This window comes from Erithacus rubecula, assembly GCF_903797595.1.
Source record: "Erithacus rubecula genome assembly, chromosome: 10".
Classification (NCBI taxonomy): domain Eukaryota; kingdom Metazoa; phylum Chordata; class Aves; order Passeriformes; family Muscicapidae; genus Erithacus; species Erithacus rubecula.
This window is the reverse complement of record NC_136662.1, coordinates 5,952,577-6,197,737: the sequence shown is the minus strand read 5'-3', so window position 1 is coordinate 6,197,737 and position 245,161 is coordinate 5,952,577. Positions and strand designations below refer to the sequence as shown.

Sequence of the window (245,161 nt, the reverse complement as noted above, 5' to 3'; positions counted from 1 at the left end):
AGGAGACATTCGGTGTTAACTGAGTGCATCAGCTGGAAGTGACACAAACTCCTTTTTGCCGTACTGGGAAAAATAAAAGTGACGGGAACAAAAAAGACCAGACTCTTGGTGAGTCCTGTTCCACCAGCTTCTACTTTGCAACAGCACTGGCTTTAAGTAGATAAAAAATACTGAATTCCAGAATATTACTGTTTCTCAGGTTCCTGAAAGTTTAGCCTGCTTCAGTGCAGGGAATGATAATAACCTACACATAAGCCTTAAGAACCAACGATGGGGGAAAATCGTGAAAGCTGAGCAGTTTGCCCAGTAAGGTTATGGATAACTGTGATCAAATAACTTTTCCCTCAGGTGTAGAAGCCCTCTGTAAAAGGCACTCCAGTAATTTAAAAAAGAGAATACAGTATTTTAAAATTACTTTGAATCAGATGTACTTGATTTTTCCAAAGCAAAACTTAAGTTCTCATATTAGTTGGAAGATTTGCTGCAGTTTTTCCCTTGTAACAAGTGAAGTAACACTTGATTTAAGACTTGCAAAAGAAGTAGGAAATGGGCCAGTGTGTCTGGAAAAAGTGTATTCACTTCCCTGTGTACAAAATAATATCTGTACAAAATAATATAACTTTTATATCTGTTCTGAGGCAAGCTTTGAGACAGCTGCAATGTCTCCAGTGATACAAAGTCTAATGAAATTTGAAAGGAAATTATTTTTGTTGGCTCTCATTTCTCTGATTTGTTAATCATTCTGCACATTTCCTGTGCATTGGCATTGGGGCATTCAATGCCACTGGCCAAATACAATGACAAGGTGACCACCCAGGCTGTGAAATCAGACCTATGACCTTCCCTTTGATGTGCATTTTGTATTTCTTTAGGGTAGTCCAAAAGAACTAATTTGAATTGTGATTAAGAAAATATTTCCTCTTTCTTTTTTTTTTTTTTTTTTCATTTTCATTGTTCTTGTTGATAAACATCTTGCAAATGCAGTTTCTTGAACAAGAATTCCAAGATCTGCCATACAATTTTAAGAAGTTACTCTAAAGAATTACAATCAGCAATTCCACTGACTGTTTTCCATCTCCAAAAATCTCTTCAGCCTCAACCAGAAATGGGGTTGTGTGAGGTAGTCACCTGTTTGCAAAATCTCTGATGGAAAAAGGAGAGATAAAATACTGAGTCTTTTTAGGTCTCATGTTTTCACAGGTAAAGGCAATAGTACTATAATACCCAGCTATTGCTATTTTCTAGACTCTGTTAGATGGAAAATAAGCAATCCACAATCTAGACTTAGGTAGCATTTGAAGGTTTCTCTACATTCATGCATAAGAAGAGAGTACCTGGGGCTTACTTGCCTTTTTTTACAGTAGGTTTCTCACAATCTTCCTTTGTTTAATCTGATTGTATTTGATTTTTTTTTCCTTTTCATCCTATTTTTATACTCAATGCTCTTTCACTTCCATTCTTTTTCTTTGATTTTCTCCATGCTGCTATTTCACTGTACAGTTCCATAATATTTTGACTTCTCTCTTTAGTCACCTGAATCCAATGGCTACTTTACCCTGACATTACCTGTTGATGAAGACTTTTCTCTTTCCTATATTCCAGCCTTATCTTTCTTAGAAGGTGATTGTTTCTATTTTATTCTTGGTGCTTGGGACTGAGAGAACTTAAAAATGAAGAGTCTGTTTTAGTTAATTAGTTCATCACCACAACCAGGCAAACAGGCTTTCATATAAATGTAACTACACTGCCCCCATTAATTTTTAATTTGCAAGTGACACATCTTCCACAGAAGATGCTCTTCCATCCTGGGTTGTTCAAATGCTGATTTATAGAAGGATGTTTTTCTTTGCTTTTCAATTCCCATGTACAGTTAAATAAATTTGTCTAATATTCCCTGTAATGGAGACTTTATATGAAACAGAATCAGAAAGGCAGAAGAGGCTCCAGAAGATCCAGTAGCCCTAGGGATTGTTAAGGAGCAGGCTTATCTCAGAGGCCAGAGGGGACACTGCCTAACCAGCTAGCAAAGGGTTAGAGAGGATGGACAAAGACATGCTGGAATTAGGGATCTGTGAGGGAGAGCATGGCTTGTTCTCTAATTCTTACCAACTTCTGGAGGTGTTGGCACCTGGAATTGAATTGAACAGGCCAGAGACAGAAGGAACTAAGACCTCACTATTTGTCAGTGGATGCTGTTTCATTTGCCATGCTATTACTACATTTGCTATTATTTACATTTCAGCATTGATTTAAGAAAGCTGCACCAGTCTTTTTCTGGTCATTGAAATCTGTGAATATATGTAACCTGTAAATATAGTCAGGGTTCAGGAATATAAAAAATATCAAATTATGACAAAGGGTATTATTTGGAATGGCAATGTGGCACTTGGATTGTATTTGAAAACAATGTCATTTGTCAGGACTAAGGTGCTAGACTTGAAAGCACCTAGAGAATGTTGGGTAACAACATAAAAATGAACCAGGAGTTCAAACATTTCACCCAATTCCCCAGATGGTTCCTAACTTGCTTCCACTGTTATCTGTACAGATGAAGACTTGAGATGTTCATTAAGAGAATAAACTGAAAAATATAGATTTGAAAAGTTTAAAACTTTCAGGCAGAATAGGACAGTGGAGGATGGGGACAGATAATCTTTGAGGTCACAGAGATAGGAGCATAATATAACAGCTTCACTGGTTAACAATTCTTCAGGTTCTTCAAATCAATAAAGTACAGGAAATTAATCAAAAGGAGCAACTGCTCTTCTCTAAGTCCTTGATGCCTGAAAAGTCTCCCTCTCTCCTGGTACTTTGTCACTAACAGTAAAAAGGCAAGGGTAGCTGCCTGTGACATGGATGAGGAAATGAGAAAGACTGTGAAGGCAGGAGCAAAGACATCTCCATTATATTTGCACTGGATAAATATTATAGGGCTTTATGCAGAACTTAAGCTTTTGACAACATAAATCATTAAATGGAACAATCCAGGGGAGCTTGGAGAACTCCTGATTTGTATCAAGCAGGGCACCAGACCTTCTGAATTTCTGTACCAAAGATCTGGTTTAGAATTTTGATCATAATACATTCAAATTCAAAAACCTTGTAGAAGTGAAAAGGCCAAATAAACTTACCATAGCAACAGTAAATGTTGAAAAGAGGACTATGTAAAATCTAGGAAGTTTGTTAAAAGTAAATTAGAAGGAAATGACCTGTATTAGAGTTTCTGAGTAAGTATCTATCCTCTGTCAAAGCCAGTTAGAGGGTCTCCAAAAGACTAGCAGAGCACTACATGTGAATAAAGGATATTATTAAAAATAAAAAGGAACTCCTAAAAAAGGGGGAGTTCAGATGAGAAAAACAGAAAATAGCAAAATTTCTGGCAAGCTACATGTAAAACTGTAAAAGGCAGACCAAAAGCATTTGAAGGAAAATGTTAGTAATGGTATTAAACTTTATTATAAAACCTCTTCCAAACACATCAGAAGCAGGAAGCCTGCAGGATAGAAAAACTGTTTGCTTATGTGGATATTATGAGAGGTTCCTACAGGGAACCCCTTTATACCCCAGAAACCTGTGAGAGTTTTTGGAAAGGTATGTGGAAACAGGGAGCTTGGATGATAGAAGATTCCTGTATCTCAGTAAAACATCTCAACAAATCTTCACGAAAATTGTTTAAAAAAATAAAGCTGCATTGCAGTACAAAGAAAGGATCAGTACTGAGCTATACTGAGTGCTGTGCAATACCTTTTCCTAAAAGTTGGTTCTATATACATAATCACAGTTAAATATAGTTCTTTTTTTCAAAATGTTTCTTTGCTCTAGCACACTGCTATTTTGATGTAGTATCATAATATATGTGTTACTGTTTAACTGAAGGGAGAAAATCTTAGTAGTGAGCACAGTTAGCCTAACCTGGCTTACTGCTAATAAAGAAAACTACATTTTGGTGCAGGTTAATTGAGCACAGACTGATCTGTCCACCCAGACTCCCACTCCACTGCAGCCTGTTGAGCAGGCTTCAGGTTTTTTATACCCTGGTCCATCTTCCCTCAGCATGTCCTGGCATTCCCCGTTTTCTTTGAGGGTAGGAATGCACACCCTCATTTCACAATGTCACTAACAGAGCACCCAGGCAGTGAGTTCAAATGCAGTTTAGGGGTAGTTCTGCCTTTCACACATGATGGCTATGATTGTTCAAAAACAAGCAACAGACATATTCATCTGTATTATGTCTTACCTTACTTCTTCCTGTTTAACAAATATTTGTCATAAACTCCGAACTGCTCTTCTCAAGACTTTTTTTTCCTGAGTCATCCTTTACATTTATCTAAAGGTCCAACCCATTTTAAACATTACAAATGTAACAGTTTCAGTAATTATGTGCAATGAACTGTGTGACTAATCAGTGATGGCAAGGAATTCCCTGTATATATTTTTCCATTTTTCACCTCCTAAATTGATTACCCCACTCTGAATTCCAGAATCTGAATATTGATACATTTTGCTAATGGTAGAAGCTATCTAACTTCTGCTTGTAATGATCTTTCATGCATGAAGTTTTCACAAAAGCATATTCATCTAAAAAAAACTCTTAGAGAAGTGGGTAAGGCTTTCAGCTTCCAAATAATTGTTCTGTCTGTTTGTCCAAGGTGGTAGTGTTTACGATATGACACAGGATTAGAAACTGCCTTTAAGTCTATAAACATGTACTTGCCAATAAAACCTGTAAACTCTATATCTGGTGTCACTGAAGTTCAGGCTCTTACTCAGTGTAAGTTGGTGTAGCTGCTCTGACTTCATTGGAGTCATGCTGATTTACACAGCTGAAGACCTGGACCTTAGCTGCTGGATCTGAGAATTTTAACAAATAAAAAAGAAAATTTAGTCAAGTTCATCCTTTCCTTCAGTAAGTTATGGCTGCTAATAATTGTGTCATATTGCAAAACAAAAATGCAGTATTATGAATGAAAATTTTAATTTTCCTCTCCCATCCTGACTAAATCTCTGAGAAAATCAGACATCTACACCAGTATTGAAAATCTGAGGTGTCCATAGAAGCACCTTACCTTACATAGTAACACAGGTAAGATTTAGAAGTTTGTTAAATATATTGGGATTTTTTAGTGGAAAGTGATAGTTAAGATAAATGCCTTTTTTGTCCATTTAGCACACAAGTCAGTGAAGCCACAGACCTCATGAAGGTGCATATCCAAATGTATTCCATTATCCACTGTCTCATTCCAGATATACACCTGGCAGCTATTCTAAATACACAGTCTGATATTCTTACCTGAACTCAAGAAAATGTACACCTTTGGAGAAAGGCAGCCTGAGGCTCATGATTAATTAAACACCATTTAGAGTTTACATTTAGTCCTGACACGAGACAAAGAGGTCCATACATGTCACTTTGCCCAGAGTCTAATAAGACTTTGATCAATATATTCTCAATTCCATTGTTACTTGATAAATTTAATTCAAATCACTTTATTCACTCTTTCCATATAAGATTGACTCAGTCTTTGAGACAGAAACAAAATGAAGATAAACCAGCATTTGTTCTGCTAGCATCTTTCTCTCAGCCTGTGTCACAAGTGATTAGAGTGCAATTCTTCCAAACAAGAATTGTCTCTCACCATGTCTTTGCACTTTGCCTGGTAGAATGGAGCCTATGCCTGTGCTGCAATGCAAATGAATAATAATTTATGGTGATGTTGGAATGGTGTTGACAGAAATGGAGCTAACGGCATGAGTGGGGAATAACTGCATTTATCCTAAAAATAACTATTGTCACTCAAAAAAGCAAACTTAATTTCAGTGTTTAGCCTTTATTAGCTGAAGTCTTAGAAAGAACATGATTTTCAGTGGCAATTCTGCTAGAATGAGGACTGCAGAATTTTTTCTACTGACTTCAGAGCCAGCTTGAGACAAGAAAAATGCACAGAACAAGTGAAATAAATATTGTTGTCATTTTACAGTAAAATGGGGATGCATTTTATAGGTGGCTAGCAGCTTGTAGTTAAAGACAAGCTTAATAAAACTAATCATTTCCCTGTGCTTATTAAAATGTTTCATGTATCAGCAGGCTGTAAAAAGGACTCACTACCAATCTCTTAACTTGCACTAAAACCCAGAGATGTCCACTTGAGTCACAATTCCCAGTGCCAGTCCTGTTCTCTGCCTGCTATTGGAATTCAAAGCCTCTGAGGGAATTAAAACTAACACATTAGTTTCTAATTAAATCCAAAAGGGTTGTGAAATGTAACTAAATAACTTTATAGTATTTCTTGGGAAAATGATCTCAGGAGGATAAGGAAGTAGCAATGGCTTTCAATTAATGATTTTCCCTCTTCTAACACGCAGGAGATGTCAGCAATGTTCTTTTGACCCCTTTTAATTTCTTCAAGTTGAACATTTGACTCTGCAAGCTTCTTCCTGCAAATATATTTTTAAAAGTTCCTGCAGGTTTGTAATAATTTAGTAAGATAAAGAAGTACAGTCGTTACTATAGCTGTCCTTTTTTCTTCAATTAGTATTTCTAATCACATTAGACATGTTTTCAGTATCCAGAGAGGATGCCTGATCCCTACAGCTATCGTGAACTATTAACTTTAATTAAAATTTACAAGTCTAATGTTGTTACATCTGCTAAAAGCATTAACTGCCATGTTAATTACCAAAATGTTAATGTTGCGTTAAAATATGAATGTTCCCTTTTGACAGTTCATCTGTGGTTTAATTATTTATTTTTGGTAGAATATCTCCTCACAAAAAGAAAAAGGCATAAAAGCATAAATGCTGACTGAAATAATGAGACATAATGGGGAAACTTCATCTAGGAAGAAAACTTAATACTTTAGAATACCAGTTGCTAGCAGAAATTCATTTGCATTCCTTGCTGTGTCAAAAATAAATACATAGCACTTGTATCATGTCTAAGATGTTATTTATAATTGCAGCACATTCTTCTGCTTTTGGTTTATAGGGATATCCAGTGTGCAGGACAAGTTCTTAATCTCCATAGTTCAGCAGTGTCATTGTGTTGGTGCTACAATAGAAACTCCCCCCAAAGAAAGATTTCAGGACTTCACATCAAAAACTTTATTGGATTTCTGAAGTTTCCCTATATAACTCATTTCAAAACAGATTTACCAAAGGAGATGTCTAGAACTCACTCCTGAAGTTACTGTACTCCCTATCCCAAGAGTACAGGATCAAAGTGGAAGTCTCTTTGAATCACTACAATTAGTAACAAGCATAGCAAAGACTTTGCAGTGGCTCATCTAAAATAAACAGAAATCACTGGTCAAAGTAAATGTGTCTCTTGCTGTATTTCATGGTACAATACTCCTCTATCATGTGAGTCTTAGAGGCATTCACACTGAACTTAAGACACAAGAAAGTTCTGACAAACCAATGTTAAATATAATTGTTACATGTTTCTCTCATGTTGAATAATCCTTTTAATAGCTGAAGTTAATAGTCTGCCAAGTAATTTCTTAATGTGATTGTAACTAGGTACTGTTAGATTTTATGCCATCCTCTATTTCTAAATTTTGCATGAAGTAACCTTAATTTTGCCTGTAAATCTTCTATGGTGCATATCAGAGGCACATTCCTCACTCTGTACTCTGTTGAATGTTGGAAGTAGGCAGCTGTTCAGTGGCAAATGCATAATTGGGTTTGTGGGTGGAGGAAAGTATATTTTTAGGGATTAGATGTCCAGCTAACAGATTTAGATGGTTTATTAAGAAAACAAAAAATTTTAAATTCCCAAGTAACACCACTGCAAGTTGTCAGTGGACTTTGAACTAGCAGGACAGCATGCATAACACCTCTTGCTTCACTGCAGCCTGACCTCTTCTGGTGTACAGACTTTCTCTCAATTGTATGGTAGAGTAGTTCCAATCATAAAACTGGAGTTTCCATATAACATATTTAGAGCTCTTCTTAGAGGTGGGTATTGTACTATGGTTATGGAATTCTAGATGAGTAGTTGCATTCAGTTGTCTTTTCAAGTTAACATTGTAGGAGAGTGCTGCAATAAATCCTCATTTGTTTTCCAGAGAGTTTGGAGAATCTGCCTCCAAATCCATACGCAGGGCATTTGATTTAAAAAAGCTATTGAGCAAACTGGTCTGAAGCAGAGAAAAGCCTGCAGTCTCCCAGGTTTTCAGAGCCCAGATTGGTCAGAGTTTATAGAACATATCCACATACAACCCCACCTTCCCTCCCAAGAAGCTCCAAACAAACAAAAAACCTAATCTACTTGTTCAAGCTCAGATGGTTAGTTATGTTCTATGAGCCAACTGCAGGCACATTCAGCAGGACTAGTGATAAGATGTACTCTGGTGTGCTCTGATCCTGAGGCTTTTTAGAGTACTACTTCAAACACAAAAGATTTCCATTTAAAAATAATAGTGGTTATTATTTTGAAGAATGTAGCAAGTTGCTAAAGAAATGTTTTCTAATCGTCTGCCAGAAGGCAACCTATCTCCTGGGCTTTGTTTGCTTGTGTAGATTTCATTGCCTGCAGCAATACTTCTTTAAGTCAAGTTTACAGAAACTTGTCTCTCTTGGGGAGATGAATATCTTTCAAAGCTCATTATTTATTTGGGAATATTCAAGCACTCTAGAGAAGACAAGGAAATAATTCAAATGATTCATTTGCAGTTAATCTGATACTAACTTTGTGCTGCAGTGCTCTAGCTTACATAACTTCTTGCAAAGGTTCTGTATGACTCCCAGTCTTGGTGCATGGAATTCACCCCTCTCTTTCAGTGTTCTTAGAGCTTGGGAAAATTACTTAAGTCCCTTTCTAAGTAAAAAAAAACAACATATTTTTTATCTGGTGGATTGTGGCTGCTTGTTTGACTATCATTGAGAAAGAGAGTGTGAAGGATAATCCTTTACAGCCACTGAGACACACAGACAAGCCAGAAGCTTCCCTATTCATTTATGCAATTATCAAAACTTATATTTTGTGAAAGGGAAATAAATAAATTAACCCCACTGTGCCATGCCCACAGAGTAGCTCCAGCAAAAACCTTGCCTTTTCTCAATCGTTCTGATTAAGATAAAGCCAGATCTTATTCAAAGATGTAGTATTAAGGAAAAAGAGTGCCTCCATTCAACAGGTTTTGATTTGCCACAAAATGTACATTAAAAAAAAAAAACTAAAATAATATGTGCTTAAGATCAATGTTTGCATTATAATTTGCATATCTTCCCTCTCTGCCTACATTTTAATCTTTTTTTTCTATAGTGCATATACTATTAAACTTCAAAATGTTTCTGTCATTTCCTTCACCAAGCTTTTGGTAAAGGATGATCCTCTGAGCACACTGTAATAGCTGGCAATCACCCTGGCACATCATCCACTGAGAAACTCTTGTTGGACTCTGAAACAGTGCAGTCTTATTATTAATAATTAATTAAAAAGCTGATGTAAGGGTATTATTTTATGTTCTCTTTCAAGATGTGTTCACAACAGTTTTTATCAGACAAAGCATCAACAGGCAAACTGCTTGGTTTTGCTGTGCAAGACTTTTTGATAAGAGTGACAGACAGCTTCAGCAGTAAATCTTTTTTTGACCTTTCTTGCAGACATATATGCATTGTTGAATGAACATAGTGAAAAGCATTGCATTGTTAAAATGACAGCAGAGTTCTGGAGCTCTGCTATAGAATCACTCCTGTTATAAATCTAGATTTACTTTAAAGAGAGTAATATTGACCTCACATACCTGATTTTGCTGATTTGCTGATACTATAACAGAGTAAAACAGGACAAGTTTCCTCCTTTTGGAATGCTGTTTCCAAAACCCCACTCCAATGCTCCTGAACCACTGCCACAGAGTTAATAAATTCCAGAGACCACTGGGAGCAAGGTTTGGAAACACTTCAGCAGATGAACCACTTTCTGAGAACTGAAACCTTTGTTTGAAAAACACATTCAATACAAGCTGACTCACAGGAGGCCTGAAGTTAGAACCTCCTTCTCTCTTTTCCAGATTCAGTTCAAAGACAGAAAACTTGGAGAGAGAGAAAGGTTGGTGTAATGATCAGGATACAAATAAACAAAACATATAGGAAACATTGGTATGCATCTGCATGGATAGGAGAATAAAAAATTAGCATTCATTCAAAGCTGCTTCTGCTTTCTGACAGGTAATAATGATTGTTAATGGGACTGACATTTCCACTGTACAATCAAAACATATTCTTCAAAACCTATTGCATAATTAACATTACTTACACACACTTCACATCAAATAGCATCAAATTAGAAAGACTTATGGGGCTAGTGAATAGCATCCTGAAACACATCTTGTCCAGGTGTTGACTGAGCCCTGATAACACTCACAGGGCTCTGCTGGGCTCTTCTCTCAGCCAGGCAAGCCCTCAGTGTGTTCTGCCACTGCAAAGAGTAAAAGGCTGCGTGTGTGAACACAGGACTGACAGGGGTGCTTTTCCTTCCTGCACATCTTCCTGACAAGGACAGTGATGGATTAGCCATACAGGAGACATGTTCCTGCACTGTAATCCACATGAAACAGCAGGAGAGGCAGGAGCAAGGTTCATATCTTTACCTACCTGATAATGGCTTGGATGCCCAAGATTAGTAAAAACTATAAAGGAGTTCAGATTCTTAATTTCTTAATTTTCTCTATTAAATCAGATACTTGATGCAAATTCTGTTTTTCCTCTCACTCATTTTGTAGAGCAGACTGATCTATGCACAGATATTTCCAGAAACACTGCAGCTACTACATATAAACATGTCAGCTGTGTCCTCTTGGCCAGCCAGAGTGCAGTTAACCATGTGGCCTCTTTGCTGAACTAGAGATGTGATGGTCTAGAACAGCTTCCCAAAGGAACAGGCAGGGAAAAAGCCTTATTACTTTTAATGTGATGTTTAGTTCACTACATGAATATCATTTTGTTCATGAACTTGGGAAGTGTCTTCCCAACCTAGAGTTTGTATGGTTGGGGGAAACCTTGCAGACAACAACCCAATCATTTCCTGTTCTTGTCTTAGGAGAAACTGGATGTATTTTGGGGGGTTGCAGTGGGAGAAGGAGGGGGAAAGGAGGCTGCTATCAAGTAGTTGTTAAAAACATGCTAAATAAAAGCTCTAGATAAAAAAATATAACCTCCTTCTACAGTCTTTGATGTTGCCAAACATTGATTGTGAATTGAACAAGAAAAAAAATAAAGCAAGATGAAAATGTGCTGTCAGGACTTTTATAACACCAAGCTTTTTTATGATTTTTTAATGCTCCAATGACAGATGTATGAAAATGAGTGCAAAATGCAGAGAAGAAAGAATATAAAACCTCAGTGTAGAAATTGCATAGACAAAGAAGTAAGTATAATTTCCTAGCACTGACGACAGCATAAGCATGGAGTAACTTTCAGGAGAATTATTTTTGCAAAACACCAGTATGTTTCACATGCTTTGGTTTCTAATATGTCATTGTTAAATCAAAGACTACTTATTTTTTTTCCCCAGGCATGTAGAAGAGTTAAGAAATATGAAACAAGCTGTAACACTACCACTAAGACTTTAAAAAAGAAAATAAAGTTACTTGTTTATATTATTTGTCACGCCAACAGATAAAATAGCCTACAGATTTCCAGGACAGTACATAAGCATGCACAAAATATGGTAATTAAATCTTGCATCAAAGTTTATATAAAGTGTAATTATATCTGGCATTTCAGTTTATTGCTTTTTGAGGATTTGTGCAGGAGATAGGTGGTACACAAGTCATATCTTCCTACTGAATCTGAGCAGGACTAAATTGCACTCCCTTTAGTCTTTGTTTCCATTTCTCATTTTGCATATCAGACACTAAACTGCTCAAGCTAAATTTTAGGAAAATTGCATACTTATGCTTTCTTAGAGCTTGTCTCCAGAATGTTTTTCCAGTCTACCTATAGTGGAATAATCCATGAATCACTCAAGAATAAAGGAAATTAATTAGGATTTCTAAATAAGAAGTTATTTAGAATTTTGTTATTTAAAATATTGTATTTACATCACAGAAATAGATCTAAACACATGTTTTCATTTGGACTTCAACAATTCACCTTCCCAAAAAGAAATATCCCATGCATTTGACCTCAAGATGCCACTTGCAAAAACCTGCAAGTAGGTCATGAGCAGATTGCCAAACTCCATCTCCTGGATATTGGAATGAGAAGTAGAAGAAGCTAGAGTTCATCACAAGTATATTTCTCAAACATTTCTAAAATAAGAAGTAGTTATTTAAATTACAGAAAAAAAAATTCTTAATAAGGTAGAAACTGAGGACAATTGAGAGAAGTTCATGCAACCATGAAGAGGAACAAACTTTCCTACTACTAATTCCTGAGTTTTAAACTGTCAAGGAAGAAAAACAAAAACTGAAATCTTTGACCCAAGTTTACCTTCCTCAAAATTATCATTTAGTCTGTTTAACTAAAAAACCTTTTAAAACTGTAAGTAATTTTGATTTTTACTGCATGTGAAATCCACTCTTACATATCTGTCAGTACTCCAGGCTACCTGAAAAACTCAGTGTAACAGCCCAGCCATAACAGCCACTTCATATCAGAACTGGTAATTTCCAAAGTGATTGAAGAGGCTAAAATGTGATCTAAGCCCAGAATGAAGCCAGTACAGTGACACCTCAGTTTTTCCCACTTTCATTTGTGTTGTCTTGTATTTGCATTTTTAACGTGAAAATAACTCCAAGGGGAAAATCCTCCATAATATATTTGCTGTCTGCCAAAACAATAATTCTGAAAATTCTGTAGTGATAAGGATATAAATTCCAGAAGCAGTTTCTTGTAGTAACTGTCATAGGTTTCAGTATTGTGAAAATAAGCTTGGAAGTACTGAAGATCTGTTTTTAATTACATGCTGTATGTTTCTCTTCCATGGCATTCCTCTTGCTTTGGGAAGCCTGGATAGATGGTCCAGTGGAAGTCTGTGATGGATCTCCCTGCAGTAAAGGTTATTCCTGTCCCCCAGATCCCTACAAGTCTTTGTGATCAGTGGCACTGTCCACACTCTTCACCACAAGTTTGGTGAGCAGTCCTCTTTCTCTTGTCCTGTCCTGGTCTTTGGGAAGAGAGCTTGACACCATCCTGCCTCCAGATCAAGCCTTCCTTCCAGGAATCATTTTTCATGGATTCCCAGAAGAAAACAACAGGTGGGCTGGAACATAGCACAGAGATAAGAAAGTTTAAGCAAGCTGGATCAGCACTGGAACCAGCAAAGGACCTAATGCAGACTCACTGAGGCTGCAAGGGCCCTGGAAAGATTTATCAGTTAATGATGTGTCGAGGCAGCCTGCCCAGGGCACTGTGCTGTGACAGGAGACAGAAGGACCTGCTCTGAGCTCTGTGCCTGATCTGCTCATAACCACAAACACTTGGCCTCCTCTCCTCCCCTCGTGAATCTGCCTTGCTCATTATGATGATGGGGTTTTTTGTGGCAGGGAATGTTTATTTCACAGGTGAAATCCTTGATGTGCTGCAGCCAACAGAGAATCTCCAAGCTCTGCTCTAATTCTATGCTATCATGTTGAGGACCCTACTTCAGTTTCTAGGTGCAAACAAATTATAAAGGATCTGTTAAATCATAATTTTAAAGCAAAGCAATGGAATCTTTCATAGGAGAGTGTGTTTATTATCCATATATTTGATTAGATCCCAGTTACCATAGAGAGGGAAGAAATTTTTTAATCGTAAAAAAATGCACATGAAAAACAGATATACCATTTTTCCCTTATCCCCTGCCTAGGCACATGTCAGTCAGACCAGCACCATTTATTGGAACCCAGACAATGTGAGGCATTTGGAAGAGAGAGGAGAGAGGCTAAGAAAAAGGAAGAAAGCAAAGCAGATCAGAAGTCTGGACATTTGAGTAATTTGGAACTGTTTTGAATGCTGTACTCTGAGCTGCTGAGGTATGACAAATTTGGGCTCTGTTTTAAACTGGCATAGTCTGCTGTTACTGAGAATGCTTTTAATATTTCAACTCAAAGATATCCTTTAGGGTGACATATTGCAAACATGCTTTCTGTTTTGTTTTCAATTTTGCTTTGTTGTTGGAGTTGCTATGTAAATATGCACCGTATTTTCCTCTGCATATTCCTCATTATATTAGTTTTAAAATCTTCTCTATGCAGTATTTTCTTCCCAGCACCACAGCATACAGGAATATATTGTCTCTACTCTGATTTTGGCAATGAAAATATTCCTAGTGATTTAACTATACGAGGGCAGAAATTGTGATGGCGAGCAACAGCATCTGAAATCCATTAGCAAACATCTGAAATGACTTCCTGAGCAGGCCACAACAAAGTGTGCAATGAGCAAATGATCTGCAGGGGGGCAGAGGGAAAAATGCACATTTGTTAATACAAATCTTTTCTTCACACTGATTCTGGCTTCTTCCATGCAAGTATCTTTTCCCCCTTTACATGAAAATTAAGAAACCCAGGATTCCTTTAACAACCTATTGCTCCATTTCACTCAATTTCAACAAGTTCAGTACCATGATACGTGTTCCAGGAAAGTCTTGCTTCCTTATTTTTCTTTGATTCACTCTTAATTCACCCACCCAGCACTAACCTGTGCCATCCTATTTGAAATCCAAAGATGAATTCATGATTACTACATGGTGGCTACCAGAAGCAAAAGCCAGAAGAGTGCTCTGTAAGAAAGGAAACCTGATATTATATTATGGTTTTATGCCATGTTTTTTCTAAATCATGCTCTTTAGACTGCAATATTCTTCAATAGCTGTTATGTTCCCATAGCAACTCCAAGTACTTGCTGTGGCCAACTGTGCCAGGGTCTGCACAGAGCAGAAATGGCCCTTACTGTTAATTCTTAAAAGTTCTAAGAGAGGTGCACAGATGCTCGGCAGAAAAAATACAGATTTTTGATACACAAGGTAGTATATGCTATCACTATATGAGTAGCCCCAAAAACTGGCCTATTTATTATAGATACCATAGTGAAGGCAAAGTTTAATGAAGAATGGAGCCTAATACTGAAAAATTTTGTGTTACACCTGTTAAAATCAACAGCTGAGGGTTTCTATAATTATGCAAAACTTTGTATCACTGTGACAAAAAAAATAAAAATCAAATAATTATTCTACCATACATTCTATAATTTGTACTTTAGACATTACATTGACTTTAGGTGTTGAAATAAGGTGTGTTATTTTTGTACTAGAGCACTTGTCATTGCTTTCCTGGATTTAAATTTGAGTATAAAATATCTGTCATTAAATTTTTAAACATGCTTAGATTATTAAATTTCAAAACAAAGCAAGAACTGAATTAACTGCTAAAAAAAACCTGAAAAACCCAAGCATTAATTCAACCTGTCAGTTCAGAATTGTCAAATGCATCACTCTAAGCAGCAGTGATTTTGCCATTTTCCTGTTTGTCTTTAATACTTTCTTTGAATAATGTTCAACTATATTTTTTGTTTTATTTTATTTTCTAGGAGAGACAAACTCATCTTTTATCTTGAATTTATGGGTGCAAATCAAACAAATCTCATTGCTCAGGCATGGTACCAGAGTTTTCAGCATCCCACTGCTAAATTCAGCAAATGACAATGTGTTGCATATCTCAGGTTGAAATTCTATTCATATACTTGTTTCTGTGTTTCCTGGTCCAATTCTACTGCTATGATATACAGAGTAATCATACTTCCATTTTTCTGAAGGTTGTATTAGAATAAGCACTTTAACTTCCTGTGAAAATCAATGCCACTTTCAGTATCTGAGTTCTTGAAGGTAAATGAGATTTGCACTGGAGATAAGAAACAAATTTTTTGAGATGCTCTCAGCTCTCAAGAAGCTGTTTTAATTTTTTTGGTAAAGATTAGGGGAGATAATTACTCCCTTCTAGCAAGTAGTTAATTTTTATTTACAAAATCATTGGTTACACACAGAATGTGGTGCTATTTTATGTTGTTGAATTAGGTGAAGGTTTTTTCCAAATATACACATTTCAAGACTTGAAAGCACAAAGTTTTATCTAGATTCTGCCTGTTGTCATATTTGAGTAACTGTTCAGATGTGCCAGTCAGGCTTTTGGAGGAAAACTGGCCACGTTCTCCCACAGTTGTCATGTATCTGTCACACTGACACCAACTAGAAAAATCTGATTGGAACCATTCTGTTATGAGCTGTGAACATCCTTTGCACAGTGTCATTTGCATGAGAACGGCTCCTATTGTCTTCAAATGTCAATATTAATTTTACATGGAATGAGAAAGGCAAAGCAGCCTTTTGTTGAAAGTTAGCCCATTCATGAGTGCAGTGAGGAAAACACAGACTGGGGCACACAGATCAGATGGGATTTATATCCTTCAAGGGCTTCCATGTACCTTCCAAGACATTCTGCGTAGATCCAGCTCCCACAAACTGCCCCTCACTCTTTCAAAGCACTAGCTAGCCAAAAGACATAAATTGGCATCTACAATGAAGAATTACAGGAAAATTCCTATAGCCACTAATTTAATTTTGAAAGTGGCAAGTACAGTTAAAAGTCTTCCTGATGCTGGTCCTTTCAAATACTCATCCTCCCAATCTATGTGCTTAGAAAAGAGACAATTCTGTAAGCTATTCATTCTTCCAGCACTTGAGGAAGAGTTTTTTCTCCTGATAAGAAAAAGGACATATTTTTAAAAAATTCAATAGATGACTTGACACACAGGAATAAGATAAAAAGTAGTTCTCTCAAACCAGAAGATACACTGAATCATTTAAGAACTCTGCAGCAAAATTTGCTTCTTGGCAAACTGCTTAGGCGTATTTCCATGACAGTGATTTGTCTGTGTTCTTTCCACTGGCATTCCAATATATGAATGGTAGATTTTTAGCATTTTTAGTGTCTGGTTGTGGTGCTTCTTTATCATCACAATATAGACACACTAAGTGTGAAATACTTGCTTGTACTAATTTCCTTCCATTTCTTAAATTCAAACAGCTTTTCACTACAAGATATTCTAATAATATGTTCTCACATCTATTTTTTTATTGTCTCATGCATTCTAAACATTATTCTACCCATCCTGTTTGAAGTCCTACACTGCAGCAAAACACCCATTCTCTAACACGACTCTGAATAACAGAGAAGTATGTCTATTATTTATATGCAATATCTGGCTGTATTTGACAAACAGAAATCGCTTTCATGATCTCATTTGAAACTGGAAACTACCTGAAGATTGACCATTGGTGGAACTTGAAAATTATGGAAGTAGGCTGCACATGGTGTGAAGGAAAAATGAAGGTGGATTTAAAGAATTGAGTCACGTGAACAAAATGAGAATTAAAAATCATTTAACAGCACATTGACCAGACATAAACACGATAGAACTGAAAAGGATATTGACACAATTGAATATTTTAATTATATGTTCTAGCTGTGTGAATAAATCAAAAAAGAGAAATCTCAGTTATGGAAAAGGCTGCAAAATGTGACTATCACCTAAATCTGCAGACTAAGAGATGAGGATAAAATAATTACTGCATAAGTGACACAATTGAATTTTGTTCACAGTAAATAAAAAGGAGAAAAGGAACAACATGATGAAAACAAAAAGGGGCTTAGTCATCTTACACATGAACTAAAATTTGAACAACCATAAGATCATGTTGGAATAGCTGAAGCTGTGGTTTGCATGGAGGGAAAGGGGTGTGAGGATGAAAGAGTGAGAAGATTGATCTGCATGTCATCTGCACAACAGCAATTCTAAAAAGATTCCCAGGTTTATGAAAGGGCTTAGACAGCACAAAATCAAGGAGTCCAGACAGGAAAAGATTTAAAGGAAGGACACCTGCCACTTTCAGGAGGATAATACCACCAGTCGTGGGGTTTTGCTTGGATGAAGCAAAAGACTTTGCCAAAGGTTTTTTTCCATTATGGTTAAAGCATAAAGCATCCTGGAGAAGAACTAGGATGAAATAGATGTGTTGTTCTTGTCCTTTTTAAAAAGAACAAACACTTCTGGGTATCTTGCTGCACAAAAAATGAATCATTCTCATTGTCTGTCTTTCAGGTTCCCTAATCCCACAGCATTATATTGGAAGATTGAGAATCCAAGACTAATTTTTATTCAATCATATGATTTTGGAGTTCATTTATTATGAAAACCAAAGTCTGACTCTGAACTTGACATTATTTCCAAGGGGATTTGTGTATAGATGTGACAAAGTATACCCAAAGACTTTTACTGCAGGTTTTAATTTCTAATACCATTCATGTGCTCATTTGCAGGTCTAGACCTATAATGCTTAGTTAGCTTGAACAGCTGTGTTTTTATGGCTGGAATAGGTTTGAATGAAAGTTTAAAAGCTTGTGTGTACTTATTGTATATGTCCAATTAATCTTCACTCTGCAAAATCGAGGTTTTCCCTTCTTTTTTTGCTACATCGCAGTTCTTATGCTTGCTTTGGACTGCAATCCTGGCTCACACTTCAAGCTAACAAGGCTGTGGTACTGCTTAATAATCCCTAACATGTTTAAACAGATGTTTATAGCTGGTGGTGTACCTAAGCTCTTGTTTTAATTCGTGAGGTTGCTTGTTAAACCTGAGTATGACACAAGGTTTCTGGCGATAAAGTGTGATTTTTGCTATATTTGATGGATGATATATGAATGCCAACACCTAAAGCATCTCAAGTGCTTCAAAATAAATGACAAGTACAGAGATATAGGGTTTAAATCTCATAGCAACACAGCAGAATAATTTTACCTCAAATTTGGAAGAAAACTTCTAAAAGGAACATAATCTGACCAAGATTGCCACCATGTAACAAGATATTTTGTGATAAATTTTGAAGGAGGCATATTTAAAAATCCAGTTCTGGATTTATAAAATCCATATGAACTGCCTTATTCCAAAGGGGCCAACAGAAGAGTTTTGTAACTCCTCATTTAATTCATCAGATTGCTCTGCAGATGGCAGTAAAATTTATTTTCTATTTAAAGAGCGTCTCGCCTCATCATAATCAAGGAAATATACTTTCCAACTTAACCAAAAACTTGGCAAAGACAAAGTTCTGCACTGGCACCAAGTAATCCCATACAAAAAGCCTGTCTCCCATCTTACTTGTTTTGCTGTGCCAGAAATATTTTTAAAAGACCACAAAGTAGACCTTTCATATTCTACTGTAAAATATTCACACTCACTTTAAACACACACATGCTCTCAAGATCCCAGCAATTGGCTCAGCCTGGCTGCACCACATGAAATAGGTGTTTCCCTTCCCCACAAACTGGTCCGTGGGAAACCAGAGCATCTCCAGGCTGGTGCTGGATAACTGCCTGCTCACACCTTGTGGTGTGAATGGGAAATGTCCTGAGAGGAAACCAAGGTCTTTTAGAGCAAACCCACACAACTTTCTCATACAGCTGTGTTGAGTCATTTTTCCACAAAGGAGAGAAAGAAAAGGGCTTTCCCAGGAGACTAGAAAATCAGAGCTATCAGCATAGGTATCAGAGAATTCAAGGGAAAGGAGGGAAGATAAAAGGGGAGGAAGACAACAGTAAGCTCCAAGATGAGCACAGAGCCACCAGGACAAAGCACTCCATTTCCAGCAGCAAGTGATGATGGACAGCAAACTTGAAACATTTCCATGGAGCACTGGGAAGAAACAGGCTGCAGACAGGATAAAATCTGCATAAATGGCATTATCAGAAAGGTAAGTAAGTTCTATATCTTACTGCACTACCACACTAATGCTTGACTGCCTTTTCCTGGAAGTTCCTCTGCAGAAAATGGCCAAAGGAGTATGCAGGTGACACTCAGGCTTAGAGAGTTTGCTTCTTAGTTGTATTATCAGTGCCAAGTGGTTTGCAAAAGTGTACTTTTCCTTGCTTGCACTTACAAGCTATTCCTGTGACTTTGAATCCAGGACATTTATCATTCAAATATTTAAGTAAAGCTGCAACTCTACTCAGGACTTGTCATCACTTGAAGGGAACTACCACACTCTCATTTGTTCAGCTCTCACTTTGCAAAACATTTTCACAGTAAAAGTTAATGACAACTTCACATGCCTTCTTGAGATTGAAAATTAGGTAGCAAGCTAAGAATCAAGATCTTGGAATACTCTGAAGCATTTCTGGTGACTCTCCAAAAGAATACTTAACTGTGGTAATTCATCTGCTTAGCAGTTCAGCTACATATTTTCCTAATCAGGTGGTTCTTGGCTTTAAATGGATAAAAACTTCTTCATTAAGTAATAGAAAATATCTCAGAAACAATTTGTCAAGTCTTTCAAAAAACAAAGCTATAGATAAGATAAATATTTCCTTGCCTCCAAAATTGTTTCAAAGGAGTATTTACAACTGCAACATACACAGCAGGAAAATCTTTATCATATAAAGTTTACCAGCTCTGAAACTGCTGCTAGAAGTGAAACTCAAGATAGAATCAAGGCAGATCTCTGGGGAGGTAATGACAGGATTACATATTGAACTGCTGGGAGCATGAATATACATAGCTCAATAAGGGCAAATGACAATGGCCTGTTGTATGCAGCTGAAATGGGTTTATATGTTTGTTCTCTCCTCAACAACAACAAAAAAAAAAAACACCTGAATTCACAAAAAAAAATTAGGAACTGAATACTTACAGCCCTTTATTAAAGTAGGTTTCATCTTGAACTTTAGCATTGAATGTATTTAGATTTGAGGAGTCTTGTCAGGTTTCATTACTGCAATATGGTAGCTTCTATATTAATGGCAGGGGGATAGTAACAAACAGAACATAAAAGTACATTTAAAATTACATTTACTAAGTTTTATCATGTGGGAGGGAAGGAAGGAGGGAAGGAGGGAAGGAGGGAAGGGGAGAGGTTAACACCACAGATCATAAGCTACTTTGAAATTTAATTGATAAATAATTTTATAATGTACAAAATGTTTACTTGATTTGAATGCCAAGTAATTATTTGCCAGTACCTGGCAGTTCTTGGCACAGCTTTTCTTAATTGGTAAACAAAATGCAAAATTATAACCCTTAGGACAAAACCAGGATTGCAGATGAAACTACTCTTTTGTTAAAAGTCTGTATAATTTTAATTCTACTTAGTTTAAAACAACTTGAGAGATATAGATGCTTATGCCTGAGGCAACAAAGAATCACAAATCTTGCTGTAAGGGTACTGCTGCAATACACCAGCCAGGCTTCAGTGGGACTGTTTATCATCAAATATACATGAAAGACCAGGACCCCTACTTGACTAGGCATGACAATTTAACTTTGCCTCTTCCACTGCAGTGACATGATCACAAACATATTATCAAGTCCTGCAGTATGATCAACAACAGATGCAAAATTAACAGTTAACAAGTTTTAGCAGGTAGCTGAGCCTTATGTATTTTCTGCCTAATTTTAATTTCTAAAAATCTTCCAGGCAACTCTTTTTAAAAACTCCAGAAATCAGTCTTATTTTTCTCTTCTATTCTTGCATTTAATAGAGTGTTCTGAAAAAAAAGGACTCAGTTGTGGTTTCTTTCAGGACAATTTTTCTTTCCTAACCTGAATGACAACAAGCCTTGCTGTGTCAGGGAAAGCAAACAGGATGCTGGGCTGCACCAACAAGGGCATCACCAGCAGAGACAAAGAAGGCAGATCCCACTCTGCTCTGTGCTTGCCAGGCCACAGCCAGGCTGCTGTGTCCAGCTTTGCTCCTACTATAGCCAAAGATGGGGACAGGCTGGGCAGGGTCCTGAGAAGGGCAACAAAGTAGATCCAAGGACTAGGAAGAAAAAGCAGAGATGCCTGTATTCATTCAGCCTTGAGGAAAGAAGGTTAAGGAGAGACCTTGTGTCACCATGTTCCAGTATTTAAAGGACTACAAGACTTGACTACAAGAAGCTGGAGACTCCCTTTTTACATGGAGTCACATAGAAAAGAGGAGGGGTAATAGTACAAAGTGACTCCTGAGTCAATTGCACTTGGACACAAGAGGAATGTTTTTCACAATGAGAGAAATCAGCCATTGGAGTAATCTCCCCAGGGAAGTAGTGGATTCCCCAATAAAGATTTTGGGTGGATCATCTTTTTTTGTCTTTTGCCAAAAACATCTGGACCAGACAACATTTCAGGTCCCTTCCAACTGGGTCTTCCATGGTTCTATGATAATAAATTAACAATAAGCCATGGCAGGTAATGCACCTGTTTTTTGAGAGTTAGTTCCCCTAGCTTTGTAAATCATAGCGTACCAATGAATTTCTCCTTCTCCTTTGAGTGCAATTATATTTCAAAAGCCATTTCCTGGAGTTGCTGGTATAGCTTCTCTTTGGTGAATAGTTTCTCCATCTGAGATTACGCTCATATTTTTGTGGAACTGTACACTGTGATTGGCAAGTGCTGACGTGAGGATTTACTTGTGCTATGTCAGGTTCAAAGCTTAGTGCTCAACTTGATATGGCTTAACCATGAGAGCATTATATTGAAACATGAACACTAATCTTCTAAACCAAGCTTTAGTCCAAAGACTAAGCATCATTCATTCTAAACAGCAAAAACTTAGAAACAGACGTTTCTGATCACTAATTCTTCTCTTGGGAGTTCACGGTTAAACTCATGCTAGGAGCAATGGTGGTATAGCAATCACATCCATGAGATTTAAGGTCTTAAATCTATTCAGTACCATTGTAAACTGATGGGGTTTTTCAGTTTAAAAAGAAGAAGAAAAAAAAAAGCCAAATTAGAAGACAGTCATCTGCAGCATGGTGAAAATAAAGGAAAAGGCCAAGGAGAAGGTTTGCTGCCAAATGATGGGAGCATTTCACCAAAAACATTTTTCAGGCCTAAAACACAATTGAAAAGTGAAAGGTGAACTGGATCATTTAAGTTGGAGTGACTATTTACCTTAACAAACAACATAAATATTGACCATGGCTGCCAAAAAATAGGATCTTTCATGTAATCACATTGCCTCTCAGGTAGTTTGTTTGGGTTTTTTTAAGCTGGGATTCCTCATGTAAATGTTCTCTGTCTTTGAAATTTCTATTTGCAACCTTGTATAAACTCCCCCAGCACATTTAAAGAAGAAATTTTTAAACTTGAAAATATCTTGTGTGTACCACAGTTAACTGAGTATTTGTGAGCTGTGACCATAAATAGAGTATAATGAATCTTTATGCCACTCAAATTTAAAATTTTCAGGAGTTTGAAAAGAAAACTCCATTTTTTCTTAAGAAAAAATAATTACCATTGTGTTATAAAGTACAAGTATTTAAGTACTAAAGCAGATCAAAAGGTTATGAAATCAACCATTAAAAAAGGTAGTGATAACTACAGGCAACTGGGAGAGAATATTGGAATGAAAAGGTGATAATCCAGTTTAAAAAGCTTGGAACCAAACCCGAGAATTGCAATTAATGAATAAAACAGAATTGAGGGAAAGGGGGGAGGGATAGCCATAAAAATCACATAAAATGAGTTTGTCATTTCCTCTAGTGAGTGATGGGAACTCAGACAAAAAATGTTAGGTTTGATCTGTTTTGCTATACTTCTTCTGAAAAACAAAACAGAAATCCTGCTGACAGATTCAGGGCACACTTTGCAGCACTTAAAAGTGGTGATTGCTCTACTAATATTCCTTCTCATTTTGTTCTATTCAGCTATGACTTCCATGACCTCTGTCTGCACCTTCCAAAAAGGATTCCAGGACACCTAACACAGAAAAACAGTCCTAACCAAACCCTTTAGATACAGTTATTAAATAGCAGAACCACTAAAACTACCTCTAGATTACTTTTCTTGTTTTTATACATTTTTAAGCTGCATCAGTTTGCTCCCTCTTACTTCTTTTTCCTAAATTAACTGTTCCTATCTGTCGCTTGTTTGTTACATGCTTCATTCACTTCTAAAATCTGGCATGATACCTCAATCATTCACTTTGACATCAGAATCCACAGTGGAAAGCTGCCAGCAATACTCTTATTATTTTGAGGTAGTTCACCACTTATATCCTAAATTAAGTATTTTGGGCTTCTTCATTAATTTGAAAGATTTTATTCAAGGGAACTCTACCAACATCTTCATGATATTTTCTTTCTCTAACCAGAGGCCTGAAAGTCCCCTCTCCCCCATGTCCCAAAATAGAAATCTTGTCTTAATTTCTATGAAACTATTTTGAAAAAAAACCTTTAATTTTTCCACCTTTATTTGCCAGATGTTGTCTGCTTCAAAACTTTCAGTGTTACTTTAATGACAAATTAGTCTCAGTTTACATTTCCCCAAAAGACAGAACTCAGATATGCCCATATTTGGTATTACCAAACTGAATGAATCATAGATGAAAATGAAGTTACTATCTTATCCTTATTATGCTTAGGTTTTCCCAGTTGTTAGTAGTTATGGAGAAGATTATATTGATCCCAGACCTCATGATCTGCCATGAGTTTTAATTTGTAATTCCCAGGCTCTATGCAGCAAAAGGAAAGAGCACATGTAGTCCATCTGCACATAAGGAGTCCTGTAAGCTGAGTCAGGTTTGTGCAGAGATCATCTCTCAAGAAGCTTGAATGGAACAAGAATGAAGGGTGACAGAGCCCTTCTGTCCATGGCATGACAAACAGCATTAGTGAACAGCAGCATTTCAACCACAGTGCCCTAACTAGGTATAATCTGTTCACAGCAGCAACTCAAAAACACTCAGATAGTGTGATTATACCTTATAAAACCCATTCAATTGCAGATAATACAACAGGGTATACAATATTTAATATTTCAATGAATTATATTAGTATTTTCCTGCTGCATGCAATCATGAACTCAGTGACCTTAGTGCAGATACCTTAGAATCCCATATATTCTGTAACAACAGACCTCCTACACTAACACACATCATGTGTCATAGCTAGTGTGATTCATTCTTTTAGTCTGTATTGTAGAAATACTCTTCCTACCTATACTACATCATCTAACAACATAATGAAAAATTTAGGGGTTTTCTCCCCACCCAAAGTGAACAAAAATATGGAAATAAAATTTGACAGTCTTCAATGGCTGCATTTTCAATTTTGAGTTTGTCTTGCACAAGAGATGGTCCTCCAAGGTGCTGTGCACTATAAAACCAGCTCTGAGCACGTGCCTGCATGTTTGAAAAAACTTTACTAACATATTGTGGCTTAGTGCACAATATAAAGGAGGTGCATTTTCAGCATTAAGTCTATTTTTTCTGGAAATTCCAGTTAATAGTTTGATGTGGTTTTTTAAATTTAAAATAATGCCTTTTCCACAAAAGCAGATAAGTGTGTCAGATTCACAGCAGGAAGGGTTTTCTCCAAGATGTTTTCCTTCTGCTAATCTTTTTTAAGTCTTCTGCCTGGAGCTGGATGGGAAAAGAAAAAAGAAAGCAACAAGAACAAAAAAAAATTGTTTGTTGGGCTTTAGTGTTGTACCACAAAAAAAAAAAAAAAAAAAAAAAAAAAAAAAAAAAAAAAAGAGTAAAAATATATTTTAAAATTCCAGTTCATCATATACAAACATATGTTCAGAATTTGATCCATTGTCTTACCATCTATTTCCTTCTGGCACTTCCATGAGTCAAAGCCTGACTAAAAGTTCCAGATTAAGTTTATATGACAGGCATGATCTTTCTGATGTTACAACATGATCCAAAAATATAAAGCAAAATCTAAGGTTTTTGGAGTTCCCCCCCATCATGTCTGTTTGGACTATTTGTGATCTGCTGTCCCAGTCATTATCTTTTGCTTACTGAGATTTCCCTTTCTCCTCTGATTCCTTAGACATTTCATAGCTGCTGGTTAGATGTTATTACCATGTGACATGTTCAACCTTTAAAACAAATAATTTACTGTGAAAGTTGAAAACTGTTAGAATGATGAATTTGAATGTTTATCACTGAGTTCTTCAGGCCGAAAAATACTGTCAAACTCTAAAACAAACAAGTATAATAAAATTACCCTTCTTTTCAAGGTCTCAGAAGGTGGATGGTAGGGCTTTTTCTGGTTCTTTGCATAGTGCTGTGTAGCCTGTCTGGAGGTGCTGTTTGCAAAACAGCATTTTCAGCTTTTAAGTGACAGGCACATTTGAAATTAGCAGCAGATGAGCACTGTGCTGCTACCTGCCATTCCCACTCATGTTTCTGTGGGAAGGAACGTCACATCAGCTAAAGCTGGGGGCCCAGCCATACACAGAGAAGAGAAGGAGCTTAGACAGGGCAAGCAAAGTTCCCCAAATCCCAGAGCACTGAAGTGGCACCAAAGCAACAAGCACTGCTGTTGCAAGAGAGCCTGAGGAACTGCTTTGCACAGTAGAGGATATGGAATGAAAGAAAACATGTTGCTTGAGTGGTTGTTTTTTGTCTTAGCTAGCCAGAAAAAGTGCTAGAAGAAAACATAAACCCAGCTTTAACTGAGTTACTCATCTGAAGGAGACTGCAAAAAAATGCAGAAGCTCCTGGTTCCACCAGCTACCCCACAATGAAAAGGTGAGTTTTCAATCAGGCCTGGGCTTTGGGAGCTTACACTTTCTACCAAAGCCTGACAGGCCCTCCATGGCCTGCCTGAGATGTCTCTAGTAGTTTTATCATTGTTAATCTATTAACCAAATTAAACAGAACCAACCCTTCCCTAAAACCCTTTCCAGGTGTCATACAGATGCATTTTTTTCAGCCTCTGGCATTTAGATTTGAGAGAAAGATACCAGCAATGCCTTATAAACTAAGACAGGGACCAGGGTGGGCTTTTTACTTCAAGCTTTTTTCTTAAAATCAAATCATGATTCAACTGAAAGAGCCTTTCTGCTAACTGCATTTTTACACTGGTAGAGATTGTGGTTAAATGTAGTAAGTTTAGCAATTTGGCATCAAATCTAAACCTTAGAAACTAGTAGGTTGCTAAGACCTAGTGGTGTTTCTTTAATGGAGGGAGATAAAAGCTGGACAAATCTCTAGTTTCCTCAACCATAAAAACTATGTTCTATTGTCCAGAAAAAGATAGTTTGTGTTAATAAAAACTGTTGGGATAGCTGCAAATCCTATAGAAATCATCAAGGAGAAAGATGCTGAAGACGATGTAGGACAAGGAACAGTGCTAAATATGCTAGTGTTGTAATAAAAAAAAAATTATTGTGCTTTCAGCACGTCATACTTTCCATTCAGAATAGGAAAACAATGTTCTAACTGATTGTTCTGTGCATTTTCATTTGTGCCTCCCAGGAAAGCTTTTGGATAGTCTTGAAGGTTAAAATTATTTGATAGAGTTCAAAATATCTTTTTCTGAAATGAAGAAAGAACCATTGCCTCCAACTGTAAACGCTCTATTACTTCGATGGTATTTAGGACACTAAAAGAAAAGAGCCCATAGAAAGGGGCCAATGATTTTTAATGTCAGCACAAGGGAATGTCATCATTTGTTTCCTTTCAGTTAAAATCCTAAAAAAACCCAAAACAACAAAACAAAAAACAGAACAAAACAAAACAAAAAAACAGGAAACATTCATTGCTCCAATAACACCTTCTTTATAAAAGGAAAATCATTTCACAGCTGCCCTGAAGTTATATGAATATTATACAAGAACCAAAAGTAAACCAACACTAACAGCAGAATTAAGGTAATGTTAAATAGAAACCAATGTGTTCCTAAATCCTGTTTATTTCAACAAGGTTCAATAAGGACTTGCTATGCTTTAAGTAACCAGACAGCAAAATCTGGGTATGCAGCTAAGCCTGGACATGAAGAGTTTTCAGGCCAGAAAATGTAAAATCCTGCATGTAACTTCAAACTCAAATGTTAGTTGCCCTAAAATTAAAATTATATAGATTAAAAAAAAAAAAAAAAAAAAAAAAAAAAAAAAAAAAAAAAAAAAAAAAAAGCTTTCAACAAAATTCTGATCATTCTGTAGCAAAAAATTGTAATTCCCTAAACAAAGACTAATGCTGTCCTTTCCTAACCAGAGTACAATCTCAAAATTTCACTCTGATTCCTGCCACAATTATCTCTCACAGAAGTTGAACGAGTTACTAGTCTCCCAGACAGTAGTGTAGAACTGTTTATGATAGTTAATGTTTTCTTCTCTTTTTCCTTTTCTACTACCACTTAGTGACACACAGTTTTGTTTCTTCTGACCCTATACATGCCCTTTAGTATTTTTACAAACTCAATATCAAAGTCTTTCTTCAGGAAAAAAGGAAAGATGCATTTGGACCTTCAGGTTGCTGAAGGAACAACAGAGTAACAAGGCAGCAGGCATTGTCAAAACATATTTAATGACAGAATTCTTCAGAGAGCTTTGTGAGATCAAAAAAGAAAAAAATTACTTGATGTTACAGTTCCCTGTGGGACTTGATTTTTGTTTTAAATTGGGAAATATTGTTCCTGAAGAAACAGTATATCGATTTGTTAAATCCATGACTTTAGAGTAGCTATTTAAAATTTAAATGTAATTGGCATTTTTTCTTTGTGACTTAAAGAAGTCTTCAGAAAAAACGATCTTGTAAGAGATTCTGCAACATCAAAAAAAGACTTATTTGTAAAACATTTTGTCAAGAAACATTGGGCATGTTAGTAGGAATTAGTGTTTTTTGCCAGGACTAGGGGCAGAGCCACACAAACTACACAAAACAATTTATCTGCATTTCTAAAAGGTACACCAGGGCAACTGCATCAGGCTGTCTTGTAGTAAAAAGAAAGAAATACTAGAAAAGCCAAAAAGCTACAAGAAAGCAAATAAAATCTTCTGTATAGATAGTATAGATCAAAAGCAGGCATGCAGATAAATATTTTTTCAGTTTTTTTACTAAAAGGAATACATTTTAAGCCCAAAACAGTTCTTTGTTGATTTGGTACTTGTATGAAGATCAGAACCTATTTTTATAACTATGTCTCCCCAAGGCCCAAAAATCTATTGTTTAGATAGTGAGTTTTGTTCCACTGTTGTTAATTATCGCAAACTCTTCCCACATTTCCTCACAGCTCTGGATTTAAGCATAAGAATATGTTCTGTGCCTATGGCATGCTCCCTTCTCTCCTCAGTATGAATAATGAAGGTCCTCCCTGCATGTTAACTTTCTCTATTTGTACCTTAGGAAAGACTAAGGCTTAAGTCTTTGGTTTGTAGTTGTCTCACCCTCTAGTGGCAGAGAGGCTTTAGTTCTCAGCGATGAAGAAATGGGAGATGGAGTTTTTTTTCTTCTGCTCTACTGTGCTGTGTTGCCTATTTACAGCAGGCTGACAAAGAACTGAAATTGTTTTATTTGTTTATAAAGCCACAGATCATTGTCTGCAATATGTGCCCATCACCTCTAATGGAGCAATGCAAAATATGCTGACCTACAGGCACTGAAATAATTAAAAAGGTGCTAATGAAGGGTAGTTGTATGCTCAGATGAACTCCTTCAGTTATGTGAAATGACTGCTATAAAAGCCTTCCTGTGCCACCACAATTAGTAGTAGTGTAATGCTGCTGCCTGAAGACTAACAGAAATAGAACTTCTGTTTTCCTCTAAATTCAAATTCCCTATTAAATTTGCATTTAAAAGCAGTAGACAGACATCAGATTACTTTTGTCCCCAGAAAGACTTAAAACCATAATGCACAGCTCTTATAAAATAATATTCTGACCATGTATTAGCTGACAATTTAGTAGATTTCCTGTCCTGTGTTTGGGAAAAGGAAACAAAAAGTAAAAAGAGATAGAAAAAGTATTGAGTAATGTTGCTTTTGCAGAAATTTATCTGTTATTTTACAAGATTCGATCCTTGGAAACAGAATTTATTTTATCCTGGATCATTTAAATTTTGTTATTGCTGTTTGGTCTGTTGGACCAAAACAGAATAGAGAAAAAAATATGAGGCATTGCCAGCACTTACTGAGAGATAGCCCCTAAGTGAATGGAGAACCCTGGAGATACTAATCAGCTGTAAGGAAAAGCCTTTGGCCATATTTTTAGAGGAGGATGTATAAAGTACAAAACCACAGGGAGCAGCAGCTTAGCTGCCAGTGTGGCAGCACATTTGTTAAAACAATTTTATCATTTTCAAAATGCTTTTTAAAGGCATAATTCTTACTTGTAAACACGTTGTTGCTGATAATCAGGTAAAGTTCTAATGTCACCTGTAGCTGTGATTCTTTAATTAGCAAGTAAAGATGATGGTGCACCATTCTAACTGCCTGCATTCTCCACTGTGTTATTTCTTACCCTCTAGTCTCCTGGAATTCAGCCAAACTTTGGCCAGTTGGATTTATTTTTCACATGGCAATACAAGACAGGTATTTCTGAAAGTTAGGGTACAGCAAGTACAGTATTTTTGTTACATCCAAAAATCCTACTCTCATTAAAAATGAGGACTCCTTCTAATACAGCACAGAAAAATTTGCATCTAAGATATTTCTAGGACTTTGAAATACCCATAAGAGCACAAAATGATTGCTCTAAACACCAGCATTGTTGAACAACTGCATAAGAATGTGAGCAACAATAGATTTGCCATTTCCAAAAAGCCCAAATTGCAGAATTATTATAAAAATAAGCCTAACAATCCAAGCAGAATCCCATGCCAACACTACTATTTTAATACAAGCCATGAAGTAGCATTTTTGCACAGATACTGTCCTATATTCACACATCATTTTGTAGATAGAGTGAAAGACTTGTAGAGAAAGCAGATCTTCAGAGAGAATAGCCGAGAGTCACAGGATGCAATGTTCAGGCTCCAGAGTGGATCTGTCTTCTTTGGTTGCAAAATCCATGTTTAACCTATAACCATGGAGCTGGCTGCAGTCATTGTTGAAGAAATCTGAAATTGTGTAGCCCCACAGTCCCACCATCTGAGATAGCAAATGCTGCCCTGGGTACAGCAAGCTCACTCAACCTATGCCCTACATGCTCAGTACTTTCTCCATTTTCCTATGTACTTTAGAAGTGTCTAATAAAAATATTTTACTTAATGTTTCCTCATATATAGGTCTCAAAGCATGGATAATGGGAAACAGATGACGTGAGCACATACAAGCAAGCTCATTTTGTATATGCAAGAAGTAGCTTTCAGAAAAGAGATTGAATTCTTGTGAGTGGGATTGGTTTAATTACACCACAGACTTTGATCCTGTGCACAATTCCAGTGTGAGCTGGGGCAAAACTTCACTGAAATGGTACAATTACAGACAAAAATAAAACAAGAAAAGGTGTTTCAAGACTCAGGCTGCAGTAGAACATCTCTTAGTGAAGAAGATGCTATCAGATGGGATGCACAGGTCATACTTGTATCAGCCTGCTGCCCTTATTTACTGCAGAGTCCACATAAGGCATATTCTGGTCCTGCTAACAAGTCCCTTAGAAAGCAAGAGTGCAGTATTAATTCACAAGGAACAAAACATATAATAGTGTAATAATACTGTTTTACATGTGTTACATTTGTCACCATATTAAGCATTTTTAATGAATTTTGACTTGCTTTTTCCCATTACTCTTCACTTTCACTAGTAGTACTATATTAATGATAATAAATGCATTGCAGCAGCAGCCTAGCAATGCCCACATCCCCCAGCCACCCCCTTTTGCTGTTAAGGGCATCAGCCAAACACCAGGTTAATGCCTGCTGCACTCCCTTTGACAGGCTGCTGAACTTGAGGGTAGCTACAAATGACATTGATGAATTCTATCACGTGCTCCATGTGTGTAGTGGCAAATTCTCACCCATGATCCCATTTCCCTTTCAAACAAGGTGCAGTGCAAAATCAGGGCACATCAATGAGCATCACAGAGGCTGCAGTTGGGAGCTTACAGGTCTGCTCATCTTGCAAGTTGCTCAAGTGTAATAACTTCTAACCTAGCTGAAGACAGGGTGGCCCAGGTGTGTGCCAGGTCACAGTGAGCTGACATTCTGAAGAATTTACACAGTGGACAGCACTGTCTCCTGAGGAGCTGAGCCATGAACCTCTCAGCTCATCACATGCTGTTGTTTTCATTGAAATATGCAGCATGTAGCACTTCCCTGTGTGGAACACACAGATGCATTTACCTGCTCAGCCTACTACTGCTATTCCCCATTTTGAACTTCAATAATAGCGGATCAAAGCTCACCCTCGAATCGGGACAGACTTAAGTCTGTAGAGGACTCAAACTCTTTTTTCTACAAAAAAAAATAAAAGCTCAAAAGTATTTTTTCTACAGCTTTCTAAAAGCTGGTTCTTGCTTATCCTCTTCATGATTCAAAATGCTGGTGCTTTGTATTTATGCACTGGCAGTAAACCCCAAAATCTGGGCATGCTTTATTGCTATCTCTGCCTCTCATATAGCTACTTTAAAGTTGTGCTGAATATTAAGTATCATAATTTGGAAGCACAGAAGAAATAACATCTGTTGTAACCTGAAATACCAAAAGTAGGCCTTTTCATTCCATGCCAGTCAGGAAACTAATAACATATGTGCAGAATGCATTTCATATATGGCAGTGACATATTTGCAAAACATTCAAATTGTAGTTTCATCCTTTGACCATTTGTATTCTTGACCATTGATCCAACTGCTTCCATTCCTTCTAATGCTAATTCCCAAGAAAATGTAAGCAACTGACAACAAACAAGGCAAAATTCAGAAATTGTGGGGATATTTCACTGGTATTCTACTAACATAGCTAAAAATCTTTTAAATCATTAAGAAGGAAACAGAGTTTCTATAAATTATTCACTAAACTCTGATTTCATACCCCTAGTTAAGTCCAGTACTGCAAATAATCTCATTTAAATATATTTCAGAGGTATCACCCAGGACAAAGAAATTAAAGACAAGCATAAATGTTTTCTACCACCAGGATCACAGCATCTGGATGAAAGCTGGGATTAGACAGAGGAGCTGAGATCAGTTTTTGCTGTCAGGGTTCTGCTGCAGGCCGGACAGGCATTCAACAGCCTGGCCTAGTGGAGGGTGCCCACAGCTGGGGACAGGAGGGGGGATAAACTTTTAAATTCCTTCCAATCCAGACTATTCCACGACTCAAAAATACCAAATCACGAGGTGTTGCTTTCTTACCAAAAGAAACGCCTGGGACAGACGTTCTAAATTCCCTCAGGCCGGATGGAGGCTGAAGGGGGCAGGTCCAGGGCCCTCACCCAGCAGGGCCATGCACACACCTGAGGCCAAGCATTAATAAAAGATTAATGAAGGATTAATGAAGGGATAAAAGGTGCTGGGGAGGAGCAGCTGGGTGTGCTCAGCCCCAGAGCAGGGTCTCAGCCTGTGCTGATAACGCTGCCAGAGCAATCCTGCACGCACGGCCCTCACACAGCACTGAGGAAACGCAGGTGGCCCAAAACACTGAAGGGAAAACAGGAGTAAAATAACTTGGAGGATTCTGAGGATTCAGCGTACCCGAAGTAAGAGATTTTGCAATGAAGTGTTATTTAATTTAATGGCAAAATTCTTCAGAGAAGTTGGAGAGAAAGGCCTTTGGAAACGAGTTATTGCAGGGCCTGATCCCAAAAAACGTAGCTGGTATCCCTGTTACCTTTGGTAGGAAATAAAGAAAAAAATCCTACACGTTTTAAAACTCTTACTTCCATAAAATTGTTTCTTTACTGCTATTCATTGATTTCCCTTTTAGAGACCAGAAAGTGCAGTAGGCTATTATAAAACTGAGTTTTTGTTTCAGCAGATCCAAATTAAGAAATCAAGAAAATTTAATCAAAAAGTTCCAGATTTCACCAGAATTCTGCAGTCTATGTTGGAAATATGATTAATTTAGTTCGAATGGGTTCAAGTACACAAACACAATTTTAAGCTCATAATTTTTAATTTGTTGGTATACAAGGGAATACAAAGATCTCGGAATCTGGATGTTATTTTTAAAAGCTCTGAGCATTACAAATCATACAGTCCTGTAATGGTACTATTTTAGAGGTAAATTGTGGCTTGAAGAGCTTCTCAATTTTGATCCATCCACAACAACAGAAGTAGTTACAATTAGTGTTTTGAACCACTGACTATTATGTAGTTGCTGTCATGTTAGTGCTCTGTTACAGGCTAAAAAAGAGCAGAAATTTATTCATTTCAGTCAACTCTAACATTATAGTATGAGCAGAATGATTCTGGACAGATAAACTATTTTTAATAGATCATAATGAACTAACTTCTTAGTTTATCCCAGCCAGATTAAAAAATCCCCATATCTGTCCAAGGGTTTGATTATTAAGAAATGTTTTGACAAAATAGGGTAGGTAATTAATTCAGCTAATGTAGTTACAGTTTACTATGTAACTTCATATATAAGAAACAAGTCATCTTCAAATTATAAAGCAGAAAGAAAGCAATAATATCATTGTGAGACTGACAGAGCCTCAAAGCAGCAGCATTTTATCTCAAATAGGCTAGCAGGGACATAAAAGGCACACAGTTCCATTTTTGTCCTTTTTCAGTGTCCATTTCACTTTCTTTTCTGTAGACCACTGTTTCTTATAAAGTAAAAAATATTCTTCTGGACAGCCCAAAAAGAAAATGAGAGTCGTTGTCTAACACTTGTGGCTGCAGCCCGGGCAGTAACAATGCAAGTTTCTTGGCACATAAAAACACCTCCAGGGTGCCAGGTTGGTGATTTTCTAAAAGAATCTCAGCTGTCCCTGGCATTACATGCATGGCTCCCTATTGTGATGGGACATGTATTTGTTTGTTAAAGGTAATTATCACCTAGGAACGAAACAGAAATCAGGAGCCTGCATATCTCTCTATCTAAAACGTAGTAGTAATCAAGGCTTTCTGCTTTCCTGAGGTTGCATTTGATTTTGCTGATTTTAGGACATTTTTAATTTTGCTAGATAATAATTCCTGAAAACTTCTTGTTACATGTTGTTTTCTATTGCATCTCAGTTCTGGGATCAAGGTGCATGTGGTAAAGGAAGCTACTTGATCATTTACTCCGTGGAAGGTCCAAATTCCTGAAAGAAAATGGTGAAATAAGAATTCGTACGATGTTAGATTAAAACAATCTCTCCCAGTGACTGTTTGTACTTGAAACTTGATAACCATATCTTAGCTGTTCTTTCCCTTATTATTTACTTCTATTGGCAGCATTCTCAGAGATTCAAAATGCTATGTATCTGTTCTGCCTCAAAAATCCATTCTGAAGTGTGCAAATGAGGTGCAAAAGGGAAGCATATATAGTTTTTATTATCTTGCAGTAAAATAATTAATGGTATTTTTATTCTTTTTTTTATTCTATTTAAAGCCTAATTTGAAAAGAGAGCAAACTAGAAATTAACACAGATTTTTGTCAAGCTAGAGCTGACCTTCAGTCTAGCCCTCTGTTCCTAGCAGTAGCAAATACCAGAAATTTCAAAGGATGTTTTTTCACAGTCCCACTTCCAAAAGCAGAGACATGCTTTAGCCAGAAACAAGTACAGCTAAAAAACCCTATAATTTCTAGTATTAACCACATTAGTTAAAGTTATAATTGTCTGTAGTTTATACAGTTTGTTGTGATAAAATCAATCTGCAGAGGGGAACACCTTACAGTAGCATGCAAGCCAGGAATTCAGCAATTAGCATAGATTTGTTTTTCTAGATATTGCAGGAAAAGCTGGCAAAATAATCTATACACTTAGATGCATCAAGCACTACTGCTGTGGGGTTTTTTGTCCAAAGCTATGAAAAGAAGAAAAAAAACCCCATACAAATGTACAAACTTCTAACATTATATCTACTCCAGAAAAAATGTTTTACAGTAAAGGAGCATCAGAACAAAAATTATGACAACTGCCTTTGCTAGAAAGTGAAAGCACAGAGAGTTGCTTCCTGTAGGTTTGAATGACTTAAATAAATATGAAAGTACTGGTTATCTGAAGGCAAGACAAGGATATGTGTATAGGTATGTGTCAAGATAGGTCTGTGTCAAGTGAGAAGCGCAAAAGAATTGTTCAACATTGCAGAATAACTGAATAAAGTCTCTGACACTGTAGTAGCTTCTGGAAATTCCAGTAGTATAATTTGTATCCTGTATTTGGCTGAAGGAGGAAGAAATATTTTGAAGTCAATTTAATGCATGTGCCAGGTGCTTGGATTAGCAGCTCTGAAGGATGAAGTCCAAAGCACAGAGAGGCATCTCTGTCCCATATATTCTGTCTCGTTCTGAAGGTTAGGCTTTCTATAGAGGCAAGAGTGTAATTTAATCTCCATGTTCATTCAGCTCCTGGCTCAAAGCCCACAGAATCAGAGAGAGAATATTTCACCGATTGCTGTGGGCTGCAGTGTCATCCTTCTGTCACTTGGCCTGGTCCTGCGAGCCATTTCTCTGGTGAGTAATTCTGAGGGAGATGTTCTAGGACTGCACAGTTTGTTTTTCAAGACCAGGACAGCAAAGAAGTGCTGTGTCTAGACGAGGATGTGTATCCACTAGAGACACCCCCAAGATATTTCTCACTCACGACTATACTGAAAACCTACCTTTGTCTTGCGTTCTCTCAAGCCTTATCTGAAATGTTTCCTTTTTTTCTTTCTCAGATAATGCTGCCCTTTCAATATGTTTGCTTTCTTAATGAAGGAGACAGTTCTGTATCTTTAAAAAATTTGGATTTTCTAATGCCACTTGTCTGGTCAGTCAAAGCACTGTGTGCAGGACTGTCTCCAAACAAAGCTAAGTCTTGTCAAGAAAAATCAAACCTGAATGTCTCTAATCAGACACAGAGAAATAAAATTTTCCTGGTTTTATTTTAGATTTTTTCAGTATTTCACCAGGATTATTTAATTAATTAAGTTTTCTAGTTTAAATTAATTTGGAATGCAGTACATGGATAAGATTAGAAATATCTCTGTTAAATCGAGGGAGAAGAAATCCGACTTATTGAAGAATGCAGTGATTTACAAAAGAAAAATTATAATGCATCGGGGTTTTTTCCTTGGTCTTAAGCACCACCAAGTTTTTTACTGATTGGAATAATTAATGGTTGTAGTATTTTCCTAAGGACAATGGGAGAAAACCACATTGTGGCTGTGACACGAATAATTGCTTTCCTACATTTACTTACTTTCTGCAGTAATAAATACACATAAGGCTCAGTTTAAGAATTTCACAATATACTTAAATTTCTGATCAAGCTGATTCGAATTAAGTCCACCATGCTAACCTTTTCCAATAGAACTTTACAGTATACTATAAAACTGTTGTTTAAACAATCCTTCCCATAATTACCACCAATAAATGATACCTTTTTATTGCCATTAGAACACTCTTAGTTACCAGTTTCCAGAGATTGCTGCAGTAACCTGTACATAACTTTGTGCTATGTTGTTAATAGTTGTATGGTTTTCTTTTTAGAATTCTGAAACTGGAAGGGTTTAAGAAAACATGCAAAATGCTGAGGATACACGTAAGTGAAATATTTAATGTCCATCATTCATAAAAGTTACATTGTTTACATAGGGTTCATTAGTATATAATAAAAATGTCATCTTAATGAAAGATTTTCTGGCAAGTCTTTTATATGTTAATTTGTTTAACATATGCTTTGGCTATACAGCTAAATAGGAATATATTTTAAAAAATCTTTCTGCAAATAGTTGCTTAACAGTTACAAAACCTCATTACTAAGAATTGGTTATTGTTACACTTGCTCGTTGGCTTGTAAAAATCATCTGTGATTTGGACTGGGAATCTTAGGACCAACTTTATGTAGCAAACTTCCTCATTGCATAGTGACCATGTAAACAGCTCAGGGACCCACAAATTATATCCTCTTACTCTAAAGTCACTGTGTAAAGTACACACTGTACTTCTCATGTTTTCTTATATTGATGAAGAATTTGGGGATTGTTTTATTGTTGATGCTGATGGGAATTTCTTCTTAAGACAAGTCAGTTTTATACAGGAAGTTAAAAAATTTAAAAATAAACACCAAAGGAAAAAATTTTACACTGTGCAATAGTATTGCTACCTCATTCTTTTTGATTTTAGATATATATGTATATATATATAGCATATTGGAACTGCACTGAACTGCTTCCTTTCAAAAGTAAACTTTAAATTAGTTGGAACAATTAGCTATGTGTTTACATAAAGTTAACTATGTTTGCATCAAATAAAATGTTTATTAATGAAAGGTATTATACAAGAAACATCAAAGAGAAATTCATCATACAGAAATGTACACTATATGTGACAGATGGAAAAGTGCATGCAGAGCTGTCTCATTTTAAAAAAATTAATTTGGAAACAATAGTACTAAAGTTACTGGGTTTTGATTCCTATGATCTCAGATGAGTGAAAAGTTCTCCTTGAATTTACAAAAATCCATTTAACAGATATGACTAGTACACATTAGCAAGCAAGTGGAATGAATGCACTCAGATTTTATTTTACAAGTAGTTGTGCTTGACAAATGTGATTTGTTAAAAAAAAAGAAAAGGTTTCTTCGAATATGGGCTGGGTAGATTGCTGCCAGGTTGCTCTGGTTTTATACATAGGTTCTCTAAATTTGTTTTTGATACCACACAATTTGTTGAAGCCTTCGGTTCTGTTAATTAGACACCATAAAATAACGTATGTTTTGTTAACATTCAGGAAATTACATCGAGTCTTTTATTTTTTATTTTTTGGCTCAATAGATTTTTAAATGTATGATTATCATAACCTAATATTGTCTTTGTCTTCACTGCAGTGGATTTCCGATCAAACTTTTCCCCTTCTTTTAATACTTTAGGGAATTTTCAAACGTCGGGATGTTTGGCTGTAATGCCCCATGATTTGTTCTCCCTGAAAGAAATCATAGTGACAATTTATTAAACTACAGAGCAACCTGGCTTTTCGGGGTCTGCAATTCTATTTTGTGCTCAATATACCTAGCATTAAATCTTGATTCATTTCATCATACTATTTAGGTTATATTTGTCATGCAATTACTTTAGCTCCTAGTTTTCTGGCTCTTTTAGAGGGCTAAGACAGGGTTTCAGTATCAAATCAGTGGGGCATTACTTTGCATGTTCAAAAAGGAGGTTAAAAGGCTAAAATCTAAATTGCACCAGCACTAGCATATACATTGAATATGAAGGAATTGAAAACCTAAAAAGGAACTGTACTTTAAAATATTTAAAAGGCCGTGTTTCTGTGTTTAATACCAATTGTTCATAGGTACCGTAAAAGCAAAGCGACACACAGGTACATGTAGACCTTAAATTTTAAAAAATAAACCAAAAAAAAAAAAAAATCCCAACCCCCAAAAAAACCCAAAAACCAAACAACAAAAAAACTGATGGGAAATAAAACTCCTTAGATTCAAAATGGTTTATTCACACAAATTTAATAGGATATATCACAATTGTTTGGTCCATAAATATTTAGGGGAAATAGTTTCTATACAATGCATTTATCAATAAACAAAGAAACATGGACAATTTTGCTAGACCACTTACTGTACTATAAACACGAAGCTCAATATATAAGATTATTGGATTTATCAACTATATCTGAAAGAGTGCACAACTGCTTTCTATGACATGTTTGTCCCCTCTAACAGGATACACCATAAAAAGAGTTTCAGAAATAAGAGGTAAAACAGTACAAAACTAGTGAGGTGTCAAAAGGGCTTAAAACAGTTAATTTAACAAACAACACATATATCCTGATTTTTCACAAACTTACTCCCAAGGTATATCATAAGGCACATAGTAGAACTGAGTTTTAATTAGTCTACTTAATAAAGTAGATCTCTAGTACCATATATTGTTCTGTCAAAGAACAAAATTTATAAGTATCAATATTTTTACCTGTAAAAGTGTATTAATAAAGATCTCAGCCTTACCAAGGTCTTTTGGTCTGGTTAGTGGTAAATGCCCATAAGGTAATAGAAATAGGAAAAGTCAAGATTCAATATCCGTAGAAGATGATAACCATACTTGCTAAATATATAATGGCAAACACACCTTTCTTCTATTACAGTGTTAACATCTCTTCCGTCATCTTTTTTAAAAATAAGCTACTTTTCTGTGCTAATTTTCTAAAAACCCTGAGCAAAAATTACAATAATGCACTTTAATGTGGGCAGTGAACTGTCAATATGTAACCACACATTTATACAGCCAAAAAGGACACCTTTAAAATATATTAAATAGCCACTTTGACCACCAAAAAGAGATTTGATGGTGTCTAAAAAGTGGGGTATATGTGCAAAGTTATTCTTAACAATCCACTAAAAGCAAGACATAGATCTTGACTGGTTTTTGTTCGGTTTTGTTTCTGAGACTCTCCACAATCTAATTGGTGTTCAACTACAATAAAAGGATACAAATGAACATTCACCACTGCCCAGACCATTCAGACTTTTAGCTTAAATAAAACTAAAAAAAGAAGGATCACTATTGTAAACTAAGAAATGTATTCAGATCAGCATCCACAAGGCTTCTGAGTTTATCGGCTTTGAAGTTATTCACTGCCAATTCCTGGTTTTGTATGATTTTTGCTAATATTTTTTTCTTTTATACAAAGTTTAAAAAGTTGTATATGTTAGAGATATTAATGAACTAAAGATTTTAAGTTCCTGTGTTAAACAAAGTGTCTGATACAATCTCAGGAAACATCTAAAGAAAATTCAAAATAGTAATGAATAAATTGTACTGAAATTTTTTTTCCTTAAACATCTTAATAAATTATATTTTGCTTATTTCCATTTTCCCTGAAAAAAAAAAAAAAAGTAGGATTTATCAAAAATTCATTTGAATAGTACACATGCATGCACCTTCTTGAAAATTATTTTTGTGCTCACTAAAGTAACTGGGCAATCTCCTGTTTGCTTTGAAGGTACGGCATCGAAGCCATGTAGCCAACTGCAATTTTTACCTTTTTTAATTCCAAAAATTCAGAGCTGCTTGACAGACAAAAATTAAAACCCCTTCCTAGGCAGCATTTCAGATCAGTAGGACTCTCTACTTGCATTGTTACTCTGCTATTGTTACTTTAATGACATCCTTAAAGGAGTGAGCTCGCTCTGGGGGCTTTTTTCCAGATCTTGCCTCCTTAATGTGGGGCATGAATTTGGAGACCAGCAGGCTGGTCATGCCACCTCACCCACACATTCTCCCTCACTTAGACTCTCCCAAGTCCTCCATCCAGGCATGGCTTTCAGTGGTGGCCACGGATGTCCCAGCTGGGTGCAGAACTGGCAGAGGAGCGTTTGGCTATCCCAGTGAGACTCCCCAGTGCTCAGGGAGGAGAAGCTTGCGACTACTGCGTTAGGAAAGAGCACTGGTACTTCCACTCTGACTGTTCCCATGATTAGTTTATTTCATTTTGTGTTTATTTTTTAACATTTAAAAAATAAAAAATACAAAACTTTTGGATGCATTATGAAAATCAAATTAAGTTTGGGCCGTTTAAATGCTGGAAGTGAACATACAATCCTGAAGCAGCATTCTTTTGTATATAATTAAAATTGTTTTTATCAGGGTTATCAGGGAGAAATAGAATTTTCTCTTTTTTTTGTGAGGGGTAACAATCAATTTTTTCCAAGGTTCTGGAAATAAGTAACATACAATTTTAAGAGGCACTTATTAGAATGATTCATCACCTTCTCTTCGGTCATTTGATAAATTTAAAGAATTTGAGTACAATTTACCAACAATAAGTGTTCGTATATTATAGCAACATATTACTTCAAACTCATTTGCCAGGTGGCTGCAGATGCTACACATCAAGCTGTTTATTTTCCCAAATATTTTGTGGGTTTGTTTTTTTTGTTTTTTTTTAAAGGCTTGAAAATAATAATAATAATTATAATAATTATAATAATAATAATAATGAAGAGTAAGAATTTTAAAAAAAAATGAACTGTTAGAAAAGGTTCGTTAAGGTAGTTTGTGAGGGGCTCCCGGATTCGTGGCTGTCCAAGTTAGAGGTCACTGATGTCACTACAGTGATAGTGGGATTGGTCAGGTCTGTTAAAGTGGTCGCAGTGCCGGGTGGAGTGAGTGCGCCGCTGTCTGCTGAGGGCGGTGCCGGGAGCGAGGTGCCGTCAGCTTTATCGACACCCCCATTCTCCTGCCGCAAAAGGTTCCTTCTGAATTTGGCTCTTGCGTTTTGAAACCAAACCTGCAAACCAATCCCAATGGATTTCTTTACCGATGCTTGTTTTGCTTTGCTTATTTTTGTCTTTGTTCTTGATTTTTAAATTCATTTTTTTGATGTTTGATTTTATGTGGCACATCACCTAAGTCATTCTATAGCTTTTCTTGCTACTGGTGGTACTGACTTTCTGTGAACAGGCCCAGTGCTACAGGTGCTTACAACCCTCAGAGAGCAGCCTCGAGAAAAATCTGCTCGCTCACTTAGCCAAAGAAAGCAACTCCCTTGATGGCCACGCAGCGTTTCCTGGGTTGGGTAGCTTTGGGGTCAAGACACATAAAGATTGAGGCAAAGGGTGAGTGAGCAGATTTTTGCCAAGGCTGAAAGCTTGCCTTGATTATTTGAAAAGGCTGAAGAGGAAGGAGGGGTAATTACACCATCCCTGTCTTACAGATTGTTGATATGGGTCATCTAGTCTTTCTGTTCTGTAAGGTTCACTGGCAGTGCTTGAGGTGACATGTAACATGGACAAGGAATTGTCTCTAATAGATTCTCCTTCTACCTCACTCGCTGCCCTTCTTTGGCATTCTGCATGTAATACACACCTCGTTTCAACTTCACTGAGCTAACACACACCATATAGGGTTTTTTAACATAATCTGCTAGGCTGTCCTTCACACGGAAGTGCCTTTTGACTAAGTGCCTTTCCCTTAAGGAAAACAGTTGTCTAACAAGCATTGAGAGGGGGAGCCAGCTTCTGGTCAAAGCTTGCTTCAAACACATTGGGGATCTGTTTACTGAGGGGCCACATTAACTCCTCCAGAGGAGCCCAAAGGCTTCACCTATAAAATCAGTAGATTTGCCACCTCTATCCTTAGTGCAGTCACCACAGAGAGAGACCACCGACCCCAGGATATCTGCTGGGTGGGTGGACTCTGACCACATTTTCTTCATGGTGAGGATGCAGCTAATCATAAACCACAGTTTGGTGTTTGGCTGCCTTGGGGCAGCAAGGCACATGTTTGGCACTTCTGCCAGATAATAGCATACCCCTCTGCACACCCACTAGGGACACACCCAGCAAAAGCATTTCTATTTACATTGCTATAGTTACACATGAGGGAAAGGCTATTGACTAGCAGGGGAAAATTCTGTCAAGCCTGTGATGTGGCTTCTTACCTGCAGAACTCTCTTGGTCAGGCCTGTTTTCTGGGCAAGCTGCTTGAGGTCCTTGGCATCTGGGTTGTGGTTGATAGCAAAGTAGGACTTCATGGTACGGAGCTGGTGGTGTTTGAAGGAGGTACGCATGCGCTTTGTTTTCTGGGATGGGGGATAAGGCTGCTGGTCTCTGTCCAGGTGATCTGCCTCATTCTCATTACAACCTGTTGAAGAAACAACAGGGAACAAGGAATTAGTGGCCATGAATCAGGTAGGATAAATGAATCAAGGCAAACATCTTGAGTAATAGGAGGGAGGGAGGGAGGGAGGGAGGGAGGGAGGGAGGGAGGGAGGGAGGGAGGGAGGGAGGGAGGGAGGGGAGGGAGGGAGGAGGAGAAGGAAGGAAGGAAGGAAGGAAGGAAGGAAGGAAGGAAGGAAGGAAGGAAGGAGAAGGAAGGAAGGAAGGAAGGAAGGAAGGAAGGAGGAAGGAAGGAAGGAAGGAAGGAAGGAAGGAAGGAAGGAAGAAGGAAGGAAGGAAGGAAGGAAGGAAGGAAGGAAGGAAGGAAGGAAGGAAGGAAGGAAGGAAGGAAGGAAGGAAGGAAGGAAGGAAGGAAGGAAGGAAGGAAGGAAGGAAGGAAGGAAGGAAGGAAGGAAGGAAGGAAGGAAGGAAGGAAGGAAGGAAGGACTAAGATGGTACAAGGATAAGTACAGATGTGATAATTAATGAGACTAAAATAGATTGAGAATATTATCATTTCCTATCCTATGTCCCCCAGGCCTGTACCTACTGAGGACAGACTTCAAATGTTCTCTCTCCTTTGGCATTTATTTCAAACAAGTCTTTTCTCTGTGGGGATGGTTTTGCTTTGGGCACTCAAAGAGTCATTTGAAATCTCATTCAGATTTTGAAATCTTACTCATTGAAACATTCTTAGTTTGAGAGAAGAAAAAAGGTCAAACCAGCATTTTGTATGTTCCTGAGCTTTTCTCCCAAATCACAAGCACCTATAATAAGAGATGTACAGCAGGAAAGTTTGTTATGACAGTTCATCAAGAAAGCTGAGGATTTTGCTGATAAAATAAACACTTTTGGACTCTGCCTGGGAGTTTATATGACCTGCTCGAAGCCCTTCATCTGTCAAACAGATCTAGGAAGCAGTAAGCAGTTGCATCAAGACTTGATCCATTCCCCCAGTCCCAATCAGCAGTAGGTCTTAGTTAGTACTGGTTTAGGACATTTCTGCAATCAAGCACCTAGGGGCTCAAAACTTGAAGAGTTTCTCTGTTTTCCCTGATTCAGTGCTTATGAAAGATAAATTTGTTTCAGATTACACTTTTATGGGTGTGAATTGTACACAAGAGTTGCAGCTGTTTGGGGATGGTGGCATCATTGCTTCATACTGGAGAAATAAATTACAGTATTAACAAAAAGAAAAGTAAGGAATGTGTCTTTGCTTTTCAGCTTAAGCAAAAGGGTTAGCAATTTCTAGGACCTCATTTTACAAAGATAGTTCAGTCACACAGGAGACTATGCTATGTCATCATAGCAGGGAATATTAATTAAAGAAGAGCTAATTAAAATGTTTCAGAATGTCTGTAAATTAGACTGAGTTTCATTAGTTGCTCATTTTGATTTTTGAACTGCTTTCTAATATTTACTGGATTATTTACAAGGCCTAGCTGATCCCCATTCCTAATTGAGAAGAGAGGAGAAAGAGGGAAAGCACACAATACAAAGACACTGATCTCAGCAGTGCTGAAAACAGAAGCAAAGCAACTTGAAACCATAAGAAAATAAAAAGCTTCTTGAAGGTGTTTTCTCTTTTGAATTATAAGACAAGTCAACATGAACAGATGCTGGTAAGACAACACTTTGACAGAAAATCAGGTGAATATTTAATTATAGCTAGCTTTGCTCCTCGTCATGGTAAGCAGTATATCTGTACTTTCAAACAAAGTAAGCTGACACTTCTGAAAAAAAGGAGTTGAAAGTTGCCTTAAAAACAATTTCAGACCAGATTTGGGTTGTATTTACTACTTGTTTTCACAAGCAATCACACTGCCTTCAGTCAAACTGTGTGGGCTGTAACTTATGAGCTGACATAAATCAGAGTATCAGAATTCAGTCCTCAGGTTTTACTTCAGAGTTGCAAGCTGCTTGTTTATGTTGCTTTCCTTGGGCCACTCAGGCTTACAGCAGCAACACAAACTTCCTCAGGTTCCTCTGTCCTGCTTACTGTCTTTGTTTCTGTACTCTTTCTTTTTCTTTTCCTTTTTGTCAGTGGTCTGCTTGCTTTATTTTGATTTTTATTTTCAAGAGAAAATTAGAAGAGGGCTCCAAGTATTTTCAGACAATCTGGGTTTATACAATGGCTTGAGTTCACTCTCTGTTTAACACAGTGTTGTGTGGTTTGGCCACATCATAGAGCAGAGTCTTATAATATCTCCTGGAGAACTAAGGGAAAGCACAAAGTCAGAAAAGACACTGCTCATTTCTTTGCAGCAGGATTGGAGGGTTGTTTAATTTTTGTTTTCAAAAGAGATGGAATAGTTCGCTTCTTATTGCCAAGAATTCTCAAGTGAACTCTTCATAGTTTTTCACAGACACACACACACACACACACACACACACACACACACACACACAATGAAATAAAGTAAACAGCTCCTTGAGGAACAGATGTGTAAAATATTTTCCTAAGGAAATCTTCACTGTCTCATTTCTGTATCCTCTAAGCTTAAGGTCAACACAGTGTCCCTCAAAATACATATTCATTATATGATATAAGATGTACTATAGAGAAAGCCTTGAATGTTTTAAGTACTTTTGAATAGTTTAATCCATTTTTCACATTAATTTCAGACAGCTTGCAAGTATGAGTGACTTCTACCTCATAACATTTTGACTTATTTATTGTTGTGTTTCCACTTTACAACCAAGGAGCTGTGAAAAAGAAATTAAACTAGGGGACTAAATACAGAATAGAAAAGCTGTTGCAGATTCTGCAGCAGAGTCTGATTTTCCACTCTGGACCAGGGCTCAGCACCCTTGTAACATAAAGTGCACACAAATCTAAGCTGGGGCCTGCTGGATGGCTGTGAATACACACATGCTCATGCTCAGCTGGATAAAACTGTTGTTTCCATCAGAGTTTCGTTTTTAAAGCTCGAGGTCGTTTTCCGTGATGGTTTGGCACATGGTATGGACACGGCGGCCGGGGCTGTTTGGGAAGGTACCCGGCTCACGGTACCCAGCCCCGGGGTGCCGAGAGAGCCGGCGGAGGAGCTGCCGTGCTGCCGGCCCGGTGAGCAGGGGCCGTGTGCGGGGCAGGGCTGCCCCCGGCCGGGCTGTCCCAGCCAGGGCTCCGCGACACTGCCCGGACACCGCCTGCCCGGGGCTGCGGGGCCCGCTGCTCCCTCGGAAGGCGGCAGCCCAGCATCCGACATTTAATTTCTGCGGACTGCTCGTCCTTTGCAAATGATTACGTGCGAGAGCAGCTACTGAGTCACAGGGCAGAGAACGAAAAATTTGTGCAGGGAAGTGGCTGCCAATTAGTTAGAGACTTTTTTTCTCTCTCTCAAGAAGCGATTTCATTTACTGCAACGCATTTCGTAGCTGTTCCAGATTCGCCTTCCTCCCCCTGGGTCTGGAGCGCAGTGGGTCAATGGGCTGGAGAGGTTTGCACCGGATGCACGGTTTGGCTGCAAACTTTCTCGAGACTATGTGTCAACCCTGGACATAGCTAAATAATGCTTATGAAAAATAATAAAATCACGGCCCTAACAGAAGAGATTTCTCATCCATCTAGCCTGAGTCCAAAGCATCAGAGCGTTTGTTGATTTGTTTTGGTCTGTTCTTTTTTTCTCTCCGTTGCCCGGAGGATTCTGTGAGTTCTCAATGCAGTGAGCTGTATTTTCATAATGGGTGGTGCTTTTAAATCTGATTTGGAGTCAGTGGTACATCTTATATGGCCCACTGTTGTAAAGAAGGGGAGTTTTAAGACCAGCACACAAAAATTATGTCAGCGTTTGCAAATAATGTCTCTCTTGAGTCCTGATCTGGAGTTTAAGGAGAACTTCATCATATCCACTATTCTTCATTTTACCATCACTTCTGATTCTAATTTTAAAGTTAAATTGTCCCTAGAGTTATTTCGCTTTAGAAATCTGGGGAATCGGGTGATGCTGTGTGGACCAGGGATAGAGACCAGAGCGGAGCGCGGGCACACGGGAAATCCACCCTTGGAAGCCGGGGCTGAATGAATCCTGGCTGCGCTACAGGTTCCCTTTTCTTTAGCAGCTTTCAGGATTGATTGGAAGCCGCTCCGTAGCCAGGGATTCCAATGTCATCTTCAATTAACAAGGAACAATTAGCGCAGTGATTACCCTGGCTCCAAGGTCTACGCATCAGAGGAGATGAAATCGCCTTGCACAGCTCCCTGGTTCCCAGCTAAAGCCCGTTTCACGAGCGGCCCCAGAGGAGGTGCCGGGGGAGGGGTGGGGAGGGCAGGGGGGCGGCGGAAGATTCCTTATGGATCTCAGTGGCAGCGGGTTGAACTTGGTGCCGGGGAGAGAGCTGCGGGCCGAGAGCGGAGCGCTGTTACCGCCCCGCGATTGTCGGAAGGGAGGCCCTGAGCCTGTCCCGCTCGCCGGTGCTGCCCGCGCTCCGCAGCCCCGGGGCCGGAGCCCCCGCTCCCTGCCCCGCCGGCGCGGCTCCGCGCCTCACGGGGAGCGCACCTTGCACCTCTCCTGCTTCACACAGCTTGCTTTCCTCTGTTACCGTCCACGGGAAGCTTAACTTTCGCTAAAGCGATTTTGGAGTCGAGAATTTGCTAATTCGTATTTACCCTTACTGCTTTCATCTTTCCTCTAATGAAACTCTGCCTCAACTGCTTGGTCATACCTGAAACTCCTTCACCTCTGGCCACTAGCACTGTTTATACACGGTTTGGGTACTCAAGTGACTGGAGTTATTGAGGATATTTAGTACAGGGCAACACTTGTTCCTTTCCTACCGTTGAGAGAACAGAAGCCATTCTTCTTAATTACATTTGTTAGGGTTTAGTTAAGGAAACAACATTTATTTGTTGACCTCCTGTACAGTTTGATCATTTATGTGTCAGTAAAACAGAATTATTCAGCCTGAATAATTAATCACTATAAATTCAATATATAAATCGAGTTATATGCAAACTACATTGGTATTGTAGGAACCATATACTATAACTTTTATTCTATTTTTTCTAATTCATTTGGTTACTCCTAATTAGAGGTTTAAGTGGTGAAATGCTCTTAGCTAATCAAATATAAATAATGATAACTGTATCTCTGAGATTCCAATAGAGAAAGAGCTATGTGGGTTTTGGGTTGGGTTTTTTGGAGGGTGGTGGGTTTTTGGTTTGTTTTTTTTTTTTTTTTTTTTGTCTTTACCCTGGGAAGTGGCTAAGTTTGGGTGTTTGACATTAATAGGCAAAGACAGCCTTTGAGGAGGGCTGCTGTTAGCTTTCCTGCAAACGCTCCAACCCTCAGAGGGCTGTTTGTTTGATTTTCCAATGGTTAAGCAAGATTTGGCCTGGCTGAGTTACTCACGCACTGCCTGGCTGAGCGGAAGCCCGAGAACGCTCTGTTCGGGGGAGCGGGAGGCAGGCTCGGCGTGTGTTTCCCACCTGAGTTGTAGCTGACGATGTCCACTCCCAAGGCAGGGCTCTTTCGTTTCCTGGGCCTCCCCTTCTGGACCGTGCCGGTGCCGTTGAAGTAAGGCAGGGCCAGTCCTCCGCTCTTGGCGGCCAGCTCGGTGTAGCTCAGCTGAGGGGGGTATTCTCCTTGCAAAAGGGACTCGAAGTGGGCCCTGCAGTAAACCAGGTTGTCCTTCATGCCAAAGTGATCGCCCGTGGTCAGAGTCTTGTTGCAGGTGGTGCAGGTAAAGCAGCTCAGATGATAAACCGATTCTCTGGCTCTCATGACCATTTCAGAGGCTGAGATCCCAAGGTGGCAGCGGGCACATCTCTGCACGGAGAACCTTCTGAGGGAAACAGAAGAGTGGGCATCAGCTAGAAGGGCAAAGGCAGAGCTTGCCCCAGTGTCTCCCGCCATCTCTCCCGGCCACGTGAGGGAGCCTGTCCCCGACAGGGTCGCGCCCCCCGGCCCCAGGATTGCCCAGGACACCGGCTGTGTGACACGGCTGTGTGACACGGCTGTGTGACACCGGCTGTGTGACACAGGCTGTGGCCCCTGGCCCGCCTGGGACAACCTCAGGGAGCCGGCCCTGCGCTCCCAGGGGGAGCGCCTCGCCCTCCCCGCCGAGTTGCCCTATTCTCCCAGAACTTTGCGAAGGCTCTGCCCGTGAGCATCGGGCCGGAGCGGGGGAATCGCTCCCCGCTCTCGTGTCGCTCCTGTCAAACGAGCGGAGCCGCGGGACAGCGGTAACACACGGACCAGCGGGGCCCGCTCCCCGGGCCCGGCCGCGGGGCTGGGCGGGGCGGCGGGCTCCGGCCCTCGGGAAAACCGGCAAGCTGCGGGCAAAGGGGAGTTTCGGTCGGGTCTTTACGGAGGGGAGCCGCCGAGCAGCGGGAGAGCCTTCGCCTGTTTGTGCACGCCACACATGCTCAGTCAGCGCGTCCCCTGACGGCCCGTTCAGTTTTGAAAAGTGCGAGACTTTTCTGAGGGGACTAAGGATTAAGGAATCGCTGACTGCGAAAAGCTACCTTTGAAAGCCCGTGTGGAGAAAAGAGCGTTTCGGTTCACAGTGCCTTTTGAGGGGATGTGTTTTGAACCCATGAGGGCTGATTGCTGTACCTGTAGTAATCCTCCTTGCAGTAAATACTGCCGTCCTTGGCAAAGCAGGTGAGTTCTGACTCCAAAGCCAGTTTACATTCACAGCACTTAAGACACCTGAGGTGCCATTGTTTGTCAACAGCCAGCAGGTAATATCTGTCTGAGATCTTCCCTCCACAACCAGCACACAAAGCAGGCTTCTCGGGGCTCATGGGGGGCATGTTCTGCAAAACAACCACACCACAAGGGATGAGACAGGGAGAGAAAGACAGGCAGGCAGGCCGGGCTGGGGACGGGTCCTGCGCAGGGCCCGGGGCTCGTACAAAGGCGCGGCTCTCTGAGACCAAGCTCCCGGCTCCCGGCGGGAAGTTTAAGGGGGAACCGGGACCATTCCCGCTAGTGAAGTGTTTACCGTGATTCACAGTAAACCTCTCCTGACGCTCTCTTGTCATTTCAATACGTGAAAGCAGCGGATTAGGCCGCAGTAAGAAAAACAGAGCCCATTCTTTTCTGAGGTTCTGAACTTAAAAGTCTGAGGCTTCTCCGTTTTTTTTTAGTGTTTTAATCTTAAACCACTTCACAGGAACAACATTTTAAAGTAGAAAAATACCGGTTTGTTGTTCCTGAAGTTTATGACAGAGGGTTCAGACTTGCAGTCATTCTATGGCAAATTTTCACCCATATTTAAACGAGCTACCACCACATCTCTAAAGAAAGGCCTTTTAAAACAGGAGTAAAAGGAGACAGGTGGATGGTGTAAAGAGCAGCGAGTATGAACGCTCACCAGCCCGGCCAGGGACGTGGACAGAAAGCTGGCACGGGCTGGTTTCAGCTCAAACCGGCATCTTTTTGTCAGTAAACTTCTGCGAGTGAGTTCCCATTGATCTGCTCCCCACGAGGAGTGCCGCTCGGGACAAAGGGAGACCGAGGGACGGCGGAGACAAAAGCTCGGCCGTGAAACTTGGGACAGCTTTTGCTGATAAATAACAGGGGGGGAAAAAATCCCAAACATCTTGTTCTAAAGTCGCAACTGTTTTAAAGTGGCAACTACACATTCATTTTTCAATTTGGAGTTATGTTCTTCGTCCCCTTTCCTTTTTAGCAAGTGAAAGGTGAGTTAAATTTACATTGCAAATCCTCATGTAACAAAGCATGAGTTTATTTAAGACAGGGGGTAAAGGACCCTATGGGCCAAAGCCTTAAAGCAGTTTTCCAGGCCGTTACTTTGTGTGCAGAGCCTTGTGCGCTGTCGGCGGAAGCCCTACAAGTTGGAGAAAGGGAGATCTCGCTTTGCACAAAGCCCAGCGTGACACTCCGTTTCTCCGCCATCCCTTAGTACTTATCTGAAGACTTCTGTCCTTTTGACTAAGGAAAGAGATGTTACTTTCTAAGTAAAGTAGTCGGCCGGCATAACACTCAGAGAAAGCGGTGCCTCTGTATCAATCACGCACTTCAGAGCAGAGACAGTTACGAAAAGTAAGCAGTCGCGGTTTGAGGTTTAATTTAGGAGGTGCCAGAAGGGTAGAGTGAAAATAAAGCACACCTCGGGAGCTCCAGCTGGAGCCCTGCTCGCAGGGGCAGAGCGGCCGCGGGCAGCCGAGCAGGAGCAAAAGGCTGCTCCGCCGCAAGGGCTGAACCCCCGTCCCTGCTACGATTTAGAGCCGTTTCCCTTCTACTCCGGAGAGCGCACGCAGTGACATGGATTAAACAAATGTATAACCGAGCCCGGCCAGCACAGCACCCAGCATTACGGGCGGGTTTACAGGGAGCCTCGGAAGGGGTTCCACAAGCAAGGGGTGACAGGGAAGGGACAGAGGGAAGCAGCGTCTTTCTCTTCCCCAAAGTCAGGGTCTGTCCCGATGGGGGTCCATGCTTGCAGGGATTCCCTTGCAAAGAGCGCCAGCGCCTTTCTTACCGTATCTCGGCCGTTCATCTGTCCCCCTTTGGCCAGGCGGGACTCGGTCTTGGATCGCCTCTCCATCTCCTCCATGATTCCTTGGATGTGGCCTCCGGAGATCCCGTGGAAAAGCATGGCTGGGGGACGGAAAGGACAAGTATTTTCTTCTGCTCTGCACCCCACTATTTCCATATACAGACCCCAGAGTCTTTAGATCATCCAAAATGTTTACACCGAGGCGCACAGCGCAGGGAGGGAGGTTGCAATAGGAGCTTCTCTTTGCGCAAGCACTGAGGGCTTCCTGAAGATGTGCAGAAAACAAACAAGGGGGAGAAAATGTAATAATAATTAGTTTTAAAAATAAAATAATAAAAGCGAGCTAAAGGATCTGTTACTGTTCTGGAGAGCTAGGGCTTCTGACTAGAGAGACTTGGACCTGGGGCAGTAGAATCGGTCGGGAAAGGATATAGTTTTGAATACAAAGAAAGCAAAAAGAAGTGCTATTTTCAGCAGTCCCTGGTTGCTTTTAAGTTCCCAGTGCCTGTAGGTTGGATTTGGGACTGCTGCTTTCCGGAGCTCTGTCCAATTTGTTAAGAGACTAAAGCCAGCCCATTTTTGATAATTTAGTAGGAGGAGTTCTCTCCCTTGAGCTGCCACTGATTTTTATTCAGACAACAAAGACCTGTCATACTCCTCTCAACCCCTAGTGATGGGCAAGCAGTGACAAACATTACGGTCGGGGCTGTGGGTGGGGTGGGATTTATTACCTCCCCCAAACGCGGAGTCCCGGGAGTTGGCGGCGGCGGCGCCTGGCGAGGGGCAGGGTGGCCGCTCTCCCCCCGGGGGGCCCCGCTGCCCCCGGGCCGCGCCGCGGGAACCTCCGCTCGGGCTGGCCCCGCCGCTCCTGGCCCCGCCGCGGAACGGGAGAGGGGAGAGGAGCGCCGGTGCCGGGCAGCCCAGGCGGGCCGGAGCGGCGGGGTGATGGGGCGAGAGGGAGCCGCGGAGGCAGGGGCGGCCCGGGCAGTTCCAGCGCTTCCCGGGGCGCTGCCCGCCCCGCTGCCCCGCGGAGCCCCCGCCCGTAGCGCAGCAGGACGCGGTCCCTCCGCGGGGACGCCCCGCCGGGACTCTCTCCCCTCGCCCGCTCTCCGGCCGCGGACTGCGAGTGATCACTGTGTGCCGGGGACCGGGCGGTGCATTCCTTCCAGGCTAATCTCTCTGTCTGCTCTCCCTCCCCTCCTTTCCCCGTTTTCCTACTTACTTTTCACACCACTCTTCCTTGCCTTTCTCTGAAACAGCTGCTGGCTGTTTCCTGACACCTCGATCCCTACTGAAGGATCTTCCTGGCGGCAGTCCTGCGCTCCCTGCTCCCTGGGGGACACTCCACACCAAACCCTAGCGCGACTAGTGAAAGAAGTACCCCAGCCCCCATTTCCTTTCCAAAGCATCCCAGAGACATCCTCAGGGGCTCCTCGAGTCACCTCTTCCATGTAACCCAAGATTCAGGCAGCAAGTTTCCTCCCCTCTCTTTCCCCCTAAGTAGCTAAAATTAATGTTATTTGCAGATTGAATGTTGTTACATTCCTCCGAGTGCCAGAATACAGCTCATAAAACACAATTTCACACAAAGATGAAGTCAATCAAGTGAAATAAGCCGGGATTTTTTTTCTCTGTTGGCACACTAGACCCTGGACAGCAGGGCTGCTATTTACTGTAAGTAATGTAATTAGCCCTTTTGGATGGAAATCAATGTGTTGTATATATGTGTGTGTTTTAATAAGAGAGTAATAGCTATAAAACCAATGAGACTCCAAAAGGGCTGAGGGAATCTCCCTTAAGAAGGGCAGATCTCTCCAGAAGCCGTAGTCTTCTGCAGAGCACTCCCGGACTTGAAGGGAAAAAAAAAATCTATCTGTGTGTGGGGAAGGCGGAGGAAAAGATAGGCTTTCCTTGGAGAAAACAAGTCAATTAGCACAATAAGACATCAGGAAAAATAAACAAGGTGATTCAATCCGGGATGCGGGAGCTGCTCGCTCGGGATCCCCAATCCTACTCCACCCCCTTGCTCCCGTGGCCGCTCCGTGGCGCCCCGGCTGCCCGGGAAGACGGGCAAAGGTCGGGAGGTGCTTCCCTCTCGCCCCAGCCCCGCCGGGGAGCGGGAGCGCGGCTGGCACCCCGGGTCTGCGGGGCCCGGAGCGGCCCTGCTGCGGGGCCGGCGGCTTTGTGGAGCGGCTCGGCCCGGGAGGAGGGAAGGGAAGGGATGGGATGGGATGGGATGGGATGGGATGGGATGGGATGGGATGGGATGGGATGGGATGGGATGGGATGGGATGGGATGGGATGGGATGGGATGGGATGGGATGGGATGGGATGGGATGGGATGGGATGGGATGGGATGGGATGGGATGGGATGGGCGGCGGCGCTGCGGGCGGGGGCGAGCCCTGTGCAGGAGGGATCGCTCCGCTCCCCTGCGCCCGGCAGGTACAGCCGATGCTCCCGCCTGGCTCGGGGAATCGCAGCGGTGGCTGTCGGTGGAGGTCAAAAACTCTTCCTTAGAGACGAATTTATTTCTAAAATCCTTGCAATAGAGTCTTTGCACTCTACAGGCATGTTCAGGGTTTGTTCTGGGTGTTTTCCTCTTCGAAGGAAATTTTTCTGTATTCCCCTCCGGTTATGTTGTCGGGGTAACCCACCCTGCCCCTGTTTTGTGTTGCATGTGCTCTGCTGGAAAGGGTCTGCATTTCCTGTGACACTCGGGTTGCCAAAGACACCCAGGCGTGTGCTAGGCAGGGCCCTCGCCGACCCCCGCCCGCCCGGGCCGGCCCCACAGACCCCTCTGGGAAGCACCGCCGTCCCACTGTGCCCGTGTCCCTGCCGGCCTGAGCACCGCCAAACTCATCGTGCCCGCCGGCAACGGGGAGAGGAGGGGTCTGGGGGGAGACCCTGCCGCTGGGCCCGTTTCCCTCGGGAGCTAAAGTGGGGATGCTGTGCCCCCCGAGCAGGTTGTGCCCTGCCTCGGGTTCGCCGCTGCCCTCTCCGCCCGCTTATCTCTCGTTTGCTGCTTCGGCTTCACGGAAAAGCTCTGTAGGTGCGGCGTCAAAGCATCGGTCCAAGACAGAGACACGGAAAATATTGCATGCTAAATTCCCGTCTCTACCTTAGCTCGACGGCGCCGTTAGGAGTAATTGGGCAGACTCATAACAAAACTCAGAAATGACTGAGCCTCCTCCGGTTAGACACACTTAATTAATTAGAGGGTCCTTTCTTTCTGCTCCATCAGGTACGGTTAAGGATACGCTACTAGCTACTGCTGCTGCTGCTCCAGTAAAGGAGGCCAGGGGTTTCCAAGGCGTTTTCTGATTAACATCCTAATACTGGCAGACCACTTCTTACCTAAAGGGACACTAAAAGTTTGTTGCTAGCATCAAACGTGACTTCTCCGTTTCCAAAAGGCCTGTAGGAGATCAAGGTAAATCTATTTCAATGTTCCTGAGATCTCATTCCTCTCTGTGAACTGGAGCTCCGCTGCTCTAAGGCAGGCTGGTAGCGAGAGGTTGCCATTATAGCAAGAGGGATTCCGTACAGTTTTGCTGGTTTGCTTGGGGGGCGGGGGAGAGAAAAGCTCACAAAGAACACGACAGGGAACCTAAAATCCAAATCTACGAGCCTGTCCCTCATGAATCCATCAGCATTAACACTTTGCCTCTCATCGCAGGAAGCTTTTATCTCCTTTTGCATTTGGGGAAGAATATCTGATGTGCAGTATTCAGAATATTTTAGTAACGTGACAGGCGCTCTCAGTCTTTTCCTTTCTCTAAGGCTCTACCCGACCTCCCCCAGCTAATGGGGGGCTGAGGAGAAGGATGAGGGATACATTGCTGTGGAGATTTCCACAGGTACAGCGTTTTCCTGCCCACGCGGGGCTGGAGAGCTCCCGCGGACATCCGGCTGGCCCGGCTGCAGCCCCTGCCCGCAGCTCCGCGAGCTCTGCCCGGAGCCCCTTCCACCTTGGCAATTAGCGTGTGCCCCGGGAAGATTTCAGCGTGCGGTCACTGCCATCCGCTCTGCCACCGAGCCCGCCTTCTCCCTGGCCACGGGCTACGGGCTAAAGCCTATCACAGCGTGAACGATCTCGTGTTTAGTTCGGAGGATTTAGGACAAGGTCTATATGCAAATTAATAATTGACCAACAATAATTAGGAGAAAGGGGAGGGTGTTCAGGCGGGGGGTGGGGGTGGGGAGGAGGAGGTGTTCTTTGAGGAGAAATGGTTTGGATTTCGCCTGCCGCATTTGAGGCCGTGGCGTGTCCGGCTGCAGGCGCAGGGCACTGCCCGGGCCAGCCGCCTCCCGCCCCGCAGGGCACCAGAGCTTCACACCCTCTGCATCAGCACCTGAACTCTTCAAGACGCTTCCAGTTTAATCATTTCCAGAAATTTAAAGCGCGTAGTAATAACAGCAACAGGATTACGATCCAGTTGCCTGCGAGTCCGTTGGTTAAAGCCATGTCTATTTTTAAATCCTAACGCTATTTTCTGCTCTATGAGCTTGTGGTTGAGTACAGTGCTATTAATGATCAGTCTCATCTCTTTGTAAAGTCCGCAGGCGCTGCAACCAATGTAGACACAAAGAAGGGAAATATGAATAGAATTACATCTCTTGTTGGCGGCACCAAATATAGCTAATATAGTTTTCAGTATTCAAATAGTTTGCGGTTTATTTTATCTCAATTTTAATTTTTTTTCTTTTTAAAGCCCGACATTATTTAAAATTCTACTTCAGAGACAGATACAACGTATTTTATCATCACCATCTTTCTCCTCCCCGGAGCCCCTCGAGTGTACCGTAAAGCAACTTTCGGATGGCTGTGTTAGGGACATGTTAAAGCCGGTGTATCGCATCCAGACTCGGGCAGCAGCCCCTGTCCTCCCGTGCCAGGCTGCGCGGGGCTGGCGGTGCGAGGAGCACAAGCACAGGGTGTCTTTAACTGTAACCGGCATCGGATTAGAGCTCCCCAAACCTCCAATGTGCTTGTACCTCCCGGTAATCTGAAAACATGTCAATTAAGACACGTATTCATCTGCTTAGGGAGATGACATTTAAATAAGAAACAACTAGGTGCTTTGCATAGTAATCCCAAACACATATCTCCATAGCCAAGCGCTGTGACTGACCACAAACAAGTGATCACACAGACAGAAGAAAGCAGGAGAGGCAGATTATTGTCTAACATTAAACTGTTCACCGCCCAGGACCTCAGCACTGTCAGCTCCATCGTTGTCTGGTATTAAATGTAATCGTATTTGCACTGCGCTTGTAATTAAGCCATTGGAAATTATCATATTTTGCTGCTTTTGAAAAGGACTCCCTTACAGACTGGATTACAGACAGGTGAAAGGAGACATTCCATTAAAAAGAAAAAAAAAATAGAAGCACAAAAGAAGGTACATTTAAAAATAAAATTCACCTGATAGGCTCAGCCTTCTTAAGCTGAGTTATTTTTCTAGATTAAAACATAGATGCACGAAATGTTATCTGCGAATACACCTGGGGAAAGTACCGTCCTGTGTTGTTAAAAAAAAACCCGAACAAACAAACAACACCACGACGCCAAAGAAATACCCTGCAAATTACATCCGTGAGGTCCAAATTGCTGCATTGCTAGCAAACACTCACGCAGGAGCTTACCTTGAGACCTTAGAAGCTTCTTCCAAAATTGTACCCTCCTTAATGAGTGATGAGGGATGGGTTTTGAATGGAGAAGAGACGCAATGATCTAGCCAGTAGATGGAGGTTGTTCCTTGCTCCTAGCAGAGGATCCCTATGTTAATTAAAATAAACAAGCTGCTTGGTGGAAAGATTTTTTTTTCCTCCCTTCTCTCCCTCTCTCTTCCCGCCCTCTGCATAGCCTCTGATACAGAACTGACGTGAATTTCTAACCTCTGACCTTTTGCCAGTATACACTGATACCTGGCTCTTATTTTCTGTTTGTTTCGAAATATTTCCGAAAACAAAATAAATAAATAAAGTAGACTGAATGAAAGCAGAAAAAAAATTAAATCCCATCTCTCGATTTTAGCTGGTTTGCTGGATTTTCTTGATTAGCTGTCTCAGCTCCTCAGTAATCAGGTGAGGTGTTAATGGGGAGCTGGTTGTAAATAAAACTAATAAAGCAAAGAACATATTAGGAAATTAAAAAAAGACGAGGACTGAGAGGTTGTTAAAAATATTGTAGCGAGCTGAGCGTTTCCCCATCACGTCGTTTTTTTCGTTCTGTGCTTATTCACAGCTGAGCAGCAAACCCCGGGTTGTTGCCATCTCTCCACATTTTTTTTTTTTCAAATCGCACTGAACCAGCCATGGACTGCATCAACCCTTCCCACTTTCATAAAAAGCCTCTCAAATGGAGTCGCTAAACAGCAAACTTCAGCCTGATCTGATGTGATATGATATATGGATTCATGGAGCAACCTCGCATTGCCAAACCCGATGAAACTGTGAGTTGTCATGCAATACTACGCAGTCAAACCTGGGATAATTGTAAAAGTGAACCCAATTTAACCCATTAGAATAAAATCTGATGCCAAGATGAATCGGAATCATTGCTTCTTAGGTGACAGTACTGATGACAATTGATCCACCGGCTCAAAACAATAGAAGAATATAGGGTCGGGAGTCATTTCTCGTACTCCCTCCCAGGGGGAAGCGGGGAGCCGTCGGGGAGGCAGGAGCCGCTCCCGGCCGGGCTGCGGAGGGGCAGCGGCCGCTCCTCCCGCCGGCCCCGGCCGAGCGGCTCTGGCAGGAAGGAGCTCACTGCGAGGACCCTGTGGCCGGGGAGCTGTTTCTGCAGCAGCCACACGAGATGACTTCTCGCTTTGGCTTTGTTTGCCCGTTCCCCTTAACTCCTGCGACAGTTTCTGTCCTTCTCCCATGGGCCATGTGACCCTCAGGTCTACGTGGCCAGTTTGGTAATCTAGCTGAAAAAAAAAAAAAAGAAAAAAGAAAAAAAAAAAAAAAAAAAAAAAAAAAGCAAGCAAGGGATGCTAATGATCTTCGTTGGAGTTTGTCAGCGGAGCCCCGGCGGCGAGCGGAGGAGGCAGAGCGGGCTCGGCTCCCCGCCGGGGTGCGCACCGGCGGGTGGGGGTCCGGCCGTGTACTCTGGGCAGAGCGGCGGGTCCCGGTTTCTCAGCTCGGCAGCAGCCGGGGAACAGCGCGGTGGCACCGGGAGCATCTCTCCCCGCCCCGGCTCCGTCCCGGCCGGCGGGGGGAGTTCCCGTGCCGCCCTCCCGCGGGCAGCGCTGGGGAGCCTGGGCACCGGGGCACCGCGCCGGGCAGCAAAGGGCACATCCCAAGCAGCAGCAGCGGCTCACCTGGAGAAACCAGCCAGGGACGTGTGGGTCGGGGGCGTGTGTGTTTGTGTGGGTACTTCTGGTGGGGAACCTAAAAGCCGGGTATGTCTCTGCAGGAGGAGTGGATTTAGAGCAGACACCATGAGCTCTCACCACGCAGGGCTTGCTGTGCCGGTTCCGGGGCCATTGCAAACCCGTCTTGCTCCCATGGTTCGGATGGCGAGAGCTTTTAAAATAAGGTTTCGTTAAATCCGCTGGCGACCAGGAAGTTTAAAGCATCCCGAGCAAAAGCGGGAGCAGCTCCGGGGCAGGGGTGGCTGAATCCGTCTGTTCGTGCGTGCCGGGAAGCGCTGATTGCTCAGGGAGAGAGCGGCCTTCATGGGACTTGCTGTCTTCTTAACCTCCCTGAGAAAGCAGCCGCCATCTGCGCCAAGGTACAACAATACGAGTTATTAGTATCATAATCACTACGGTTGTTATCGCTGTGACTTTGAGGGAGAAACCCAATCCCGGCTCCGGCTTCGGCCCGCTGGACGCCCCAGCCGCGGACTCTGCCGCCTTCCTCCTCTTACTCTCTAAATCGCCTAAAATATTTTTTTCCCCAATTACCAGCGCTCTGATATGGGAGCAGGAGGCAGAGGAATATGCAAGGCTCATAATAAGCCACCTGCTGCGTCGCGCCTACCTAATGTTATGCTTTATTTCATTGCTGCAGCAGCGGCCCGTGAGTTACAGATTCCCCACCCGGCACGGACCGCCGGGACAGGACCGGCGCGCTGCGGGGCCGGTGCCCGGTCAGGGACAGGCGCTGCTGCTCGGTGGCTGCGCACGGAGCGCGGAGCCACGGGCGGTACCTCGGCGTGGAGCCGGGTCCCGCCCGATGCTGCGGGGCGCACAGCCCGCTCCGTCCGTCCGGAGCTGTCTCTCCCCGCAATGACCCCCCCTCTCCATCTATCTCCATGCCCACGCGAAGCTGTATAAACAGCAGTAATAGCCTCATACGTTAAGTCAGTATTTGTTAGCACAGCCATTCCGAGTCATTTCAGATATTTGGACTCAGTCTGTTCAGTGTAGCTTCAGCCTATTGACTTGCCAGACGAGATGTTCATGTGGACCCAGTTGCTAAAACCATGAAAACAGACTTTAGCTCTAAACTGTGCTACTCTCCCATCTGACGGATGTTAACACACAAATGAAATCCATTTGGATGTTTTTTGTTACCAGAAGGCTGCGCTGACGTTCAAATGATCTAAATCTTAGCATCTGGAAGCCTGTACAAGCATCTTTTTTGGAATAGCTTTCAAGACATTTCGTTCAACCCAAGCTGAGGAAGGATCAAAATGGGACACCAGGAAACTGACAATAGCTTCCCATCTAAATGAAACTGGCTGTTTAATTTGAAGGCACCAAAAAGAAAAAAAAAATAATAACCCCCTCCCCCCCTAAGCCTTTCCATTTACTACAGTCCCTCTGGGTAACCCCAAACCCTCCCAGCCAAGGTCTGTCATGGAGCTGCTGCGAGGTACCAGGATGTCCCGAAGGCCACCAGCGCCTGCGAACCCCCCGCTGGCAAAGCGCTCCGCGGGGACTGCACACCGGCTTCATCTCAGGAATACTTTTTGGCCTGGGGATTCATTTAGTGTGTTCTGGGCGCAGCAATTCATCGACACTATGATAGAACATGTTGTGTGGAGTGCCATTCAGCCTTAATGAAGATCTGTGGGAGAAGCCGTGCTAGACAATAAATACAGCGGTCCGGATGTCGGTGACTTTAGCAGGAAATAAAGGAGGGCTCCGTGTTAATGAAACAAAGATGTGGGAGCTCCTGGCAAGGGCCTCGAATGTCCAGGAGTGCTCAGTACCTCCTGGGTGCTCATGAGTATCTGTGGCGGGCGTTACACTTCATATTATGTTTGCAAACAGAATTCTCTTGTCTTTCTAAAATTTTTCCAAACTTGGATGCCGAACAGACCGATGTTGAATCAAATGAAAAGAATTTAAATTATTCAGGAATCCAGGCGATTCTGTGAGCCTTTCTTTCTCCCATCCCCCACCTCAGTGCCGGGGATTTAATCCTGTAGCAAGTGTGTCAGGGAGCCGCTTTGGCCCTGCCCCGAGCGGCGGGATCATCTCCCGGGGCCGGGGGCCCGGAGACCCGCGGCGGAACCGCGCAGCCCGGCCCGGCCCGGCGGCGGCTTCCCCGCCTCCCCTCGGGAGGGCTCCGGTGCCGGGCCCCGCGCTGGTGCCCAGGCACGGCCGAGCTAACCGTGCAGAGGCGTGGGAGCATCCTCCGGAGCGGTCCGAGGGGATGGGCTTATCCCAAAGGGCGGATTTTCCCTGTACGCGGCGGGAGCGCTCCGACGCACCGGGCATCCGCCTGTGCCGGTGAGAAGCGACAGCCGGACCGGCCGTGCTCACAGCACACACAGAGCACACAGAACACACACACAGAAACATAACGACACACAGAACACACAGAGCACACAGAGCACACAGAACACACACACAGAAACATAACAACACACAGAGAGCACACAGAACACACAGAGCACACAGAACACACACACAGAAACATAACAACACACAGAGAGCACACAGAACACACAGAGCACACAGAACACACACACAGAAACATAACAACACACAGAGAGCACACAGAACACACAGAGCACACAGAACACACACACAGAAACATAACAACACACAGAGAGCACACAGAACACACACACAGAAATATAACGACACACAGAGAGCACACAGAACACACAGAGCACACAGAACACACACACAGAAACGTAACAACACACAGAGAGCACACAGAACACACAGAGCACACAGAACACACACACAGAAACATAACAACGCACACAGAGCACACAGAACACACAGAGCACACAGAACACACACACAGAAACATAACAACGCACAGAGAGCACACAGAACACACAGAGCACACAGAACACACACACAGAAACATAACAACGCACACAGAGCACACAGAACACACACAGAGAAATATAACAACACACAGAGAGCACACAGAACACATAGAGCACACAGAACACACACAGAAATATAGCAACACACACAGAGCACACAGAACACACAGAGCACACAGAACATACACACAGAAACATAACAACACATACAGAGCACACAGAACACACACAGAGAAACGTAACAACACACAGAGCACACAGAACACACACACAGAAATATAACAACACATACAGAGCACACAGAACACACACAGAGAAACATAACACACAGAGCACACAGAACAGACACACAGTAACATAACAATACACACAGAGTACACAGAACACACAGAGCACACAACACACAGAGCACACACAGCACACAGAAACATAACAACACACACACAACACACAGAGCACACACCACAGCACACAGAACATACACAGAGCACACAGAACACAGAGTACACACAGAGCACACAGCAACACAGACACACACCACAGCACACAGAGCACACACCACAGCAATACACACATAACACACACACTCCACAGCACATAACACCCAGCACACAACATCCAGCACACAACCCACAGTACAGCACCACACATGACAACACACAATGACATTCATCCCTGCCATCCTCACCCTCTCAACAGCTCAAATTCCTGGGTATCTACGATTTTTGGCCATCACGTTGCTTAACAAAAGTAAAGTTAGATACACCCATGGGACTTACAGATTGCATATGCTCCCTTTCTTAGTTCCTTTTAAAGAGAAAATAATTGTATTATGGGATGGTAGCTCATTACTTGTAGCACGAAGGAAAGTGAAAGGGATTCAATGATGTGCTGTTGAAAATACACGTTCACATATGGCTCATTTTGTGGTTTATGACAATTAAAACACATTCACTGGGAGTCAGGATCAGGTACAGCAAATGCTGTAACTTCCAGCAGTGGAAGCCAAAGAGATGATGGGCTTCAGTTTCACAGCCACTCTCACAGAATGAAAAACTAATAGTCATTAAAAAAAAATAGAGTTGAAATGCTTCTTTTTGGACTCATTTTCACATTAACTTGCTCATATGGACACTGCAGAAGAAGTAAAACAAGTCCTTATTGCATTACTTGGTAATCAGTATGGAAAAGCCCAACCCTGCTTATGGTTTAACGAGAATTGTTAATGATATATAAATCATTTGATCTATCGTGCCCTCCAGTCTTAAAGGAAAATAATGGCAACCCCTAGCAAATGGTCCTAATTAGTGTCCAAGAAACCACTTCCTAAATGTATCCTTCCAACTCATTCCAGTTTGACTGTCCAGAAAAGCCTTTTGTTCTTAAATCCCTTTATTTTGTGTGTAACTGCAAAAATGCTCTGCATACCAGTGCTCCAAAAATAGTTCATTTCAGGGTACAGACCAGCACTGGGGGCAGGAGGAAGGACAAGATGATCCCAGTCTCTCGCTGTTGCCTGTAAATCGGCACCAATCATTTGAAATTATATTTTCCCGAAGCCTTGCCTCCTGACAAGTCTCCTTAGAGAAGTACCAAAGAGGAATTAATTAAAAACCCGAGTCCCTGCCGCCACTCGGACTGCAACACAAACTTTGAAAAGCCAAACCCAAAAGCGGATCCAGGACCAAACCGTGCATATTCGAGCTGCCTGTCACCGACTTTCACTCTTGCACCGTTTCCAAGTGTGATCTGTAGGTTAAATGCACCGTGGTATTGCCATAGATTCCACACCTCATGTGGTAACCCAGGGGAAAGTTCAGGCACGTCCTGGAGGAGGAACAGAGCTTGGCCACTGGGTTATTGTGGCCTTGATCTTGTGTCCACTGAAAGCAGCACAACTCTCGCTGTTTGCCCCCTCAGGAGGCCTCTTTCTAGGATGTACAAAATGCAAACTGCCATTTCTCATTAGCTGGAGTTCCAGATCCTGTTGCTTCATTAATATAATCCGCTCTTCCACCGAGTCCAGCATCTTCTGCAACTTTTCTATCCCATAACTACTCCATCACAAAACATCATTCCTAAAGTTCGAAACACGGTGCTGAAAAGTTGAACTATGTTGGACACAAAACGCATCTTGGTCACATTGTCCCAGCATCTAGCATCCTGTTGGTTGGGTGTGGTGGTGAGGGGTTCTTTTTTGTGTTGTTTGGTGGTTTGTTTTTTTTTTATTTTTAATTTGATTTGTGGCTTTTTGTTGGTGGATTTTTGGTTGGTTGGTTTTTGGTTTTTAATGAAAGCTGGAAGGAAACAGACTTTCTAATATGGTTCTCTTCCCAAACGTGATGAACTTGCCGAGGGAAGTAGAACTTTTATAAAACGACAGTCAGTTACATAGTTGCCTGTGTAGTGCTCTTGATGCTGTTTACAGGAGATAACAAAAATGGAAAATGCCGCAATATTTTAACGAAGAAAATCTGGACCTTGCCTGGACTTAAAACGTCCTTGACTCATTTAAAGTCACGGTAAAACACATAAGATAGTTTGCCAACTCTTATTACCCCAGCATAAATAATTTTACTAAGTAGCGTAGATAACATGCAAGCTGATGTAGGGAGGTTTCTTACTCACGTGTGTGCCCGCAGAGCCACAGCAGCTGCCCCTCTGCAAGCGGGCAGCTTCGGAGAGCCCCACAGCCCAGAACTGCATCCACTGCGCTCTGCTGGCCAGCCTGAAAGCAAAAGCAGCCAGCCTCGGCTCTCTGGAGCCTTCAGCTCTTGCAGGTTTCATATTGCAAGCGAGTTTGATATTGTGCTCTTGTAACTGCTTAAACGAAACACTCTGGCTTGGTGACTCGTGATTAAACGCGTTTATAAAGAAATTATATAGTCTGGTGTTCACAGAGGCTTGGCAAATCAGTGCATGGGAACAGGTTACAGAAGCGATTGCGGCAGCTCTAAGGTAACGTTTGAGTGCAGCCACAGCCTCGCCGTCCTCCCCGTCCCCTGGGGACAGCTCGCAGTGGCCGGCGAGCCCGAGCCGCCGGTGCGGGACGGGGACAGCCCGGGGGACAGCGGGGCTGCGGGGCGGCCACAGCAGCGCTCGTTCCGCCGGGGACCACAGGACATCCACACGCCTTTAACTTGGGACCTTGTCCCCTCGCTAACACTGCTTCCTCTTCTCTTTCCAAATTTCAGCTCCTCGAATTCTACTTATAAAACACTTCAGGCACTTACAGATAGTATTTGACGTATTTTACTGCTTTTCAGAGCTCCTTGATCAAAATCAATGTTTATCCCTCCAGCCTCCGCGTTCCGAGGTGCCCTGCGGTGGCCAGCCCGGGGCCACCGAGCCACTGCTGTGCGCAGGGGAGCGGCGAAGGCGCCGGGCAGCGGGACCGGGAGCGGGACCGGAGTCACTTAGCACATCTGCGAGCTGCTGCCGGGCGATTATCAGGTCATTTCTTCCGTAATACAAACCATGCATCCCGTAACACATCAAACCTCTAATTGCGGATGATGCGCTTCGTGTCGGAGGTGAGCGGCTGCCCCCGGCCGGGGCCCGGGGAAGCGCCCCGGGCAGAGTTTGAGGGTCGGGCCCCTCCTTCTTCGAGGGGACCTGGAGTGTCGGTGAGGATGTCTCCTCCTGGGCATACCCGGAGTCCGTGGATATCTATCTATCTATCTATCTATCTATCTATCTATCTATCTATCTATCTATCTATCTATCTATCTATCTATCTACCCATGTCTGTCCCGCTGGCTCCATCCCTGGAGGAGAGTGACGGAGCCCCGGCCCCGGCCCGTCTGTGGCTCCTCTGTAAGGGGCCGGTGGCCATGCTTAGTGTACCCTGTAAAGTGTATCGTGTGAAGTGTACCGTGTTGGGTACATTTTAGGGATGGGGGTGTCTAACCTAGCTATGCTTCCCGGGGATGCCGAATGCCACACATCTGGAGCCTCTGCTAGCAAGGACTCCTTAGTCAGGGTGTGCCTGAGCTCAGTGTCAGTGCAAACGTAATTTGTGCTTTGCTATATTTCAGTATCACTTTAAACCGTACAGTTACACGGTTTCTCTCGTCCCATACCTGCCTCCTTAATCTATTTCTTCTGGGAGTCCAGTGTCGGTTTTCAGCACAATCTCACACTCTCATGGTGTTTGTCAGGAGATACTCTCACCTTCCAGATCTCCTTCTCAGGTCTTCTGTCTCAGCCCCGTTCCCAACCATAATGCCTGTGATGAAGCATCTCCTTGTGCCAGGTTTTTCAGTCTCAACACCGTGGGTTTCACCACAGCCAAGCATCTCCAAAGGCCCAGAGCAGGAACTGAGCAGCTCAGGCACCTCGGTGGGGTTGAAGCCTTGCTGCTGGACTCTGTCACCAACCTTTTTGTTCAGTCTTTTGTAGTTACCTACATGGATTTTGACCTTTTTGTGAAGTTGTGGACTCAAGGTGAAGCATCTCCCTTTCTGGTTCCTCTCCCGTTGCCCGTTCCAATGTAGTGATTACCTCCTCACTCCTTTATGTTTTTTTGCCTTCCCAGACTTGATGGTTCTCAGGGAACACAGCTGCTCCTCAGATGTCCCTTTATTCCTCCGCCATGCTGAGTGTCAGTTTGTTGCCTCGGTTGAAGTCTACCCTCTGTTCTCTCCCACTAAAGTTCAACCCTTTCTGTTTCTGCGTGCAAATCAGACACTTTTCTCTCCCACAAACTCTAAGGCCAGCAGGAAGTGCAGACAGCACCAGAGAAAAGGCTTCTTTCACTGATTCCAGACCCAGACAACCTAGGAAGACCCAAGAAAAGTCCAGAAGAAAATTTGAAAATAAAATCATGCTTTACCCTGAATCTGAGCGTTTCTACTGGAATAATCAGAGAATGTAGCTGCATGTGTTCAGCAGGTACAGCAGGAAATATGGGTACTTGCAGGCATGGCTTGTTACAGTTTATAACTTGGCCAAATTAGGGTATGTTTTCACATATTTGGCAAAAGTTGCATTGCCAACACACAGAGCTCCCAGCACAGTATCTCCCTGCCAAGTGTACTGCTGCTCCAGAGGAGGGGACACAAGTGGGGCTTAAAGTCTTTAGAACTACCAATGTGAGCAAACAAACCACTTCTTTTTTCACAGTCTTATATCAACTTTTATGTACATGTATATGTATATATACAGGTTATATCTTTCTTGGCTAAATTTTTGCAAAACATTTACCCTAAAGCAAAGAGAAGTCTGGAAAATAGGAGCTTAATTTATTAAATTATACCAGTTCTAAGGAGTTGAAAACAATGCGGCTTTACAGATAGTGAAATACTGACTACACTTAAAAATTTATGAAAAGTATATTATTCAGCAGCAGTGAGTAGATCTAAATAATTCTCTTTATGATTGGGTGGCTGCATCAAATTGGTTTCAAACAATTTTATTTATAAATTCATGCACTGTTCTATGTGGTGCCTTGCAGGATCCAAAAATGTGTACAACATTGTACCAAATCTGGAAACTTATTTTCCTTCCTAGCACTCTCTTTACTTGCTTGATGTTTGTATCATCAGTCTAGTTCATAATTTATATAAATTATGAATCTGCCACCTGATGTCACATTCCATGAATTTTTGTCCTTAAAACTAAGCTCTAGGAAAATAATCAAGGAAATCAGCATTTAACCCAGTGATGTAATCTTAATTCACCTGACATTAACATCTTAATTTATAAATGACTGTGCAGGTTCCCTTTAAGCACTCAGTGACTTCTCTGATTTAAATCCTGCAGTGGAAGAAGATGTGACCCACTCTCCAAAGCTGCAGCCCCACAGGAGTCCCCTGGAACTCCTGACCTGACTTCAGTGCACACATCTAGTTCTCAACAGCCACAGAGCTCTCAGCTAACTGAAAATCTATACCTTATATACCTGGGATTTATTTGGAAAAACAGTATTCAGGATAAGTATTGCAGCTGAGTTTGGATGATGAAGAGAAGATTGAGAAGGCATCTGGTAGAGGGGGTGTTGATGGAGTGCTGAATGACAACTGCTTATTTTGTCCTTACAGATTGAGTTGGTGGATTATGCTGTTTAACAGTTCTGACCATAACAACAAATAATCATATAAGAAAATCTGTATATACTAAAATGTCACAAGCTGAAGATACATTTGTTTTCCAGCTGAGCAGCCTATTTTATAGGTGTGTGAATTATATATTTCAGTTAACTGAAAGCAGTAAAACTAAACCCACTTTTGCAGATGTCAGTCCCAGTTCCATAATCTTGGTAGGATTCAACTTCAGTAGCAGTTTGATAAATTCTAATTTTCCAATGAAAAAAAAAATTATAAAAAAGAGCAGCCAGTTTTCTTCATTTATTCCAAACCACCAAACCTCTGCTTAATAAAATAGCTCAAAATAATCAGCAGGTAAGGCCTGAAGTCCTTATTTGTATTTATCTGGAGGTGTGAGCAAATTGATTATTTTCAGTGAGTAACTGCTAACCATGCTCTGGATATACAGAGCAGGCTCTGACTGACTTCAGGTATTGCAGACAGGTGGCCCCAAATGTGTGAAGGTAGAATGTTCTCTCACAGGCTTCAGCTGCAACTTTGTAAAATTCTCGTGGAGGAGAGTGCTTTGATAAATGGGAACTCTTCATTTCAGTGCAATGATGCTGCTGGAGTCTATTCTCATGTCCCCATATATTCCATTAGATTTGTGTTGCTGCACATGCTGAGATAGTGTTTAAGGCACAGAAAAGGGGCCCATACAAAAGGTCATATAGCCCCTGTATGTCTGAAGAATATAGGAAAGTAAACTTTCTGTTGCAGTCTACAGAGTCCTCCAAGATGATGGGAATTTTAAAGAAAATTGTGTTGAATTAAGTCTTTAAAAAGCTGAGCTTCCTTAGATCTGCAGAATGTGCCACCTTTGCAGCACATTTTGGGAGCAATGGGCATGAGTGTGGCCTATGGAGAAGAGCATCCTCTGCAGTGTCTAGTAGGGCAGATTCATGGGAGCACATCTTGCTTTTTGGTACCTCCATCCACAGCCCAACTGTGATGAACTGGAATTTGTAGGAACAGCCAGCAGTCCCAGAAGTGGTTTGGTAAATTGTTTGCATTTATCACAGCCTGGGATGCTGTGATTCCTCAGTGCCTGTGGCAGGGGTTCCTCAGGCACGGGGTGTGCAGGGTTCTGCTCTGACTGGAGCATGTTTATGGGCTTTCCATACATGTGACTTCTGAGCCAAAGCACTACACATTTTTACCTACTTTTCTCATGGCTCAATTGCTTTCCCCTTGTTTGGCAGCTTGTCCAAGGCAGCAGTCTCTAAATAAGGACATGTTGACATGTTGCACATCATTCAGCCCTCTTCTCTGCATGTTAGGAGAGTTTCAACCACGAGTAATAGGAGCTCTTCCTACAGCTTTGCAATTTACTTGGTAGAGTCTGTTCCTTTCTAGTGGCTGGCTCTAATTTCCTTCTGTATTTTTTCCTGTGTTCTGTGGAACATAAATCAGTATTTTTTTCAAATCACAATTACAGACAGAAAGCCATCTGTGACAGACATTTGGAGGACATGCAATGTATCTTATTGAGCATCTTTAAATAGACTCTGCATTTTTGCATGGACTAACCTTTCTTTGAAGAGAATGAGAAATGTTTGTGATTGCTTTTTAGTGAACCTTCTCACATTCTCAGCTGTCTATGCTAGATAATACAGTCAGCTGTGAGCTTAGCAATGACAGGTATTTTTAAACCCAGAAAGGAAAACAGCCTTTCAATTTCTATGTGCTGATATATTAAAAAGCACATTATAACACTAAATGGAGCACATACTATCACAGAGTGTGGTGCCATTGTGACATCTGAGCACAGTAACTACAAAGTAATTAATGAGCATGCAGATAATATACAATTTAGCTTTGTTTAAGATTATCTCTGCTACTATCTGATTCTGGTTTCTCTCTTGGTGTTCCCCTCATCACCACTGCATTCTTAGCCAGAGAAAAACCAGGCAGCTACCCAGTTATAAGAACCTGATGCCTGCTAATGCTGCCTTAGTCTGTTGTGATATAAGGCAATCTTAGCAAAAATGGGAATCATGTCTTGAGTATCATCTCAGGCCCCCTGACTATATCAATATAAATCCTCTACACAGCTACTCATGAAATACAAGAATGTCTAGTGCCTACAGAGCACTTTGAGGTTCAGGAAACTGGGGAAGGGGAGCAGTCTGAAATGCTCAGGGGTCTGAGGGATGGTTGTAGTGTCAAATTCTCCTTAGTAGTAACAACCACTGTGATTTTACATTCACTGGAAAGGAAAGAGCATAGTAGGGAGACTGCCATTACAGACGTGATTACTCACTGCTGTGCCTTTTCCCTTGACTTATTTTTTCTTGTGTTTTGTAAAGTTACATCCTTTCTCTTTTATATTAATGTACATTTATGGTACTTAACTGTTAATACAAACTATAATTTTAAGATCAAAGAGTAGCTGGTGAGTCAGAAGCTCTTGTTCAACAGCTGCTGATTGCAGTGATTTGCTGTTATGTGTTGCACATGCAATCACCAACACACAAAATTATAGTATTGATATTAGCTAATTGAAATGCTGGATGTGGTAGCATTTAATGGGAAAGGGCTGATTTGCTGTAGCCTCTGTTTCCCTCTATGATTCATTGCTTTTTCTGTAGCACATATGGAGGGAGTCCATTGCAAGAACAAGCACTGGCATTTCAAGGGCTTGGTGATATTGTTTGTACAAGGCATACAGGAATGTAAAGGGTTCCACTTGAGAAGAGAGCCTTTTTCCTCTGAAAATTGAATGAAGATTATGTTCTCTCACAGGAAAAAAGATCTAAAATTGTTATTTAAGGATTATAAATGAGGACACAAATATTTGTGAGTACTTGTAAAAGAGTTATCATAGTTTTACCTCCAATAAAGAAAAGATACAGCACTGCATAGGATTTTCTGTCTCTCCTAGAACAAAAGAGTTAAGTTAATTATTTAAACTAATAAAAAATAAGCTAAAATAGCATAACTCAGTCTACTTCAAACTAGCAGTGAATTTTTGTTTCCTTTACCTGTTGGCAATCAGCATAAACCAGCATTCATGTACACAGGCAGATAAAAACCAACACACTTGTTTTCGTGGTTTGAGGGAGGATTCTGTCAGGACTGATTTCTGCCATGATGGAAAGACCATTTAGAGGTGCAGACAGTAGACACTTAGTTCATGTGATCTAGAACCTGTTGGTGGAAGCCACTCTGCTGCTGCCTGTAGAGATTGTATACAAGTTTGTCCATAGTTCCTTTCCATCCCTGAAGGCAGGAGGTGGGAGTATCCTGTCACACCCTCAGAACTCAAGGCTTTATTACTTGTATTCTGCTGTGACCTGTGGATGGCAAGAAATATATTTTTAGCAAGGGATGATAGTTCTGGTGCAAGTTCCAGAAAAAAAAAGGGATTTCTACCATGTTGTTTTTATCCCACACCAATGGTACAAACCATCTCACACTATTCTGTGGCAGAAACCTCCAATTATTTAGATAAAGTCATTTACAGAATGTAATGTATTATTACAGAATGCAGATGTATTAGCTAATTTCAATGGCAGGCAGAGTTGGAGAAAATGCTCTGGGGGATTATTCTGTGTGTGTATATATGGGACATACATGTATCTTCCCCCTGAACCCAAAGAAGGTGCTATAAAGTATGTTTGGCATCTAAAAGGAGTAGGGCTAATTGCCTGGTCCCTGAGGGCACCATTAAACCTTCATGCCCTGAACAGCCTCACCTGGGCACCCTCCCTTACCCTGCCCATGGAGCCCAGGGCTCTATTTAAGCTCCAGGGGTCCCTCTGTGTCTAACTCTGTGTGCCTCTGGTGTTATCCTAAAGGAATCACCTCAGGATTTTTACTACTAAGGCTTGGTGATTACTGGACTTCTTTTTAATTGTATTTGGAAGAGTAGTGTGGGTTTCTTTCAGGAGAGAAGCTTTTGGAAGCATTGTAAAAACTATTTCATTTTCATAAATAGCTAGTTGAACTGAGCTGCCTTTACTGCAACAGGTGCAATGGCAGCCTAGAACAGCCCCATGGCTGCATGCTTTTTGCCTTTAAGCAGAAGAAACTGGCAAACCCAGATAAAACTACCAAGCATGAAGACTTTCATCTCAGCAAAAAGCCAAAACTTTTTCTCAGCTGCTGCCTCCAGTGGTAGGTTTTGACAGAGTAATTTTTCTTCAACGCTATAGGTGACTTTCTGCATTGGACATTTGGGTACCCTCCGTGGTTGCAGGGAATGGGTTCCCTTTTAATTGGGTTTAAGTTCCTCACAAGACTGCTTTTCCCTTGCTGTAGCTCTGATGCTCTTATCAAGCTGTTTATCTCTGCTGTGGCTGGCACAGATCTGAACTGAGCTCTGAGGAAGTTGTGCCTCACACCTGGAGGTATGGGGCACTGTTCCTGTCAGCAGTGGCACACAGCTTCTGCTCCCCATTTAGGGCTGCTTTTACTTTGGAGTAATTCTTCCCCTAATAATTCTGTGCTTTAAAATAATGAGTAATAACGAATGGTTGTGTTGAGATAATTATTGGGCATTTACTGATGACATGGTGATGATGAAATTATCGACAGTCATGTTGTTTTTACATATCTCACTGTGGTGAAGATGTCACTTTTGAAGGCTTAGGAGCTAGGGAAAAAAGCACAGAGCCTTTTCTGTAGCTCTCTTCACCCAGCCCTGTGCCAAACACCAGCCAAAGGCTGTGTGTACACTGCAGGCTGTTGAGTGCAGCTCCTTTTGAGTGCTTGTTTATGACTTAGCAGAGCACTCTAAACAGTCTTCATGTCATCTAAATTGATTAGTATTAGCATTAACTTTTATTGCGAGTGCCTGGGAATAGTCTAATAAAGCAAAGTACTGCTTTTTTTTTTGGGTTCAGTCAAACTGTAAGGAGGCATTTGAAGGTCTTTTTTTCACTCTATTCTTCAGAGACCTAGAGTCACTGTTGGGGTGATGAGCTTTGTTTGTGGTCTGCAGAGTCTTTTTATTCTTTCTGTGGCAGCTCTATTAATGCTTTCTCAGTTGCTCCTGTACATAACTTGTGAGTCTAGGATCTGGCATGTCTCTTCCCTGAGTTCTACCCAAGTGTAGAACTTTACAAGAGCTTTACAGAGCAGCTGAATAAATAGATAGAGCTCTCAGCTCAGACAGTCAAGTGTCATTACTTTCTAACCTATTCTGGATCCTTGTCTCTAGAGAGCTCTGCTCCCTTTCCTCGTTGCATACAGGATGATAAGCCACTTGCCTGATTGGATCAGTGAAATTCACTTAGCTCTTGCTCAGAGGGACCAATATTTACCAGTAAAGTATGGATTTAATGTGCATGCTGCCAGCTTGATACAGAAGAGTTTTTTTCCTTGAGGTAATGCTCCAGGGTAGTGTGCACCACAAGCTCTCTTGCTGTGTATATGAAAAAACCCAAACCAACTAGTTTTGCACAGGAATAGTGTTGTATAACAGCAAAATAGGAAAGAAATCTTTAACTGAAAAATTAATATTGTTGTTTTCCTGTGAAGCACAAATCCTACCTTCCCCATTGCCTGTCTCTGTTGGTTTGAGAGCTCAGACTCTAAGGTAAGGTTTGATATTAAGAAGCATGACTGCATTTGTAACTAATCCATAGCCTTTTTTTAAAATTATTATTAGAGAACAGCAAATGTGTATATATATATATATATATATATATATATATATATAAGCTGCTTTGTTTCTTATCTGCAGAAAATAACCCAAACAAGCAAAACCCCAAACCCATCAGGGTTAGGAAGATAACAGCTCTCTATTTGTTTTCTTAGCCAGCTAAAAGCACCTACTAAGCAGTGTGGCTTCTGTAAAATTCCCCATATAGGGCCCAGTTTCAACTCCTCCAAGCCTTCACTCTCATTGCCTTTCATGGGGTGAGTGCAGCCTGGTGTGAGGAAGGACAAGGCCAGGCACAGCAGTGTGCCAAGGCACTGAGGGCTTAAAAGGATTCATGTGTCAACTTTGAACATCCCTTCTGTTTTCTGGGCTCTGCCTCTTCAGCTGTGTGACACTGCCACCTTTGTCTGACAGAGTTGCTGAAGAATCAGGTTTTGGAGAGCCTCTTGATTTTTCATATCCAGTTTACTGTATAGAAGCTAAGCACTGTTGTAAGGTTATGTTGCTCATAGCATGAGCAATGTTATTTCTTTTTCTCTATAGAGAATGTGCTTTAAAAAGTCCCATGAGCATTTAAAAAGCAATAGCCTAAATTAATTCATGTTTGATTATAGTCCAATAGATAGCATGCCAATACTGAGTTTGTAGTAACCCTGACTCTGCACATTGCTTAAATATGCAAGATTTAGACTCCTAGAATTCTTGGATCATGCAAATGTTTGTGTCCCTTTGGTAAGTGCTAAGCAACCATCTCATAAGTGGGAAGTTTGATGCTCTCTGGTTTGTGTGTTGCTAACTAAAGATATTTGATTTTAAAATGAAGTTCTCATTTTCACCATGCAATGTGTTACTGTATTACACTGCTCAGAATGATAGGGAAAAATCAATTCCCAGAAGAGAAAAACATCTGATGTGCATGCAGTGCAGGAGCCTGAGCACCTGAGCTTACTGACCCTGTGTCCCATGGGGGCTCCAGCACTCCCCACAGCAGGCATGGCAGAGATGAGGCACACTTCACATCTTAACAGATTTTGGCAGTGAACAAAGTAAAGGCTTAATGGAATACTTTTAAAATCAGCTCCCTGAAGTCCTGAAGTGTGTGAACATTTTGAGAGCTGGAAGCTCTCAGTTCACTTGCTCCTGTCTAAACCACAGGTCACCCCCAGCGTGGAGTTCAGCCTTGTTGTCTGGTGGGGTGAGGCTGTGTGGTAGAGCAAGGAGCATCAGACTTCCCCAGAGATGGAAGAGAGAGGCTACAGCAGTGTGCTACCAGCCTGCTGGGAGCTGGGGAGGGCAGGGGCTTGACAGGCTCTGCTGTAACAAGATGGGAGCATCATTTCACAGTATATAGTATTTACTCTGTCACAAAAGCAAACCTTTCATTTCAGATCTAATATTCACACTGGGTTGGTTGAAGATGTGGTGCAATTGCCTCTGTATCATGATCTGCCAATGCATTCACAAAGGGAGAGACCAAGGACTACACACCTCAGTCTTGGGGTAGGCTTGCCAATAATTCTCTTATACATCTGAAATTATTACTGTTACCCATGGCAGATTGATACTTACCCAAAAAAGAGATATTTTCATGTGCTTTTGAAATGCAGCTGTCTCTGCCATGAAATATGATTGCTTAAACACCAAAAACACAATAGGATAATTAAAATAGAACTTGATCTCAGTTCAACTTGGACTGCATGAGCACTTGCTGTGGAAAAAAACCCTCAAATGACTGCTTTTTGAGAGGTGCTGGACTCATGTTTTATAGATGGGGGGGGAAATGGTTGGCTGTATTAAAATGTGTGAACAAGAACAAGAGATGCTAGGTTTTGGTTTGCTTGTTTGTTGTGTATGCCAGTGATTCAGCCAGAAAGGGCCCACCTTCCTAAGCACTTTTCCCTTTCCAGGCACAGGGAGTTTTCAGATAGATGGAGGCAATTGGAACAATACAACAACACCTTCACAAAGGTTTGGGATGGAGTCACTCATCAAGCTTTTTAATTGGATTTTAAATTCATACCAGAAAGATATATTAAAAACATGACAAGCTTTGAGAACCTAAAAGATCCAAACCAGTAAATGAGCTTATAAGAAGGTAAAAGGGATCTTCCTGTGTGAAAGGTAATGATTTCAAACTTCCTAGACATCCTTCAAAATTCAGCTCTGTGCTTTGCTTTTGCTCAGCTCCAGAAAACAAACTTGGATGAGGTTAGAGTTTCTTTAGGACTGGGATTTAGAATAGTTCTGAGCAGATTAACACTGGCAATTACACATGGTAGACTGAACCATAAAGAAAGTGTTATTGTTCTCTGATGAAATAATTTCAAAATCCATTCTCGGTTTTAAAGTTTTTAGAGTTGGCAGCAAAAGTGCTTCGTGGGATGGAAACACAGTTGCAGTCTTTGAACTACATTTTTTCTGAGTAAGAAGTAGAAATACAGTTTTCCTAACAGACAGACATCTGGCAAAGCAAAAGGTCTGATCTTCCTGACCATCTTTAGACTCAGTGTATAAGAACTATATTAACTAAGATAATTTTGAGCAAATACCTTGTGGTCAGGTGTTCTAAAGCATCAGGACAACTGGTTGGATTTAATATATGTGTTATTCCCTTTGAGTACTATGTGCAGAATTGCTCCCTGTTTAGGCACCTGCACTGTGGCTTTGTAATCAAGTGATTGGAGGACAGATTTTTTCAGAGATTATTTGTACTTCAGAAGAATACAGTCATTTATACTTTTGAGATGCTTGTTTCTCCCCCATGGATGATACCATGGTTCTCTCCCACTTTAGATGTGGTTTTTCTGAGTTCTGCAGTTCAGGGATATTTGTTCCACCCATCTTGTCCTTCCTATTGTGTGCTAAGTATGCTGAGAGCCTGCTAATTTCAGTGTGCTGGATGCTTCAAAATACACTTTTTACTACTGTAATTATAGCTTAACATGAAAACAAATGCTTTTGGTCCCCTGTTTTACTGGGGAGCTGTTTTGACAGCAATGCTTCAGCTGGACATTGAGCCTTGGGATAAACATGTAAATGACCTCAAAATAGCAAGATATTTTTAGCCAGTGACATTTTCTGCCTATAAGGTAATTAGGTGTTCATTTGCCTTATTCTTAATTAGGGGTGTTTTATGCATTGGAAGTGTCTGGAACATAGGTAAAAAGCACATGAGCTAGATAGAAGAGCTCAGGAATGCCATGACATCCATAAAATGTGGGACTAGGAGCAAATTGTGGGAAAAGTACAATAATGAACATTCAAGGCTTGCATCGTGATGCAAGAAGGACAGAAATAGGATAGGAAGGGAAGACTCATAATGGAAAAAGCAATATACTAACCTGCCAAAGTTAGCTGAAAAGGAGTGATTTTACAATGGCAAATATAACTGCCACAGCAAAGCAGATTTCCCACTCTGTGTGGGAGGTTTCCATGCCATGGTGAGACACTCTGAGCTGCATGGAATTACAGTGTGGATATTGTGTGTGGAGAGGTTCCTCTAGGTTGTGTTGGTGGGACTGAGATGACCTGGAGGAGAGAGAAACTGATGTAAATTTATACTGATTTCTGGGAGTCATAAACCATCTTGTGAGTGAATGATTAGGACTTCAGCATGCCTTGACAATAATGAGAGAGACAAAGCATGATTTAGATCTAATTTATGCCAGTTTCACATTAGTAAGTCAGTGGACAGCAGTGGAATTAGTCCTGAAATTTTTTGATATAAAATCAGAACTAAGAATAGTTTTTATTCTTGGAATTTGGGCTTCCACACTCCATCAATTTGTATCACAAAGACTACATTATTCAGGCACGAGTTGTTTCATATTTAATATCATATTACATATGTCCCTTGATGAACAAAGGACTGTAATGTAATTGGGTTCAACCATCAGGTTAAACCCTCAAGAGAACAGAGTTCAAGCTGTTAATAAATTACTGCAGAATCCTGACATAAAACTGAACGTTGGGAATTCCATCTGTTGTTTTAATAGAGAGAGAGAGAATGATTACTTAAATATTTCAGAAAGGCTTGGCTGAGAGATGAGGTAGGGTAGTATTTACAAGCCTGAGCTAATGACTCACTGTGATGGCATTATAAGACAACAGGAAAGTTACTAAAACTTCAAGTTTTTCTTTTCTCAGTCTTTCAAGCTTCCCTAAAAATTCTCCATCCTGGAATAAGATATAGCATTAAAAAGTTATGAAGTTGACATGGCCTTGGCTTCATTTCTGGAGGCATTACTGCTGTAAAATTGCAAGGTCTAACCTTGATTTAAGTGCCTCTGGTCTGAAATATCTTGGTCTGAAGCAGTTTTATTGCATGGTGATGGAACGTAGGAAATAAATGACTGGCTGCTTTGAAGCTGAGTGGTAGGAGCTGGGTAGAGAAGGGAGGAATAATTGGTTGAGCAAGCAGAAGAACTTGTGGTATAAGACAAAAGAAAATGCTATTAATTAGAGGTCATAATTTGGGCATTTTTCTTATTCTCAGAAGGAGCTAAAGATGAAATCTGTCCTCAATTCCTCTTTGAAAGACTACAGAACTGCTTAGATATGCAATACAGAAACTAGAGATGTTGCACACAGAGCTGTAGATTGGCTGAGGACTTGGAGGCAGCTGATTATCCTTTCCCCCAGCCTTTCCTTTGCAGAAGCTGTCCCTGAAGTGCTCTGACTCTGCTGGGCTGGTGGGGAATGCTGGCCCCCTTTGCTCCCTCCTGTTGGTGACAGCAGCAGCAGCTGAGCAGCATGGCTGGGCACTGAAGGGGCAGTGGCTGTGAGAGCAATGACACCTCTGTGGCACTGAAGGGGCAGTGGCTGTGTGAGCCAGGACACCTTTGTGGCACTGAAGGGGCAGTGGCTGTGTGTGCAATGACACTTTGTGGCACTGAAGGGGCAGTGGCTGTGTGTGCCAGGACACTTTGTGGCCCTGAGCAGAGTGTTGCTGCTGGCCTGAGGCTCGGGCCGGCAGCACTGGGCACTGCCCAGCCAGGACATACAATCCCCCCTTCCTGGGAGGGAGGGTGTCAGGATTTCTTTCAATTAAATCCAAACTCCTGTTTCTGTGTCAGAATGTATAACATTTTTGCATTACAGAAGGCTTCTTTACTGAACTACATTCAAAGAATTAACATTGCGAGGTTTAAAAATACATCTTATTGAATTTTTTTAAGACCAGCACATTTTTGTAACTAGGTCATCTATCCATTAATTCACATCCCTTATTGCTCAGAGATATTAATATAGATATTGTTTCATAGCATTAATCTCCTGCAATATGAATCTTCTTGTTTCTAAAATAAAACCCATTAAGCATTTGCTGGTTCATAAAAGAATACAATAATCTGATATCCTGATTAGATGTTATTTAATTTGATAATGGTATACCAGTGGCTAAGGGGAAACTGTTAAATAAACATGGGAGCATTGCTCTATTAAATAACAATTAAATTATCCTCTTGATCTATCCTTAAACAAATCTCCCACTTCCTTAGCAGCATTTTTAGGAACAGATTAATGAAGTCTGTGGAATAACTTCCATATGCAATTTATAAAAGCAATTACTCTCTGTAGTTACAACAGACATAGGTGACAGCACAACTGCCTTCGAGTTTTTGCCAAAATGTAGAGGTGTCCTATGACATTGGTGAGTTAATGCCCACATGTTCAGCTCCTCATGTCCAGAGGGAATGAACAAGAATGGCAGAGACATTCAGGGCAGAGGCAGCACTGGGGAGGACTGCTCCATGTGCCACTGCCCCTGCCCTGGCTGGTCACACTGGGAACACAGGGCCTTCCTCCCTCCTGTGCATGTGGAGGTGCTGATATGCCCTGACACCACCTCTGAGTCCCAGGAGGCTGAAAACACTGGACAAAAAGATGCAAATCCTGCTGTTAGCCCTGCCTATGCACTGGTTTAGGAAGAGGAAGGCTGGGAAGGAGATGGGAGATGGAGCAGGGGGAGCTGACACAGGTGTCACAGCATCTCAGGGAGAGGGATTGCAGCTTTCTTTATGGTGCTGGAGAAGTGAGCCTAAAACAGGAGCTCTGGGAGGTGTCAGGGCAATCTTTGGCTACTGCAGTAACTTGCAGTCCTTGCAGAGGGAAGTTGCTGCTGTGGAAGAGTGAGCTGGGATTGCTGTTTGTCACAATGGGTGGTGACATTAGTGATAAAGGTGTTGGGGAGTCTTTTCCCATAGCCCCAGGGTTCCTCCAGGAAACAGAACCTGTGTGTCCATGTGCAGTGCCCAGAGCTACAGTGTGTGCATGCTGTGATACCTCTGCAGCAAATTGCATTTGCTCCAGTGGAGTTGCTCCCATTTATGCCTGAGCAGAATTAGACCTTCTACATGGTTTGGATTCAAATTATTGCTTGTCACAGCCACCAAAGCCATTTGATGTTAATTCTCTGGGGTACTGTGGGCTGTCTGTGCTCTCATCTTGTCTCTGTGTCAAAGGAACATCCCCAGCTGAAATGTATCCAGGGCTCATGCACAGCAGCTCGCCTCCTCTTCCTGCAGCTCGCAGGAAAGGAAAAATCTTTTTAGTACACAGTGACAAGAAACTAGCTTGTAAGTCAGGTATAAACTATTACAATGTTAAAATAATTCTGTGGCAGAGAATTAGATTATAAATATTCCTTGTGGGATTACGCATGAAAACAGCAGGAATTACTGGGTTTTAGGCAGCTGGAAAACACTTGTGTATATATTATTTTTATTCTATTGATTAAGTGCAGCCTTTCTGCAAATCTCTCTTCTTACCTTGCTTGCTGCTATGTTGCTACTTTTTGCACTCTGCTATGGGTTGCTCTTGGTATTTGGCTTGGTTTTTTTTATTTTATTATTTATTTTAAATTTTTAAATATTTTTTCCCCCCAATCTCTTGTGGGTTCCCAAGACCGAGAAGTCTTGGGAAATGATGATAGAATGTGATTTGTTTTACAAGTCTGGAAGAGCTCTCTGTAGAAGTCAAGATGGGACCTGGAACAGGGTCTTAGTTTGAGGATTATAGATACCATGTATAACCCCTAAAAACATGTGTATCTCATCCAGAATGAGAAAAATGTGAGATTATGATTTATTATTACATATCTTAATTTTTTTCTAAAAAGTGAAGAATAAGTAACTGGAGAGGTTGTTTTGATGCTTTTTAAAAAAATTCAATTGATTTAATATACATAGTTACATACTTATATTCAGTAAATTATATGCTTATGTTTTGAGAAGTTTTTAAAATTCAAGTGAATTTTATCTAAGTCTTTTCAGACCTTGCTTCTGTTTGCATTATCATTCACATGCCCCTGGCATGCTTTAAGGGACAGTGGCTTGAATCCCATAAGAATAAAATAATTTTAAATGGCAAAAGATGTGTCAAATGTCTATTTTATATCATAGTGGAATAATTAGTCTGATTTGCAGAGAAATTAAAATGTATTTATTAGAATACATTGCTAGGTAATGGAGAAAAGATTAGGTTTTTGTATTATCTTAGTAAAAACATGTTATTTGGATCAAAAAATGTTAGTATATGTTTCTCAGACATGGAGGAGAAAATGGCTATTTTGGATGGCTTACTTGTGCTCTTTTTGCCCTTTATTTCAGGGTCTTGTGGCTTGAGTAGGTACCTCAAATGTGTTACAAATCTAACCTAGACTATTGATGACTCAAGTGGCCTCTGCAAGAAATAAAATTAAAAAAAAAGTACAACTTTTTTTTTTTTTTTTTTTTGAAAGTTATCTGTGTGCCCAGAGTTGGAACTTTGTGAAGGATGATCAGCTCTTTGTAAAGAACTCTCAGGTACTTCTGCATAGCATTCTGTAAAGATGCTTGTGTGTTTAGCAATCAGCCCACAAAATTCAGGGTGTGAGAATTTGGAAGTGATGCTCAAAAAATGCTACTTTGAACTTTGTCTTTGCATGAGATGGGGAGAAAATGTCAGTGGGATCATCCACAAGATGAATCTCGTTTATCTGCTGACTTTCAAACTCCTTTTAAGGGTGTTGTCTAGGAGATCCTGTATGTCTAAAGAAAGTACAAGTGAATAGGATCCTGTATTTTGGGAGTTAATGCTTATTTACAGCTTGTCTTAGTCCTCATGCCATTGTCTTTGTGAGCCATTCTGCCACTGATCTTTGAGATTTCCCACAGTAGTTAGTTCTGCAGAATTAACTGGCTCTGGTTTGCTTTAGACTGAGGTCATGGTGCTGTGCTTGGAGGTTTTGGGTTTCTTGAATCCCCACTAAAGTTCACACAGAAGCATTGCCACTGTTGGAAAAGGTGAATCAAGCAGCTGAGTTCCATTTTTTTTCACCTCTCTGTTTACTTTCTCCAGTAAACACTGAACTTTAAAGGACTGTAGTAACTACTTGAAATAATTGAATGTTTCAGGATTTGGACTATTTTGGCTGGTGGAATTCAGGAGTTGAATTGCACACTCAGCCCAAGTATGATCAAAGCTAAGGTACCTTTTGCTGCTGCAAAAAAGCCAAAACAACTACTTGGCCTTAGGTGGTGATCTCTCAATGAAAGAAGTGTTTCAAAAGCACTCACACATCTGTTTCTGAGAGTGCTGAGCAATTACCTGTGTGTGTAGGCAAGCAAGTGCCTTGAGAAACCAAATGCCTCATACCTACCTCTACTTACATTCTGCCTGTCCATGAAAATAATGTTATTCTCAAATATCTAAAAGCTTGACAAAATCTGTTCAGCAGGCCTGGAACCAATGGGTTCTTAAAGTGTTGGGTTTTGGTTGGTTTTTTTACCATCTAAATTAACATTAAGTTGTCAGGTGGAGGAAGGCTGTCTCTCAGGAGGTGGGAGAGAACAGGGAGCTGTACCTTTTCTGTGAATGTCAGAGGGCTGTGGTGGTCCTAGGCAGCAGAAGTCATTAAGGTTCAGACAGCAGGATTCATTTCAAAGGTGATGTTCCCATACCATCTGGGATTAATACACACTACAGGATGATTCATAAAACCCCACGGAAATGATGTCTGTTTATCCAATACCTTTGGCACTCAGCACTATTCATAAAATCATAAATGTTCTGTTCCTTTGAAATAGGGACCTGACAGTGTACAGGGTTCCCTGCTTCTTGTTAGCATCTCATCTAAGCTAGGAGTGGACAGGGAACATTTTCATTTCTCCTGTGTCTCAGGGGAAGGGCAGATCAGTCTATTTTTGCATTATCCTGCTTACCAGCTATATACTAGCTATAAAGTTATAAATGATAATTTTTCTGCGAAAACTGCTCTTGGATGAGTTGAAGATAAACTATGCAAAAGAGTTTGGTATTCACTATAGAAAATGTAAAACACCAGCACTAGAATTCTCCTTGGACTGTACTCAAGTCCTTTAAAACTACCACAAATGTTACTGAAACAATCAACCCCAAAACAATCCCCAGCATTTTAAGGCAAAACAAGCCCTGGGCAAAACTAAGTAGAGCCTCAGCATTCATTATACATTACAGGATGCTTATTCCTATAGCTGCAGGTGATCTAGGTACTCCATAGCAACAACCTTGAAGCATTAAAAAAAAAAAAGGTATCATTAAAAAGTAATAGTTGCAGAGACTCTTCAAACGCAATTTTAATACTTGACAGACTATTAGAATTTTGGAAATGGAACTTTATAGTCACTCTCATGACAAAGATTTTTAGCAGGAAACTTTTACTCTAAAAAAATCCATAAAATAATACTCCCCCAGTGAAGGAGTGAGGTTTCTTACAATGCTTTTTCATGCAAGCTCAATCCCAGAAGAAGCAGCTACACTATACCACAGGCAGCTTGGAGCAGTAGAGCTGGGGGGAAATGGCTGCACAGCCTGTTGGTGCACTCAGACCCTGACAGAAAACTGAATGAGAACCTAAAACTTGTCTGAATTAAGAATTGATGTGAAAAGTTCTATTAAAATGAGCAGCTCAGCCACAAGGTATTGCTGAAAAATCTCCTTTTACAAGTCAAAAATACCAATTTACAGAACCACTTATGTTTACCATGCATGTTAAATGGCATTGAGTGCCCTGTGTCAATAGCCTCAGTAAACACAAGTGGGAGATTAGTCTAACACTTGCATTCAAGAGCCAGGGATCCACAGCCACAGGCAGCCTGACATGACAGTTTTCTGGTACCTGGTGACAATCCAGAAGGTGCCCTCGGGGTAGCTCTGTGATCCTGAGCTGTTTGGTCACTCATCTGGGATGCAGGAAACCGACTGCGACATTTCTGCAGAAGAACAAAAAGAAATGGGGGAACTTCAAAACCTCTCATGGAATAGTTATTTTCTGCCTTGCTGTGTTGTCTGCTAAACTTGTCCTTCTTCATTTGGGAAGTATGGATTGCTCTGCTCTGGGGATTGAGCTGGCATGGGTCCATGGTAGCCACCCTGCCAGCTGGGACTGGGCTCTTCCTTGTGCATTAGTCCAGGCTCAGGAGCTGATGTGGACACTCAGAACAAGTAATTGTGAGTGTGCAGAGCAGCCAAGCTGTGCTCAGCTTGTTGCATTGGCATGTTTGGTTTCAGTATAGGTGAAGGGATGCCAAATCAAGTGAACATACCTCAGGGCCAGAAATAGGATCCTGGTGCTGGGCTGTAAGATGGTCTCACATAACACTCGTGTTAGTGAGGGGAAGAAAAGTTTTTCTCCTCAAAAGTTAGATATTAGGGGAGCAACTGCTGGAGCTGTATTGCTTCTGAAAGCATTGGGAGTGCAAAACCTCAGTGGTGGTGGCTCTGGTCATAGGGGCTGCCTCTGGCTCAGGTGAGTGGGAAAAATTCATCTGGAGCTGGTTTCTGTGATGGAGGAAATGGGGTCACCTTCCGTTCAGACTTAACTTCTGCTCTGTTCACTTCAATACATTTCTTGTTCTGGCATTAGTGTGCTGGGCAGCTGGGGAGGGATCTGAACAGAGATTTTAAATGTATTGAATATGTACAGACCAGAGCAGCTGCAGCAAGCAATGCCAGAGCTCTGGCCACCAAGCAGCAGCCCAGAGCATCTGCTCAGTGCCTCCCCAGAGCACCAGTGAGCAGCTCTCTGCTACTGGGAATAAATGGCCCTTTTCACTGACCGAGGGGCTGATGCTTCTGGAAAGCCATGTGTGGCCTGGGGGAGACTGCAGTGACCCAGGACAGGTCTGAAAGGGAATGTTTGTGCCAGTGCCCGATCCCTCTCCTTAGGGTGCTGCTGTTTGCTTGCAGGCAGATGCTCTCCCTGTGCTTGCACATCCTGCTTGGGAAACTAATTCAGTGTCTGTGTGGTGGAAGCAAAGGTCTGAGGGCACAGAAAAGAGAATGAAGGATGTAGCACCTCCTCAAAGTAAGTGTGCCAAATGGATTCTTAATCCCTAAAATAAGCAGTTTAGTAGAAGACAAAATGAGGTGCTCCTGAAACAGAAGTTCAACTGTTGCATAAGGAAATTATAATTTACATGTTTTCTAAAGAAATCTTCATCTACTGGGCCATTTCTCTTGAGCCTGCACTTCTCAGTGGCTGAGTTACAGTTCCCTTCTAGCTCCTCTGGAAAACTCTCCCTCACCTCAGAGGTGGAGTTGCTGGAGTGGCCACTGGCCAGAGGTGATCCTTCTCTTCCTCTTCTGCCAGCTCTGGAAATTTCCTCACCATCTGTGGGGCTTGTTCAGAGCACTGAATTGGCAGAAAACTACCTCAGGGAGCTTTTTAAAGGTTCTTCCAGATGAGCATGTTCATTTACTACTAGGAAAGGTGTAATTTCTCTGTCCCTTGGAACTGAGCTGTCTGACCAGGATGTGGGTGCCAGCACAAGCTGGTTGGGCAATGGACTCTATACAAGGACTCATCAAAAATCACCCTTTTTCCACACCAAGATGGAGCTCCTTACTGAAGCAGCCCATAAGGATGGTGGACTGTAATATATGGTGTAATGAAAATTCTTGAGAAGGAAAGATGAAATCCTGGCATCATTAAAATCTGTGGAAAAATGTGCTGAATGCCATTAAGGTCTTTTACCATAAAAAGTAGGGGTCTCTGTTAACCCATAGGCCATTCATACCTTCAACCCTTATGACTTAAAAGCAATTTGCTGGTGCAGGTTTTTATTTTGTTTTCTGGTAACTTAGAAAAAATGTCCAGCTCCATAAACCAGGTCAATGTTTCCCCCCTCACCTTCCCCTTTGAGCTTATGAGAAAACAGATTGCAAAATTTGCTTTCCCTGGCTCATAACAAAAAGAGGTGCTCTCTCAGCCAGGCACACTTTAAAAGTGAAAGCTCAAGACTTCAGGAGGAATATTAAGAGCATATAGTTATCAAATAATGCAGAAGTCTGCATCTCTGAATTAATAATCATAAACCTTGATGTTCTTGCAAACCACCACCTCTTTTCCCAAAGTCAGAGGAGAGCTTGTCCCTTGATTTCATGTTAGACCATGGGATAAGACATGCTTGCCTCATGTGAAGTTTAGGTTTGCCTGTGTTGCAGCTTGAGGCCATGTAGAAAATATGGTCTTTCTGGTTTTTTGAGTTTAAAAATCTAAAACTGCTCTCTTCCCACTGGATAGGCTGGAGTGCTACAGAACCAAAGGCACTCTAGTTTCAGCTTCATGGAGCCTGTGGTGACAATGCAAATGCAAAAACCTTTTGCAGGATTTGAAATGTAGATTATATTGGTATTATATAGGACATTGGGGATATAGGAGTCATTTGGCATTGACTTCACACTGGCATATTTATATTCAGGTTTTTCTATTTATGATCGTTTAGGAATAGGATCAGGAAATGGATATTGAAGCATTACTTGCCAAAAGCAAAGATGACTGAAACAGATGACGTGATCTTTAGAGTAATTTTGTACAATTGGGGAAAGAGAGGAGCAAAGGAGAAAACCAGTTTACATGTCAGCTCTGTGAACCTCAGAATAGAAAGGCCAGAAACTACAGTGAGAACTGATCTGAAACAGTCAGCAGCATTGCTTTATTGTGAGAAATGATGATGATAAACTTGGCTACAAAGACAGTGAGAAATTTTGTGGTGTAAAAGATCACAGTCCAGAGTTACCAGGTTCACAAGACTGAAATCAGAACTGGAACTGGATGCCAGCAGAATCAGACACTTTGGCTCCACAGAAGAAAACTGGGCAAGAATAAAGATTTTTTCATCCAAATGCCATGGCTCCAGTCCCTGACTCTGAGAAAAACATGCAGAAGAGCTTGGTTATTGTTTTCCCTAAAGATGTCTTGTACAACTTGATAAAGCACAATAAACTACATTTACTTATTAGGGTGTTCAGAATAGGACAAAGCTCTAGGCTAAAGATAGGAGCTCAGGCTGAAGTTTGGAGTGACCTTTTCAGTTGCTGTTTTCTGCCCTGACCCATGAAGCTGCACTGTCATTATCCTTTCATAATTCACTTCTCTGAAAAGAAACCTTATTTCCTCTTTAAGTCTCCATGAAGACTACTGTTTTTAGCCCAGCTCCTTGAGCTGTTGCTATTATGACTTAAGCTAAAAACTCTTGGTAGCAGCAGCTTCAAGGATAGTTGGGAAATTGGATCAGCTTCCCTCCCAGCCTTGGTTTTCCTAAGCTGGATAAACCACTTGCTTCTTCCTACCAGAAATCTCATCTGGTATGAGAATCTCGTTTCTTCTATTCTGTGTTGGCTTTACCAGTTTGTATCAGCTTCTGTTCTTGCTCCTAAAATATCTTTGGAACAGGTTATCCTGTGGCTACTTCTGAAGTACTTTTCCTACAGTTTTCCTCACTTATCAATTCCAGATAGTTTTAGCAAATTTTATTTAAGAAAATTCCAAGACACTAGTGTTAATATTCTGGATGACTTCAGGAATTTTTTTCACTTAGTTTCCCCTCCTTAAAATTTGTTCTAGTGAAATAAAAATCATAGTTAGAGATCAGCATGTGTTTCTTTTTCCATTTAACTAAACTTAAGTTATGATAACTTAATTCAAATTTATTTTTCATGTACAGCTCTCTTATAGCGTGATTTCTTAAAGTTTAATATAACCTCACTAGTTAGTTTGATAATTATTTCATAAAGAAATAATGCCAGCTGCCATGTTTAGGAATAACTTTTTATAACACCATTAATAGAAAGCACTGGTTCATGTGAGCAAAATTAAGATTTCTCATTATAGAATTCTTGTTAGTGTTCAGCTTCCTATTATGAGTGGGTTTCAGTAGTAGGTTATTGAAGTGATCTTAGCAGAACCTCTTCCCATGCTTCTTCCACATTTTGAAATGCTTTGTTTTTAGCTGCTTATCTCATTACAGTTTATTACAACACTGATAAATAATTCTACCTCCCTGTAATAGATTTCTTACACACCTTTTGTATTTTAATGCTAGCTGCAGGTACCTGTACCAGGATTAGGATGAGGTTCCCTTGGTTTTGAGTGCCTGTATAATGCCTTCAGCCAAACATTAGCAATTTTCTCTTAATTTTTCTGTTCAAATTTCTTGTATTACACAAGACAGTAAGGGCAGGCATCCATTTTCAACTCCATTGAAGCTTTCCATATAAATTTAGATGTTTAACATCTACTGAGCAGATTTGCACAGGTCCAGGACTTTCTATGCTGGTGTGTATGTGCAGTGACTCACTGAGTGCAGGGTGGTTATGCATGTGCAGGAGCTCAGCTCTGCAAGTGAAGTGGTTACATCAGGCCTCCTGCTATCATCTGAGGTGCCCTGAAAATGATAAATATTTATGTGATAATTAACTACTTTATATTGACTATTTTACTGTCTTTTAAAAAAAGCCCAGTAAACAACTAGGAGATTGCAGAGGGATGGTTTGCTCCCTAAGATCTGTTGAACTGGAAGAAACTGTTATTCAGAAATAAGCAACTGAGCAAGATAGTATTTGATGTGAAATGCTGGGGCAGCAATGTCATTGCTGTGGTCTGAGGTTGCAAGAGTCTAGCTCAGTGCTCTGCAATAGGTTATTTTATCTTCCAGGTTTTAGTTCTCTGCCCAGGAGATAGAGAATCACATTTAGCTTTCTCATGATGGTGATTTGTTTGGTTTAATTTCTGCAGGCTGCTGAATTTGGCAGATGAGGATCTTCATAAATCAGACAATCTAGACATGAATTGCAATCTGGACCCCTCCTTTGGGACCCCTTTGGAAGGCAAGTACATTGAGACATTTTCTCTTGGATTATTGTACAGCAGAACCGCTACAGAAATACTAGCCAGTTTAACTTTTTTAGCCTTTTCATTATGTCCTGTCTCTTATAGAACCTATTATTCCTGACAAAATGATCATAAAGTTGTGTTTTAAAGTGTGGACTGTTTGTTCCTCCCCACAGTTGTTCAGGACTCGTCCTGGCTTGCCATGTGATTGTGTGCCCAGAGACCAGCTGCAGTTTCAAAGTGGATTTGCTGTGCAGCGGTAGAAATGTCTTGGAAAATAGGTAATCTGATATATTAGTTTATATCAAACCATGAGGACTATTATTCATGCTGTTCCTGGTCTTCATCATCGTGGCTGTCAGGCTGATATCCCTTCTAATCAGCTGGGTAGACAGGGTTGAAAGCCTCAGGCATGTCTGTGAAGCGGAGAAAGAAGCAGCACTCCAAGGCTGCCTGGCAAAAATATCCTTCTCCTGTCAATGGGGACAAAAAGAGAAGGGTGGAGGTCACATTGAGGTTTTTTCCCTTGAATTTTGTTGTAGGGTTGGGGGGGTGGTGTTGATTTTTTTGTTTTGTTTTTGAAGGGAAGGGAGGGGAAAAAAGGCAGTGGTGTAGCCTTTGCCTGTGTTTGATTTTGCATCAGAAAGCACTGCAAGCCTGTAATGTACCTCTGTGTCCCACACTGCAACAGCAAACTGAGATAGTGCTAAACCTGGCCCTGGGAAGAGCTCATGTGGGACTGCTGTCACCCAGGTCCATTTCTTAGAAATGCTTTCAGTAAGCATGAATTATGTAGCCAATCTCTTGATGATCTGAGCTAGCGGATTCTTTTTTTGTCAAGTTTTGCTAGCCACAAAACCTGCCAGTCTCCACTAAAGCACATGAAATGCTCTGAAAAGAGAGAAAATACATGCCAGATTATAAAGGTAAGATTTTAAATATGCAGGTATCTAGATAATTGAGAACACTGGAAATATTCCTGGAAATACTTATGCGTATACTTAACCTTAAGCATACACATAATTCTATTAACTTCAGTGGGGCTATATATAATCCTAAAGTGGATCACCTGTGTGTTTGAGAAGACAAAGCCATTAAGCTTCTCTGCATGCAGAATTTGATCCTGTGACTAAGTCTTTGTGTATCGTGCTGTAAATTTACCCTGGAGCTTGCCATAAAGTCAGTGCTTTTAAAGAGTATATTTGAAGAGCTCCAGTAGAGTCTCAAGGCAGTTATAATAGTGAGTATTTGATTTACAGCATGCCATTGAATTAGAAAGGTATTTGAAAGAGGATTTATGTTAAAATAATGTAGACAGTGATTTAGAGCATGGATTGTGGCCATAAGTATGGGCAAAACAGAAGAGTTTATTGCAGCAAACAGCTCATTGCCTTCTGCGGAAAAAACACTGAAGTAGAAAATTTGGAGATTGTCATCTTGGCTGAGTATATCTGTTCACTAAAAATACTGGTCAACACATGGCTTTTCAAAGTACAGAGGACTTTCAACAACACTTTGTGTAACCAGCACTGGATAGAATTATCAATGAGCTGGAACAGTGATTTGGAAAGGAGATCCATGGAATCAATAAACCAGCTGGGACAATGAATCCAAGAACTATACATTTCTTGGAAAATGACAGAGCATTTTGGCAATGAGTGCTACAAAAGAAAGTCGATCTGAGAATTTTGCCAAATTCCTCAACGATACTGAGATGGCTCCTGAATAGACACATGCCTTGACCTGATTAGTAAACATTTGGGTTTTATACAAAGATCTAGAAATGAAATCTTAAAATAATGATTTCAAATCTTTTTTATAACTCTCTCAATTATTCTCAATATTGTTTTCCTAATTTCTTATTGGAAGCTTAAAATGCAAGGTCAAAATATCAGCTGGCATAAATGACCTGATTTTTGTGAAGATGGGCTGTTATGAATGATGTTGGGCTTAATCTGTCTCCTGCAACGTGTATTCCCTGCCTTTAATTACAGTCTGTTATTTTGGATTTAAGTGGATTTTAAGATACATGAGGCTGCTGTGAAAGGTGAAAATTTATTTTCAACTTAACACTGAACTTTACATACACTTGCAAAGTGAAAATGATGAAAACCCCCTCAGTGTGAACTTGCACTGGGAGACAGGCAAAGCCCCCAGTGACTCATTTGGTGACAAAGTGCATCTGAGCCAGCCCAAAACTCTTCCTGCTGCTGCACAAGGAGCACAGGGCTGTGCTGGAAGGTGTGATGGGTGGGAACGGTGGGACTTGTATGACTGTTGGTTTTGCTTGTTCTCTATATTTCTGATACAAACAGCTGGTTAGGGGGTTGCCAGGCTTATCAGTTGAATTCTCAGGTTCTGGTGGTTGTGGGTTTTTTTTGTTTGTTTGTTTGGTTTTTGTTTGTTTTTTTTAAATGCTAACGCTTGAAAAACAAACCAGTAATGATCCTCTGAGGGCTGCAGATCCCTACTGAGAGAATCTGGTCAGGCTGCTTCACCCATGAAAAAGATCATATTCATTCTTACAGCCTGAAGTCCCTGGGTAAAACTTTCCTGGATTCACTGGGAGAGGCAGCACTGCTTTCTGTACCAGCAGCCTCAAGAGTGAAGTTCCTCCCCGGGACTGTAAGGATAGAGCAGATAAAAACTGATACGGGACAAATGCTGAGGACAGAAAGGTCTGTGCAGTGAAACCATGCATGAAATATTAAGGGGGTGGTGTTTGGCAGCTTCATTAGGAGGCCAGGGGAAGCATTCTGCACACCAAGAAAGGATGAAGGCAACTGTGTCTTGGAAACTTGACAAAGAGATCTTTGTGTTCTCCTCTCTTGTTTGGTTTACCATCGTCACACTCCTCTCCCTTCCCGGAAAATGCTCTCAGGCACAGCAGAGGAGCCTGTGTTTCTGTTTGGGTGGATGTGCAGGTCTCCCTCCATCCCCTACCCTGACACACTGAATCAGTCTCCTGCTGGATCCACATGGATTCACACAAACTATGGGAGTGGACAGAGGGAGCTCTCCTGCTCTTGTTTCAGGCAGGCTGTATGTTCAGCCAGACATTTCAAGATCAATTATTCTCAAATTTGAGTTTGAGCTAGTGAATGAAAGGTTTTGGAAAACTTGAATGATTTCTTGTTTTTTTTATTTTTTTTTTTTTTTAAATGGGAAAACACAACTTTATCCCAGTGCTCAAGGGATGATGTGTGCCTCAGTCCAACATGGAGAGAGTTGATGGCAAGAGCACAGATGATGGAACTCATAAATAAGTGGCAGCAGAGCTGCTCAGAAATAGTGCCTGAAATTGAAGAAAATTAACTCCCTACAAAAAGAAGAAACTTGAAAACATAATGCAGAAGAAAAAAAGTAGTCCAAAGAAAATTATTTTGATGAAATTTGAGAAAATAGAATAGACAAGGTTGAACTGAATATAGTCAGATCATGATTCCTTTTTTGAACATGAAAATTTGAAAATTTCAAAAACATTTAGTAATATAAACTTCTTACCCCTAAAGGAATTGCACAGAATATTAAGACAATATTCTTTGAAGCATAGCATGCTAATTAACATTCTCAATGTACTTTATTAACTTTATAGAAAGAAAAAAAAATTGTAACTACTTCATAGATTCAGATGAATAGCAGTAAAATATAAAGAGCTAAAGACAGAGAAAACAATTTTTAAGGTAAATTAGTCATAGTGCATTGAAGATACTTTTCTACTTCTGTTGAAGCAGAAGTAGGAAACAGCATTGCTGCTCCTTGTCACAAAAAAGCATCCTGCTTCAAATGGAAACAAGAAACTGCAACTTCTTTTGTCAGAGGGCTTTAAGAAATTTCCCACCACCAGTACTCATCCTTTAGGCCCCTTTGTCTCAGGCACCTGTTAGCTCCTTTATGGCTCTGCAGAGGTAAATCCCCTGTGTTAGAAGGAGAGGACAGCAAAGGAAGCAAGGCAGCACAGTGTTCTTGCAGGTCACAGGTCAGCCAGTGCTTGTCCCAGTTGTTTAGGATCCTATTTGCCTTGCACTCCAGCTGCAGGACAGATGTTTTCAATATAGCTTCTTCTAAAGCTCTGAGAAGATTGGAGATTTCAATTTTATGTCATGAGAAGTATTCTCTGTTGGCAGACGTTTTCACGGCCTGGTTCTAGAACTGATTTCTCTTAGATGCATAACTGTGAACAGTCACCAGGAAACAGGGATCCCTTGCAGGTCCCTAGTTAATGCACCTGGGTTTAGTGCTTGGTTTTAAAGTGCAGGATGAGTTTAGCAAAAGAGTAGCTATAAAAGCAGAACTGCCATACTTGGGTAATTATTGTGAATGATACAGATCTCCTGTGGCTGGATACAGCAGAGGGACTGGAGGGATGTTGGTTTGTTGCTTGCATTAAAGGTGGTTTGTGCTGATTCTTCTGTGGCAGGCAGGGAAAATCTGAAAACGTTTCATTTGAGAAGTGTAGTGAGGTTGCTCTCCTTGATTCTGAATGAGTCCAACACAAAATAGGTAAGGCAAATATCTTTACTGGCAGTGGATGACTGTTCCTCTGCCATATGTGTGATGAAAAAAAATTTATATCATGGGTAAAACACCCAGATTTATTGAAAATATTGGTTGACTTCCTCAGCAGGCCAGAAGTCATATTGCACTAAAACACAGAATGTTATTACTTCTCTGGGTTACTGCTGTTACAAGTTGATGACTGTATGATGAGAAATTTAAATTTTTCAGTGATAACATTTAACAGAGACAGTCTCGGGAAAAAAGCAGAGGCAATTGCAAGCACTTGGGTAAGTTCATGGGCACTCCAGTTAGATTATTTTAGGAACCCCTTACTGTTATCCCTCATAAAAACAACCTCTATGATGTGAGAAGATTGATAACACACTCTGTGCTGTACAGATTTTCATTCAGTCTGTAGATTACAGAAGTGAAAATAAGTTGCATCACACCAGAATCACAGTATATCATGTCTCCAGGCTAAATTAACTAATGCCTGGAAATACCCTACAGTTTTACTGTGGAAAGGAGATATTTCTTCTCTCTCTCTCTTTTTTTTTTTTTTTTTTTTTTTTTTTTTTTTTTCCTAATATGCTGAATGCTTGGTTATACCTAATTGTCATCCCAGGCTTATACACTGAAGAAAGAAACTCCTTTTGCAAGATTCTGGCTGTATTTTGTAACACATTAGAGGAACTCTCATATGGATTACATCTCCTAAGTCTGCTGGTGCCTGACATATGTTCTGTGAAAAAGAAGAATGACATATTGTTCTGTGAAACTATTCCCCGTGTCTCCCAACTTGCCAAGTTTACTATGCATTATGTGAGGGGAAAAAATGTCCAGAATATTTCAGGAAAAGTGGAACAAACAATTGCAGTTGATTGTGACAGCAGTGAATACACTTGTAAGTGTAAATGCTGGTATCAGGGATATTCTTTAAGCTCTTTGAAATGCTTTCACTTGGCATATTTCAGATTGGCTGGTCTGTACCCTGTAGAACAGGCCCAGCCCTGTTTATATATATAAATGGAGTGTCATTAAGCAATACTAGGTGTGATGAGCAAACCATGAATGACAGATAACAGCTTTCACAGTGCTTTTTGAAATGCACATCAATGATGCTTTGCCACAGAAGCCTGTATACAAAATACCACATTTAACAGTTGGCATTAAAGAAACTTAGGAGATAATACAGCAGAAAGAACATGTCCTTGGACTAGTTTATAGAATGCAATTTTAATGTGTAAAAGGTCCTTGAAGAATTTTAGCTTTGGTTTCTCTGGAGATTGCAAGAGAAATAAAAAATTAGTCCTTGGAAATGAGGATTTCAAGACAATTGTATTTCAACATAGTCCATCAGATCTCATGTGCTACTTCTGATGCTGTTTGCATAGAAACATGCAGAGATTAACTACTTCAAGAAGTGGAGGTAACAAGGATATAGTGATCTTCTTTAGGGTCAACACCAAATTCAGGATTAAGGGGATGCCCTCTTGCTTGTCCTGAGATCTCAGGCTCAGTCCCATCGTGCCCATCCACGTTGTCTGGCTGACTGCAGTTCAGCACAGCTCTGAGCTGCATTTCCCACTCAGGCTGGAGTGTGCATGATGAGGTTTCTCTTTGGTATCACATGTGTTTGCTGCGATATTTGGAGTCTAAACATGTTGTAGGCATGAAGATGAATTTTTGTTTAGCCCTATTTTGAGTGCTTCTTTATCACAGACTCGCATTCACAGAGAATTTTAAATGCCCTGCCCACTAGAATGGTGAAAGGATCATGCACAACCAATCCAGGAGGTTTTTGAAGTGTACTGAGGACTTCCACACAAAGAAGGAAGAACTGGTTGAAAAGGTGAAGGTCAAGGGTGGCCTTGGCTGCAATGACTGTGAGACTTGGCAAATCCTCATGTAAGACAGACTTGGAGGAATAAGAGGCCCAGGAGAGCGAGTCAGTCTTCAAGGACAAACCTCCTTAAGGCCTAAGAGTAGCCTATTGCAATAAATGGAAGGTAAAACAAGAGTGACAGAGGGCAAGCATGGGTGGAGAGAGGATTCCTCACCCAGCTCATAGGGAAGCACACCAAAGGAGGAGGCAGAGATGGCAATGCTGAAGGTATTCAGACATTTCTGAGCATGCAGAGAAAGAACTGCAAAATCCAAAGCTCAAGGTGAGTTGAAATTAGCAAATGTTGTAAAATGTATAAAGGGGCTTCTTGAGCTTATGTGCCTGAAGAGAGTGTTCAGTGTCAGCCAGGGTCCTGTGACCACACAGCAAGTCTGTTGTGATGAGATAGGCTCAAGGTCAAGGCAGGGAATCAAGCCAGCAGGTCAGGAGCAGGGAGGCAGGGGACTGGGCACTGACACAGCTGCAGTACAGCTGCAGTGTCGCTCAGGCAGAGGCCAAGTGCAAGAGCCTCAGCTTGAAAGAAGCTCCCAAGGGATGGAGAGGCAGGCAGGCCTTGCTGAGGTTGTCTCCAGCTTTATTCTCAACAAATAGCTCAGCTCAGCAAAAAGGCTGACCTTGAACTCAGTCAAACAAACTCCTGAACCAACGAAAATCCTGGCAGGGGGAGTTGAATCAGAGCCCTGATGTGCTACAGGCTGGGGATTTGCTGTGCAGAAATCAGTATTGCAGAATAGAACCTGGGGGACCTGGTGGACAGGGAGCTGACTGTGAGTCAGCAACGTGCTCTTGTAGCAAAAGGAGGATGACAGCACTCCAGGCTCTGGGAGCAAAAGGCCAGGCAGCTCTGAAGGGAGGCATTAGTGCCTCTGTGTGTTTACTCTGCCCCATTTTGGGCTCCCATCACAAGAAAATGAAACACTAATGCAAGGCCAGTGGAGAGCTGCCAAGACATGTGGCTGGAGTTTCTCAGAGATGGGGGAGAGAGCTGTGCTTGTTCAGCCCTAAGGAGAGATGATTTAGGGAGAACCACCCTGCTGTATGCAGCTACTGAGGGGGGTGAGGAGAAGATAGTGCCCATCTTTTCCCAGAGGTGGATAGAGGCAGTAAAAATGTGTTGAAACGTGAGAAATTTTGACTTGATGCAGTGATTTTCCTTTTTGCTGAGAGGTGGTTGAACGCTGGAGTGAGCAGGATGCCCAGGGAGGCTGCAGTATCCTCCACCCTTGGAGATGCTCTACACCAACCTGCATGAAGCCCCAGGCAGCCTGCTCTGAGCAGGAGACAGAGGGGAGGGATTTCACATGGCAGCAAGGTGCTTTGGTGTGGTGTTAAAATGCAAATCTGAGGACAGAGGTTTGTACTTAGCAACATTTCTAATTCTCAGGAAAACGTACACACCATTCTGCAACATCTGTTAATAATAGAGTATGAAACAATACAACTTTCTAACAGAACTGGTGAAAAGAGCAACAGATGGAAAATTCTATGCAAAATAAGTCATATCAATATGATTTAATTTTTGTGTTTGCCTGGGACTCACAACAAACTGGCTTGATTCTGTGGCAGAAGTACAGCAACATTTGAGTATTACTACCCTGTTCCCTTCACCACCACTGAGGAGCAAAGCCCTGAAATAAAACAGTGAGGTGGTTCCACAGGCTTGCTGCTGTCATCTTGCTGAACTCTCTCAGGCACAACCTCTCAAATGCCAAACAGTATGGTGTTCCTACAACCCTTTTCCCCTAAATCTGAATGTACAGCTCCAGTGGTGAGGGCAGGCAGCAGGACTAACTAAATAAAGCCATCAGCTGTGTTAATGCAGCAGGGCTGTACTGTCCCTAGGACAGCCCACTGACCTTGCTTTTCTCAACATATCACTTCCTTCTTCTGATCTCATTTTACCTAGCTATTAAACTCAATAATTTTTTCAGTAAGCATGCTAATAAATATGGAAGTTTATTGTATTAGTTAATGACTGGGGTTACACTCCCATCTGTTGTGTTTAGAACCTTCCCATCAGCTTTGTGTCTTTGGTATCTAATGCAGTGGTAAGTCAAAAATGGCAAATGCATATAGGGATCTTAACCCATCTGTCTGAAGTATTTGTAGCTATCCAGCACAATGGCAACAGGGTCTATTGTCCTTACACCTCTGAATGAAGAAACCTGCAGAAGATGTATTTGATATTTGAGTGATTTACCTGTGATCTAGTTGCATAGCAAAGTGCTAAAACAAACAGCAGTGTAGGAAGTCTTCCTTAAATACCTGCCATATCCCTACTTTAGGATTCATATACTACACAGGTATATAGCTTTTCCTTTATAGGAAAAATAATTCATTTTGTTAGAGGGAATTTACTTATTCCTAAGAAGAAAGGTTGGCATTGCTGAATTACCTTATAGAATAAATTATGAGCAAAGCACCCTCAACAAAGCATGAGGACAAATTCCTGGCCAAAGAACCTGGCACTGGGGGCTCCCCATTATGTCAGCCACAACATTAGAAGAGGGTTAGGGATATTATGCAGGATCTTTTGATAGAGGAAATCACACAGTGATTTTTAACCTTTTAATGAAAGTAAATATAAAAATACATGGTATCTATTGGCTATTTGTAAATGAGATACTGTTTGTAGAGCTGAGAGACTGGCATTTTTAGAAATAATTTTCATATAAAACATCTGTCAGTATATACTCTTTTATATGTATGCTAGTGCATAAGTAGGGCCTTAATCCATGGCAAGTAAATAGATGGAAACTGTTCTTTTAATATTTAGGATTCCTTGATTTACTACTTGAAATTTTTTGGTAGACGTAACTGATAGTTTCTAAAGCAGCCTAGACACTTTTAACATCTTAGTTTTAATAAAGTTCAGTTTTTATTTTTATGTACATTTGGCCTAACAACAATAAACTCACATTCAGAAGACTACAAGAGTAGGAAATTTTTATGTCTGATAACAAGAATCAAAAATACTGTTTTGAGTAGAACTTTTTAAAAAATCTCCATTGTAATTTTAATGAGCACCAGATTCATCAGGTAGCCTACAACCTGCAGCATTTAAAATATACATTTGATAAGTATGAGGAGTATATTCTTGCCTAGAGAGAACTGAATTTATTCAGCAAGAAAGCATTCAATCTGGTAAGACACTTTTACTTGCAAATGACTTGAATGAGTGATTTCCTTCTCCTGAGTCCATGCATATTGAAAGATGCCACCTGACCCTGCTGCTTCACTAAAAAATTCTTCCTTAAGCAAACTGTCTGCTGAGCTGGAAAAAATCTCCACAATAATGACCAAGTGTGGGAAAGTATTTGGTATATTCCCTTAATATTGTTATAAATGTTTCCTGAAATTGTCTTGGATTTTTTTTTTTTTCTATGCAAAGGAAAGAACAGCTTCTTTCTTTTTTCTGTCTTTCTTTTCTTTGAAGTTCCTAACAGGGAGGCTGGCTGCAAGGTGTCTGACTTGCATCTAAACTGGAACTGGGCAAAGACCACCCCTTGTTTTCAAACACTCCTATGAATAATCAGCATCCACTGGAAAGCACTTGATATTTGCTGGCTGAAGGCTGGATTTGGGCAGCAGACCTGAAAGGTGGCTTATTCTACTGTTAGATTCTGCCAGCTGTCATGTCTGAATAAATTAGAAGTCCGCCCAAATTTTCTAAATTGTGTATGAATTGAAGTTAATATGCATAGAAATATTACTTATGTTTAATTTCTAAATTAATTTGCATCTAAACAACTGATAAAGCATCCAGACTGCATAGGTAAAACAAATGTATGGTTAAACTTTGTAAAAGCTTGTAAATATTTACTAAATGCATACTTCACATCTTCTGTAGATTATGATGCAGTAAAAACAAACAAAAGGTATTATGGATCAGACTGCAAAGATTTGCAAATCCTACCAGTAAACCAAATGCTGAGCTAGTACAGCTGTATCATAAACATTTACATTTTTGAGTGTCTTAACTCTCAAAGCTCTGTAGTTATGTCCATAAAAGTTCCTCCATCTCCTTTGTTAAACTTGTAATTACAGCTGACCTGATTATGAAAACCTGCTCTCAGTCTTGTTGGGAGGGCACATTGATTAGAAAGCCAGGGGATCCTCATTTCCATCCAAGCCATGATCTCTGCCCAGGAGTCCACTGATTAATTAATGAGTGTGTTTACCTGGGTGTGTGAGTTTGGGCAGATTAGCCTTTGCACACAGCCTGGCTGCAAGGACAATGACAGCTGGTGGAATGCAGCATGCCTGAACCTTAATGACAGTGCAGCACACACATCACATCAAAGTCCTTACCCAGCCATGGTGAGGGGTCACTTTTGGGCATGTCCACCTTAAATCATCATTTGTTCTTTAGCAGGAAAACTTATGCCCTTGACAGTGCATTTTTGAGTAAATAACATTGAAAGGTTAAAAAAGATGTTTGTATGGTGATGCAAGGCATCAATAAAAATGTGGAATACTTGTAGACATAAATATATATATAGTTAGTTAATAAACAGGCTTCTTGAAAGAGACTTGAAGAAAGTATATTTAAAGAAACTGAATGATGGAATCACATAATGTAGGTATGTGGTGTTTCCTTAAGTACAGTATTTTGTCTATAAGTATTGTCTCATGACAGTATTATGGCTAAAAAGTTTAATGGGGAAACTGATGTTTGTGAATTTGGTAGTTTAGAAAACATTGCACAGGGGAGATGACATAGTCATTAATTTACAGCTTGTGATGGGTGTGTGTAAGATGCAAACAAGGTGGTAAAACCCCCAAACCTCCAACCCCATTAAAATGGAGCTGAGAGCAAACCCTCATGGTAAGAGATGCTTTTCAAGTCTGTGAGGTGTGACAAGGTGATTATGTTGTTAGGAGATGTACTGATAGCTGCTGAGATAACATAAACCTACTGTAACTTATCTGAAGGAACAAGGACTAAAACAGACTCAAGTACACTCGGGGGTGAATGAAGAAGCAATTCTTGGTACAAGGTATCATATCAAAGTATTCTAAAATATATTTATTATGGCCATAGAGTAGGAAACTTCATGGTTTTTGATTTTGACAAACTCATTGGTGTTCCCAGGGGGAAACACCTCTTTCAGCAATGTTAGCATAAATCCCTTTATGGGTTTCAGCAGCACTTAAGAGGAAGACCACTTTATTAGTAGTATGCTTTACTATTAAATGAATTGTACTGGCTAGTAAGGAATTTTGTGATACTAAAGATTCCTTAAGTGACAATATGTATGCTCCAGCTTACGGTGATGGTGTTTTCTACCTCTCAAAGCCTTGCTGGAGTTATTTGGGGTGGATTTAGATCTTTACAGAGCTGGATTCACTCACTGACTCCTAAACCCTGTTATGTCATAGGGTGGTATTTGTGTGCAGGGTAAATTGTGTTTCCTGTGCTCCCTGTGAATCTCTCTGCACAAAGCATGGATGCTTGCAGTTTGTGTTAGGAGGATTCAAATTCCCCCATGCTAAATACTGAACAGAATAATTTTTGTTCTTCAGAGGTTTTGTGCTTTTGTCTTCCCTGTGTCCCTTTTATGCCTTCTGTGCTAAAAGAAAGTCACTACATGTGTGAATGTAGTGATATCAACTTAAAAAAAGTAACTGGCTTCTCGTGGAACTTCTCTTCCTTGTTCCACCATTTCCAAGTGACACGATGTGTGGCCATTTTTTTCTGTTTCTCATCTCCCTTTTGGAGATCTTAACCCTGCTTTGCACCACTTTTATAGACCTAAACCCACATGGTTTTGATTTGGCAGAGAATGGCAGATTGCTAGCAAAAAGGATGTGATGCTTGTTTTGGCATTTTGCTTGGTGTTTTTCATCTACATCTCCTGTAGTGTTCATATTGAACTTGGTTGTAAACCAGAAACTATGCTCTTTGTTTTTTTTGGTTCATAACAAATCTCACAAGGTTTGGGAATCTCATGAGGTTTAGTAAGGCCACGTGCAAGGTGCTGTAGGAGTCCAGAAGGACCACCCAGTTGATCAGAAGGATGGAGCACCTCTCCTATGAGCAAAGGCTGAGAGAATTGGGTTTGTCCAGCCTGGAGAAGAGAAGGCTTTGGAGTGACCTCATTGCAGCCTTCCAGTACATGAAGGGAGCCTACAAAAAACATGGACAGGACATTTTACAAAAGCATGTAGTGAGCAAGGGGGAATGGCTTCAAAATGAATGACAGTAGGTTTAGATTACGAATTACAAATACATTATTTGCTCTGAGGGTGGTGAGGCCCCTGGCACAGGTTGCCCAGAGAGGCCCAGCATGTCCCATCCCTGGCAGTGTTCAAGGTTGGATGGGGCTGTGAGCAGCCTGGTCTAAGGGAAGATGTCCCTGCACAAGGCAGGGGACTTGAAACTAGGCGAGCTTTAAGGTTCCTTCCAATGTAGGCCATTCCATAATCCTTGAGATGGAGCTGCCCTGACTGCACTTCCATTCTCCTCTTATCTGATTCAGATGCAGTAGACTTTTTGGACATTTTTTCATTCGGCCTCTTACTCCAAAGCATGACTAAATCTGGGAGAAAATTAAGGCTTATAGGTCCAATTCAATTTACACAAGACCTCTTTTACTGCCAGTACATAAGAGCTGAATTGTGTAACTATCTGTATCAGTTTTAAAGCTCCTTTTCATTATTAGACTGGTAAAAAGATGACTAATGATTATCACCACTGGTAAACTACAATGGAAGACTGAGTAGTAATCTTCATCTCTAAGTTACTTGTTTTTCAGTTGCTCCTATCTACAAAACAAATGTTCATCTTCCACATCTCCAGCAATTCCTTTTATATCAGTTCCTATGCTAATCTTTTACATATACTTTAGGTTGAGGTCAGCCATTTTCATGTTATGCAAAACATAAAGAAAAAGGCTTTGTGTTTTCTGGATTACATGTAAATCAGCTGATTCAGAAAAGTCCAAGTAGCAGTTGCTCCATGGCTCTCAACTGGACTGGAAAACCAAAGAGTAAAGAAAAGTAAACTCACAGCTTCAGAATATACTAAATTACTCCATTTTCTGAATATCTAGAGATTTTGGTTTCAGGTTTTCCTTCTTCCTTGACCCTCTCCCAAGGAAAAGCTGAAACCAAGGCAGCAGCAAGAGGTTGTTTTGAGCACCAACACCTTTCCTAAAACATCATCTTTCATTAAAAGCTGCTGTGGTTGCAAAACAGTCTTGAAAACATGAACTAAGTGTAACCTGGGCAGAGATGTCTGCTTAAGCTTTCACAGAGTCTGAAATAATAGCTCAGAGAGATGTGTGCCTCATCTCAGGGTGTACTCTCATATGCTTTCTATTTTAAACTTGAACTTGCTCTGCTCTTCCTGCTCCTCAGCAGGCAAGGTTTAGTCACTGCATGCAGTTAATTTACTCCAGTGACAAGGCAGGTATTTACTTTGGGAAAGAAACCCTACCTATTTTTTCTCCAATTATGGTAAAATGAAATCTAAGGGACCCAATGGTCCTGTCTGCCATGACAAACCCTAGTTCAAGAGTGGCTGGAATTGCACAGCAGATCAGTTTGACAGGCCGCCAGACTACTCTTCTGTCTGCAAAAGTGGCAAGCATCAGCAGCTCAAGAGGGAAATAAATGCACACTAGACTTATAAAATATTTATTGTATTTCAAAATACAGATTTACTGAAATCCTGTTTTTTTGGGTTTTTTTTTTTGGGGGGGGTGTTAGGGTTTTTTGGTTTTTTTGCTTTCTTGTGCACCTCAAATGTAAATTTTTCAAAAGTAAAATGTCTCAGTATTTGGACAATCATCTGATCCAAATTCAATCTTGTTAAAGCATTAGCCTTTTTAAAATTTTTTTTTTTTTTCAGAAGAGACTTTCAAATTCTGTGTGCTTTACAGTAGATCAGGGGAGAGAGATGGAGGGCAGAAAAGAAGCAGGTAGAAAAGACAGAGGTACACACATGGCTGTGGTTGTGCCCAAAACCTTCTCCATGTGCTTCTTCTCCTGTACCCAGCTTTACCAGGTGCTGCTGGAGACCTCCTGCTTGTGTAACATCCCTGGGTGCTTCATGCTTCATGCTTTGCTCTTCCCATCCCTTTGCTAGAGCAGACATGGACACTGCTCCCCTCTCTCCTGCCTCTTTAGTCCACACTGATCCTACCAGGGAAATTCAATTTAACAGTGGGTGAATTAACACTGCCTGCTATGAGGGCCTCTCATGGTACACAAACATTCACATTTAATGTTTTTTCTTTTGAAAACCCCTGAGCTACATGAAGTGCACGGTTATATGTTAAGGATACAAAGCCCTAAAGCAATTTCATTTACTTCAGTGGGAGATGCAAATACTGGCTGCTAGAACATAGCCGAAAATTACCAGAGAAGGAGGACTGGGAAAGTAAGTACTTGAAACCCAAGGAAATTCACAAGCTAAGGTTACTACTGCAACATTCAGGTCTTTTTGTTGCACTTCTACACGGTTTATTATTAGTTAATCTATGTCCTGTGAGGTGTCTAGGATGTGCAATGAAGCCAAAACAATATTGGTTTGGAGAAGTCAGTATTTGTAATTTCCTGACTTTTGAATATTTGATTTTTTCAGTCCCAGTAATGCACTAATGCTGTTTTATGTGTTTAATATATAATTGGCTTGAATTTTTTTCATCTTTTCAACTGTTGATACGATGATTAGTTTCTGGAGGAAGAGTGAAAAAATGACGTTTTTTCTTTGGCTCAGTACCACAGAATCTATTTACGCACTTTTTCACTGGAGTGTTACTATGTTGGTGAGGGAAACTTGGTGTAGGTGGGAATTTGGCCTCTCAGATGAATGAGACTTGGAAGCCTCTCAAGGACGGTGTTATTTTTATTTCCTTTCCAAACTCGAGGGAAGCACTCGAAGACTGAAAGCCTTTCATGTGTGCTTACAGGACGGTGGGTTCACTCCAGCCGTCCCCCGCTGCAGTTTGGGATAGTGTTTGTTTAGCACTCGATAAAAACAAAAGCTAAGCAGATTACCGCAGGTTAAAGTAACATCTATGACCTTTAGCACGAAAAGCTCCACTTTCCTGCTGCGCATACAGAACGGGAAAGGGCTGCAGCGATGTGTGAGCGCACACAGCAGCCGGACCCGCGGGGCAGCGGGTGAAGGTGCCCGTGAGGGGCCCCATGAGGGTCCGTGCCCGGCCCGGCCCTGCCCGCACCTGCCGGAGGGCACGGCCCGCCCGCCCCCAGGTGACACCCGCGCCGCGGCTCCCGGGCCGCCGCCGAGCTTCCTGGTTCCCAGAAGGTGCCGGAGCGGCTGCAACAGGAACTGAGAGACGGGGGAGGAGGCGGTGCCGCCGCTCCGCCGCAGTCGCGGCCCGAGCCGGGGGAGCGGAGCGGAGCAGCCATGGGCCGCCGCCCGCCGCGGCGCTGAGCCGCCCCCGCCGCCCCGCGCTCCGCGGCCGGCGCTGCCCCTTCGCTCCTGCCGGGCGGGGCGCTTGTCCCTGGGGGCGCCGCGGCCGCCGCCGGGGGCCCGCGATGTGACCATGGACAGCAGGTTCAAGTGAGTGCCGTGTGCGCGGGGCCGCGGCGGGGCTGCGGGGCGCGGCGGGCCGGGCCGGGCCCCCGCGGCGGGCGGGCGGCGAGCAGGCCCCGCGGCAGCCCCGGTCCGCCGTGCGGCGGGCGGGGACGGCAGGAGGGGGAGCCCACCCGGCGGGAGCGTGCGAGGGGCCGGGCGCGTCCGCCGCGGCCGCTGAGTGACAGCGGGAAGGGCGGGCGGGAGGCGGCGGGGCCGGAGCCGGGGCGAGGCGGGACCCGCGGCGCGGGGGGAGCGGCGGCGCCCCCCGACCCGGCCCGCGGCGGCGGCAGGAGGAGGAGGAGGCGGCGGCGGCGGCCGCAGCCCCGCCGGGCGCTCCCCCGCCCCACGCCGCCTCCCGGCCCCGCGGCGGCCCCCGGCATCGCCCGCCCGTCCGCCGCGGGGGACGCGCTCGGAGCCGCCGGGCAGAGGCCCCGGCGCCGGCGGGCTGTGCCCGCTGAGCGGGGCCGTGCGGGGCTGCAGCGCGGTGCCGAGGCCGCCGGGCCCAGCAGAGCTGCCCGCGGTGCCCCTGCCCGCCGCGGGCCGGGGATATTGCAGTGCAGCCCTTTCGGAGATCACAGAATTGTCAGATTGGGAGGCAGCTCTGCTGATCATCCCGTCCACTCGCCTTGCCCCAAGGCAGGGTCAGTTAGACCAGGGACACTTTCTGCATGACCTTCCTTGGGCAGCCTTTTCAGTGCTCTGCCACCCTCAGGGTAAAGTTCTTCCTCACGTTCAGGTGAAACTCCTTGTGTTCTAGCTTATGGCCGTGGTGGTTGGAGACCACCCTTCTGCCACTACGGCATGGCAGGTGCAGAAGGTTTTTTGGGTGTTTGTGAGCTCTGCTGTCCAGGCTGCCCTGCGGCTCTAGTGACATTGAAAGTGACAAGATGTTCCACGCGGGTTTCGGCGGCTGACAAACAGCTCCGTGCCCATACGTGCTGAGCAGCCTGGCACCGCCGAGCTGGCACGGAAACCAGAGATGAGAGACGGGCTCACGATTCTCAGATTAGTTTGACACATTTTTGACACTTCTAAGCGTAGTGGGATGTGAAGAGTAAACTTAGAAGCATTTTCCTGCGAAAGCAGTTTCAGAGTACTACAGTGAAAGACAGACGGCAGTATTACTTCAAAGAGCTTTTCTTCATGAGTGTAATTCAGCTAGGAGCTGAGTTAGGAGCACTCATTTGGTAAGTGTAACACGAACTGATTCACAATAAAACCCCAACCTGGGAGGATAAACCCAAGGCCTAAGCTAGAGCAATGTCATGGGAAGATGTCATTTCTTTTAAATGAAGGATTTTTGTGGTTCAGTTTTCTAGGTGACTCAACCAAGCACAGCCCTATCAGTTTCATTCTGAACCTGCTCACCAGCCAGAGGAACAATGGTCATTTTGACACCAGAGTAAATCTCCTGTGTCCTGGATTTAAGCTGTTGTAACTCAGAACCAGAATTTCATCTCCTATACATGAGATCAGTAGATACAGAATTTCCCCAACAAAATGCTTTAAAATGCAAGGAAGGAGTACGATATGGGCAGGTTATGTCTTCATAATCTGAATTAGACTACAATTGCATATCTCAGTTGATGATGGTGCTGAGGTCAGTGAAAACATGTACTGAATCAATTAATTTGTGACAGCTGAATTTTTCCCTAGCTCAGCCTTTGGATTTCATTCAAAATTTTATTTAAAGAAACAACAGTGTGTTAATTTGCTGTATGCTTCATGTGAAGCATTCTAGAAAACTGGAACCAAGTCTTGTTTTTTTCCTTTTCTGTGCCTGAATCTCCAGCTGACTTCAGTAGGAGTGTTACACAAGACAGGAGTTCAAGTGTGTGCCTTTTATGTGGTTGAACAGATAATTGATATGGGTGCGGTTATACCGCTTGTTTTTAATATAAATAGCAGTGTGCTTGGTAGGCATAGAAGGCTGGTAATGGCATTTAGACCTGATTCAATGAATATGTAGTTTGGGATTAGGTTGAGTGTTAATTGCTGTTGGCACACGCAGTTTGTTATTACCGTCAGGTGGAAGAGGCGCCGGCCGTCACCCGCAGCTGCCCTGGATGGCTACTGCAGATAGGGCTGGCTAGCTGGGGCCCGTGTCCACCCTCAGCTCTCATTGCTGGCTAGCTGGGGCTCGTGTCCACCCTCAGCTCTCATTGCTGGCTAGCTGGGGCCTGTGTCCATCCCTCAGGTGTCATTGCTGGCTAGCTGGGGCTCGTGTCCACCCTCAGCTGGCATTGCTGGCTAGCTGGGGCTCGTGTCCATCCCTCAGCTGGCATTGCTGGCTAGCTGGGGCTCGTGTCCACCCTCAGCTGGCATTGCTGGCTAGCTGGGGCTCGTGTCCACCCCTCAGCTCTCATTGCTGGCTAGCTGGGGCTCGTGTCCATCCCAAGCACTCTGTTGGCTCTCGCAGTGAATCACTCTGAGCTTCAGCCCCTGAAGTCCCAGCTGGTGATCAATACCTGGTGAAAGAGGAAGCCAAACGCTTCTCGGCCTTGGGGTGCTAATCAGATGCATTGAAAGGAGAGTGGCTAAACACAGGGAATTAAAATGGAAGTCTAATGATGGGCTATTACTATTTAGTAGAAATTAGACGTAGCTTTAGAAAAGGCTGCCTGTGACTCCATTAATGTTGCAGATTGATTGATTGATAAGGAGCTTAGTAGTTCTTTTTTGTCAAGTATTAGGTGGGGTATGGTGGAGTGACTTAAAAGCCATTCCACATATGAGGCAGCGACAATATCAGAGTTTATCTTATTTATCTTTCTTATTCCTTTCTTAAGGCTGTGTGACTTTTTGGTTCTTCCTTAGAATAATCTGAGTACTAATTATAATATATATATGGTAATTGGCTGTGTTTGTTTCTTCTAGGGAAAATCCAGAACGTACCTTTGATTTGGTACTGAAAGTAAAATGCCAAGCTTCAGAAAATGAAGGTAATACACTGTGCTTATGATATTTATATAGAGAAATGAGAGCTAGAAAAAAAATACTTGGCGTCCCAATCTAGTGTTATTTTATACTTTAAATTGTTTTTGGATTGAGATTGTGTTAGAACGTGCCTATACTTATTTTACTATTTTTAAAATCTATTACTTTGTAGTTGTTGTGGGGTTTTGTTATGTTTTCATTTTAGCTGTTGTAAAAATATTTTTGTTCTGCATGATATATTTGCAAAACTTGGACTTGAAATGTATTTTCTACTCTAAAAATGTTGATTTTGTCTATTTCATTTTAGAAGAACAGTTGACTTCTGTCTATCAGGGGAATGTGAATTTTGATCAGTGTGATAGAGAGAAAGTTATTTTCTGAAAAACAATAGGAAGGGACTTTCTTTGTAGCTTGTTTGGCAGCTGCCTTGGTTTGCTGCACCATTCAGACAGGAATGAGAGCTGCCTTGAGCGGGTATCAGCCGTCACTTTCACATCTCTATAAACACAAGGTAAAAGAGATGTAGTGGTGCAAGAGTTGTCTGAGAGAGGCTTTTTTTTTCCTCTTGGGTAAAAAGAAGATGGGCTTTCCAGTACTGAAAATAGAGTGACCTCTTGAAAGTCCACTGGGGGAACTTAGTTCATGTTCTCATCCGAGGTTGTTGGCCTTACAAAAGCAAAGGGAGAGGAGGAGTCTTGTCAGGGTTGTATTGTGGTCATGTTAGTCTGTGACAGCTGTGTCTTAATCACAACTGTAAAAACAATAAACTACATCTTAAAATAGACTATATTTCTTATCCTACTGTGCTAATGGATGCTGTTGCCAAAGTTTACTACTTTGACAAATAAGAGGCCTGTATAAGTCTATAGCCCCAAATATTTCTTTTTTTTAAATGTTTCAGACAGCATTTCTGTTAGTGTTAGTCGTAGGAACGTGTTTGGAAAGAAAAAATAAATTGTTGAAGCTAAACAATTGTAGTTCTTCAGGTCTTTTAGCTAGCATCCTTCAGTTTATTGCCTGCTTTTTTGATTTGCTGTTGGTATTGTCATAGTTTGACAAATCAGGTGGGCTTTCTTTGATCATTGTTGTGGCTTATATCATATGGCACTCTGCCTTCTTTTCCCTCCCTTTTGTGGTTTTGGCATTAGTGATTTCACAGATGATGAAATCCTGGGAACCCTGGTTATTTACTTGACTTTGGATCTGTTCTTCCTTTCATTTTGCTTTTAGTCTCTGCCTCCACTCAATATCCCTTCCTGGGGGCATGTTTATGTTTTGGCTTAGGCCTAGCTTTAGGCTGCAGATTTTATTCCTTTTTTTCCTTTTCCTCCTGAGATCTAGACTGTTGGTAATTCTTCCAGGTCTTCATCTTGAAATCTTGAAAACTGTGGGCTTTTTTCTTCTGTGATCAGAACATGGATCTATATCCTTTTAATTCTTTTTATCTCCTGTTTGACTTCTCCTTTTTCTTGTGCATCTTTCTGCCACTGCTACCATAAGAAACCACTTCTCATTGTGTGCAGTTCTGTGAATGACTGCCTACACCTGAATTCTGGTCAGAGGCACTTCCCTTGCCTCTCTTGGTTGGTAGTTTTGCTGTTTATAACTTATCTTCTGTGAAAAGGAGCATTTTTAAGAAATCTGTGTGTCCCCTTGCACTGTGACATGAGTTAATGAGTTCATTTGTTTGTGACTATATTGCGGTTGTGTTCTCTGTTATTTCCCTTTTTGTCACAATTGCTTCTGCACTCTGTGGGCTCAGTTTCTCTTGGTTTGTGTGGTGGCCAAAGACAGGAAGGAGGTTTGATAGCAGTAATTTTTTGGAGTGTGCAGTGTGTAACTGGTGAGGGCCTTAGGGGTCTTTAGCTGGCCTGAAGCTGGTGTTGATTCTGATTGTGCATCCACAGATCAGAACAGAAGTACAGTCCCCTTTAGTCAATCTAGCTGTGCTGGCTGAATATTCCAGTTACCATCGTGTTGTACTTGGTGACCCATCTGGGATTTGCTTTAATGTCTTTCATATCATATCTAATTCAGATAACAAACCCACTCCAGTGAGGGCTTGACATCATATTTACATATGGTAATATAAGCACAGTGATGTATCAAATTAATATATCTGAGTGTTAAAGTTATCTAAAGGAGATTCACAAGGGACAAAAGTGTATTGTCTTCACTGCCATGTTAGAAATGGAGCCCAGGGCTTGTCATGCAAAACAGGGAGCTTTCAAGGTTGGGTTATTATAAGGCCTAACAAATTTGACAGTTACCCTGTATTGTAGGTCTTGCCTTTAAATAGATTTTCATGCTAGGATAATCTTTTGAATATATCATACTTGAAAACGTGATCCATTCACCTGTTTCTTTGCTCATGCCTCTTTCTTTCTTATGAAAGAGATTTGTGTTTAAATAGGGGCTTTCTCCCTCGCATCCCATCTGCTCCTTGTACTTGATCCTGAAGCTATGTCAGGACTGAATTTGTGACATCACTGTCACCAGTGTTGCCGTGGAAATATCACAGCCACAAAATTATGATCTCTCTGCATGAGTGAGCAGCAGGAGAAGCTGACTTAGGAGAGAGGAAGACCTTAATGTGACCCGTGTATCTCTAAGCCTTTTAAAGCTTTGCTATAGTCTGTGTTCTCCTGCATTTTAATTTCCCTGTGCCAATGTGTAACTGTTCTAACAAATCAAAATTGAGGTGGCCTTAATGCATGTGGAGCTAAGATGCTTTTATGAGGATGCTAAATGCCTGCAGCAATGTGACATGAAGAATTTTTCTGTTAAAATTGTTTAACACTTTTGGAAAAGTTAAATACAACATAGCTCTCAAGGAATGTCAGTTTTTTAGATGTTACACTGTCCTAGCCCTGTTCCAAGTGTACAGGATTATACATACATGAAATGCACTAGCATATAATTTCTTGTATGTTAAGAAATTTGTTCTTCGATTATTCCAGTAATTATTTTCAACATAGGTGTTTACAGTGAGTAGAAACCAATGAGGTTTCATGTAGATTAATATGAATTTATCACTTAATGTTTGGTAGGTAGCTCTTGAATTGGTTACAGGCTCAGTTGTGCTAGCATGTATTTATTTATAGCTGGATCAAAATTTTGTTTCCCACTGGATACATAGTTTTTGGATTGTTTGTGCTTTAAGAATACTTGAATATTTGTTACTCTGTTTTAAACTACAGTAGTTCACAGGAGTAGCATTGCTAGAACTATGATCTTTCCACCCTTTCCTCAGGCAGGAGAGAAAAAAAAGGGTACTCTGTACTTAAATGTTCTCATAATTTGTGATGATTCCCTGTGCATTCCCAGTGAAATGCAACAATAATTCCCTCAACAGTTTAGAATCTATTGCTTACTGTACTTTCAGGGTAAACCTTCCAAAGAGGAGACAAAACCCTTAAGACCAACCTCAGATTGTAGCCCAGATCATAACTTTGGGTCCTTTGCTGTGCTGAGGGTGGTAAACATCAATTAGCAAGTAGTTGATGTGATAACATTTACTTATGAAAATTCATAACCCGTTTCTTGCAAAACTTTGAGGTGAGTTAGCTTCTGTTCAGCAGAGTTTGCTAAGTGACTGGGACATAAGTGCTAAGCTATTCTAACAGCCTGGTATTTGTTAATTGTGAATTTGGCTTGCAGTATGAGTAGCACCTTACACAAAAAAGTTTTACACTGCCTTCCAGGCAGTTGCATATTTTTGTAATTATTTTCTGTGTTATTCCTCAATGAACAGTGAGCAAGAAATAGCAAAATATGTGCTCAGTTTAATATCAGCAGCAGGCCTTCTGTATTAAATTTTCACTTACAGACCCAGAGGGCAACTTGATAACAAATATTATCAAAACTGCTGTGTTATTTTAAGGACAAGAGTTGCTCTTTAGCTTTAGGGTGAAAAGGTTTTTGCATTTTAGTCTGAATCACCCTTACTGGGTATCAGGAGTAAAGCAGTGGTACAATTGTCCTAAGTGCACAGTCTTACATAAGACTATTCCTCAACAACTGCACCTACTCTTCTTTACCCTTCTTCTGGCACTCTTTTGTCCCTTGAAAATTACACTGCAGCTGGCATTGGAAGTTGGGCTGGAGCTGTCTGCAGCTTCTTTTTTGCCATCCAGATCCTTCTATCATGAAAACTAAATTGAATTTCTGGAAGGTCGATGCTTCTGAACTTTTCCACAGGACATGTCCAAATCAATAGTGCCATTGTAATCTTTGAGAGGAGTGTGTATTTATCTGTGTGTTCTATCTATGAGTAGACAACCATGTACTGGTTGTGCATACACACCTCTGAGTCTGAACTGTGCATTTGAGTTAAATGGGCAGAGATGAAGTTGGCAATTTAACTCAGTCTATAAATTCTGTATCCTGTGCATTGGTTCTATTAAAACTGGGCTGCAGATGCAAGAGGCAGTGCAGATACAGCAGCCAGCAGTAGAAAAGCAATGTGCAACAGCTTCTGTGAACATAAAGACTTCAGCTTTTCTGTCCACAGTTTCCCAAGAAGATGACTCAGATTGGTTTCAGTGTGGGCAAGACAGTGCTGTTTGCTGCACCTTCATTTTCTTTGATTACAGCATATAAGAAAAGCAACAAAAAGGCTCCTCAGGGGCTGCAGGTAAATCCAGAAAAGTCAACCACTGAATTGTGGTTTGGGTCTAAAGTCCTGTCTGTTAAAGTTTTACTTGAAAACCATTTTAAAGTACCAGTTCATTTTCTGTCCAATCTAAGAAAAATTATTGGAGCATCCTTAAAATTTGGTTGCTTTGTCTCTATTACTTTTTTAAGTGCTGTGAAATCTTATATAGCTCTAGGGCTCGATAATGTGATTTTCAGAAAAGGTGTTAAATAGGTTGTGTGGAATTGCACAAATAACTCCTGTAGTTTATCTTGCCTCCACCAGAATGATAATAAATCTTAGTGATGTGTGATCTCCAAATTATTTTTCTTTAAAGGGTCTTAAATTCATTAACTTTTCAAGAAAAATGCACAAATCCGGTTTAATTGTGTAATTGGTAGAGTTAAAAACTGTGTGTATTAAGTCCAGAAATTAGTTTAGAAATGCAAAATTCATTGTATGAGGTTTGATTGCTCTCTGTTAAGGTACTAACAGAATATGTAAATCCAGAAACAATTCCAAAACCAAGTTTAATGCATTTGGTAATTTTGTCCAAAGGTGACCTGTCTTGCTTTGATAAGGTTTTGATTTAGAGTCTTCCAAAGCTGCCCCTAGGATTGTGGACAGAGCAAGCACCACTTTTTCTTCTTCTGTTTTTTCTTCACTCTAGAGAGTGTTTTGTTAACCACATACTCAGAGCCAGTGGGTGTAACATGCTGATCAAGATAACTTCTTTCCTCTGCTCTACATATTTTTTGTACAGCATCTCTTGAACTTGATGAAAAAGATAACTCAGTGTAATATGTGAAGAAGTCTGCAGGTTTTTTATTTTTAAGGGCAGTTAAAACTTTTAATGCAGTGTTTATATACTGCTAACCTTTTTCCCTGTTGGTTTTAGCTGGAAGGGTACTAAATAAGTACTGGCCCACAGAAAGTTGGGTTTCTGTACTTTTTTAAAGCATGCTCTGTTCTTCAGGAGGCTATGGAGAGCAACTATATGTTGTTATGAACTAGAAAAACTTTCTTACAAGTCTCTCATGTGTGTATTTTTAGTCTCAAATACTGTATTAACATATTAGAATTTGTTTTACGCCAATAAAAAGTTAAAGGTGCTTTTTCAGTTGATAAAATGTCATTTGAGAGCATTGAATATCTGCTTATAGTCTTAGTTTAGATGCAGGTTTTGTGTGTTAAAAAAATAAACCTTTCTTTTTATATTCTTCAGAAGTTTCATTGAGCTTAACATCCGCCCCCATGCCCCCCCTGCCCCAACTCATTAACTCATATGTTGTTATTTAGGTTAGTGCTACTTCCCTGTAGTGGTTTCTTGCTTTTCTGTTGAAATTTTGATGCTAAAAAGGATGTTTAATGTAGCTTGGCTTCTCTGTAGGATTGATTGATTGATTGATTGATTGATTGATTGATTGATTAGGAGAACAAAAATGTCAGAGTCTTTTGTTGAGGGTTATGTAAATGCTTTACAGACAAAGTAGGTAGTGTATGAAAAGCAGGTAGAGCATCACTTTTGTCCTTTAGACAAAACCAAGGAATATAACCCAGAGTTTGGCTGAAGTTCTCTTGTGTACGAACACCAAGCATAGCTGTAAATCCTTCATAAATTATAATCTTTAAACCCTCCACTTGTAGCTAAATGAGTAATTTCATTGTGTTCAAATTTCTGGCATTTAATTGGAAAGCCCCTGAGGGTATGAACAATGTCTTCTGTGTGTTTGGACTGTCACTAGCACAGAGTGGGTGTAGGAAAATTATGAACAACAAAACCAATTAAGACAAGAATTATTTTGCATCTAAGATAAAGATTGGCATTTTGATGCTTTTTACCTTTCCCTTCTGCTCTCCAGAGACTGACAAATACAGTGTAGTTTCTCCAGCTTTCAGTTTCTCCACAGATGCAAAAATGTGGAGGAAAACGTTGCTACTTTTCAGCATCTCATTTCCTACAGATCTTTTTTTTTTTTCCACCAACCTCCAGAGATTCTTGGATGTGTGTGTAATTTGGAGGTGGGTGCAGATATGTGTGTGTAGGAGGGGAAGGGATGAGAGCTGCTGAAGAAATAGGTCAAGGAAACCCTTTCTCCTATCTCGCCTGCATTCTTTACCAGGGTGAAGAGACCTCAAGTGGGGAGGGCAGCCCCTGCTCCCCAGCAGCCAGAGGACAGTGCTGGAGGAGTGGCAGCCTCTGCTCTCTCTGCTGCAGAGATTCCAGCTGCAGGGATGTGGGGGCAGGAGCTGTGCTGGGAACGCTCGCAGAGATGAATTATTCCCCTGCAGGCACATGCTCGGCTGTGTCAGTTTTTCATGTTGTGCCATATGCCACTTTCAGCAGTGAGATTGGGTTTTGGGCAGTGAAATTAAAAGGGAAAAACTTGATGAGTTAAGGAAAATAATGCTAAGGTGGTATAAAAAACATTTTATATAAAATTGAGTAGAATGAACAAACTAGTATTAGTATAACTAAATATAAGATGGAAACAGCAATTTGTGTAATGTAGTCAATCAATATGAAGGTTGACATTCTAATGCTTTTTTCGAATTTAATTTTAGTTTTGGTTTAGTACTTCACTATTTGAGATGGCTGCCTGGGGGATAGTTTGTGGGCTTTTAAATAGCTTGTATTCAGAAGTGTTAAGAGTTTGCATATTTTCCTAAGCTAATGTCAGCATGCTTCTGCCCTCCCACACACTGTACAGCCAGCCCATCGATCACAGAGATTTATCTTTCTTCAATGGGGTATTTTATGCTGCTTGCTCTCTTCATATATAGTGTTAATAACTTTTGAATTTTTTTTTGATGTACGAAGGATTTAAAATCTGATGAAAAAACTTTGAAAACTAGTTAAACTTCCAAGGTTTAAAAGACTTTTTCTGAGAAGTTTTAAGACACTTCTCTGTTTACCACTTATTTGAAGAGGCTGAAGTGTAGGGTTTCCTGTCTGGTTAACAGAAATAGTTTAATTCTTTTTCCTTTGCCACTGGTGATATTATCCGGAGAATGGCAGATACACGTAGATGATCATGCTCATCATCTAACTGTTGAAATAGATACTTCTCTTTATAAATAAAATAAAACATGATCGTGGCTACAAAGGGAAGAGTTACATAAATGTTCATGAAGCCAAGTAAAGTGCTATTTTTATTTCTTGAAGTGATGTAGTAAGAGCAATTTGAGCATAGCATTGCTTTGCAACTAATATGTTAAGAGCCTGTATTTTTCATAGCAGGCTGATATATGATAACTCCAAGATCCTGGTTAAAAAAATGATATTTACAGGCAAATACTTAGGATGGAAGATTCTATGTGATTGACAGGTAAAGTAATAAATGCTGAAAATATTAATATGTTTGATATTTGCCTTTAATAGTTTTCTATGTGTTTTGGAGAACTTCAGCTTTATGCCTAGAATTGAATAATTTGGGTGAACAAAGACTTTTTATATTTTGTGAATCTGGTTTAGGAGACAATTTTAAACTTAGTAGTGAACTTTATATGGAAAAAAGAAGAGAAAAAGCAGAAGTTAAGAAAAAAGGCTTGAACAAGATTTTGGGTGTGGTATCTGTGCTTCCTGCACTGGGAAAGCCAAGGCAGCAGTTTACAGTCATACTGTGTTCCTTTGCAGAATTCTCAATCCTTGTCTGGAAGGTTTTGTCCAAGTATTAAATCCTTAATTAGAAACAAGGTTTGAACAACGCCCTTGGATGATGTTTCCTGAATCTGATTTCTTTACACATTTGAATGGGTATTCAGATGTAGATTAAAACCTAGCTAAAACAGCAAGCTTGTGTCTGAAAAGAACATATTGGTTGGGGTTTCCCTGGGACATATTTTTAAAACTTGCTTAGTTAATGGCATCATAGAGGCATAATTGTCACAACCATGGTATTTTGCCCATGAAAGGCTTAACACTGCATTGTTCCTTAAACTCAGAATGATAGAATGACACCAATACTTCCTATTCATCTGACTTTAGATGCTGTTCAGTATGAAGGGCTTTATTTGTTATGCCACTTGAACCTGTATTACAGCACATGTAAATATTGTGTTGTCATTGTGACGATGGGATGAAATGTTTGCTTTTGGGAGGAGGCAGTTAGTTCTTTTGCTGTGTAAAAGGACAAGGGAAGTGCAAAAATCTGCTTAGTATTTAAATACTGGATGCTAAATATTTAATTGAACTGTATTGAAATACACTTGACATAGAGAAGCCATGGTGATAATTATAGGCACAGCATTATTTCCTTCAGAAGTTACAAAGAAAAGCTTAACATTTTAAGGCAATTCTTTCCAGGAAAGAAATAGAGTTGTTAGGGAACAGTGATACTTTTTACATCCTCAGATTAAGATGCAGTACAAAAAAAAAAAAAAAAAGGTAAGAGTGTTTTGTGCAACATAGAATGTTTGTGTTCTGTTTAAATGCAAAATTAAAAAAAGTAGCTGCATAAAGGTAAAGAACAAGGGTTGTGTGATGATTGCAAACTTACCTAGAAATCTGGAAGTCTGTGGTGAGTTTGAATTAATGGGGTGAAACCACTGTGCCTTTAGAGTGTCAAGAGGGAAACAGTTACTGTAACTTAGTCTTGCTGGCAGGAGCTGATCCTTTATACATCCTGTTCCTGACTTCTGGAGGTCTTTTGCTGCCGAGCTGTGTTTGCTGCTTGTGTTTCATTTCAAGCAGCTGGCACTGCTGAAAGATGTGAGGGAAGCATCCTTGCTGCTGCTGCTGCTCCTTGGGCACACTCAGCATCCAGCTGCTGGGGCTGCCTCTGGAGCTGACAGGAAAAGCTCATGGTGCAGCTCGGACAGGGAGGAGCACCATAAGATTTTCATGCCATTCAAGGTAGCATCAGCTGTTGATTCACCTCTTTGTGTTAATTTCAAGTATTTCAGGTTTGTTAAAGTAAATGTATTGCCAGTTCAGGAAGCTAAACACAACTAGGTATGCCCTTACTCTGTCCTACTATCTTCCTGTTGGCTTTGTGTTGGAATCTGTTTGGATTTTGTTAAACGTCCTGTTTTTGAAGAAATGGGTTTGACAAATATGGTGATTTCCCCCCAGTTTTTCTGTTCACAACAAAATTTAGCTCCTAAGAAAAAAAACCCCAAATTCTCAAAGTTAGATCCCTGTCAACTGTGGACACTTTGAAGTATTGTAGATTTGGGGATAGATTAAATTTTCATTTTGTGTAAACAGAATTCTGGCTAAAGACCACAATTGTACTAGGTTGGTATCATACAGTAACTATAGAACTGAAAATAGTTAACAGTATTGTAACACAGCAGAGGAAATTCTGATGAATTTTGTGTCCAGGAAAGACTTTTGCTGGTGTTCATCCTCTAGGCAACTTTTCTCTCTAAGAATACTGCCAGATTAACAAGAACTTCAGTTTCCTAGTAGCAGATGAACTTTTGCTGTCACATCAGAGGAGGCTGTGACATTGGTGGTTCTGTGCCAGGACAAGTAAAACTTCCTGACACCAAACCTGACTTAGGTGAGGTTCTGAGCATTCAGTTTCAATCAGGCATTTTTAATTGGTTCATCTGAGTAAACCTATTTTAGTTTCTGGTAATGGGTGTGTTACATGCAATATAAGTATTTCTTTCCATCTGCTTTAATTTGGGTTTGGAGCCCTCTAGCACCTTATTAGTTCTAGTCTAAAAATGTTTTACAAGTATCAGGCAAGAAAAAAAAAGTCAGAACTAGCATATGTAATTAATATGTGTTTTAAGGAATTTATAAAGAATTTTTTTTTGTCTTGATATATTGTGCTGTATGATACAAAGAGTTATTTGAAAGATACATTCTTTACATTCTGGTTGTGATGTTAGAAATCAATACTATGACACTGCTTGACCAGAAAAAAAGCTTGAGATGACCACCCCTCAAGTGCCTGAGTGAAAATACTTTTCATTGGCAATAAAAATATTAATAAACAAAAGCTTGTCTTAAACTGTGTGGCAGCTAGTGATAGTGACTCTTTTCTTTTTAGATAAACAATTTTGTGTGATGTTACTGGACACTGACAGATACAGCAGACTGTCATTGAGAATACTTGTCAGGTCTTGCAGTCCTTGGAGGGAATTTACATTGTGTTTTCAGCAGTGAACAAAGCAGAAGTCATCTCAGTTCCTGGTATTGGGGAAAGTGATGAAGGACTGGATAAACCAGAGCAAACAATAATGAAAATAAACTAAACTACCAGAATTTTCAGTGGAAGTGAAGTAGGATGAAGTTTGGAAATAAAAAGGTATTGAATTGTGTTGGCTGTGGTCAGCAGAGCACCTGAAGCCAGTAAATCCATGGGGATGTGCATTACTTACAGAGTAACTACAGAGCATTACTTATTCTGTAAGTGCTGGGGAATATGAACTTGCTCTGATCATATATCATCTGCTTCCTGCATTTAAATAGAAGAGAAAGATCTGAAACCTTAGTGTGCATTGAAGATTCAAAAAGAAAAAAAACCCACTAAACTTGCTTCCAGCCTAAATTACTTCAGTTCAATCTGTAGGTTTGCCTGACTTTCCTCATGTGGTATTGCATGTCTCTCAGCTTTGAAGCACTGATTTTCTCTGCATTTCCTAGAAAAAATTTTGGTAATGACATTGCTCTAAGAGAACCCATCTGTGTGGCATCTCCTGTCTGGGTGTTTTGGTTGGTGATGCTTTCTGGGGCTGCTGGACTTTCATAAACTGGAAAATACTCTGTCTGGCAATCTGTGTGAAAATAAGGATACCTTGTTAGGAGATGTTCTCTGCAAAAAGAGAGTACCCAGTAGAAATTTTAGCTTTCTGGTGAACAGTGGCTATACTTCATATACTCTTCAATTTTTAAAATATTCAACAACCCATCTAAAAGGAGAGAGAAGTACTGACTATGAAAATCAAAATGTGTGTTCAGTCACATCATAAGTGAGATGTGGCCTAGGATTGCAGAATGGTCTATGCATTCACCAGTTAACACCATCATTAATGACTTTAGTAAAAGAGCCTCTAATTAATTCAGTTGCAGAAGTGCTCATTACAGTTGTACTGTAAGCATGGATTTAGAGCCAATCCATATAAAGCAAATATATACCCTTAGTAGATGCAGTTCTGGATTTTTGCTATGAACATAACTGGGCTCTGTATGGGGCCAAAGCAGAATTTCCCCAATGTCCTAGAACATAATGGGATTTTATGATCTGATTAAAGATCATTGTTTGTTTTGTGTCTCATCATGTCTCTCCTTTTATCTTAATATAACAGGGAAACTTGATACTGACGTGTGCTACTGGGAGACTTCTGCTACTGGAGCTCTGCTTCTGTGTATTTTAACACTAGAAATTATTCATCTAAGCATGACCAGTATGTTTTAATTGTCAGCACATCTTGAAATATTCATCCTTCAGGGAGCAAGACAAAAAGTCTTGCTAGGACAGAAAGTGCCAGAGCAGCATAAACAATATTTGCAAACAATGTGATGTTTCAAAGCACTTTGTATGCAGAGAGATCAAAGTGGGTTTGTTCTTTTCTTTCTTTGCTTTGTTTTGTTTTAAGACCTATATTTAGTTAATGTTGCTTTGGGTATGTAGAGCTGTATATATTACTTAGCATAGCAGTTAATATAGCATCTTTGTGCTTGTGCATTGAGCACAATCCAAATTATGAAACAGATACAGATTGCTTAATCAGAGATAAATGTTGAAACTTAAGTGTTAGAGAAACTGAGAAAGTGCATTTCTATTAATCAATGTTCCAAAACCTAATTTTTAAATTCATAAGTCATAGCAGTAGATATCCAATTCGTATACTTAATGGGAATGTTAGAAGTTATGTCACATTTGTAAACCAAAAAGAAACTATGGTGTATGTTACCTTAAATTAATATTCTTTTCAGAGAGCAATACTTACCCATTACAAAAAAGTAGTATGTTTTAGAAACCAAATTTGAAATATATATCAATTGTTCTGAAGTTCAATTACTATGTCATGTTCATACATGGTTCATCAGCATTTATGGAGGCTTTTGTTTAACTTCACAAGGTATTACCTAGATGCACTGGAATATAGCAAATATGCAGGGTTAGGCAGAAACAGATTTTATTAATGATCTACTTTGGACACCAATGGTCAAGGGAGATGAGTTTGAAATCAACGTTTTCAACTTCATGAGGTTCTTAAGAAAATGTTTACTACAGAGAAGCATTGGAAAATGGTATTTTTTTGAGATCTGCTTATTGACTCCTATAATCTGAAATTCTTAAGACATTCTGCAATACAATGTTTAGTTGTTGTCAGATAAAATATGTGAGCAGTGAAACAAGAATTCTCATATGCAGCTGTGTTAGAAGTTATTGGCATTGATAGAATGCACAGATGTGGGGATAAAATCTGCTTTATGTATAATGAACTGCAGTCCTCTCCTGTAGAAATATCTGTGCTTAGAAAACTGATCACATACACTAAAGATAAGGTAGTACAAAACACAGTATTGTACAGGATACCAGCCAGGTCTGGTCTTGAATAGTGCTAAGTCAACAAAGAAAAGCACTTTATAAACAATAGATGAAACATCTTCCTAACTTGTACTAACTACTGGATAGTTCAGTAGTTATTAATAGGATACAAAATCTTTCAGCTCTGGAATATGTTTACAGAGCTAGCTCTGTTATTTTTTCCTTCTTCTTCTGAGTGTCCTGTTATTGTCTTTGCTTCCTCCTTTGCATGTGTGAGATTTATGTTTTCATTTGACTTAGCAGTGCTAAGGGAAAAGGATGAAAATGCTCCCAGCATTGTAAGGGCCAGACATAATCCTTAAACCTTGTTGGATTTTGCCTTGTTCAGCCAAACTGGGGAAAAAAATGGTTCCACAAAGGTAAAACACATCCTTTGCATTAGTAGGCAGTGCAAGCATCAGTCACCAAGTGTCAAAAGCCAAGTTAATTTGCTGAAAGCTTGGGTGATGCTTTACTGTGGGCCACATCAAGGAGCTTTTCTGCAGTGAGTGTCCATTAGGCAAGTTCTGCAAAAAGCCACAGGGCTTTGAATAGCATTTTGCAGGAAGTAGGTGCTTCAAGCTTGACATGAATGACTAATACTGAGCACAGTGCATTTCTTGGTAGTAGTGCTTTGGTGGTACTAAAGTGGGAAGTGTTGCTGTCCTCTCTTGTACAACCTGTCTTTGCACAGGCAGGAGGGAGAAAGCAGAAGGTCCCTCAGTTAGTGCTGCCCAGAAACTGTGTTGGTGGAAGTGAAGTAAAAGTGAACAGATGAGTACTCCTAAAACTGTCCCAAAGAAGATAACATACACATGCTGGAATTCAAGATATAATTGCATTAGAGAGAAATTACATAATTTTCCAAAGTGCTAGCTTTTCTTGAGCCTGGAGTTGGACAGTCCCAGTGTTGCATTGCTTCTCTGAACTTGTCCTGCCTGAGCCAGCTGGCCAGGCAGAGCTGGCAGGTGTCTGTGCCTGTCACTGGTGCAGGGCTCCCCAGAGAGCAGCAGGGAAACAACATCCAGTGACCAAGGACTGATTTCAGGGAGGGAGCAGATTAGGACTGGGCTTCTGTGTTCCATCACTTTTCATGTCTTTGTGTTTAGTGGGGAGGATCTTGCTGAACTCTGTTCTTGGAGTTCAAGGTACCACACAGATGTGTTACATTTAAGATAAGAGACTTCATTTGATTTCTTTTTTTTTTTTACCCAATAAAAGCAATGTGTAGAGAGTAGTGAAGTGGACTGTGAGTGTGTTTCAGTTCAGGCTGAAAATTCTGCCACATTTGTAATGAGCTTTTAGCGTTTCAGGGCATCTGATAACTGTTTCTGTTAATAGCAGATTGGTATTGCTTTCTGTGGAAGCAGATTTGAAAACAGATCAATATTTTAAAGAACTATAGCAAGTAATGAATCTCATATGAAAGTTATGAATGGATGAATCTGTTCTGAGCTTCATTTTTGTTGCCAAAGCCTTCTTGTATATTTAGCAAATAACAAACAATAAGTTCTATGTTTTGGGTTTTTTTTTTTAAACAAACTAATAAACTGTAGATTCTTATTCCAAAAGCAAAACAAAGAAGTGATGTGTTCACTTACCCTTTATTAGAACCCTTTTTGGGGAAAGATGAACAGTTTGTAATCAGAATTCTCTTAAGTGATTTACAAGTATTGCCAAAGGATTATAATCAGTAACCTTTGTCTTAAACTTAGCTGCTGGGCTTTGTGGTGCTTGAAATGAGTAGACATTGTACAATGGCTTAAAATTTTGCTCTCTTATAAGTAGATCTATAATTTCCAGCTTTTCAAGGAGTTTTAGTAACTGAATAATTGAGATTAAAATGTCGTGTGTCCAAAAGTGATGGTAGACAAGTAATTGTGTATCTGTTGGTGTTGAGAGGGTTTAGATTTACATTTGTGTGTAGCTTACTTTTCTTCATTAGCTGCTTCTAGAATAGTGCTTATTGCATAATTGTTAGATGTTAATTTTATTGTATGCTTGAAGGAATGATAAACAGGTAAAGTGTAGGAGCAAGATGATAAACAAGAGCACATAGATGAAGACAAAGGTAAACCAAGTCATCTGTGCAGAGTGGTTCTCTAAATATATGTTGTGTGTGTTTGGTTTATAACTGTCTGCAAAATAAATTTTTCCTGGCACATCAGAAATGATATTTCAGTATCATGCTCAGTAGCTTAATGAAGTAGCCCCTTATCACAGTGCAGTTAGTTCCCTGTTTTTCTGGCTTCTTGTTTTTGGGTTTAATTTTGAGTGCAAGTGTGTGTGTGTGGGATGAATTGAGACTGAGGCTGTTAAGGGGATGCTCTATAATTTGAAGAACAACAGAAATGTATTCTTAAATCAGACTTCTATATTAAAAATTTATCTTGGAGAAGTTTTGTGCAAGAGAAAGGTGTTGCTTCTCATCATCAGGGCAAGTAAAGATTCTGGCATTTTATTCACTGTAGATGAGTTACCTGTGCATTTCTTGATGTTTAATGCATACATGATCTCCATGTGCAGGCACGTTCTCTTTGACATAGCTGGTGAAACACTGGTTAATAAAACCAGCTGAAGTTAATCACAGCAGGTGTTGCAATTCAGTGCTTTGGTGATACTGGCCAGCACGACCTGAAGCTGACTGAAATATCCAGGAAATGTCTTCTGAGAGATGCTTAACTCTTCTTTCCAGATCTGATGGCTTAAAATAGGTCTGATGTTCCTGCAAGGAGCTCAGTGTGCAGTCTGGGGAAATAAGACTTCCTGCTTGGAACAAAATACCTGAACCTTCAGTCTTACATATGCACTTTGTGAAACATTTTTCCTGCTTGTATCCCAAACTAAACCATTACCCATTTTTAGTGATCTCCAGCAGCATCAGGCCTCCCTTTTGCATGTGTGAAAATGTTCTGTCCTTGCTCATTGTGACTGGAAGGGGATCAGTCTGGCTAGGAAAGGGCCTGGAGGGCTGCCCCATCACCTGCTCCTTCCATTTGTGTCCCTAGTGAGATTTCATTCTTGTATTTATACCTGAAAGAAAAATGGAAAATGTGTCAGAACACAGATTCTAGCACTCAAGGCAGAAAGGAAAAACCAGGAGGAGGTTTTGTGGGGGTTTGGTCCTCTGCCTGCAGCAGCAGCTGGTGGTGCTGGGCATAGACAGCATGCCCTGTCACTGCCCAAAAACCACCTTGAGGGATGTCATCATCTCTCCTGCCTGGGTACCCATGGTCACCCTGGGTTTGGAAGCTGGTGAAAACAGACGTTTTCTCTCAGAGTGAAATGTGGGTCTGTCTTGTGCAGGATCACTGGGGTTTGAGCTCTCGTCATACCCTTGGCCTTGGAAGTGATCTTGAGCAGTCCTGTTGGTGGCTGTGGTACAGAGTTTGTGAGCAGGTTCCTTCTCTTTGTTTTAAATATGCTACTATTGATTCCCTTTTTACAGTTTTTATATTACAAGAAATAGGGATTATTTATTTCCTTTCTTTCACTTGTTCCATATGTCATGTTTCACTCCCCACCATCAGTTGTGTCTCTTGCCTGAATGTGTAATTTATTGAACCTACCTAGGAGTCAATGCTTTTCCATACCTAGGTTATATTACTTTATATTCTTCCCTCAATCTTTTTTGGGTTTTGAGGAGAGGATGGTCAAAGGTGGTGTTGTGCTATAGATTTCTACAGAAGCTACAGGGAGAATTTTGAAGTATTCTGATTTTTAAGTCTCCCACATTAATATTTCTTGTCCTGTCAGTAACCTGGTGTAGAGCTAAACCTAATAACCATAAGAAAATCAATTTCAATTATCACATTCTTGAGTTAATGCTCTGTATTTGTTACTTCTCAGACATTTTGTCTTTCTGAAATCAGTTTATGTATATCCTCTGTGACAGGCCTACATATTTGTGAAAATATGCATCTTGCTCAATCATTCTCAGTCAATAGCTGACTTGCATAAGCAAGTTCTTTGGTACCATGAGCAGGATTGTAGTGTTAGATCCTCTGTTGTTTTTCTCTGTGGCAGCTGCGTTGTTTTGGGAGCTGACTTGGGTTCCTTGTATCACTTGTATCCTCTGTATCCCTGCTCAGCTTCAGAGAGTGCTGACTCACCCCAGGAAGATCTTGTGTGTGATTGCAGGTTGCAGTGGAGGTGGAGCAGAAGCATGCCTGGTCATTGGTGCAGAAGGCAATCTTTTCTAATTTAAGTACAATAAATGCTTGCATTGCTGTTTTTCATTATCAGTTCTGGAGATTGGTGGTAATTGGATGGGGTTTACACAGGGTATCTCCAGGTAGAAGTAGTTCAGAACAAGCCTGAGGCTGCTTGTGGCAGTGCAGCAGGTGCTGCAGGCAGTGACTGCAGCGTGCAGTACATCTCTCCTTGGGAAACAGGCCAGCCAGTCTTGGGAAAGATCACAGAGCCTAAAACATCAGAAGTTGACTTAAGTACTTTTATAGCTGAAGAGATTAATACCCAGCAGTCTCTAGGTTTGACAGCTGTCCTGTGTGGGCTTTTTTTTTTTTAAGGGCATTACAAGGAACATTAAAATACTTCCTAAGCATGACTGACAGGTGTGGCAGAGGGAGATGTACCTGATGTCTGATACTCCTGAAGACAGAGCAGGTTCTTATCTCCTGATTGCTGCTTCCTTTGCAAATCCAACCTTGTTTGCCTGTTGAGAGAGCTGAGGTTGTTTTAGGCCCATCCTGGATTGTTGCATTTGTGTCCAGGCTCCCAAATCCTGTTACTTTCCTCATGCTGCTGCCATGACCGGGCACTGTGGGGTGCTGGTAAAGGATAAACGTTGTTGTTTTGTTTTGCCTGTTATGACAAGGATGATTTCACACTTTCTTTCAGCACAAAACACACTTTAAAAAAAACAAACAACCTCCCCAAAAATCCTAGCACACCCCCTCATGTTCCCCCAATCAATCAACCTATGCCAGACAGCAATTTGTTTGCCTCTTATTTTGAGACACTCTGGCTCTCTTTTCATAACAGATTGGGGAAATTGATGAGAGAGATGCATTTTCTCATCTGTGCCTTATTCAGCTTGCAAAGCCCAGGGAATTCTTTCCAAGTACACACTCAGAAGAGGCCGTAAGAATTCCAAGAAGATGCAAACATCACTCTTTCTGCAATAATAAATTATTTTCAGAGTTTCAAAATACATAATATGCTTATTCAAACATTAAAATATTGCTCAGATCTAGATTTTTTCCCTGACCTACTTATTTTGGGTTTGTTTTTTTTTTCCCTCAAGATGAAAGAATAGATTTTTATTAATGTTAGTCCACTTGAGTAAATTGTCCTGCTACTGTGGATTACTCATACTACAGCAGTGCAGGTGTTGCAAAGAAACAAAATACAAGTCACTGCAATTTTTTTCCCCTGGAAAATCCAATGGTTTGTTTGCACTCTAACTTTATACATACCCTGTCTTGACTGCAGTTTTCTTTACAGATCTTGTTTCATACAGCAAGGCATAAAATACTTCTGTTGCCATACTTTTTTTATTTTATTTGCTGAAGATAACTGGGACAGTGGGCAGTAGTGGTGCTACACTTTCAATTAATTCTGGAAGATACAATTCTTTTTGTATGTCTTGAGTTCTGCTTTAGTCTATAGTGAGTATAAAATTAGGTTCTGCAAATATCCAGAATGGTGGGTGCTTGGGTATAATTTAATAATCTGTGTATTATTTTAAAGACACACATAAGCAATAGCTGCTTGCTTATAAAATGCATTTACTGACCCATGAGTTAATTGATCCCTATGACTATTTAAACCTCAGGGCTTTAAAAGTTTTTCTCTTATCTTTATGTTAAACAATGGAAAGTTTTACCGTATGTTCAAATAACGTCTTCATCAGGTTCACAACAGGATACCATAGTTAATTTTCAGTTGAGTGCTTTACAGGATTTTCTTTTTGCTGGCTGGTTGGGTGAAAGTCTAGACACTGAGAGACGAGGCGTTAGAGGGGCCTCACAATATAGTTATTGTGAATGGTAAGTAGGAGCAGCTTCCTCTGATGTACGGACTCCGTGCCCAAACCAGTGGTACAAAGGCACAGCTTTTGTTCAGGGGGATAGGGGCTAATCCGAATGCTGCACACTGTGAAAAACCTTTTATGGAAGGGGGGAAAAACTTGCCTTGAAGGTGAGAGGTCAGCAGTTTAACCTCTGACTACAAAACAAGAGACCAGCGAAGAATGGGACGAACAAGGGGGAAAAATACTTCAAGTACTCCATTCTTTGTTTATCAGAAATGGGTCAAGCAAATGAGTGTCAGGAATGGTTACAGGAGTTCTGATGGGCTGCAAGGAAGTCTGAAGATGTGCTCTGGCTAAGTTGTGCATTACTATGGAATTTGGATTTTGCACAGCTCTCTTTTAAATGCTTGATAAAGAGATCCCCAAAACATAATCAAATCTTTCAGCAGTCATGAAAAGCACAGACACTGCTCTCTTCCTCCTCAGCCCATATCAGGTCCTTTTGTCATTACAATTATTTATTCTAATTTTCCTTTGTGTAGATTAACATAATTTAGTATTTGGCCTTCTAACTCTTTGCACTGTTTCTGGGCTGTTTCTTAAAATTTGTAAGGAAGCGTAACAGTAACCACATGCTCACGTGTTCAACAAGCAGTGAGATGGGTCTCTTTTAGCTAAAGCCATGGATCTTTGGGTGGTCAGTGCTATTGTACAACAGCAGGGGAGAGCTGTTTCCAATCTTTGTGCAAAGGGAATATGGAGGCTTTCCCCTCTGATCTCATTTTGGTATTATCAGTGCTGGGAATTTAGTCACAATCCAATTAGAAATGATGGAAGTTATGTTAACTAATAGTTAAGCCTCTCATATTTTCAGGTCCACCCGTTTGGACTAATGGATTGTGCTGCTCTTGGCTCAGGCTGGGAGAAGATACCAACAGTGATTACTACACTTGGTGCACTAAAGCTCCCTGCTTGGCACACAACCATTCCTTGTGCTTCAATACATCCAGCCCATGAGAAGCACTTCTCACCTCCCTCCCAGCCTCTCCCAGCATGCCAAAAAGCAAAGAAGACATAATGCCTTGCTTGTGCACCTCTGGAAGTTTTATACTTCACTGGACATAGATGTATTGTGTATATGAGGTAAATTCCTCTTCCTGCTTCACACAAAGGGATTAAAGCTAGGCTTTGTTGTTGACCCTCTTCACATGTCGCATCTTCAAACACTTGCTTATGACCTGGACAGCTTTAGGCCACTTGCATTCAGAGAAGTGATCAGGAGCCAGCAGTGTTCCTCAGCAAGTCAGTGGCAGGGCCTCTCAGCACTCAGGGAAATGTATTTTGGTACAGGCTTGATTTTATTTGTGCTTGGAAATAGCACAGCCTCAGACATTGCACATCCTTGGACCCTTGACCAAGTTTAATGTTTTGTTTCTCAGTTTCAGACATCCATCTTTCTTCTTTTTAAATAATTTAAGGGTAAATTCCATAGAATGATATTCTGACTAAAACTGTAAAATGTACCTCCTTTCTTCAGGGCAGATTCTGTTTAATATATTTATCAATGGTTTGGATGAGGGGATGAATGTCCACCCTCAGTAAGTTTGAAGATGGAACCTAGTTGGGCAGGAGTGCTGATGTGCTGGAGGGCAGGAAGGCTCTGCAGAGGGATGTGGGCAGGCTGTATTGATGGGCTGAGGCCAAGAGTATGGGGTGCAATTAGAGCAAAGTTCCAGGTGCTGCACTTTGGCCACAATAACCCCATGCAATGCTACAGGCTGGGGCAGAGTGGCTGGAAAGCTGCCTGATGGAAAAGCACTTGGGAGTGCTGGCTGACTGTGGCTGAACAAGAGCCAGCTGGGCACAGGTGGCCAAGAAGGCCAAGGGCATCCTGGCTTGGATCAGGAATAGTGTGGCCAGCAGGAGCAGAGCAGGGATTGTCCCTCTGTACTGGGCACTGGTGAGGCCCAGGGTTTGATTTTGGGCTATTCACTTCACTGAGGACACTGAGGATCTGGAGAGGGTCCAGAGAAAGTCAACAGAGCTGAGGAAGGGTCTGGAGATGTGATATTTGCACATCCATGATTCTTGAAATCTCTTTTTAGTATTCTGTATTTAGTATTTTCAGATATTAGTGGATTTTCACTGCTCTGGAAAGTTCAGGGATTTTTTTTTATCAGAGTGATGGAAGACTCAAGATAAGAGAGGAGTTATCTGAGGCATGCTTGAGAGAGAATGTATGCCTTTGTACTTGAAAAGTGCAGCAATATTTTCCTGTCCTGTGGGGTTTTTTTACTAATTAGAAAAACAATGAATTAAAAAGATGGTATAAGGAGATACCTTATTTTATGCAGACATAATTTACAAGTGTGTTCTGTCCCATTGATTATGAAATTTTTAGCACGAGCAATTATGATTAGTCTTTATTAATAAAAAAGTGGAATTAGTTATCTTAAAGCAAAGCAACTTCTGATTTCTCTAGCTGCATATTGAGTTGTTCTTGATGAGAAGTGTATGTGCATGGGTAGTGATAGATTTTTGCTGCAGCATAGTGTATTTTAATGCTAGAACTGGCTTGTCTGAAATATTTTAATGTTTCCTCCAAAGATTCTTTTGCATCTCTAATGAAGATTGGTTGACACCTGTGATTAATTCTTAATGTTCTTAGCCTCTTTTGTTTTCCTGTTATATGAACAATGAGACAATGGTACTGTTTTCTTAGGTTCATCCAGTCATGATTCTAATTTCCTGAGATCAGAAATTATTTTGCTTTTGGCTTTTAGCATTGATTCCCACTGTACACTGTGCTGGTCTAGGTTCTTCCATACATTTATAGAGCTCAGCTGTGCTCCAGGAGGTGGATGTCTTTCATTTTCAGAAACAAAACAAAGAACAAAGAGAAAAGCTCCATGTAGTTACCAAGTTGTTACCAAACTGTACAAATCCATTGAGCTCTCCTCTTGTGCCATGCAATGGTGAACCTGCAGCCACAGCAGCACACTGTCTTACTGGTGGAGATGGAGAATGTGCAGGAGGACAGAGCATGGGTGTGAAACGACTAAAGTGATGTGGGGCTTGTAGGAAATCTGAGGTTTGTTTCATCAGCTGCATCAAGGAAGAAGCTGCAGTATGCAGAGAAGAGGATCCAGTATAATTTAGCCCTTCCAGTAGCATCAAACCCTTCAGTGCAACACTGAACATGGAGAAATTGGGCAGTGAGAGAAGGGCAGTGGTTAGGAGAACATTTTATAAAAACTTTCATACAGGTTAATGTAATAGAGTGCATAATGCTACATGTATGCTGTCTATTTTAGCTCCTTGTGCATTGTGTGTAGACAACTGTTACTGTTGTGCAGGCTAATAGGTGCATTCAGAAATATTAGCACCAGATTTATTTGCTAAATCAGTATTTTCACATAAGACAAACCTAATTTATGGTGTTGTTATTTATTAATAAGCATTTCCTTGTTCTTTCCCATCTATAATAACAATAGCATCATGTTTTCACCTTGCTAATTTTTTGACTGCTCTATGATGCATACACAGGCATTACTCATGCTTTCCCTGGCCTTATCTCACTTCTTTCTGCTGTAATGCTTTTAGGAAAGTAAAATGAAGACCTGCATTACTTAAGGGGCAGAAATGTCCAGTTCAAACATAAGGATGGCCCATCATTCCGCAGGGCTCCCTTCCTGTAGTTTTTATCATCCCATCTGCACTGTCTTCCAAGTGTGTACAGGTCTGTTTTCTTTCTCCTTTCTGCTGTGTGTGGTGGGAAGCACTCCCTGGGCTGCTGTAGTGCCTGTGTTGGGGGCTGATGGAGCAGCCAGAGCCTGGCTGGTGTGTCCTGCTCGGGCCCCCACCCACCAGTGCAGCCGTGTTACCTCCCAGGGTGCCTTTGTTGGAGTAACTGCTTCTGACAAAAAAGTTCTTGTGCTTTTCGAGCAGCTAGTTGAATGCAGACTGCTGAAATGGGAGAAGGCAGCTTCTGACCTTGCCTTCTGGAAAGGCTCAATTTACAAAGGATGTGTTGAGTTCTGACCCCTCTTGGGCCATGCGAGTGCAGCCTGCTGTTTTGAACTCAAGCTTTTTCTATTAGAGTGAAATATATTGTCTGCTATTATCACACTGTTAAATTAATTTTCACTATTTTGTGCATGATTTATTTGAGATTTCACTGGACAAAGCAGGCATCAGGCATTGAGGTTTTGTAAGATAAAACAGCAGTGCACTTTAACCACATCACTCTACTTTGTAATGGGATGTAAATTAAAGTAATGATTCTACATCACCCTTTCTACTATTCTGAATAGATAGTATTCTGTTTATTCACTGAATTATGTGATACCAAGAACCATCTTGGAGAATTTCCATTGTTGAATGTGCTTTGGGATTATTAACTCAGAACCCAGACTCATGATTCAAGGGCTGCAGGACACAAGACCATTCTGGTACAGCCTCTATATGTATTTCAGGTTGCTGTTTACATCTTGGGTTTTGCTGACCCCTCTCCAACACATAATTGGAAATTTTGACCTGGGTAGCTGTGAACCCCTGTGGGAAAACCCTTTGACTTGCCTTTACTTGTTCTTCGTGTTTGTGTGGCCTGTGCACTGAAATAACTAAACTTGGCCCCACGGAAATGTCCCTTCTTTAATGCCCTTTCTTCTGAATTAAAAAAAAATAAATTTCAAAGACCTCATGATGTTTGGGAACCTGAAATAACTGATTTGAGGTCAGGCAACAGGTAACTGGCAGAACTGAAAAAACAGTGTGCTTCTTCTAATTCCCAGTGTGCTGTGCTGCTGGCTGGGTCTGTGTTCAACCTCTGCTGAAGCAGAGACAGACCAATAGTGTTAATGCAGCACAACAGCAACAACACATTTCCTGTCTTCTCTTATCCACTTTGTGACTCTTCAGAGTCTTGAAAAAGATGGAGAGAAGGGTGCAGAGATTTGTAGCTATGGCAGAGTTTATTTTACTGAAAGATTAATCTATATTTCAGTTAGAAAATGCTGAAGAAATTGTTAGAATTAGCCTTCTGCCATGTGTGGTGTTCCCTTTTAAAAGGCTTAGTAAGGCAAAAGTGCCCAGTTTGGGAGCATCCCTGGGATGGGGGTGACATCCAGCCTCTTCTCCAGTTCTGGGGAGTCCTTGGTGGGGATCAGAATGATCTGTGTTCCCTGGGATGTCAGCTACCAAAGCCATGGTGCCTCTGCCTGAGCCCCTGGGTCTCAGCATGCACTGTGTGTGGTTCCTGCTTTGGAAATGTCTGGTAGACCCCTTCCTAATGTTTAGTGTTTTCTGTGGAAGAATCCCAAGGTTTGGTGATTCTGTGAAGGTCATTTGGTGAGTGACTGGTATATCTTCATTAGCTGCAAAAATGAATCCTAGAGGGGGCTTGTAACACAAATGCAAGTGTAAAGGTTGTTTTCTGTAGCCTTTTTTCTGAGCATGATGCTTGGATATGAAAGTATGAGTGCTTCATGACAAGGGAGGTCTCAGCTGTTGGTGTAACACTGATCTTTCTGTGAGCAACCTCTCTTAACCCGCTCTTGGTGTTTTGTTCTTATCAAAAGTTTAGTGTTGACTTCTAAGGATTGGTATGGGAAAAATGTCAAAACACTGATTTTCAGCTGTGTGCTGCCTGCCATAGACATATCAGGGTGGGTGCATATGGGCCAGCCTCTAAAATATTTTGTTGCTGATTCTTGCTCACGTGGAGGGCCCTTGGGACAGATGGCCCCTCGCTGCTGATGGTTCGATTACAGCGATCACCCACAGCTTCTGAAGAGTGCGAAGAAAAGAAATTACTTTCTTTGTCAAGGTGTTTTTATTTCAATTCTCACCCATTAGCCCTGTTTGGTTAAGTTTTGAATTACTCCATCAGGTGACTGATGAGTTTTATTTTTCCCCCTGATGATATTAAAATAGATTTGGGGTAAGATGAGAAGGCAAGGCAAAAAAAAAAGATTTGTGCTTATTGATCGGTGCTCTTTCATCTTTGTTCTGGCTTAATGTGTTATGAACAACAAAGATTAAAATGAACACTGAATCAGAATATGCTAGAAAATGCATACTTTAAAATGAAAGTCTGTGAGCTGTTTACATATTTAGCAAACTATGTGTATGCTATGGTTAATCAACGTGGTTGTTAGAATTCTGGAGCTCTGTGTAACTAAGGTTTGTGATTGTTTTAATTCACATATATCAAATTACAAAATGTTGGATTATGTAATTGTAGCTGTTGAAGTTGGGTATGTTTCATCTGTAGTGATTCAGCTGGAGATGTTCAGAGCATCAGGAATCTTCCAGGCCAGGTCCTAGTTGCCAATGCTGTTCTGTTTCCTGACGTTCCTACCACAGCCTTAAGCAAAATATGAAAGGTTTGAATTTCATGTAAAAAATGCTATTTGTAATTGGAGAATGAAAAAAGGATAAAAAATTTGAAACTATGCCTTTATAATGTACAATTAGGTTCATTCTTTCTCACACATGAGCAGAATATCATTGCATGATTCCTAGTCTTGTTTCAGAGCATAATCACAGAGATGGGGTGAATACAGTAGTATCTGTATTCATGAAATAAAATGTCATAAATAATCTAGAATTGAACAATGAAGAGAGAATCTAACCCCTTCTCCCTGTAGCCATCCTCAGTTGTTAAGACAGTGGCAGTGGGATTGCTGTTCCAAGATATTATCAACTCTGCTATTGCTCTGGCCTTTAGGCAATTTGTCCCTGTGAGTGGTTGAGTAATAGGTAGCTACTTACCTGTTAATTATCGAGTAATCACATTTTGCTGCTTGTGTTAGTATTGTTAGTCAGTATTCAAGACAAGGGGCATAATTTAGTGGGAAGTCGTGCCTTCAAGTGCCCACAGTTGGGCTGTGCCCAGGATGTGGTCCTCACCAGCAGAAAGGGGAAGGAATGCAGCTGCACTCTTCAGGCAGGAGGTGATGTACATACATAGTCATTATATCATCTTTGGCCAAGAGGGAGTTCCCCTGCAACACTCATTTATTCTTGAAGTAGCTAAAGACTGGACTAACTTCTGCTTAGAGAAAAAAACTTGCAGAAGGATTAAGCTTCTGGTTTAAGTTTTTATTGTTTTAATTTATTTTTTAAGGCATGGTAACTCTACTGTAAGATTTATTTCTGTAATGTTTTTGGAAAATGCCAAGATGTCAAAAATGGCTTGGATATCACTCTGTGTTTTCTGCAATCAATCATTTTGCTTTATAGGGTCACATATATCCCTGGTTTCACGCCCAAGCTGACACCAAATTTGTTTTTCTTGGGGTAAATCAGGAGGCAGTAACTCAGGTATACATAATGTAATGAGATGTAGTTTTTGTCATGTACCAAAAGCTTTCTGATTTTTCTATATTCAGTGTGTGTGGTTTCCACAAAGCAAATATAACAGTGGAATCTGTGAGGTAGAATGGTTGTCTCTGGTCAGACATCACTGACATGGAAGAGCAGGTGATGGTCCATCCCTAGTGTACTTGGCAGGGCAGGAGTTTTGCTTCTTCCTAATTTACTTAGTACATATTGCTTGATAATGATGTACTTGAATTTCTCTAGATCTTTCATAAAACCAATATTGCATATTTCCTAACACAGGAAAGTTTCATATAGCCCATAATATTTTTTAAGAACTTTAAATCCCATATCTTCATTTAAAATGAAGAAACCTCTGCACAATGTCCGTTTGTAGGGGTATGTGGCAAGTTACTCTTTCACTCTTATGGGGAGTAAAACTTGTGTTCTCTTGCAAAGGTGAATGCTCTTACTCTTTTCAGGTATTGTTCATTTCAGTAGATCACAGCACAGCTAGTCTCCTTTAAATTTCTTTGAACAAGAGAGCTGGGAACAGCAGAAGTATTTGGTTTTGTAAACTCTCCTTAAACATTATCAATGACTGGAGACATATGTGGGGCCCATTTGCTTCTTCTGCTTCTTTGGGTCTTAGATCCTTGTTCTTATGATTACAAATTAGGAAGATTTAAGAGTAACAAGCTTTGAAAGGCATATGGTTGTTGCCATACTTTAAAAGGTCATTCTAAAGACTTACCAGGTAAAAGAAACCCCTGCTTATCTCATGAAGAGACCAAATAAAGGCTGAACATACTAATTTTATCTATGCACTATCTGTGCAATGAACTCTCACCCTGATTAAGGTTTTAGCTAGAAGCATGGCTAATAGTATTGCAGCCAAAAGAACCCTTTCTTTCTGTCTGTAGTAAGATGAAATGACTTACTGCTCTGTCCTTCAGTGGGACAAATTCTTGGGCTAAAAGGGATTGACCTGGTGCTCTGAAGGAGATGTCAAGTTGTGGTTAAAACTTTTAACCATCTCCCTGCCTGTAAAAGGGGAAGAACTATTTATTTCCTAGTTCAAGTGCCTTACAGATGGGGAAATCTGAAAGACTGAAGGAAGTTTTGGGTCCAAAACCTGACAAAGTCCTGCTTCTCTACAATGTACTTTGCTGAACCTTGCATGTGATTAGTTGGGAGGTCATATTTGCACACTGTTCTGACATTTATGAAAACTTTGATGAACCTTTGTCACATAAGTTTAAAAGTAGAAATATTTGAAGATAGTTGTGTGATAAGTGGTACAATCAGCACATGTCGCGTGTGGCTTTGCAGTGCCGTGCACACATGTCAGATTGTCACACTTCAGTGTGGTTGGTGAGCTGTTAATGCCTTGCTGGGGCAGCAGTGGCCAGCACCTAAATGCTGTGGAGCTGCTGTGATGTGATGTGATGGGGCTGGCTGAGCTGGACCCACTGACTGCAAATGTGAGTGGTTTTTATGGGAAGTAGAGAAGATTGTGTTGTGCATGTGTGAGGTTTTTGTTAAAGGCTGAGTGACTTTTAGAGATATGGATGGTACCTTTTTACCCCATGTATTAGAAACAAAATTCTGGATTTCCACAAACATGGTATGAGCACTGGTATTCTGAAATAATTTACTAAATATTATGTGTCTATAGGAAGATGTAATTAAATTCTAAGCCAATTGATACGTCCATGAGTAATTTGTGCTACTTGTGACTGGGAACATTTTTCAGGCATACATCCTACAGAAATTACATCAATTGCAGATGTTATTAAAAATCAGTTAAAAACAGTTTCTTAGCAAAAGATTCCTCCTGGAAGGAAGATGTTTTCATCTTGCCAGTTGTCCATTTTCCATTTCTCAAAGTGAAGTATTTAGCATGTTTGACTCTGTTGTCGTTTAGTTCACACTTTGCTCTCTATGAGAAAAGTTGGAGGGAAAATGTCAAAAGTCACACACTCCAAATATGACCTCTGATGCCAGTGTGAGATGGCAATGCCTAAATAATTTTACAAAATGTGGCATAAACTTTACAACCAGTTGAAGACAAGGCAGAGGCCACTGGTGTGGGTGAGGGAGCGGGGACAGGAGACATTGGGCTGCTGTGCTGTGACCATGCTGTGGCTTATTTTGAAAGGCAAGTCCTACCTAGAGATCCTGAAGAGTCTCCAAGATAATAATATATTAGAAAAGCTGGCAAATGTAATTACTGGAACTTGCTAACATTTTTCTGTAACTGATGTTGTCAATGACATCATTTTTGTCTTGTTCCTTTGCTATTTGCTGAAGTGGGAACTCTTTGAGATTGTAGAGGCAGTTAAGGAAGGAACACTTGTAAAGTGTGAGTAAAAGAGTTGAAGGTGCTGGATTGTTAAGATTTGATATAGCTTTGTAAATATGTTTTCTTTTGCTACATGATTTGTATAATAGTGTACTTTAAGATATTTTCTGTAATGGCACCTTTGTTTGCATATTATCTTTAATCTGACAGGTTTTAGGTGCCAAGGAGTTACTGACTGTTCTTATTTGCAGTTTTTTAAAATCAAATTGCTTCATTGTATTTTGTTCTTGTTGTTTTTTTTGATTATTGATGCTTGGAAAATGCTGTAACTCCCTTCTTCTCCCCTTTTCCATGGCATCCTGCTCTTCTTCCTGCTCCTGGCTGCTGCTTCACTTTGATCCCCCAAACCAGGGATCTGAAGACCAGATCTGCACCCAGATCTTCTGGCAGCAGGGCCTCCCATTCTATTCCATTTTTGGCACTTCATGTATGAAACTGTTAACAGGCGGATTTTAATATGATATACAGAAGTCTTTTTTTGCACAAAGTTATTTTTTTTTATGTGAATGCTGGTTTTTTCATCAGATGATTTCATCTGTAAAAATCCTTGGGTTTCATGCTGTGGTTCATCTCTTATTTTGTTTCTGAATCCCTGTTGTAGTGGTCTGGTTGAGTATTAAATACTATATAGATTAAAAAGCATCACTAGAATGACTGTTGAGTGTTTCTGGAAAATTTTTTTAAGTGTATAAGAGACCTTTGTCTTTGAACAATAGCAGTGTCATAAACTTAGGCAACTAATTTTTTATTGCTGAAAACTACTTAGTCTAACAAAATCCATTCTGCTTATTACTTAAATGTGTGTATATAAAGCTGTTCCCTGAGATAATAATAGATAATTTAAGATTTATTAATTATATTCTCGCATTCACGTAATGAAAAAAAATGTGGCACTTGTTTTTTCCAGCCAAGAAAGACCAGTCTGCAATAACCTTGCTTTGCTGCCTTCCTTTTCCTCATTATAATTCTTTCCCACCCCTTAACTCCTGGCCCCAGTCTCTTCTTTCCCCTCTGTACTGACAGCTTTTTTCCAATGAAAATCTGTACAGCATCAGAGAAATGTAACTGGAGGAATACTGAGCAGTTATCTAGTCCATTCCTCTGTCCCAGGCATGACCAACTCTGCTTGGCAGTCTTTTTGTCTGATCTGCTCAGTACCACCAACAGGGTTGAAGATTCCTCCTCTCTCCAGAATACTGTACTACTTAATTAATCTGTTTCATTTCACCTTAGCTGTGTTTTCCTGTCTGAAATATTCTCTGTTGCTATTCAAGAGAATTACTCAAGATGATGTTTCTCAGCATGTGTTTGTAATTTCTGTTCCATTACCAAATTGAATGTGTGCTAATTACCTTATCCTATTGTACTTTTTTGTGTGGCATTTATAATCTGCAAGCTTGATGATTATGGAGAGTATTTTTAGAGTGTATTTAACTTGTCAGTTTTTTGGGAAAGTTACAACTCACAAAGCTTTCACTTTTTTTTTCATAGTTTAGAATGTACTGCTTCTCTAATCTACTCTGTCATGAGAAATAGTACCTTTGTATTTTCTTTGATTTGTTACAGAAGTTAGACTGTTAGAAGTTGTTTTCCTGAAAATACAGATGACATGCTTTATGACCTTGCCTGTACAGGAGTAGATTCTTTGAGAGAAATTACCTTGAGGATCTGCATATGTTTTCCTTTTGTCTTACTGGGTGTCACAGTTGTCTGCATTTGTCTTCTGGAGCAGTTCTAGATTATGACATCTTGAATTCTATTTTTTTTAGGCATTGCATGTGACTCATTTTTCTCTTTGTAATTGTACTGCACTCTTCTGGTACCTCAGCAAACCTTTCCATGATTGTCTCTCATCTGGCTCCTACCAAGGCAGATGTTCTTTCCAATGCTGTAGAATATTTAGCAAAGGAATTTTCAGGTGTTACTGGCAGGTGCTGAGATTTATGTCCTGGATGTGGTAGACATAGGAAAAAGTGCTGTTTGTACATGGAAATACCCATTTACACATGCAACAGTATATATACATTTATACATGTACCACACAAACTATGTTATGTGTGCATTTGACAATTTCCTACATTTACTTAGAATTGGTATAAACCACTTATCCTGAAAAGTCTGTTAGAAAAAGTGAATGAGGACAAATTCTGTAGTTCCTCAGCTGACTATAACAAGAGCTATTTCTTCATGGTTCTCATCCTCTCACCCATAAAAACAGCATAAAATTGACCTAACATTGCCAGATCAGACAGGGTATCTGGAAAGTAATCCTCAGGGAAAAGAAAATTCAGTCTTTGTAAATCTGAAGATAGAGTGCATGAAGTTGCAGAATCAGATTATACTTTCTCTTTTTATTTCTAAATCAGTAGCCTTTTGTTTCTTCCTTTGCAACCCTTTTGAGAAATTGCCCCAAAGATGTGTCAGATGCTGCCTGAACCCAGCTCTGAACCCATAAGCTTTTGGAAAAAACCCCAATCCCAGACTTGGATAATTAGCATAAAATCCTGAGGCTTTTTATAGGTGTTAGAGTTTGGTTTCAGAGAGAAAAGGCATAAAAAGAATATAGTAACTTTTCTTTTTGAAGGATAAGTCACATCAGATTTTCTTACTTAATAAATATATGGCAAGTGCCTACTAAAATAAGCAGTTAAAAGCCAGTAATAACAGCTGCAAAACCCAGCTTAAAGCAGTTGGACAAGTCTTGTAGGAGTGTAATTTTTGCTGAGTGTAGTACCAAATGTTTTTCTTAAATTGAGTTAGGAATATTCTTTTTTTTTATGATTGGGTCTTGTTTCTTTTCATGAAGGAATATTAAAAGCATTGTTCTTCCTATTTAGATCACATGACTTGAATTCTTCTCTCATTATATAAGTATCCTTTCATGATATGAAAGTAAATGTTTTTATACCTATAGTAGAGTGAACTGGAATTTACTTTAGATTTGTTTTTCCCATTTCAAGTGAGACTGAAGTAGTATGAGAGAGAGTCTTAGTATGAAATGAAGATGGTAAGATGAGCATGACATTAAATTAAAGTTTTAGGGGCTTTTTTTTTTGTCTGTTGAGATATCGGGGCACCAAAGAACTTATTGGATCTGTTGATCTTGTTGCCTGTAGATAAAGGGTGGCCCTGTGAATTGCTGTTAGCTCTGTTGGCACCTCATTGGTGTGTAAATTTTACCCATATTTTGACCCTCAAACCCAAAGTTTTCTTAATTCTGAGAGTGTACTTTTCTCATGACTGTGACCTTCTAAAAGAACACCTGGAGGTTTTGCTATTGCGATCCGCTTCCTATTTTGAATCCTGGCAGTTACATGTGCACTAAGGAGAGTGAAGAAAAGAAATTACATTTCTGTCCGATTTCAGAAAACCCAGTGACTTTGTTACTGTGCTGCTAAAGCATTCACAGTATCGAGTGTTTCTCTTGTAAGTGTAGGAAGAGGCGATGTGGCCTCTCCTGGCTGGCGATGGACGCCCCGGCAGCCCGGCCTCAGTGCAGAGCAGTGCCCTCACCTCCTCACAGCCCATAGCGCCTATAGGGTGTTGCAAGAGAAGCACCTATAAATGGTAATGCAGGACTTGGGAAGTTGTGAACAAGAAATGGGTGATAAGAAACGGAACTAGAGGCAGCTGGTAGCCAGCTTGTGTTGCACGAGCTGTAGCAAATGCTTGATGCTGCAGTGCTGCTGCATGAAGCAGTCCTGCTTTCTTCTCACCACAGCTCCCTATTCCCCAGTTTTTCTTCCTTTTTTTTCTGGTGCAAAGCCAATGGTTTTGGGGAACTGATCTAGCTAACGCTGACCTGAAGAGTTTCAGGCAGTTGGTTTGATCTGGGTCAGTTCCCTCATCTGGCTGTGGCAGCAGGAGACAGGCAGTGCTGCAGCTTCACCAAGTACCTGGTAGTGGGAGTGCAGAGGGATTGCTCTTTCAAAGAGAAATTTGGCCTTGAAATGTTTGTGGGCATATGGCATTAGATTTACAAGTTCTGTTGAAGCATTTTTTTGGATTCTACAAGTTTTCAGTGCTTTGTAGCAAGTGATTTATGGATTACTTAACATTGAGTATTTGATATGTTACCATACATGCTACTCCTTGGATTTATCAAGGATCACTGTTGATATGTAATTAGTTTCTTTTTCATGATACCAATTTGGAATAAAACAAAGAGCTCCTTTACAGGATTGTCAGACTCCTCTTGTATGTGGTCATTATACAGACTTGTTTGCAATTTATATATGCACAAAATAGATCAGGAAAGAGAGGTCTCTGTTGTAAATACCTTTATCTATTTGCTCTTGTAATCTTATAAACATAGCACCTTACCTCTTGTTTTGTATCTGCTTTCAAAAGTTCTTGCTCCCCATAGTAATGGAGGAAGATTTGTACAAAATACACACATATTATTAAATAATAGCGGCAGAACCCTTCCTGTATGTTCTTAGGAGAAAAAATAAAGCTTGTCCAACAAGTAGAGTAAAATTACTCCATTTTTATTTAAAAGGTCACTTATATTTGAATTAGATACAAATTAGGTCTAAATTGAATAAAGATTATTGGCAAGTTGAATTTTGTAACCCGTTTGAAATATGTGTTCTGCTGTTGGCTTAAGATGTGGCTGGGGGTGAAGGAGGAATGCTGACTTCAGTCTCCAACTCCTGGTGGCTGGGCCAGCAGCAAGTGTGACAGCTCTGTGCTGAACAGCAGGATTTGAGATCAGCATCTGGGAATGACACCACCAGCAGTGGCATTTCCCTTCTCATTAAATCTCCAGTTTGCACCAGTTTGTGGGACCCGAAGAAGAGCAGAAACCTCCATACCTTGCCAAAAGTGGGAAACCCTGTGATTCTGATGTCAGACCTAGCAATGAGAAGGAAGTTCTAGTTATCATGCAGTGCTGGTGTTAGAGCCTGAAGTGGAAATCTGAATAGTTTCCCAGATATTGGCTGCTTGGAAGACAGGACTGCAGCAGCTCCTGAGGCAGACAAGAGGTGGCAGCTCCCATCAGGCAGTGTCTCCTGGCACTTGCTGTTATGTTTCCCCTTGGTTTTCCTGCCCCTGGGCACCCAGAGCTTCTGCTGGCCTCGTGTCACTGGTGGGAGGACAGACATGACCGTGGCTGGGGCACCAGCAGAAATGACAGAGCTCTGCCTTGCTCCAGGCTTTGCCCTGCCCTGGGTCTCCCTTGCAGGTCGATAATCCCACTTTCAGCAGGTGGGCAAATGTGCTGCTGATGTGTTGTTCAGAAGCCTGTGAAGCTTGGTGGGTGCTTGTGGCCATGTGTAGCACCTCAGAAAGGGTTTGTGTCAAAGGAGATTAACAGCTTGGAGGGGCAGATTGAAGGTCATAATTTATGTTTTTGTTTAAAGATTATAGTTCCAGTCATTGTGATTGAGGCTTTCAAAACAATATTGAAGTGGAGACTAATATGCAGCCTAAGTAACAGTGAAATTTTTTATAATTAGCATTTTACAAGAGGGGGATGAAAACTTTGAGGTATTATTGACATCCTGATTTTAAATGTCACTGAACAGAAAATACTGAAATATGCTAGCTCTTCTAAACTCTTCCTTGAGAATGCTAGTTTCATTAGTACTATCATTAAAATCACAAAGAATATTTTTATGTACTTTTATAAGGCCTTTTTTTCCCCTTATAATTTTTTGTTCTTTTTCCCTGGGATGAAAAGAGGTTTTCTATCTCTTTATTTCTTAATTGAATTAAAAAGCAAAAATTAAATGTGCTTAAACAATGGGGTATTCCAGAAATAAAGGATTGAATATGAAAAGAGTTCAGTACATTATAACCTGCTGCCATATGTAAAACAATAAACATACAGTTTCATAAATATGAAATAAGTATTTTTAATAATCCAGTATCTTCCTTAGTTTTAGATATATTTTTTGCACTTGCCTCAAAGCTTGACGCTAAGCTGACCCTCTCTTTAATATTAATGTACTCTGACTGTAATACTCTGTTCCTTTGCCTCTGATTAATGCTGTCTGTCAATTATTTACAGATCCAGTGGTACTGTGGAAGTTCCCGGAGGACTTTGGAGACCAGGTTGGAAACATGAGATTGAACTTTTTTTTTTATGTTAGAATAATAATAAAAAAGCTCTTCTATTCAGCTGTGGAGAGGCAGATGCTAATGATAGCAGGGTGGAAGTCTTCACCCAACTGGTGGCTTGGTGATTAGATTGCCTCTGTGACAGGAATATGCAATAGCAGTTGTAGAGAATGGAATGTCGTGCTAATTCTCTGTATCACCCTAGTTTTGATATAGAGTATTTTATCAGATGGTCCTCTTAGATTTGTGAGGTTTTTACCTGTTTTGGAATTGAAAATGTGGAAAAAATTATCAATAAAACTTTTGTCAAAGGTTGATGTTATAAAAAAACACTAGAACAAAAAAGTTGAAGAGCTACCCATGTATGTCCTCTTAATGTCAGAATGTGTACATTCCATTCCTTTAATCCTTTTCAATGCATGATTTTTAGATAGTTATTTAATAATATTTTAGAGATACCCTAGTTATTTGCTAGGGGAAAAAAAAAATCCTCGGACTCGTACAAGAGACTGATCTAAAGTTACTGATTCTGAAAGCGTGAAAATTCTATGTTCTATCTATAATTAATCCTCAAAGGAAAGTTTATACTACAGGACTGATAGATTATTTCACTTTTGTAGTGACAGCAAGCTATTAATTAGTGTGTTGGGTTTATTGCCCCATGACTATTTTATGAAAGTTATTAGTACTAAACTTTAATGAAATTACTAAATTTTATTATTTCAGCTACTTCTACAAGAGTTTCTTACATGGAAATATTTTTATTTTCATAGAAGAAAAATACATAAAGCAGCTAAAGATAATAAATATCTCTGTCTCAATGGCATCTTTGCCTCTTGTTTTTTACTAATATTGAGGCAAACACATTCTTCATTGGTAATATCACCACAGTGGATGATCTGGAAGTGTTGTACAGTGGATCTTGATAAATTGTTGCTTCTTTTTTTTTTTTTTTTTTTTTTTAATCAGTAGTACAAGATTCTATAAAGATAGCTATGAGGTGATTCATGATGAAAAGAATAAATATACAAATATAGAAAGTAGGATGTCTGGTTAGGGAATAGCATCAGTCAGAAATGTGCAGCCTGTAAAACAGTGACAAATGAGGAAAGTGTGCTGTTATATGTTCTCAGCTAGGCATTCAGCAAGTTTTGATAATTATCCTGGCTGCAGAGTGATCATCTTCATTGTCATTTAAATTCTTCTTTTCTAGTTTGTTTTGTTCTTTTTCTGCAAGAAAGACTTGCTCTTAAAAAAAAAAAAAAAAAGAAAGAAAGAAAAGAAGAGAGAAATTATGTATGAAGAAAAATGGGAGCTTATTCAGCAAGTTGAAGGTTATTCAAAGAACAGCTGGTGTAGAAAAATGATTAGAAGATGAATCCCACTAAAGACTGGAGGGGAATCATACAGAGATGCAATAGACATACCTAATCTATAAACAGCAGAGGCCTCAGGCAGCACTTGCCTGTGGGCTCTGAAAAACCCATGTCTGCACATTGTGTTTCAGCCATGTAGGGAATCTGGTGGTTCAGGTAAATTGCCTGTGTTCCTGGGAAACAGGATATTTTAATCCTTCTCCTTGCAAGGGAAATTTTCCTGTTAGAGCCACTGGATTGAAACAGAATATATAGCAGCTTCTAAAGCAAGTCCATGAACCGAGTCATGGAGTGAAATCAGAGAAGCCTTCTCTGCACATGTGTGTGCATGTTGAACTGGGGAGGTTTGCATTGGAGACCTGAGTATCCACCAGATTTAATTTCTTTACAAACCACAAACTCACTAAAACTGTGTGGAGAATGTTAAAAAAAAAAAGAAAAAAAAAGGAAAGAAGAAGAATATTCTCTGTCCCGTTTTTCACTCATTTCTATTTTAAATGTAAAATGTGTGAGTTAGTTTTTGGATGTATCCCAAAGAATCATCTTTCCTAAAATTGAAGGGCTGTCTGTTTGCACAGTGATGTGATAACAGTGGGCAAAATATTTTCCTCTCTTCCTGAATTTTTCTACAGTTTATCATGTCACCTTTTTGTTGCTTTCATAATGCAGAGAAAACTTGTCTAAGCCATTTTGACATTTTCTTCCTCTTTCTCACATTTGTCCTCTAAGTATGTCTGAACTTCCCATTGCTTACTCATCTCTAATCTTCTGTTTTTCTCCTGCCCTGCCATTTTCTTTGATGCTGGTCAATATTCTTTTTGGTGTACTTTTTTCTTAAATATTGACTTTCCAAATTCATGTTTTGCAAAACATCCCATCTGTTGTGGATGGGATGTAGAAACTAGAGTTGATCAGGAGGAAGACAAGACCAGGGATTTGTCATAATTACTTACTCACAGACTTGCAGTCTGTCAAGTAAAGGAAATATTAAGGCAAGGTTTTGATACCACAAAAGAATTTGCAAGATTCATTGTTCATTTCCTTATCTGCTAAGACTGCAGGGAAACCACTTATTTTCTCTCTGGTAATTCCTCAGATGCCAGAGTAAGAATGAAAAGAGAAAAACATAGAATGGGGAAGGAAAAAAAAAAAAGTAAAGCTTGAAGGCAGGACATGAAAAATGCTTCTCTTTGCCAGGAGTGTTTCAGAAAGTATATTTGCCTTTTTTAATTTTTTTTTTCCCCTCGTTTTATTTTATTTTTTGAGGTGGGAGTAATTCCATTTTTAGTAACTCTCAAAACTATCAATGAAAAAATGAGCTCATGCTGGTTAGAATTCAAAGTACAAAGAGTCACACTACCATTTCAAAGAAAGTATCTATTTAAAAGTGCCTCAAAAGCCAGAAGAACTAATCTGTTTAGACATCATAGAGTTACAAGTTACTGTTGTACTGGCATTAGTGCTATAAAAATGAGTTTGACAATGCTGGAAAAGTTGTGAATCATCTCAGCACTGTAAAAAACAAAGGGGAAGATTTCTGATTTGAGTATATATAGGCCTTCTTTGATTATCCTCCCATACTCAAATTTGGATGAAGAATGAGTTGCAGCCATTTAATGGTCTTTTTTTTATTATTTGTTTAAAATATATTTTGAATGCATATTCCTAGAGGAACTGTCTTGTAATATGTTCAAATATCCCCTTTATGCAAAAATCCCGTGATAAAAGATATGTTTTTAATCTTGAAATTGCTATTTTGTTTATTCAGACTGGTTAAACTAGAGTTTAATTTCAGTCTTACAGGAGCATTTCTTCAATGGAAGTCTGAAGAAAAAATATTAATGCTATGATATCTGGAAAAAAAATTCCGCTTGTTTTTAAGAAAAAAATATCTTTAAGGGCTTTAGAAAAACAGCCTAAATGAAAGCAACACCTTGGCTTCCAAACTGAAGTACTTGATGACTGTTGAAGAAGAAAATGCACATTTCTGCAGAAGTTAATGTTGCCCAGCAGAGCTGGCTTGTCTCCTTATGGCAGTGCAGTCAGTAGCAATGCCCTGTTGATGTCACATGTGTCCAGATGTCCCCACTAGGGCTCTGTTCATGTCTGTTCAGTAAATAAAAACACTGACACTCCCACCAACTTCACTGGGTTGGAACATTCCTGGGAGGAGTGGTGTTAGCACAAGCAAGGAGGAGAGCACGGTGCTGATAGTGCCAGCAGCAGCTAGTGCCTGTGCAAGAGGCAGTGCTGCTTTCTGTGTTGGCTTAACCTTTGAGGCTTTTTTATTCTTATTAACATTTCTTATTAATTTAAACATTTGAACGTTTCTTATTAATTTAGTAATTACAGTTGTTGGGTATTATTTTTAGCTGTGTAAAAATTCAGCAGTTTTTTAATATGACCACCTATTGACACAAAGTGGTTTCTACCTCTAGTACATAGTGTCCATTAAATAGTTCTCATTCTTTGCCCTTCTAATCACATCATATTTTCTAGCTTCAGCCTGTAATTTTTCTGCTGGTGAAAAACATCTCACCAGGAAGATGACACAAATAGCTAATATCAGGATATGGTCTTACCAGAAGCCACTTTAGTAATAAACATGACAAGGGAGTATTAACTGAAGATGTGGGTTAAGAAGGAATTCAGATTCTGCATTGGACTGTTGGATGTGTTGCATATTTCATCCTATCACCTCTTGCTTTCTAAGACAAGCAGTCTAAATCTGCTTTCCCATGTCAGGCTGTTCTCAAACCCTGCAGATGAGTAATGAGTAAGGGATATGGCATCCCAGGTGAGGAATCTCTGCAGTTTTCTCTGAAGTTAGGGTAATGCTCTTTGTCATTATCTCATCTTTTACATAACATCTGGGTTTTAGTTTTACCGTATCACATTGTTCAAAAGTTACCACTGAATTGTAAGCTTTGTATCCTATAGTTACTCAAACTAAAGTCTGATACTATACATGTAAATCTACGCAGTTAATTTGAAAATATTTGTATATATATAAAGATATGTAGGTGCATATGCAGCTTGTTTTAAGGCTAGATCTTCAGACATACCAATGTGTTGGTCTTCCTGCAACAAAGCACCAATCACACACTTTAATTTCCATGTATGTTTTAACTGCTGAAAGTTAAGCCTGGCTTAAATGAGCATGTGATTGAAGACAAAAGGCTCAGTTTCTTTCAGGAGGGAATATTTTATTTCATGGATTGTGGCAGCAAATACATAAATGAGGTCACCATGAAAAAGGTTATATTACTTAAAAAAAAATTAAATAATAGCACAAGTTGTGGTTTTGGGGTTTATTTGTTTGTTTATATTCTGAAGAAGCAAGCTAAAATCTGTTGTCTGGGTCAAGCTAACGTGTGGAAGCCAGCAGTGAGATTTTGTGTTCCTCTGTGCTCTCTTGAGAGCAGCAGGAGCCCAGGAGGTCTGAGGCTGTTTACACTCCCCCCAAGGCTGCAGGCAAGCTCTTAGGGGATGCATCTCACCAGCTTTCTGCATGAAATGGCTTTGTTCTTCTATTCTGATGAGGCACTGACTGCATGCTTCAAATGTTTATGCTAACTAGATAGGTGCTTGATTTGTGGGATTGTTTTTATCAGGAAATCTCACAAAGGGTTTGATGATTTTGTTGTTTGTGTATTAATAAGTATGATTAATATTTGGGGGCATTGGTATGAGAAAGGAAGAATCTAATGGGATTACTAATTTTCAGTAGTGTTTTTGTCTAAATGTTGCACATTATATTTAGTTAAGGGGTATTTTGGAACTTAAATCTTTGTGGAAAGCAATTAGCCCTGCTGAGATGATGGCAACGTGGCAATTTTGTACATTGCAAGGGAACTTTATCTGGTTAAGATAAAGTGATTTTCTGACTCTGCGTTTGGAAGACATACTGTTTAATTAATAAAAATTATTGAAAAATACTGTGTGTGTAAGGCAGCAATGCTTTTTGTCTATGCAAATCCCAGTTGATGGATGAGCAGCAGGAAGACATTCAGAGGTGTATTTATAGTTGCTAACTGCACTGTGTGAACAGAAAAGGTCTGTTCAGTCATGACAGTGGAACAAGTGCCCATGTAGACATGCTGGGAACACCCAGAATCACCAAGACCCTTACATCATTCAAGATGTGAATATTCCAAGATGCTTTCTCAACCTTTTCTTTTAATTCATCCTAACAGGGACAGAATAAATCTTCGAGATTTCTATTTTTTAAATTTTTAAAATTATGAAAGGTCGATACCTGGTATTTCCTTAGAATTTTGAGGACAGGTGGCAACATGAAGTATGCTTGTTCTTAGAATTGTGGGAGTTTTGTTTTATAGAGCTTTTAAGTTAAAAATGTTGGACTTGATCAGCATATGGTACTAGCTAACCTCATCTCTACCAGCTCTTTTGTTATCTTGTTATTGTTACAGGTCTTAATGACAGTTGTAAGCCATAGTTCTGGATGCAGGGGTTAGTCCACCCTGGGGAGGAGAGAGAGAAACAGCACTGTGGATTATGGAAATATGAATTGATCTAAAAAGCAGCTCTCTTGTAACAGAATGGGACTCAAAGAAAGACTGGCGAGAAGCTGGTGAAAAGACGATGGACTATGATGTGAAAATGATCATTTGAATGCTTTTCTTTTCATTCCCAGCTGCTGTGTTCTGGTGAAAAGGCACACATTTGTATATCTTAAGGCTGGGTGAAAAAGGGCCAGATGAATGGAATTACTTGTTAGATATGTTTTCATTTTGAGTCAAATAAATTATGTGCATTTTAATAGACTGTCTGCATATGTTAGCCATTTTTAAAAATCATACAGCTGTGATATTGGGGGACTGCATTTTGTAGAAATAGTTTTTTCTCTGTTTGCTCAAATAAGTACAGAATTAATATTTGACTGTCCTTCAGATATTCTGTATCAGCCTATTGAAAATAGCTGTTACTGATTTGGCTTATTTCAAAGCCAAATCAGATTCCAGCCTACAGTGATGTGCCAAACCAAAGAAGAAAAAAAAGAACTGATGGCTGAAGTAGTGATGACAATCATTTGGACCATCTTCCAGAAATACTGCCAAATTGTCATGTGTGATGTCGCTGTTGATTGACCTCAGTTGCCCTCAGAATATTCCAGTCAAATGTCTCCTAATTCCTTATTCTGGGATACCTTATACTTTCTCATCTGCTTCCTTAATCCCCTCCTTCCATTTCAGTCTTCAATTTATTGCCTATATTTTTTACTTTCAGCATTGCTTTTGTGTCTCAGGCTTACTCCTGCTGCACTTTCAGGAATATCCTATCTTATAGTACTAGATATAATATTCCTGAACCCTGTGCTTGGTTCTTGGCTCTTCTACCTTACTTTTCTGCAGAACTGGGAGAGCATTTGAGGAACATTGATTCACTGTTACTGCTACAGGTATTTGAAGTGTCACTTGAAATAATTTGCTGATAGTTTGTTAAATAAAATACTCTTCTACATATTGCCTATGTTAGGAAATGGTTTGGGATCAAAGTGCATAATCCACATGTGATGAAATCAAGGAGTCAAGCAAAGAACAAGACTTGATGGGACTAAAATCAAGAGCAGGAGCAGCAAGAACAATGCAAGGGTGATTAGTGGGCTGCAGCTGGAGGGATCCAGGCTGCTTGGCCTGGGATCTTGTACCAGGGTTAAGGGAAGGTGAAGCAATGCAGGCAGGTAATGAGGAAGGGAAATATGTTAATCCATCAGAATATAGCTGTTTCTGATGCTCACTTCTTCTGTATAAGTTTTCAAGGCATTATGAACTGCCTGGCTGTAAGACTCTACTTGCTTCTCCCCTAAGCAGAGGTGTTGAGTTTCTGGTTTTTGTGTGGCTGTTTTTATGTGCAGTCATTAGTAAACGTGCACAGGTAATGAGAGATCCCCATATGAGAAATCATCTGTCTCTGAGGGTACAGTGCACACTTACCTCTGCCCTTTATCCTTCACTAGGCACTAATGACAATGATTAGAGAAAATTTATTGGGCCAGTGAACACTCACTGCACCCATTCTTGAATTTTAAACTAAATTTTGGAAAAGAGAAGACTTATTTCAATTGATGAGAGAACTGTAGGAACAGGATTTCTGCTAAGTTTTCAGTAAGTGTCATGAATACTAGGTTTAGATTTATGAGTGTCTTTCTTGAGCATTGGCAGTTTCATTCTTCTGATCAAAGTGAAAGACCTGAAAATCTTCTTGGCTGTAGCTGCTTGTGCTGCCTAGTGAAAGCTGCCTCCCTCTTGTCTTAGCTGTTCAGAATTGGCTTATGCTGTATCAGAGGTTGAAGCTAAGCTGAATGACTGATGCTCACATGCAGCAACACCAGCCTGCAATTGTTGCAGGGTAATTGCTGGCAATAAAGCTGCCAGAGCTTTTGAGCAGGGTGCCAGCAGGCCTGGAGGGGCACAGCTGTAAGTAAAGTGAATGTACATTGCATATCTTCTAGGGAAAAAGACACCCAGTTGTATGTCCACTGCACTTTATTTTTTGGGATAATCATCTGTCTGCATCAGGTAACACTAGGGGCAAGAGAACACTTTAAATTTATGGTTGTTTGCTTCTTCTCTTTCCCTCTTTGGTCTTTGTCTGGAGTTGTTTCATCTTCCTTCCGTTTTTCAACACACTTGATATTATCTGAATTTAGTACTTAAAAGCCATTACATCAAGCAGTTCTTACTGAGCTGCATTGTGATGAAGCTTAGAATGTAACCTCTGCTGAGTGTAAAACAAGAAATAAGTGTTTCCTTTATAAAAACATCATGAATAATTTTATTTAAGGAATTATAATCCTAGCTGGTTCCTTAGAAGCTGATTTCCTCTCTCAGTTCCTTTTCTTTTGGCTGTAGATTCTTGTAGCCCAAGCAGCTCAGCCCCCACATCCTTGGTTTCAGTACCCTGTCCAAGGTGGTGTGGTTCCCTGACTTCCCCTGCTGCTGACCCAGCCATGGGAGCCAGCATGGTCCCACAGGGCTGCACGTGCAGCCATGGATGAGCCCAGACAAGGGCTTGGCTTTTGGACTACCTCCCCTTGTTTATCTGCATAAATCACTCTGCTACAGATGTTTTCTCTCAGCATGGCACTCAAGTTGTTCCTTAATTTACGTGATGCTCAAATTTCTGACTTCTGAGTTTTTGAACAGCCATTGAAATCAGAATTTTTTCATTTACTATGCTGTGCAGTCATTTTAGGAAATGGGTGGGAAGTTGTGATTCTGGAAAAGCATCACCTGGTGATACAAGAGTTTCAGTGCCCAGCCTGAGCAGGAGCAGTCTGCAGAGCTGGTGCTGGCCTCTGTGTACAGCAGTACTGGGTATTTACTGGGCAGGCTTTGTAGACAAGGAATGGCATCCTACTATTTACACACAATCTCTGTTCCTGGATTTGTCTTTTAAGTAACTAATGCAGTACTTAGTGAGGGAAAAAAAATAATTGAATATATTTGGAACAGAATATGTTTGGAATTAAAATCAGTTTGAAATGTATCAAGTCACATCCAGAGTAGAGTTTGTCATGCTTGAAATATTATGATTTTTTGAGAATATTTCATTTTCATGAAAATGCAGATATTCATAATCTGTAGTATTCTTTTATAGTTAATAGTTATAATAGTTAATATTTTATAGTTAATTTTCCTTTTATAGCCTTCCTTGGTGGCTGAGAAGGAAATCTTGCAAACAGGAGCCTTTTGACCAGAGTGTCAACTACATTCTACTCATAATATTCTGTGATACGGTTTTGCAGACATTTCTGAGACACAATCTTCACTTTAAAGCACTATATTGAATAGGTACAGTTGGATTTATTGCAAATAGGCTGAGTTCTGTCCCTTGCTATGAGAATTTTGGAAGGGGAAATGAAAAAATAACAGGTAAAACAAATAATTATGAACCAATTTTTCAATTTGCTGTTTCTTTGACAGTAATTATATTTTCACCAGTGGAGAAACAGCATCTGAACAGGATGTGCAGGAGGTTCTCAGCACTGCTGCCAGAGTTGCATCTTAACTGCTGTTGTAAGCAGGGGGAGATCTGAAGAAGTTTTGAGCAAAACAAATATTGCTGCCCCCTTAGCAGTGCAGGATGACTTGAGCTTCAGAGACTTACATGTTTGGATTTAGAAAATGATGTCTCCCATAATTCTAGTTGAGAGAACTTCTGTGTTGGGTTCACAGATAGTGTTAGAGACATGGAAAGTATTTATTAATAGAAAGCCACTTTTGTCTTACTGCATGGTGATAGAAAGTTGTGTGCCATACACTGGAGCCCTTCATTTCTATTTTTTTTTCTTTTTTTTTTTTTTTTTTGCTACAAAATATAATTAATTTTCTTAAAGGTAGTAAATACTCTACCACCTTAAAAGTTAAATATTGCTCACATAGTAATCTCAAGAGTGGAGATGGAAAGGCATATTTCCTGTTTTTCCCAACTCTCTGATATTGCCTAGAGTATGACGATCTCCCTGACATGAGTCAGGCAGCTGAGGGAAAACTATTTTTTCCTGTGTGGAATACTAATATTACATGCATGTTAGAGATGTGTGTTGAAGTAATATTTATCTTATTTTTGTTTGCCTTGCCAGTACTAGAGGTGGATGGTTACATTTGAATCTAAATCTATTCTAAGGGAAACTCCCTTTGGGAAGAGGAGCATTGTCAATTTTTATGTTTTTATTATGAGTTCCAGGGAATTAGAAGAGTTTTTTCTTTAAGCAGGAAATGTGCTGAACCTCGTTTCGGTTTTATTCTATTTGTAACTGAGCTTATTTTAATTGATTCTCTGTATGCTATGCTGGACACAACTGTCTGAAATAGGCTTAATTTTGTCTTGTTATATGATGAGATTCAGGAGCAATTAGGCAAAGAGAGACTCCAGGAATTTATAATTTAGTAAAATCTCTGAATTTTAAAACTTGATCTGTGGTTGTTTAGAAAGTCTTATTCCTCAGTCTTATGGGACAGTGAAATTAGTCATGCAGGGTTAGCTTTCCTTCTTGTGCAGTGCCTTTGAAAGCTGCTGTGAAAGCAGTGAAAAGTGTGCTGCCTGAGCCACCAGCCTTAGTCTGCTCTGCAGGGTGAGAGTATCCTGTGGCATATGGAGTGAGCCACACCCTGGTGCTTCACTGTTCTGGTCCTTAAGGGTTTTTTCATTTCTTTCTGTGTGTATTTAAAATGCTCTTGGTTTTAAGTGATGCTGCAGCAATCACCTCCAGGTTCAGCCACAGGTGCAGCTGCTTCAGGCCTGCACTGCCACCTCTGTGAGAGTTACTTGGTGATGTCATTTTTGCTTCTCTAAGATCTCAAGCTCATCCCATTACCTTGTCCAAAGTCTTCCTGTCCTGCTGCCTCATCTGTCTGTGCCCTTACTTGTTGCTGTGTAGAGCACAAGGCCATCAGACTAAGCAATTAAAGATCTTCAGCTGCCTGTCTGGCATCTTTTCCTGAGGCACGTAACTGAATGGTGCCCAGCTAGAGGAGACAGAAAGCAGGAACAGGAGAAATTAAATCTAGCTGAAATTCTGTAAGTGATCTCATCCTCTTTTGCAGGTATTCAACTCATTATTCATTTTAGACAGTGAGTGTTTCTCTGAATAAGCTTTTGAAAGATGCAAACACCTTTTAGAGAGCAAGTATTCTAAAAGGCTCTGTGCTTAAGCATTATGAGCAACCTGATACCCCTGAATGTCAGTCACTAGGCTGTAGTGCCTTTCCAGTTGTGGTATACATGTTAGCCAATAAATGAGGATAAAAATTATTCTCAGCAGTGGAGTGGAATTTGTTCTGTGGGTCAAAACAATGTGTGGTTGTAGAAATGTACACATAGCTCAGTTTAGTGGAATTTTAATCTTGCTTGAATCCATTAGTAACAACTAATGCTGCCTGGTCCAGAATCTCCTTCCTCTTTGCATGTTTGTCAGGGATGTATGAAGTGTTATGTGGCAGCTCTGTTGGGATAGAAAGAGCTGTCAAAGAAGGCAGCACTGTCCACAAGTTAGTCTGAAAATTGTTAGCTGCAAAGAGCAAGTCTATATTTAGGGAGCTGCGATTGCAAAATTTTCTATCTTCTGAGAGAAGTGTTGCAGCAGGTGGAGCTTCGAGGGCACATCTACAGCTCTGTGTTTTGCCACCCACGTCACCCAGCTGTGTTAAACCCATCCTGTGGTGTCACACTGCAAATGACATGGTGTGATGTGCACAGGACTTCTGTGGGACTTCCCTGTGGGTATGACTAGCAAGCCAATTAGTAATTGCTGTTAGGTATTAATTTTTCTGTAAAGTAGTTTCAGGGAATTTTTCATAATTTGTCTGTAGACCTAGAGGAAAATCTGAAATATCCAAAAGGGAAACTGCTGGAAGTTAACTACTGTGTTTCTTTCCAGAGTAGGAAGTTATCAGGACCTCTTTTCCCCCAAAGCTGGCATGCATGAATTCAGAAGCATTTTCTACCACTGTTCACATTTCTTTATAAAATGCTGATGCACAGAATTAGCTGAGTGGGTACCAAAACAAGCAAGGAACACTAAGTAATTCGTACCTTTCAGGCTTCTGTAATATCCTCCCATTGTAGAGCCAGTGAGCATGACCAGGCCAGGCTGGAATTGGATAGTGCAAGTGATGAGAGGGAATTAATAAACCATTGCACCATGAGCCTGTGAGAGTGGAGGGTTCTGCTGCTGTGCTGTAGGTATAAGGGAAATATTTTTGTAAATACCATTTCTGTCTTTGTTTAAGCTTTTTTTCAAGGGAAGCAGCATGTCACAGTTTGCATGATACTAATTTTATGATTTTCTTCTTTCTCTTTGAGTGCATGAGGAATGAAATAGGTATTCTTTAACTTAGCATTTAATCACGATTTTGTATGCACCTGTAGACATTTAGGCAGTGTTTAAAAGCAAATAGATAATCCTTGTGTGATTTTTTTTTCTTTTTTTTTTTTTTTTTTACATCATTATCATCTTTGCCCTGTATACGCTTTGTTTATGACACAATGACCATTTCTGAGAGCACTAATACTGTGAGAGCCAGTGAAGAAAATGAGCACAGGACACATGAATCAAACTATTTTGCTTTCTGAAGACCTGTACAACCTTTTGCCTTCAAAAATACATACATAATTTTATCAAGTTGTGAATATAAAAGACAACCTATAATCTTATTCTTTTTCTGAGGGTGTGTAGGTTGACTCAGGAGGAAGTCCTGGCTGGTTAGGAAACCTTGAAAATGATGACCTGTTAGGAGATGGGGCTCCAGTTTTATCCAATAGAGAGATTGCTGCAAGTATGAGCTGTAATTTTCCACAAATATGTAAACAAATGTGAATGTCTGTATAATATAATTTGCATTTAAAATTCATCTAGGAGTATCTTGGAGGCATCTTGTTTTCTTCCATTTTAAAAATCTGAATAACACCTGTAATTAAGGGAGAAGACCGAGCCCTGGAAGCTAGGTAGGACTTCCATCTATTGATCTGTGTAAGCCCAGCTTAGGCTGTCAGGGGAGAAGCACTCAACTGCTGAGCTGCTTTGTCACTGCCATAAGCTGAGAGAAGATTCTCTGTGTGTGTGTGTGTGTGTGTCTATAGTGTTTATACAGCAGTCTATAGACCTGCTGGCTGGTTGAATTTTAAAGAGTGCGGAGGTTTAAAGACGCGTCCCCCGAGGGAAGCTGCGCCAGTTGGGAAGCGGGCGGAGGCCGCTCCGCACGGGCCGAGCGCACGTGTGTGCCCGGGGAGGGAGCGCCGGGCTGTCGCTGCAAACACACCCCTCATTTCCAGGTTCTCCAGTCAAAATATTGAGCTAATACCTTTGGTTTTTTTGTTTTTGTTTTCTTTTCCTCGCGTGATAATTTATTCTGAGAGAATACAATGGGGAACATAAATGAATACATTTCCATACCCAATTCTGAGTCAGTGCTAAGCTCACCAGGCAGCAATTAAAATCCTTGTTAGTGAGGAGAAAAATTACTTCCTATAGTGTGAGAATAGGTGCAGATTTAGAAAAAGAATAAAATACTATTTCTTTGTAACAGGAAAAACAAATTTTATAAGCATGAAATGAGAGACTATTTGGAAATGTTTAGGAAATTTCTGAGTTAGAAGTTTTGATTAGCCTGTTTTGTTTGCTCTCTTGTTAGAGTTTATTATTGCTACTGCTAGCATTGTGTGTGCTTGTTCCTGACTGCACAAATCAGATGCTTACCTGCACTGTATGTTTTGCTTTTCACTCTTCTGCAGTGGGCACTCAGAGCAGGCAGGATGATGCTTGAGCAGCTCCTTTTGAAGAGTATTCTACGTCCTGCTGTTGTTCTTAATGTACTTAATAACATTTCCCAAAACATAGCTGTGCCTTTCATACACCGTGCTAACAAAGTAAAAGTCCTAAGGATTTCTTGAAATCTCTTGTATGACTTGGAAATTTTAAGAACATTGACTTGCTGATTTTGTATCACATGAAGATTTACTAAGTTGCATCATATACTCTTAAAACATTGTAGCCAACATAAAAATGTTGTAGTTACTGGCGTCTTTTTCCTGAACTATTCCTCTCTTGGTAATTGATTTGTGTGGGCTCTTTATGTTTTACACTATCCACTGAGCCTGGTGATTGAAGTAAACAGTCATTGTAGTGTGTAGGAATTTAAATACACAGTTTCCCCTAATGGGAGTTGACTGTCCAACATGCAGTAAACAGGGTGTTCAGGCTGCAGAGTGCTAACACCTTAAATCAGCTTCTTAAATCCTCGTGTGCAGCCCTGGAAATTTGTAATCAATGTGCTCTTTACTGAAAACAAACCTTGTGGGCCAGCTTGTGTATACAGAAATACAGGTCTGTTGGGCTGCTACAAAAAAGGAATTCTGCAGCTTTGACCAACTGCATTGATGTCAACTGTCATCTTCTTGCTGAAGCATTTCACAGGGGGTTTGTTTTCCCAGTTGGGAGCAAGGAAATAAAACCTATTTTCTAGGATCTTGTAAAGTCGTTGTTTAATATTTGCTGCTAAATGATCTGGTAATTCACGTTTTGTTTTTTTTTTTTTAAGAAAAATGTTGACTAGTTTGAGAGCATTTTTATATTTTAATTAACACATTTTATTTGCCACTAAACAGCTTCTTAAATAAAATTCTGCACGAAAGAGAGACATTATCCTTTCATACTGTGGTATGAATGTAGATCTGGTGGATTTTTGCCCCCCTCCCCCCCTTCCTTTATTAATAGCAAAGCTTGCTTGTGAAACCCAAAGGGTTAATCATATAAATTTCTGCTTTGGACCAGTAGGCGATTTCCATCATTTTCAGCATTTGACTATGGAACATGTATAGAGTTGTTATACCTCTCTGTAATTCATTCTGCTGCCAACTTCATTCCCTTTTCTCTGCCTGCATTTTAATTGAAACAACATTTGTATTTTTGAGCCAGGATCTGTCAGAAGTCCCTGTGGCTAGTCTGTGGTACAAGTAGCAGCAGACGTGGCTTACCCATATGGTGTGGTGCTTCTTGTAAAATCCATATGGCCTTGTTGAAGGGAATCCCAGCGGGGATGTGAAGGGTGTTAATACCCTTCAGGCCAGGCCTTTCCCTCCTGGGGCTTCTATGGCATTGTCTTTGCAATCTGCCAAAGCACAAACCTAATTCCTTTTTAATAATCAATTATTTCAGTCCAGGAACGTGTGCTGTATTTTTTGTAATCATATATTCCTTGAACTTACTATTTGTTATGAGTATTTTTGGCCATTTTTTTTTAAAGCAAACCTTTCACATGCCTTTTCAAAAAATCCCTAACTTCATTTCTTTTGCTTGTATTTTCAGGAAGTGCTGAACAGTGTTCCAAAGTTCTGCTTTCCCTTTGACGTTGAAAGGTATGTGCTACAGTTATCATTTATTTAAAAATATTTAATAGAAAATTATTTTTAGCATAATTGAAAGCAAGGATTTAAAGAAAAGACAAATGTAATGTACTCCCTAAACTTGCACCTGCAGATGAGAAAATGTACTCCTTGTTCAAGTAAGTATGAAGTCACTAGTAAGAAAATATCACAGCAAAACGTAATGCTTACAGAATTTTGGGAATATCTCTGTCCAGGTAGAGCTACATTCCAGCTCCCAGTTTTGTCCATTGTAATTGTGAACACCATCTGTGTTAGTATAAGGATATAACACAGTTTCCTTCAAGCAGCAAGCTTCATTAAAAATGTTACAGGGCACCAGGATATAAAAACTCACCAAGCAGTACAGAAAATGTGTTGTTTGAGTTCAAAGAAATTAAGACTTTAATTACATGGAAGTAGCTGAATATGCAATTGATTTTTCTCAGAGAAGAATCAAGACCATTATTTATAATTAATTAGTCTTTACCTTTCTGGTATCAGTTATAGTCTGGCTTCCATATAATATGGCCAGTCATTTAAATTGTTCATATAAAATGTTTTTATGAATGAAAATATTTATTTGGGCTTGTCAGAATGATTAATGGTAATTTATTTAATGGATTGAACTCACTCAGTTTGGAAAACCTGTATTGTCCAAATTGGCAAAGATTGAATTAAAAGCTTGATTTGCATAATTAATGAAAGATACACCCAGGTAATGTGCAGGCTGAGCCAATTTCAGAACAACATGAGCATCAGTTGTAGATGGTGAGCTGGAGATGAGAAGCATCTATCAGATGCAAGAAGCTGCTGTCAATAGAGGAAAAGCTGGTGTGTGTAGAGGGGAAAGAAGAGTCTGCAGCAAAACACACTGGCAAATAAAAATCTTTATAAATACAGCTTCCTTGAAGTAAACTAGCTTATTTAGTCTTTTATAGCTGAATTTAATTAAGTTGTTTGGGTTTTGAACTGGTTAAGCTCACTGTCCTTTAAGCTGTTTTAATGACTTAAGTAATATGGTTGTCAGTGTTGGCTTTAAAGCATTAAAGTCTTTAATGTGCTTAAGATATGTACAGAATTCTATTTAAAATTGGTAATGAAGATGAATAATGGAAATAATATTTGAGGATAACAGAAAAAGGTGAGGTTCTGTTGCTGCCATCCAGTGGCAAGAAGATAATCAGTGGCAATGAATAATTATTTTCAAATAGGTTGTCTTACCTTAACTGTTTGTCTTGAACCATTCAGAAGGCACTTAGCTGTTTGTATGAGAAGGATGAACTTAATAAATTGTGGGAGTACTTTAACTTATAGCATAGCTAAGAATGTATTTTATCTGATTATCTGAAGGGGTAAAAAACAAAGGAAAAAAGGACAAAAACGGGAAAAAGTTAAAGGAAGTTTGTTGTTTGTTTGTTAACACCCCCTGTGCCCTCTCCCCAGAGATGCTTGTCTGTAAAGCAGTGTTCTCAAAGGTGCAGCATTTCCACAAGTCCCATAGAGCTTGTGAGCTGTGCAGGAGTGGGGCTGCTGGAGCTGGGGCTGTGCAGAGAGAGGTGGAGCTGCTCAGCCTGGCTGCAGGCGGGGCTGGGAGCCCAGCTGGGGCACAGTGGGACCATGGCAGTGTGACAGCACGGGCAGGAGGGCACAGCTGCTGCACAGCAAAGGACAGATATGCTGGGAGCTCATTCAGGGGAGTGGGCACTGCCACTGCTGGGTTATTGCATGATGTGCTTGCCATTTTCTACTCGGCTCAAGCGTTTTCTATAGTGTGTGGCACACCTTAGCAGTTGCCTTGAACAAAACCAATTTTCTTCTGCTTTCGCAGTTTAATTATTTTTATTTTGGAGTGATAAAGAAAAGGATTGAGAAAAATACTGCTGAAGTTCATTTTCATAGGGCTTTTTCCCTGTGAACATTTAAGATGTTACAATCATTTTAGTGTTTATCTAGCCATATATGTGCTTTCCTTTGTCTGATGAATATATACACACATAGCTTTCCTCTTGTGTATATGATCATGATAGATGATACACCTAATACTCCCAAATATTTTGCAGGCAGTTTCAATAACAATTTCTGTACAGAAACATTTGAACTGAATTAGAAAATATCTATTTCATTCATTGAGCATATTGTACTGCAGAGAGCATAGCTTCTCAACTTTTAATATATGTATATTTATATACATATATGTAGTATGTGTATATTTATGTAAAATACTTCAAACATTGTCTGAGCCTATTAAGAGCTAGAAATTCCTGGTGTACAAGTAGTAACTCCCACTGAATTTGCTGACCAGGATACTGAAAACAAAGTGTGACTGTTCTATAGATTGCTTCTGGTTTTCTACTACACACCAGTTATAGATAATGGAGTATTAATTCTGTTATCTAGCTAAATAAAACTAAATAAAGTAGGAAATCTATGTTTTTCAAATTATGGAGAAAGGAAAGTTAAAGCACAGTTAAAGCACCAGTAGATCATTGTTACCTTTATTAATTACTTAAGGAATTGAAAAAGGAAATAAATGAGAACATGTATTTGATTTTCTTTTATCCACTATCCTGCAATAATCATAGAAATCCAGATTTAGTTCTCACTATTTGATGCTGCTTGTGTCATCTCACTGGGCATACTTTATGCAGATGTTTTAGATAACTGTACAGTAGTCACTCTAATTATCAAAAGTATGTACTGTGAATGGTCATTAAAATTTTAGAGGTAACTCATTAAATTGAAACTGAAAGTCAAGCCAAAAGAGGCATAATGGTGTAAAAAATATTTGACCATGACTTAAACTTTGAGTTTTATATATACATTTTTATTGAAAACAAACACATAATTTCATTATTTCTAGTTATGGCTTACATTTTATTTTAAAGGAATTAAGAGGTTAATTACATCATAGAAGTTCTTGAGTATTTGCTTCGAGTACCTGTGTCTCTTTTTGTGAATAAATTATTTTATATTTAATAATGGCACAATTGTATAACATTCTAACAGTTCGCATGTATAAATTTACAAAGAAAGAGCCTTTTCTTTGGTAGTCAATTTCTTTTTGTACGATCTAGGAGGATTTAACATTTGAGGACAGAGATTTTAACTTCCTTTTAATGTTTGCTAAAGTAATATTAATGCTTCAGACAAAACCAGGTTGTCCTCTCTTGTTGCTTGAATCCTCTGTGCAAATCCTGCACAGTTTTCTTTCTCCAGCAGTCTTTTGTATTTTCTCTCTCAACTCAGAGCTCAGGTGTAATTTTCAGAGTCCATACCTCAATCTCCACGTCCATCAGTTATGTAGTTAGTGAAGATGCAGCTTCTCTTGTTCCTTTGGAGCCATTTCAGCTTCAGTCTGAAGTTGTGTTACGTCACTGCTTGACCCTTCATTTCTATCTGTGCTTTGAGTCTCTGTCATTCTCTCCACCATAAGTACTTCCCTTGCTCCTTTCATTCCTCAGTCTTTTCCCTTGCAGGATGTGTTTCTCCTGCTGAATGTGAAGCACACAAGCCTCTTTTAGAGACTCTTTTGGGAGCTGCCTGTAGGATCAGCATGGAGACAGTGATGTGTACCTCATTAATTCCCCCATGGTGCTCAGCCAGTCCCTGGGAAGTGTTGGATTTTGGAGAATAATCAGTGCTGCTGCTGCTGCTGTAGAGCATTTCTCCTTAGCAGCAAAATGTCATTCGAGTATGTGAATTACTGTGCAGGTTATTTAACACATCATCTTTTAGGGTGAGTAATGATAGCAGAAATGACATCACTGTCACTCTCCTGTCCCTAGCTAATGCTATTTCTGTTGCTATTCATGCTAAAAGTCTGTGCAGAAACACAGCTATCATCAGGCAAAGTGCAAAACAATGCCTTGAAATCACTGGGTTTGCAGATCTTGTGAAAGGCAGTTATAAGATACCTTACCTTGCACAAAAATTTTGCCTTCAGAGTAAATAGTTGAGAATGAAAAGTAAATAATCAAGAAAGTATTTCTACCTGTACAGGTGAAGATAAATAAACTGTAGCATTTCCTGTACCCTTCAGGCACTGCAGTCAGTTTGCAAGGGGGGTTGCTAACAGAGAAGTGTAGCAGCAGTTAAAACTGCTGCTTTGCATCTTGTGATCTCACTGCATTATTGCACATGTTTGTGTAATAGTGAATGCATGTGTGAGAGACAAGTGTAAGAACAGGCTGCAGTGTGTGTTGTGAAGAGTGTGACTGTTGATTTCAAACGGGTTATTTGGTTTCTGTGTGTGCAGAAGTGCACCTGTCTGAGAAGAAACCTGGGAATGCCAAGGGAGCCACCGTGTGCTCCCACAGACCCTTGGCCAGGTGTGCTGGTCAGGGCCCTGAGACAGAGCTTCTGTTCCAACTGAAATACTCCCAGTGAGACTCTTTACTCAGTACTTGTGGTTTGTTCTAATGCTTCTATTGTTTTGAAAACATAACTCCATTAATAAGATAACTGTGCTTTTTATTTGTGGGAATTTTCTTACTTGATGGTGGCGTTGTCCATTTTCGTATCTTCTGCAGCTTTTCTCCTGTTCTTTTTTTTTTTCTCTTCAATTGGTTGGTTTTTCTAGGAGGCAGATCTCAAATCAAATAGCTTGGTTGGAACAGAAGATCTCTCCACATAGGGAGCCTGAACTGTGGACTTGTGGATCTTGGAGTGGGCCTGGAAGTGAAGAAAATAGTCCCTGAAGTTTAATTAGGGGATAGCAATTAGGTGAAGGAGAATACCCAGCCTAGTGTTATTGTCTCTCCATCAGCTTGTACCACCACCTTAACACCTGATTTTCAAATTTCTGCTTGAAACATTTGGATTCTGTTCCTTGATTTGGGGCAAATTAGACTGGTGGCTGATGGGTTTGGTTTTCCCTATCAGTTTGGGAGCTGTAATACATGTGAAACTTTCAGGTTTAAGTAGCAGCCACCAAAGCTTCAGCCAGAACTGTGTATATTAGTTACATTGGTCAAGGATATGAACTTGATATTTTATTAGTAGCAGTAGCATTATGTTGTATTTTTAAAAGAAAACAGAAATCTCTATTCCCATCTATAAGGTTTTAAATTTTTGAAACTCTTCAAAAATTTCTAAAATTTGAAGAAAAAAGTAATTTCAAACATCTACTCTATCCTAAACAAAATAATTTGGAAAAAGAGCAGTTTTGATGGAGAGCAAAGGTAGATATGCTATTTTTTGTTTGGAGGAGAGCTTCAGTTCCTGTATTAACCAACTGTCTCAAGCTCCTTTAAAATGAGACCTGAGCAATGGCTGTAGAGTAAATAAAAATCTTTAAAATGACTCTTTACTTACTCCATGGGTACTAAAGAGCCTTTTCTGCATTGTGTAGGTATATAGAAAATTTTAAAACCTATTTTTATTTCTATAGTGAACTGTAATAACTTTGAAAGAGCCCATTGTAGTCTGCAGGGTTAATAAGTATTTACACACATTCTTCATTACTAGTGATTTATTGTTGTTGAACTAACATTAAAAGTAAGCATGCAGGGCAAGAGTTGAAAGTGAGTGAAAAGCAAGGCAGAGGAATGAGTGAGGAGAATGTCAGCACTGGTGGGGAACGATTTGTGCCTTCTCTCCCTTTGCAAGTGAGCAGATCATGCTCTCTTCAAACAGCAGTGCTCCAGTAAAAAGTCTGGATAATATTTTGTTGAGGGAATTTTGGTAAATAATAATTTCATTTTATCTGTGCTGATTTTTATCTGTGCTAAGAAAAACTTGAGAGGTGTCAGTGCTGTGGTCCAGGTAGCAGGGCCAGGAGCTGCCTGTTTCTGGAGGGGAGACTTGATTTCTGACCAACTGGCATGTGCTGCAGTGAAACAGAGGCACAAACCCCAAGTCACTTGGCCAGTGTTTGTCTGCATGATGAAGCATGCTATATATATGTGTTAAAACTGGAGTGCTAGCACTTGTGGAATGATTTATGTGTCTGGTTTATACATTGTGGTCATCTATCGATTGAAATCCCCAATTATCATTTGTTTTTGTGGTAAGGCTTACATATAGTCAGTTTTAATTCTGCTGAAGAGGAGTAGAAAAACAGGCATCCTTGCTGCCCCCACATCTTAAGTGGAGCTCTCAAATTAGAAACCCAGAATTAATTCAGTATTTTAAACTGAACAGAAAATGTAGTCCAGATGGATGGTCGGTCACTGGCTTCTGTTAGCTGTTCTTTTGAAGCAAACAGGACCAAATGCAAACTTTTGGGTTCTTGTGGAAATTCAGTTTTAGCCTTGGAGTGTTTCTCATATTAAAAATCTAGGACTTGCTGCTCACATCTCTTCCTAAACTGTGTGGGAAGCAGTTTTGAAGCTGGGCCACTTTTACACTGACTGTTAAAACATGGAGTTGCCTCTCTTAAAGAAGCAAGGGGAAGATTGTGATTTGGAGGTGGCGAGATGGCATCAGAAATATTTCCACTGAATCATAATTTGGCTGGGCTATTTTTAGTAGAAAATATCAGAATTAAATTTTTCAAAGTGGCCCTGTGTACAGATATTTTGCCTGACATAGATGTACACAGTACATTACAAACATTTTGGGTTAACGTGGTTGTGCACAGAGCCTCCAGCCTAACCCTGGTGTAAGGAGAAGCCAGACCTGGCTGCTGGAAGAAGCTCCAAGCCTTGGAGTGGGACATGGCCAGGCAGAGAGAGCATGTGTTAAACAGTATAAAATCCCTGTATCTCCTATATAGCTTCTCTTGCCCTTTGATCAGCTTCTACTTTCTTCTTCCCTAGGGAGGAGATTTTCTATATTTTATTTTGTTAGAGAGTTAAAAAACCCAAATAAACCAGCAAAACCACAACAACCTCCCCTGCCCCATATTGCAAGGGATAAATTAAAAAAATATTTGTGCTCTCTGACTGATAGACTGAGGTCTGTGATGATTTTCAGCTTCTCTGGGCATTATTTTTAGCATGTTCATCTAAGATTGAACCAGAAATGGCAGGTTAATCATTACTAGCAGGTTCTTAGATATTCTGCTGTAGAAGATTGTGTAAGAATTGGAAAGGAACAGCAGACTATAGAATTGTATTGAGGATTATAGTGAGGATTGAGCATGAAAATACTTGAGACCAGTGACTGAAGTGCTCATGTTTTATGTGATTTAATGGTTTTATGCTCTGTATCTGGTTTTTCAGGGTATCCCAAAACCAAGTAGGACAGCATTTCACCTTTGTGCTCACCGACATTGAAAGTAAGCAAAGGTTTGGATTCTGCCGTTTGACGTCAGGAGGCAAGGTCTGCCTCTGTATTCTAAGGTAAGGTGGTACAAGAAAAATTGAGTCAATGGGTGAATAGAAAAAAATGCAAGAAAAAGTTATCTTTTACAAATTCTCTGCTGATGTGTTTATCTTAAACAGGTATTTTTATCTAATTAATAACTTTACTATGGCAGTGTTACCATTGCTTTTGCATAAAGAGCGGCCCCAAGCCCCATATGATGGCATTCTTCTGTGAAGCCAAATAATTTTATTTAAATAACATGAAATCTCTGCTTAAAAGTAGAGAAAAATACATTACAGCCTTAGAGGGCTTGGACTGTTATGTGGTTATTTTTACTTTTTAATCAGATTGTTGACAAGCACTCTGTCAATTCAAGAATAAAGTTCATTATTCTGTATTCCTGTGCTTGGAAAGGAGGTTTTGGGGTGTCTCTTCCAAGTTCTTTGTCCAGACTATATCTAGTGTAAGAAACACCAGACCCAGAGAATTCACAAGGTAAGAGCATGCTGTGTTGTTGCAGGGGAGATGCTGGTGTTGGGGAGAGTGACAGCAAGAAATACTTTGTTTCTCCCTCTGCTTTTTCTTTCTCTCTCTTAAGATAATTGTATTGGTAACAAAAACCCCAATTGTTTAGCAGTCTAAAACTTTTGTAATTAAATAAAAGGAAGAGTGATCTCATTAAAAGATGAATTTGTAACTTCAATTAAGATCTAGCAGCCTGCAAGCCCAATAGAGGAAATGGTACTATCCAGTTCAGTAGCAAATAGAAAGAAGAAGATTGAATTTAAATTGCTTTTAAGGCAAGAATCTGGACAAACACAAGAGCGACAAATGTATTGGCAGCAAAGAGGAAAGAATTTTGGAGAGTAGGGTAAGAAGAATGAAGAGAAAAGCAGGTTCTCAGGTATTTGGACAACATGGAAATCAGGTAGTCATGGAGGGTGTCATTAGGATAGACCGTGTGACTTAGGGAGAAAAAACCAACATCAGCTTGTAACAGGATTATCAGTAAAAGGACACTGATGGAAAAATGACCAGCCAATATAGAGACTTGTAGAGATATGCTTAAAATTATTGGAAAGAGCACATCAAGATTTTAGTGAACTTCCTAAACAGATGCCAAACTAATGTTGAGAGCCAGTACACTGGATGATTTTTGGCAAGTAATTAAAAAAAAAAATGTTTGCTCTAAATATTGCAAAGAAAAAAGTTACTACCATATAATGAAAGTAGCAAAAGGGAAATATTTTATTCTGGAAATTAATTTGCTTTCTGCTATCTTTGAAATATGTCTTTAGTAATACTTCAGAAGGATTTAAGTAATAGGCTTTTGGAATGTATAATATTTTGTTCTTTCCTCTGTGATACCTTTTTTTAATATAACTTCTTAAAGCCCAGAGTGAAAATATATGTATATGCTTTTAACTCTGTTCTCTGAGTTAAACTTTTCTTCCCTCATCAAGCTAGAAACAAATTTTTTGCTTTGTTTATGTGGCTGTAACAACATTTAATCAGTTATGCACACTCAAGTACATTTAGTTACTGTATGGAGTGCTGCAAAGCAAAGGATGTAAATTCTCAGCTGGTGTAAACTGGGAATTTCTTTTAACATTTCCCCATGGACGTGCATCAGCTAAAGATTAGTCAATGGTCTGTTACTTGGTAGAAATAAGCAGGAAAATGAAAAGTGGCAAGCTATAATTTTTCACTGAACCATATCCAAAGCATTGCCTTTATTGCTTTTATTGTGACAATTTCAAATTTACGATGCACAGCTGAATGCATAACAGCAATAGCTTCATGGCATTGTACTTGTAGCTGGGTAGTCTGCTCATCTCCAGAATGTGTGTGTGTGCTGTGGTGTGTTCAGCTCAGATGGCAGGAATGCATCACTATTTCAATCTGATGTGTTCTAGTGGCCAGTTTGTTTTTGCTCTGCATCCCAAGAGTCACTAGAAGTGACCAAGTGAAGACTCACTAAGTAGATTTCTTAGGGCATTTTATCAGCCTCTCCTTTGCATGTGTTTATTGTTTTTAAATTACCCAAAATAAATAAAAAAGAGAATGCTGTCTTTATATATAAAGAGTGTACATGCATGTTCAACTTCACTTTTGTCCATGTATCAAAATGAAACATAAAATGATATTTTCTATGTGTGTACACATGATGGCTGATGTATGGACAATTCAGACTGCTTGTTCATCATGTGTGTGCACAACAGCCATGGACTTTTCTATAAACACACAGGTGCAGGTGTACAGAAATGCCATGCCAAACTGCCTTCTCCATGTGCACATGGGTGTATCCCCTTGAACAAGAAGACTGTAATAAGATTACTAGTTGAGGCTTTTACAAAGGCAATGGGAGATAGTTAAATACAGGAAACTTAGTTGAATTGTCATAAATAATTGAAATGTAACTAAAAATTTCTACAGAGCAGGAACAAGCCAGTCAAACTGATTGGAAGGAAATTTTGTAGAAATTTGTGTAGGCTAGTGGAGCAGTGGGGAGCAAGACACAGCTTTTCCCTTGTGCATAGCTTTTGTGGACAGGACCAAGCCATGTGTTAACCTGTGCCAGGCCTTCTAAAGAGAGAATTTCAACTGCTGAATGGGGTTCTTAACTGAAAGCTGGAGTAAAGGCTGCTTGTCCTCAGGTTTTACACCAGCAACTCAAAGCTGCAAGATTAAAGTCTTGTGGTTTATGGCATTTCGCTCTATAATTCATTCTCCATCTGAAGCACTAATTAAACGAAATTATCTCTGAATTTGCAGCCACATGGTCCTGCTTTAAACTGGATAGTTTGAAACAGAAATATACTTGCACATACAAAATTCCTCTAAGTTTTATGGAGTTTTTTTGCATTTTATATACACATGCGTATGAATTGTGCAAATAGGTTTTTCTTCCAAATCAGAATATATTGTTCAAATACTTTTTATGTTTATAAAGTGAAATAACAGTTTTCCAAGGTAGCTTTCTCAGGCATCTTTGTTTGAAGAACTTAATTGTGGTATTGTATTGTCTAGAATAAATGTGCAGAGCTTGACTGCATTGCCAAATTCAAAGTGCTAAAGCATAGTAAGATGAGAAAATAGCTCTAGCATTATTCTCCAGAAATGCCGTGTGATTCCTTTGCAAATTTTACTTAATTCAGTACTTTTCATTAAGCTGCATGGTTGCTTCATGAAGTTCTTAGTTGAATCCTGCTGTGTCACCTCCTCCCTCTCCACAAACTGAGCTAATGCAGCTCTGTAAGACAAGGGATACACAACAGACATGTTGTAAAATACCTTATTGAGCTCATATCCTACACTGGATCTTTTCTCCTAGTTTTATTTTTCCTATTTTTGGATCATAGTTTTGCTAGTTGAGGTTTGAAGTGGCACAGTAGAAACTGGAATTTGAATAATAGTGTATTTAATTCTTCTGGGTTTTGTTTGCAGTGGAAATAATACTTGCTGGGTTTACATGAAATTGATTTTGAATTACCTGAATGGTTTTAGTACAAAGTACAAATAATTTGAAACTCTTGATGGACTCTGAGGTTGACCTTAGGTATGCAGAGGAACAGAAAATGCATCATTAAAACACTCAGTCTTAGATTTCGTTAATTTTATGACTGTAAAATTGTCACCTGCATTTCCAAATGAAATGCTCTAATAAGGAAGACAGGTTTATGTGGTAAGGCTTTGTAGTTCTTCAGTTCAGACCACGCTTGAAACTTTTTCACTCTTCCTTTAGGCAAATCCCTTAGAAGCAGAATGTTTCAATTTTACACATTTTGTGTCAATTTTCCAGACAGAAAAGTGGCCCCTAGACATTAGACATTTAGCTACGGAAAGGCAGTTTCCTTAGTTTTATTTGATTACTAGAAGTTAGATTCCTGCTGATAGTTCAGGACTGTTAGTGGTTACCTGACTATTTGACAGAAAACATTTCCTCTCCTTTGTGTAACCTTTGACTCATGAATGTAAAAGTTTTATCAGAGCTGTAGTAGAAGCACTGGTGAGGTGGAAGTCTACTTATGGCAACAAGGGTTGTGTGTGACTTTGAATAAAAGTCTGAACTCCTGCCTTGTGGCTCATTTGGATTAAGAGAAAATGCTAAGTATGTTTTTAATTAACCATGAAGTGTCTTGGTCTCTTGTTTTTGTGACAGACAGGGGCTGTACTTTTAAATAAAGATCCCTGTATTCTCCATCAGGGAATATGTATCTATTAATTTTGTCTGTGTTTGTATGTTTCTCATGATTATGGAAGAAATATTTAGAGAAATCTGTGTTTTTGGGTGTTGTCCTATGTTTGTCTTATGTTTGTTTTTCAAACAGTTATTGATTGTAAATTGAGGAATGAAAGGACAGTGGCTGCAATTAAAGAAAAATAAGAAACTGGTAGTGGTTTCATAGGTTAAGAACTGAAATTAATTTAGGCTTCCAAATGCATTAAAATTGAACCTTATAGCCCTGATTTTCCTCTACCTTCTCTGCTGTGAAGGGGCTTCATTGATAACCCTTAGACGTTTTCATAAGACAGCTAATTAATTATGAAATGTACTGACTGCTCATAAATAATATGAATACAGGTATGGTGGTGAGGTTTTTCTGGTAATGGACTTTAATTTTGATTTTATCTGTTATTAAGGTACATATTAGTGTGTACTTTAACACATTAAGGTACACATTAGTGTTTAAGGTATGTATCAGTGTGCCAGATCTGAGTTAGAGGAGTAATATATTACATGTCTCTTCTGTCAAATTCAGCCACTTAAAAATTACTTATTTCAGATAATGCATTTCTATACTGACTTGAAAAAAAAATCAAAAACTCAACTAATACATATTGTTGTGTGCTGAATGAAGTTTCTCTACACAGACTAGTTCTACTGTGCTAGCAAAGTATAAATAATTTTGCAAGATTTGTTAACAGGACAAGCTAAGAAGATCCTTTGACCCATAATACTTCTGGATTTTAGCTGTCATACCAACAAATGCCAAACCAGTGAACAAGGCCAAGTGCTGGGGATTGTCCTTGCATCACAAGAGCCCCATGCAGCATTCCAGGCTGGGCAGAGTGGCTGGAAAGCTGCCTGATGGAAAAGGACCTGGGAGCAGCTGAGCAGGAGCCAGCTGGGCACAGGGGGCCAAGGGCATCCTGGCTTGGATCAGGAATAGTGTGGCCAGCAGGGATTGTCCCCCTGCACTGGGCACTGTGAGGCAGCACCTTGAACTCTGTGTTTGGTTTGGGCCATTCACTTCAGGAAGGGAATTGAGATGATGGAGAAGGTCCAGAGAAGGATAACAGCTGGTGAAGGGTCTGGAGCACAGGCCTGATCAGGAGCAGCTGAGGGAGCTGGGGGTGTTTGTCCTGGAGAAAAGGAGACTCAGGGGTGACCTTAGGGCTCTTTACAACCATCTGACAGGAGGGTGTAGCAAGTGGGTGTCAGGCTCTCTCCTGGGTAATGAATCATGGGACAAGAGGAAATGGCCTCAAGTTGCACCAGGGGAGGTTTAGATTGGATATTAGGATAAGTTTTTCATAGTTGTTGAGCACTGGAACAGGCTGCCCAGGGAGGTGGTGGATTCACCATCTCTGGAGGGATTAAAAGATAGGTAGATGAGGTGTTTGGGATGTGGTTTGGTGGTAGATCTGGCAGTGCTGAGTTGATGGTTGGACTCAATGGTATTATGGGTCTTTCCCAACCTACAGGATTCTGTGATTCCATATGCAGTTCTTTGTCCAGTATGATACACTGGATAAAGATGTAAAGCCTACATCATCCAGTGTTTATCTATGAATAAATCTATTTACTGGAGTAGTCCAAATCAGTTGATAGGTATATTAACAAACATGCTTCCAAAATTAGCCTGTGACAAAAGAGGACAAAAGTGTTACTTGACAGCCTTGAGGATTTAACAAATTGAAAGGAGCTTGTACTTGGTCTTTGAATTGAGAATCTAAAAAAACCACCTGATGGTGTCTTTATTATGAACAAACACAACTGTGTTCAGTTATGAATGCAGAGATGCATTGTATATGCATACATGCAAATGCACTCTTTATCACTTATGAAAAAACCAGATATTACGATTCTTTATTATGCTGAATTAATTACAATTAGAAAATACATAAAAGAAAAATATAAAGGGAGCTTTTTTGCTTTCCAGTGGATCTTTGTAATATTTTGTTGAAGAACATGATAATTAGAAATATTGACAAAAGCTTTTGCAATTGGGCTGTCCTACTGAAGAGCTGGATATTATGTAGAAAAGAAGCAGAGGACAGGTTCTGGCAGCCTTTGGTTTCATGCTATGTAATGTAATAGAGTACTTGTTTTGATTTCCTTAATTTTTCAGGTTTAAGAGGCACATTGAAATGATATTAACCTTGTCTGTGGTTATAAGGCTTAAAGCAATTATTTTACCATTCTTTCAGCTCATAAAGGAAGCTTACTTTCATAAACTGTGGTCAAGTAGGATGTTTTTCTTAGTGGTTTTGTTAAACAAAGACATGGAAGTGTATCATCAACCTGATGTTGCTATGGGAAGAAATTTCTATGCAAGTACTCTGGTCAGCACGTCTTGCTGTATGAAATAAAAATCTTCATTGCCTTTCTGCTAGGGTTCATTAATTTAAAATAATTAATTTGACCTTTTTAAATGCTTAAAAATTGCATTTAATTTTTGTTTTCTCAGTAATAGAGGAGCTGAGATAATGCATGTAGGAAAGAAGTATGGTTAATGTTTTATTAAAAAAAAGGAGAACTTGTTTTTATAAAATGCTGTTCATAAATGTTCATTATCAGAAATAGATAATCAGATGAGATTTTGGAGTATTCTACAGCAAAATGTGCTGAGGTCATGTACATTGTTAACACAGAGGTGATGGCAAGAGACTGGAAAGCCTTTAGGTAGTCTTACCCATTTGTATGTGCAGTGCTATAAAAATACTTTGTGATTTATACCTACCTTGTACCTTGACTTTGACAAAGTGCTAGGACAGTGTTCCAGTCCCTGCTGTAATTCTGGGCTGTAAAGCTGTTCCACAGCTCTGACATTTGCAGAAACCCTGAACACTGCAGTGAACAATTAATTCTGTTTGCCTCTCTGTGCTGTGTTTCAGTGATGTATAAAACCAGGTTAGCATGATTTGAGCAGATAATAGAACAGGAGTCCTAGGTGAAAGAATGCTCAAAGATCAGATGTTTTAGGTGCTGATTTGGTGGGTGTTTTACAAGGGCATGGAATGTTCACACCTGTGAGCAGTGAGTAGCCTTACAAAGGTGCACTCAAGTAAATTTTATGATTGTATTAAGAATATATTGAAAAACAAATGTAATAATGTCACACCTTAACCACTGTCAGCAATACCAAGCATTAAAAATGTCTGGTAGCATTAAGAGGTTGATCTTGTTTTGATTAATAGCCAGCACAATGTAGGGTAAAGTGTGATAAAGACATTAATATGCTGGATTTAAAGGAAATCATTAAATCACTGCCTCTGTCTCTTTGGCTTGGCAAGAGTAGATTCATGGTGGATTTTTGTGGTTTGTTGGGTTTTTTTGTTGGTTTTTTTTTTCTTTGGTTTGGTTGATTTGGGTTTTTTTTGTTTGTTTTATTTTATTTTATTTTATTTTATTTTTAGGAGCCAATAGTTAAGCATTTATAAATACAGCAAAGATTGCTAGAAAATGCATTAAGTATAACTGTGCTCAGATTTCTGATGTACTTTTTCTTTACCTTAAGAATCAGGATCTGTTTCTAAATCCTTGCCAGCTGCATACTGAGAACAGAGGTGTTACAAAGAAAACATAACCCTTCAGTGGACTCACTGCACAAAGCTGTACTTGGCTTCTCTACCAGCCAGGGTTTTCCCTGACTGCTTTCCTTTTCCTATCAGAGAAAACATTTTGGCTCTGCATACTGGGTTTTTGCAGTTGCAGTTAACATATTTCCTGGAATATATACATTTGAAATTTAAGGTCTGTCTAGAGCATGCACTAAAGGCTTTAAGAAATGCATGTCTGTGGATTTACACTGCACTGAAGAATGAAGTCTGTAGCAGTGCTATATGGGTGTGAAATGTTCTGAAAACCTTCCAGACACTACTTCCTTTCCAGCTCCCCCTTCTAATCTCAAACAACTAATATTAACTATTATATTACCTATTCAATAATGTTTGTGATAAAATTCTGACAGATGTAAGAAGGTGTGTAACTTGTAAATAAAGCATAATTTATGTTATTATTATTTAGTTTATCAGACTGAATATCTCAAATAGTGATGGTGGAAAGTTCTGTAGCGTGTGGTCACTGATGACATCACTGTTAAAGATAACTTGTATAAACAGATGGCAAATTGGAGCTCATAGCACTGTGTATGAGTTTCTTACACTCTTCAGCTATGTCTTATTTGCCTTGGATTCTGTTTAACCCAGTGACAGTATTGTGCTCATGGGCTGCAGACTTCTGTTAAAAGTCTCTTAAGAAAAGATGTATTAATGTGTTTGTGTTTACAGTATTGGTAAATGTTTTTATTGTTGGAAGTTAATTTTGTTTATAGAAATGACTTTATAGTGAGACCAATATTCTTACATATAATGTGACATCTCTACTATTGCACAGCATTGTCAAATAGAGGGTACCTGGTCTGCCCAAACAAAGTTTTTTTTCATTCTCCAGGGAAGCAACAGGTCTGTTAGTCCACTGGGTATAGGAAGATGTAGAATTTCAAAATTGCAAATAACTACTGAAATCTGTAACAATTAGTGATAGTGGGAATAAGATTAGAAAATGTTTCTCATATTTTTTGGTGCCTTGAAAATGCTAAGAAATCTTAAGTATTATGAGTTAATCTGTGCTTAATGGAACTTCATGCAAGTATCCATCATAAAGAAACCATCTATCTATACTGTCTATCAGTAATGTGCTATTGAATTTCTGGGGGAAAGTTTAATTTGCTTTTTATTTATATAGAGATGTTTTAAAAATGTACAAGTGGTATCTTCATGGTATTTTATAAGCACTGGAAAAATACATTGATATTTTATTTAAATACTTTTTTCCTCCTGTTTTAGCTACCTACCATGGTTTGAGGTATACTACAAGCTCCTAAATACCCTGGCAGATTATTTGGCTAAAGAACAGGTAATTTTGCATATTCTAGTTCTTTGTGTAAAATATTTTCCTTGAAATATTAGTCAGTGTTGCAAATAATCTTAAGGGATTCTATACTGTTTAAAAGTTTAAGGTTTTAGTGGGATTTAGGAGCAAGTTTTATTCGTTTTGCTGAAATTCAAAAATTCTGAACATAGAGCTTCCACAATCACTTGAATCCCACTTTATTCCAAAAAAGCTGTTGAAAAATATACCTTTATAACATGTCAGTCTCATCATGAGCAGGTCCTGTGTGAAGTGTGAGCAGTGTCACCTCACTGGAGAGCTGTGTGACGTATTGACTGTAAACTGTAGCTCCCTGGAACTGTCTGATTATCAGCTGCAAACAGAACTGTAGAAAATATGATGTACTGTTTCACCCTCCATATTAACTAAAAACTACCTCTCATAATTCTGACATCTCAAGTAGCAAGACAGAATTACTTGCAGCATTTGGTGAAGAATCATGCTAGTTTAGTTTGCATATTCATGAGCAATTAGATGTATTCCAGGATTACACAGCAGAGGAGGTACTGGCATCTGTCTTTACTGAGAACATTAAAGCTATACCTTTCTGCTTTATATTAGTGTATTAGATTTCAATTTTAAAAAACAGCATCAATATTTAGCCATATGCTGTAGGCTGGAAAAGCTGACATTTCAGAAATATATGAAGTATAGAATAAGCAATAATTATGCATTATAGTAAATAGACTATAGAGAATGATGATATTTTTTGTAAAAAGATAAATAGGAAAGTTTGGTCTTAGCTGTGTGATTCAATGAAGTGGAATATATGTAAGTCTTAAAAATGCTATAATTAGACCTTGGTTTTGGTCCCTATTTCACTGTCATAGGAAAAAACTGGCATAAAGTTTGTATTTGAGAAAAGGGGATAGGGGTTTTCTTGATCACCAGTGATCATTGCAGTTACTTCAAGCAATTTAGGTAGCAGGGTTTGTTTCATGTGCTGAGGCAACTGCTTGGGTTGTAGCAGGGCATGAAGTGTTTGTTCCACTGCTGTGGGAGGACCCTGCTCCCTCCTGGCCCAGGCACTGTTCAAATGACCAGAGCTACACCCAAAGCCTTGGTCACTGCTGTGAAGTCCAGCAGCATCATCCTCTTACAGGGAGAGGAGGAAGCTTCCTGTAAACTCAAAACTGTGTGTTCAAAAGCTGGCCCTGGCTTGGTCATTGATACTTTTGGTTTTACTTTGGCAACATAATGAATTTCATCTCCATGAGCAAAACCCCTAAACAGAATGAAAACCCCAAATCAATGAAAACCCCAATCAATTCTCTTTCCCAACTAAATATCACTTCTAGAGACCAAAGTGATGGATCCCACTTAAACCAGGTAGCTGCAAGTATATTTTAGTAGACCTTATTAACTGTCTTTTGTGTTTTGATGAGACACATTTAATCCGATTTTAAATAAACTTATATCATGGCTTACAATTTGAGAAAGATAATACTCAGGATATACAGACCAGTGAGATATGGAATCCCAGTTTGCAGTTGCAAATGATGTGAGTCTCTTAAGGAGTCAGTGAAGTACGTAAGAGATTGGCTTAAAACTTGCAGATACAATCATTTTATGAGATACAAAATTGACCTGAATTTTAAACTAAGTATTTAAATACTTCACTATGAGTTACAACTGGTTTGATTATTAAATATTTAAATCTCTTTGTCAATATGTAATTTGATGTATAGTAAATAGTAATTATATTTTTATATGTTAATTAATTACCTTTAAAATGCATTCCCTGTAGGAAAATGACTCAAATGATTTGTTGAAATCATTGTATAGCCATCCTGTGCCAAAGGCGAATGCTTTAGTCAGTTTAAGTGTGGTAAGTATTTTTTCTGTTTTATTTCTACTGACTATGAAATAGTAAGTAAAGTTGAAAGATAAAGAAACCTCAGCTCTTTGAAAGAGTAAGTTTGTGTTGTTTCCCATCATTAACTGGCTTAGACAACCTTTTTTTTTTTTTTTCTCTGTGCAGGGTAGAGTCTTTCTCTCTCTCATGTTGTTTTCTAAAAGTTGTGGTCATAAAGAAGCAGAAATTTGAATTTTGCTCTATGGATGAGAAAGTAAACTGCAGTGAGATCTGACAGTGCTAGAACTACTTTTTTGTGCTTCCAGCTGTTTCATGTAGAAAATTTTGGTTTCTCCTGCTGTGCATCAGGAGACACTAACTCAGTTTTATTGCCTCTTATGTCTGAGTAGGTACAGTTTCAGGATTGGTCAAAAGTCTGTGGAAGCTGGCTGTTTTCCCATTTTTCTTCCCCTTTTTCCTAGTTTTGCTTAATCATACAAAAATGCTGTAGGAGGAACAGTAGAACTACACTCTGTTATATGAAACTTTCAGCACATCTCAGTGAAATAACATGTCCAGGCCTCCTTTGCTTTTGTGCTCCAACTTTTTGTGACGTGGGGTGGGATGGTGATGGTGGGGCAAGATGATGTTGCTGCAGAAACATCAAAAAGTTGATATGTCATTGTTACAGTTCCTGAAGTTATAACTAGAATGAGCTTGTGGGTGCATGTTTAAACACACTTGTAGAGCTTGTGTGAAATATAAAGCCAGCACAGAGCCTCTGCTGTCTCTGAGCCATTGTGCACATTCAGAGCATCTGTACAGTTACTGCACTTGCCACCAACACTGCAAATAGCTGGGTCTTGGTTGAATCATCACATATTGCAGGACACAGAAAGAAGTGACTTTGTAAAGGCTTTGCTTCCACAGATACTGAAATATCATTTGATTATTTATCTTGACCTCATTTGTGTGGTTTCTTGTGACTTTAAGCTCACATACTTTAGAAATTACCCCTGTATTTCATTTAAAGTAAGCACAATTCTAGAAAAGCATCTGGCCCTATAATGAAGGCAGGACAAATGGAGTCTACCACTTCTGTTCCAGCAGTTACTGATCCTTGCTACTTAACTTAATGCTATCTTTATTTTATTTTAATTTTTCATGTTTCAGATTCCTTGTTTTTTCACTAGGCTATAGAGACCTAATATTTTCCCACCTTGTACAGTGCTAATTGATTGTATTTGAAAGTCTTTCCAGTCTTGCATGTTGTTTTCCACCAGAACAATGAACTGGATTTGAGGCTGCAGCTGGAATTGTTTCTGTTGATACATTTTTTTCTTTCTGTTGTTAGTGTAATGTTTCAGTTCCTAGCACCTTTGCCAAAAATACTTCTTTATCTCAAATAATATTTTGCTATCATTATTGTAGTATTGCAACCAATTATAATTTGGCAACTCTAAAATGCTTTATGAAATGTCCTTCAAAACTCCTGTGGTTCAGAGGGACATAAAGAAGTTTTAAATATGTTTTGCCTTGTATTTCTCACAAAGTTCATCTTGTCCATAACTTGCCCACCTCCAGGTGAATGTTGTGGGGAATTGGACATGGCTGTTCTGGTGAATACAGCTGGCTACACTGGAATGACAGATTGCTTGCTGTAAAGTCAATACTTGTTGGTTTTATTTCAATGTTGTCTGACTTTGTTTTTTCTCAATTATGCCTTGTTCCCAGTTATACCAAAGAGTTTTGTAATCTTTATTGCTGAACAATGGCTATTGAAGAGCAAACCTCTTGCAAACACCTTGGCTACAGGGACAGTCGAGCAAATATTGTGGGTTCAGATAGGGCAGAGTGGGGAGGAATGGGTCAGCTGGAATCCCAGTGCTTGTTGGATCTAAAGACATCTCTGTTTCTGTAATGCTGCAGGGAACAGGGGAATATTTATTGCCAGTTTAAATTCTGATCTTTTGTATTGATGTTTCTTTCTTGGTCTTCAGATATCGTAAAAAAGCTACACTGGAACCATCAGTAGTAATAGACTTAAAAGGAAATTACAATCTAAAAGACAATTGTAGAAATGACATCTGAGGTGGCTTTTCCCTGTGCCAGGATCAGTCTGGTTCAGATTTCATTCACTCAGACATGCTGCAGGATGAAGGCTCATGGATGCACCATGTTTGGGTGGCAGACCACAGTGGTCCTTAGGGTTGTGTGTGCATAACCATGCCTAAATTACATCCAATATATGGATATGTGGTGTTTCCTAGCAGTCTTTGGTCAGGAGATAGGAAAATGCCTTTGTCCAGTCAGGGACCAAGTTCTACTCTGACCTGTAACATTCTGCAGCTGAAATTTATGAGGTGGTCATTTGTTCTATGAAACCTGAACTTAAAAATAATTTAGATCTTTTTTTGTTTGCTTATTTTAATTTTTTAAAACTGGTGTCATTATTGGGAAGGCTAGCTAAACCTGAATTCAAATGGGGGAGAAATAAAGCTTACTTTCAGCCAGTATTTTAAATATGGAATATTACAAGCAGTAGAGCCAGCTATGGCCTTTCTTGTTGGAAAACTCAGAAGTCAACTGTTCAATCTTTCTCTCATCTTGCATAAGAACCAAGAGATGATTTTTGCAAGTGAGCAAGTTTTGAAAAAACAGCCTTGTCTTGTATCGGTGAGTTTAAAAGGCACTGACTATCTAAAATCTATCATAATTAAAGAAATAATCACTTGCTATAGGACATCTCTGTTGATTTGAGGCTTATTTATACCTTTCCTTTGGGGAATTCTGCTTCTCTCTTTGGCCTAAAAGAATTGTCTAATATTAATGTACCTTTCTGTTTAAATCCAGCTTCAGAGCTATGTGTGTGTGCATCATAATCCTTTCGTAAAAACTGCTACCAAAATCAAACCCTTGAACTGATGAGCAAAACTTGCATTTTCCATTGTCCTTTTTAGAGAAAACTTTATACAGGACAGCAACTGTTAATTGAGTGTCTCTTCCAAGGTCATTCATCTTGCTAAGGGAGTTCATAAAGATGTGCAAGGACTCCATACCACAGTATTTTTCTACTTTATGACTCTTAATGACTGCAGTAATGGCTTTTGCTTCTCATAGTTCTGGCTTCCTTTTCTGTTTAATGAGTGAAATATTATTACTTTGTTAATTAGAAATAATTACTTCTCTAAGTTAATAACTTCATTACTCAGAAATCTTTTGATAAATATTCTGTGACCTTATTACATTGAGAGAATAATTTTCTGTTCTCAGTATACTTCTGAAGAATGCAAGCATTCTATCTGAATGTAATCTGAATATTTTCCTCTTTTGAGCAGAGAAAAAAAATATTTTTTTTCCTGTGTTGATGTGAAACAATACCTGTGATATTTATTGTGCAAATGGTATGATGTTTATGGGATGCCTTTTTAAAGTCAATTTTTTCCTTAAATTCTAACTATTGCCAAATGACCTAATTTGTGGGAAAAAATTTCTATTAAATGTATCAAGCTGGTTTAATAAGTCTCCTACACAGACTTAATGGTATTAATTTTTTTTTCCTTCAATGCAAGACACATTTAAGTCTTATAGACTTGGTTTTGGTATATCCTTTTCAAGTTTAACTTGAGAACAAGCGATGTCTTTGTGTTGCTATTTATAATTAAAAATATACTGTAAAAGCAAAACATCTGAAAAAACATCAAAATTCTGTAAAAAACAAAAACTAAAAAAAAATCAATAATTATCTTATTTACTTCACACGCACTCATTAATTTTCTTCTTCAAAATTTAGACTAACACACAAAAACGCCTTAAAATTACTGAGCTAAGTCCATATCTCATAAGTAGTAGGAGCATTGGATTAATGAGAGTTAATTTACATTGCATCTGGTTTTAGTTTAATCCATTTTTTATTTACATCCTAGATGGCCTCAAACTAAGATGCATAAAATTGTTAATGTATTTCATAAATGATTGCAGAATCTCAGCCTTCAGATCTTGCATTTTTGTTACCACATTTCTTGATTCAAAGATGTTTGGAAAGAGAATTTATATCAAGTAATAATATTTCTGTTCTAAATGTTTTTCTCATGTGAATGGTTTTTCTTTTCCATTCTAAATTTACATTTTGTCTTTTAGCATTTTTTGGTTGCAATTTTTAATTCAATGCTTGATTTAATCAATGCTGCTCTCAGGCTCATGACAACATTTAAAGCTGGCTTAATTTCAGTGTTATTTCAAAACTGCAGCATTTTGTTCCCTTGGTTTTGTGCTGTGCAGAACCAGAGCTTGTCATTTCATGTCGTGATCTGCTTAATTCTTTGTCTAGCAGCAGTAAGAATGTTATTAGAAAAATGTCTATTTGCTTAAACACAGATGGGGTTGGAAGTCCTAAATGATGGGCTCTTATGGAAAGATTTTTTTTTTTTCCTATGTGCTTAAATTATCAATTATTTTTTTTCCTTCGATTAGCACTCATATTTCATTACTCCTGATATAACTGGATTGCCAACTATCCCTGAAAGTGTAAGTATTCCATTTCTTATTTAACCTCATTCTGGGCTAGGCTGAACTTTTGCTTTTATCAAGAGGAGATTTTTTTTTTTTTTCTAAGACTGTTTTTAGAAATGATTGATGTCTGTTATTGCAACCTTTAGCTGGTAGTTACTGTTGCATTCATTAACCCATTTTAAAGCACTAACAGGGCATTTCTGACCACTGCTATATCCACCCTTTGCTCATAGTTACTTGGCTTTTTTGCATTTACTAGGATTACTTTTATATTCTACTTCTGCACCTTGTGTTTTATTTCAATACTTGCCCTTTAAACACTGCATTGCTAAGCTGCAAATTAGCCATCAAGATATGCAGTCATTTTTTGCAAGAAGGAATTGTTTTCAGGCTTTTTGGAAACATGCTGTACCTGCCTACACTTGGATGCTAACCAAGCACCAAGAACACAAGGGGGTTTGAGACTTTTGAGAAAGGTAAAACAATTGTAAAGTGCCTTTCCATAATTATTTTTCACTCCATTAATAAAATTCTCCTCCTTTCAGTATGAATCAAAATAGTAAGGTACTAATGGAGAGTTAGAACATGCAAAGAGTGAAGAGATGAGGTAATTACAGTGAATAGCAACAAAATAATTTTTTTACCTTTTGTTGTAAAGTTCATGTATTTCAGGGGCAGTAACTTTTCAACTGTAACAAAGAAATAACTGGGACTGTCTCCCAAAGATAAATTGGTCTGTACAAGATTGTGAACTGTTTTTTTAACACAGCTTTTTCAACACAGAATCAGCACACCATTATCAACTGCAGTGTTACAGGGTGTCCAGGGTAAATTGGACTGAGATTCTCTTGGTGCATCAGCCTCTGGCAGCCCCTTAAAATAACGTTTGAAAGATCACAGGTTTTTTCCTAAAACTGAGTGTTGCCCTAAATCTCTGGTTTTTATGTCTTCCAAAATTCTATGCAGCCTGGACCAAGAATAACTTTAATACTCCATGTCTTGAAATTAATGACGAGTTTATCTTTTAAAATTTTTGAAATCTTTGTTTATCTTTTCAAATTTTTTTTTGCTTAACGTTGCAATACATCCAAAAAGGAGGTCACCCCACTCTGAAGCTTTTCCTACTCATCTTGCCCTGGCTGTTTTTGCATGGCTGGGTGACCTTGCTGCTGTGTGTTGGCCCCATCCATAGGATGTTAGTGTACAGTTCCACTGTTGATGTCTGTCCTGCTGGGCCTGTCCTTGACTGACCTCCTACATGAACATTCAATAACAGTGTTGTCCCTGAGAAGAGATGAATAGCAGTTCTGGTTGCAGATATGGTAATGAATGTGTGAAATTAAATATTTTGCATATTGAGGGTTGCATTAGTATATTTTCATACATGTTCTCTGGTGTTTACAGAAATTTGCTGCTTTCCCAGGCAATTTTGCTGGTAGCTATTTTGGCTTATTCAGAACTTGTGTGTCTCTGTCTCTGTACCCTGCGGCAATAACTGTTACATTCAGCTGGAGCACAGAGATCTCTCCACCCTTTTTCTCTTTTTCCCCCACTTTTCTGATGTGTGAACTATTAGTGGGAGATGCTGGTGACTTTGCCTCTGATTAAACCCCACAGTGGGATTCTTACCAGGGGTGACAAGAATGGCTGCAGGAAGAACCCAGTACCTTCCACCAGCTCTGCAGGATGTTTGATGTCCAGGCACACACAGCTCAAGCAAAAGCTTGCTGTTCAACAAGCTGTTTTGCTGTACCTGAAATGGAATAAAATGTGTTGACTTTGGGAGACCCTGGCAAAGTAGCAGTTTTATTACTGTAGCTGTGACAGAGCAGTTATCACCATGGTGGAAGATCTGTTCCTCAGTTGGAAGTAATGGTCACCTTTAGAGCATATGGTGATATTGATATAATAGCCAATCTCAAATTTTTTAAATTTGAAAATACAAAAGGGCAAATCCAAGTCACAAGCATAATGAAGTGAGCAAAATATTAATAACTTAGTCCACAGTTAACTTTTCATTTGCTTTACAACCTAATTCATTTTTTTTAAAGCACACAAATTTTGGTGCAAAGGGATTTCTCTAATAATTTGGGGTTGTTTTTTTTTTCCCACCTACTAATTAGACAGAAATATTCACAAGTAATATATATCAAATGTTGCACTTAGCTACTACCATTGCTGTTTTGTTAACTTTTTTTTTTTTAATTTAAACAGAGAAACCTCACTGAATATTTTGTTGCTGTGGATGTGAACAACATGCTGCAACTTTATGCCAGTATGTTGCATGAGAGACGAATCATTATTACCTCCAGCAAACTAAGCACTGTAAGTACTTCACACTTCTTCTTTTAAGTAGGATATATTGAACATTTCACAAACTGACCTACAGACCTTTGTGGTTTTAGATATGTTCCATGTGTACTTATAAGACAATATCTACATACTCTTCTAATATATGGTTTTAGTCTGGCTCTTGAAGTACAAAAGTCTGATTTATGTAAGACCTACTCAGATACATTAAGTCAGGTTAATTATTTTTCTTATCAGGAGATGAGAGTTCTTTAACTCTCCCGAGTTCATTTCTGTGCCTTCTAACCTAAAAAGAATTCTTAAGAGCTATTATAAGATCTTTATTATTCACTTGTGGCTTATTCCATTGGAGCTACTTGAAAGAAATCAAGGGTCCCTAATAATAGCTGCTATCCTAACCTGGTAATAGGTAGATTCATCTTTGTTAGAGTGGTTTGGGAGTGCACACTGTAATATCTCTGATTTGGAGCAGCTCTTTAGACTGTCAATAATGTACAACCTAAAATAGCAGGTTTTTAATTAAAGGTTTTGAGCTACTGCCCACATTAAAATGTTTCTTTTCCCTCCTTATGCCTGCTTAGGCTCCTTAATAAAAGAATGTTGCATTTCATTTGGAAAGCAGACCTAAATATTCAGATGCCATTTTATTTTACTCTTCACAGAATCGATTAGATTTTTAAAATCCCTTATATTTTGAAAATACTCCCAAGTCAATTTTGCATCAGCACAAGACTGTCACTTTATAACCAAGTTTTAATCAGAAAGTATAATTACACAGAATCTTTAGCCTATTAAGCACTGTTACCTACATTTTTTTAAGAATACTGCATAAAATGTTTGGTTTAATATGCTCTCTGTGATGGAAAATAAATTCCGTATTTCTGAGCACTGCTAATTGCACTTCCAAATAAATGAACACATGAGTAAAAGGTTGGATATAGTACTAAAAATTACTATTTTCAAAGACTTGCAGGTGGTGTAAGGAGTGAGAATTCTTTGATTATAAATAGTGAATAAAAATCCTTTCCATTTTTTGAGTCAAAAGTAAATTGAAAATAGAGAAGGTTCAGAATTGCCGTAGAAGTCTGACAGGTTTTACAATTCTAGATGCAGTTGCAATTATTTAATTACCTTATTATTTTTTTAACAGTGTGGTTTTGAGTCCCAGGATCTGTGACCAGCACTGCAGTTAGGGCAGTGCACAAAGGCAGCACTTTGCCAGTGCTCTGCAGGATGTGGAGCCAAGTCAGTCCTGGGAGCTGGAGTGAAACAAATGTGGGGTCATATAAGCAGAGGCCACATGAACAACTAAAAGCAGCAAAATAATGCTAAATTAATTTAGACAATCTTCATATTACTAGTCTATGATATATATTTTTTTTTTAACCACCAAATGTGTTACTTTTTCTTAGGAAATTTCTATATTTTATTACAGGGATTTTTTTTCCTCCTCTTCATGCCCCCTTCCCCTTCTTGAAATGGATAGGAAAAGAATTGTGCATTACAACCTAGCAGTAAGACCTGAAAGGGCAAATAGATTTTGAAGGGAAAGCCCTTTCAAAGAACCTGTCTTAGCAGAAGCTCACATGATGTAGCACAACTGTGGAATCAGAATATTTTTTTACTTTGCCAGTCTGAAACACATCTTGCTATATTTAAAGGGGAAAAAAAAATAAAGGGAAGAAAAAAAAAGAGAAATACACCATTAAAAAACCCCTCCTCTCCAATGATGCCCCAGTCAGCTCTGTTTTACTGCTGCAGTAGAGAGGAGATAGGAATTGTGATGGCAGCTCTGAGCCCGTGGAAGATCGTTCTGCAGGTGAGCACGTGTCTGTCTGCTTGACACGATTTACAATTGCACTCTCAGCCTACATTTGGATCTGCTTAGGACTTGTTTTTGTTAGACTGAACATCTCAACTGGTCTCTATTGCTATGATGTGACAGGAGAAGAGGAAGGACCAGAATTAGACTGTGCTGATCTAGACCACCTTGTTGAAATGATCAGATTTCTTTTTGGTGGTCATTACATGACAACAGATAGAATATTCTGGTTGTGAGAAAGTTCCACTTTGTTTATATTTTGGCTGTTTATTCCTAACCTTTTAATGAATTAACTTTCCAGGTGGAAAGTAGTGGTGTTTGGTCCTGGAGAGTGTCCCCAAGCTGTGAATGTAAATAGAAGCTTGTAGGTCAAAGCCAAAATGAGAGATCCCATCATCTTCATTTTTTTTCTGGTTACTTTTTCGTTCTACTAGCATTACTTAAGTCATAGCTAAACAAAACTACTGTCACATCATGATGGATCCACTTTTGATACAGGATTGGTTAATTTTCACTTGCACTACTGAGTTCTGATGAAACAGAAAAGTATACCTGGCTTATTAAGAGCTTCAGTTCACAGAAATGCTGCTTGCTCATCTCTTTGATGAACAGAACAGGGGTGATGCATGACTTGCTTCTTTACAGACCAATATAATTTTAAAAGTTAATGAAACACTTTCCAGTATTGCCTATAAGAATTTCATTGAATTGCCAAGAATGATTGAATGTGTTTTTGGCAAAAGATATTCATTCTTTAACATGAGGATTGCTTGATGTAATACAGTAAGCAAATGGAGTGTATTTGGACATCAAACTTTGCAAACTTTGGGCTTTTTTGCTGTTGCATACAAACACAGCAGACTGGTGCTTTCTGTTGCAGAGTTTCTGTTACAATATTCCAAAATTACAGCTTGATACCAGAAAATAAGATTTGCTCAAACACAGTGCAGTCAAGCACAACTTTCTGTTAAGGGAGTTGTGTCTTATCTTTGGGGTTAACTGAATATCAAGTGTTTATGTCAGTTCATGAAGACTGGTCTGTGATGTCACCTTCAAGTTATCAGCTCTGTTTTGGTTCACTATCTCAGGGCAGTGACTGATATAACAAAAGGCATAATTCAAGGCCTTGCTCACTTTCTCCTTGCCCTTCTTGTGGGGGCCAGGAGTGGAAAACTGCACTTATTTATGTTCAGGAATTCTTTGTCCACCATTTCTACCCTAATAATTTTATACTGTCATTATATTTAAGCAAAGGATCAGTCCTAGTATGGAAAAAAAGGGGCAAAAAATTATGCTCAATTTAAAAAGGTAGAGGGAAAAAAAACCCAAAAAGAAGGTTGCCTATTTTAAATTGCTGAGTACAGTTTTTTAATTAAAACTAAACAAAACCAAAACACCAGAAAAAAAAGAGCTGCCTTGAGGGGGTTTCAGCTTAGATTTTATTTCAGCCAAGCAGGCTTTGTTGTATGTGCATCTTCAGAATTTTGCAGTTGTTGTATCTTTCTTTGTATCTTCCTTTAAATTGATTTTCTATGGGTTTATCGCCTTTAAAAAATCCTTTGGTGTAGATATTAGTCTCCTAGTTGTTCCAATTACTACCAAGATACAAGGGGAAACTTCCCACTACTTGATTTTGTTGTAGCTTCTGGGTCATTATGTGTCCTAACTATTGATACTTTTATTAGATTGGCTTTCCAACCACTTTAATAATGTGATTATCACCAACCTCACAGCTTGCTTCAGGCCTAGCAGCAGAGTGAGATGGATTCAGCTAGCCTGAGGATTATGCTCTGTAGATCTGTTTGTAGCAAAAATGATAATTTCTGGCTTTTGAACAGCAAACTGTAAACAAAGTTATGTGACTTTGGATTAAGCAAAAGAATGAATGAAACAAAAGGATTGATCTATTCACAGAGGTGGCTGCTAGATGTTTCACTTTAGCAGCAAAAGGAAGACCTTTCCTAAATGTCAGGTTGTGTCCTTTTCCAGCACTGGTTCCTCACACGTCACTACATCTGCATGTATTCTTATTAGTTGAATGCAGCTGTATGAGTTTCAGTACAAATAATTTTTTAATTCAGTCTTTCTATAAATTATTAAAGTGCTGGGGTCGGCTTTTCCAGAAAGGCTGAGCTACAGCATTGATTTTATGCATGCTGGAGGCAGGCCCTAGATGTTTTGGCCCCAAGTGCACCTGCTGTGGTAGTCTACCAGAACATCATACCACACTCTCATGTATTCAAAGCAAAGGAATAAATCATGATTTTACAACAGTGCATCAGTTGACTTATTGCTGTTTTGTGACCGGAGGTAGGAAGGATTGCTGTTTAAAGCCATGTCATGGGTTCTCAAGTCACTGGAGCATGAAAGCTTGTCATATGCCTCTGTAATTGTACCTCTGCAGTCTGTGCCTAACTAGTCAGCTGGGGCTGTGTGCTCGTGTGCAGCCTGGCTGGCCAGAGCCTGACAGGAGCTCTCTCATCAGCCTGTCAGTAATATGCTAACCAGAGTGGGTCTGCTGGCAGGTGTGGGGGATGCTGCACTCCACAGCAAATGTCTCCACCTCACCTGTGTTTGTTTTGGGTAATAGAAGCCTGACGTGTCTCAGAGCACAGTGCTTGCTGCTTCTGCTCAGCCCTGGCTCTGGCTGTCTTTGGTAGCCCTACAAAAACAGATGTAAATATCAATAAAAGATACAGACTTATTTGTTTTGGTGGTGAAGGAGCACTGAATATAAATTTACACATGTACATTTGTGGAATTGGTTTTGCTGTTGCTTCCATCTGAGGAGAGCTTTCTGCAGTTGCCCCCAGTTGCCCTCCCTGAATTGGACTGAGTGTTGGCTTTATTCTCTTTGTCTCAGCTTTTGTCTCACTATCCATAGTTGCTCAGGAAGAAGTATTACAGATTTAAAATTTAATTCATATCTCAAATTCATGTGACCTGGAAGTGTTCAAGGGCTAAATTGAGTTCTTAAAAGTCAAGAAATGGATGGGAATTTATCATTTACTTGCAATGCAGAATGTGTATTCTGCTGATACTCACTGTGCTCCCAGAAGCATAATTAGAATTAATTTTGGAATATAACCTCAGTTGGGCCATTTGGTCTGGAAGTAAATGACAAGTGGCATTTAATTTTTTTTTTTGTTTTGGTTTTTTTTTTACTGTTCATATGTTGACAGTCTCAGATAAACAGGGTAGGGGTATAAACTGTTGTAGTTACAGTTTGGTTCCTATTGGAACACCTGTAGGGGCACATTTCCAGCAATGAGGCTATGGGATGTCAATATGGAATAAAGTGAGGTTAGAATATACAGCCAGATCTGGGAAGCTGTCTCAGTCTTGAAGTTTAGAATAGTTTTCACATTGCCATGGCATAATATTAGGAGAAATAGTTGCTGAAAGAATATTTGAGAAGAAATTCAAATGTGTGGTTTAAAAAAATATTTTAATGAGAGTGAGAGGGAAAAAGCCAGTAAATAGTTGGAAATTGCTATTACCTGCCATCTATGTAAAACAGATGAAGAACTTCATTGTGGCTTTTTATAAGAAAAGAATTTGAATCCCAAACCTCAAAAATCCACACTGTAAAAAAAAAAGGCATGTAGATAGACAGATCTACAAATTAGCTCCAGAATTTAATTTTTCCATTACTAACACTTGCAGGAAAAATAAAGCTCCAAGACTGAGTCAGTCTAGGACAAAGTTGTTTCTTTTTCATATGACTTTTGGCAATTCAGTAGAAACTGAGGCAAATAAATGCTGTGTGGAGCCAGTGTGGGCACTGCTGTGGGACTCTGAGAGAAGCCTTTAGGAGCTGAGTCCTTTGTGGCTGGGCTGAAGGAGGGCTGAAAGGGAAAGAGCCCTTCTTCTTTGGTGCAGAACTGCCTCACCCCCTGCAAGGAGTACCACTGAAGCCACTTGATGGTCCTGTGAAGCAAAAGAAGTGAGGAGGAGTTGCTGAAGGGTGATTGAGTGTAATACCAGCCCTTGTTCTGGTGTGCTGGTATGGCAGGATTCACCCTTTTCATACTTGCTACTGCTTTATCACCCTTTTCCCCCCCTCAATTCACCAATGATAAGATGAGCTGTAGCATCATTGGTGGTTGTCTCTACTCTTGCTACAATAAGTTAAGTAAGCCATTCACAAGGAAGTTTGTCCCTGCTGCTTCTTAATTAGCGTGTGGCAGAAGAACATGCCATGGTGTTCCTCTGGAGGAGGAAATGTTAATAAAAGTAATTTTCCTGGAGGCTCTCCTTTAAGAGGTGAGAAGCATTTGCAGAACCCCCTTCTTTTAAGGGATGGTAGCTTTTCCTCCATGGAAATTGGTCATAAAATAAATGAAGAAGGAAAGGAGGGATCAAGAAGATGGTCAGGAAAAGGGACACAAAGATGTATATATTTGTGATGTTTTTTGTTTTTGTGAGTGCGGAAAAAATAAAGAAATTAGGAAATAAATGAATGGCAAAATGGGAATAAACAAATAAAAAATATGCAGAGATGAAGAAATGTGAGGAAATGGCAATTTTTGAACTGATGATATAAGGAAGCATAGTTAGTTTATTATAGAATAAATGAGTATCATGTTTTTTTTCTCTGCACCCACACCTACTTTGTATATAGATACCTTTGATTATCTGTCTAAATGCCTGTGAGTCCCTGGTGTAGGCACAGTATGTCAGTGGTATTCCTTGTTGAGCACTCACCTGTCTACTACCACTTCAATTCTATTTTCTGCTCAGCTTCCATTATTGGGAAGCATGTCACTCCTGGAGCCACAGGCAAGGAACAAGCCGTGTCTTCAGTCTTCTCTTTTCTCTTCCAAACTAATGCACAAGAATGATGCCATAATGCTGCTTTGTGAATCAAGAACTGCAAGAAAAGAATGAAATTGATTGTAGATGAAGTGCTGTCAAAATCATGAATAACACTCATCTCTTCCCTTTCCTTCCCCCAGAAAGAATGATAAAAGGAAGGGAATAGCCCTAAAAACATCCAACAGCAATTCCAGTAGAAAATAAATTGGTTTTTTAATATATAAGTATTTTCTTTTGCATGTTTAATTTTTTGGAGGGAAAAGTTAAAATTTTCATCTGGGAGCTGGAAATATATTTCTCTTTCTCTCTCACTTCTGTGAGAGAGGAGAGCTGGGTTTTTATCTTATCAACAGGAGGAAAATGCATTAAGGCTCATTTAAGGTCCTCCCTCTTTTTCTTCCTAAAGATTATGGGGATGGCAGATGGAAAATGATTAGCCAGGAGCCAAATTAAAGAATTGCATAGAAGTGGCTTTGCATGTCATGGCTTGGACAATATATTCTGTTCTCTTTTATTGCTGATTTTTTTTTCCTCACTGATTTCTCAGCAGTGTCGGCAGAATGAGCTAAATTCATCATTTAGTCTGGCTGTTTAATCTTTAGAGCTGGGAATAGATTTATGTAAAGTGGCAAAAGCAAGAGCTCCCTTCCCACTTTTACTCCCCAGCAGTCTTCCCCCTGCCCTGCCCCCCATTCAAGAAGTAGATGGAAAGGTATCTTTTAAGCATCTTTTTTAACATAAGATGTTAAGCATCTCTTATGGGTTTGGGACCTGATCTCATTCTCAATCAAACAGGATTTAGAGGTGTTTGCCCCTCTAAAATAAAGTTGGTTGTCTTATGAGTTGTGATAATGTAGAGGCTTCCTTTCACCTATGCAACTGCTCCCCTTTCAGGAAGCAGACAGTAATTCTTGTGAGCTGGGAATATTGGGGAAGGAGCCACAAGAGTTGGTCCAGGCTGATGGTGACTGCTGTAATTGTGGTAAAACAGTGACCCATCCCCTAGAGTTTATTGCTATAGGTAGTAATGAGTAGCTGAGATAACTAAACTAAACAGAATCCTGGGCATCTTTCAACATATGGGTGGTCAAGGCAGTGGGAGGGAAGCAGTGCTTTGGCCCATTGGGACTGTGAGGGAGGAGGGAGAGAGCACACCAGTACCCATTTCTGGACATGGTGTTGACAGAGATTGACAGTGTTTGATGATTTTTCAGGAAATGCTTTTATCACAGTAGTTCTTCAGTTGCTTACAGTAGATTTTGAAAGGTTGTATAGTGTCACAGGTTAATTTTACTTTAGCATTTGTTTAACTTCTGTTGCTGTTTTTGGCTTTCTGACAAGATTCTGCTAATCAGTTTCTGTCTTTCTAGTTTGTGCATTGCAATGTGTGCAAATCTTGCCACCTATGCTCTTCTTCTCTTTTTACCTTTGATTAGAGAAAAGACTTTGAAGAAATTAATTTATATAGATAGAAAGAAACTGCCAGGTACCTTTTGTGCAGGATACAGTCTTTTTATGTTACTCATTGAAATTATGTGAATAATAGGAATCAAATAAGTATTATCTGTGAGTCTGCAAAAAATATTTCAGCTGAAGTCATGTGGATCCAGACATGTCACAGTGTTTTAGCAAGACCTAAAATGAGGAAAAGGAAAAAAGATCAACAGAAAAAGGGACCAGTCCCTTTGAAATACAGAGCAGAAAGATTCACTTGGTAGAAGTGAGCAGTGGGGAGGCAGATACACACATCTGAATTGCTGCATCCACATGAGGGAGGGGAGGAGCTGCACTCTCTGTGTTCCCAGGAGCAGATAAACCTGCTTTGATCAAATCTTGAGATAAAACTTCTCCTGGCTGTTCATGTTCATCATTGCATAGATTTTGAACAACAGCCTTCCCAATTGTCTTCTTATTGCCATAAGGTAGAAAATAACTCATCATTCTCTAGAATTTGGGCATTATTTCATCTTGTTGAGATTTGGTAGTAATCAGATTTGTGTCACCCAATAATGAATTTTGCTAACAAACTCCATAATATGGTCTTCCACTATTTGGGAGTATTTTCACCACACATGTAGTTTCAGAATATTTTTTTGCAGAGGCAACGATAAAAATGGTTTTACCAGAATCACTGGAATACTCTGGAGAAAACACCAGTTACTTTCCTTGCAGGATATGAAAGCTCACATGTTGATTCTGGCTGCAGCATCTTATCAGGAACGATCAGAAACAGACTGAAACTTTCAGTTGTACTCACTACTGTTAGTAAAACTACTACTGATGGAATAAGAGATAAAGCTTCTTATGCTCACTGCAAATGTTAGAGATTTCAAATTGGATATATTTATTTGTTAAAGGGTTGAACATTAAAATTTTGCTTTTAACTAGTTCAAATAATTTTCTCCTGCTGTTCATATAGTTTGAACCACATTATTTAAACCGATTCTTAAAAGATAATTCGATTTCTTTTGGAAAGTAAAATTTTTTTAACTAAAAGACATTCTTTGAAAAGGAGAAAGTCTAAAAATCAAAATTCATGGAAGCAAAAAAATTAAAGGTTCTGATCAGTGTTGGAAAATGAGTTTCAGCTGATATAAACCTTACTTAAAAACTGTCTGTCCATTTTTTAATGAATAGAAACACAGCTCTAGTAGATCTTTTGTAGTGCAGTGAACTGCAGGAGGATGTCTCAACATCATTTGTTGCCCCAAACCAGGTAATAAATTAGGAGATTTGCAGAACTAGGTTCTGCAGCACTCATGTATTAGAATTTAAGATTTTTCACAAATCTGCAGAATTGTGCAATGATATATCTGTGTGTATTCACAAACATACAGCAAATTTTACTGGACAGAGGCTTTTGCTTTTAATAAAAAACCTACCTGTAAAAGGAATCACAGTTGACAGTTGATGCTTATATCCAGTTGTCAGTGGAAAAATAGGTAGAGTTTTACTCAGTCTTAAGGACAACTTCAAGGTAGTTTGGGAGAAGTCTACTGAAGACAATTTCAATTTAATTTAGGAGAATGTGTACCTGTTTTGATTTTTATAATCTATGACGTATCTTTTCAAGGTAGTTCTTGATAATTCCTTTTGGAATAGGCAGCAGTCAACTGACAGACTCCAGAGAGATGCCTTTGTACCTAAATAGTGTAAGGAACTGTTTTCTGCAGAAGAGATCCCCACTTAGTGAAGCAGCAGACTCTCATTTCTTTGCCTGGGAGCTTGTGCTGGGTGCTCTGTTTGAGGATCTCCTGCAGCCTTTGGCAGGTTCCTGCTGGGCTCTGCTCCTGTGCATGGGCACTGATGGACACCCCCAAATCTGGTGTCAGGTTTGTAGAGTTCTCATGTAAATGATCAAGTTCTCCCTGGGACTTGGCTTTCTCACATCTCTTGAGCTGCCTGGTTCCTTAAGACATGCAGCATTATTCCAGGGTTCACAGCAGTTCTGTTCTGTGGAGTGGCTGTGTTAGTTAAACGGGAAGGTTATTAAAATAACTAATGCATCTGAGAAAGGCAATCACCATTGAAACAGTAAAAAAAGCAAAAAAGAGATTTTTTTACACCAAGTATGCAGATTTTAATATTAAATCCATAATTATCTTATCAGTATTTGCTTAAAGGCAGAGTTGGCAGAATAATAAAACGTGACATAGTTTGAAGAGCAGCACAATCCCATAGCTGCTTGTGTTACAGGCTGTATACAACAGGAAACTATAAAATATATTCATGGCATACTAAAATGTTTGGAAACCTACTGCAGCAGCATAGAGGGAAATGTTTCAGTAAGATCTTACATTAAGATGTTGTTAAATAGAAAAGCAAGAAACAGTACAAAAGCTTGATGTGTAAATAATCAAGTAAGTACCTTTTCTTCTAGAAATAATAAAATTTAGTAGATGAAAAAATTATAAATGGTAAATAGATGCTAGTGTGAGTGCCACACTAAAATACAGGTTGTGAATGAGTTAACAAAACTTCAGATGTTTTTAAGGAATTGCACTCTTCCTCTGTTTAAGTGAAAATTGAAATATAAGAGACATGCATAAGATAGGGAAATTTCTTCATACAAATAGTATAGTCATCTTAATTCATAATTTAAGAATGCCTATTAAGAGGAGGAGGTGACTGTATACATCGGGGGATATCCTGTATAACTGTATGCTCAGCTTTATTTCAGCCTCTGATTGAAATACATGAAATGCTAATTTTTATATAGGTTGTAGTTGGAAATTTATAAACTGTGTACAAAAGCATGTGGACATAATAATTAGTAATGCCATATCCATTCTGAATGAAAGAGCAAAAAACGATGCTGAGCTAGACTGTGCTAATCAGTAGTGTTAGTTCAACTACACAGAGATAATATGGAAATAAACCTCATAAATCCCACTGTGTAGAAGAGGGAGAAGAAACTCATTTATTTCTTCCCCCAAATCAATTCTTAGTAACAACCCAATAATTATTAAAATACCCCTTCTTATAAGTGCAAAATGAGAGTAATTGTGGAGGTGTGGTATAAAGCTAAGAAAGGACATGTTAATGTGCAAGGAAGAGTTTAAATAGGGAATTATGATATCCTTGGCTTTGTGCTGTGTAGCTGTCAGGCTCGGGCAGCTCGCTGGTCAATAGTGACATTCTGTGTGTCAGTGAGCAGAGTCTCCTGATACCTTAACCTGCAGTTCACACATTGCTGAGGCTCCAACTGTCGAACATTCAAGTCCCTTGGTACCACTGCAGCTTCTAGACTCTCCTGACTGGCTCATGTTTCATTCTTTGGCAATTTGCCCTAATGATATCCCTCAGGAGCTTTCAGACCCTCTTCTTTTCCATATTTAATCGTGTTATATTAATCTGAGTGCTGAGCAAACTAGGCTGCACAAATTGTAATTGTCTCTGATTCCTGCTGCAATGGTCTTATAACTGCTTTTCTTAATTTCTAGTGTAAAAATACATGTACAAAATTGTAGTGTAATTTTTTATTTACAAGTCTAAATGTCCAGGACAGCCAGGGTGTGAACCTTTAACTGCTGATCTGTTCCACAAAGAAGGTTGTTTTTTTTCCCTGTAAAATCCATAATGCTTCAACACTTGCTGTATGGGCAGGATTTACATTTTATTTTTTGCTCTTTGTTCTGTTACTGTGGAAGTTCATGTCTAATAAACAGTGCTATTATAAAGTTAAACTCAGGTAGTAATTTAGTTTTTGTATAGAACATAAGGATATTTTTTTCCATCAGTTTGGTCACTTCTACATGGGGCATTCTCTTAAAGACTTTTCCCCTTTTTTTATGAGGTTTGTTGTGCTACATGGGATGGATATAGGCTACCTTGTTTTGAACAGTCCTGATTTTTTCTCATTCTGTTGTAACTCTGTGCCTGCATAATATGCAAAATAATGAAATTTGAGAGACTCCCTGATAGCAAAGATTGATAAAATTTGAATTCTTTTCATATTGCAAGGTTATTTTGTTCACTTGTGGAATGAACTTGCCCCATTTCTGATGAATTCCATAGTTATTTGTTTGTTTTGGGGGTAAAGTGGTGGTTGTGGTGGTTTTTTGTTTGTTTTAGTAAACCAGAGATGTCTGTTGTGAGTGGTAAGCAGTTTGTATCACTTCCTTTTTTGATCAAGGAGTCCTTCATTTTCCATGATCCTTGCGCCAGGCTTGGAAGTCTCTGCTTTGGGAAGGGAGTTTTGGAAAATTGTAATTGAGTTGCTTTTCTATTACAGGGAATATTCACTTCAGGTTTATTTTTTTCTCAAAATAGTTTGGAAATCAAGATAATAACACAAACTTGCTTCTGAGTTTAGTGCTGCTCTGTGGCTCCATGCAGCTCCAGATCAATTTCAGTTAAAAATAGCAGAAATGGGGACCAGAAAAACTCCCCTGAGACTTTCTCACTCAGTGGAGCCAAGTGAAACTGGGGTGCACTTCAGTCCTGTGTGTTCATGGCAGTACTCATGTTTGACCATGGCTGCATCAAGTAATTGATGATTATTTCCCTTTTTTCAAGGGAATAGCTGAGCAGGGAGGGCTAGCTTGACTTGTTAGCCTGACTTCTTGCAGATGTTGTGTTGTATTCATACATCAGAGTTCTTTGTGGATGTGTTTTGGCAATTCAGAGTAATTTACAAAATTATATAATATGTGGTTTGGGGAGGTTAAGATTCTTGCATGTCTAAAGTTAATTTAAGATTTTGTATTTTCTTTTTATTCATGTCTTTTTTGTTGCCAATTCTGTGTGTGTGTTTTTTATTTTTAGTTAACTGCTTGTGTTCATGCGTCAGCTGCATTGTTATATCCAATGTATTGGCAACATATTTACATCCCAGTGCTTCCTCCACATCTGCTGGACTACTGCTGGTAAGACAGCTCACCTGTTATCCCCATTTCTGAGATTCTTACCTGTCCTAGAATTCTGAGTAACTGATGAAAACACTAACTCTTTATTGTGACTGAACATACAGGATCCAGTTAATGAAAACACTTAGGCCAGTGTTTAAATGGTGACTTGAATAGGGATATTGCAGCATGCTTTGATGTGGTGTTTGAATTGGTACCTTGAATTACAGTGCTGATTGCTATTAGTGCAGCATTTAGAATCCTGTTTGTAAGAGTTGTTTCTGTTCTATTGGTAAGAGAATTCGTTCAGTAATTTAAATGCAAACGTGTTACAGTTTTACTTTTATTTGGCTTTTATTTCAAGTTGAAATACATTATACTTATAGAAGCATTCAAAAAAACCAACCCTGATCATTTTTTCCAGAATCAGATGTTAGTATTCATCAGTGATTTAGTATTTGTATTTTAACTGAGCCAGGCTCAGGATTCTAGCCAGCACCTTCCCAAAAGAGCTTAAAAACTCCTTTTGGGACTCCAAAATTTTAATAATAAGAATTCTGCTTCTCCTGATGTGTTCTTGTTCACGTGACACACTTTGTGGTTTTGGCATATTTTTAAGTTGAACAAGAATCACTTTTTGATTCACATCTGATCCTTCAAGGGGATGATGTTTCCACATGCCTGTGTTTCACAATTTCAGGCTAAGACTAGCTTTTATTCAGAGTAATGGCAGAGATAACAAATGAGAGTTTCCATTTTCTGTTTAAGCAGGAATATCCATCCCTGGAGATTTTCACTTTACCTTGACCCTCTGGGTCTGTTATGGAAAAATGAACGATTTCTAGCTGTTCTAGAGATTGGCAATTATTATTATATATAAAAACTGAGACCTAGCCAGATACTTACCATGTTAATCTATGTTTTTTTCATAGAAATAAAATATGCTTATATGTTTGTTGGGATTTATGTTGTTGGTTTTGGTTTGGGATTTTTCCCCCTTAAATCTGTGAATGCATTGCTGTTCTACTGAACTTTTGTTTTCAAACAGATTCTCACTATGTTTCCTTAAGTGTCTTTGATAGTTTTTCCTGAAGTTCACATTATTTGTCCATGATATAAATTTTTTTCTAGGGTAGTTATTACAATTCATGTGTATATTATTTGCTGTTTTTAAAAAGAAAACAAATGTTCTTATCCAATTCTTCCCTTTACTTACAAGTATAGCTAAGCCTTTCATCTTTAATGATAGTTTTCTTTTGAAGAAACTCTGTCCTAATTGTTTCTCCTCCTGCCTTTGATAAAATGCACCAAGTTGGGTAGAACCTAGGTGTGTTTTAGTTTTTTTATTGCTTGAGCTTATGGCCAGAACCTTTGTAATTTTTCAGATCATCCATAAATGCTGTTTTCAGAAGGCAGATCAACACCTTTATTCAGGCTGTATCCTGTAGAGTACATCCTGACTATGAGAAGATTTTTTTATTTCCCCTTCTAAGCCCAGCTAATGTTCCAGAAATAATAACATTAGATGCTGTACACAGCTCCATGTGATGATGATAATATTTGGGATTCTAGGACACTGTGACATGACCTGAGAAATTTTTTTGCTCATTAAATAGAAGCATGGAGTTTCTTAAACTTGTAAAATTCATTCATATCCCTTTTTCTTTTTCACAGTAGTACAATAGAGTGGAGAACAAACTTCCCCTGTTTTAGAGATGTTCAAAAGGAAACATAAAGTTCATGAGAAGAAATGCACAACTGATGAATTTATCACAGTAACTGTAATTCAGTTTGACTCAGATTTTTGTGCATTTACATTTCTCTTTCTGATCATCTGAATGGTTCTTTTGTGAGAGGGTTGGAGAAGTGTAATAAAAACACAAATTACTTAGCTTTCCTCATGTTCTGGTGTATTAACAGTAAATAAATGTTCTCCTCATAGCTATATAATATATCAAGTTAAAAAACCTTGCTGAATTCTTAAGGTCAAAGTTTATAGTAGGCCTGACCTAGTTTGCAGTCCAACAGGACTGTGCCAATTTAAAAATAATAAAAGAGTTTAAAAGTTATTTTGTATACTTCTATTTTTTATGTCAATTCAATAAGCAAAGTTCTTTCTATAAAAGTGCAGTTTTTCCTTTTAGTTCCACATGAGTTTTCATACCTGGAAATTTCATTGTCACTGTTTCACTTGGAATTGTTGGGATGTCTTCCATGAACTGTCATTTTCTAAGTGTTGTTCTGAAATGTTATTCAAATACATGAAGCAGGGGAATACCAATTGGATAGTTTGTTCATTCTGTGTTAGTAAGGCTGTTTTAAAACTAAGATAAAATATATTTAAATATATTAATTTAAAGATAGGCCTGATTCTGTAGCTAATTTTTTTTTTGCACATTAATCAAATAGCATATTTTGAGAGAAATCCACTTCTTTTTTATTAGTTGGACTAAGAATCTTAATAATATCATAAAGATAAAGGATACAATTCTGTAGGGGTTAGAATTTGATAAATTACATAAAGTGCCTAGCTGGTACATTTTGTAAGCATGACAAAAAAAGAAAAATATATCTTTGAACAAAACAAAGTTATATTAAAATTATTTCAATTTTTCCACTTGCCTTTTTAATTAAAAAATCTGTTAATGTCTATTCTGCTGCCTGATTTACAGGCTGGATTTAGAGCTAAAGTAGCAGATGATGCTGGAGTAGCCCAAACCCAGATGGTCAGTGTGGACTGTGACATCCTCAGGACTGGCCAAGCTCCAGGGTGTGAACAGAGATTGTGTTTATCAACTTCAGGAGGGTTTTTACCCCCACACAGCTTATTTTGGCCTTGAGTGCCATTATGGGAGCTCCAGTGTTAGAATTGGAGTGACCATCCAAAAAAAACTTTCTAAAAGTTAGCAAAATATAGGCTGAGAAAGTAATATTAATTGTAGCTGCAGCAAAAAAAACCACCACAGAGTTAATAAAAAATTGAGTTTTATATTATGTATAAAAAAAGATTTCTACGTTTAAGTAAAAGGAGAATGTTGCACTCAATGGAGTGAGTGGCTGGCTTTCAAGAAAATTCTTACAAAAATTAAGTTTGAACATTGATAGAGTAATTATATTTGAATAAAATGAATTTTTGTAAAGGAGAAATCTAATTTCATGAAATTTCTGTGTAATATCTTGGCAAACTAAATCACTGATATTAGAATATATGCCAGTTTTGTCTGTGCATGATAAAGCATCTGTTCTACTGGTGCTCTGTTGAGAATATAATGCAATCAGAAAATTTAAGTTACAATTGCAATAGGTCTTTATGAGATTTGGTCTCTTCTGAATTAGGATATACATATGCCTGCTTTCGTGAGAATGGGACAATTATTTTCCAATTAACTTGGATGTTTTGCATAACATAGTAATTATTTTGGGCAGTGATACCACAGATTGGTATTTTTGGTGATAGCATGCATAAGCAAGAGGAAAGCTCTGTAGCAGCTCCCAGTGGTATCATAGTAAGCAATTTCATGTACATATTACAGACCTCTGCTGTTAAAACTTCAGAATCCAGCAGTAATAGAAGCCACTTTTTACTGAAAACAATTAAATTGACTTTCCATGGCTGCAGTTTTTATTTCATCCATTTTCAAGATGTGCTTTGTACCCTTATTCTGTTAACTTCAGAATCAAAATGATGTAGCTGTTGCTTTGTTCTGTAAAGAGCTACATGCTTCCCTTTTTAATGACAGATTTATTAATGGAGCAAATCACCATCAGCTATCTAAGTCAGCCCAGGCTGATGTATGAGTGTATCTCTTATAGTCAATGTAGGAGAAAACAAGTGTGCATAAAATCCATACATGACATAGCACTTGTTTTCACTGCAGTTTTGCCTGTTCACCTGAGGATCTGTTTTGCTGCATATTCTGCAGCAGAACTCTCAGTTATGTGTCAGCTATAATCATCCTTACTGGCTTGGTTAAATATGTTGCATAGTACAAAGCATTCTTAAAATTACAGAGTGTTTTAAAGCTGTTTAAATCCTTTCTGAATGTATATGGGTGTCTGCTCTGGAGTGTCACTCGTTTACAACTCCATGTAATTTGTGAACTACAAAGTCATAGGGATTAGCCTGGATGAGGTCATCAGGAAGTGCTAAAATTTGTCAGTATTGGGCTAAGGAAAAGATACATGGAAAAATAGAGGCCTCCTCTCCTTTTTGGAAACCCCATTGCCTTGGAACCTTAAGCCATGACAGTTTGCAATTTCATTAAACCTATATCTTAATGTCATAGACACCATGAAATCTTGTTTGGGCCTCAGTCAGGCTGGGGTTTTAGATTTTGTTTGAATTTTTTTTTTTATTTTATTGATCCTCTCCTGTGGGACATTGTTAATGAGAGCAATTGGCTAATCCATAGGGTGTACAGATTTTTCTAAAATGGGCTATAGTCATAGGCAGGTGAGAATTGCTTTTTCTGGTCCCAGAGGTGGGACCAAATGGATGAGACCACATGAAATGTTGCAGTGAAACCTTGCCCCATCCTTGGGAAGTCAATCACCAATCAGTCAGTGCCACTGGCTCAGATCTGTGATCAAATTATTGCCATGGGAAAAATTACAGTGTGAGTTGTGTACCTTTGTGTGTCATCTTGCCTTCCATTATTTTTCAGAGATTATTTTTATTTAGTTTTTTTTTTTCTCCATGGTCTGTTAGTGATTTATTTGCCATTGAGTTGCCTGAACTAGCCTGTCAATTGGTTGCTTCTCTGGAGTGAATACTGTCAGTAATCTCACAGTACCCAAAAATCTCATGGTGATGGCTGGAGGTTTTTTCCTTCGGTGCTGGACACTGATTGTATTCTTGGTCAGATGTTGCCAGAAGAGAAGATTGTAGGAAACCATGATAAATCAGCCTAATTCAGTTTCTTGCTTGTATACTGCAGGAGGTCTTATTGCAGTGGCTTTGTGGAAATTTGTTCTATTTGGAGAATATAGTTCCTTGTCATATGGAAATTGGAAAGGAGAATTTTATTATTTTGAGCTAAATAGGATATTATACAGCTTCCAAAGTCTTGCCAAGGAAGGGTTTCAGAACCAAAACTGGTGGTAATGATGTTCATGTTGCATCATGGTGATGGTGACCAGGACCATGTCCTCCAGTTGAAAACCAGACCACTTTGGGAACATTGGCTGGGTTAGCTCATTGTGGTCAGGGTGAAAAGCTGTGGGACTTCCTTGCTCATAGTTTGCAGCAGCATCCTTTATTTTGTGGTTATCTTTACTACAAAATAAAACAAACTTTTCCTTGTCTAGTAAACATTCATGTAGCAGCTGTGATCATTTAATACTGTCTTAAACAGTGACTTTCTACTAGGTTCTTATGTGCCAAGATTTAAAATACTCCATTAGTGTTGTACTTAATACTTGATGTTTTCCATTTTCTTCAGTGCACCAATGCCTTATCTAATTGGCGTCCACTTAAGCTTGATAGAGGTAAGTTTACTACACACTTCAGTGTACTGGGAAGGATGAGGTGTGTATGCCATAAAAAAAAAAAATTAATGGAAATGCTTCAGAAAAAGTCCCTATATTTTAGCATGCAGAATTACAAAATCTAAACTTCGTATGCTTTACTAAGTAAAAAAAGTCCCTCTTTGAAATCTTACTTTTGAAGTGTTTTATGAAGACATGTAGCTCTGCATCATGATTTGTTTCTCTGTCCAATTAATAGCTCAGTGGTAGTTATTTTCCTGCCTTTTAGTACTTAAGCAACAGATTTACCCAATAATGAGGAAAAACTTATTTTTCAGGAACAGGTAAAATTTATTTTGGGGTCACCATCACTCAGATTTCAGCATTATTGTGATTTCCCAGATAATTTATATTCCTGTCCCTCTGAAAACTTGAATCTAACCTCCATCCCATAATGTTTTTAAGTATAAATTTAGAAATTAGTATTTTTTGCCAAAAAACAAGAGGTGGCTTTTACAGATTTGAATGTAAAGCAACATAATAGAATTCACCTGACTGGTGTACAATAGCTGGGTGTGAAATAGTTTTGTCTTTTTCCATAACCATTTGATTATGCTCTGAAGCCATCTGATTATCATGCAGAGTAGATAATTGATTTTGGAACATTATTTGATTTACACTTCTGCTAAAGCAGTTTCTGAGGATCAATTCACATCTGCTGAACTGATGGGGTGGGTTCTTCCCTGAGCCACCAGCACTTTTGTTTTTCCAAAAACAGACCTTCTATATCATCTACACTTCACAACTACAGGCACAGCCTTCTGTGCTCCCAAATCAAGGTCATATGACCTGCATGCATCAATCTTAATATCTTGATTAGAATGCTTTTTCTTATTCAATAAGGAAATAATGGAACTGAAAGATTTGCCCTGAAAAAAAGAAGTCAGTTCCTTCAGGAATTATTTCCTGCACTGCATTATTATGTATTGTTGTAGGACCATATAGAAAAGAGTTCTATCCCTTTTTCCTGAAAAGAACAAATTGTTTAATTCTTAGCTGCTAGCCAAGTACACTGATGAAAAATCATTTTATCCATTCTTCTGTGGTAATTGTAGGCATCACATGTTTGGTACTTACATAAATGTAAAAATGTACTTTTTCCTGGTTTTCATCTGATTATATGATTAACATCCTCTGTGATTTTCATGAATATGAGAGAATGTTGTTACAAGATATGTGTAGTTCCAATATATATTTATCCAATAAATTCAACTGTGTTCTGTATAAACCTTGGTTATCAGGAATTTCTTTCATAGATAATATAACCTCAGTATTTGAAGAATAAGAAGTATTTTTAAAAGCTAGTCTAATGCTGTATCTAATTCAAAAATCCTGCATCTAAAGCTCTGATTGTTTTTTTCCATTACTGTCTTTTGCATTAAATCATCATTTTGATTTAGCACATTACAGTAAAAATGTACTTCAGGAGGACACCATAGTAAATTGTTTTTCCAGTATTTTTTTTTCTTCTTAACAGAGAGTAAAAAATAGATCACTGGAGGATGTGGTTTTACTAAATGTTGACACAAACACTCTAGAAACCCCTTTTAATGACCTGAACAACCTACCTGGTGAAGTGGTAAGTCTTAGACATTTCATTCTTTTTTCTTATATAGATGCTTGAATTCCTCATTGTAATTTTTTGCCTCGTTTTGCTAACTGCTATAAAAGGAAGAAGGGGGTGAAAAGCACCTAGTGCAGACCCCTATATTGGAGATTTTTACCTTTCTGACAGCTGAGGAGACGCTGAATGGAACATCATATTCCTTATTGTAAAAGTAGGATCATAATTACAAAGCTAGCTGCATTCATTAGGCAGAGCTGCTTTAAACGCAAGAGCCTCTTCATCTCATCTTAATCATTATATTACAAAGTAGGCATTTCTGTCTGCCTAGTGGCATGTCTTGCAAAAGAACGAGAGAGTTTTTGAAGGCAAAAAGAAGAAGGGGGCCAATTATCGGCTTCTGCTTCCCTGCCACCTGCCAGCGCTTTCCTTTTAATTAATGATCTGATGGCACTGGTCAATATAATAAGAAATGCTTGTACAGTTGGGGTCAGAAAATTCAGGCTTTGATCTTCTTCAACTTTGTGAAACATTTATTTGTTTTCTCTAAATTATTTCAGTTTTATTTTAATGTCTTCTATCCTGCTGAGGGCTGCGTGAATGAAAACCTATACTGTTTGTCATTTGCTTTGGCAGAGCAAAGACTGCTTACTTAGAATTCTATTTGTAAATTAAACTGCAAACCCAGTTTGTCATAAAAGACATCTGATCCTTTTGAAATGACGAAAGCTGTCTTTTGTCTGTAAAGGATGATAAATTAAGTGCCAGTTCTTTCTGGACTTTGATCTTGCAGAGGGTGCCCCCCCCGCTTTTTTTTCCTTTTTTTTTTATTGCCTATAGGGGAACATACTCTGTATATAATTTTAAATAGTCACAAAATTCACTTATCTTGTTTTTCCCGATAGAGCTCTAAAATAATATAATTGTGAAACCACTGTTTTCATTATTCAATTAAAGATGCACAAGCTATCACAAATAGTTGTCAAGACAAAGAATTTTATATCAAAATATGAAATTAAAGAGTTACATTTTCTGAAATTGTAATTCATAAAAAACCCCTGTCATAATCAAAGTAAGATCCTATAGAGGCATACCGTGTCTTTTGTTATTGTTGATAATTTGTATATATTTAGTACAATACAAGGCAAACTCTTGATGAAAATATTTGTGACACTGCCCTTTGATTTTAAAGATCTAAAAATAAGTCTAAACATTTTTATAGATCATCTGGTCAGTCTTTGGACTCAGTATCAACTACAGTTCAGAAATGTAAAAGTCTATAAAAATTATTGGGATGTCCTGTGATTTACATTAGTGTATTTATTATTGCATTGGTATGTTTTGTGGTGTTTTGTGATTTACATATGCATGGATATGTATGTATGCACATGTATATATGCACAAACATCTATGCAGTAACTTTGAATGTATTCTATCATTTGAGAGTATAACAAATGAAGTACAAAAAGTTATTTCCTGGTGTGTCAGTTAAAGCTGCTAGCTTCCATTGAGTGAATAGGGTTGAAGTTAAAATGCCATGAGGTCCTTCGAGCCAAAATGGATCTTTGTGCAATAAGAGGCCCTTGTCATGTGTTTTACAGGTGCATATCAAAATTACCTCTAAATCAGCAGGCTAGCATGAAGGAAATAAGGATACAGATCTCCTTACTTCTAGAAGTGTGTTTTCTCCCAAATATATCTATGTTATTACTGCAAATCTTAATGTAGGTTATGCAAGTGTACAAGCTACAGACTAGACTTACAATATTTTTTCCATAGCTAATATAAAACAGAAAAGAACAGTGTTCTGTGCAAAATATACTTATAGAACTTGAGGATTTTATACTGAAGCTTTTAGTTGAATAATCCCATCTCTTACTTAACTTCAGTCTGTAAGGCACTTTAATTAAACATTTTGGTGGAATGCTTATACAATTATAGTTGGAAAACCTGGAAACAAAAGGCACAAAAGGCACAGGGCTGTGTTTGGTTCATAAGGTGACAAAATGCTTGTCCTCCTTTTGCATTCATGAGGAGCAGTGCAGCTACTGACATCCTGGGGAAAAGTATAAGACACAGGAGTGTAGAGTTAAAACATTAAAGGGAATGTCAAAGATACATGTGTGAAGCATTTTAACTTATATAGAGAAAACTCATAAGCATACATACAAAAGTAGTAAAACTTCTGATGAAAAAATATAATAAGTACCTCTGAAAGGCATTAAAATAGAATGAAGAACTGAAAGTATAAAAGAAGTTGTAGTCTTACTGTCCCTTTCAGAAACTGATTCCAGGTTAACAGCCTAACAAAAGAAATACAGTATTTTCCAAATTTCTAAAACTGTTTCTTGTGTCCAGAGGGAACAAAGTGATTATTTTCTTGATCAATAAGCCTGATGATGTCCTCACAGCATAGTTATTTAATGGTTTACCCATGGATATATGCTCTGATAATGAATTTTTTCATGATAAATTTCAGATTGAAAGAAACATTATTCTATGGCATTGTCTAATAAACTGTATAATAAATTAACTGAGATTTAAAGGCATTTTTAAATCATTCACTTAAGCATTTAAATTATAGTTACAGGCTAGATGACTTTCCATGCATGTGAACTCTATTATTCTGTCAGACTGACCAGTGGTCTTGACTGTTCAAAGGTCAGTGGTCACAGTTGTCCTGAATTACCAGTCCTTTTTTCATGAGGACCCTCTGCTGCGTTGCATGCTGTAATCTTCTTAATGGCTTCATTCCAATATTCACACATAATATTTTAGATTTATTGACTGTTAGAAATACTACCATGCCAGTAGCAGTTCCGCTACTCCTAAGGTATTTAAAATTGGAAGAATAAATCAGGGCAAGGCTTTCAGGAATCCTTTGTTTTCTTGGAAGAGGGAAAGCCCCTCTTTTTTTGCTCTTCTGACAAGTAAGCTTGTTTTTAAATTTCATCATTTCACTGTGAATTTGTCTATCATTTTTAATTAGAAAAAAAAAATAAGGAGCTACTTCTCTGGGAGTAAATTTCCTAATATAATAATACTGAGATCACCACTTTTTAATAATGTAAGGCATTGGAAGAACATTCATGACTATAGACTGAAATTTATAAATTTTGGGCCTGACCCTGCTTGCACTTAACTCTGACATAAAGACTTCTCATTTCTCAGATGTGAACACATTCCCAAACAGCTTGCAGAATTGACAGCATCACTTTTAGCAACCAAGTCTTAATGACTTGAAATCATAGACAGAGCAGAACTTTTATAAATATGATCTTCAGAAAACAGCAGACTTGATAGTCTTTTAGCTTCTTCTGTGGTTGTTAAATACTGTCAATTGCAAAAGCCAGAGAGCTATTAAAAGATGTGTAGTGTTTGTACTGGCTGATACTACACACTGTGGTGCAGTACAGAATCTAAACTGGGCTTTAGAGCTTTAGTTTTGAGATTCCCAAAGTCAAAGGATTTTAACACCATAAATATGAGCATTGCTGTTCTAAAAATAGCCTTGGAGAAGTAGGCTGTAATTCACGTAGAAAATTGGTTACTTTATGCAGCAATTACTGGGAGTGCAAATTATTTCTTAAAATATGATTAACGGTAATGTAAAAAAATTAAGGTCAATATATGACAGTGCAATTAAAATTTTTTTTGCAAAATATAAATTTCATAATTTATGATTTTTTCCCATCAGAAAATAGCCAAAAAATATTACTAATATATTTTAGAAACTCAGAGCAGTCAGCACTGTTTGCAGTGTTTTGAGGCAACTGTTTATTGTGAACAAGTTCTTCGAGCTGAGATTCTGTTAAAACTTTAAATAGTTTTAGGAGGTAGAATATGAGATTTAAAAGTACAACTAGTTTTGAAAACATTTGCATATAAGTAGTTGTTTTTGTCAAAATGATGAAATTGTGATTGAATGCTGGAGGTCTACCTGAGATGCCTAAATCCTCTGCATGTAGATGATAATCAAATACATAGAAACCCTTTACTAGAAATACTGATTTAAATATCAGTCTCTGGTTTGTTTTGAGATTTTTATTTTGTTCCTTTTCTCTGTGATCTTCTCTTATTTTCTTGTTTTTGAGAGTGAACTTCTCCTTTTATAGTGGTATCACCTGATGGAGCACAGGAAAAAGTACTTTAAAATGTAACAAGTGTTGCAAATACTAGAGAAATATCTAGAAATGTTTTCTCAGAGATCTAATAGTCATTTGAAACTTCAGTGTGTGGTTCTATATTCTTCAGACAACAAACATGTAAAACATAATTCTTCTATATGTGTTTAAATTTGTGTGTGCTTTTGAGTTTTTGAAGGAACAAAGGCTTTGATTAATAGCTATGGGATCTTAACTTGCTTTTTAATTTTATGTGATTCTTCCATTCACATGGATATTGAAGAGATATTAGTCATGTTTTCTGTCTATCAGATATTTAGAATTTAGGAGTCTTAGAAAAGATGTATGGTAACCACTTAAATAAATGATACTTTTTGTTTCAATGACCAACACAGTACGTTTCTATGTTTTAGATACACTTCATTACATGTCAGTATCATCTGTATCTTTGAAAAACTATTGTATTGATTTAAACTTTCCTGAAATTCTGATTGCTCTTCACTGGCAGTGTTCAGCAGTCCACTGAAGTCACCTTCCTACGAGAAGCTGTTGCTAGGAGAAGATAAAAACAGTTTGCTTCTAGTGTAAATTAATAATACCATTGCTGCAGCAGATCTCTGGCATCTTTCAGAAATAAATTTTAACTGCATTCTAACCCCTGCAGTTTGTTGTTACTTCCAGTTCTTTATTTTTAAACTTTGTAAAAAGCTATTTCTGCAAAAGAGATACAAAGAAAAAATGTTTGGCATCTTTAATCATAGATAGATGGATTAAAATACACAATACACAATAATGTGTATCTGTCTGGAGTGCCTGCCTCCCAAGTGCCAGCCCATTGGAGGTTCTTAACATTGCTGAGCTAATAACACACCTATATGGCAGCAGAGCAGGAGATTGGTTGTTTTCTACTCTTCTTTTTATCACATTTTTTTGCCTTAAGCATCCTGTTAATCAGATTTGCAATAGGGTGCTTAGGGCCTGCCAGAACTGAGAAAATGAGAAAGTACCCTTTTCATTCATGTTCCCCATTTGGTCATTTAATCCCTCTGCTCTGCATTATCTTTACCCCCTCTCTTCTCTTAACCTGTCCTATCATCTGCCATAATTTTCCTAAAATCATAAGGTATAATTTAGAAAAATGTAAATTTAGAGGAATATAGAGACTTTTCTACCTTTTACCTCTCTTCCTTTTAGAAGATGCTTTGCCAGTCTTAACAGAGACAAAATTTTAACGTTGGCAGTTCTTGCAGACTTTGTTATTGCTTTTGTTTTAGTCAAACAGTGCTACTGTCTATGGGCAGATCTTCCTTGTATGCATTTATTTTCCCTACAATGAAATCTTATTTTTACAACTCTGAAATAATCATACGATACAGAACAAAAGAAAAAAAAATCAAACCACAAAACCAAGACATGCATTTATTTTTTTCAACCTTGAACTTCTTAACTGGTTTTTGTCCCCAGACTTGTACTTTTTTGTTCCTTTTGAGGTGTAAGGCAAGAACGTAAATGAGCCTTGGTGTGTGCTTTCCATGGGCTAAACGAATCAGGCTCTAAACTTTTATCTAGATCTGTGGAGCTTGGATATAAATTGAAAAGATCACAGCTATGGGGAAAAGACCTATACTGTAAAGGCCTTTCTGCATAGATTATGAACATCATAACTCAATAATTTTTTTTCCAAACTATAGTTATAATTGGACCCAATGGGGGTCTCTCTCTTTGATCAGATCACAGTAACTGTGACTTTACACTGGAAAATGTCACTACTGTGAAGGTTTATCACCTGTAGAGCTGGTCTTTTCTCTGATGCCATGTTCAGTTCTCATTAGCATTATTCAAAGTTTAGTTGTTAATTAGGTTGACACTTCAATTACAATCATCATCTACAAGAGCAGTCAGGACTGCTTGCATAAAGAAACAAAAAGATAGTCATTCTTGCATATATTTCCAAAAGAATATATTTCCAACAGAAAGCTGTTTTGGTGATAAATTTATATTTATAATATTGCATTTAAATAGTTAATCGGAATGTTACTGCATTTAGGGATTTAAATAATGCTTATTGAGTATGTTGCAATACAAGGGGATGTAGAAATGTGTATTCTATATAAGTAGTCTTGACTTATTTTCCAGATGTCTCTCATGATGGAAATTAGGAGACCACAGACTATATCTGGGTATAATTCCACATATCTTGTAATAATTCCAGAATTACATGCTTTTCCTCCAAAGTATGTCCAAGTGACAGTTATTTAAATTAAAATTTCCCCCCTTTCTTTTTTTTCTTTCTCTCCAATTGTGTCCAACCAGTGGTTGTTATTTGCCAAGTAAAAAAAGACAAACCTCCTTAAAAAAAGTCATACACTGTAGTCAGAATGATCTTTTTTCTTTCTTTTTTTTTTTTTCTTCTAAGTGGCAGGCATTTCCCAATTACTGTTTTTCTTTTCTTCCTTTTAACTTATCTTCAAGGACAATTCTAAAGGCAGTGTAACAGTGAATTTACAAAAACTTTTCTCAACTATTTGACTATGGTAGCAAGTACTCCCATGATGCATGAAAAATGATGTAAGATAGGAATTTGACCTAAAATAAGAGATACTCCTTGACACTCAAGAGTAAGTGACCATTAAGAGTCCTTAAAAATAAGCCTTCATAGCTTAAATGAAACAGATCCAACTGTCTACATGCAAGCAAGCAAATACATGTTATGCTGGGGGAAAAAAAAAAAAAACTGCAATAAAGTGACTCACGTGCATTTTACTGTAAAATAATTAAGCTTATTTATGTCAAGAGGCCTTGGGAAATAAAAAAAAAAAGAGAGCATAAACCAATCTGCATTAGCACTCTACCATCATCCCCTGCCTTCATTTCAATTAACAGACCAGCAGGTGCTCCTTGCAGTTAAAAAGATAAGCTATCAAGGAGGAGGATGAATTTTTGGCTGACCTATAGACACTACGGTTTGCCTGCTGATTGAGTTCATACCTCGCTGTACCAATTCCTGAGGTGTTAATTTAACTGTTCCACTCTGTCACGCAGGTCTCGGCCTTGAAAAACAAACTGAAGAAGCAGTCGACAGCCACGGGCGCCGGAGTGGCCAGAGCCTTCCTGCGGGCACAGGCAGCCCTCTTCGGCTCCTACAGAGATGCACTGAGATACAGACCTGTAAGATGGCTTTTTATCCCCTGCATTTATAACAGCACGGTCCCATTCTTTCAAGAGAAATATCAAATGTTTTATCTGGGTCTGGAGTAGTTTGTGTTAAATCTTAGAGGATTTGGAAGATACCACCATCTCTCGGCAGTGAGTTATACTGGAAAAGGCTCATCCAAAGTCAGCTTATTTGTATCGGTTTTATTCTTTGTTTAGTATGGAATCAGATTTTATTGGGGAAGCTGCTCACACACAGCTCACATGGTTTAATGTAGTGAAGAACTGAAGGGACTGTGCCTTTCAGAATCCATCATTTTTCCAGAGGTTTCGCTGTGTTGAAGGGCGAAAGCTTCTTTCCTAATAAAAGCCATATATGAGTCAAACATGCATTTCTCCTCTTATACACTTACCTTGGTTACACTTTGAAGACAGGAGAAGTGAAAACCCATTTCATCTCATCAGAAACTCAGAATCTGTATTTTTCTTATTTTGCTGGTATTCGCTTGATTAATGTTTTATGAACTTTCATCATTTCAAAATAATAGGGGTAACACAGATTGGGCATGTTGGAGATAAATTATTTTATCAGAAAAAACTTAGAGATTAATTTCATGCATCACTCCAGATTATTTTTCTTGCAGACAATTGATCAATTTGATCAGATGCGCTGAGATGACATTGGGTGAATCGAATTCCAAGGATACAGTGTTTAGTTGTCTGATGAATTCAGATAAATTCAGATTTGACAGAAGAAAAATCATCCTCACTTGAGGAGTCAAGTTAGTAAAGCTGGTAGGTGTGTGGAACATGAGTAGATGTTTATTTTGGGGTTGAGAACAGCACTCTAAGGAGCTGTGGTATTCCATGATGGAAATGGATAGGATGGTTATTAATTCTGAATGAGGGCTTTACTGGAAGGAACTTTAAGGTACAGTTTGGCCCTTGGGTCTTCCTTCTCCCCAAGGGTTCTCTTCCAGGCAGTCTTTTGTGCCATGAGCATTTTGCACAGCAGCTGCCACTGAGAGCCACTGTTAGGAGAGAGAAGGTAACCCAAGCAGACATGGAGTCATGTACAGGTTTAGTTCCTGTGCTTGTGTTTAGCAGTTCTCTTATGATATGGAAATCCTGTTTGCATTCCATATTGAAAGGACTGAACCTGTTTTAGAAATTGCTGAGTTTCAACACACTGCTTGTTTCAATAAAACAAATAATCTCAACAAAAAAGATAGTTATCCTTTGTGCCATAGTGCCATCACCTGAATCTAATTTACTCCTTAGTCTAAAGGTGAGGACACTAGTCCATGCCAACTCATGGCAGCTTGCAGTAAGAGCTGTTAAGTCAGAAAAAGTCTTTTGGACACTTAGGATATGTGCAAACAGAAGGATGTCAGTCTGCTTGATGTCCTTAACTCTGTTCTGACCAGAAATAAGCTTCTGCCAGTCCTTTGTTTTGGTAACTGTGGAACTGAGTGTGCAAGTTCTTTAGCATCCTGGTTAGCATCTCTTTTGAAAGGAGCTCACCTTTTACCTGATTCCCATTTTATTTCAGTTTAGCTATTGGCATATCTGAGATCTCTACATTTGCACTGTATTGGAAGCAGTGCACTGTGCATCAACTGGCAGACATTTGTCAAAATGACCTTTGAAGTCTTTCTGAATTATTTTCTTTCGCAGATTTATCTTTTTTTACTTCACTGATTGCATATAAGAGAAGATATTTATGAAACCTGTGGCCTGATTATTTTTTTTAAAGACACGTTTTTTTCAGAATATCTTAGCAGGCAGAAGTCTGCTGGCAAATACTAGCATATCTTGGATTGATATCAAGTTGTCTAAAGACAAAGCATATAAAAAAAAAAAATACCCCCTTGTAACTGTTATTTTGAGCTGTGTTCTCATAATCTTAACTAATTCAGCATTTCACATAATTTGTGTTGTGAAAGAAAAATTTAATTTGCTCTGGATTAGCAGAAGTTAAGAGGATTTTCACATGATTATTCAGCTCATTCTGCATTTGCCTTTGTGAATTAGAAAGCTGAAAAAAGTCAAATCACATTTGGCTCTATTAGGAATATTTTTCAAGAGTCTCAAAGCCTGATAACTGCTATTGCAAATAAAATACTTCCCTTTGTTTTGGAGTCTGTGATGCCAGGTCTATTAAGGTAATTTAAACCACAGCTATGGACTTAATTTACATTCTTTCAGGAACTCAATTAGTATTTGTGGAGAAGATTTCTAGAGGTATTAATTAAATGACAATATTTTCCATATAGATTTGAAATACTTCTGCTATAAATAAAATTGTATTCTCAAAATGAAGAACTGATGTTTTTTGGGGTACAGTTCTGAGGATCACAAACCTCCTGATGAAAAATAAAATAATGTATTTGGACAGTTATCAATTGCTGGAAAGTTAAAAAACACGTCTAAGTAAACTATTTTCCTTGCAACAGTGTGTCCTGCACAATTTCAACTTGAAACATGAAACAACTGTCATTAATATTCACTTTGAGTAAGGAACAGCTTTAATAGTGTCTGTACTCATCCAACACTTCTCTCCACTCCAAACGCTGTTCATCACACTGAACACTCATTCTGTGCAAATGTTTGTTTGCAGCACAGGACAGATTCTCCCTGGTACAGCAATATGTCTTGGACAAACGTCTAGCAATTATTGAAAAAAATGATTGGTGAAAGGCAAAATGGGAATCTTCAGGGGTCTAGCAGAGAGTTCGTGGGCCTCTGAAGGACCATATGGAAAATCTGACTACTCCAATACAGACAGGAAATATGACATGTAATAGAGAAAGTTTATAATAATTTTTGTGCCTATTAAATGATAATGAAACACTTAATCCAGGAAAAAAAAAAAAGCTGTTTTTCCTGATTTAATCATTACTAAATTAATCTGTCAAATTGATATAACTGTTAAGAATACTTTTTAATATGCTACACTTTACATTAGCAAACACTGTGTGGTAGGAGTGGATCTGTAGAGCAAAGCAGCTCAGCTAGTGCTCAGGACCTGACACAGTGTGAATTTCTGCCTTCATTGTGGTTCTGATTCTAGTCTGGTGTTGAATACCCATGGCTAGCTGGAACTCTGCTTTAGTTTAACCCAGAAGGAATCCACCTCACAGATGGTATGTGAGGATGATTGAAAAAATTGCTTCAGTGTCTTTCGATAAATGACTTAAAAATAATCCAGAAGTATTATCAGTGGAGTGATGAATTATAATGGTTTTCTATATGGTCTCCTTCATATAGAGGACTGCAATCCATTTTGAGACATTGTTTACTTTGGGGGGCTCACAACTTGGCCTTGAAGCTTGTGTGGCTCCTAATTTCTTTGGGTAGTCCAGCATTTGGGAATTTCTCCTGGATAATGCTTGCATGTTCCAGGTTTCAGAATTGAAGGTATAGGTGGAACGTGGACACAAATATGGCAGTTGTGAAGTTTATGTCATGTTGTTATCAGGGTATGTGTGATGATGTGTTTCTCCCAACTGTTTTACTTTACACATTCTTCCTGCATGTACATGGGCAGATGAAGGCAAAGACATGTTTTTCATAAATCATATGCAATATGGGCAGTTAATGAAATATTATGTGATGTAAAGAATTCTTAAAAAGGTAATCTATATCTGGAGAGGGAGAGGTAGATAAGAATACGAAGAAGGAGTTTAAAAATATCAAATACAAAATATTTGTCATGACAGAGATTAATTTCTCCTCTTTTGGCCATAAAGTCCTTGAAGCTCTTGATGTTAAAACAAATGCAGAATAGTTTTATTTTAAGTTGTGATGGTTGGAGCATCACTCATCAGAAATGATGGAATGAAGAAGAAAGGCTGCTGGCTTGCTCTGGAATGCTCAGCAGTAGGAGTTTGGAGGGGACAGGATAACCTTCATGGTGAATATGGCACAATCTGTCAGACCTCTCTGGAATCACATGTTAACTGGGTGCTTTGGCCCAGTATTGACAAGCAGTGACATCAGCTGTCCAACAGATACTGTGTTCAATATACAATAAATCAGAATAATATAATAAAATAACTACAGTTTATATTGGAGAAAAATTGAGATTCCGAATGCACGTGAATTATTTGAGGATGCACAGATAATAAATTATTATAGAGTTTCAAAATGACAGGTATCTGAAATGGGCATTGACTTGTTTGCCTTTCCCCCAAGAGTTAGGAATAAAAAGGACAGCAATGCACAGAAACAGTAATGAAATAGCAGAACATTGTTGGTGTTTAAATCCAGAACCACTGTGTGTAATACCTGTTATGACTATTCATTTGAGTTTCATAACAATTCTATTTTACATGTTGAAAACCATACTGTTTTATTTGTGTCGAGGACTGTTATTGGTCCTTTTTTGAATATAGATACTGTGTTAATAGGAGTTGATTTGAGGTATAATTTGAGTGTAAGAAATATCAGTATATCTGAATATTTTGGGGGGTTTTGGCAGATTGTAAGAAATTTACACATTTTGGGAAAATTTGTTTGTAAATGGTACCTTCCTGAGAAGAATCACAGCACATGCTCATTTACCCCTTGGCCTTTATCTCTGAATGTCATGACAGAGATTTTTAAAAAAAGTAATTTGAATATCAAAATAAAATTATGTTAATTGTTGTAATAGAACTAATAGTAGGTATAAGTCATGCTAGAGTGAGGCAATGTTTTTTGCAATAAAAAAATATTTTTGCTTCTTGTTCAAGTTAAAGATCACCAGATTTAGAAAGCACAAACACATTTTCTAATCTAGGGGTTTTCATCCCTTTTGAAATGATCACACTGCTTTAGCTCAGTTTTCATGTTCCATTGAGGTCTGTATAAATAGCTTACTTAAAATGTGAATGTAGCTTAGAGTAAGAAATTCCTGCTGTGTGTGGCAAACTATGAAAGGGGAAGAACATTCTGTAGCAACTGTTGTTAGAAGGACAGATATCATGTTTGGGCAGAGATTGTTTGGTGTGAGTATTAGCTGTCTGCTTTTCAGTACAGAGTCCCCACTGGGCTAAGATCGAATTTGTTGTGAAAGTACATTGTAGATCAATACAGCAGGGGCCAGCTGATGGCTGAGCAGTTAAATAAATATCAGTGCAGCATTCCTCCAAAACTCAGTTTCTAAAGGATCAGCTGCATTTGTAGAAACAGGAATGTTGCAAGCTTTATGTATGAGAACACTCAGAGCTAGTTTTGTTTATAGTGATTGAATAATTTACTTGTTAAATAGCACTTCAAAAGGCTTTGTGTTTGCAGTAATAATCTTGAAGATTTGTAAAAGTTTTATTTGGAAAACAATATTGTTGGTGAGAACCTTGAGCAAATAAAAGAGCTAGGAGTTAATTGTGTTATTTAGTGCAATTTCATTAAAGTTACCACAGATACCCTGAGAAAGCTTCCATGTGGAATTTCTGCAGGTTTCAACAGATTTTCTCATTTTCATGTGCTGAACAGGTAGGAGCTTTAAACCTACTCAAATTTTTAAATCAGTCTCACAGTCAGCAGGTTGAAATAAGATGGATGATCTTTGGATGTGAACTCCTTATAGAATTAAATGAATTTTCAGCAAAGAAATAGCTTTGGTTATTCTGTGTCTGAGCTGTACTGATAAAGGAACAGATGCCCTAGTGCATGGATTCTTACTAGGTATCTGAAACATCCAGTGATTAAAGGAAAGTATTTGGGAAAGTATTACAGCCATGCACTAAACATGAGTGTTGAACTCTCATTTCCTGGTGTTCTCTTAGAAGGCTCCACCACGAGAGGTGCCATCAGGAAAACTGGCTGGCTGCTCTCTCTTCCCTGGCTGGTGTGAAAGGGCAGAGCAAGCATGCCCTTGGAGATAACCTCTCCTTTTTCATCTATCCCAAGAGAATTGGGAGACTGGCACAGGGAAGCATATCTTAGGGTTTATTTTATTAAATCCTTTATTTTGAAAATATTTTCTCTCTTTATTCCCAAATTTCATGTTTCCTGGTATGTTGTGAGCATCATCTAGTCAGAGCTGCACTCCTACAAAGCTTCTGTATTTCCAGAATTGCCTTCTTTGTGTAACAACAACAACAACAATAATAAGCAATTAAATAAATCTGATATGTGTGTGTGTGTGTGTGTGTGTGTATGGACATATATATGTGTATATAGGGAGTTCTTTTAATTTGCTGCATTGAAATTTTTTGGAAGAGCAACAGAACTGAGAAGAGAGTCTGCCCTCAGGAGCACTGTGTCTTATACCACCATGTCTCACTGAAGACTGTTCCATTTGTTTTGATGCACTTTGATTTGCTAAGTAGCTTGGTAGCTTGGGGTCATCTTCTTAAGACAAGAGTCTTTAGGAGCTCAAGAATAGCTAATACAAAGTGGGTCAGGAAGACAGTGCTATTTAAAGTACCACGAGCATTTCAGGCTGTTTGGCAGATCCATCATGTCCTGCATGTGTGCTGTGTTCAGCAGTTATTTTGAGATGGATAGGGGGAATAACTGGGTGCTTCTGGAAATTTGATACTCTGTTGTGTATTGTACTGGGCTGGGTTTGTGGCTCAGAGCACTCCAGCTACCCTGGGACAGGGCAAGGATTGTGCAGATGTAAGGCTTCTTGTTCTAGTTCTTCTTGATTACCACACAAACTGCATAATGTTTCTATTACTTGTCCAGTTATGCCAAACAGCTTCAAGTATTTATCACAAAGTATGGACAAGAACAACAAAGCTGGAGAAATACTCCTCAGGAACATCCAGTGGTCTGTGCACACTGAAGACAGCAAATTTTAAATGAAATTAGGGAATAACAGAAGGCTGAATTTGGTTGTTTATATATAGTCTCATTAACAACTCTTTCTTTCAATGAGTGTTGTTTTCAGTAACAGTGTTTTTCAACAAGCTCTGATTTTTGAATGAATACTTGTTTATCTTCTTTCATCATCCAAAGGTTCTTGTATCTGGCTGTGCACTTTTCCCATGTGGGAAAATAAACTTTATTGTATTAAGTGGTAATGTTCAGACCTTTTTCATAACCATGTTTCAGTTTGTAGCTTTTGTTTTTTGTAAAAATAAAATGGATGTGTGTTTCAATCATTTCTTGTTAAATCAGCAATATATTTATCTTCTCATGTCTTGGTAGAATAAACGTAAAATTAATTTGGTGCAGACACATATTTTTGGACTGAATTACAGTATATGTGTATGTTTACCATCCTAACTTCTTCTATTTCAATTTTTTAGGGAGAGCCTATAACTTTCTGTGAGAATAGTTTTGTGAAGCATCGTTCCAGTACGACTAAGCAGTTCCTGGAAACAGCTGTTAATCTTCAACTGTTTAAACAGGTATGAGAGGGTAAATGGGCCATATTTAATGATTTTTCTGTTAAAACATATCTGTATTTAAATACATTTTTCTTTGTGTCAGCCCACAAAAGTCTTGGATGAAATCTAAATACAAGCACTTTGGGTACAGTCATCCCAGATTTGTTGGTTTTTTTGTATCTGCAGTTATAGTTCAGAGGAGTGGTGGTGAAACTGAACAAAAAAATAACCCCAGAGTGCAAAGTAAGTGCATTATCTTTTCAGAGCCAGTCAGCAACCCAACTAAACAAGAAAAATCAGGGATCTCCCAGCTTGATGGTTGAACTTCATTTTCAGCTCTCTTGGCTCATGCCCAAAGAGCCTAAACAGCAGAGTGCTTAACTTAAATTGGACTTCACTGGTGTTTATTTAAAAACTGGATTCATCCTGCAACTAGAGTTTTCTTTGCTAGGCTTTTTGAGGTGTGCACACAGAGAATGTCACAAACCTGAGCTGTAGGGGTGGTCTGAGCAGTATTCTAGCTGATCTCTTTATGAATGCAATGCAGAATCTGAATTAATAGAGGACAAACTGTTGAATGTCTGGCACAGCTCAGTTATAGTTTGATTACAGTCTTTGAAATAGATTTTGTTCTTTGATTTTGTTCTGTAACTCTTCTCCCTTTTCATCATTTGACCCCATTGCATGAAAAGGGTGTTAAATTTATCACTGGATTTTTATGAAAATCAAGGAAAATGTGAATTAAATCAGAATAATAATGAAAATATGTATTTCCCTGCAACTGTCTGGAATGATTGATACATAAGAGTTTGTGTTTAAATAATCAATGGGACTTCTTTGAAGATATACAACCATGATAGATTAGGGAAATTCATTATATATGGAATCTTCTAATATAAAAAAAAAAAAGTGCTGTTAGTCTAAAGTGAAGGTTTGTGTGAGGATGGTATTTTATAGAAGGCCCATGAAAACATGATCACAAAATTGGGCTCCTTTAATTTTACCATGGGTATATAAAATATGCAAGAAGAAATCTGAAACCTTTTGAAGTATGATTGGATTGAAATGGGAAGAAGTAACAGATTGAAGTGTGGTTTACATTTTGCATATCTCCATATGATAAGGTAGCATGAAATTTTCTTAATAAAAAGCTGCTTACAAGCAATGTTTCTACATTGTTGTCCCACTGGTAGTCCTGAAAAAAACCTTCAGCTGCCATGAATGGGCTGGCTCTGTACTTCCCCATTACATTTTAATGTGTTCAATTAAACAGAATCAGTTTACAATTTGTTTATAGCTTGTTTTAATTTTATTTCAGTTGAAGGAAATAATAGAGGATTAGGAAATAGTAACAATTTTGATGATGTGTGTGGTTTAATAGTAGTAGTAGGTTTTTTTTTCATTGCTCTGGTTCTTGTTGCAGAGGTTACTCCTACTTATTCAGTTAATCCTCAGCCCAGCTGCATCTTCTCCAGTTTTTCCCACTGACAAATGAGCTGTTTTCAAAGTTGTATGTATTCAAAGAGACCAAACTGTATTTTATTCTACTCTGAAATTCTTTTAAGCAGAAAATAGTACTTAGAGGCAGCCTTAAACCTAGACCAAGCAGAAACTTGGTACTTTAAATGCACCCTTTTTTGCCATAATTGACAAGTGAGCTTTATTTGTGCTGTTCTATGAAATCCCTCCTCTGTCCCTTTAATTAGGGTAGCATGGAAGGTAACTAGCATTTGTATCAAGCTGCAAACATAAGTAATTAATAATTGTATCCTATGTGTCAGATAGGAGTGTCCAGGGAAAATACAAATTCATTCTTAAAACTAGCCTGAAGCCTAATGCCAGACTGTCTCCTTAAATAGTGCTCTTGTATCAGCAAGGTAATCTGCAACATTATTGGAATTTGTTCCTTACATGTTAGAAAATGTTATGTAGGAAAATAACTAATAAAGGCAGGAATCATAAGCCTTTGAAAATTGTTAGCAATTCTGATTCCATTTGCCATTATTATGATCTGAACTCTCTTCCTTTGAGATATGAGCTGTTATTTTGTGGAAGTCAAATTTATTATGTTCTTAGCTTCTAAAAACTTTTTGGTTTTAAAAATTGATCAAATTACTTGGATATTCTGAAGTGGATGTAGTCTCTAGTTTGGTTTTAGAACTCAAAATCAATTGAAGATAATGTCTTTAGTCACCTTAAATTTCAAGAGTAACACTGGAATTGTTAGTTTTTCATTGAAGAAGATAGACACCCAAGGGCTCTTTGGATCTCAGAATGATTGCATTTCTTGGAAGAGCATGCCCAAATTTTTCTCTGGGCTTGAAGAGTGTGGGTTTGAAAAATGAAAAGAGAAAACCCATAAATTTTATGTGTAATTCCACATGCTATTCTATTTATGTAGCAGTTTAAGTGCAATCATTAACAGTAAATTATTCAAAAGTAGTAACTACTACTAACACCACTACTAACACTTATCATTTCTTTTAAATAATGTCTCCAGTATCTTTTTGCCAACAGTTCTCTTTGTCAGTATTTACATTAAATACTCAATTGTTGTGACCCTCTCAAATCCAGTCAGTGTCTCAGCCTTCTGTTGATAGGATTTTACCAGATGATGAGTATGTCCATAAATCTTATGCTAGTTTATAGTATGGAATGAATTCATAACTTTTCCCCAAAGAGATAATGTGCTACAGTTCAAAGGAAGGGATGGCAGTGGAGGTTGTTGTTTTTTGGGGGGGTGGTTTTCTCAGCAGTAGCCAAAGGTGCTCTTATCTCTTTTTCTTACTGTGAAATAATCCAGGGATCCCACAGTGGTCTGACCATGAACCAGCCTGTTTGGAAAATGGCCAACTTAGAGTAAAATGAAAAAATAAGAAGGAATTTAGACAAGGAAGAGAGAAATATCTTTATGCTTACCTTATTCTTGCTTCTGGAATTTTTGTACCCTGAGAAAGTTATTTTTTCATGTCACTAGTCTGTTCATTGGCAAGCATCAGATTGTCACTGACACTGTTTGGATAATCAGTCATTAAAAATGATACAGCCAAATAATTAATTCTGGTTCATTCCTATGTGCTGTTTAGTACCAGTGAATAACTCATAATTCTTCCTAGAAGATGAACTGTGTGTAATTGTAAAATTGCTTTCTCACTTTATCTGTCAGATTTGAGTTAGCCTTTTCAAAACAGAAAGGGAGGGGTTGCTTCTTGAAAGAATTTTAAATCTGTAGGAATGTGCTTTTTCTACTTGAAGCCTAATAATTCTTGAAAAGAATGTATTTATCCATTCTGAGTTTAATTGTTAATTTTCTCATTTTGGCTTTTTCTGACATGCTTGGATCATTTCAGTCTATGTATATACATTCATCTGTAGCTGCAAATTCATGTGGTCATGCAGCTGGAACCTCTGCATAAGGACAACTGTTGCAATATGCATCTGTAGATGCACCTAAATAAGGGTTAGTGCTTAAAAAGACCCACAATTTCACAACAGGACATCAGGGAATGGCTTGGTGACCTTTATATGGCCAGAGTTAGTATTAAGTAATGAAATAAATTCTTGCCATTAGAAAAATACAGGAAAAAAAATAGAAATAATTTTCTTGTTTCATACTTACATTCCTGCTACTCATGGTTACGTTTGCTCTTGTAAAGTGCATCTGGGAGCAGTGTATTATCCTTAAGACATATATGGCATTGAACATATAGATTCCATTGAAATGGACACATTTAAAACTCTTAACACTGTGAAACAATAGAAGAGACAACAAGGTGTGTGTGACCCTTTTTTTTCACCTCCAGTTTATTGATGGTCGGCTATCAAAATTAAACACGGGAAGAGGATTCTCAGATGTTTTTGAAGAAGAAATCACAGCAGGAGGCTTTTGTGGAGGTACAGAATTAATTTGGGAGTACTCATTGACACTTCTTTGGGAACTGTTTGACATGATATCCTCATGATGTCCTGGAGTTTTAGAAGTCATTGATCTGAAATCTTAAGTATTATTTTACAGTATTAAACAAACATCTCTTCATTTAATACAGTGTAACTAGATACATAATAGTATGTGTCCCAGCAGTGATTTGTTAAAGGATAAAACCTTTCCAAGAATGAAGGGAAACAACAAAACAGTAAAATAATACATAGATTTCAGTATAGGATTAGTTATCACAATAGTGTTTACATTTTTGACTGCATATTTATATTATATGATGCATTCTATGTAAACTGTATTTTCAAAGTCATTTTGACATTTGTGCTGCTTAACTCCTAGATAATTATGTTTTCCATAAACACTTCATTTTCTTTACACATCTACTTATTCCTGCAGTGTAGAAATCACAGTGATGTCCTGAATGTTAAAAGAAATCTGCTTTCTCCAACAAATGTGTTACTCTAAAAAAAGGGAAAGCTTTTTAAAATTTGTATATGTGATCTAAGAAGGGACATGGAAATTTATCTTCTTTGTAAACAAAAATACTATTCCTTATGTTGTTTGCCTCAGTTGTGTTCACTGACAATTGTTACAACACTGTTGATATCTGCTAACCCATGTGTAAGAGTGCATCCTGAATCCAGTGCTGGTTTTTACAGGATTATGGAGTGGTTTCCTGTTAAACATTTGGACAGGTGTGTTGTTATTTGAAGTATTGTCATGTTTTAAACCCAGCACCACAAAGCTGCTCACTCTACTGCAGCCAAAACCAGCCCAGATGTAAGAGATGGTATCAAAAGATGAGACCAAAATATGTGTGACAGCACAAATGCTATTTTATGGTCAATCTTGAAAGTTGCATAGAAGCTTTCTCAGGAGATGGAGGTTGTGTGATTTGAGCAACTCCACTGAGGGGCAGATGGCAGCTTTGGATGGGCTTCCTTTGCAGGACTGTCCTTGAATGGGACACATTGAGGAGAGGATTTGATCCACACAGAGGAACTATCTAGTGCTGCAGAGCCATCTGTACCTCCTAAAAAAAATAGCTTATCTGTACTCAAAGTGCATAATTTCTTTTGTTCAAGATTTTCACTGCCTTCTTCTGCCTTCTGTGTCTTGTGCTAGGATCTAGCACATAACTTGGGGTTTTGTTTCATGATTAAATTGTGGCTAGTTATACAGAGATTTACTTCTTCCCTGCCTTCTTAGGGTAAGTTACGCTGCTCTGTAAACAGGTTTGAGACTTTGAGCATCCATTATTCAGATAGGTGATGTCAGTATTCAGAGCTCGTTTGCTGGCTGCAGTTAGGGGTCAGGAGGCTGCAATAAAACTGCAGTAGAAGTTAGATAAGGATGTTTCTTGGCTGTGCTGTGCAGGCTGTGAACTGTGTCTCACCTGGCAGTGCTGGGCTGCCTTGCACTGCCCGTGTGCTTTTCAAGTCAGACAAGCTGATAGTGCCAGGCTGTGGACAAATTGCTCAGGGCACAGACTCAGTATTTACATAACTGCTGTCTCATTATTGTTATGAAGTGCAGGGCTAACAATATGTGTGCAATTGAAGGTGACATTTTGTGATGCTAATGGGGTAGAACTATGATCTCTTTGTGGACTTAACTCCCGTCAACTTTAGCAGGAAGCCCGAGGTTTCAAAAAAACAGGTGAAACCCAGATTTCAGAAAAGTCACAGAAAGTTAGTGTTAGCTCCAAGCTGTTAAAAGGACAGGTGGACACATTCTTAGTGTAGACAGTATAATTTAGAAACTACTGAATCAAATTCAAATGGAAAGTGTTTCTTTAAGTAATCTTTTTTATATGCAACTTTAACTAAACCAGAAAATAAAATTAAATTCAAAACTGAAGAATAAAACTAAAATTTCATGTTTTAATTATTTTCTTTTTTAAAAGAAAGTGGTTGAAACTTATTTGTGTATCTGTATCTGAAAATAAATTTGTGAGGCATCTTCATTAGTTTGCAATTTCTAATTAAAATTTTCTCTTACATTTTATTGTGTAGAAGTATAGCTCTCAAGAGCTTTATATAACTTCCAATACAAGAAGAATGTAGTGATGGATTGGTTTAGCACTCAAATTTTTTGTAGAATATGTTAGTTATTTTTTAAATTACATTAATTTTACTACAGCAGTTTTTTCTTTTCTATTCAGCTACTATCACTGGTGTTAATAGAAGGAAAACTGAAAAAATAAAAGCATTTGAAACTCCCTTGTAATGAAAATTCATTTTAAAAGTTCAGATTTGGTTTTTTTTTGCTAGTCTTTCAGGAGGTTCAGCTCTAGCTGAGGGTATGCAGTGTTAGCATGGCTGTCTGTAGATGAGTATTTATCTGTTTTCTTGACTGTCATCCCTGAAGTGTCACTACATAACTAGATGAATGTTAAACTTGGTCATTTGCTATGATCCCAATTATTGTTTCTATTAATTGTTTAAGTCAGGTTGTGACAGAGGAAGCTCAGCTGTGGAAAGAGTCACTGGTAAGGGCACCTCAGGACAGGTGATACATGAACATTGTTGACAAGAATTGAAACGATGAAATACCATGTTAAAGACAGCAATTATGGGTCATGCAATATCCTTAACACCCCAGCAGTGGTTAAATTTCACCTTATACCTGTTATTCTGTTCTTCCTTCCTGACAGTTATAGGGAAAGTTCTGGGTTAAAGAAGTGAAAAATGAGTTGTTTCTGCTTTAGGGTGCTCTTTGCTGTTTTTTATGGAGATGGGGTCATGATGATTGTGAGGGTCGTTCCTCTCTAAGGAAGCACTGCTTTCACTTGTGCAATCATTCCTCATAGTCTGGCTGTCTCAAATTGCTTGTAAAATTGAGTGGAATGGGTGAAAGTACCAGATATGAGTCTAAAGAGTTCATGTTTCTTCACCTCATTTTGAAAATTGGGAATACCTTTTCCAGTGATCCAGTTCTTTGAAATGTTCTAGGAGTGTGTTTTGGCTTTCATTAGCCAGTCTATCCAGGCCTTAGTTAATGGGTGATTGTAACACTTGAGGAGTTTTGTGAGTTCCTATTAAAAGTCTGCAATGTTATATCAGTATGGTGTTTTCAACATGGTCAAACTCTAAAACTGGAGCACTCTTGTCAAAGTGAATGTCTTGTTGGGGTCAGTAGCAGCTCACAGTACTGGAACACTTGAGTGACTGATGTACTCTAAAACTTTCTCAGGGATCATGGACCTAATCTTTGTTGTTCAGCTGAAGCACCTTTGGGAAGTAGTATTGACTTCTTCATCAAGTAGAATTTAACGTGCTCCTTTGTGGCCAGTTTAGTCCTCAGGGGTCCTGCAGAAGTCAGTAGCTCTCTCTTGCCTTTAGAGGTTTTTCTTTCTGAGTGAAAGTAGATACAGTTAATAATTTAAAAGGATTTTTTTCTGCATTGGAGTATACAGTTGTGACATAACCCTTAGACTTTTCTCTTGTTCTTTTTCCTTGGTATGTTACCTTCTGGAGTCCATGTCATTGCTGTGTTTGAAAGTTTGCCCAGAGGGATCATTATGCTTGAATGCAATGAATATATTATTCTTTCCTTTGAGTTAGTATTTTTCTTTTTATACTTTCTAGAAATGTGTTACCTTATTATCATTTTAATTTCTGTTTTATATCAATTGAAATTGAAACTGTGTGGTGAAAACATAAGCCTTTACAAAGGAAACAGAAAACAAGCAATAAGAAATTCCTGGGTTTCTTTCTTTGTGTATGCATATTATTATCTCAAATTCTTTGTCTATCTGGAAAGAATTAATTGAGTAAATAATCCTCTAAGTACATATTTTGTTCCAATGATGAAGAGGCTTGCAACATTTAAAATGTTGAATATATGTTTGGTTGTGTTAATGTGACATTTCTCTTTCAGGAAATTCAAGATCTTATCAGCAGTGGATGCAGACAGTGAAGGTATAAACTTGGTTACATAATTATACTGGCCACCTTATCCCTTAGGTCTCCATCCTTTTTCTTACCTCTGTGTAATGGTACAAGTTTATACATTTGTGAGAAAGATATAAATACATTCTATAAGAAATACCAAGATTATACTATATGTAAAATTTTTTTGAGTTTTTTTCTTGAAGAATTAAAAAAAAAAATCCTATACATAAAACAAATGCCAAAATGCATAATATTTTTATGTCTGTATAGTCAAAGATTTCACTGCTTTCTGTATCTTGTTACATTCCATAACTCTGAATTAGGTGTGACAATTTGATACTAACCTTATCACTTCTAGTAAATAGCAATTTTGTTAATATGGATTTGTGCAATTTGGCTAGCAGAGGACCCTTGGTATAACCTTGTTATTCTGTAGCATTAGTAAAATATATTATTTTTGATTAAGAGAATTCTTGTGTGATTAAACTAGGTAGTTATTCCTGTCATGTCAAAGTATTTTTTTAGTTGCATAATAAATATGATAGGAACACATGAAAAACAGCCTAACTTCTGAATTGATTTTGAAATGGTAACAGTGAATGAAGACCAAAAATCCATCATTCTGTTGGAGTGCCTTGATAAATGTGTCAGCTCTGGAATGACGTACTGTAACCCTTGTGTAGCTGCAGACAGCAGGTTGGGAGGAAACACAGCTGTGCTTGCTCTTACCCATTTCAAAGGAAGGTTGTTACTTCTCCACTGCACACTGTTTGTTTTTCCTTGCTCTTGTCTTAAGGTTTGCCTTGTGTTAAAATGTTACTAAAATACATTTTTTTGTGTATTTCAGAAAGGCAGTGCACTGATCAACACAGCAATGACCAAAGCCACTCCGGCTGTGAAAACAGCATATAAATTCGTAAGAACATCTATTTCAAATAAATAATACATAAAAATGCTGCAATTTCTGACAAGTTCTCATTCTTTCTGAATGCTGAAAAACCTAAGCATTTTCTAAGTAAATTGCAAAAAAGTACTTCAGCCTGTAGAAAGTGTTTATCTTCGTTTGTTTTCTCATATAGCACTAGGATTTAGAGTTGATAACTTGTACATAAAATAGACTTTATCAAAGCATCAGTGTGCTGGGTTTCTTTCAGTCCTAATACACACTAGAAGCTTATTTGAATATCATTTAGGTATTTGATACACAGCTGTAATTTCAGTTTGGCAGTAAGTACTGCACTATTGAGATGTGGTAAAGCATCAGTAATGTGTGCAGCAAATCATCTGCTCCTTTTAAAAAATGATAGTGGAATACTCATATTTAACTGGGTTTAATGCTTATTCTTTTCATCTTACAAGATCTTGTTTTTCAAAGACTGCTTACACCATGAAACATGTGAGATTATACTGTATTATGCAGTATGGTAAAGCAGCAGTGGGAAAAAAGGAATTGAGAAGTATTTTAAAGTTGCTTTTATAATATGTGGGAAAAGATTTTTTGGCTTCCTTTTTGCTTTTCCAAATGTTTCACTAGCTGGATGCATTATAAGTAGTCCTGAATAAATCAGTAAATCAGTCTGTGATAGGGTATTTTAAGTAAAGTTTTCAAACAGAATTTTTAATTTTATATCACTTGAAAAACACAGCAGTCATGGAGAGAAGCAGGTAAATAAATTAAATATACTTCATATTCATGGACTCATTTATAATTTAAAAAAAGGTTCATCTGCAACTTATTCTTCTTCATTTGCACACTATCTTAGACTGTGGTTCAGCCTTCAATTTTGATAATTGTGCCCTTGATAGTAAAGGTTCTTCAAAGTGAACTTTTGTACATGCCAGGAAACTCGAGTAAACTTCTGAGCATCTTTATGTATATGGTATCCATATTTCTATCTCATTTAATTTCTTACATTGTTGTCCTTTATGGAGCCTACTACCAGAGGACTGAAATATGCATTTCTTAATTGTTACATAACTGATTGGGAGCTTTAAATAATGCCATTGGTAGCATCCCTCAGAGTTAGAACAAAGCAGTCCAAAATTCATCCAAATGCTGTGAGCAGGATCTGGAAAGTTTAAAGTGGCTTTCAGGTTAGCATCTGGTACATGGCACCCCATTGTGCTGTTACTGAGCTTATGGATGTATGATTTAAGGATCAAAAAGACTCTATGGCCTCCTGATTCAAGAATTATTTTATTTTCTGAGGTGTCACCACAAATTAAAAAAAAAAAAAAAAAAAAAAGGTGGTTTTCAGATATTTATGCCCTTGAATGTATTTTAAAATTCCTATCTTTAAGACAACCTTGCAAACTTCTGTCATTTTTCCCCCATATTTCTGTAGGAAAGACAATTTATTTTCTGTTAGGGTTTTGGGTGTTATACCCCTGTATTTTATTTTGTTTCCTTCTCCCCCCCACCCGCCCCCCCTTTCTCTCTCTCTTTTTTTAGCATAACAACATGGTATTCCATATTGATTTTTTTTTTTTTTTGTATTAAAGAATATTCTTGGCTGTTTTCTATGCAACAATGATTCTTGTCTGCCTCTTTTAATGCATACAGAATTCCCCCCTAAATAGCAGCACTGTGCTGTTCAGCAACACTGGGCAAAATCTCCATCTGCATATGAAATAATTTCTCTTAAGGTTGATGTTGCCCTGCAAGTTGCCAGACTGGAACACTGTAGCAGTCATCTTAAAAATCTTCACATTTTTTCAACATGCTTTATTGCTAAACATACCCTTTCAAATCTAAAGGAGCATTTCAAATAAGGGAGCATCTCCCTAGGAATAATGGGGAATTTTTGAGTGTGTGTGTTTTCACAGCCCTGGCATGGATGTACTGGAAAAAAAATCCTTAAATTCATGGAGAAAGCATGAAAATAAAAAAGTACAGTGGCAGTGCACGTTTGAAATTTGTGATAAAGGTTATTGCCCTTCTCTATATCACCAGGTGTTTAAAAAAAGGCAAAATAAGTATGGCATCATAAGGCATGTTCTCTGACTACAGCCAGTGTCTTGCAGAGCAATTTAAGTCCTTTTATTTCTCCAGGCAAAAAACCAGGCGAGGCAAGGAATAAAAGAAGTGAAGAGTAAGTTAAAACACAAGGTATGTAGTAAACTTTATTTACCTTCTTACACTGCTTCCTGTATCAGTTTGAAGCTTATACTTTACAAATCACATGAGATTTGTGTTTTTAATGACTTTTGAAATATGCTTAGCCCTTTGTTCAACAATACATTTTTCATAACGAGCCCTCTGGCAACTATCTGTCATTCTATGCATCCTCTGAATAATCTCTTTATTGTTTGCATATTTTTTCATAGAACAACAGAGGTCTTCAAAGATATATTAAGAGGATGTATGTTTTCATAAAGTTGATTGCTTTGATATCACAATCAAAGCCTTTGCTTCAAGCTGAGAATTAGAGAAGGGAGAGTCTTGCAGTACAGTGTATTTCAGGAGGTGCAGTTGTCCAGTTTTAGTTCCATAAGATACGTGAATGCAACATTTCAAGATGAATTAATAGTTTCGTTTTGCAAAAGCAACCTCACAAACTATCAGAAAAGATGGTTTAGGCATTTTTCAGCAGCTTTTCCCATTTGGAATTTTGTTTCCATGTAAGATTTTTCTGTACAGAGAAAGAACAATTTTTTTGATACCTATTATACTATTTTAAGAAAAATTTTGGAAACATTTGAACACCTCAACTTTTAAACGATCACGTTGGTAGTCCAACGTTTTGAAAAGCTAAATTTGGTTTTCTTACTACAGATGGTATTTTCATGACAGTCATAGATTGTGGCAAGATAATTTTGAATGCATTCTGCATGCATAATATGGAGAGTATGTTTGCAGATGATGATTATAAATAAAGGAGTTTAAATCTGTTTTGTTGCATAGGAGAGTGAGGAAGAGTGTGGAACTTGCAGTGCTGGTGCAGTGCAGACTGTTCCTGTCTACACAACGCATTATGACAAAAGAACAAGCTCAGAAAAACGGAGACTGGCACAGGTAAGACACCTGAAACTTCTCTTTCTATTCACATACATCTAGGGAAAATTTTTGCTGCTTACAGTAGTGTGTTTGTGAATCAGCTTCCAAGATGATTTTCCTGTGTTTGGATAGTGTGATTAAAAGGCTGTCTTCATAGAAATACTGCTACACTGCTTGTGTGGGGGAAAAATGCTATTTGTGTTTCATCCCTGTTGAGAGGGGAAGGAACAGGAGATCTGTAAGTATGGATCTGAGATTTAATTCTTAAATACTGGTTTGGAGAAAGGCTTCTCGCAAAAATGCATTCTGATCTATTCATAGATCTGTATTAAGCTATCTCTTTTCCTTTAAGGCATATTATTATTGTGTTTCTAATAAATTGTTTTGGCAGTCATATGGCCTTTAACATTGCTGAGATAGTTATGGTTTATTATTCTGTTAATAAGTCATCTAGTTAATGCAGTGCCAGTGTCTTGGCTTTTGTTCTCTAATCCTTTCTAGTCTAGATTTGAAGTAACAGGTGCGGTGTCTCAACTTTGGCAAGTGTTCTAATGTTTTTGGATTCATTTTGACAGTTTTATTTCAAAAACATCAACAAAGTAGTTTTTCTAACACATTATTTTCCTGCAAATATTTACCTGCATATGTACATATTTTTAATGTATGGGTATTTATTTTTGCATTATATTGTTTTTAATATACATGGAATTTTAATGCCTGTATTTTCCTAATATGAGAATTAAGTATATTAATTTAGTCCAACTGATCTGAGAAAATTTATTTTTTGCTCTAGGTACTGCAATAATAAAAATCCGGGTTGTCTAATCAATTTGATTTTGAATTAGTTTTTATCAGTAGTAAATACAAAGTTTCTGAAATATAACATAGAACTGATGCAGGTGATTGCTAAATGATGGTGAAATTGTACATTAGTATTAATTACTTTTTTTTAGTAGGGTTATAAATAATACAAAGACTTTCTGCTTTACTGGTATGGTAGTGCTGCCTATTGTTATGTACAGGAGTCTGGGGATACAAAGGAATATAATTCACCTTGGTACAATTAAAGATTTCTTTTGAAGGTGTGTGTTCAGACAGAACAATTGAACTTTCTGTGTATAAGTGTTTGTGCAGCTCTACAGTGCTAAGTCCTGTAGTCATTGCTGTTTCTCCCAGTTGTGCTCTAGCTGTGCAAACAGGCAGGAGTGCAGATGTGTGCCTGGCTTTGTTTCCATGCACCCATACATGCACTGGGTGTGTTACTGGATGTGTGTGCATGTGGGGTGCATTTACCAACAAAGCTGGGACCTGACAGCCTCACAGTTTTGTCCTGCTCCAAACCAAAGGGTCTCCTTCCCCAACTCTTGTCCCAAATGTCACATGAGCCCAGTGGGCAGGAAGGAGCACGTGGGGATTGCCCTCTAAGAATGCCTGCAGCTCTCATTTGTGCCATTCTCTTTTTCCTCCTCTCCAAAAGCAAACAAACCAAAGGATTTCTGAAAAATAAGTCTGCTGTTGCTACCCTTTTTTTTATTTTTGGTTGTGGTGTTTGAATAAGATAACATAAATTCTTTATTAATAAGTGGTGTTTTTAAAGTTTCCATCCAAATAAAAATATATATTTGTGTTCACAATGCATGTCTATGAGAGAGACCATGTTTGAGCTAGTACTGAATCTTCTGTTTAAAAGAAGTGAAATTCTGAGTGCTGTTACAGTCAGGTTTAATTCTTTTTCTGGTAGTCTTTACCCTGCAAATGAGACTCTTTACCCAGATTTCTAAAATTATCTTCACCAGTGGCTGTATCAGTATAAGGTTAGTACTAATGTGGAGTTCAGGCAATTTGATGCATGTTTAAAGTAAGGACCAGATACTATTGTTATATTGGTGTACTGAAATACCCACCCCAAACCTAGATAAACAATGAACAAGAGAGAAGGATTCCTTTCAGTGGTCATCCTGCTTCCAAAATAGAGACACCTTTGCACTTTATTACTATTTCTTCCATACTGAAACATTTAGAAATTTGTAAATACAAAAAAATTGGTGTCATGTTTTATGTCGTATTGGAAGTATCCATTGAGCTTTTCCTTCTCCACTTCTTGGAAACAGTTAAATACTAAGAGTTACCTGAGATGCTGTAAAACACACTTTAAAAAGTTATGTAAGATATGAAAGTTCACTTTACTTAGGAAGATAATTTTAAAAATTCATTCCTAACAGGATTTGGGGATCTGAGAGGACATTTCCTATACAATAGGAAGTGAATCTGCTTTTACCCCAACAAACAGGAGTTTGTATATGGGTCTGCTAATTAGTACGGTTATTTCCTGTTTTGTTGATGAGGCTTTAATAAATGTCAAGGGTACAGCCATGAAGATCTCCCAATTAGGCTTTGGGTTTGTAAAACCCAGCCCCTTTGCTTTTGTGTGAGGATGACAGTTCCAACTGCAGCCTCAGCCTAACAGGGCTCAAGGGAAAGGATACTTCTCTGGTTTTATTGAAAACACAGCCAATTTGGCCCAGGGAGAATACCAGCACTGGTCACAGTGCAGAGCCATTTTTAACAATGAATATTTACTAAGCTTTATCACTGCTGTCATAGTGGCTTCATTGTATTTTTTCTCTTCCAGATTGGCAATAGGCTTAGGAAAAATCAGCCGTAAATTAAAAAAAAAAATAAAAAATTATAGCATCTAAAATAGCTGTCGAAACCTAAGCAGAGGATAAATAATTAACTGCTTTATTGCAGACTGAAGTGCTTGGTTGCCCTTGCCCAGTGTTCAGTTGAAGGTGTTTGCTGGAAGAAGCCGAGGCGAGCGCGCTGCGCACAGTGAGCGCGACAGCCGCCCCTCTCTGCTCTGCTCACTCAGCCTCCCTGGGCTGGGCTCCTCAGACATGTGTGAGCTTAGCTTACTGCACGGCAACATTAACAGATGGATTGCCCTAAGCAAGGGAAAACCACAACAACAAAATCCAGTGAAAGTGGAGGATTGAAGCTTTTTATTGTTAAGCCTTATTAAAACCTTGGCATGTGCACTGCTGTTAACTGTTTCGTGCCTAGAGCTAATAATATGTCTGGGGTATGTTTCATCTCTTACATTAATTAGGAATGTGGAAGATACAAGAAATCACCAGCTAAAATTTCTGAAATGAAAATTAATGGAAACATGAGATTGCCTAGGCTCTGTTTGCAGTATCTTGTGAATGATACTGCTGAGTTCATTTAACTATTGATGAGCAAGGTACAGCAGGGCATGCTTTAGACTATGGAGCTTTCAGTTTTTGCATAATCTGTTTTAATTCTGTGCCATTATATGCTCTCAGGTAATGCAAGTTTTTGGGTACACAGGGACCAAAATGCAGTAGGAGCTCTGTAAAATTGTTTCCAATTAATATATAATTAAAAAGAGAGCATGTTTATTATTATCCTTGTTAGAATGCCAGGAAGATCTGTTTGATTTAATGAATATGATCTTTTTAATTTTACTGTTATATCAGGTGTTTGGGTAGCTTATTGAGAATAGACCATGTTAGGATATCAACAGTCATAATGTATTTTATGGCAAATAAAACACTGGAAGATTAGCAGAATATCAAATAAGAGCTAGGAGTTCCCTTTGCAGTTATGAGTTAGCAATGCCCCTTGTCTCTCAGAAAATGTATGTTCTACCTGTACCTTTAGGCACCTACTACCTTGCATCTGTCATGGAAATAGGCATGTGGATTTTAAATGTGGATTCACCAATCACTGTGTCTCAGCACTGCTTTAAATGTTCCTGTATTGGAGACACCAAGTGAAGTACTCACCATGACTTGCAGAATCCAAATACAGTGTCTAAGGTTTTTAAAACACTTTTAATAAAAACCAAGTTAGACTAAACTTTTTTCTTGGTGTTCCCAAACAGAAGAAAGTTTTCAAGATGTTTTTTCTTTCTTTTTTTAAAGCATATTGCAGAAGGAGCTTTTTCACTTTTATTGAAGCATGTCTTAGAGACTATACAATGTATAATTCAGCTTGCAGTAGGTGTGCTTGGCATCTGTTCAACAAAGACAGCAAGTGTCAGGCAGGAAGATGTGTTCAGAATAACCTTACCTTCAGGAGTGCCCCATTTATCAATATCCCTACAATGGCCAGTAAAGTAAATGACATAATCATTAGCTACAAAAGACTTCTAGTAACTGATTACCCTCCTAACCTGAAAAACATGGTGAGAGTGGCCTATTCTGAAGACTTTCCTTTTCCCAGGAAAATAAGAGAAGAGGTAGTAATACTGCAGTGCTGGATATACATATTCTGTATAAGATGACTGAATATCTTTTATAAAAAATATCCACAGTCAGCCCCACAATGATTTCAGAAACATTAATCTGATTAAGCGCATTTATTTGTATTCAGACAATGTGCTTGAGATCATATCTATGCCTACCAACCACATACAGCACTGGTTCTGTTGCTGGAGCTCTCATTGACTGAAATATTATAAATTGAAAGATGTCATAAACAGTATGAGCTAGTTTTTAATGTAAATCATGTTTTGCTTCTGTAAAATACAGTTTTGAAGTAAGCATTGGTTGATCAGTAAATTCTGTTTCTTTAGCTAATGTGGTGTAATGAGAAAATATCGTAGATATCATTAGCTTCCTTTAATTTGGAGAAAAATCTTTTGTCTTGTTGTGTCAAGTAAGATCTCTTCATTCTGCAAAACATTCAGATTTCCTTTTAATTAAAAATGAAAAAGCTAGGCAGCCAAAATTCAAATTGCAGATTACGAGAGTGCCCTCTGGTGGCTTTGGTTCTTTTCCAAAGTGGCAGAGCACACGGGGATGCTCTGCCTGTGCAAGCCTTGCCTGGTACAATGAAAACCTCTCCCAAGTCAAGGGGCATTTCCTTTATTTGTGTCAAGTGAAATTGGCCCTGCATTTTGTGAAAATTAAGCATTTAGGTGTTTTCATGTGTCATGCATGATACTGTTTTCAGGAATAGGGGACAGAAGTCCCAAGTAGAGGTATAATAACAGAAAAACCTGAAACTCCTCTGCAGAGTTGTGCTGTTTTTTCTGCACCCATAAACCAGTGCCAGCCTTGTGGCTGCTTGTCTTGGAGTTTTGCTGTAAAAATCACTTGAGAAATCTCTTCACTAATTACCGTGATTCCAATTTAATTAAAAAAAAAAATAGATGGGATAATGGTCAGGAAGTGTCTCTGGAACTTTTTATTACCCTGTAGGATGCTTGGTTTTTCAGGGCAAAGTCATCACCACACCTACCTCTGGTCTGTCTTACTGAAAGAAAAATTTATATAAGCAAAAAGTTTGCAGATGCTTTTCCTGGCTATTGTAGCCCCCCTCTTTAAATGTTTTAATAAATAGAAATGCAGCCTTTCAGTGGGTCTTTCTTGTGCAGATAAATGAACCATACTGGTTTGTCTAGCCCTTTTCCTTTTTCTGAAGGATCTCAGAGAAAAATGCTGTCTCACAAAGTGTCTTCAAACTGGGCAAACCTTTCTGTCCTCAGTATTTGATTGAAATAGCCAGATGAAGTTTTTCATCAGGAGAATTTATTGTTATCTTAATGTAGCAGCAGCATCTTTTATGTTCTTTTGTTGTGTATCTTCTGTCTTACATCATGAGACAAGGTTTTACTCTACTAAATCAGGGAGCCAGGGGAGCCATCAGACAACAGCTGGAACCTGTGTCCTGACTTCTGTGTTGCTTTTGCCTTCTGGCTTGAAGGTTTGAAGAGCATCACTTCACATCTAAAACTTCAGCTCTAGTACTCTATGCTCCCTAATATTTTCTTCCTCTCTATATTCCTCTACCTAAGAATGAAAAAAAAAAAAAAAAAAAAAATTAAATTAAAGACAAAAGTTTGTCTGGAGGCAAAAGGAGGGAGAAATAGAAGAAATGGGAAAATCCTTTCCTGCAGGGAGCTCAGCATCTCTGAATGTGCAAGTCCAGATTCAGCCTGTCTAATTTTAGGTACTTCTGAAATGCTGAAGTTAGCAGCAGTGCTGCCTTAGGCTTTCTGCAGTAATTGGAGAGAGGGGCATGGCTGAAGGGCAGCTTAACCCACCTGGAATCTCACAGCATCTTGATGATGCCTCTGTCTTGCTGCTAATTGTCTAATTTGGGCCCTAAAATACTGAAATTAGTAACATCCAACTCCAAGTGCCAGCCAAATTCCACAGCACCATGCAAAGAAAGACCTTATTTGTTGAGCAGAAGACTCCTACTGGTGTCAAACAGGAGGTGGGACTTCTCCTTGGTAATTCTTCTGTTTGGAATCCCTAGATAATGTAGAAATGTGCTTGGAGTCAGTATCTTCCACAGTCCATAGGTCTGGGTTTGGTTCTGCTGAAGTTTGGAGATGTAGGATATTTATGTTTACAATTGCATCCATGTTGTACATTTTAACTTACATGGTTTTAGTAACTTTTCCTCTGAGGAAGTCACACATGATCAGAAAACAGTGATTGTACCATGACATAGTTCTGCCCTTATAAGGGTATGATGCACATTTTACCCAAAAGATCAATTTAACCAGTGGTCTCTCTTTTGTCTGCTTAGGAATTATATCAAATAGATAGCACATTCCAGCCAAATAAACTGGATTTACAGCTGTCCTTGTTCACTAAAGTCTCACAATGTGCACCTGAGTTACTTCCAGGTCTCTTGACTTTCTTGTTACCTCAAGTCCATGTTCCCTTTTCTAGTTTTGTTCATATAAACATTCATGTGGCTTTGGACACTGGTTTTTCTTTGCTGACACACATTATCTTCCTGCTGTTGTGTACACTGTGACCCTTTCAGCCCTTCATTCTGTCATTTAATTCTGTCTAATCATTGAGTGTACATTAGAACATTAATAACCATCAGAAAAGGGAAAATAAGTGATGTATTTCTCCATTTTTGTAACTGCAAGTTCTGCCTGGTGAATCTGATTCTTAAAATCATGCACAAAAAATGAGCTGCTGGCTTTAGTTATTGCAAATGGCACTGCAAATCTCCACGTCCTATTTTAAAAGACTAACACTTGTGCTTGTTGCCAATTAAAGAGAAGCCAGACTGCCTTTGGATGGTGCACTCCTTGCAGCTAGGATGGTGTGTGGCACAGTGCCATGGTGCATCATCACTAGAAACGGGAGGCTTTGCTAAGAATAGCCTCAGTGCCATTGAGAAAAGCAGCCTCTGCCTGTTGGGAGGTGCTGCCTCGCTCTGGGCAGTTTTGGGGGGCTGATTTGGGAGACTCAGACTTCATGAGGAAAAAGGGTTTGTGATTCCTCAGGGAAAGTGCAAGGTTGCTTGTTGTTTTGGAGCAAAACATAACTATTTTCTGGGAAAATATTTGCAGAAGCATGATTAATTGTTGAAAAGGAAAAGCAGCATGACACAATTGTCAAATGATACCTGTGTTTGGGAGTCTAGCACACATCAGTGGTAGGGAGCTGAGAGCTTGTTCATTTTTCACTACAGTAATTCAGAACAAAAGTAATTACATGTGCTATCCTTGACTAAGTATCTCAACAAATTCATCACCTGTACTTACAATAAATCCTACCTCAGCATAAGTATCAGGGTTTCCTACACCTTTACATAGTCACTGGAGATCTCTGTGGCATTAAAGAGCACTTGGCATTTCAAAGCACTGTGCCCATACACATATTTCTGGTAGTATCTATTTAATTTATATCCAGGACAGTTTTCAGCTATCAGAGCATTCTTGATTAGAATCTGTACTTTTTTTCTGTCTCTGCTTTCCTCCTCCTTTCATCAGTCTCAGCTCTCAGGGAGTGTAATGAGGAGTACCTTCCTGTGAGTCATGGCTTCAGGTCACAGTGCTGAACCGGAAAGGAAGGCGACAAGTTGTGCTTTACTGGAAAGTCTGACTGAGAGATCTTTTGCTTCCCTACTGGATGGAGCCACAATTATGTCTCTGACTTGTTGTAGAGAAGGATGGGTAAAATAAAACACTGAATCCTAAACAACAGTGGGCTTATATTTATTTTGTTTTCTCATACTGCATGAATAGTATCTAAATTTTTAAGAAAAAGAAAACAGTATTTCACAGATTTAAACTATGATATATATTTTCCTTTTTTTTGGAACTTTATATGTGTTGATGTATTGAGTAACCAGTGAATGTGAAATTATATTTGTGCTGCCATTTATCAAAAGATTATTTGTTTTTCACTTGGAGTGTAATTAATAGCAGAAGCCTTGTTAAACTTCCTGCCTTAGTATCAATCAATAAGCACTCATTACCAAAAGCTGGACATCTGAAAGGTCTAGCATTATATAAAAAGCTGACATTTCAAAGATTGACTTTCATGCCTAATCAAGAATATAACCATCTTACATTTAAATCCTTTAGCATTCATGTATTTTGGCAGTTTTATTCTAAAGTAGTACATTTTGTGAGGCTACCAGCAAGCAGAAGAGAACAATTTAAGGACTGACTCTCCCTTTATTTGATTCTACTGTGTATATACTGTCAGGTCCTTTTCCTTATTTCAGTGATCAGCAGTGGTTCAGGCTGTAGACTACTTGCAGGAGATTTTGAAGCAGGGCAGCAACCAGGGAGGATGGATATGGTGAATACAAAAAGAATATATAGCCTCATACCAGCTTGTGGAGAGCATGAGCTTGTGTTTAAGTGTGCTCAGCTCTTACATTCCAAGCAAAATGAGAGATGAGAGATGCCATGTGCAGGAAGGTGAGAGAAATTTGAAACAGCAAAAGTTGAATCCTTGTCCTTGTTATGATATAAAGTAAATACATTAAGTAATAGATTTAATATCTAAGCAGAACTGTTTGGAAGAAGCAAAACAGCCATGTACCCTAAAAAAGTTTGTTCCTTTATTTTATAGAAGAAAACATGACAGCAGTCTATTAAGACTTTATAAAGTTCTGCTGCAGCAAGAAAGGACTGTTGCCGTATCATTTCTTGTGGTAATAAATTTAAATGGTCTGGTTGTTATTAGGATGCTAATCAGGAAGGAAGCAGAAGTCTGTCCTTTTTTCATAAAGGGGTATAAAAAAGGTTACACACTTCAAAATGCAGAAAAGACAGAAATTAAAAGCTTAAATAACTGCAAACAGCAGGGTACGTCAGTAATGGAAGGACTTCTTAAATGACTCTGACAGCTTTTGCAGGTGCACATACTCTGTCACTTTACCTAGTGGAGCACTGAAAAAGTTTTATGGCTCTCCTTTTGAAATTTATTAAGGGTTTCTTTCTTTCTTTTTCTTTCTTTGCAAAGTAATCTGGACATACCCCTCCCTTGCAGTCATTTTTATTACAGCTCCTAAAGGAAAGTCACCTATTCAAAAACATGTGTTGCTTGTTGTCTCTGTGGTTAGCTCATAGAGCTGTAAATGCTGGAGAAGGTTGTTATTTACAGCCAGATATTTTCTTTTCCTTCCCTTCTCCCATATCTTTTTCTTTGTATGTAAATCCCATTTTATTTAGTTTAGTTGTTGAAAGTCTCCCTGTGTAATTTTGTAATATACCCCTAATCATTTAAATTGGTAACAAAAATGTTTTTTCAGAGTTTGACCATCAGGAGCTAGGAGTTCTTGTTTTGAAGGGAGATTTTAGGTTTATCAACTTGTCTGTTACATTCCTTTACATGAATATTCCTGCTTTCACAAACACACTTGCATATTACTGTTTATAGATGTTCTGAGGGGCCACTGCAATGCCTGTGGTGTTTGCTGATTCTACTTAATTTTATTCAGCTTCTGTTTCTCAAAGACTTTTTTTCCTTTTTTCTCCCCTTTTTTTAAGCTTGAATCTGTCCTCTTTGAAATATTATTTATTATTTCAGCAAATCAGCAAGAGGTATTGTGTAGAATTTTATTCCACTGACAGAGCTAATTCCTCTATAGATGAACAAGTGTCAGTTTCCATTTTGTTTTCTGCAACTTCTCAACATTTTAAAGAATCTTCCCTGTGAAATCTCATATTTAGGTTAGTAGGAGCAAATGTGATGGCAACATCTAATTTTGATGCAAATTCAAAGAAAATGAGAGAGGCAGAGAGGATTTTGCCTTCCAGGACCCAATTCCAGGTTAGAGCTTGAATTAGTGAATGAATGTCATGTCAGAATTTTCTTGGGGAAGTGGTTAATTTCCAGTGTTATCAAAACAAAGTATTTTAATTTTCCCACTGAAGATAAATACTTAAAGGTGTAACTATTAAACCAAAACCAGTGACTGTGGTTGTGACAGGCATCAGTAAGAGAACCAATCACCAGTATCAGTTAACAGAGGGATTCACTTTAGTTACAAGCAGGAGAATTATTGATTGCAACAGTGATGGGAAAAACACAAAGAATTCACAAAAAAATGAAAGAGAAATAGTTTGTTTCTCTGTATTCCATCCTATACCTTTTGCTCAAAATGAATCTTAGTTAGGGTTGTTTGATGGGTTAGTAATCTAATAATTCTCTAATTTTTTGTCAGCTGTTACTTGGTTTAACACATTAAGAACTGTATGTTTCCTCTTTGAGGGCAAAGAACTGTGGAAAGTGTTACCAAAACTTGCTGCTTTAATTAAATTCTGTCTTGTTGAACTAGAAAAAATGTCTCAGTCTCTAAAGAGTGAATACTGAGATGTTCCTGTAAATAATGGGGAGGTGCATCCTGGTATTTGTAGAACACTGGCAACATCTGTAATAGGTAACACATTGAAATCCTCACAGTACAGGATTTTCAAGCTCCTTGTAGTCTGAAATTAAGGCCATATTTCTTCCCTATCAGGGGCTTGTTGCAGTTTGGTGAACTGCATGATGAGATGTGGGCAGTAGCACTTCTTACTTGCATATGATTTTCCTCGAAGTTAGCTAATGCTGTTTTCCCTCTGCACAAATCCCATCCTTATGTCTATAAATTATTAGTGGCTATCCAGGGTTCACAATCTTTTCAGTGCATTGATTGCCAGTACAGTTAAACTTCTTATACAAAAAGTTTTTGATACAAAACAAGTATAAGAGATACATAGTCCTAATGACAGGCATTTATGAGGTACAAGTGACTAAAATTCCTGATTTAATTGTAATAGATGAGTATTCTGTACAGAAATGTGTGTGAATTTTCAACACACCAGCTCCTCCATGCAAAGTCCTCTTGAGGTGCTCTGAGTGTGCAGTGGGTTGGAATTAATTGTAATCCACAGTAAATTATCCTGCACAATGGCATTCTTAGTGCAAAGTTTCTGATCTGGATATTAGTTACTCTGCAATCCTGTACAGCACCATAACATAAACATAGCTGTGTAAAGAGACTCCTAAATTCCTTTGTATTTGCTACTTCAAAAACTAATTTTTCTTCATACTCAATAGACCCCAAGAACCAAAGTTTGGTAAATATTTCTACCAGAAAGTACTACACCATTATGCTTTTTGTGATGTGCTTTCAAGAAAGGGTAGCTGGTAGACTTGAGTGATGTTTTTCCTTCAGTATCCAGTCTTCTGCTAATCAATGCTTTGCATAAATAATAAGGCACTCCAGGCTTTGCATAAATAAGGAGGCCCTTCACAGGCCATGAAGACAAATTGTTCTTTTTAATTGGTGATGCTTAAGGATTTGGAACAACCTTTATAAGACTTGATCAATATGTGGTTTTCTTCATCAAGTATTCAGAAGCCCTAATGAGAAAAGTGGCATCTGGTCTCCAACTAAGTAATGCTGTAGTAGAAAAAAAAAAAAAAAACAAAATTATAATGTTAATTGTTCTTTCTCCAGACTCGTTTCAACCAGCGCCTCAGTAACCAGGATTTGGCCTTGGATGAAGATGATGATGATGAAATTGAGAGAACAAGCAAGTAAGAAGCCTGTTTGGATGTGTTATATATGTACAGGAGAGAGGGCAACAAGTGTTATTCAGCAAAGTGGAGTTCAAGTGGCACATTTTTCTCCTGTCCAGGCTGCTAGCTCAGTTCTTAATCTAGATGATGTCAAGTAGTTTAGGATTTAAATCTGCTTTTAAAAAAAAAGAGTAGGCTATTATATCTTTTCCTTATTTATAGTGTCCAGAAAAGACATAATCCTTGGTCTTCACAGTCTCCACATAAAAAGATTACGTACACAAAGAAATGCTGAAATATTTGTCAGCATGGTGAGCAGTGACCTCACCTAATCTATTCTTTAAGGCTGGTGTTGTGGCCCCGACAATGGGACATTTTTTTAAGGTTTTGAAAGACAAATAATGGCTTGGAAGTTTTATATTGAGGCCTTCCTATATGAGAACTAAAGGAAAACTGTAAGTTGAGGCTTAAGCTGCATTGAGGCATTTTCTGAATTCAGGAGTCGACTTTGATAATGCACATCTGGATATAAATCAGAAAGGACATTGAAAGCAAAATCTAGCAGCTTAAGCTGTGATATAGTAGGGAAGATGGAGCCAGTGAAGTATTAAAAGGGCATAATGAAAACTTAGAAATGGTGAGCTGTGGAAAACAGTTTTTTTAGCAGTATTGATGGACAGAGGTAGAAAAAGAATGGGGTCTGAGGTAAGGATGTTGCAATGAACAAGAGGAAATAAGAGACAAAAGCACCAGTTCTCCTTGCAGATTGGCAGTACTTCAGTAAATCAGCCCATGTGATGGAGGAAGAGCTGCAGTAGGAGAGTCCTGCCACTAGAACAAAGTGTTTAGCTAGGCCAGGATGCTGCTAATGGTAACTGCACCTCCATCTACACCACATATTTTTGTTCAGGAAAATTCCTGAGTAGAAGGGTATTCCAGGCTTATGTTCCTGTTCAAAGGCCTTGAAATGCATTCTCCTATGTCCTCTTAGAAGTGGCTATAATAAAATGGCTTTTATGTTTTTATCTGATGGACAAGTTTTGTTTTCAGGTTATCTTCAGAAGACAGTGAAGAAGCTTCTGCTTACTTTTATGATAGTGATGGTTCTGGTGAAACTGGAATAACTCAGCATCAAGGAGAAATGGACTTGCTTGGAGAGATTCTGGACTCGCTGAGCACACACAGTTCAGATCAAGGAAAACTCTCAGGAGCAAAGAGCCTGGATTTCTTTAGATCAATGGATGACATTGATTACAAGGCTGCGGTTAGTCTTCTGCTTTCATTTGAAAACCAACCCAAGCCCATTTACAGGGGAATCCTGCACTTGTGGAATGAACAACATGCAGCTCAGACACTGCAGCACAGTCCTTAGAATTGCTGATGTGTCTTCCTAGGACTGTATATAACAGTACACTCATGCTGGCCACTGCATGATGGTTTTTCACCAGCCAAGAAATTGTCCAGGTTACTAAGTCATGTTGGAACACCATTTTTTCCTTAAAGCGGTAACCACATAGAGGGCTGTGAACAGTATAATAATTTACCTAATTGAATAGTTTAATATTGTATTTATATAATATAATGGGTTTTTTTTGTTGTTGTTGAATCAAATATGCCTTGAGCTGGTTTAGGATTTTTTAATGCAGTTTAGAATGCATTCTCATTTTCACTTTGTAGACTTAGACTAGTCATAGTGATACAATGATGTTTCCTTCTTGATTTAAGTCATGGGATCCAGGTGGTTATTGCACCTGAAACATGGCTAGAATACTTTTCTAAGAGGGCTCCTTGTTCCTATTTTAGGTAGAGTTGCACTAGTCCTTTAGTGTACACACACTCCTTGCCTACAGTTTTAAAACCCTCACCAAGTCATTGCTGTGGTATTTGCCAAAAATGCTTATTGTTTTTGAATTCCAACACATATCAGCTGTCCAACACTTACTTTTGCTGAAAGGGATCCTGTAGTAGATTTGTTACTGGAGCAGTGAATACTGATGCAAATATTTATAAAGCTTGTAAAATTTCATGTTATGAGTATCACACAGGGGTTAGATTAATAAAAGGCCCGGTTTTGTTTGACCAAAAAACTTTAATATTGAAAATTGGTATAATTAATTACTGAAGCAAAGAGGAAATGCCATCTGGTTTTAGTTTTAGTCCCCCTCCCTCTCATATTATGAGAGTACAAACGAGAAAAGTGTGTCTTTGTTCACTGTCAAAACTGCTTGTGCCAAGACTGAATGGACAGAGGAGACAGAAGTTCTTCCTCTTTGTGGTACCAGAGGCAGTCCTTAGGCTGAGAGACAGTTCTGTGAGGAAATGTGAAAACACCTGGCCTTGCATTGTGTTGGGGTAGTTGTTTTGTAAAACTGAGCTCCAAAGTGAATCCATTGTTTAGGAACATACAAAATCCCTTCTAGTACTTGTATTTCAAAAATACCAGCGTAGAGATGTTTCTTGTGACATTAACTATGAACACATGATTTTTTCTTTCAGAACAAGTCAAATGCACCTAGTGAGAGCAACCTTACCCTGCTCTGCAGCAGTGCTAATGACCAGGCAGAGTGGAACCTGGGCCAGGATGACAGTGTCCTCCATGGGAAGCAGCTCCCCCCGTCCCCAAGGAAGCAAGTTTCTGCTGGTGGCCAGAGAGAATCTCTCTCAAGCATGGAAGAAGAAAAGAGTGGCAAAACCTTTACCACTGACAAGATGGGCGCCACTAGTTTGACATCCCTATCTCCAGTACAACCAAGTGTCCAGTTTACATCCCTAGAAAGTTTCAAAGCAGGCTTTTCTTCCTGTCAGGATGCAAAGCCTAATGAAACACTAAGCAATACCTCAGAAGATCAGCTCCCAGCAGGTCTTGCTCAACAGCCATCCATTCTGGTCCCTTGGGAGAAAGCTGGGAAGGAAGGAGATGAAACTCCAGAAGAAGGTGGACTTCTTGAAGAAGTGGTGTCATTATGTAAACTGAATTCTGCTTTTCACTATGGTTTAAATATTTCAAAGGATAGCTTATCCAGCAGTAGCAGTGGAAATAAAACGTAAGAAAAGTACGAGGAGAGAATCTTGACTCCCATCAGAAGTTAAAGGGAGACTACTCAGGACTTCATGTAACTCCATATAACATGATAACCAAAAAAAATGAAAAGAAATAAGAGATCTTCAGTTATAAAAATAATTCTCTTCAGATGAGTATGCATTTTCTGCCATTGGACATCTGCTTCTATGTTTACTCAGTTTGTTTGTTGGCTGTAGTTAGGTCCACAAAATGGAACTAAATATATGAATGCACTCTCAAATCAGGTACTAGTTAGTCTCTGTGTTAAAAATGCAGCAAGTGTATGGTGCTTCCTAGCACTTGCTTCCTCTAAGCAGGAAGGGTCTTGCCTAAAGGTAGCCAGGTTTTGAAGGTACTATGTTAATCCCATTAGCATGAAATGAACCAAGCAATCTGATTTGTCTGAAATGTACAAATGTTAATATTTGTAATGAATAATAATTGCCTTAATCTTTTGAGAAGGGGTTTAACTGTCTTAGAAGATGAATGCAAATCTACAAAACAGCAATAATGATTTTCCATGGCAGGAATTTGCTTCAGCAAAGGTGGGGGGAGGGAAGGAGACTTTTTTTAGATTAAGGAATTTCTTGTGACTATAACTTGGAACTTACTCCAGACTAAAACTGTGGCTCTGTCTTCCAGACTTCAAAAAGGTAGCACGTGGTTTTCTCTCTTCTATAAAGTACATGAAGTGCTGAATTATAATGTGATGTT

General features: G+C 39.0%; 2 protein-coding genes across 8 annotated transcripts; one reads left to right on the top strand and one right to left on the bottom strand.

The window, feature by feature from the left end:
* Window positions 1–37,365: 37,365 nt before the first annotated feature.
* On the bottom strand, window positions 37,366–57,697 carry LHX9 (LIM homeobox 9). Of its 6 annotated transcripts, none has more exons than XM_079313416.1 (6): window positions 57,565–57,697; window positions 51,900–52,018; window positions 50,006–50,208; window positions 48,877–49,232; window positions 43,232–43,434; window positions 37,366–38,752 (listed from the first exon to the last, which is right to left on the bottom strand). In XM_079313416.1, exons 2-6 carry the CDS (start codon window positions 52,014–52,016, stop codon window positions 38,696–38,698), a joined length of 936 nt encoding a protein of 311 aa, XP_079169542.1. In that variant the 5' UTR covers window positions 52,017–52,018; window positions 57,565–57,697; the 3' UTR covers window positions 37,366–38,695. The 6 variants fall into 6 exon arrangements, with proteins under 6 accessions (XP_079169542.1, XP_079169541.1, XP_079169540.1 ...); XM_079313414.1 differs by lacking the exon at window positions 37,366–38,752 and adding an exon at window positions 41,094–42,079; XM_079313413.1 differs by lacking the exons at window positions 37,366–38,752; window positions 57,565–57,697 and adding exons at window positions 41,094–42,079; window positions 52,114–52,427.
* A 46,898-nt stretch (window positions 57,698–104,595) lies between these two features.
* On the top strand, window positions 104,596–244,902 carry DENND1B (DENN domain containing 1B). 2 transcript variants are annotated; one of them, XM_079313486.1, is made up of 23 exons: window positions 104,596–104,929; window positions 107,822–107,886; window positions 142,709–142,752; window positions 157,966–158,015; window positions 165,188–165,307; window positions 174,348–174,417; window positions 176,201–176,281; window positions 178,865–178,924; window positions 180,722–180,775; window positions 182,975–183,085; window positions 195,978–196,078; window positions 201,499–201,544; window positions 203,061–203,162; window positions 210,314–210,439; window positions 217,669–217,770; window positions 221,553–221,643; window positions 225,569–225,609; window positions 226,430–226,498; window positions 228,635–228,691; window positions 229,487–229,597; window positions 241,325–241,404; window positions 242,437–242,650; window positions 243,883–244,902. In XM_079313486.1, the coding sequence occupies exons 1-23, from the start codon at window positions 104,913–104,915 to the stop codon at window positions 244,432–244,434; spliced, it is 2,364 nt and encodes a 787-aa protein (XP_079169612.1). In that variant the 5' UTR covers window positions 104,596–104,912; the 3' UTR covers window positions 244,435–244,902. The 2 variants fall into 2 exon arrangements, with proteins under 2 accessions (XP_079169612.1, XP_079169613.1); XM_079313487.1 differs by lacking the exon at window positions 178,865–178,924.
* Window positions 244,903–245,161: the final 259 nt, after the last annotated feature.

Bases quoted from the DNA above. Each gene is read 5' to 3' on its own strand.
- LHX9 (XM_079313411.1), bottom strand. From the start codon at position 52,073: ATGGAAATAGTGGGGTGCAGAGCAGAAGAAAATACTTGTCCTTTCCGT. The intron at 50,209-51,899 runs GTAAGAAAGGCG...GTTGTTTTGCAG, and splicing joins AGATGAACGGCCGAGATACG to AACATGCCCCCCATGAGCCC. The intron at 43,435-48,876 runs GTGGGAAACACA...TTTCTTCAACAG, and splicing joins CATCGTCAGCTACAACTCAG to GTTGTAATGAGAATGAGGCA.
- DENND1B (XM_079313486.1), top strand. The intron at 142,753-157,965 runs GTTGGAAACATG...TTGTATTTTCAG, and splicing joins CGGAGGACTTTGGAGACCAG to GAAGTGCTGAACAGTGTTCC. The intron at 196,079-201,498 runs GTAAGACAGCTC...CATTTTCTTCAG, and splicing joins CATCTGCTGGACTACTGCTG to TGCACCAATGCCTTATCTAA.